This window comes from Python bivittatus, unplaced genomic scaffold, assembly GCF_059951505.1.
Source record: "Python bivittatus isolate LINGU-HERP-01145 unplaced genomic scaffold, Pbiv_v1 ctg000700_np1212, whole genome shotgun sequence".
Taxonomy (NCBI): domain Eukaryota; kingdom Metazoa; phylum Chordata; class Lepidosauria; order Squamata; family Pythonidae; genus Python; species Python bivittatus.
In genome coordinates this window covers 48410385-48661006 of record NW_028277098.1, presented here as the reverse complement: position 1 = coordinate 48661006, position 250622 = coordinate 48410385, and the positions used below count along the sequence as shown (strand labels likewise).

General features: G+C 38.8%; 8 protein-coding genes across 16 annotated transcripts; 7 read left to right on the top strand and 1 right to left on the bottom strand.

The window, feature by feature from the left end:
• Positions 1-17266: 17266 nt before the first annotated feature.
• On the top strand, positions 17267-81484 carry RAD54L (RAD54 like). Of its 3 annotated transcripts, none has more exons than XM_088154423.1 (21): positions 17267-17373; positions 20309-20467; positions 55843-55937; positions 57675-57791; positions 59711-59797; positions 60306-60425; positions 60837-60897; positions 63396-63531; positions 64095-64164; positions 65226-65514; positions 66239-66363; positions 68779-68929; positions 69835-69961; positions 71006-71080; positions 73504-73634; positions 75443-75553; positions 75653-75776; positions 75939-76017; positions 78140-78319; positions 79249-79412; positions 80156-81484. In XM_088154423.1, exons 4-21 carry the CDS (start codon positions 57783-57785, stop codon positions 80355-80357), a joined length of 2241 nt encoding a protein of 746 aa, XP_088010549.1. In that variant the 5' UTR covers positions 17267-17373; positions 20309-20467; positions 55843-55937; positions 57675-57782; the 3' UTR covers positions 80358-81484. The 3 variants fall into 3 exon arrangements, with proteins under 3 accessions (XP_088010549.1, XP_088010548.1, XP_015743898.1); XM_088154422.1 differs by having other exon boundaries at positions 17269-17373; positions 20296-20467; XM_015888412.3 differs by lacking the exons at positions 17267-17373; positions 20309-20467; positions 55843-55937; positions 57675-57791 and adding an exon at positions 58340-58785.
• Positions 81405-97572, bottom strand: LRRC41 (leucine rich repeat containing 41). Of its 3 annotated transcripts, XM_025167890.2 has the most exons (11): positions 97315-97366; positions 96283-96369; positions 94971-95012; positions 94764-94834; positions 89795-91001; positions 88113-88364; positions 87140-87304; positions 86807-86905; positions 86144-86266; positions 84219-84294; positions 81405-82113 (listed from the first exon to the last, which is right to left on the bottom strand). In XM_025167890.2, the coding sequence occupies exons 4-11, from the start codon at positions 94788-94790 to the stop codon at positions 81879-81881; spliced, it is 2184 nt and encodes a 727-aa protein (XP_025023658.1). In that variant the 5' UTR covers positions 94791-94834; positions 94971-95012; positions 96283-96369; positions 97315-97366; the 3' UTR covers positions 81405-81878. The 3 variants fall into 3 exon arrangements, with proteins under 3 accessions (XP_025023658.1, XP_007430212.1, XP_007430213.1); XM_007430150.4 differs by lacking the exon at positions 94971-95012 and having other exon boundaries at positions 97315-97572; XM_007430151.4 differs by lacking the exons at positions 88113-88364; positions 94971-95012 and having other exon boundaries at positions 97315-97572.
• Positions 97573-97689: 117 nt separating this feature from the next.
• Positions 97690-103189, top strand: UQCRH (ubiquinol-cytochrome c reductase hinge protein). Of its 2 annotated transcripts, none has more exons than XM_007430154.4 (4): positions 97690-97820; positions 100280-100306; positions 102172-102333; positions 102971-103189. In XM_007430154.4, exons 1-4 carry the CDS (start codon positions 97770-97772, stop codon positions 103001-103003), a joined length of 273 nt encoding a protein of 90 aa, XP_007430216.1. In that variant the 5' UTR covers positions 97690-97769; the 3' UTR covers positions 103004-103189. The 2 variants fall into 2 exon arrangements, with proteins under 2 accessions (XP_007430216.1, XP_088010550.1); XM_088154424.1 differs by having other exon boundaries at positions 97697-97820; positions 100283-100306.
• A 1124-nt stretch (positions 103190-104313) lies between these two features.
• NSUN4 (NOP2/Sun RNA methyltransferase 4) lies at positions 104314-114651 on the top strand. Its single transcript, XM_007430155.4, has 6 exons — positions 104314-104476; positions 107292-107683; positions 108574-108728; positions 110444-110598; positions 112048-112172; positions 113789-114651. The coding sequence occupies exons 1-6, from the start codon at positions 104360-104362 to the stop codon at positions 114063-114065; spliced, it is 1221 nt and encodes a 406-aa protein (XP_007430217.1). The 5' UTR covers positions 104314-104359; the 3' UTR covers positions 114066-114651.
• A 2934-nt stretch (positions 114652-117585) lies between these two features.
• LOC103049160 (fatty-acid amide hydrolase 1) lies at positions 117586-149981 on the top strand. Its single transcript, XM_007430157.3, has 15 exons — positions 117586-117892; positions 122860-122973; positions 125447-125590; positions 126788-126921; positions 128174-128380; positions 128900-128940; positions 131386-131510; positions 138619-138744; positions 139588-139685; positions 143421-143520; positions 145213-145253; positions 146487-146526; positions 148227-148335; positions 149289-149434; positions 149522-149981. Exons 1-15 carry the CDS (start codon positions 117725-117727, stop codon positions 149648-149650), a joined length of 1722 nt encoding a protein of 573 aa, XP_007430219.1. The 5' UTR covers positions 117586-117724; the 3' UTR covers positions 149651-149981.
• Positions 149982-159300: 9319 nt separating this feature from the next.
• On the top strand, positions 159301-179835 carry LOC103050466 (vitamin D3 hydroxylase-associated protein-like). The gene is made up of 15 exons (XM_007430163.3): positions 159301-159606; positions 161494-161607; positions 165699-165842; positions 166889-167022; positions 167991-168197; positions 168582-168622; positions 171197-171321; positions 173324-173449; positions 174600-174697; positions 175838-175937; positions 176168-176211; positions 178000-178039; positions 178690-178798; positions 179440-179585; positions 179692-179835. Exons 1-15 carry the CDS (start codon positions 159397-159399, stop codon positions 179818-179820), a joined length of 1767 nt encoding a protein of 588 aa, XP_007430225.1. The 5' UTR covers positions 159301-159396; the 3' UTR covers positions 179821-179835.
• A 6135-nt stretch (positions 179836-185970) lies between these two features.
• LOC103049408 (vitamin D3 hydroxylase-associated protein-like) lies at positions 185971-214985 on the top strand. Of its 2 annotated transcripts, XM_025167892.2 has the most exons (16): positions 185971-186189; positions 186540-186626; positions 189897-190010; positions 193599-193739; positions 195074-195207; positions 196186-196392; positions 198596-198636; positions 199341-199465; positions 200882-201007; positions 201591-201688; positions 202098-202197; positions 204604-204647; positions 206726-206765; positions 209663-209771; positions 212420-212565; positions 214495-214984. In XM_025167892.2, the coding sequence occupies exons 2-16, from the start codon at positions 186594-186596 to the stop codon at positions 214627-214629; spliced, it is 1593 nt and encodes a 530-aa protein (XP_025023660.1). In that variant the 5' UTR covers positions 185971-186189; positions 186540-186593; the 3' UTR covers positions 214630-214984. The 2 variants fall into 2 exon arrangements, with proteins under 2 accessions (XP_025023660.1, XP_007430220.1); XM_007430158.3 differs by lacking the exon at positions 185971-186189 and having other exon boundaries at positions 186247-186626; positions 214495-214985.
• Positions 214986-218866: 3881 nt separating this feature from the next.
• On the top strand, positions 218867-250335 carry LOC103049652 (vitamin D3 hydroxylase-associated protein-like). 3 transcript variants are annotated; one of them, XM_007430160.4, is made up of 17 exons: positions 218867-219091; positions 228306-228383; positions 229813-230078; positions 230957-231070; positions 232149-232292; positions 233422-233552; positions 234746-234952; positions 235733-235770; positions 236103-236227; positions 237594-237719; positions 239951-240048; positions 240896-240995; positions 242773-242816; positions 243664-243703; positions 243900-244008; positions 244490-244632; positions 245917-250335. In XM_007430160.4, exons 3-17 carry the CDS (start codon positions 229848-229850, stop codon positions 246049-246051), a joined length of 1785 nt encoding a protein of 594 aa, XP_007430222.1. In that variant the 5' UTR covers positions 218867-219091; positions 228306-228383; positions 229813-229847; the 3' UTR covers positions 246052-250335. The 3 variants fall into 3 exon arrangements, with proteins under 3 accessions (XP_007430222.1, XP_007430221.1, XP_025023657.1); XM_007430159.4 differs by lacking the exon at positions 218867-219091 and adding an exon at positions 219581-219682; XM_025167889.2 differs by lacking the exon at positions 218867-219091 and adding an exon at positions 219716-219817.
• Positions 250336-250622: the final 287 nt, after the last annotated feature.

Sequence of the window (250622 nt, the reverse complement as noted above, 5' to 3'; positions counted from 1 at the left end):
ACAGGGTTGGGCCATCCGGAACTCCAAGGGAATGCTGTTCCACAGGACAAGGGCAACAGCAGAGACAATATCTAGGGGTTCCATTTGAAATGCAGATCCTATGTCTGTCTGTCTGTCTGTCTGTCTGTCTCCCCCACTCCACCTCTTCCAATTTTTACTTATTAGTCTGATTTGAGATGTTCTGAATATTTTTTGTTGTCTTGTTTCTTAGATACGTCATGATAAATATAGATATAACATCAAGGCCTGTCAGTGCCATTTAATGTACTTGAGCAGAGGATAGCCATAAACGTGTATTAAATATCAAAATCAGTATTATATACCCATATTTTATTTGTTAGGTATCTATAACTCACTTAGCATGTCATGGATAGACTTGCTGTACATTGCTTAAGTAGCATCCAACTAGGCAAAAAAGGAAATTTTCTTTCCTTCTATCTTTCTACCAAAACATATTTCCCATTCTCTTATTCCCTGATATCCCCTTACGCAAATACTCCTTTATACATCCTGTCTCAGATTGTTTGGTCTTTTTTCAGAGATTGCAGCAAAGGAATGGGATAGGAAATCTTTCTTTAAGTTAAATTACATTTGGATTCAAACCATAGCACTTGGTTCTAGAACAGTAAACATAACTAGCATTCTATGTCATGTATATTTCCTATACTTGAAATCTGTTACTATGGTATTGCAGCTCATTCTGTGTCCTGATGCAGCTGTTAAAATTACAAATATCTGCAACTAGATGGCTTTCTATTCAGTTCAGTCTACAGTCTATTATAGTTGTCACTAAAACTCCTGTACATTTCCTCTCCAATTATAAACCTTCTCTAACTTCTCGGGGGATAAATTGGATCAGCTGTAGTTCCTATTTTTTAAGCTTTACCTTATTATTTGAACCTTCCGTTCCTGAGACTTGTTAATGCTTATCTCCCATCCTTTTCAATCCTACCTCCTCCACTTGTTCAGTTCCTTCTCCTTCTAATGTGATTGCTGATTTATTTGGTTAACTTCCACTTCCTCATTGTCTTGTCCAGGATAATAAAGTAAGGGTTGATTGCCAGAAAACCTTTACATTTCTGCCACTGGAAAATACCCACAGAGGGATTAACATCCAGTCGCAGCTTGTATGAAGATATATGAACAGAAATTCAATTACTTAACAAAATCCCAGAAATCCTTAAATTGGGAATGGACAGAGGAGCAGTTATATAACTTGATTCTGAATGTAATGGTCTTATGTGATCTTATCTTATATACCACCTATAGGTATATGAGTGCTTTTCAATGACCACGTGTGCTATTTCACATCTTTCAAATTATGCTAAACTCTGCTGAATTTAGGGAACCTTCTGTTCATTCTGCTGACTGGGCTGCCTTGCTCTACAACTTTGTTTTGGCAACATGGGTTGCAAGGTGAACCACTGGTGTAGCAGAAATTAAAGTTCTTTTCTGCAAACCTAAGTAAGTTACTCCAAGATCAGACTAGAAGAAATGAACTGTCCTCTGCCATGACCTCAGTATTATCTACATTTCTATGTCCTTGAAGTTGCAAAGAAGAGAGAGACTTGCCAATAAAAGTAAGTTCTACATGAATGATCTTTTAATTAAAGAGTCCCCAAAAAGCCAAAACAGTTCATCTGCGCACTAATTCAATACAGAAATGAAAGATATCAATAAAAGTTGCTTATAATAGAGAGAATATATAAATGAAAAAGGACATTCTCTAGAACAAAGCTATTTTTTAGCTTTGTGTGACAGACTATGAACAAAATAATAGTTTGAACTTAATTCTGAAAATGAATTACTGGGCTAATGATGTTCTGAAAAGTACTTTTTAATTCTAGGTAGTCCTTTCACCAACCCTACAGGGCTCCAACTGGTGGTTTTGGGAGAAAAGCAAGCAAGCCAGCTTGCTGTCTGCTTGTGAGCTGGAGAATGATGATTACATGTTATAGATAAAATACATTTTGCAGTAGCTTTAAAACAGGTGAACTGTGCCCTAACACTGCTGTCCTTTAAGATGGCCTTGAAGACCTGGCTGTTCCCACAGGCATTGGGCCATAATATTGTGTGAATACACCATTTGAATCGATATTGTTTAACTGTTATAGTTTTTTGTTTCTCTTGGCATGGCTATTTTTCACTACACTTACAACTGATTGTCACTATTTCTTTTAACCTTCTGTAAATCACCTGGGATACTGGTGAGTGGGCAGCCTTAGAACTTGAAATAGCAAACAAACAATGTTATTTTTTTTTTGCATTAATAATTTCCTAAAAGTCTCATGTATAACTGAAAAATATTTCTGCATTGAGAGGGGCCACTGAGTCCTTACTAAGTAGTCTGAGTTCTCTCAAGGGAAGGATGATGTGAAAATTACAGATCTGCTCAGCTCCCAATACAAGAGTACTTCAGTATTTCTTATTTATTCTTAGTTAGACAATAAACTAAATTGGTGGCTTCACCAGACAGTTAATATTGTGCTACTGTTATAATAACAGTTTTCTAAATCCCATCTTCACCAGTGGGACCCTAATAGGTAGTTTGTGAGAATGAAGTCTCATTCAGAAAAAGATTGGCTTTTCTTGCTTACACATCTTTTAATTCATCAATACCTATTTGCCCTTTTCTTTTAAATATTATATTTGAAGATTTTTAACAAAATTGCATATACCAAAAAGGATAGGTGGGGGCAGGAAGAGAATCAGGTGGCTATCCAAAGAGTAAGTATATGGTTGAAAGAGACTCTCCAGCAAGAAATATTCCATGTCATAGAATCAATAGTCGGTATCTGGAATCTTAATTAGTTCTTGTTCCTTACCAGAGAGGTGAGTGAGTTGAGTGACTTATTTTATCTCATTGTGTATTTTATTTATTCTCACAATTTTAGCCTGTAGCTTTTGTTGAATCAGCACCTGTGTTAATGATATTGCTGCCATGTTGCAGTCTAGCATATCCGCAAGATTGTAGCACTGTTTTCTTTTCCCCCTATGAAATATTCCTAGAGTGTACTTGAGAGAATAATGAACTCTATGATGTTGTTGTTGTTGTTTAGTCGTTAAGTCGTGTCCGACTCTTCGTGACCCCATGAACCATATTGCGCCAGGCCTTCCTGTCCTTCACTGCCTCCCTGAGTTTGCTCAGTTTCATGCTCATTGCTTCAGTGATGCTATCTAACCATCTCATCCTCTGCCACCCTCTTCTCCTTTTGCCTTCAATCTTTCCCAGCATCAGGGCCTTTTCCAAAGAGTCCTTTCTTTGCATTAGGTGACCAAAGTATCTGAGCTTGAGCTTCATTATCAATCCTTCCAATGAGCAGTCAGGGTTGATTTCCATTAAGATTGACTGGTTTGACCTCCTAGCAGTCCAGGGGACTCTTAAGAGTCTTCTCCAGCACCACAGTTCAAAGGCATCAATTCTTCGGCTCTCAGCCTTCTTTATGGTCCAGCTCTCACAGCCATACATTACTACTGGAAAAACCATAGCTTTGACTATGCGGATCTTTGTCGGCAAGGTGACGTCTCTGCTTTTTAATATGCTATCTAGGCTTGCCATAGCTTTCCTCCCAAGGAGCAAGCGTCTTTTAATTTCATGGCTGCAGTCTCCGTCTGCGGTGATCTTGGAGCCCAAATAAATGAAGTCTGTTACTGCTTCCATTTCTACCCCTTCTATTTGCCAGGAATTGATGGGTCCAGATGCCATGATCTTAGTTTTTTTAATGTTGAGTTTCAAGCCAGCTTTCGCACTCTCCTCTTTCACCCTCATCAAGAGGCTCTTTAGTTCTTCTTCACTTTCTGCCATTAGGGTGGTATCGTCTGCATATCTGAGGTTGTTGATGATTCTCCCTGCAATCTTAATTCCGGCTTGTGATTCTTCCAGCCTGGCATTTCTCATGATGTACTCTGCATATAGGTTAAATAAGCAGGGTGACAGTATACAGCCTTGTCGTACACCTTTCCCTATTTTGAACCAATTGGTTGTTCCGTGACCGGTTCTAACTGTTGCTTCTTGTCCCGCATACAGATTTCTCAGGAGACAGGTAAGATGGTCTGGTACTCCCATCTCTTTAAGAATTTGCCACAGTTTGTTGTGATCGACACAATCAAAGGCTTTTGCATAGTCAATGAAGCAGAAGTAGATATTTTTCTGGAACTCTTGTGCTTTCTCCATGATCCAGTGAATGTTGGCGATTTGATCTCTAGTTCCTCTGCCTCTTCAAAACCCAGCTTGTACATCCGGTAGTTCTCGGTTCATGTATTGCTGAAGCCTAGCTTGTAGGATTTTGAGCATAACCTTGCTAGCATGTGAAATGAGTGCAATTGTGCGATAGTTTGAGCATTCTTTGGCATTGCCCTTCTTTGGAATTGGAACATAAACTGACCTTTTCCAATCCTGTCGCCACTGTTGCGTTTTCCAAACTTGGTGGCATATTGAGTGCAGCACTTTAACACCATCATCTTTTAGTATTTTAAATAACTCAGCTGGAATACTGTCATCTCCACTAGCTTTGTTGTTAGCAATGCTTCCTAAGGCCCACTTGACTTCACTCTCTAGGATGTCTGGCTCAAGGTCAGTGACCACACCAGTATGGACATCGGGGACATTAAGATCTTTCTTGTATAGTTCTTCTGTGTATTCTTGCCACCTCTCCTTAATCTCTTCTGCTTCTGTTAGGTCCCTGCCTTTTTTGTCCTTTATCATGCCCATCTTTGCACTAAATGTTCCTTTCATATCTCCAATTTTCTTGTAGAGATCTCTAGTCTTCCCCATTCTATTGTTTTCCTCGATTTCTTTGCATTGTTCATTTAAGAAGGCCTTCTTATCTCTCCTTGCTATTCTCTGGAAATCTGCATTCAGTTGCTTATATCTTTCCCTTTCACCCTTGCTTTTCACATTCCTTCTTTCCACAGCTATTTGTAAAGCCTCATCAGACAGCCATTTTGCTTTCTTGCATTTCTTTTTCTTTGGGATGGTTTTAGTTGCTGCCTCCTGTACAATGTTACGGACCTCCGTCCATAGTTCTTCAGGCACTCTGTCTACCAAATCTAATCCTCTAAATCTATTCATCACCTTCACTGTGTACTCACAAGGAATATGATCTAAGTCATACCTAAGTGGTCTAGTGGTTTTCCCTACATTCTTCAATTTAAGCCTAAATTTTGCAGTAAGAAGCTTATGATCTGAGCCACAGTCAGCTCCTGGTCTTGTTTTTGCTGTCTGTATAGAGCTTCTCCATCTTTGGCTGCAAAGTACATAATCAATCTGGTTTCGGTATTGACCATCTGGTGATGTCCATGTGTAGAGTCGTCTCTTGTGTTGTTGGAAAAGAGTGTTTGCTATGACTAGCTTGTTCTCTTGACAGAACTCTATTAGCCTTTGCCCTGCTTCATTTTGTACTCCAAGGCCAAACTTGCCTGTTATTCCGATTACTCCTTGACTTCCTACTTTAGCATTCCAATCCCCTATGATGAAAAGGACATCTTTTTGGTGCTAGTTCTAGAAGATGTTGTAGGTCTTCATAGAAGCGGTCAACCTCAGCTTCTTCAGCATCAGTGGTTGGGGCATAGACTTGGATGACTGTGATATTGAATGGTTTGCCTTGGATACGTACTGAGATCATTCTGTCGTTTTTGAGGTTGTACCCCATTACTGCCTTTCCGACTCTCTTATTGACTATGAGTGCAACTCCATTTCTTCTAAGGGTTTCTTGCCCACAGTAGTAGATATAATGGTCACCCGAATTAAATTCACCCATTCCCATCCATTTCAGTTCGCTGATTCCCAAGATGTCGATGTTCAGTCTTGTCATCTCATGTTTGACCACATCCAGCTTGCCTTGGTTCATAGATCTTACATTCCAGGTACCTATACAATATTGTTCTTTACAGCATCGGACCTTCTTTTCGCTTCCAGATACATCCACAGCTGAACGTCCTTTCGGCTTTGGCCCAGCCGCTTCACTCTTTCTGGAGCTACTTGGAATTGCCCTCAGCTCTTCCCCAGTAGCATATTGGACACCTTCCGATCTGAGGGGCTCATCTCCTGGCCTTTTATCTTTCAGCCTTTTAACATTGTCCATGGGGTTTTCTTGGCAAGGATACTGGAGTGGGTTGCCATTTCCTTCTCCAGTGGACCACATTTTGTCAGAACTCTCTGTCATGACCTGTCCGTCTTGGGTGGCCCTGCACGTATAGCTCATGGCTTCACTGAGTTACGCAAGCCCCTTCGCCACGACAAGGCAGTGATCCATGAAGGGGAACTCTATGATGAATGCAGCATAAATATATAAGCAGTCAAATGAATGGCCTGAGAACAAAAAAGATGTCTTTCAACAAATCCAATTAAATAATGTCCTAGCGATCTACCATGCATACATTCCTACCAGAAAGGTGTGTCTACAAGGAATATATTGGAAATCTCTTGCATTTTGTATCTTACCTTTTTTTGGAATGGAAAGATGTCAATAATCCACCTCCTTTTCTGGACTACTTTTGCAGTGTTAGATGTGCTGGATGTATCAAAACCCTGTTCCTGACATTGTGCCATACCCATATAACCATAGTGATCTTCTCATGAACTCCATTCTCCCATTCCTTATCATTCCCTTTAAAAAAAATCATCATGTACTGAACAACTTGGATGAGCCTTGCTCATTAGACTGGAGGTTCATCTTTTCTTTTTATGCTATCTGCTTTTCCTCTAGTTTCTTATATCTCCATCTCTAATCCCAATAATTTCCCTTAATTTGACATCTGTTTGAGTGTATACTTTTACCAGCCCAGGAATCATTCCCCTGCATACATTTTCATGCTCATGTGTGGTCAGAGGGAAGCTAGATGTTAAACTGGTACCATTACCTAATAGTGATTAAAGAGCCAGCTAGTAGGTATTCCTCTAATTCCAGTGCTAATGAGAAACTGAGACATGATAGCAAGTAACACGTTATGGAGTTCCACACATTCATATTCATGAAAAGTTGTTTTCTTCTTGGGTTTCTTTGCTGCAAGAGAAATTGTAGTTATTTTAATATTTCTGGGTATTGTCAGAAGTAACTGATGAAAGCCATTTTCATTATCATTGATGGCTTTCTAAGTTCTTATGAGCTTCACATTCCCAATTTTGTTATTTTCTGATAGGCTTCCATGATTTTAACATATTTCTTGTTTTCTTTATAGCTACCATTCATTCCTCCTGGGAAATTAATGGACAGAAAGCATCCCAGAGTTTATGTTGCTATGTCCTCTGGGAAAAGAAGAAAAATTGACACCCAGTGCTTTTAAAGCTGGCATAAAGCATAACACAATTAAATACTGTATGATTATCCCTGTCTTCCAAACAGAAATTTCTTAATCCTAAACTAGAGACTAATTAGCAGGAAATATTAGGAAGTATTCATGATTAAAGGCTGTCTTTTGGGAACTGGATATAGGATGACTACAAATCATATTGTTAGAACCAGTTCCTGAACCTCTGACAGTTGAAATCTTACAAGAATTTACTAGGATGCTAACTCTGTTGATGTCAGTGGTATTCTCTTACAGTAAACACATTTAGGATCACTTACAGATAGTTGTATAGAAAAGAAAAATTACATCTATCTGGTGATCTTTTCCTATCAAGGTATAGCAGTAAAAGAAGAACATGATTACTTTCTTACAGTTCGGTTCACACCATAATTTGCAATTCTGCTCTAGCTTATTGATTGATTTAATTGAAGATGGCTCTTTCTGATGGAGAGTGTCCTAAAGCAGAACTGTCTGCCCCCAACAGATCTGAAGCAGAGCAGAATGAAGATATAAGAACCTCAAGACCAAAGAAATTTGATGGTGGCCTATCCTCGTGTTTAAATCTGCACCTGACACAATGATGTAAAAGAGCAATAAGCATGCACAGCCTTTTAGTACTGGCAGATGGATTTGTTCCTGAAGATGCGGATGCTCACTCATCTATGGACATCTATTCCTCCTGCCTTGATGATCTCCCTCTATCAGCAATCATCCTCAAGCTGTTTTATCTTCAGAGATCATAGGGGATGGGGGCAGGGGGAATAGGGGACACAAAGCTAAAGCTCCCCCCCCCCAACAATCTTTTGCTAGCAAATCATGGCATTCCCATTGCAATTAGCTATTTCTATGAAAAAAACATTTTAATTTACTTTCCTGCTCCCATGACTCTGATCAAGACTGCTGCAGTGAGGAGAGAATGATATCAGAAGAGGGAGAGAGCTTTTTCTAACAAAACTGAGGAAAAGAGAGGAACACAATTCAGGATGGGTAAAGGTCTAGTAAGAGGATAGTTTGCTATGTTAACCAATATCTTTGGGGCCAAATGAATTATATATTAGTATATTGAAGGGGCTAGAAGAATTTATCTCAAAGCCACTGACTGTAATTTTTGAAAACTTCTGAAGAACTGGTGAGATGTCAGAAGACTGGAGAAAAGAAAAGATAGACCAAATACTCAAAAATGGGAAGAGGAAGGACCTCAGAAACTATAGACCAGTTAGATTAACATTTGCATGGGCAATATGTTGTTGTTGTTCAGTCGTTAAGTCGTGTCCGACTCTTAGTGACCCCATGAACCATATTGCGCCAGGCCTTCCTGTCCTTCACTGCCTCCCTGAGTTTGCTCAGTTTCATGCTCATTGCTTCAGTGATGCTATCTAACCATCTCATCCTCTGCCGTCCTCTTCTCCTTTTGCCTTCAATCTTTCCCAGCATCAGGGCCTTTTCCAAAGACTCCTCTCTTCGTATTAGGTGACCGAAGTATCTGAGCTTGAGCTTCATTATCAGTCCTTCCAATAAACAATCAGGGTTGATTTCCTTTAAGATTGACTGGTTTGACCTCCTAGCAGTCCAGGGGACTCATAAGAGTCTTCTCCAGCACCACAGTTCAAAGGCATCAATTCTTCGGCGCTCAGCCTTCTTTATGGTCCAGCTCTCACAGCCATACATTACTACTGGAAAAACCATAGCTTTGACTATCCGGATCTTTGTTGGCAAGGTGACGTCTCTGCTTTTTAATATGCTATCTAGGTTTGCCATAGCTTTCCTCCCAAGGAGCAAGCGTCTTTTAATTTCATGGCTGCAATCTCCGTCTGCGGTGATCTTGGAGCCCAAATAAATGAAGTCTGTTACTGCTTCCATTTCTAATCCTTCTATTTCCCAGGAATTGATGGGTCCAGATGCCATGATCTTAGTTTTTTTAATGTTGAGTTTCAAGCCAGCTTTCGCACTCTCCTCTTTCACCCTCATCAAGAGGCTCTTTAGTTCTTCTTCACTTTCTGCCACTAGGGTGGTATCGTCTGCATATCTGAGGTTATTGATGATTCTCCCTGCAATCTTAATTCCGGCTTGTGATTCTTCCAGCCTGGCATTTCTCATGATGTACTCTGCATATAGGTTAAATAAGCAGGGTGACAGTATACAGCCTTGTCGTACTCCTTTCCCTATTTTGAACCAATCGGTTGTTCCGTGACTGGTTCTTACTGTTGCTTCTTGGCCCGCATACAGATTTCTCAGGAGACAGGTAAGATGGTCTGGTACCCCCATCTCTTTAAGAATTTGCCACAGTTTGTTGTGATCCACACAATCAAAGGCTTTTGCATAGTCAATGAAGCAGAAGTAGATGTTTTTCTGGAACTCTCGTGCTTTCTCCATGATCTAGCGAATGTTGGCAATTTGATCTCTAGTTCCTCTGCCTCTTCGAAACCCAGCTTGTACATCTGGTAGTTCTCAGTTCATGTACTGCTGAAGCCTAGCTTGTAGGATTTTGAGCATAACCTTGCTAGCATGTGAAATGAGTGCAATTGTGCGATAGTTTGGGCATTCTTTGGCATTGCCCTTCTTTGGAAATGGGCAATATACTAGAACAGATTTTTGAGTAGCATATCTCTAAACACCTAAACACCTAAACACCTAAACACCAATCCACTCCCCCCGCCACCAATTCTTTTTGCTAAGCTACTTGTCTGAACAAGCATATGGCCAGACATTGGCAGATCAAAATCTACACCCCAGGGTGATTTCCCCTAAGACTCAGCAATCCGCTGAAACCCATTCATCTTCCAGCATTCAGTGAAAATAAAGGGAACCCTACCATCAATATCCTTAAACATTATGGTCCCTGATAAGTTTAAGTAGGTAAAGTTTTAGGTAGCATTCTTTTATTTTTACAAAGCAAGTGACCATTGCTGACTTCTCATTCTGGTGGAATGTTACCATTAGCAGTAGGCATAATCAGTTTATCAAAGACAAGAATCTTATCTCTTTTTATGAAAGAGTGACTTGTTTTGCAGACCAAGGTATTACTATGGATGTAGTCTAGTTTGATGTCAATGTTTTAACAAAGCTACCCATGATACCTGTTATAAATCCAGCCTAGACAATATTGTGATCCAATGGATGTTCAACTGGTTAAATAGTGTTCATAAATAGTTCTGCATCATCCTGGGGGGAAGAATCAAAAAGAGACCTTTAAAATCTTCACAATAAGAATGTACTTTTTTTACAGTTCTATATCAGATAATCCCCATTAATATTAAATTATATTAATATTTTAAGTTGACTAACTGCCAAACAAGTTTTTAAACCATTTCAGTCATTGTAAGACAATTTGGATTGTCTAAATTGCAAAGTGGCAGTATATTGAATTAAAACAGCTCTTGATTTTGTAGTTTGGTACAAATGCATTAACAGTGTGTAAAATTCTTACTATTAAAACTCTCATTGTGTTTATCTGTTTGTCTGTTTGTATCCTCAAGTTAGCCCAAACAGTGCATTATACTGCAAAAATTTTTTAATCAAGGAATTAAAGAATGAGTACAAAATCCAGGACCAATTACTCCTGTGGAATTGAAATTTCCACGATGTTCAGATCAGTTTTATTTGCAAAGTTGTGGCTGTTGCAGTGTCCCCACGGTCATGTGATCATGATTTCCAATGCTTCCTGCCAGCTTCCCACAAGCAAAGTCAACAGGGAAGCTGGCAGGAGGTCAGAAGTCACTCCCGCTTCCACTGCTTTTTTGCCTGCCCGTGATCATTCTGTTTATCTGTTTAGGTAAGTAAATATTGTCTTATTATTGAAGTTTGCTTGTCACTACAATTATTTTTCTATTTATGATATATATTCTTCTTAGATGATCAGGGGACTGTCCAGCACTGAGGTAAAAAAAATATGGTCAGCCTAAAATTTAATGTTCATTCTGGTCACATCACACTGCACTACCTTTCTCTCAAAGGATGACCCAATGGGTCACAGGGTTGTCTAGTTACTACTAATATTGGAATGTATTTTGGATTCTTCTGTCTACAGGAGATACACGCACCCACACACACACACACATCACAAGTATTGCTAAGGTGGCTATTAGTTATTTCCAAAAACTCTAGAATAAAGAGTTGAAATATCCCATATTCATAAATCGTTGATTGTCATAAAGAACACTAGTTATATTTCTTATTGTCATGATACACATAAAAAACAGGCAAAGCTTTGATTGCATCATCATGAGCTCTGTCTTGATTTCTTTGAACACACCATGTGGACACTTCTGAACAGATCTCTGTCCCCAGCAGCAACTTAAACAAGATCACGATCTTACGATGAGACTAATTCAAGAAAATATTTTTCCATGTTTGCTGGATACCAGAGAGGATGTTTAAAATGGGTTAGCTAATAACCTCATTGCATTCGAAGTATAAAATGGGTGAGATTACACTTACTCATAGAATCACAGAATCATAGATTTGGAAGGGACATTGGAGTCTTTCTAGTCCAACTCCCTGGGAGGGCAGGAATTCTTATACCATCCCAGATGAATGGTACCCCCCCCTTCCCTCCCTTTTTCTGGAAAGCTTCCATTCAAAAAACCCCACCACTCCTTGGAAGTTAAGCCTGATGAAAATCTGAAGACTTTGGGGACATCAGAATTACATTTGTAATTCTTCTTCTCCCCTCTGACCCATCCTTAGAAAGGTTTTGTGCAATGGTGCTCCTATGGCACACTGTGGCCACCTGAATATGGCTATCCCATGGGTAAGAGGGATGACATGTTTTCCCAACATGGAAAGTTTGGTGTTTTTTTTTTTTTTGGTGAAGCTACACCCTTCCTCAGTGGCACTGTGGAATGAAATAACTCTAGAGAATGTTACAGCCATTTCACTTTTGTAACAAAAACCTTTCAAGAAGACTAAGAAACTTCTGTGGTTTGTTTTTATACACCCATTTCCACTCCAAACACTGAAGAATTTGGATAAATCACCTTCAAAAGCATTGAAGAGCCTCTCCACCTTTAATGTTGGAGAATAGCTGCATGTTTTAGAGGGGACCTTCTACACTGCCCTCATTGTTAATCAGCTTGGGCATCCCTAAATGGAAGACATGGAATAAATTAATTTATATAAATATTTATTGGACTGATGTGGCTGAACATTCACTTTTCCAGATCCATGCCCAAGAAACAAGATGACAGTATATTAGATTGGGTGCTAAATTGATCCTCATCTTGCTCTTCAGCAAATACATATCTGCTAAGAAGTGAGTCCTACTGTTTTTAATGAAACTTAATCCCAAGAAGATTTGCACAAGATCATAGCTAAGTACATGAGCAGACAACTTATCTTTGCAACTTTTTTTTTTTTTTAATTTGGGCAGCCAACCATACTTCGCATGGATGTTGAATAAATGCCTGTTAGCTCTGTTTCTAATTGGTTTTCTAACTGCACAGTAAGGTGATGCTTGAGGAATATGATTGTAATTGACCTTTGGAAATACTAGAGCATACTTATTAAATGCCATACAGTAGGAATACACAGGAGACAATTTTCCTGGCTTCTTTCTATCACAATGGCATTCAGACTAGTAACCATATCAGAGAAAAATTGATAACACAAGGGCAGAGTAAACAGAAATGCTACCCTTGAAGTGCACTCCAGAAATATTACTAAACAAGGAAAGGGAACAAGTGACCTTACTAGTGTCTCATATAGTTAATGCAAATGGCAAAGAGAACAACTGATAGTTCATTTCACATATCTTATACCAGAGTAGGCACTACTCCTTTTTGATAATGTGCATGTTAGTTATTCTTTTCCTACGCCAGCTCTGAAAATGCCTGAGTAATCTGAGTGATTTTGATTGGAAGATGCTTTACTCATATTCCATTCCAATTTTTGCTATCTATGGAAAATTAGCAAATTGGCCAATTAGCCAATTGGCCAATGTAAAGGAACTGAAAGTGATTTTGTCAAACTCCTGAATTCAATCAAATCTTCCCTGTGAGACGAACTAGGGATCCAGTGTAAAATTGAACTGGGACCCTCAATAGACTTTATAAGTGATTGGATGCAGAAAGACAGGCCATGGATGGGTTCATATCGTAACTTGGTTACTAATTTAATCCATTTTGTGGATTTGCATAGTACATCAAATCACAAAATAACATGTTGGTTTGTGCAACATGTCAATCCACAAGCAGAAAAACCAAAATGAACCAAGCTCAGCATGTTTTGCAAATGCTACTGTTAGGATTTTAACTGGACTAGTTAACCACACTGTATGAACCTAGCCAAGATATCTGCCAAAACAAGCTCCTTTGAGCTTTCATTTTTCCAGGAGAGGGAGAAGATGAGCGGGTGATTTCACAGATCAAACTTTTACTTACAGGGAACGTTTCTTACAGGGAGCAATTCATAATATTGTGGGAAAGTCAAAATGGCAGTCAGAGTTATGCTATGTGTACAGTTTTACATGTGTTTCACATATTTCATGGATGTAAAAAAGGGGCAGGGCTTTTATCATGTAGTAGCATCTGCCATCTTGATTTTTTAACACCCCCCCCCCGACCCCTTATGGACCCTTAATATGTTCCTAGGGATTTAGAACCCACCTAATCAAATAATTTATAAAATCCTGCCCAGTCCCTCAAGGTAAGCTTTCCTAACCAGGAATTCTTCTATATGATCTTTGTATTCAGAAATAAGACTGAAACCTGCAGGTCAAATGAAGATAGGAAAATATTATTAACACAAAAGCAATAGCTTCAAATTTTACCAGTTGTCCAGTTCAATTATTCAGTGGCAAGGGCATACCTTTATTTCAAAATCCACTTGCTTTTGCCTGCTGCTAAATCAGAAATTCATAGAATCAAAGAGTTGGAACAAATTTTAAAGGTCCTCTAGTCCAACCCTCTGCTCAGTGCAGAAACACTACAGCATCTCTGTTGCAGTGGCTGACAGCTCAAACCGGCAGTAAGTTGCTTCTGACATCTAGTGATTCCTTAAAGTCTCAGCAATTGAATATTAAAGACTTTTGTATGCCAACATCAGCTACCCTCTACTGAGAAATTTTACAATCAAATATAACTGAATAACAAAAATGAATATTTATTCAGTAAATAGATTGTGACTGTTAAGATATTCAGGATGCAATGGGACAGTATATTCAATATTGAAACTAATCAAAAACAGTTTTGGGGAACACATTTATTCACTTGCCAATATAGTGAGCACCCATACAGAGGTGACATCTGGCTTACTTTTATTTGCCTTCCTCCCCAATTAATTTACTTTTCCTATGGATCCTGACACACTCTTGTTACAATGATTGTGCACAAGGGAAAAGGGAGGTAGATACTTGATGTCATTTGGCCTACGAGCCCAAAACACACTTATATGCATGTTGTTGTTCTTTTTTAAGCAATAAATTCAAAGCAGGGGCTGAGTACCCTTGGCACCACATTAGGTGCCGAGTCTGTATGTGAAATGGTGACATTGCTTTTCCACCTACGCAGTATGAATGGGTACTGGTGGAAAGAGTGTTTTATTCCATGAACTCTGGCAGTTATCATATAATCTGTGTATCTGTCCTTGTTCCTACCATCCAGCTGTTAGATGGATACAGATTGGCCACAGAACAGTACAGTATGTCACTGATTTAGTTACAATCTTTCTTACAAGTCAGATAGAGGTAGTGACCTTTTGTCTCAGCTCACTGATTTGGCAGAGAAGGGACTGGATGCTTTGTGTCCTCTATGTTTCTACCTTCTGTCTTAGATCACAGGGCTGATCTACAGCTATACTGACTGGAGCATATCAGCAGCAACACAAAATTCAGATGTTCATTATTCATAGAGTGAATTGTTTTCTACAAATTCTGGATATAGTTTTATGCCACCCCTTTCCCTCTTATTCCTAGTCCTCCTTAAAAAGAAATCATTTTAAAGTTGCCAAATTTGAATTGTTCTCGGTTGACTGCCATCTCAACCAAACCATTTCTATATCAACATATATGTGATAATTACTTCAAACATGCAAATTAAACATATACATTATTCTCACGACTTGCCTTTACTGTCTGCACTGATATAGCAGGAGACACAGATAGATAGATAGATAGATAGATAGATAGATAGATAGATAGATAGATAGATAGATGATATATAGATATATAGATATCACGCTCAAGTCCTGCTAGGCTGCCTCATTGGGGGAGGGGTTGCTCCTGGAAGAGATGAGCAAAGAATGCTGAGAGTGGGAGATCCTTCCTGTGAGTCCAACATTTCAAATGGAAAGTGGTTGAGGATAACCAAAATGTTGCTTCAGTTGATAATCAAGTGGTTGATTTAGTGTGTTATAAATGTGATAAATAAATAATGAATAAAGACACAGACACTTCACCAGGTTGTGTTTTAATCAGAGGAACCCATAAGTGCTTCTTTTTTAAAATCTCTCTCTCTCTCTCTCTTATCTGTCTATCTATTTATCATCCATCCATCCATCCATCCATCCTATCATCTAATGCAAAAGAGAGGCAAGATACAAGCTAGGTGACTTTTATATATATTAAGTTACAAGACCCAGAATTCCCATCAGCACAGTCAATCACCCCATGGGCTGAGAATTCTGAGAGTTCAATCCATACATTGGAAGAGACTCAATAATGGAAGGATAAAGCTATTAACAGGCTGCTATCAATCTCAGTTTTCCTTATTCAACCTTAAATGGAGGCACGAGCACATATGGGAATGAATGAATACACTACATGCAAATTAATAATTGCAAACCTTTCTCTCTTCTGGAAAAGTGTAGTGCCAACACTTGAGAGCTTGCTGCTTCCACGTATATTGAAACATTGGGAGTGTATGAAAATTGACAGCTAATACTTACGTGTGGGAATTGGGAACCAGAGTTTTGAACAGAAGAGAGCAGTTGATTTGCCAAAATTGCTCTGAAGTTATGGTGTGTCTGCAACCGCATTGTATTTACAGTGCAAAATTGTGATGATTTGTTTGGTACTTCAACAGGAGAAATTTTTGCTGCCGGGTTGACTCCTTGTCCCGATGGTCTGTGTTATCATCTCTCTTCTGCAGCTGAGCTAATTTACTTCCAGTTCAGCTGCAGGACACAAGGAACCACTCTGAATCTGCTTTTCATCTGTAAACAATGAGCTGAGTTTGGGAGGAAGGTCATTTCCCCAACTTTCCTCACCCCTGAGCTTCAGTGCTCTTACCAGATCCTGTAAGGCAAGGTTTCTCAATCTCAGCCATTTTAACATGTGTGGACTTCAACTCCCAGAATTCCCCAGCCAGCATGCTGGCTGGGGAGTTCTGGGAGTTGAAGTCCACACGTTACACTGGTTGAGATTGAGAAATATTGCTGTAAAAGTATGCTGGCTTGACAGCTCATCTCCTCTCAGCCCAGGTGAAGAGAATGAGATTGAACGATGCAGCTGCATGTAAAGCCTCAAGCTGATACCTTCTTTTTTAAAACATCTTTTCTTTCTTTCCATTTTGCACGGAGGGGATTTTTGTTGTTGCAGGAACTGTGGCAGCTCAGAGCAGGGCAGTGATTTTCACTCTTTGTTCTCGGCCCTGTGAAGTTAACAGGTTTGAAGATAATTATGGATCATTGGCAACATACTTTCATAGGATTGGGGAGTGGAAGTGAACACGGACAGATGTTGCCATGATTATGTATAATCTTTCATTTGGCCTGTTCTGATTATAATGGCCATTTATCGGCTGAAACCTATGTATTAGAGCTGTGTAGGAATGTATCTGTATGGTATTTAAGGAGCCTGGTATGTTCCCGACTTAGTAATGTTTGTTGATCTGTGCTGCATAATTGCACCTTGCCTGCAATTTTGGATAGCTTTTTAAAGGGTCTGTTTATGCCTCTGCTTGGCATTTGTTGTCATGGGGAATTTTTTTTTTTTAAACTGTGAATCATAATGACTGATTAAGCACTTCATAAGTCATGGAGAGAGAAATGGAGGATTAAGAGCAAAAGAGCAGCCACTGCAGTGCTTCCCCATAAAACAATTAAGATGCTGATGGTTCTTATTTGGATAAACAAACCAGTCTGGAAAAGGTCAGTGATGACAACTAAGGGAAATGTTGCATGTGTGCATCTGTTTTATAGGAGAAGTCCGGAAGCCTTTCACATCTGCAGTCCAAAACAGCCCTGCCATATTTAACTGGCCCTATCACAGTCAGACAGAATTGGTTTTCCTTTCCAGCACTGTTTGTGTCTATCGCTACTGTCCATATTTTTCTTCAACTTGCTGGTCTGCCTTGTTGAATCTAAGCCACAAAAGCTTTTGCTGGGAAAATCAATTGTTTTCGGGAGCGTAGAGACGGCTCCAGTGGGGGTCAAATTATAAGATAAATGTACTGGAGTGGTAAAACCAGTTTTTACCAGATATGGTGGCAGTATATAGGTCTAAGGGCAGAACTATTAATTACCTAGTAAGTACCTGTTCACACATATTCATGCTAGTCTCCCATAGTTAATGCAGAATAGGGGCCATGCAATAGAGAGGATAAGTGGGCAAGAAGCAGAAGCATCCCCAAGTGGTCAAAAAAGTCAAGGTAGAGGCTGAAACCATGTAATCAAAACTGCCATTGTGACCTTTTTGATATCCTTCCCTCCTTTCCCAAGGCACCACTGGCAGGACACAATGTATAACCTTTCTCTGGCCCCGCTACTTTCTTTGCATGTAACTTCTTCCAGGTCATTTTGCACCTGATTCATCCCCCTGGATGTAAACTGAGCATCAGGAAAAACAGATAAGGGGAGGAAGCGGAGAAGAAGAATTGCTAAATAAGAGAAAGATGTGCACCAGTTCTCTGCTGCCAATATCTGCCCACACCATAAAATAATTGCATAATACACAGAGTTGTAGAAGAAGGAACCTGAAATGTCATTTACTCCTGCTGGCAACTGATGTTTGCTGGAGTAACATGTTTGCCCTTAGGTAATTCTTACTGAGATCCATAGGTTGATAACTTATATTAGTAAACAGTACAACAAGCTGACATAATGTGAATTCTATAGCAGTTCATCATTGTACTTTCCATAAGAGAATTGTCTTCAGCACTTTCTTCATTGCATAAATATTCTCACACCCCCCCACACCTATACTAATTTCCACATATTAATTTTGTGCATGCTTTAATCTCTTAGCCACACAAGTCTTTAGATAATTAAGAGCAAAACCATATTTTTGTCTCATTAAGGGAAGAGGAAAGCAGACTGCTGGGTTTTACTCGTGGATTGACTGATGGGCAGGCCAAATTTATTTTCTTGTAGATCAGCGGGTACTTTTTCAGGATGATACTGATGTGATAAGGCTGGGGAAATGACAGCAGTACAGAACAGAAGCTGGTGAAATGTTGGTGATGCAACAAGGCTTGAAAGCACTGATATGAAATCCTGTCCATCACCAGGTAGAACATTGAAGATACCCTCAAAATTAGAGAAACAAGAAAGGCACCATTGACTGCAGGCCACTTTGATCATTCAGAACACCTAGGGTTGGTCAGTCACCACCTTGAAACAAGATATAACAAAATCTACCCACGGAGGTATAACATCCTTAAGTAAAATAATGCAGCATTGCACTCTATTAACATTAAGCCTAAAAACTAAAATTTAAAATTACCTAGGGGGAAAAAAACCCACAAAATTAATAAGTGAAGTCTAAAACTAGACCGAGCCTGTAGTGCAATAAATTAACAATTCAGAAATAAATTATACTGTAAAATTGAATAATCTAAACTATTAATAAGTAACCGTTAATTGTTCATACATACATGACCAAGGATTGATGGAGCAAATCATATTATTTTATTATTATTCATGTAGACCATTCATGCACACTGATTGTTCATGTAGACCAGAATTCAGTTGTTTGCACACATTCATAGCTGCTGTGCAAAACTTTGCTACATTATGTATAATAGGAGGAAATTAGCATAAGATTTCTCTGTTTGGCCTGGAACATGTAACAACAAAGGAAAAACTAGTCTTCTTCAGGTATCATTATAGAAAGAGGAGTGTAACCGCATGCAGAGTATGGAATCAACTGAATCATCACAAGGGCAGCTTCAACTAGCTGTGAGAACTTTAATAAATCTCCCACATAAAAGTGCTAAAGGCAAGCTCTTGTATCTGGCTCTGAAGAAAAACTTTGTTGAAATGGGGTGATCAGTGAATTGATATAATTCATTGGCTCCCACCTAGGGTAGTTAAACTGTTCTTGAATAGATTTTGGAATGAGGCTTCTCTCATTCTGGTATTCAATATCTAAGAGCTTTTCTTTATAAATCTCTCAGCCTGAGTGAATTCAAGGAGATGTGAGAAATAAAGGGAGAGGCTGCATGTTTAAAATTGCTTGGGTCCAAGAGAACTGGAATTTATCAGATAAAAGAAATGAGAAATAATGGCAGACAAGATATGAATTTTTGACAGTCCAAACATAGCCATTAGCAACAATTATTTTATCCCAGTATTGTCACATCTGTGTAAATTGGGGACACATGACACACATTCCAAACCATCCTCTTGACACTGTTTTCCTTCCCTCCCCATTTTTTGATGGATTTTCTGGCATGATGTCTGGGCTTCAATGCACTGCAGAGTCAAATACATTTCAGACTTTTTGTGCTGTGTTTTTACTAGTAAGACTGGCTTTGAAATATGCTCTGAGGATAAGCAACAGCATGAATATTACAGGCCTGCCTGCCAGTGGGGATGGGAATATGTGCCATGAGAAACAAGTATTTTGCTGTGGGAAGGAAAGGAATTAAAAGTCACGAAGAGAGCCACTGTAAGTTAATTTGGGAAACAGCTGATTGGAAGCCAAATTCTCTGCTAACTGCTATCCGGCGGGGAGAAAGAGACTTTGTGGACAAGCCATGAATAATCTTCTTTAATCTTCTTTTCTATGTTCCCATGCATATGAATGATGGTCCAAAGATATGCATGACTAAAGAACTAATTATCTCACAGCATTCCTTTGCAGAAATGGAGGTTGTGATAGAACAGAGAAGGTAAACAGTGTCCGCCATCCAGTCATGTGATCTCCCAGACATATGAATGATACTTGTGGTGATAACTGCGGTTGGCAAAGAACTGGAGAAAAAACAAGGCATTTCATACACTCCATCTCTCAAAAGAGAGGGTGAGTAGAAACGAACTAAGGAAATGGCAAGTAGTTAGTGCTATTGGAATTGAACTCAGTGTGTGTAGGGGTATGTGGGACTGACCTTGAGAGACAGGGGGAAAAGCCACTTTAAAATACATAGGACATGCTGGCATGCACCTCCACTCCACGTATTGCCTCATTGTTTCATATCCTGAATGTCTGTAGTTGTGCTCATGCCATGGAGGGAGGGGTCAGGGTCCCCTCCCTCATCTTTTTAGTGCAATTGCAAGGCGTGTGCATGACATACATTTCCAGTCCCAGTGGAGTGTTATGATCAAAAGTCTATGCACTCTCCTATTTCATATAGTTAATTGTGGTACAAATTCACATGTTTTATGCAGGCAATTCTGCACAATCTTAGGCTTTAGCACTCATATACCTAACTTTCCCAACCTTGTGCTCTCCAGATGTTTTGTACTACAGCTCTCATCACCCTAGCTAAGGGGGCCATACTGTCTGGAAATGTTGGGGTAGCTTATCATATACATTAAATATATGATTTAATTACAAATTTAATAGTAATTTGTTCATGAGCTATCCACTGTATAAAATGCATATATTACCATTTCTCTATTTGAAGTCTTTGGAGCATTTTTTAAAGAAAATCCCATAATAATCATACACTGAAACAGACTAGAACCTAGCTATGAGACTTACCATTTTGATGCCACTGTTCAACTTCAGCGAGATGGAAAATAAAATAAATCCTGCAGTTTCAGTGGCCTAAAATAAATTGGATTTCTTACTTGCAGTGATCCAAGGGATTGTACATAGCCTTGCTGAAGAATTTGTTTTAAAGAATAATTTTATATTACCAATATCTTGTAAGTTCTTTTGTTCTTCATGTTTATTTGCATGTTTATTCTTAAACACTGCTTTCAACGCTACATACCACAAGATGCTCGCAAGAGTCTGATATTGATAGAATATATGTTGGATAACACAAACTTTATTTTACCAGGGTAAATATATAACAGGTGGAAGAAATACAATTTAAGATGGAGCAATAAATAGAACTCTAATTTTGTTCAACATCAGAATATTTCTTGGCTCCTCTGTTTGGAATAGTCCTATTCTGTAAAATGCAGAGATTTCTACTGCTATTTGTATATATCCAAAATCATAGTTCCAATTCTATTTATTCATAACTGAAGTTAAGCCCTACTGAATACTGTAGACTAGGATTTGGTTACTAAAAATTGAATGTTCACCAAAATGGGCCTCTTGCAGTCCTTATTTCTTCAGCAAGATTCTCCTATGGTTGGTATGGTGCCATCCATGAAAATTGCAACCAGAGCAACATGAATCTGGGCAGGAAGACTGTGACATTCCATTGTAACAAGAGCTTTTAGAAAGCAGTGTGCAAATCAGTGAATCCCTAGCTTCTCTTCTCTCTAGAACTATCCTTGTGTCACATTGCCTGAACAGGTGCTAGAATTCTACCGGGCCCAATGAATTCATTATAGTGTCATCACTTTGATTTCTATTTTGTACTTCTGGAAAGGATTCTCCCTTTCTGGTTGAGGAAAAAATTGTCAAAATGCCCTCACCAAGCAGGGATGTGCCAAGAAGTTTGAGTAATGTATTATAAACGAACTGTAATGGAACTGGAAGGTTGGGTTACTGATTGTGAGAGGCTGAAATCGCCGCTATGTGAATCAGTGGCTCATATTCTTTTAAGTTTTCCCTTTTATGAACATGCTAGACACTGAAATTTAGCTGTGCTGATTAAAGGGTTTAAAGGGCTATCCTCTGAATTTTACCTTCACTTATTGCTGAATGATACAGCACCTACTACTTTGGCACAAATTGCAAGGTTTTGCTCTGAAACCATAGAAAAGCATAAGTGTTTTACGGATTAAAAAAAAAAACTAGCAGGCTTAACAAGGCTAAATTCTACATTCCATTCCATTCCAATATTCCATGCCATAAAGTGATTTACTTTCTCCACTCCATTTTTCTTATTTTTATGTGGATCTAATTAAGGACTGTAAAGCAGTAAATAATGTAGAGATGTTTTATAGATAATACATTTTATAGGTTTGGTTATCTAGATCAGCTCAACAGGTTTTATAGGTTTTGAGTCTATTGTTTATACTATTTTAAATTTACCTAGTTATTCACTTATCTATATGGATATTTTTCTGTCTTTTCTTTTCTTTTTTCTTTTCTTTCACTAGTCACTGATCATAATACAGTTCTGGTCTATTCTGTGGTGGCTATGTAAGCATGAATTATGTCATTCTCAGTTTCACCCCTATATTTTGAATCCTAAGACTATAGCAAACCCATTGAAATATTTTGTTGCAAATCCAGATTGTTTTCCATAAATGGTGCTGTCATTTCCTGTTTTGTCTTAGTTCCATCCCCCTCCCCATTAATGCCAATTATGGGTTATGGCTGCATCCCCAAAAACCTAGCAGGGTTATCTAATAATGTGTGGAGACAGAAAACTAAGAGAACATTTTATAAACAGTCAAGTAATTCCAGAAGGTATTTGAAAACAGAAATTGGCATGTATGTACCTTCATTGGCTAGTAATTAATGAAATGAGTCTTTTTGTAAAAAATATAATATGTAAGAAGATAGCTTTACAATCATTAACAGCCTTTGAAAATTTTATGTTAGAGCCTTCAGAGTTCTCTAAAGATCCAATATCCAGAATATATTAAATGTGATCTATAAATAAATATAAATAAATAAATATATTATAGCCCTTTAGAAGTTGTTGGGGTGAGATCAACATCTCTCAAAGAATCATGGGAATCAGATTTGAGAATCCATATCTCAGGCGCACAATGGGCTACACTTCAGAAGAACTGCACCTTATGATTTTATGAGCAAAGATCAGAAAAAAAACACTTAAAAGTGATTAATAATATTATATCCCCATACAAATTGCTAAAATTACTGGGAGAGTCCCATGAAAATGTTGGAAGTGTGGTGAAGCAAAAGGCACTTATATGCAAGTATGGTGGTCCTGCGAGGTTGTACAAAGATTCTGGTGAGAAGTGATTAGAACAGTGTTGTCCAAACTTGGCCACTTTAAGATGAGTGGACTTCAACTCCCAGAATTCCCCAGCCAGCCATGCTCTGGGAGTTGAAGTCCACTCATCTTAAAGTGGCCAAGTTTGGACAACACTGGATTAGAAAGATTAACAGCATGGATACTGGAAAATGTAGTTATGATCCCAATATATGCTTACTATCATTATTTAGTGAGACAACTCAAAGAACTGAAAACATAACTGTTCAATTCATGATGGTTGTGGTAAGGTTGGCTATAGCACAATATTGGCAAAATTCAGAGCCTCCATCATTAGATCTCTGGTATGAAAAATTCTGGAAAATTGTTGTTATAGAAAAATTGATGTATAAAAGATGGGAAGTACTGGGATATACCAGAAAAGTTACTTTTGATTCCATTTGAGAAAGAGTTAATCTTTTTGCAAAACATAACAAGCTAAATTCTTCTTTCTGTTTACTCCAATAAATACAAAAGTTGTTGTTAGAATCTTGATTTCTTAGATCTTTTTAAAATGTTTGTGTTTAAATGACTAAAGATATATATATATATATTTAAATAGTATACCCTTGCTGTTGGTAAACAAAGTTCTTGAAAGCAGAGTTTCATCTACATGGAGTATGTCTGAATAAAACGACTGCTTGTAGTACAGATTTAGATTAATCCCAGGAGTAAGCCTTTTCAGTAGTAGTCCCCTGACTTAGGAACACCTTTCCAACTGACATACACCTGGTGCTATCTTTATTGTCTTTTCTGTGCCAGATAAAGGCACTTTATTTTCCCCGGACCTTTTAATGATCTGTTAATTTTTAAAATTTTACTACTGTTTTTATTCCCTGTTATTGTTTTTACTGTATATTTTATTGTTTATTGTTACATATTTTTATAAATTATTACATATTTTATACAATATAGTAATGTATCCTTTTATTAATGCCTTTAACCTTCCATTTGAATTGTATGAATTAAAAAAAATAGTGCTGTCATTTTCTATTTTGGCCTACTAACAATGATCTCTATAGTAACACTATTAAGTATTAAACTTTTTGAAAGTAAGGTCCCGTGTTTGAATATAGAGGCTTTTTATTTTACAAAAAGTCAGTAGTACTCTTTATCCAGTTAGAAGAATTATGGCTAGAGCAACACATTTGAGTCAATAGACAGAAAAGTTCTGGTGGATTGAGAGTGTACATTATCCTTGTCAACTTAAAGTTCCTAAAAAAAAAAAAAAATCAGCAGACCTCAGATGTGCTGAAGCAGAGTAATATCAGTAATTTCACCTCATTTTAAGAATATAAGAATAATCTGGATCAAACTGTTGGTCCATCTAGTCTGTTTCCAAAGTAGCAACTCATGATGCCTATGCACAGAAGGAAAAAAAAAAGAAAACCACCAGAAGTTTACCTAATCTCCTTTGCATCTGATCACCCAGATGCGCATGAAAGCAATGACCTTTTTTCCCCCACTGGAGCTACTTATTTGTACTGAAAGAACAAGAGCCCGACCAGAAAGCACTGCCAGCCTTTTCTGTATGCAGTTGCCTATGCAAACATCAATCTCATTCTTGGAGGATCACTGGGGGAATGTGAAGTCCATCTGAGGTCATTGTATTGTTTCAGTGAGATCTTTATTGCTGGCTAATTTCACAGCTATCTTATCACCTGGTGCTTTGGAATGCTGATATCTCAGTTGTTGGCAAGCTAGCATACACTGTTTGCTTATAAGGACAAATCAGCTTTACCTTATCAACATTTCTGAAACAACTAATAGGTTTTAGAAGAGTCTATCTTATTCCTTCAGTACTTTTAATTAAATAATCTACAAACGGTATCATCATAATCCATACAGGGATTGAAGCTAAATCTTCTCCATGCTCAGTGTAGATAAATTAAACAACACCAGGTATGTGATGCCAATTTGATAAAGGAACAGCCAATGATCGTGTCATTCAAATAATTAGGACTTAAACAATTTTACTGTTACAAGAACTGCTCTGCTTGTATATATTTTGAGATCTCAAAATGGCAGGCCACCAAAAGCAAGATTGTTTAGTTATATTTATTTATTTATATTTCAAATTTGTCACTGCCGATCTCACTGTAGAGCGACTGTAATAGGTTTATTATTATTTAGGCAGATTATGAGGTAGAATCCTAGGATGAATTTGTCATCTTCTGGATTCATTGACCATAATGGAGATTTTGCACTGTGTGACCAAATGCAAGCAAGTGCAACATTTATGTTCTACTGATTTTAAAGTGATATTTCCTCCAGCTGCTAGATAGTGTTTACTGAGTCTCTTGCTTTGTACACACCTTAAATTAATCTGTAGCTCTGTTAGTGTAAAGACTGCCATGTCCCACTTTATATCTGAAATTACTGTGATTGTGTAATCAGAATTTGTTATATAAAACTTTCAAACTATGTCAAAACTCACTTTTTTTATTACATGTCAAGAGTCTTTATCAGCATACCAGTAATAGATCCCAACTGGTTCATGGTGTGAACTAGAGCTTGCCACCCCATGAGTTACTGTTTCGGATCACCCTGAAATAAATTGTGTAGGAAAATGCATACTATAGTGTTTGAAATGTAGAAAGTTTATCTAGAAGGTGAAGATTGGGTGGGAGTGCGTGGAATTGCATTTTAGTATAGAGAAGCAAGGAGCCAGCTCTTGTTGCAACTGCCTCTAAAGTTTTAACATACCCCCTTCCTTGAATTAAAAGGACTAAAAACATTGGTGCCCCTTGAGAAAGCCTTAAAAATGCACTTCTGTGAGCAGGCATTTCATGGATGTCTCAGTTGTTTCAACTGATTTTAAATGTTTGAGTTTGCAAACCAGATGACTGATAGAACAGAAATGTGATGAATCAACCTCAGCATTGCTAGTTCTTTCTATTTATTTATTTGGAAGCCCGAGGGCATTTTAAAATATTGCCTCGCTCTCCTGGTGTAGGTTTTCTGGACAGTAAAAGCTAGAATGTGCTAGTGCTATTGTGTACTTGGACTGGGCAGAGGTTAGACCCCTCCCTGATCTCCCACCACAATATCCTTGCCTTCAGCCTTTTGCCAGATAGTTGCCTATTGACTAGAATTTGGAATGCACTTAACTTGGCAAAAGCTGGTTCTGTGAACAGCTTCTCTGACATTAATGTGGAAGGCTCTATAAATAGTCCTAGAGATGTGATGTGAAATGGCAGTATGCCAGAGGAAATACCCAAGGTATGTTACCCCCTGCTGCTCTGTCTGCTGGAGTTCTTCAGCTGGAAAGAACATCTCCAGTCTCATATAATGTATTAAAGTAGAAAATCAAATCTGAAGCAGGCAGCCCCCAAGTCTCAAAAGTCTCTGTTTTAATAACCTTCATGCTTTTATTCTCTGCTACAGGGACAACTGAGCTTAGAATTTTTTTTTTTTTACTAACTTTCTGGTTTGTAGGCAGGTATGCAGGAGTATCTGAAGGGGGAGAGTCAAATGGTCGCTGTGACTGCATGATCAAAGCCCGAACTCTTTTTTACATCTGTTGTGTCACATGCAAAAAAGGCTTGGGCCTTTGATCATGTGTTTACGACTACCATATTAACTATTTTAACCCCTCCCCCCATGCCCTTGAAAGTGTGGGACATGCCAAGTCACTGATCATTTAGGCATCACTCTTCAGCATTTGGCTTGTCTGTGTGTGTATGTGATGATATGTGGGAAAGTCCTTGGGAGACACTGCCAAGGGAATCGTCAGATAAGAGACAGCAGAGACAGCTATCTACAACTAGATAGTGGGTGGGGCAAGAGGCTCAAAAGGGACCCTCCCTAGTTTCTCAGGCAGTAAAAGGGATGGAGGGAGAACTGTACTTTCAGACTTGCAAGATTGCTGTCAGCCTCGTGGGGTAAACCAGTTAGGAATCACAACCAGATGAGCTAATTCTACTTTGTTGTAAAGCTACATTGACAGAATCTGGCAAGTCTGAAAGCACAATCCTCCCCCTCATCTCCTTTACAAACCAAGAAATTAGGGAGGGTCTCTTCTGAGCCTCTTGTGGGCTATGCTGTTTCTTATCTGACTGTTCCCTTGGGAGCGTCTCTTGGCCCAGTCTCCCAAGGTCTTTCCCACATACCATTACATTGTATGAGAGACACATCCATGATGCAACCATAAAAAAAACAAGCCTTTCATAAATCAAAGTGCCTCTCTGCCACTCCTTAAAGCAGTCTGACTTTTTGCAGGCTTCTGCACAAGCCTGGAGGAAAACTGTTGCTGCCATAAGTGCTAAATTAACTTTAAGGACTGGATTCCTTAAAGTAGGACCTTCCTCCTCCTCCTCCTCCTTCCTTGCATCAAATAGCTCATCCTGGGCAGGGGTACTTTTTCTGTATCATTTTCAAAGCATGCACAGCCTTAAAGATGACCAAGGGTGGAGAGCAGAATGCAAAACAGGTGGAGGACTGGGAGAAGGTAAATAAAAGCCTTAACTTGCCCTTCAAGGGAAGGAGATGATTATTTGAGAGAGAGTAGGAAACTCTGTGGTGATAAAGCCTTCAGTGAAAATTGAAACAGGGAATGTAGACAACCTCTCCTATGAGTTGCATGTTAAATGACAGGAATGTACTACACAGTGGTTGCATGACATACTATATATGCTATTATGCTGCACACAGAGTGCTTGGACTTGTCAGTTAACAATGAAGCAAGGCTATGAAATTTTATGGAATAATCTAATATCATGCTTACATATACATGGATATACAGTACTTCTTAATTTTCATGATGCAGGCAATGAAAACTTGATCTGCTTGGAAATTATTTCCCTTAAAGCTGTATGTTGGAATAAAATATTTCAATATAGGTTTCCTTTGGTAGTTAATTGTCAGGCCTAGCCCAAGGAACTCCAACAGACCATGTAAATTCAGTCCAGCTATGTTTATTAGCTACAACCTCTAGCAAGAATCTTCCCAGACTGAAACCCCAGCACCCAAGTAATGCCAGCCACAACATTGTGAATTCCTCAGGGAGGTGCCAGTCTCATCCTCTTGTATTTCCCATGCTCCTCAGGAGATGAAAGAAAATGTTTTTCTCCCTGAGCCTGGCCTTCATAATTCCATTCCATTACATTAATGCCTATTTTGCAGAGAGATTTCATTTGGGGAAATAATGTGGAGCAAAGGATTCAACCGTCTCTGCTCCATGTTATAGGGTCCCAACTGCCCACCTTCTGACCTTGCTTTTATGTTGTAAGTCAGGGTTCCTCAACCTTGGCAACTTTAAGATGGGTGGACTTCAACTCCCAGAATTCCCCAGCCAGCCCCTTGAAGTCCACCTGTCTTAAAGTTGCCAAGATTGAGGAACCCTGTTGTAAGTTATTACAATGAAACTTTAATGGAAATAAACTCTTATAGTACACAATCTAAACAAATCTGAAGCATAAAACTTCTAATTAATATATATGAAATAATCTACTGGAAAATAGATGCCCATTAGGGTGGTGAAAATGGAATAAATTGGTATAGTGATAGTGTCAAACACCATTAGAAATCCATTTCTGCTTTTGGGACTAAAAGCCTTAATTTTCTACATACAGTTGACATATTTTTTTATTTGTACCTAAGTTCAGCTTCACATCAGGGGAAGTAGGTGAGCACTTCATACCAATTTTTCACCAATAAGGCAAACAAGGTACAAGGAATTACATTCCATAGTCTTTCTGCTTGTTGACAATTGCAAATGTCCATGAAAAGCAGAGGAATTTCTTAAGTCTGGATTTAAGCATTATCTGTTTGAGGCTGAAGAGCGGTAGTGATGGAAAAGCTGTTAATCACGGCAAGGATCTCAAGCTTTCAATGATTTTAGAATCTTTTTGAGTGCACATAATTAGGCCATAGCTATAACATGATGAAAAGACAATGAATAGCTCCAGAAAGTGCAGGAACAATAGATGTTGGCTGCATTTTCCACAGCTACCACAGAATCTCAGGAAATATGGATCAGGTATGAAAAAAATGTCATAATCCATTATTTTTGAAGTCCTACAGTCACAAATACATGAATATATAGATCTTGGGTTCTAATCACTTCAGAAACACAGCTTTTTCTGAAATAATAATAATAAAAAAATTAACTGTGGCCTTTCAGTGCCCAAGCCACCTTTACCTTTATATTCCTGTCAGATTTTGTTACATTTATTCTTCAGTATAAAAAAGGGAGGACAGCTGTTTCTCTGAAACTCCCTAATCTCAGGCTGAATGCATTTTCATTGAACATAACTGGGGGAAATGGAAAGTGCATGGCCAAAGGCTGATAAGAAATCTGTCAATCTCCTGAGTGAAACATTTATCTTCTGGATTTAGGCCCCATCAAGGAAAGCACGGAAAGCCTCCTTCAAAGCCTTGCTGCTAGACATCTTTCAGCTTCCAACAAGGAACAGTCTTGAAGTTGAAAGAAGCTTCTATCAGGATTTAAATACTGTGTCATACTTTTTCAGGGCATAGGAAACAGCTGACCAGCAAGTATGTAGGAGTAGGGCTTCTTTTTAAACAAACAACAAAATGAAGGCCACTGTGCTCAATTTTGTATGAACTCTGTGCTTTTTAGGTGCACAGAAGACAGGCTACAGGGGAAGAGGTCTTGGGTCATCAAAAACCCTGTACACCCTGTGCAGGTAAAATAATTGTTTGAATCAGTTTTGCTTGTGCTTGCAGGAAGTTGGCAAAGGTGATTCCAATTCTCAGTCACTTAGCCAGTTGCTGAAAGTTGCTAGCTTTGTCTCCCTGCAGGGTACAAACAGCTCTTTTTTTTCCTGTGAAATAGCTAAGAGTTTGTGCAGAACATTCATTGTCATCATCATCACATTTCTATCCCACCTTTTCTACAAAGAGCTCAAGGTAGAGTATATGATATTTGACTTTCCCTCTTTTTATCCTCATTACAATCCTGTGAAGTAGATTAGACTGAGACTGTCAATTTCATATCAGAGTAGCGATTTGCAAGTGGGTTTCTCAAGTCACAACAACACACTGACCAGGAGAGATGACAACTTTTTGTTAGCAAGTTATGCTATGTCTTGGGGTTCTGCCAACTTGCTAGCAAAAGAGTGAAACAATCAAGGCAAGAGTTTGCAGTTACCTGCTCTGAGAGAAGGCATGGTTATGATAGTAATGCAGACAATTATAGGTCAGACAATATTACATGATCACTTGACCGCTGTATATGATACAGTAAGAGTGGGGGAAGGAGGAGGAGGAGGAAGAAGAGGAAGAGGAAGAAGAGATTTCTAAATGGAATTCTGATCCCCTCTACTTAATGTTTAGTGACTTTGACTTTGTCCTGTTAGTGAAGGGAAAGGGGCAATGTGAAATATTTCGCCTGGCATTATTTGAACAGAAATTATGTTAGAAGCTGGGAACATCTCTCTTTCTTTCTTTTATTAAATTACATTACTCTAGAAAGAAAAATAAAGATAGATGGAGCAGGAAGCTAGGCGGTACAAGGAATGATCTGGGGCAAAACTCTTGGCTTCCTCTGGTATGGACTTAGAGAGATTTGACTTGAATTAAAGATGGCTTTCTCTATATCCCTTTATTCCACTCTGAATATGATGCAAAGATATATCTCTCTATCACAGTATTTGATTAATACCTATTCTTCATGACCTGTGGCTAGAACAATAAAATTCATTAACTGATTGCATTGCTAATGGATGGCACTTCAAGCCAAAGGTACCATTAGCTCTCTTCTAGCTTCTGTGCCCTATTAATGATAAAGGTACAGAGAAGGAGACATATAAGTGCAGTCAGCATTAAAAGCCACTTAACAAGGGAATTATCACTGCAGTATCAATAATAGTTTTAAAGACATATTAGATACTTCCTAAACAGTATGCGGGTTAATTGTCTGTAACCATAGACTACTACTGTCACTACTAACAATAATATAAGGCTGAAAAGGATAACAGATGACTTTCCCTTTTGCAGTACAGATCATTGCTTTCCTCTTAAACCATTTGATAACTTAGGTTTAAAATGAATGTGTACAATCAGGAAACTGGACTTAACTGCTTGTTGCGCTGCCTAATCTTGAAATCTATGTCTCCCTGGGTTGCCAATAAACAATATGATTCCCCTTCCTTTTTTTACTGACATTTGTGTCTAGAACTGGGGGGATTTTGAGGCTGATGGAATTCTTCTAAGTAATTTCTTTAATCCTGCTTGTGTTATGCTGGGATTAGAAGCATCTCTCTCCAATTAGGTAGTACAGGTAGTTAGGGGTGGGAGACTGCAGTTGAGAGGAGATACAAGGGTCCTGCTGTAGTAGAGGCTTCAGTCAGAGGTATAGCTGACTCCCAGTTTGAAAGGATCACTTCCTTATCTTGAAACCCCCCACACATATGCACATAAACCTTTCTTCCCATTTCACCACCTTCTTTCCTTTGCAATACAATGTGTTTTTCTTCTACCACTGGTCAGGGGAAAACCTCATTAAGCATGAGAGACATACGCACCAAAACACTGACCACTTCAAATTATAAAGCTTTTATTAAACTTTAGTTCAACAGTCAATAATCAAAACATAGCATACTTACTTATAATCCCATTGCAATGAGGACCAACACAGGCAAGCGGTCAAATAGACAGCTTGAGGCCGTGTGGCCCCAACCCCTTGTCAGCAATCCCTTTTTATTCCTTAAAACCATAAACCACAATCTTGACTCCCAGGATGTGCTACCATCCTTGGTGCTAATTTTACACCACTTCCCTGTTCCTTTCTCCTGCCACACTCCTTCCATCAGCACTTTACTTTGTCCATCTATTTTCCGGCTTCCTGTCCATGACTGAAAACTTTAGTCCATATAGCAATTTTATTTATTGCTCTGTAAGCTTGTTTTATTTGGTATTAGCATTTATTGCTTTATAGCTAGTTCTGTTAGTATGTTTCAATTAACAAGGCCTTAAGTATTAATAAATCATTTTTTCTCCTCACACCCCCCCCCCAAACCTTCTAGGTTTTCGTCTCTCCTGAAACAGCAAGATAATTGCCCTTGCTTCTGTTAAAGTATTCTTTAAAAATGAGATTAAAAACATAAAACAGCTACCTGTTCTCCAAAGGTGAATTCTCTTGGACTTCCAACATGTGTCTTTCCACTTCTTGTTGAAAGTAGTGGCTAAATGCAAAGTATGGGATTATATACAATGGCCCTTCACAAGCAGGAAAGATGACTTTGTGGAAGAAAATCAGAATTGTGGTAAATCTTTGTGAATATTTATTGATTCAGTTGTACACAAACAGAATCAATCAAGAAAAAAGTAGAAGCGGCAGGCTTAATTCCTTTCCACTCCATATCGTCTTCCATATTCTGCAATGGAATTCCAAATGCAGGCCAACAAGTAGAAAAATATAACTGTGATATTACAATATTCCATGGTACATTATTGCTCCTCTTTTCCACAGATAGAGACAGGCCTGAGAAAGAGACATTTAATAACAGAAATAAATCTGTATCTAGCTAAGCTGCTTTAATCCTGGGTTCAGCTGGTTTAATAAAACCTTTTACTCATGAATTTAGTCCCTTCATTTCTCTTCAAATTGTGATTCAGTCTGGATCTTGATGGGGAGGGTCATATGTCAGAACTGGAAAATTTTGATGACAGTATTGGAACAAACTCCAATATTAAGCTGGCTTCCAAACATGGTTTCATATTCACATTTGTTTCAAGCTGATAACCATAATTTTCTGATTCAGATAAAATGGAGAATTTAAAGCTTTTTAGATTGAGGATAGAGAGGAGTGAAGGTGCTGCATGTGTGAACACAAGGTTTGCTTGCTTACTGCAATGAGCTATGATTATCTTAACGTGGCCTGGTTAGCTGTGTTCCAAAGGATCACTCAGTCACCTCTGAAATAGGTCTCCAACATTCTTCTGCAAAAACCTGATTGTTTTTGTTTTAAGAAGTAGGTCAGGCATAAAGTTGTTCAATCAGGAAAACAAGGCAATACTAAAACATTCTACAGATATATAGAAGCACTGCACATAGCAATGGAAATCTGTGATTCATAGCTTTTATCTATGGGCACTTTCATCTGTCATAACAAGTGCATGCCTGATTTATATCAGATGATCTAAAGGCACCATCTATGGCTTAAATACATGAATCTAGGTATGGCAGACCATTCATATGAACCTGTCTGGCATAGTTCTTAGGTCTTACTGATATTGAGGTCCTGTTCAAATTAAGGTAATTACAGGATAAAAGGCAATAATATGGATCATTACATGATGAAAGACTATAATAAAGAAACTGGAAAAAGCTCATAATTGCATAGGGAAGCATCGCAATCCTGGATAACTCATCAGATGAATAGCTTTTTCAGTGGCTTCTAGAGATGACAGGAACCTAAATTCCTTGCAAGGCTCTTTATACCAGCATTTCTCAACCTTGGCAACTTTAAGATGTGTGGACTTCAATTCCCAGAATTCCCCAGCCAGCATAGCTGGGGACAGAAGTACTTTGAAATATAGCTGCCATCCATCCTAATAGTCCATCAATGGTTAGGATGGCTATAGCAGAGGCAAGAATTTCAAAAATCCAAGAGAGATGCAATGTTAAAGAACACAGTTCCTTTTAAAACTTCTGAAAGTAATCTCTTTTTTTGTGTTTGAACGTAATGATGAGCAATTTATTTTGCTCACAGTTTGCTCATGCAGAAAAACAAGGTTTTGCTGCTAATACTTCAATTTTGAATTTATATTATTCTGTTTTCATAGAATAAAATCATAGCTATAATGCATACTTTACATTGTTGAGGGTGTTGAAAATGGCAGCTAGTAAAGTTAGATGGTAGGATTGTTTTGTGGTAACACTTATTAGGAAAGTCAAGTGGCTGGTCTAAGATTTTATAATTGTGTATTATTTTTTTTTAACTCTATATTAGGGTGTATATTGATTATTTTTGCTTTCATGGGATTTTAACTCTGGTTAATCTTTATTTGTTAATTTTAATTGTGGTTGTGCTGTGCCCTAGTAGAGACATGGTATAAATAAAATGTTTGTTTTATTTAAATGTTGTGTTCTTGCACTTCCTCTCTCACACACATACTATACTTGGTGATTATCTCAACAGCCAACAGTCACCTAGCACCAATGCCTGAGAAATGTAAGGCAATGTATTGATTAAGCCATATGAAAGACGGGGAAAAAGAGGTGCATGGTGGATTTAAACCGTAGCCAGTCTAAGAAGGGACTATGTTCTCATGTTGACAGAAGACAATCAATTGCTTTAAGCAGTTTCATTCTAGAATGCAATTCAGATGCTCATCTGGCTGTGCTGTGTCAAATGTCAGGTACCTTCTGCCAAGTTCAAGCCAGAGACCCAGACAGCCTCTGAGAAGCTTGCATTGTCACAAATCCCAGTCAAAACAATAGCATTTATAAGCTGCATATCACATGGATCACAGTGACAGAAAGCATAAAGGAGATGTCAGTCAGAAAGCTAGGCAATTTTATTTCCTCCAAAATGTAGAACAATAACAGGAAACTTAAGACTCAGTGAGATATGACTACCCTGTGCCACCCAGTGACTAAACTGTACAATGAAATTATCCAGACAATTTGCCTGAAGATGTGGAAAGCCTCCATTGTATATCCCTCAGAGTTACTGGCATAAAGATTCCCCATGAAGTCAGGCCAATCCACTTGAGGAAGGAACTGTAATGTGGAAAAAAACACAACAGAATACCAGTGAGAAGTACTAATAGAACCTTCTTCTTAACATGCTAGCTTAGACAGAGAAGTATTGACTATTGGGGTGGGGGGGTAGGAGAGAGAAGCATTTAATTGTGCATCTTCCCCCCAAGTTTACATATTTGAATCAGTCTTACTTTCTCTGCACTGAGAAGGAATGATACATCCCTGCCAAGATTGTTAGCATTTTATGAAGAAATCTACCAGTCATCTCTTTTGCTATACTGTAATGATAGGAATGGTAGGAGCTCTCAGTTCAGCTTGCAGTGACAGCACAGGAGAGGATTCACAACTAGGTCCAAGAGCCAGATGTTAAATATATGTGAGAAAACATTGCATTTTAAAGGCATGTAGTGAGATTATGACTATTCCGTAACGAACAGAGTAATGTTATAAATATAGGTATAGGTGTCACATTTGAAATCTAAAATAAATCCACTATGGCTGATGATGAAAGCAGCTCTTTTCATTTGAGCTCAAATCATTCACACATTTATTTGGAAACTGAAGACTGAGTTGCAAGGTTAAAAATCAGCATTGATCTCAGAATAGAGGGTAGGATCCTGGGCAAAAGACCCATTCATAGGTCATGTTAACTACCAGGAAGACAAAATATACAAACTGGGGTATGTTTAAGAGTCTTCTGTTGAAATATTTGGACCAAGCAAATTAAGCCACATGTCATTTTTTTTTTAACATCAGCTTCCATATATTAGTGGTTTAAGTAAAGCATTGGCATTTTCCATGTAGTACTAATTGGGACTGAGGAAAAAAGAAGAGTAATGGGATACCAGTTTCTGAAAGTTTTGCCCAATTTCTTTAATAATCTTAATGCACCTCTTGCCACCCTCAGTGTTTACTCTATGTTCTATCTTCTGGGGCTAGTTATATTGAAAAATCTATTGTCCATCTCTTCTGATTGCCTGTGAAGCATCCTTAAGAATTAGGCTGAATTCTCGCTATTGGGGGAATGTTGTTTGTAGGTGTATTTCCTGAGAATCTTTTTTCAAAGTTTGAAGAATAACAATCAGGCTTCCAGGAGGGAGCTCTGATTAATCACAAGAACTGTGAAGAAGCAAATTATCAGGACTCTCAAACGCAGTGCAATGCAGTGCAACCCCCCCCCCCCACTTCTTGTATTACCATTAGGGAAGATTAATTTCAAGTTCCAGGGTGGAAATAATGGAGAGGAAGTGGCCTCAATGTTACTGCATGGTGCAAGCTGCTGTAGTTCTATATGGTTATGTCAACATAATGGCCTATTTATTTATTAGATTTTGAGGCTACCTGACTCCAAAAAGACTCTGGTTGGTTTACAAATTTAAAATACACTACATAATACAAAAACATGAATGCCCAGACAAAGCCACACTAATAACAATAAAAAAGTTGCTGGTTGGGAGGTCTCCACAAACATCTTAACCCCAGATCTGGGAGCAGAACCAGATCTTCCAAGAGTTATGAAACATTTGAAGGCTGGGAATTGTATGAATCTCCAAGGAGATGCTGTTCCAGGGGGCAGGTGCTGCAACAGAGAAGGTGCACTTCCTTTATCTCACGAGTTGATAATATTTAATTGAAGGGACCCAGAACACACCCACTTTGCCTGATTGCACTGGAATGGCAGAAATAATTAGAGACAGGCGCTCTGTCAAATAACCAGGCCCTACATCATGCAGAGCTTTATAGGTGACAACCAGCACCTTAAATTGCAGCTGGAAGCTGATTTGTAATCAATGCCACTCGCAAAGCTGTGATGACACATAAGTGTAACATAAAATGCCCATTAGCACCCATGCCACTGCATTTTGAACCAGGTGTAGCTTCTGGACAGTCTTCAAAGGCAGCTCTATGCAGAGTGTGTTGCGACCGTCCAGTTATAAAGTGTCTAGGGTGTGAATGACCATCTGAAAGCCTTCCAAGTTGAGGAAGGGGCACAAGTACAGGAAGACCCCCAAACTGCACACTAGTTTCAAATGGAGTCTCAAGCTTGAATCAGAGGAGTATTTACTATGTAGAGCACCAGCCAGTATGGTATAGTGGTTAAGGTATTGGACTAGGAATGAGGTCCATCCTCAGCCATGGAAGCTTACCAGGTGACTTTGGATCAATCACTCTCTCTCTACTCAGAGAGTAGAATTTATCTCAAAGGGATGTTATGGAGAAAAATAGGAGAAGAAAGCACGATGCACATTGCTTTGAGCTCCTGAAGAAAATATAACTCTAATAAATATACTGTATAGTGTCAGTAGACCTAGCTCTTGCTCTGGAGGTCCACACCAACCACTGTCCTGCCACAGGAAAAAAGCAGCTGCATGTGGTTCTCTGGAACTCACCTTAGCATTTGTGCTATGCTTAAAATGATGTACTGGAACAGAATGCTAACCTCTCCAGGACTTAATTCTCCAAAATGACTCATTGTATCTAAGCTTTGCTCTGAAGACTTCACAGACAGAGACTCCACAGAGAGATGAGAGAAGATAGCGGCTCAGGGGTATTGTATATTTATCCTAAAGGCATGCACTGAGTCTATAGGAGCAGGCTACCAATTCCTGGGTGCTATTTGTGGAGCAGTGATAAAGGTCTGACCCTGATCCTCAGTTATTCTCAGTCTGCTGGCTAAAGTGACCATTTCATCCTGAGACTGGTCACTCAGTTTTATATTCAATTCACATTTCTTCTGTAACCATTCATTTTCACCCTGTCTTTTCTTGCTTTACAACACACACTGCATTTCACTTTTGTTTTTCCTGACAAACCCAATTCTCACTTCCATATAATAAAGGTGATACCTTCTTATCATAGCCCTTTTCACTTGTTTCAGCAAACATTTGTTTCTTACCACAGACTACATGCTACCTACTAACTTTTTACCAGTATTTGCAAATCTTAAACGTTCCTCCAGCCAGTTTCCCATCTTTGGTAAACATTCTACCAAGGTACACAAATTAAACTACTTGCTGTCATTATTACGTTCACTCTAGCTTTCCCTTAGAATAGGGAAAGGATAACAGTTTTTTTCCCAATCAACAGGCACAGATGCAGTCTGCACACACATATTAAAGAAGTCATACAGCTACTCTATAAGCAAACTACATCCACATTTTAACATTTTTTCCAGTTATACCATCTACATCAGGAGTATTACCAATCTTCAAAATTCTGACAGCATTTCTGATTTCCTTTCCCTCATTTTTTTTTCCTTGGATACTAACATGTATAGTCTGTTTCAATTCCACTTTTTGACATATCACTATTATTTCCACAAAAATCTCTAAAATACTCTTTCCAGCATTCCCACATTCCAGTTACACCCCAAAACATTTTATCACTTTTAATTCCATTCACTCTATTTTAGGCTTTTTGTTTAGCCCTTTTCACAAATATCTCTGTTTAGAGTTCAAACATTCCTTTTCTCTTTCAACCACCCTGTTGAGGCATATGTGCAGATCACACCCCTTACAATCTATCTAACCCACTTAGGTAAGAGTGGCTGAGGCTTGACTGTGTGGGGGTGGGGTGGGGTGGGGAGGAATTTATTAGTGGATACACTTGCACTTTCAACAGAGATACAGGAGTTCAGGACCTGGTACAGTAATTAAATGCTCAAAGAAACACAGAGAATCTCTGTTAACCTACAAAAGCTTTATTAATTACAACTGATTAAGCATTACATGCACACTCACTCAGTTGCTCTGCTACACCCTGGCCAATGATGCATAGGGATTGGGGAACAGGAGCATTCCACAAATGATAGCTACATGCCCAGATTGGGGGCCTTCAGACAGAGATTGGTGCAGTTCATCCTTTTATCTTTTGCCATCAGCATCCCGTCACACACTTCTGTATCACTCTGTAATATACATACATACATATATACATACATTTACTATTTCAAGCAGTTTACATGTCTTCGTTTACTTTCTGTTCATGCTGTTGGGAGTAGCCCATCCTCTAATACTTTTCATATTTAACTCATAGTTTCTCTTGCTACATTTTTTTCTGCTTTCATTCCTTTTACTTTTCTCCCATCTCCTTCATCCCCCCTTTTTCCCCAAGGCCCACTCTTGATACTACCAAAAAATGGTTTGTCCCACATTGAGAACCTCTCTCTACTTCTTGTCTGTTTTATCTCAATTATCTCAACCTTTCATCAAAAAATAATCAACTCAATCATGCTTTTAGATTTACATCCATTCCTTGGATTCGCATGCAAGAATGAATAGATCAGTGTTTCTCAACCTTGGCAACTTTAAGATGTGTGGACTTCAACTCCCACAATTCCCCAGCCAGTATGTCTGGCTGGAAAACTGTGGGAGTTGAAGTCCACACATCTTAAAGTTGCCAAGGTTGAGAAACACTGGAATAGATTTATAAACATATTTGAACAGACCCTTTTCTAAACAGATACAGTACTCACCAAACAGTCACCATTCTCATTCATTCTTGGGTCTCTGAATTGCCAAATCACTTTTTCTGTACTCTCTTAGCTCCTTCCAGCCAGCCATTCATACCATCTAGCAAAATTATTTTCTGCTGCGTCATATTGCTTCAGGATATTGCTCAATTTTCCCCAGAACTGATCTCTGGTTCCTCCATTATCACAAGCAGTTAGCATACACAGTATATTGACGCACTCAAAATGCATTCCTATATTCAAAGCCACTTCAAATACTCTCACATTGCCATATCCTTTCATCAAGTGTCCTGGGTTTAAAATCTAAGTGGAATGCCTATTAGATGCAGTCGATTGCCCTTCCTATACAGTAAAAGTATGCCACTTGCTTTTAGTTGTGAACTGAACTTGGTCTTAAATGGTATACTGGGGTTGGGGAGGAAGTCCCATCTCAAAAATATTCATGGAAAGAAATGGGTGAGGGAAGGACAAAATCAAAATTGATTTAAATAAGCTTTAATTACATATTGATTAAATATAGTCAATACATCCTCTCATCTCCTATGTGTTTAATAATTTCTCCCTTCTACCACATTAAAAATGACAATTTGGCAGTACTTTTTGGAGGAATGCTGGGGCTTGTACCCAGCAGGACCACATTAAGACCCTTGTAGGTTCTTGGCACATTTATTTTTGTAGACCCACATTGCAGTAATAATCTGGATGCTTAGGGTTATAAAGCTATTCCCTGAACCTGCATTCTTCAATAAGTAACAAGGAATAGGTTGCCCTAAGGAAGTGTGTGTGTGTGTGTGTGTGTGTGTGTGTGTGTATATATATATATATATATATATATATATAAAAAAATTCCCCTCTCACCCCTATGGGTGCTACGTGTTTTCCTCAATCTTGGGTCAAGAGTGGAATCACCATCAGCCACCTTCTCTACATGGATGACATCAAGCTGTATGCTAAGAGTGAACGAGACATCAACTCACTGATCCACCCAACACAGATCTACAGCGAGGATATTGGGATGTCATTTGGACTGGAGAAGTGTGGCAGGATGATAGTAAAGAGAGGGAAGGTAGTTAAGACCGATGGAGTGGAACTACCAGTGGGCCACATAGCAGACATAGAGACCAGCTATAAATACCTTGGTGTCCCACAGTCACATGGGAACCATGATGAGGAAACAAGGAAGACAGCAACATCCAAGTATCCCCAAAGGATAAGACAGGTCCTGAAGAGCCAGCTCAATGGGAAGAACAAGATCCATGCCATCAACATGTACGCCCTGCCAGTCATCAGATACCTTGCCGGTATAGTGAGATGGCCAAAGGAGGACATGGAGGCTGCCGATGTGAAGACCTGGAAGCTCCTCACAATGTATGGTTTCCACCCCAAGTCCAACATGCAGAGACTGTACACCAGCTGCAAAGAGGGCAGGCGGGGTCTGATGAGTGTCAAAGCCACTGTCCTGGACGAAACCCAGAGTATCCAGGAGTACATCAGTAAGATGGCACCCAAAGATGAGCTGCTGAGAGAATGCCTCAGGCAGCAGCAGACATGGGAGGAAGTTCAAGTGGAGGAAGTACCATGGCAAGACAAGCCCCTGCATGGGATGCACCATTGACAGATAGCTGAGGTGGCTGACATTGGGAAATCCTATCAGTGGCTGGAAAGGGCTGGACTAAAAGACAGCACTGAGGCACTGATCATAGCAGCACAAGAACAGGCACTAAGCACCAGATCCATAAAAGCAAGGGTCTACCGCACTAGACAGGACCCAAAGTGCAGCTTGTGCAAAGAGGCCACAGAGACAGTCCAATACATAGTGGCAGGGTGTAAGATGCAGGCAGGAACAGCATATACTGAACGGCACAACCAAGTAGCTGGCATTGTGTACAGGAACATCTGCACAGTGTATGGGCTAGACCCCCCCAAGTCCAGATGGGAGATTCCACCGAAGGTCGTGGAGAATAACAGGGCTAAAATCCTGGGGGACTTCCAGATCCAGACAGACAGGCAGGTACTGGCCAATCAACCAGACATTGTGGTAGTAGACAAAGACCAGAAGACAGCGGTAGTGATAGATGTAGCAGTGCCAAGTGACAGCAACATCAGGAAGAAGGAACATGAGAAGCTGGAGAAATACCAGGGCCTGAAGGAGGAAATAGAGAGGATGTGGAAAGTAAAGGCCAAAGTGGTCCCAGTGGAGGTAGGAGCACTTGGGGCCGTGGCTCCTAAGCTGGGAGAGTGGCTCCAACAGATCCCAGGAAGAACATCAGAGCTTTCTGTGCAGAAGAGTGCAGTGCTAGGAACAGCTAAGATACTGCGCAGAACCCTCAAACTCCCAGGCCTCAGGTAGAGGACCCGAGATTGAGGAAGACACGTACCACCCATAGGGGTGAGGGGGGGATTTAAATTCAGGTGGATCAGTGAGTTGATGTCTTGTTCACTCTTAGCATACAGCTTAATGTCATCCATGTAGAGGAGGTGGCTGATGGTGATTCCACTCTTGAACTTGTACCCATATCCAGTCCTTGTGATTATCTGGCTGAGGGGGTTTAAGCCTATGCAGAACAGCAGTGGGGACAGTGCAGCACCTTGGTATATGCCACACTTGATGGCCACTTGTGCAAGCTGTCTTGAGTTGTCTATATATATATATGTAGTAAATATGATAGATTTAATTTTAGGGTATATGAATTTTGATTTTACTATTACTTTTCATATTTTCTTTTTTAGCTTAAAACATCATCAGCCCCCACAGTTTCATAGGCACTAGGTACAGTGTCTAATGTGCTTAATGGATAATATAGGCATGACACCCAAGGTTTTAAGGCATTGCCTACAGCTCTAGGGTTTCTAGTTGTGCTCTCCAGGTGAATGGTGGATTGTGGCTGCAACAACCACAATGACTGGATGAATGTTCAACATTTCCCAGTATCCATTTTTCCATTATATAAAAGACACGTAACTTTAATTACATTCTAAACTTCCAAATATGGGCTTTTGTTGTGCTGGAACTTGTGCCATGCCAGAATCCTGCAGACTGACAAGCCTAGCAATGGCTCTTACTTCTGAATCCATGTGCTGGAGATCAACCTGCATAGCACTTACGGGGCAGTTTTTAACAGCTACTGACTGAATGTTCGGATCTTCATTGTGCCGTAGTACTTTCTGTCTTTGTCACTGAAAGTTCAGAGGGGAAAATATGAGCAAGAAAGTGAATTGTCTGACACTGAATAGCAATTGTAGTCAAATGAATGGTTGAAAGAGGAAAATGATATTGTTTCCCTCCGCTGAATCATTTTCAACCCTGGTCACAAAGGAAATAGTATGGTACATCAGCCAGATGAAATCATGGCCTTCTGTTCCTTGTCATGCTGGATGAATGACTTACAGATTATCCTAGGAAGCAGCAATTTCATCCACAGATCAAACCATTAAACACAAGTTATTTGTCTAGTCATGAAGAATGCTAATAATAATGGTGGACTGCAGAGCATATCAGGAGATTAAAAAAAAAAAAATCCTGAATCAAGCTGCCTCCTACTCTGACATCTTCCCAACAGGTTGGAAATAACAGTTTAGGATATGAAAGATGCTCTGACCTATAGTAAAACTTGGAGGATAAATGAAAAGAATGGCTCCCTTCCGAGTGCTTCTTAATGCTTACTTTCTCTTCCTCCCTCCCTCCCTCTTTAATTTAAATTGTTTTGCATGAAAAAGGGATTACTACAGTTTACTCCTCTTGGTTGTGAGGAAGAAACATGACATATTTTGCTCTGATCTGTTGTGAGGGCTCTGTTCTATTTTATTTGCTGCTTGTTACCTATAGATGTGGACAAATGCTATTCTGCAACTTTGGCTGTAAACTAGTTGTATTTCTTTCTGGAGAAGGCAGATCTGGCCATTATTACACCTGCTGTGATCATTCCCAAATTATATTTCTGTTACATGCTGTATATTAGACTGCCCAATATCCAAACACGGAAGCTGTTGCAAAACGAAAATGCCAAAAATGTCCTATTACCCCAATCCTGTTCAGCTTTATTGGTTTTCTCCAGCTTCAATTTGAGATCCTCATTTATTGTCAATAAAGTTACCTTTTTTTGTGTGGAGGGGGGTGTCCCAATGGAATTTAACCAAGCTCCATTATTGATTTTTTGGGGGTCAAGATATTTCTATTCTGACAAACTTGCTTTGATGTTTATGCAGTTAAGACTTCTCTTTCTTTTTGTTGCCTTCACTGCCTATTATATTAAATATATTAAAAGGAATGTTTATGATTGTATAAAACCTTGAGAGTCCTTTTGTAAGCTGAATACATAGCATAGTAATACTTAGCACTTTTGCATTGTCTGTCACCACCCAGTTTAGTAACGTTTTGTGGAAGTGGGTGGAGGAAGCACTTACACAAACCACCTTTATTAATTTCTCATGCAATCATTTCTATACAAGATTAGTAGTAAAGTATTCATAAACCTGAGATATCTGCACAGCACAGAAAACTTTAACTTGTGCTAATTGTCCTCAGGACCATAGTCTGTAGTTTGGTTCATACTTAATCAAACTATCAGTCATTGGTAAAGAACTACCTCTGGAGAATAATTTATATCTATAGGGACTGGAATGCTATGAGGAACCAGAAGCAAAATAGAATCCACAGTGTTTCTTTTTAGAGAGTACATCCATAGATAAACTGAGTATATAATCTAATTACGACTTTCCTGAGGGTCTGGAAATGCTTTCCCTTAGCAATTGTGCTTTATTGGGGCATACTGAGCTCAGATCACAGACACATGTAAGTGACTCACAAATTGATGTCAGAAAATTATCCATTAATATCCTTGACTAAGTCAGTCTTTAGTAGGTTAACCTTTCAATATTAGTGGATATTCACTGATCTGTCAGAGTCAGTTTTCTGTGCTTTTCCTCTGGACTAAAAAGAAGGATCAAAAGAGGACATTCAGCTGCCCACTCCTTTTTTAGTGGCTGTAAAAACCCTGATATTCATCTTTGCTTCAAAACACGAGGAAGATCAAAAGCTCTTTTTTCTTCCCTTTCAGGTGCTGCCCTAAGAAAAGCTTCATAACCCCTCTTCAGTACAAGTGAGAGCATTCTAGGTTTCATGTCCATTGTATGTAGGGCAGGGATAGCCCTCATATGCCTCATATAGATTAATTTACTTTTAACTGATAACATACCAGTTTGAGCACTGATCTATAGGCACAGCTAGATGGCTGGGTTAAAGTGATTTCTACCAGTTCTTGAAATGACAGAAAGGTATGCCAGCATAACATTTGCTGCCCTGGTGGCCAACCCTTATTCTGCCCCAGAAATAAGACCAGTGACCAGGTACTGTCCTTAGTGTTTCAAAGCAGAACAAGTGAAGGAAAGCAAATAATGGATTCCCCCAGCTTGATTTCCAGTCTCACCAAATGTCACTGCTGGTAGAAACCAGTCACTCACTCTAATGTGGGGTGGAGGTGATCCAGTGTAGGAAATGCTTGGATGATATATTTAGCCACCTGGTTATGGATTCAGAGGAAGAACATGGGGTGAAAGTGGGAGGGAGAAACTGATAACAAACCAGCTTTATTCTTGACTAATGCTGCATGGGAATGGCAGTGCTGGCAGCAAGTCTAGTTCTGTCCTCATAGGTAGCAGTACCTGGAAGGAAGCTGTGGATGACAAGAAGATGGAATGTAGTACACAGAATAGCATTTGTTTCTTCAGGCAATAAAATATAAGAAGTACAACCACATGGAACTCTTCGTTGGTAGAGACAACAGCAGAGAATATGTAGTGCACCCAATGATGATGATACCATCAACTCTCTTTCCTGCTTTAAATTAATCTTCCGCACAGCACAGGACAAACATTTTCTCAAGAAGCCAGATGCCCAATCTCTCCTGCTATTCAAGTCAACATGACCATTAAAAGGGCAATGCCCAGCAAGTGGAAGGGAGGGAAGATGCCCTTGGCAGCCTAATGTTCCCAATAGCAGCTGGGCAGATTCCACTCCTGCCCATGTCAGCAACCACGTTGGCATGCTAGACCATATCCATGGCAAAAGCTGTGCCATAAGAAGGGGGAGGATTCTATTTTTAATACTCAATCATTAAAAGGTGGTTTTAAGCTGCCTTATCAGTGGGCTGACAGAGAGAGAAAAGAAGTGTCATGAGTGCACAGCATAAAAAAGGTTAGTGGGGCATGTTCATGCGATGGTTAGGGGAAATGTGAGCTCTGTGGCTTGACAATCTTTTGTGACTGGTTTCCCCAATATTTGTCTAACATATTTCTTCCTTTCCCTCTTCCTGCTGCCCTGAAAATCAGTACACTGGATCTACAAAGGAACCTGCAGTTCTGCAGTACCATGGTTCTGCCAAGTTTACTGAATGCTTTTGTTTGTTAAATCCACAAATTCTGTTTATTACCATAATTTCTGTCTATCACAGAGAGAAGTGTGAAACTTTTCAAATACTTACATAAATTTTCAGCACCTGGAGAGAAAAAAGACAACAATCTCTTTTGTACGTACATACGTGTGCGCTTCATTTCTTTATATTTCAGAAATTACTCTGAGAAAAATTAGAAAGGCAGCTAAGTAGCTCCTGTGGAGAAGCAGGTGCCCGGCTTTCTTTTATTAAAGAGCTAATCTGGAGATCATGATGCAGGCTTGCAGGAAGACAGAATTAAACAGTGCTCTAACTTCTTGCATTATGGGCTCCTGCTGTGAAAAGAGAAGACATGAGTGCCAACAGACTTTAGCAGCACTGAAGGAAAATAGAATGTGTCGTCTTTCTAGGAAGAAAATTTTCTTCCAATCACTAGTCAGGAAAATTATAAAGGCAAAACTAAGAATTAGATTCAGATGAAATCAGTAGTAGCACAATTCACATGTTCATTGATTTCCTTAGGGCCCAAGTGTAACCGTAGAGGGAATAGGGAATGGCTGTGAAGGACAGGAGGAAGTGTTGCTACCAAAGTGATGGTCAGATAAGAGGGGCTTGAGCCCAGGCCAAGAAAATAACTTGAGAAAACACCTTAGACAAGCCCCTCCCTAGTTCACATGAAGCTAAAGTGAGGGAGGGGGAAGCACATTCAGACTTGCAAGATTCTGTTACTATAGCTGTTACAATGCAATTAGTCCTGACGTATATGGCATTGGTTTCTTAGTCTGGTCTACCTTGTTAGTCTGACAGTAATATATGAAGAGGCAATCCTTTGGTCCCTGAGGAAATGCCTTCAGAGGGGACAAGTGTTTGTTTGTTTCCTCCAAGGTCAGAGACAGAATTCCAGCCTAGGAGAATGGAATTTGGCACTGGATCCCTCTTCCATCTCTCTGTTATGTGCTGTGAATCAGGAGAAAGGCATTGTTGCCAAGGATATTGAGTCTGGATTCAGATCAAGGAATTTACTCTTCCTCAAGCAGTCTCCCAGCTTGGTCAGAAAGCTTTTATTCCAGCCTTATTACAAGAAGAAGATGAGATAATGGACTTATTTGAAATAATATACTGAGTTAATGGGATTTTGTTACATGAGAGCAAAAGATATGAAATGGCAAAATCCTGTTGTTCAGCAGTGAGCTGAGATCCATTTAGTTGACAGAGAATATCTTAGTTTCTGCTCGGAGACATAAGAAATTAAAGGAACAGGCAGGCAGGCATCTTGTAATTGTGATTCCTGGTGTTTCTTTTGACATCAGCAGTGGGTGACAGTAGCCTCCAGCTGGAAAAACCTCTGCTCATCTAAATGCATTTTTACAACATATACAGTTTTTATTGATCCAGTTTGATTTTCATAAAGAAAGAAGGGCCAGAAATGTTAAGAAATATTTTACAGTTTATTGGATTTTAATATCTCAGTCTAGCTTCAAAATATTTTCCCTACAAAAAGAGAATATCTAAAAACTACAATACAGTAGATTATCGTCTATATTTATTTAAGTATTTAGATGAGAGAGTTGTTGTTGTTGTTGTTATTATTATTATCCCTCATTCTTATTCTGTGGCAAGATAAACATATTGTACTTCATAAGTGACAGTGTAATTCCAACCCCTCCATCCCCCAATCCATAAATTTTCAGCAAGAACAGAGTAGATGGAATTGAAGATGTCAGTGATGGAAGTAATAAAATGGTAACAGAATTGGAATAAGTCTAGAAAGAAACTGGTTGAAACCCTCACTTGGCTATCAAGTCCATTAGTAATCTTGTACCTTTCACCATTTCTCAGAATAATCTCAAAAGCTGTGATAGAGATGAAATTAGGCCAAAAACCATGTATTTCATCCCTTCAGTTTCTCTGAAGAAATATAAGAGGGAAATAAGACAGCCAGTTGGGTGTAGTGGTTAAGGCATCAGGCTAGAAACTGGGACACTGTGAGTTCTAGTTCTGCCTTGGGCACAAAACCAGCTGGGTGACCTTGGGCCAGTCACTCGCTTTCAGCCCTAGGAAGCAGAAAGAAGCAAACCGCTTCTGAAATCTTGCCAAGAAAATGCAGGGACTTATTCAGACAGTTGCCAGGAGTCAACACTGACTTGAAGACACACACACACAAATTCTGCAATTCAGGCAGTATTTCATTACAGCAGCTAAACAAGCTAGGTTCTTTTCCCCCATTCTCCATTTCCCTATAATCCTTCTGAGAAGCAATGGTATTACAAAGACTTGATTTATGTGTGTCTAGCCATGCATTTTACAGTTAGTTTACTGGATATACACTACATGTATCTATAATTTCCCTTTCTGCCTATAGGTAAGTAAGGAAGATAATTATGCTGTCTTGCAGGCATTCTCTCTTGGGATAGCAGGATGTGGTCTTTCACTCTCTTCAGCTTTCCACAGAAATGTCCCTCAGCACCTCCTTATGATTTCTGGGCCACTCTCAAATCTGCGGCCCTTCAGTGATCTCTAGAATGTGCCCTGGAACTAACTTGTCTTCAGCAGTCCCAGCCATCCCAGGCCATTTCAGGATTACCAGCCACTCTTTTCTCTCCTTCCCAAAAGTCTCTCTTTTAAGTCTCCATATTCCACCCCCCTCCCCACAACTTCCTATGAAAAGTTCTTGTGTCTGTGAGAAACTGTGCTCTCTTCTACACCCATCTTCTACTATCATCTAAAAATAACAGTGTGTATGTTTGCAAGCTCACATGACAGGATGGCAGACAGCCCTAAGCTGTGACCTGCTGTCACAGAGGAATAAGACAAAACCAGATGATTGGTGCATTGTAAACTGAACCAGGATTGGCTTAGCTCCTCAGCTTTCTCCAGAATATCTATTAATTATGATGAAGTTTGAATGGCAACTGACATTGCGAGAAATAAAGAAACCCCTTTAATATCCAGCTATATTTTTCCTCAGTCTAATAATTATCAATTTCCAGGTAATTCAGTGCCAGAGAGGATTTATTTGGGGAAAAGCATTCTGAATAGGCTGTCCTCAGGAGTGTGGTAGAGTACATTAGGGATTTTGGAAAAATGGCTTAGGGCAGACCTGCACAACTTGGCAGTAGGTAAGGGCCGAAATTAAATAGGCTAAATTTCTTTGGGCCGCAGATAGGTTTTTAGTGCCCCACTTTCCAAGTAAAGTTATAATAATGGGATAATAATGTTTTTTATTTGCAAAATAGTTTAATCATTAATTGTACTATATGTATAATTAATGATTAAACTACTTTGCAAATAAAATAAACCATATTATAAAAAAGGGAAATTTCAATTATTACACTTATTACTTAAGAAAAAAAATATTACTTTGGTAAGTTTGAATATAAAAGGGACGCGGTGGCGCAGGGGCTTAATGACGCTGAAAGTTGCCGGCCAGAAATGGTCGACACTTCAGCAGTTCTAACCCAGCTCCACGCAGCAGAGCGAGCTCCTGCTTCCTCCCCAGCTCCTGCCAACCCAGCAGCTCGAAAACTTACGTGAGTAGATAAACGGGTACTCTCACCCCGGTGGGAGGAAAAATGCTGGCGGCGCTTGCATGGGAGACAGGACCAAGTTGCCGGTAACGCAGAAGCCACGCACGCCCGAAAAAGGTGCGAAGCAACGGAAACCCCGCCTCCTGCGCCTGCCAGCTGGGCTCCGCTCTAGGAAGGAGGCAATGGCAAACCACTTCCGAAACACCTTGCCTTGAAAACTACAGGGACTCATCCAGGCAGTCACCACAGAATCGGTAACGATTGAGTGCGGATAAAAAAAAAAAGTTTGAATATATTTTTAAGGTTTTCTTACCATTTAAATTTCGTTAATGGGATGTATTATACTTCTTGTCAGCAATCAGTTTATCGTACTCCGGAATCATGTTTGAAATCAATGTTTTCAAAATATCTTCCAAATGTTCATCGGTTAGAGTTGATCGTTGTTTGTTTTTATTCAAGTTCATAATGGAGAAGGTTTGTTCACATATGTAGGTACTCCTGAATATGCTGAAAACCTGTAAGGCACCATCTTAGCAGATTTTTAAACTTTCCCCTGTCAAAACTCTTGTAGAAGTCTTGAAGGCTGGTTTCTCTGTGTTTATTTCAATAAACTGTTGAGCACTGAAGTTCAATAACCTCAAGTTGTAAATGCACAGGGAGTTCCTGTAGATCCACAAAGAAAGGATCTTCAATTAACTTAAATTTAATGTCATCTTCTTTGGACAGTGTCAGTCTTCTGTCAAACTCCTGGATCAAAAGTTCAATGTCGTTTGAATATTTTTCTCCTAAGTTGGCATGCTTACACAATGGAATATGTTTCATACACGTAATAAAGTGGCACATTTCTCAGTTTTGTCAATTGGCTTTTGAATAACCTCAGTTTCGTTTTGAAAGCCTTTACTGTTGCAAAAATGTGAAAAATATGTTGACTTTTCCCTTGAAGCTGTAAATTTAGTTCATTTAGATGACCTGTAATGTCACATAAAAAATACAAGTCATTATTCCAAACTTCATTGTGCAGCTCTGGGAACTTTTTCGAGTCATTCTCTAAGAATTGAACGATTTCTTCCTTGAGAGCAACAGAACGTTGCAATACTCTTTCACGGCTCAACCAATGAACTTCTGTATGATAGAGTACATCGTTGCAGGTGGTACCAACCTCTTCAAGAAATGCTTGAAATGACTGAAGCATAGGTCAAATGCTTGAACGAATATAGTTTACAATCGAAACTACCACTGACATTACATGGTTGAAATTTAAAACTTTGCTGCATAACACTTGCCAATGTACAATGCAATGATACTTAGTTATTTTTTTGCCAGCAAACTCTTCGACAAGAGTTATTGCACCAAGGTTTTTCCCGCACATAGATGGAGTACCATCAGTGCAAATGGCCACTATATTTCCAAATGTTATGCCTAATTTTTCAGTTACACACTTGTTCACTTGATTTGCAATTCCATTTCCGGTAGTTTGACCTTGCATGGAGTACAAACCAGCCAGTTCCTCAGTTACTTCAAAGTTGTCATCAACACCTCGAACGAAAATTAGAAGTTGAGCAGTGTCCTTCAAATCAGTGCTCTCGTCCATTACTAAAGAATAATAGCTGAATTTGTTTGCCTTCTGTTTTAACTGATCGTTAAGGTTATTGGCCATATCAGCTACTCTTCGCTGCACGGTCATACGGGACAAGCTTATAGTCTCAAAAACATTTTTTTTATCGGGACATAATCCAGAAACTGCAATTAACAAACACTTCCTTATGAAGTCACCTTCAGTAAAAAACTTCCCAGCAGCAGCAATTTCTTTAGAAATCTGAAAACTAACCTTAGTAGCCGCCTCATTTTCTGAGTGTACTTTCTTGAAAAACTGTTGTTTCCCACTGAGAATTTTCAGCAATTTGGGCTCTTTAATTTGTTTTTCATTGGTGTCCAATTTGGCTAAGTCAGGATGTTTTGATTTGAAATGGCAACACAGATTGTATTCCTTAGGAATGGCCATTACGTCTCAGCAAACAAGGCACAATATTTGGTCTGTCCAGCACATGAGCAGTGTCTGGTGGTGAATAAATGGTTTAGTGTGAACTGAAATTTTGTAGAGGACAGAGGGAATGGCCTTGAAGGACAGAGGAAGAGCTGTTACATAGGCAATGGTCAGATAAAAGGGGCCTGAGCCTGGGGCCAAGAAAGTAACATGAGTAAATGTCTCAGACAATCCCATGCCTAGTTCACATGAAGATAAAGGCAGGGAGTGGGGAAGTGCATTCAGACTTGCAAGCTTACAATAAAAGTAGTACTGACCTGCATGACATTGGTTTCCTAATCTGGCCTACCTTGAAGAGCTGACATGTTTACAGCTGAACCTAGGTGTGAAACATGACATTAACTATCATTCCAATTTTTTTTTCAAGTACAATTATCTTTGCATGTGATTTTTGTTTGCTAAGTGAGTAATTGTCTCTGTTAAATTTCAATGTTACTTTCAGCCTATTTCTTCAACTTCTTAAAATAATTTGGAATATTCTTTCTGACTTCTAGGGTATTAGCTATCCTACCCAATTTTGCATAATCTGCAGATTTGATAAACAATTCCTTCATCTCTTTACTGAAATCAGTACTAAAAATATTGAAGAATAGGTGACCCAGGACTGTTCCTTGTGGCATCTTACTTGACACATCTCTTCAATTTGATGAGAAGCCATTGATGGACACTCTTTGAGTATAATTTGTAAGCCAGCTATGTATCCACGTGCTTGTTATACAATCCAGCCCATACTTAACTACCTTGCTAATCAGCATATCATAGGTTGTCAAATGTTTTGCTGATACAGCATTCCCACAATCTGTAATAATTGAAAGTTAAGGTAAACCTAGTCTGACAAGCCTCATTCTTGAGGAATATATGCTAATTACTGCTACAGTTTCATTTTCAGAGAGTTTACCCAACTATTTATAAATTGTTCTAGAATCTTCCCAGGTACTGATGTCAGAATGATTAGTCTATAGGTTTTGGTCTTTTTAAAGATAGGAACAATATTTGCTCTTCTCCAGTCATCTAGCACTTCATGAGTTTTTCAGAAATCTTCAGAGATAATATATTAGGGTTTGGCCATTCAGCTATTCCTTCAGTACCTTAGGATACAATTCATCTGGTCCTAGAAATTTAAATTCAAGTAAAGAGGGATTCACTTACCAAATTTCTATCAAGCTCAAGCTTCAATCCTGCCCCTTTATTCTATCCTTTACAATTAATTGAAGGGGCATACTGTTGTTGCTGTTTTTAAAAAGACTGAACGAAAATAAGATTTGTGCAACTCTGCATCTTCTCTGTTACCTGCTAACATTTTGCCTTTTTGTTGAGTGGTTGGTATATTGATTCCCCCCCCCCCCATTTTCTATCTACTCCATCCCTCCCACCTTTTTTTTTTTTATTCTTGGCATATTTTGCTAACTTCAGTTCATTCTGAGCTTTAGCTATCTTGACACCAGCTCTACAGTTCCAGGGTACCTGCCCATATTTTTCCACTGTGATCTGGCCATCTTTCCATTTCTTGTCTTAAAGTCTTAAGTCTTTAAGATTTTTCAGTTCTTCACTAAGCTTCTTTGTGAAGCTACTTTGGTTTCTTTTGATTTCTTCCATTTTTTCTCTCACTGGAATTGTTTACAATTACATTTTTAATATTGTCTTCTCTAGAAACTCCCACCAATTTCCAACTTGTTCAAATTAGTTTTTCCTGCCATGGTGTCCTACTTACTGTTCTGAGATTATTAAAATGTGCCATTTTGAAGTCCAGTGTACATGTTTGACTACACTCAGTTTTAGTTTCCCTTAAAATCAAGAATTCTAGCATTCCATTATTTTCCTCCAATTATGTTACTACTTGCACATCTTAAACTAAGCCTTTCCTATTGATTAGTATCAAGGATAGCTGAATTCCCTTATGTCTTCTACCACTCTCTAAAACAAAGTTTTCAGCAAGACAAATCAGGAATTTCCTGGAAGTAATATGATTGGCAGGGTTTCTCTCCCAGTAAATATTGGAGTAATTAAAGTCTCCCATCACTTCAGCTTTGCCCCTCTTTGAAAGTTCTGCAGTTTGCTTTTGGAGAATATCAGTGATATTTTCTCCTTCTTTGGGAAGACAGTGGTAGAATCAATAGCAGTATTGCTTTTATTTATTCCTCCATTTATTTTACCTTAGATGCTGTCTGCACCAATGCCAAGTTCATTCATTTGTTTTTCTAAGCAAGAATGAGCATTTTTCACATAACAATGCAACTTTTCCCGTATTAAGTTACTCTTCCTTTTGAACAAATGGCATCCTTCAATTCTATATTCCAGTCATGGGAGTAACCTACAGGTCACATGTATACCTTTTAAATAATGTTTGCCCTTCAGTGCTAAGAGATCAAGCTCTTGTTTTTCCCCTCATACTTTGAATATTAGCATACATAATGAGGGCAATGAATCTTATGAGTCAGTGTTTTATTTGATTTTTCTTTGAGTGGTTTAAGTAGCTCCATTTCATCAATACTTCTACTTACTACAGTGCACAAGTCTTTATCTGAAGTCCTTACTTCAGAATTTTTGTTTTTACCTTCCACAGAATTTTAAAACCCTCCTTATCAATCTTGCCATGCTCTGACCAAACACATTTTACCAGTCCTTGTGAAATGCAACCCATCTTGTGCCAGCAATTCATCATCTAGATACATCAGATCATGATCCCAGAAACCAAACCTCTTCTATCAACATTATGCATGTGGTGAGCCACTGGCTTGCAGTATTGTTCTTTCTCTTTTCAGTTGCCTTCCAGGGATGGGAGGGAGGGATGAAAATAGCATCCAAGTCCCAAGGTCTTGAAATTCTTTCTGAGATTTTCAAAATCTCTGGTGAGACTGTTGTAGCTATTCCTTACAGGGTTGCTGGTCTCCACATGCCTCAGAGGGAATGGATAATGCTCATGGACTTGATAACTCTTGGAAGTTATTCTGTCACGTCCTTGAGCTCTGCTTCTTGCAGAATGCACACTTCAGAAGCAGTTGAGTCCAGTCAATATATGTTTTTTTTAAGTCCTCATACTAGTGAGTGAGTCATCAACTACTATGATTTTTCTTTTTGACTTCTTATAGAGTACAGATGGATTTTCTCTGCCCTTTAGGGAGCCACTATTCTGTCTCCCATTCTACAATATCTCTTTACCTGAACACTCAGAGCACGTTTCATCTTAAAGGGCTTGAAAACTGTTTCTGAGTTCCACTGGTGCAGAATAACTTCTTGGGGGGGGGGGTTGCTTCTGGTTATTTTACTCATCCGCTGGATTGGCTTCTCTATCTGTCTGTCTGCCTTATAAAAAGTTGCCGTACAGCCTCCTTTCTTTGAAGTAATAAATCCTCATCCTTCCTCATGAACGGAAGTGTGACTTTTTCCTTCTTAGCTGTTTTGAACCTTGGGAACATATCTTGATATTTATAAAGCAAATTTCAATAGTTAGATCAAGTTGAATCCAGGATTAATATCAGCAAGTATAGAGAAAGGTGATTTTTGGTTTATTCTTGTAGCCTCCAAAAATCTGCTCTAGAATGCTTAGGAATTCCCCATGTTACAGAGGCAGTGTAGGGGACTGCAGGGGGAAATCAGTGAAAAATATTTCCCTTCCAGAATAGCCTATTCTGGAGTGTTGTCTGTTCCTGTAAATGCAATTACTTCTTCCACTGATGAAGGAGTCAGTCTGGATCCAAATCAGTTGATAAATAGCTTGCTTTATTACTTGCAGATGTGTGCATTATTTGCCTGCCTGGGGAGTATAAAGAGTTGCCAGTTAGGCACAAAAGACCACCAGCCTAACATTAAATAAAATTTAAAAAAATATCATTCCTCTTCAAAAATGGCAGCTGTGAGTTTTCAACTGTGTAAACACAGGCTCCAGTGGACATTGTCAGATATAATTACACAGAATTAATGAAGCATTACTAAGTGGCTGTCAATATTAGGATTCAGGTGTGTGCCAAATCCAATGCTCAGTCACATCTTAAGTCTGGATTCAGAATACTTTAATTAAATAGATTTTGCATACATGCTGGAAGGAGAACAAAATATGCTTTTGACTTTGAAGGAGTCATTGATCAATTTTGTGAGCAATGGTTCTCAGAAATCAGTACTAAAATAAAACCTGCAACCAGGAATCTAAAATTCCATAATGAACTCGCAAAATAAATATAGCTGTGCATCTATTTATATTTTTTTATTACTTTATCATTTTAGGGATAGGAGCTGCAAAAACAAATTCTGGAACAATGTCAAGGAATGAGGATTGAAAACCATTTGGATTACAGTCTGAGAGTAATAATGAGAAAAAGGTAAGATGTCTTGACTGACAAATGAAATATTTTCCAGAATGAGCATCAGTGATTTATTAAGAATTCTAATACTTTATGAGATACAGTTAAGTTTGAAATGTAAAAGAAAGTCAGAAAGAAAAAGAAAAGAGAGAACAAACAAATAGTTGTTTTCTGAAGAGGCTGATCTCAGTCAGCTGCTCCCTCCACTTGGGATCTCACACAAACACATACCAGAAGAAATTCACATAGCTCTGATTTCCGTCCATAAAATAAAACAGAACCTGTAGTGCAATTAGCTTTACTGATCTTAATTTGTTGTTCCAATTTATTAGATTCCAGGTCAGTTGCTGTTAGCATTGCCCTTACCCGGTTTTCAGCCAGCTTCTGAGGAGAAAAACACACCCCAAAAGAGAAAGACAAGATGGAGCCCCCTCCTCTTATAAAAGGAAACCTGAGAAAGGAAACCCACCCCTCTGATTAGCTCTTCTGTGTCTTTTTTTCCTTGCTTCCTCCACCTATTACCTGCATAGAGAGATCAGTTGATTTTCCTTTAACTCTTGCAGTGTCTCAACCTCTTAAAATGGATTTTCCCACATTCATTACAAGGGATGAGTATCTAAATGAAAAAGAGGATATTAATCCTTTTCAGTGTTTGGCATATTAATGTCTGGTGGGCAACCAGTCTTCTCAAGCTGTAGGGAGATTATAACCAATGCTTAGCTGAATATTGTTGAAATGCTGATTTACACTCCTGTTATTCTCCATGCACTTTGTGTTCAATACATAAAACAGGCTTTGGTCAGAAGCTTTTTAGCTCTTTGTAGGGCCTAAGGAGAGAGCCAGTTTGGTGTAGTGGTTAAGGCTCCAGACTAGAAACCAGGAGACCGTGAGTTCTAGTCCCACCTTAGGCACAAAGCCACCTGGGTGACCTTGGGCCAGTCACTCTCTCTCAGTCCTAGGAAGGAGGCAGTGCAAAACACTTCTGAAATCTTGCTGAGAAAACTGCAGGGACTTGTCCAGGCAGTCACCAGGAGTCAAAAACTGACTCAAAGGCACACACATACACTATGTGCTAGATGTCTTTGAGACTCAGAGTACACAAGTGGGAGACTCAAATGCCAAATGTGTTACAAGTATCAAAAAACTAATAGAAAAAAGAGTGGTGGCAATTTGCACTGTCTGTGTTCCTTTTAGTAGTGAGATGACAGGACCCAAAGGAAGGAGACCCCCAAGCTCAGTATTGCAGTACATTGGAAATGCTTCACAAGTGAAATCCATGTCATAGGGTGGCTTCTCCCACATGTGCAATATCAGTGATCTCCCAAAAGGAACAATTGTACTTAAAAAATGACCAAAGACTATAAGATATCAAAAAGCATAAAGCAGTACGGTAATGAAAGGATTAGTGGGGAATCAAGGTTCTGGTTATAAGCATGTTGTAGCAGTTTTATTACTAGCTTCTTGATACTGTTATAATTCTGTATAACCAAATGTTAGCCATTTGGTGTTTGAAGGGGAAAATGAGGTACAATAACCAGTAACAAATGTAAATACAAATACGTTAGGGAACAACTTTCACCAAATAATAAACTTCTGACTTAGCTGGGGAGAAATCAGTACGGCTTCTACAAAAGAAAGCATTTACAGTAATTGGCTTCCTTTTAGAAAACTCTGAATGTGTCCATAAGTGTAAAGTTAGCTCCAGCCTGTATGTGGCCTAGTCTCTACATGGTCCCCCCCCTTTTTTTTTTTTAGTGCCTTCAAGCCAGTTTTGATGCCTGACAACTGCTTGCAGTTTTCTTGCCAAGATTTCAGGAGTTGTTTGCCATTCCCTCCTTGGCCCAAGGTCAACCAGCTAACTTCATGCCTAAGGTGGGACTAAAATTCACTTCCAGGATCACTAGCCTATGAATTCCTAACTGAGGCTGCTCTCGAGCTTTTCAATCCTGCAGAATCTAAACCAGTGTTTTTCAAACTTGGCAACTTTAAGATGTGTGGACTCAACTCCCAGAATTCCCCAGCTGGGGAATACAGCCAGTACCGGAGGCTAGAGACAGTTTGGTGCAGTGACTAAGGCACGGGACTAGAAACTGGGAAATCGTGAATTTTAGTCCCACCTTAGGCATGAAGTCAGCTGGGGAATTCTGGGAGTTGAAGTCCACACATCTTAAAGTTGCCAAGTTTGAAAAACACTGATCTAAACTGTAATACAGAAGCCACGTCCTTCACACTGGCTCTGTTGTTGCTGGTAAGCTCGCTCACTCGGTTGCTTCCTTCCTTCCCATTCCACGCTCGGGACCAGTTTATAAGAGCTGATCCTCTCCGCCTGGAAGGAGCCTAGAGCTGATCGATGCCAGCTGTCTGATCGGCGTGCGATCGGTCGTGCCTCGGTTCAGCCGAGGGGTGGGGCAAAGGCCCGGGCACCTTTGCGCGGCAAATCCGACCGTGAAGAAGGAGCCGGCGCGTTCGGGCAGGAGGGTCGCTCCTCGAGCTTGGTTGCCGGGAGACTTTACCTGCTCTTCCCCGTCCGCCGCCTCTTTTCCTCTACGCCGGACAGTTGTCGCCAGCTTCCCGGAAGATAGGGCGCTCCGCTTTTAGCCGCCGCGGTCGGACCCCCCTTTCCTGCATTGTAGCTTAAGGAGCTGTTGCCAGCCATTTCTGCTCCTTCCGGAGCTGTTTCGAAGAGCTTCGTGATTTCTCTTGAGCGTTTCTCTCGGCCCCGGGGCTACAGTGGGTGGTTTCCCTTCTCACCTTCCCCGCACGAAGTAGCGTTCCTACCAGTCTAAACGCCGGCAGCGCTGCGCGTCTTCTTTCCTTGCCCCTAAACCTGTGCACAGATGGGACATAGCTCTCCAGGGAGAACATGGTAAGCGGGTTCACAGGGAAAGGAGCTCCCGTGATCATTTTATTTATTTATTTATCTGGGCAGTGCGCAAAAGAGAAAAATAAATAATAATAATGCAAAATCCACTCCCCCAATCAAAAACATAATGAGCAGGTAATTGAGGCTGGAGATGGAAACATGTACGTCCATCACAGAACAGGCTCATCTACCATCCCCACCCAGCACATTGGGAGAAGAGCCAGGTCTTTAGGGCTGTGTGGAAGGCTAAGAGGGTTGTGGCCATCTGAACCTGGAGGGGGAAGCTTGTTCCAAAGGGCAGATGCAACAACAGAGAAGGTGTGCCTCCTAGGTCCCATTAGGTGGCATTGTTTCAAAGAGGGAAAGCTGGAGCATGCCCATCCTGTGCCACCTCCTGGGTGGCAAAGATGACTGGGGAGAGGCAATCCTACAGGTAACTTGTTCCTCTGCCATGTAGGGCTTTAGAGATGATAACCAGCACCTTGAATTGAACCTGGAAACCTACTGGGAGCCAGTGCAGCTTATAAAGAAGTAATGATACATGGGCATAGCGAGGTGTACCCATTACTATCCATGCCGCTGCGTTTTGGACAGCTGCAGCTTCTGGATGGTGTCAGGGGCAACCCCATGTAAAGCGCATTGCAGAAATCCAACCAGCGGGGTCTAAGGTGTGAGTGACTGTGAGCTAGGCTTCCCAATTCAGAAACAGACGCAATTGATGTACAATACAAAGTTGTGCAAAGGCCCTTTGGACCGTGGCTGCCACCTGCTGCCTATTGTTCAGACTGGTATTGTTGGATGATGATGATAAATGTGTTCTAAGGTTGGGTTAAAGCCCAAGTACTTCATAAATGTATTGCCTTCATATATTTCTGAAATGGTTAATGTATTATACAGAATAAACAGATTTAATTGTTTCTGTTTGTAGAGGAGAAGTTTAGCTCCCAGCCAGCTGGCCAAGAGAAAAACTGGAGGTGATGGCTCTGGAGAAGATGAGGACTGGTATCCTGAAGCAGTAAGTATCCTTTATTTATTAATTCATTTAAATGCTGCTTGTTTTCTGTCAGGGAGTTCAAGGAGGCCTATGTGAAGTTTCCAGGGAGGCCCTGACTAGATTCAACTCTTCAGTGAATTGTCTTAAGGCAGTATCCTTTCCTTTTATTGAACTCCCTTAATGTTAATAGTCCTCCCTGTGAAATAGGTCTCCTCCATGGGTGAGTGATGCATCAGGTCTACTCATGTCTGACTATGGAGCTATCAGATATAAATTCTGATATGGGCTGATCTGTGAACAAAGAAGTTTCACAACTAGATCTTTATGGTTTTCTTTACAGTTCTTGATGAAGTTCCGTATAAGAAGCCCTTGTAGTAATAATAATCATTTGATATTGTAGTTGTTTGTTGGTATGCTGTACATATTACTAAAAAACAACAGTCGTGGGTAGATCCCCAAGCTTTATGTTCCATTACAGCCAGCCAGGCTGTTCTCCAAAACCTTGTGCAATTTGTCTGATCTATCCTAGACTCCAAAGAGGCAGAAGCATAACAGTAAGACTGATGTCCAGGAGTGTTATCTATCTCCCTTCCGAAAACCTTTGGCTCAGCTAACCAATCGAGCTCACTGCCTTGATGGCAGCAAACATGTAAGTGGCTTATTTATACTTTGTAAGATTTGGCATAATCCTCTTACTCTTATTAGATCATATCTCTTTTATTAATGGCTCTGGCAGGATAGAGGCTGCATCATAGGTGAGTTCACTTTATCTCTCCTGTATGATAGGAAGTGTAAGCTGTTCTTTAAGCTTCGTACCTTGGAATATTCTATATGTTATGAAAAAAGATTTGGGCTTGGTGGGTTTTTAAATCTTGGAACAAGGCATAAACACATATAGCATGATCTGTTCAAACTTCACACTATAATTTATAGCATATACTCTTTAATCTTAAATGTATTTACTTATACATAAATCTAGTGACATCAGTGCAATGTTCTCTAAAGGTTACTTATTGACTAGCCTAAATTATATTTTAATGAATATCTCTTTAAATCCTAGGAAGCCTTTATCCGCAGCATTTTATCAAAACCTTTCAAGGTTCCTATTCCAAATTATACAGGTAATATTTTACTTTTTCAAGCATCAAATCTTACTATTTTTATTTATTGTAAAGATGATTTTAAAAAAAGTTTACAAAAATCACTGATGAAGAACAGTTGCTGTTTCACTGCCTTCTGAACAATATTACCTGGAGTAGGTTTCTGTTAATCCAGCGAGGTTTATTTTCAAGTATACACATATAGTATACTTTAATTGTTCTGCAACTTACATGTTCTTACTGAATACCAAATTAATAATACATTTATTAGATTTTTTTAATGAACTGCACCAACTTGAATAATGTAGATATTTAAAGGAAGGAGACATAGACAAAATGCTTGAATATTCATAGACTGAAGTAATGTGCTCTTTAAAACTTTTCTTAATGTAACTTTGTGTTAACTAAATCAAGGTAGCAGTTACTGGATATGTTTAGGTCTTTGAACTAGGTTGTCATAGTCCCCTGGGATGTTAAATACATAGTAATTTATTTATAAATCTTGCTTTGAGCCAAAAAGTATATTTTGGTGTGTTTATAACACAAACTCAAAAACTGAAAGCTATTGTCATCATAAAGCATTAGTGTTACTGGTATATTACTAATACACCTCAATATAGGAATAAATCAAGGCATTTTTGATAAGATAGTTGTTTACCAAATTTTCTGAGAGTTTATCATACAGATAAGTGGCTCTTTAGACGGGGTACTTATATTCCAATCTAACTATTTACTTAGTTGGATGTCATTGGTAAATAAAACATGACCTAGTTTAACTTCAAACATAGCCAAATTATAAATTATCAATTTTCATGCCCCTATTTGTTTTCTGAGACAGATTATGTAAGGAAAGTCCTACTTAGATTTTTCCCAGGTACATCCTGATACTCTGTATTTTGTTATGCTTTCATATTAAATTCTTTTTATAACCCTCTCCTTTTAAAAACAGAATCCAAGAATTTCATTGGTGTTTAATCTCTGGGTTTTGAATTGGTGTATTGCCAACTGTCAAGGCAGTGATCAGGTACCCAGACAATTGGTTCTTTTAGATCCAGATACAATAAACACACCAGTGAGTAAGGAGATTTCAAGCTTTATTGTTAACTCTAGCCAACAAATTTAAATAGGAATATAAAAATATAAGATACAAAATTAGCATATAGAATTAAACAGAAATACAAAAGCATAGTATAAAAGCATAACATACTGAGCAAGTTGATAACAACTTTTCCCCTACTGTTGGGAGCCACAATAAAGCGACAGTGGAGAGACCCCAAGATGGCTTAAATGACACAGCTCCTGGTACCAAAGTCTGTGTTCATGCTTCAGGACTCAAGGGGTAACTTAAGGTTTTTATCAAAGTCTGGCACTGAAACCTCATGATTCTGTTTCCATGGCACTGAGGCTGTAGGATCTGACCTTGACCAGATAGATCCCAGGGTCTGAGAATTATAACAATCCTGAGTGTTTTCTCTTCTCCCCCCTCCCCCCCACTTCTAAGTAAAAGTGAAAAACAAGCCAGCTAAACCTTATTATGACTCAGAGTGAACTTTCTTAACAAGTGCAGGAGAAATCAAAATATGTCACCTAAACTCAAAATAACAGTGGTCTTCCTCATTGCCACTACAGTTGGTTCCCAAGTTTCTTTGCAAAGCTGTTCATTTGTCTTAGGACTTTTCTGGTTCATTACAATTTTTTTGGTGTGTTTTGAATCATTAATTCACATAATAGTTCATAACAAAACATTAGCAAAACAATTGGAATTCCTAGCATTATCAGTCACCTATTATTTCATTGATATAAACAAAACTATCTGAGATATTAACCTAAAATTCACACATAATTCAAGCATTGGCCTTGTAACTAAGGACACTTTTTCCCCCTTGGATCTTCAGCAGTGATAATACATTTGTTCAGGCTAGTCAGGGACTTTGGTAGGTTAAAGAAAATGGGTAATTAATGCTAGTCACCTCGTTCAGATGAAGCGGCTATAGGTGGGACATCTGTGAGAGGAGGAATGAGGCTTTGAGTTTTTCAGGACTGCTGCTCTCTGCTTGCCTGGCCACATGAAAATGTTAATAGCCTAATAGAAAAGACGCAGCATCCTGTTCTTCCTAAAGTGTAGTTTGTTTGTTTATTCATTCAATTTTGGTGTCATCTGACTCCACATTGACTGTATAAAAAGAACAAGATAAAATACAATGGACCCTAATAACTAGATGGAAAATCTGGCCCCACAGTACCAAAATATATGTAAAACGCATGCCAAACACATCCAGTAAGGGGCTCCAATCACTATTGCCCAAGGCCTGGGAGAACAATCGGGTATTTTAGGCCTTCTAGAATGCCATCAGGTTGGGAGCCACCCAGATCTCAGGACCTTGTTCCAGAAAGCAGGCATGATGACATATTTCTCCTTGAAGATCAAGTTAACATATTGTTGCGGAAATTTCATTTTTGATTCTGTATATTGAAAATAAAATGGTTAGATTAACTGCTTTCTTTGAATGATCTTTCAGGCTCCCTGGGATTGAGAGCATTGGGCATCAAACGTGCAGGAGTTAGGCATGCTCTCCATGACCCTTTTGAAGAAGGGGCTCTGGTACTATATGAACCACCACCTTTGAGTGCTCATGATCAATTGAAAGTGGACAAGTAAGTTTTCACCATTCAAACAACCTCTTCCACAGATAGTTCTTTTCAGTCACTTTAAGTTGGTTTTCATTCAGGATTTGATTTTAGATTTAAACCCTGAACTGATGTGTAAGCTTAGTGTAAATAGTAATTTATAATGTAAGTGCTAGACTTATTCATCTCTTGTAAGACAAATTCAGGATTAGATGATTGATTCAGAGAAGCACGGATATATGCTGTAAACAGGCAGATGAAATTGTTCTTTGATCAAATACTTTGTTAGTGATCATTATTTACCAATTGTGATGCACAGTATGTTCAGTCTTTGTTTAATTTCTGGATTCTGTGTATTCTGATAATGAAATAGTTTAAGACAGCTGCTGGATATAACCAAAGTTTCTTTAAGTTTTGTATTAGCTTTGAACTGCATTGCTTCCAGTGAATTCTGGATGTCAGAATAAAACTGTGTTATACAAGTCTAGTACATTGGCCGCAGTCATCCCCACATCCCCGAGGATATTTCCCAGAAATATGCCTTTAAGTTTTATGTTTCCTTAGATCTGTACTCTGTTTGCTTCTTGAAGGGATAAAATGCCTGTTCATGTTGTGGTAGATCCTTGTCTTAGCCGTATTTTACGACCTCATCAGAGAGAGGTGAGTACAGTGGGAGCCAAGTATAGCAGTAAGTGGTATAGTTTGGTATCAAAGACACTGTAATCTCTGTAAAACCACGAATCTGAGGAACACGTGGCCTCATGTTACATAAGTAGGTTCCAGCAGCTCTGCTTGTCCTGCAAAAGCTCTTATTCGAAGAAGCATGATGATATCTATCAAAAAAAATTTCAAATATTTTCGTTTATTTTATTTTTTTAAACTTTATTTAACTGTGATACAGTGTATGCTGATATATAAATATAGAGATACTTATTTCCCTCTTTTAAAAAGTATATAAACAATACTCTGTTTATATTATTTTTATGTTTTGTTATCCTTTTATTTAAAACAAAGGTATATTTTCAAAAAAGATTATCTGTGAATAAACAGGTAATTATTGAGGTTATGCAATGATTGATATCGATTTAATATCTATCAAACTTGAAACTGCTGAGGTGGGTAGGGATTGTACCATACTTGCCTATGCCATACAAGCCTTTGGAGGGAAGTCAACATTCTGCATGACTGAAACATCATGTCAACCAGAATCAAACCTGGAGATTTCCCACACCTTTTCTGCACTAAAGCAGTAAATGAAATTAGATCTATAAGTGGTGACAGCTACAGGGCTAAATCTAGTGTATACTAGACTTTCCTGCAGAAAATAATGGCACGGCAGCTCCTCTGCAAACCATTGCCAGATAAAGTGTCGATAGCAATTTCACTATGATTTTTTCTTTCTTTAGTTTGTCATCTTGATTTATCTCTGCTCGGTATAAAGCAAAATAATTCACTGATGTTGTGGTTCACACATAATAGGCATAATTATCCACTGTTTACACAGGTGCTTCTTCTTGAAAGTTTGAGATCTTTTGAATACTGTAGTTTTGAATTCCACTAATGATATTCTGCTGGCTAAGTATGTGATTTCCACTGTGTGCAGTTGTTCACTGCTCCTGTAAATGGTTAGATATTTGGTTCTACAATTCAGTTAGATAGCTCAATATAATTTTTAATATTCTGCATATCTGTTTTAATTGAACTCAAGTGCTTTTGTACAGGGAGTGAAGTTCCTGTGGGAATGTGTTACAAGCCGTCGGATCCCCGGAAGTCATGGCTGCATCATGGCAGATGAGATGGGTCTAGGAAAGACCTTGCAGTGTATCTCTTTGATTTGGACACTTTTGCGCCAAAGTCCAGACTGTAAACCTGAAATTGACAAGGCAATTGTGGTTGCGCCTTCAAGTCTGGTGAAAAACTGGTACAATGAAGTGATTAAATGGCTTGGAGGAAGAATCCAGCCGCTGGCTATTGATGGAGGCTCTAAAGAGGACATAGATAATAAGCTAGGTATAAATGCTACAGAATATGCGGCTTTTCAAAATTATGCTGTTGGAAAGCAAGAAGAGTGCTTTAGCTGAACTGCTGAATAGTTTTAGACTAAACCAGACAGTGATAATTTTTTTTAACACTGTGCTGAGGATGATTGCTGGGGTTAAGTTAAATGGTTTGATTAGCAGCTTTTGCAGTTGTGAATTAAGGAAGCAATATAAAAGTATATTAGTTGGACGCACTCTTCAAATTGCTTAGAGAAGACCCATTGAAATAAATGAGAATTAAGTCTATTGATTTTCATGGGTTTATTCTAAGAAAGGCAAAATCTGATTCTAACTCAAAGTATGAAGAGGCAGAGATGCAGTAATAAGTGAAGTTTGGCTAGGTTGTTGGGTCAGGGCTCTGTCCTGACTTAGCAATGGACATGTTAAGTTACTTTGAATAATTGAGATGGCGTGATTGATTGAGATGCTACACAGTGCTTTTCAGGTATAAAGCAGTACAAGAGAGGGGGAATACCAAAGAGTAGATTTAAAGAAGAGCAGGGATGGGGAGTATGAAAACCTGTTATCTTTAGGGGATAAATTACTCATCTGAAGTTATTTTTAATGCCTGGATGCAAATCTGAAAATCTTAAAATGCTTTCAGTTACCTCCCTTTGTCTTTATTAAATTATCTCTGTGTCTCTAAATACACTATTTATCTTTATTCCTTTGCCATTTTTATTTTTTCTTGATAGTTGGATTCATGAACCAGCGAGGCCTTAGAATCCCATCCCCCATCCTGATAATTTCCTATGAAACATTCCGTCTCCATGCAGAAGCTCTCAAGAAAGGAAGTGTTGGGTTGGTCATATGTGATGAGGTAATTGGCTCTTTGGAATATCCATGTTTTAAAAATCTAAATATCAACGGTGAGGGAATGGGTTTTGCTGTTGCAAGTTATTATCAATGCTTTTTCTCCAGCATCACAATTCAAAGGAAGAATCCAACTTTCATAGCTGTGTGTTACAACTGGTAAAATCATGGCTGTTTTGCCTAGATCTGTCATAGTCTTCTCCCAAGTAGCAGATGTTCCTTTATTTCTTGGCTGCAATCACCATCCCTGGGAATTTTTGAGCCTAGGAAGGTAACATTTGTTACTACTTCTTCTCAACCTGTTTGCATTGGGTTCACGCTGCCTGTTGACGTAAGCTTAGAATGTGGTGTTGTGTTTTTTTAATATTGAAGTTTTTTTACTCTCTTCTTCCATCTTTAACATGCGATTCCTTGAGTCTTCCTCACTTCCAGGTGTCAAAGTGGTATCACCAGCATATCTGAGATTGTTAGTGTTTCTTCCAGCAGTTTTATTTTCAATTTCTGTTTCTTCTAGTCAACTATTTCTTATGATACATTCTGCATTTAATTTAAATAACTAAGGTGACAGGTAGAATTGGGAAGCTGTGTCAGATAACTCCCCAAGTTGATGTGCATGCAGTAAACAATATAAAACACAATGGCAGAAAAAGCTGTCACTCCAAAAATAATTTAATGATCAACTGTAGCCCCTCATATGAAGGAATTACACAAAGGGATAGACACAATTTTGCATTCATAGGGACTTGGATTTCTAAGCAAAATCCAAACTGATTATCAAATCTTCAAATCAAAGCTTTACAGAATAGTTACACCAATGGAAGACTGATCTAATCATCTAAGCCTCCTTCAGTATTTTCTCCCACTATATTTATTAGAGGAATAATGAAACTGGGCCCATTGGCAACCTTCATATATTGGTACAGGGTACGAATACAATCTTCCATAGTCCTTCTGTATCTTTTGCTGGCTTTGTCCCAGAACATGCCCTTGTTCAATGCAGCTTCATTTGTGCTTCTGTCCCTTTTTTCGTTAGCAGGAGGATGGCAGAAAGACAAAACAGTAGGCTCTGCCTAACCAGGTGAATACAATAGGCTTGGCTGGAACCTTTTTACTGAAGGAACAGAAAGAAAAGACAAGTCCAGGCAGGTGGCCCATTGTGTTGAGAATTAAATCCTGTTTGAAGAAAAGATCAATGCTGTTGACAATACTACTATATGGGGTTATTTCTTTTCTTCCTTCTAATGTAGACTTCAGAACATAATTACAGTTCTCTGCTGTAAACCGCCCAGAGTCATTTCAATGAGATGGGCAGTGACAAATGTTTCTTTCATTCATTCATTCATTCATTCATTCATTCATTCATTCATTCATTCATTCATTCATATATATATAATTCTCCGTTCTAGGCAAGGTAAATTTAACTATATTTGTGTTGGGTATCAAAAATGAAAGCTGAAATGAAGTAATTGTCATGCTGCTTACTCTCTTTCTTGCTTAAATATGGAATGAATCCAATCCTGTAATTTTGAAAGAAACGATATATGGCTACTAAATATATTCAGGACTAATGGACTCATTTAAACTAATAGTATCTGATCTAAACTGACCATTCTGTTTGCTGAGATGGATAGGTTCAGTGAAAATTATTATTCCATGGATTTGAATCTGGGATCATCTTCATAGGAGATGAGAAGACTATAAGTGTATATATTTTCTCATATATATGAGCTGAGCACTGGTGGCATCAAGTGGATTTAACTTATTTTAATATTGGTGATAGAGGGGTACATATCTGGACATTGAACTAGAAGCCTGTTGTAGTATCTTTTAAATCAGAACCACAATAGATTTGGTTAATTAACTCTAGCAGCAGTGTAATCAATAAATGAAGGTATATTTAATCACATAGATTACGAATCATACAGAAGTTATATAGCTTTAGAAATAAACGAATCTGCTATAATTAGGTTATATTAAATACATATCACCATACATTCTTGTATTTTTTATATGTCTCAGTATTTTAGAAAAGAATATTGGTGTTCTAAAGCAGTGTTTTTCAACCTCATCAACTTTAAGATGTGTGAACTTCAACTCCCAGAATTCCCCAGCTAGTTGCTGAGGTTGAGAAACACTGTTCTAGAGGTCTGTAGTGATTTAATTCCATCCCCTAATATCATACGATAAGTATTTTAACATCAACATTTTTTTGCTATACATTTTCTCCATTCCTTCAGAATCAACATTGGTTGTCTTGAACTATGACCACTTGTGCACCTAATATATTTCCTAACTTTTTGCATCATTAAGCTGGAATAATTTCCTTGCATAAACTGCCCTTTTAAAAAATAAACACTTATAAGATTATATTTTTCTGTCCATGCATGATTATCTTTTTCTCTTCAATATATTTTTTTTCCAGGGGCACCGGCTGAAGAACTCAGATAACCAAACGTACCAGGCTCTCAACAGTTTGAACACGCCACGTCGGGTGCTCATCTCTGGCACTCCCATTCAAAACGATCTCCTTGAATATTTCAGTCTAGTACATTTTGTCAACTCAGGCATTCTGGGTAGGGACTTCTTAACAGTGTAATCATCTAAAGCAAGGACCCTAACATGGCAATCCCAGTCTAAATTTCCTACAGTTATAGAGAAAAAAATGACAGATGGCAAGCTCATATATATATAATTTAGAGATACATACGTATGTACATTGGAGGTGAGGATTTACTTGTATGAATGGCAGATAGCCATGACCTATCTTGGTTGAATGGCAGATGGCTATGAGCTTAGGAAAGCTTCATTTGCTGGGTAGAAATCTCCATTGCATCACATGTTTTCTCTGCGCAAGAAGGGGGAGCAATTCCTCCCAGCCTTCTCCCCGGCAGAGAAAGTCATTCACTGCAGGATGAGGCAGGGAGACATCACTCCCTGCGTAGTCCTGCATGGGGCATTTTCTTTGTGTAGAAGGATGCAGTGTGTAATCTTACCTTTCCAGATCCTGCATAAAGATGGCTGATTCTCCTTTCCTTATCATAGTCCTTTTTCAATTACAAAAACACAGAGAGGTCAAAGCAAAGCTCTACCTGCACTACCTACACCGGGCTCTATCTAAGCTGATAATGGAGGGTGGGTGGAGGAGAGGAGCTTATCTGAGGGCTTGTGGGTTAATTAGCTGGCCTAGGTTGAGATTGCTTGTTGGTTCCCTGTCCCTGCATAACATACTCAGGTATATTATACTTTGAAATGTACTCTGTAAGGCACATTAGAGCTCAGTAATTATGACAATGGTGTCAACAGTGGCTTTGATGTCAAGTGTTAGGTGCTGAAGGTTCTGTTAGTTCTTCTTTTCAACTGAAGAATCACTAGTTCCAAAAAAGTTTTCCACATAATAAGAAGGGAACTGGTGGGAATAAGGTTGTTTCCAGGGCAGTGGAGGCTTAATTCCAAAATGGCACTTTCTGTTTTTGTACAGGGACAGCCCAGGAGTTTAAAAAGCACTTTGAAGTTCCCATTTTGAAAGGCAGGGATGCAGATGCAAGTGAAGCTGGAAGGCAGAAAGGAGAGGAGAGACTGAAAGAGCTGATCAGTATTGTCAACAGGTGAAGTTGAGCATCTTTTTGTGTCTGTAAGAATACTTTCTTTTTTCCTTCTTACAGTTCTTCCCTTCATTCTGTAGGTAGATGAGATGATTGTTGCCCAAGATTGTCTTCTGCTTGTTTAACTATTCCTTTTTAAACCACCATTATATAATTTCTGTATATATTTCATCTCAAAACTACAGGTACCAGTTCTAGGTTGCAGAAATACAGGCAACCACTAGATGACAGCACAGAATTAGAGCTTTCTATATCTCTCTTCTACCACCTAGTGGTCCTATTTTTGCAAGCCAGAACTGATAGTCCTACTGTTTTTTCTGTACAGGTAGTCCTTGACTTATGACCATTCATTTAGCAACCATTCGAAGTTATGACAGTGCTGAAAACAGTGTCTTGTGACCCGTCTTTGCACTTATGACCATTGCAGCATCCCCACAGTTACGTGATCCAATTTTGGGTGCTCAACGACCGGCATGTATTTACGACAGTTGCAGTGTCCTGGGGTCACATGATCGCCATCTGCAACCTTCCCAGCTGGCTTCTGACAAGCAAAGTCAATTGGGAACTGTGTGATTCACTTAACGACTGCATGTTTCACTTACCAACCATAGCAAAAAGGTCATAAAATCAGGTGTGGACACGTGATGCCTTGCTTAATGACTGCACTGCTTAACGATGAATTTTCCAGTCCCTATTGTGGTCATAGGTCGAGGACTACTTGTAATCATATCACGGCACTGGTTCTTTTGTTGTGTGGCTTTCTTTACTCTCTCTTCTGAATATTTGCTCAGTTCAGCAAGAGAGTTGATTTGTGCGAATTTAATGGTGGCCAATTAGCAGGATTCAGCCTAGAAAAGCTTTTATTCTCCTTTGGAAGTTCCATGTATCTACCCAGAAAAAGAACCCTGAAAGTATTGTTAAGTATTCTGGATTTGTAATATGAAAAGTCTTCCTATTAGCATTAGGAAGGAATATTGGTGAAATCTAGCCAGGAGGTTAGGCCATAATGTTAACAATATTAAGTTTATCTTTGTTTTTCCTTTCTAGATGTCTAATAAGGCGAACCTCAGATATTCTCTCCAAATACTTGCCAGTGAAAATTGAGCAGGTGGTGTGCTGCAGGTATAAAATTAAAGGGCAAGATATATAATAAGGAACAAGCTTCTTGCTTAATGGAAAAAGGAAATTGATTCATCATTGCACTGAGGCTTTTGAATTTAAGCTGAATTTGAAGCCCAACCATAGTACAATAATTAGAAACTTTATGATTGGTGTTATATGCTACATGTAATGCTATCTTGGCAAAAAGGTCACTTGTGCTGTTGATAAGGTCTGGTTAATCTTTCGATAATTTCTACAGAATTACCATAATGGAAGCTACTGTAATTATTGTATTTAGAATGTGTCAGTATTGAAATCTTATGGACATTTTGTTCCATATGAAGTAAACTGAGCTAGTGGGAAAAAGTCTGCAAGAGGGTGATGTAAGCAGTATGTCTTTCCCGGGGATTAAGCAGATTGACCATGAATCAGTTAAAGAACTATATGGTACTACTTCAGACATGAAACATTCATCCCACTTCCGTTCTGCCTGCTTAGAGAACAATATTTAACATTCCTGCGGTTTTCAAAGTGCAATGGCACTCTTTACAAAATGATCAGCATTAACAAATTAAAAACAACAACAAATGTTGCCTTTAATCCCCATATGCATAGTCTGTCTGCTTTATGAAGTCAGTGAATTGCATAGCTTTTAATCAGGTATCTAACTCTCTTCCTCAGCAGCAGCAGCAGCAGCAGCAGCAGCAGCCCCAGCTGGTTGTTGTTGTTGTTGCTGTTGTTCCCTGCCAATGGTATCTCAATCCTGCTGGCCATTGCCATGTGTGTATATATTTACAATAACACAGACATGCCTATGCACACATTATCATAAAGGAATCTGGCTTAAGGAATTAGCAGGGACACACGTGGATGAAACAGCAAGTTCAGCAAGTAAGCTTTCCACAATTTAAGCAGATGAATATGTTATTTATTCACCTATCAAATGTCTAGGCCACCCAACCCCAAAATGACTCTGGCAGGCTTCATAAGATTAAACGGCAATACATTATACATAAAACAATACATGATGTTATAAAAAACACAAATGGTGTATGAGAGAAACCACAAAACATATCATATCCCAACATCACCTCCAACAAAAAGAAGACCTGTCCAAGCATTCTAATCAGAGACCTGGAGAGAGAACCAGGTTTTTGGAAACTGCTTGAGGTGAGCAAGATGGAGGCCGTATGGATCTTTGGGAAGATGCTATTACAAAGGGCAGGTGACAGAGAAGGCCTGCTTTCTGGGTCCCACTAGATGGCATTGTTTAACTGATGGGACTCAAAGCAAGCCAACTGGTTGGAGCAAACAGGATGGGCTGACACTGCAGAAATAGCCATCCTTCCAGGTAGCTAGGCTGTATGTCATATAGGGCTTTATAGGTAATAACCAGCATCTTGAATTGCATCCAAAAGCCAACTAGCAACCAGTGTAGCTCCTGTTGCATTTCTTGAGTTCTGAAATACAAATATTGTTGAAGTAAGGCTCAAAAAATAACTTAGTATATAAAAATGTGATGTGGGAGGGAGGTCTCTCTCTCGGTTTAGAGACTGAAAATTCTCTACATTTACTCAGAGATGGTCATGAATGATGGGATGGGAATACGGTAACTTTATGAACAGTGAGACAAATGAGTTATACAGGGTTTGGTCTGGACTTGTTCATGCTTAACGTGATTCTGTTGAAACCAATGAGAGCCATTTCATTTGACTAACTGGTATCACTGACTTCAGTGTGTTTTCTCAAAGTCTTAATCCAACTTCCCTTAGGGTCCCCAGTGGCGTGCTTGCATAAGCACCCTTGATATCCACAGGCCTTTCTGCTTCACGTGATTTTTTAATAAGATTAATTCAGGAAGCCAGTTAAGCAGGAAACTGATATGCTGCAAAGTATCACCTACCACCACCGCTGGTTTGAAAGTGTTGCTCTGAGCTCCATAGGTGCCCCATAGAAAATAAAAATGGTGGGGGGTCGCAACCTAATTTTTTCTTTAGAGCTGTACCATGTGCCCAGAAAAAAAAGCCATTGTATGAGAATGCTCACGAGATATTCAAAATGAGTGCAATTTTGAGAATATTTGTGTTAAAAATAGAATTCATTTCACTTCATTAATTTCATTTAGACTCTAGAACTGCGCAGATACGTTTCTTGAAGGCTTATGAAATTATCTGATATCCTATCAAAGTCAATTAAGAGCTAAGCTCCTCTTTGTCCCCTACTGACTTTTTAGTATTTGGGTAGCAAATACTTTTAGTATTTAGATTTGGGTAGCAAAAAAAAGCTGATAGGCTCAGAAGAGCTGAATTAATCATGCATCATATTTCCCTTGAGTCTAAATTGTTTTATCATAGATATGACATTATATGATACGAATGGCTTCTAGAATGGTCTAGTGTTCAGTGGTCATAACATCAGTAGTTTTCTTTTGTTCTCCACTTCAGGTTGACGCCCCTTCAAGCAGAGCTATACAAATACTTTCTGATGCAAGCAAAGCCTGCAGAAGATCTGAAAGAGGGGAAGATGAGTGTTTCTTCTCTCTCTTCAATCACATCTCTGAAGAAGCTCTGTAATCGTGAGTAATCCTGACAATTAAGTGTATATTTATTCATACCATGTCCCCTTCCCATCTCATGTCCCATATTCCTGGAATATGTAGGACATTAGTAACAAGAAAAATATTTATCCTTGAAGGCTTTAGAATATGAAACTGAATAGTTTGTGCTTGCATAATGAGCAAGAATGTGTGTATTAATACAGTATCTTTAGTGCTAAGACACATTCTTCAGAGCAATGGCTATGCACAACAATTGTGCCAAACTATATTTCTTGTCTCTAAAATGTTCAAGTATCATAATTCTAGGTCTCTGATTTTCTTCTTATGTATGTGACTTTGGGTACTTAAATTTCCACTTAAATTATATTCTTGAAACCATTTTATTGGGTTCTTGGTATTTTCTGAGGTGGTTTTCCTGCAGACCAACAAAATCCCTTCAGAACATCTTAAGAAAACCTAAAGACCCAGTAACCAAAGAAGAAAAAACAGGAGTCATCTACAACATACAATACAATAGTCACTATGTAAGACAGACAGGCAGAATGCATCCGTGAACATCATCTGGCTGTCAGAAGACATAATGAAAATTCTTTAATCTTTCAACAGATAGACAAATTCAACCCCAATTTCAACTGGGAAACTCTTAACATTTTAGAGTAAATCAAATCCAAAAATGTTAGGGAATTTCTGGAAGTTTGGCATTCAGACAAATCAGCAGACACATAGATATAAACCTCATCTACATGCCCCTTAAAAGATACAACCAAAAATCAAGGAAGGAAACAAACAGCCCAGGGCATATTTATTTTATATTTATGTATTTATTTATATTTCAAATTTAGGTACCGCCCATCTCACAAAAAGTGACTCTTCCCTAGTACCCACAGAAGCAGGAAACAGCACCAGATAAACAGTCAGGGAAGAAGCAATATCCTAATCAGATAACCATCAAGGAAGAAGCCAGACTCCCATCAAGTTTGGTAGGGCAAGTTACTATATATAAACAGCCAGCATATCCCACTCTCTCTTACACTGATGATGATACCAAGTCTGGTAATGAAACATCTGCAAGAAAAGAACTATGCTCAGCGAACACCAAGAACTCAACACTTCAACTCTGAGCTGTATATATTCTCTACTACTGAAACCTGTTTAACCTTGATATAATTATTTTGGGTCTAAAATTAAATATATAGAGTATAAAACAATAAAAATGCAATTAATGAATTTAAAATATTAGCGATAGTAAGAAACGTGCTGTTCTGCAGCTCTAGTAACCTATAACATTCTAGCTGCCATTTTATGAAGCCTAACTTTCTATTTGGAAATTAATCTGCATTATGGGTAATTTTGTGTCTGATGTCATCATTACTTCACCAGCCTTCATATGTTGCATAATCTGCTTGTGCATTAAAATCTGAGTCAAATATGCTTCTTATTTTGTAATGAGGTCTGGATAGTTTGGAGTTATAGCAGAAATCAAAGAACTAGAGGTCAGGAAGGCTATCATGGATATATAACTGGTCATCCCTGTACTGTTGGGCAGTGTGGAACTGGTCACAGCACTGAATCTAGATAAATAAAAAATTACTGGTTCAACCTCAGTACCTCAAAGAGAGGTAAACCACTTTTGTATGGTTTTTGTTTAGTAGTGTATGTTAACCTACCCATTGTTAGTTGTAGCACTGACTATGTCTGTTGAGAGAAGGCATAGAATTGCATGGGGGTTTTCCATTGTTCTAAGGCTAATTGCAGTATTCTGCCTCATTAAATGGGGTGCTTGGCAGCTACCAGTTCTATGCAGTGACTCTTGAATTCTTCTGCAGACCCTGCCTTGATTTACGAAAAGTGTGTAGAAGAGGAAGAAGGGTTTGTGGGGGCCCTACAGTTGTTTCCATCTGGCTACAGTATTAAGTCTTTAGAACCTCAGCTCTCAGGTAAATATCACTGTAAGATCAATCTGTACTGGTTTGCACAGGGAAATGATTTCTCAGCCCTATGGAAAATATATATATACTCATTTTGTTTCCTTCCAGGAAAGATGCTGGTTTTGGACTACATTCTGGCAGTTACTAGGAGCACCAGTAATGATAAAGTAGTCCTGGTATCCAATTACACACAGACACTTGACCTTTTTGAGAAACTCTGCAGAAGTAGGAGGTATAATGACTGAGGCTTATTTATATATGGGCGAATGAAATGAAGGGGAGTTCTGCAAAATTATCCTGCATAGATAGACAATCTTTTTCCTTATACAGGGGATAAAGTCATTATTACTTAAAAGATATTTGTATTAAGCTTCATGTTCTGTTTTTGTATCAGGTATTTGTATGTCCGTCTGGATGGTACCATGTCCATTAAAAAGAGAGCAAAGATAGTGGAGCGTTTCAACAATCTTTCTGTAAGTGAAGTTTCTAATCTCAGGTTCTATCCTGGAGATTTTCAGTTAATGACAGTTTTAGCTGAAAGTGCTGTTCTTCAGTTTGGCACAGGAATGTGGGTACAAAACAGTATTATGTTAAGAGGAGGTTTATTTCAATGTGCTTTGTAAAAATCATTCATAAACCTTGCATGAAACGGTTTGCTTTAGTTATTACAGTCAAAACTGTAATAACAGAGATCCTGTTGATAAAGTTGGACTTTAGGAATTAGATGGGATTGTTGCTATTGTACTGGCCTCCCTGCAGTGTAGTGACTTTACTAAACAACCTGCTTGATGCTATGGCTGGATTGTCAGGCTTGTTCCCCAGACAAATATTTCTAAGAGACTTTAATCTGCCTTCCTTGGATGTGGGGTCAGAGATGGCTCAGGACTTCATGGCAGCCATAGACCTGATGCAGATCATTGAGGGCCTGACTCATAGTGGTAGTCACACAATAGACCTCCTTTTTATCTTGGGGCCATATGATCTGAAGTTGGGGGATGTTATCAGTTCCTTGTTGTAGTTGGCCTTGGAGTTCTCTGCAGCCACTCCCCACCACAGGGAGGAAGGACCTATTTGATCAGTCTACCCAGGTGCTTGTTGGGTTTCAGAGGGAACCTGGGGTTCCTGAGGCTCTGATGCATGGTTTGGCTGAGGCCTTAATTGCTACTTGGAATGAGGTGATGGCAATGGCCTTGGATCAGATTAAGATTGTGTGGACTTTCTCTGCTTGTGGATCCTGGAGAGTCCCCTGATTTTCAGAGGAATCGTGGAGGTGAAGCAGAAGAGATGCCTAGAGCACTGCTGGCAGAAAACAAAGAGTGAATCTGATTGAGCATGGGTAAGAGCCTTTCTTAAGGATTACCTCATGGTGATAAGAGAGGCAAAACATAATTGTTTTCCAGTTTTATCATATCCATGCATAGCTGGCTAACAGCCCTGTTCATGGTGACTCAGTCCCTTCTGGATAGGGAGGGGCTGGAAGAACATCTGCAGGGCCACAATGAATACTGTTCAAGAAACCTATTGGATGAAATCACTTGGATCTGGTTTGAGCTGGACTCTGGCTATGAAGGTCTTTTAGAAGTGACTGAGTCATAATCTAGCATGTTTATCATTACACCACATTACACTACATTACACCCATGTAACAACACTATTTTGTGAGCTGCATTGGCTCCCAGTAGGCTCCCAGGTGCAATTCAAGGTTCTCGTTACTACCTATAAAGCCTTTTGTGGCTGGATTACTTGTGGGACTGTCCATCTCCAATTGTTTCTGTCCATCTCACAAGATCCAACAGAGTGGGCATGTTTCAGATCCCTTCTGTGAAACAATGCCCAGGAGGCATGCTTTCTTTGTCATGGTACTTGCCTTTTGGAACAGCATAACCATTGAAATGTGGGTGGTGCGGACCTTTTGGCTTTCCATAAGGCTCTAAATACCTGTTGAGTGTTGGGCTAGGACATTGCATTAGCCATCTTGTAATACTTTGGGGAATGTGGACATAATTGTGGTTTGGCTTTGGTAGTATTATATTGTGCTTTTGTGGCATTTATTTACTTATTTACTAGATTTATATTCCACCTTTATTTTGGACCATTGTTTATTGTATTTTGTGTTTTTAATTCTGTATTAGCTGCCCAGAGTCACAGTTCACGAGTCAAGTGGTCATATACATTGCATGAATGAATGAATGAATGAATGAATCAATGAATGAATCAATGAATCAATGAATCAATGAATCAATCTGCAAGGTCTGAAGCATTCATTTTGTCCCTTAATGCCCTCAAACTCACAAAGACACAAAACAGCCCTAAATGTTGAAGGTTGCTTATTTGGGGATGAGCTATGAGGACCAGAAAATGGATGCAGGGTGGGGGCATATATGGCTCCTGGGCCTCCATGTTTGCATCCCTGTTTTAGATTGAGAAGAAGTGGCATTTCATCCAGCCTATTGCTTTAACTGTGGAACTTCTGTATTACTTACCTTGCTCCAAGATCAAAATAGGGCAATTAACTTTGAAGTTTGCTTTTGTAGAAATAATGTATTTAATTATCACCTATGCTTAATACTTAATTTGTTTTTTCTTGTTTCATAGAGTCCTGAATTCATTTTCATGCTGAGTAGCAAAGCTGGGGGCTGTGGCTTAAATCTGATTGGAGCAAACAGACTTGTGATGTTTGATCCTGACTGGAATCCAGCCAATGATGAACAAGCTATGGCCCGAGTGTGGAGAGATGGCCAAAAGAAAACCTGCTATATCTATCGATTACTTTCAGTAAGATTGACCTATATAATTCACTGTTGACATTCATATCTTAGAATATACAAAATGAAGCCTTGAATCTTTTGCAGGGAAGAAACAACTTTGTAGCAGGTGTCCTATTATTGTGTTAGAGTGCTTAGGTCATGACATGGTCATGTCCAAAAGAAGATATCATAGGTGAACTATATAAGTGTTCTTGAATCCCTGACAAATAGAACACTTTACTTATACAGAAGGAAATTGTTAGTGCTTCAGACTAGTAGCTTGAGAAAGGAAAGTGACAGCTTATCCTTCAGTTTACTAGAAACATGACCTCATCTCTGCTTTTCATCTAGGAGTCTGATTTTTTTTAGAAATGTGTTTATAATAATAATAATAATAATAATAATAATAATAATATCCATCCATCCATCCATCCATCCATCCATCCATCCATCCATCCATCCATCCATCCTTATGCCAAGACCTTATTTAGATACAGTTGCATCAGCCTTCCCCAAATTGGGGTTGGGATTGCAACTTTCAGAATTCTTTGCATGCGTAGTCCAAACTTGTAGGTTACCATATTGAATTATGCATCTAACAGAATAACTCATCTTGGCCTGAAATTATTTTAGCAGCCTACCTCTGGTTAACAAGCAGGACTGTACTTAGAAGCTATTTTTCTTCAAGTGCTAAAGATTTGATCTCTAGGCAGACAAAGACAAGATTTAAATACAGTAATTGTAGAACTTCCTGTCCCTTATGAGTTGACCAAGGCTTTGTTGCATTAGTACTTGGAAAGACAAAAGATGAGAATTGCTAATGACAACTTTGACTGACAGCTTCTGCTGAAGCTAACTAGATTGTTAAAATCAGTTCTGACTAAAGAACATGTAGTGATTTTAAGAGTTAAACAGGTCTCGCAAAAACTTATCACCAGACCTATTTTTATTTTGTAGACAGGGACAATTGAAGAAAAGATCTTCCAGCGGCAGACGCACAAGAAGGCGCTTAGTAGCTGTGTAGTAGATGAAGAACAGGATGTGGAAAGACATTTCTCTCTGGGGGAGCTGAAAGAACTATTCACACTCAATGAGACCACCACAAGTGATACCCATGACAAGTAGGTCTCAGAAGGGTTTAGACAGCTTAATTGTCTAGGCAGAGATTTGGGGACATAGATGGAAGTGTTGGTACTGTTCTTGAAAAAAAACCAAAAACAAAAAGCAGAATAAGGTAAGCTGTATGCAGATGTTGAATCTGAACATTAGTGATAGAGCAGGTTTTTGACAGCCTGGAAATCAGTGTTGCAATTAGCATTTATATAGAGGCCCACATTTGTAGAACCCAATATTTGAAATTTGTTATCTTGAGTTTTGTAATGTACATCTCAGATGGACTAGGCCTGGGAAATATTAAGTCCACATGAATGTCAAGAGGAAATGGGTTGGGACAATACTGGTGTATCAATCAGCTGTACCAATTGAAAGAATAGATAATTTTAGTATACTCTGAACTATCTTAAAACAGTGTTTTATAAGTCTACTAGTTTACGTAATTGATTATAATTATAAATTAGTTAATTTGATTCACTAATTAAATTTCACTAATTGTGATTTTTTTTTGTTGGTGTCATAGATGCATTTCTTTCCAATGTTGGCTTCTAAAATAGAGGATTATTCTATATTCAGATCACCTAGAGTCATTGCTATGAGATGGGCAGCCATATAAATCAAATAAATTATCCTAGTTTATATTATTCCTAGCATGGGAAATCTGCCAAACACCAAGCCCTGTAGCTCAGACACCATAGCATGAAGTCCAGGCTTCTAACTCTTGTGACTACAAATGCACTTTTTATTACAGGATCAAATGTCGTCGCTGTGTGAATGGCCATCAAGTCAGGCCTCCTCCAGAGGGATCTGACTGCACTTCTGATTTATCTCAGTGGCATCACTGTGCTGAAAAACGTGGCCTCAAGGACACTGTCCTCAAGACTGCCTGGGATGGTGCAGTCACTTTCACCTTCTATCATCAATCTCATGAGGAGCAACGAGGGATACCATAACCATTGGATCAAATTTCTGGAATTTAAGTCATTCTTAAAAAAAAGCAAGTATTTGATACGTCTACATCAGCAACATTAGGATTAGATGTTTTCTTCATCTCATCTGTATTTATAGGCTATCTTTACAAATACTTTGCTGAAATATTTGGTTACAAGCAACCAAATACTGGTTTTATAAACTTTTTCTGAAAATGTATGTTTGGGCTTTTACTGTCAATCTGCTAAATGTGTATAGAATATTCTGGTAGCACCTATACTAAAGTTGGAAGTAATCTTTCAGCTCTAGAATGCCACATAGTCTACATAGGTATCATGAAGTCAGATGGCTGAATTATTATATTTAACCACAAACCATTCTTGTTAATAAATGTCACTTTCAGATAATAAGTTGAAAGATGAATCACTATCACATAGAATTCTGACAGTCTTTTTAAAATGTATTTGTTGGAGTGGATTAATATTGCATCATCTGGTTTTAAATCTGTTACAGGAGAAATTTTTAGATCAGAATCATCTTCAATTATAAAATTAAAAATTGTGATGTGTTTTTACAACAAATTAATAAGTAAAATAAAGAGAAAGATGGAGTACTGTCCCAGCTGGGTATATACCACAAGGAGCAATAACTGTATTTCATATGTCAGTATTTATGTGAGATGAAAGCAACAAAAGGTGTATGTGTGTGTATAAAATGGTTTTTGCTCTAACATAATAGTAGCTTATGCTAGACTAAGAAGGTCTTCATTTTACAAAGGCAGGAAAACATTGGCTTTATTTAACTATTTTCATACATTGATGAAGAATGATAAATGTTTGTGAAACCTTGTTTGTATAGGAAGACTAATGGCCAAGAAAAGAATCCCAAAGGATTGGGTTTATTTCTGATGTTAGAATGGGCCCTCTGAATTACTTATGTTGAAAAATTAAAAATCTTTATGAGGAGATGCATGAAATGCTATTTTCTAGGATACTGATTAAAAAAGGATATTCAGGTTTCTCAACCCAAATTGTTTTTACAATAATATGCAGTTAATTCAAATCATAAGATTATGATTATAATACTTTTTATTTCAACGAGGCCTGCATAAGTAGAAAACATACTTCAGAAAGCAGTATTATAATGTAGACTCTTGTTAAAATACAGAAGGCATTTAAATTCAATAAACTGTGTGTGCTACATTTGTGAGAATAGTTTAAGCTGATCTAGTTATTTTCATCTTTAGAGCACAAGGGAGGTTTCAGTTTTAAGTGAATACATTTTCCACTGTTGAGTTGTTAAATCTTGATTCCACATAATAGCTAACATCATATTTTACTGACTGTATAACAGTTATTTTGGAAATGGGACACTTCTGCTAACATTTACTGTACCCTTCATGCTAAACACAGAGATCAGAGAAATCTGGATACAAATACAACAATACTGGGAGTACTGTTTAGAAGTGGTGCTTAAATAGTGCCCAAATTGCAGTAAATGTGGTAAGCAGGTTTATTAGAAGATACTCGTCCATAAAGTGCTTGTTACATCACACTGATGTAGTCAGCAAAGGCCTGTGATGAGTCCCATGCATCACTAACTACACTGCACATAGCTTTTAGTCTTGAAAGGGCTTCTTGAGCAGTTACAGCATCTTGGTCCAGCCAATTCTGATAGAGGCACAGTTTGGTAGACTTGAAACGTTCTCTGCATTCAGCTGTGTAACTTTCTAGCTTTTTGGCAAATTCCAGAAGCCCATCAGGCTTAATACAGTTGGAGCTAGAATTGAAATAAATAATATTACATAATTGCAGTTTATGACAGTACATGAGGTATTTCATCATAGTAGTTATATAGTGTTAGTGTCTAACAATATACGTTTTTTTTTCTGAATAAAAAATATTACCTTCTATATGTTGGTTACGTTCTATAGTTATACAACAAAACAGGATTTGAATTTGCTGACATCAGCACAACATGTTCATGACTTTTTGTTCACTGTCTAAGGCTTGATGTCAAAACCTATATTCCCTGTAAGGTGCGTGTGTGTGCATACCCACACTGTTCATGAAACCCGTGCACATGGTAAAAAACTGCATGCATACAAAATTAAGTTTAAATCATAAATTTAGTCAACATAAAACTCTAGGCTTGCAACTCAAGAGAACTCCTGCACAAGCTCACTGCCTTGGCTTAGCTGCAGCAGCAAGAGTTGCTTGGCGCTGCTGCGGCATGGACTGAGCAGAACTGACAGGAGCTCCCGCTCAGTCTGTACTGTGGTGATGCTAAGCAACCCTTGCTGCTGCGGCCGAGGCAGCAAGATTGTGCCTTTTGCTTGGAGCAACAGGAAGACAGTCCTTTCCCAGCCTTGCAGTTCTAGTCGATCTGCTCCTGAACCTCCTCCACATGGAGGAGCACCTCCCTCCAAAAAAGATTCAATTCATTTCCTTCCTTCCTCCAAGAAAGGTTTAATTAATATCTATTGAGTTTTGGGCCACACAAGATTCATGATCACTATTAACTTTATAAGAAATTCAATTTTTAAATTAATATTAAAGTTTAAGTTCAGAATAGATAATTTGATAATTTCTAAAAGAAATGAAAAAAATGCTTCCAAAATGTTGATTGCAATTATCAGAAGTGACTAGTGAGTTTACATTATAATCTGTAAGCATGTATGCGTAGAGCCAGTTTGGTGGTGCGATTAAAGCACTAGGCTAGAAACCAGGAGACTATGAATTCTAGTCTCGCCTTAAGCACAAAGGCAACTGGGTGATCTTGGGGCAGTCACTTCTCTCAACCCTAGGAAGAAAGAACTGGCAAGGCACTTCTGAGAAATGCTGCCAAGAAATGGCAGCAGGGGACAGTTGCTAGGAGTCAAAAATGACTTGAAGTCACAATTTTTAAGCATGTATGTGATGTATTATATACTTTCTGGATTCTATACTTTAACTGTGAAATACATAAACATTTTAACGTTTTTACATGCATTTGCAATTGACTGGTATACTCATATTGTGGAGCACAAAACATTTTTTTCCACATGACATGTCAGAAATTAGAACTGTTAACTTGTCCTTACAGGTTTGTTTGTATAGATTGTTGGAAAGAACAACAGGATAAAAATACATTATTTGGATGGCAAATAACTCCAGAGGATCCTTCAGGTCCTGATGTAGAGACTTAAATTATCAGAATTCCTCAGTCAGCATAGCCACTGCTGGGAATTGGGAGTCCACATATCTGGAGGACATCCAGGTTAAAGAGTGCTGTTTTAGTTACAAGCCACTTGATATGGCTGATAGCCTAAGGAAGAAAACTGGCAGGAAAAAACAGTGTTTTTTTTTTTAAACTATTAAAGTAAAATTGGATGAGATGTATATACCAACAAATCATTCCTTTGTGGGGAAGGGTGGCTCAGATGATCTTACATTTTGCTCAACTGTTCTCCATATAAGTAGAGCATTAACTATAACCATCCTATTAAAGGATTCTTTATCAGATTTATATATTGCCAATTACCATCTCTTCTGACAAAGATGGGTCAGTTCTGTAGTAAACCTCAACAATACTTAAGGTAGCTTTCACTGATCTGTCTTCTAGATTAATTAGACTTAATTCTGAACTTTCTGGAAGTGGTAGACCAACACACTGGGAGGGAAACAAATCAGGGAATATTTATCTTCACAGATTCAAATGACTGTATGATTTCTTTTTCTTGCAAACTGACACTAGCCTTGGAATGCAAAAAGGTACTGAAAAGTACTAACTGTTGAATGAAAAAAGGTATTAAATGAAAAAAGCATTGTTTCTCAGACTGATTTCATTGTTATCTTTTTTTGAAATAGGACTCCATGAGGATACTTTTCTGTTTACATACATACCTTACATCCAGATGATTGATAGAAGAGGATGAATCTTCAGCAAAAATGTCAGCCAGTGCAATCAATCTGTTATTCCCTAATAATAGGGGGAAATGCAATTTAAAAACAAAGCATGAGGGGGATATGACAGAACAAAGTCAAAATAATAGGAATGTGCCAAGTATCTTTTCATGGAAAAAGTTAACCTTGAAACAAGTGTCTTCTGGGATGTTTCTAGGTTAGAATGTTCTGTGATGAAATGTTTTGTTCGTTCCATACTATATAAGCACAGATCCAGCAATGAAAATTTAGTAAACATTCCCCAATGGAGAAGAAAATGAAAAATGGTAGAAACTGACCGCCTGAAAAGAATTCTCTTTGGCATCTACTTTCCATTTATAAGTTTTTCTTTTTCCCCCAAAGGTACAGAGTAAATTAACATAAATTTCCAAGAACAAATCTCACTAAGAAGTCATTAAAAAAAAAAACTTAAGTAATTGGCTGAATTTCTAGAAAACAGTTGTTCCTACACTGTGCTATAGGAATTAAATAGCTTCAACAATTGTACTAAAAAAGAAAATAAGCAGGTCCAGTTTTATTTTCTACTGTAACATTAATCATGGGGCCATTCATTTAGCATCAACCAGGAAGATTATTTATAAATTGCACTTTGCAACCGAACTTTTCCTCTAAGACAAAAAGGAAATACATCAACTTTATTTCAGTTTAGGCATATGTTGAAAACATTTATTTTTACCTTAGCATTTGATATTTCATGATGGAACTGCTCTAGTACTTTTCACTGGTATATATAGTTTTTCATATATCAATTGTATTGATTTATTATTGCATTTTAAATTGTACATAATTTTAATGCAATGCATTTCCTAAAGATCCATGGCATGATAGGTGGTTTAGCAATATTTTAAATTAATAAACTGTGCCATAGAATTCCTTTTAAATTTCTATCAGCCAGGAGGTTTAAAAATGGGCCTGATTCATCACAGCGCCTGGGCTCCAGAAGCAATACATTCCCGAATGAGATACATTTTAAAAAAATAATACTACAGGGAGATTCCTCCCAGTGAGAATGAAGTACACTTTTTCTGAATCATGCTCCAGAATTGAGGAATCAGAACAGTTCAACTTCACAATAATTATGGGTGGGCTAGGCTATTTCTGAAGCGTTAAAATGGATTAGGTGGTCTTTATACAATCCTCATTGATATCTAACAGTCCTTATTTACTTCTTCCCCATTCCATTTTCTCCTTTTTTGTGTATCACACCTTTTAGGCTGCAAAACCATCATGAAGAGCTGCTTATTCTATCTTTTGAATAGTACTTAGTTGTATTTCACAATTCAGCATTTAATATCCAGCCAGAAGCCCTCTGAAATGCTTTCCCCATATTTAAAACAAAACTAAAACAAGAATCCCAAACCTCCAGCAAGCAGACACCCACCATATCAAAGATAAAACTACTACCCTAGATAGCTATTTGCTTATTGCTTTTATATGATTACCTGAGAATTTTGTTTCCTTTTTAAGGCAGATAATAATTGACAGTCCTTACTTCATTTTGCTACAAGCACAAAAGTTGTAATTCCAGACATGAGCATCCCTTTCTAAATTTAATCGTTCTAATTTTGTTATGGGCCATTCTGAAATTGGCAATAAATTTGACAAAGGTAGAATCTATGAACACTGAAAAATTTAGCCAGTAGTAGGAAATACAGAATAGGCTGGATTCTTGAAAAGGCAAGCAAGAAGGAGACTGACAGATACATACAATCTTCACTAGGTTCTCACCTGCATGACCACAGGCAGGAATTTATTTTGTCAACAGTCAAAACTAAATCTGAGCCAAGGGTGCCAATAGCCTGGGCTCACTCCCCACAAAGGGAAGAAAGCACTCCAAGAGAATTGCTACATTTCCCACTACATACCCAGCCTATTTCCAGGGAGTTTGAGAGTTGTTAGCGATGAGTTCTTCTTCATGGTAGTAATCATTTCAGTCAAAAGCTCAGTTGTACAGTTTTCAAACAGCCGACAAAATGAAAAATTGATCTCTGTGGGAAAACCAAAACCTAAAATTAATGTAGGTGTTTCTTCATTCTTTGGTTCAGTAAGTGAAGTCAGTTTAATTGAATGTAAAATGGGCAAAAGTTGGAAAGGGCAATAATAGATAATGGCTGTCCAACAAAAATAACCCTTAGACCATTGACTCAACTTTATAGGCCAGTAGCACATGACACAGGACAGCTGGATTTATGATGAGGCACAAATGAAGCTGGGAGGCTGCTGTTTGCCACACATCCCTTTTTTTCTGTGAGGGAGTCAGCTATAGTGCAGGAGGGGTTGACACTCCTGCAGACAGAGTTGGGGAAGGGGCATTAGGCCCTCATCAATTCCTGCTCATTTTTCATTCCTCCAATATTGTTGGGGGATCTTCTCTAAGATGAGCAAATTCAGCCCCTTAGCCAAATTTATTACTTAGGGTGCACCAGTAATCTAAACCAGGAGATCTAAAGCTAATAGATCTCCACACGTATTTTTGATTACATGCAACAGTGGCTACTTATAAAATTAGAATAGAAAAAATAATATACCTTGAAGAATTGGGTTTTGTAGAAGAAAGAGGACTTCTTTTGAATGGCCAGAAAGGTTGACATCATGAAAATTTAGTTTCTTCAGGTTTGGGTTATGTTCTACCAAGATAAACAAGAATCTATGACATGTCTTGAAACTTTCCACTGATTAAAACTTTCCTGTTTGGTAATGTGTAACAAGCAGATTTCAAAATCTTTATCAAGTATCTTTTACAGCTTAATTCTGCCCATGGTTCACACTGCTGACAAAGTGCTTAAGATGTTAATATCCCTAGTGAAATTACTACAGTAGTTATTTTTTAGTTTACTGCAAGCAAATAACTTCCACCATACCTTTGAGGGCTTGCAGGAGAAGCCAAACCTCTTGAGGACAAGGAATTGCAACACTGTCTAGAGAAAGACTCTGGAGAGACCCTGAAGCTTTCAGTACAGGTACCAGAAGGCTTGTTTGAAGAGGTTCCCTGGGAAATCTGATCTCGAGATGCTCCAGATAAGTTTCTGGGTGAGAAAGGTGAATATAGTAGAAGAAAACTATTCACTGGCTAAAGCTGGCAAATATGGTTTGAACAAAAATGGCAAACCAAGACCAACTTAGTTTGTGATACTGGTCTGGAAGAATTCCTCAGTCAATAATTTGCCAGTTCATAGCAAATTATAGCATAATTGATCAGGAAGAATTGAGTTAAGGCATTTGCGTCAGAGAAGGAAGCACTCATAATAGCCCACTTCCAATCTTACAGATTAGTATGAAATACTGTATGGCCTGAACAGTGTCGGGGGCAAAGGGAGCTCGCTCCAACTTTCCACATATGTATACCAAATTCAAATATTTTTCCTGAAATATAGCCATTATCTATAACAAGAAACTTCAGAGCATTTCCATTTTTCTCCACAGAATAAAAATATTCTTGTTACATAATAATCTTACATGCCAAAATGAATTAGGTAGTTGCTGATTTGTGATCAAATCACTTTAATCTCTGCTTCATTCTGTGACCATTTCTGAAATGGGAGTGACCTTGGTGAGTGTGGCATGTGTGTATGTGTGTATACACATATACGCCTACACACACAGATATATAACTATTGAATATGAGACTGAATTTGAAATCTTTTGCACACAAGCCTGTGCTCTGCTGGTGAGCTTTGGCCCCACCCATTTTCTCAAGAAAAGGCTTTTAGTAGGATAGCAAACCAGAATCAAAGAACTCTTTGAAATATAGCAACCAATAAATATAACTTAATTATTCTCACATGCAAAAAGAACTATTGTAGATTAGGTAGGAGCTGAAGATCTGTGCTGTACCTGGAATTTTTTCTACTAAGGATGATGAGCCCATGTCTTCTTCCAGCCTATTCCACTCTGCTGCAGTTTTGAGATCAAAGCTGACCAAGAGCACCCGAAGCAATGGTACAGCACTCAAAAAAGAATGGACAAGATTCATGCATGGAACGTGAGCAAACATATCACTGATGCGTACCACACGGAGGCAGTAATCACTGCGTTGAGAAAGAATTCGGAGCCCAGAGAGGATGCTGAAGATACCAGGGCCTAGGCCTGAAGCACAATTTTAAAAGGCAAAAAGAGACATTGAAAATATGCGTGCACAACAAAATTATTATTTGGTTTCAAATAAATGTATGATATTATTTAGATATTTCCAGAATAGGCTTTGATATTCAAAATGTCAAACCTGCTCTAGTCTTCCAGACTGCACTATATGTTAAGAGCTCAGAATTAGAATTAGAGGTTTTCCAGTAATCAAATACTAGTTGCAAGTTAATAATTGTATATATAAGGTTGCAATTTTTGTCAACCGGTACAACACTACATACCCTTAAAACTTTGTCAAATTTGCTTGAATTTCTCCAAGCCATCATCTTTTTTTTTTTTTTTTTGGTGCCTTTGAGTCAGTGTTGACTCCTGGTGTCTGCACAAGTCCCTGCAGTTTTCTTGCCAAGGTTTTTTGAGTGTGGTTTGCCATTGCCTCCTTCCTAGGGCTAAGAGAGAGTGACTGGCCCAAGGTCATGCAGCTGGCTTTGAGCCTAAGGCAGGGCTAGAACTCACAGCCTCCTGGTTTCTAGCCTGGTGCCTTAACCATTACACCAAACTGGCTCTCCTGAGCCATAATACGTGTGGCTTTTATGGGATTTCTACAATTCAAAATGAATACACCTGGTATTTAGATCTGGATTAACAAAGGAGGCTTGGATAAACATATTCTAAAATGGTAAGGATACATGAGATTGCAGCTGAAAAACTTGTTTTTTAAATCTACATTAAGATTTTTTTGTTTATGCACAACAGGTATTTTAGGTCTGCCTTCAGCACAGAAGGCTACCTCTGAATCTGAGAGAGTATTTGAAGACTGAATTTGGGCTTTATTTTTTAAAATTAAAAAATGCTTTTACTGCATATAGTCAGACCAAAAGTTGAATAGTCTGTCCGTTATATAACTGCTGCTTGTTTTACCAGTTCAAATCTCAAGTGCAAATTAGCAAAGTCTGAAATTGGTAACTTGATAGAGGCCTATCGGAACTTTCTGTGCTAACAGAATTATTATTTCTCGGTTGGTGGCAGCGTGATTCCAAACAACAGTTGCAGGAGAACAATGGCAGGACAGGGTATATGTCCACCAACCTGCCTGCAACTACCTCAGAGGCATCTAGTTTGCCACTATGAAAAACAAAATGCTGGACTAAAAGTCCTCGGCCTGTTCAATAGGACTAGTCCTACATTCTAATGAAATGCTTCCTTTTCTAAAAGCAAACGTTTTTCATAATATATTTGAATATTGCAAAGCACAGGTAAGGAAGTTGTGGCCATCCAGATGTCAAAAATTAAAAATTAAATCATTCTGGCTGAACAGGATGGATAGCAATTGACCTCCAATGACTTCCAGGGGCTGCAGTTCATTCACTTCTTCCTGTGAAGATTCTAACAAAGGGCTAAAATTTTTGCAGGCAAACATTTAGTTTATCACTTACCATTCAAAGTAAGAATAAGCTTTTCTAAAGATACCCAAGAGCTCAGCAGGTTACCAAGCATCTGGCACGTATTCCTGGTCAGTGGGATAGAGAACACTTCCAGTGTGGATACACTTCGGAAATGGCTAATTGTTTTCAGAGAAGTGATCCCAATAGGTCGGGTTCCTTCAGAGCAAACCATACCAGTCACACTGGAAGCCTCTGCTGGGAGAGAGGATTCATTAGCAAAATGTTCTCCCTTGTCAACATTCCTTATTTTGTGATAGAATGCCATCTCCTCCTCTTCCTTTGCAATTGTGAAGACAAAGTCATAAAGGTCTTCCATCTCAGTGGTGACTTTGCTAGTTTTCTGATCGATGCTGTGCTTCTTTGTTACTACAGCTTTGCGCCTCTTCGGAGATTTTCCTAAAGCAAGGCTGCCTTGAGATGGTTTTCCTGGGGAAAAGCTAACAGATGCTACTTCAGCAGTGAAACTTTTTGAGCTACCATTGTGTGGCATCCGACTTTGGTAGGAACTGTTACCCAACTGGCAGTCCAGTGGCTCACTAAAGCTCTTACTGCTGGTTCTGGATAGCTCTACAGCATTTTCAATGCCTGGAAAAAATTCTTGAGGCACACTGGGCAAGATTTTCACATTCCTCAGCTCATTATCACTAAATTGGCCAGTTGCTGCTTTAGGAAACAGTTGGTCTGAACACAAAGGAGGCCTACATTCTTTATCCAGCTTTTGGCTCTGGACAGTCAATTTCTCTCTACACAGATGGCAAAGTTCTTCTACATTCGTCAATGTCTTACCAGGATTCCAAATCCCAGCACTCATTTTCAGAATGACAGCTAGAAGTGCTGGGTCAGGATCAGGCCATGAGTTCATAGATAGGTAGCTCACTGCTCCATGATGAATTAGGCGATGAAGAAATAAACTCAATTGACGTCTAGTGGACAGACTGGAGGAAAGGAGGTGACGGAATGTCAGAGTTCTAAGTGAGACAGCCAAGTTTTCAAGGACACACTGATTGTGTTCGGCCATCAGTTCTGAGACACCCTCAAGCACGTTATAAATAGTAAGCTCAGTTATATGCCGTGAAGTATATAGCAGGGGCAAAAAATAAGGATCGCTCAAGCGCTGGTGTGAAGACACATCCAAGATCCCACGCAGCACATTTGAGAAGAAAGTTTCAAGGAACTTCTTCCTCCAACACTTGATATTCTGTAATCGTACGGAAATAAATGCAAGCTGATGTTATCTAGGTATACTCTAGAAAAAATACTTCATATTTGTATCGGTGTATTTCTGGGTTTAGACCTGAACAATTGATTACTTTTTCAAATTAAAATTTAAAGGTTCTCTTAGGATTACATAAATCGACGGAATCAGCAGTAGAAGCTATGCTAAGAGTCCACTACTACATTCTGACAGTTTGGCTAGCTAGGTTGGTTACCCCATCCTTTTAAAATGCCCTTTCAGGAGAGGTGTGCCTAGTTTCTTTTCTTAGGTAGTTTTTAAACTGCTATGAAGAACACAGAATTCCATGCTGATTTTAAATGAATATTGTTCTGCTCATCTTTATTTTTTAAAATCGATTTTAACTGCTGCAGATTATTTTATGTTCTCAAGGGACAGCTGGCTGTAGATAATCTTGTAGATGTTGATAAAACCTTATTTGGGAAAAAAAATGAGTGATGCCTATTCAGAAATTACACTTTTTATGTAAATTGTTTAAGGCTGTTTTGCCTAGCAGTCTGTTATAACTTCAGAGAGTGCACAAGAAGATTAAGATGGCCTCGACCTGTTAGCTTTTCATAAGCCATTTGGAGTGGGGAGCAACCCGCCCTTTAAAGAACAAGCCAGCCTTATGTGCCCAAAGGAGTCACCTGACCCGTCACAGCCAATAGAGGAAAAGAAGGGAGTTCTGTCAGGTTTGAGGTGGGAAGAATTTGGTGGCTTTTGTGAGGGTGCTGGCTGGAGTCTTGGATGAGGCGGTGACCTCAGGGAAGGTTGAAATTTATTATTATTAGATTTTTATTGTGTGTGTGTATATATATGAATAAAATTAGATTTTTATCCCACCTTTTTTATATATAACTCAAGGCAGTGAACATACCTAATAGTGCCACCTAATTTTCCCCACAACAACAACCTTGTGAGGTGGGTTGAGCTGAGAGAGTGACTGGCCCAAAATCTCCCAGTTGGCTTTCATGCCTGAAGCAGGCCTAGAACTTACAGTTTCCTGGTTTCTAGGCCAGCACCTGAACCACTACACCAAACTAGCTCTGTTTAGCTATAGTTAGAATTGTGTTGGTTTTTTTTTTTTTTTAAACTGTGTCTTGGGTATGTGGAACTTTATTTTCATTTGATAGCTTTAATAAAGTTGATTTTTGCTTAAATCCTGGAATTGACCAGTTGCCTTCTATCACTTGCCTCAGCTTGGCTGAGCTACAGACTCCCAAAGTTTTTGTTGGTTTTCCCTTCAGCATTTAGCCAGATCCAGGGTGGGGCAAGGATTTCCCTTTTAATCCTCTCCTGGTTCCCCAGAGGGCTGGTGTGGAAGGGAGAAAAAGGTTTATAGAGAAGGTGTGGTGGCAGCAAGGAGACCTAATTTTCACCCATAGGCATGGGATACCTCAGAACTGAAGGACCTCAGAGAAGGGGCTGGTTTGATCCCGAGGGTGCCTTTTTCCCTTATTACAACGTTAAAGATCTGACTTTAATGTTTGAGTCACATGGCTAGGCAGGCTCTGCTGAGTTGGGTTGTGATTGTGGTCTTGGACGTTTTGGTTGTTGTTAAATGGTGGTGGTTGTTTTTAATCTTTGTATGCCATCCAGAGTCACTTTTAGGAGATGGGTGGCCTTATAGATTGACAGACAGACAGACAGACAGACAGACAGACAGACAGACAGACAGACAGACAGATGTAGATATGATGTCATTGCCCTTGGAGAACAGTAGGAGATAGCGGCCTTATAGATTGACAGACAGACAGACAGATAGATGATAGTTAGATGGATGTAGATATGATATCATTGCCCTTGGAGAACAATAGGAGCTGGGTGGCCTTATAGATTGTTTGTATGTATGTATAATAAAGTAGATATGATGTCATTTGGGTGGCAGTATAGTATAGTATAGTATAGTATAGTATAGTATAGTATAGTATGTATAAATAAATCAAGTAGGTATGATGTCATTGCCCCTGAAGAATATCCAGCTGAAGAAAACCCTGTGGAATGTTAGGGCCAGAGCAGTTAGTTAGGAAAACAGACACTGTATGAAAGACTTGGTGGAAGAAGTTTCAAAGTCAGTGTCAGACGGATGCAGAGTTCTGAGAAGGTATCTGTCAAATTTGGGGCTGTGGTTCAGAGTATCTGATAGAGGGAGAGTCTACCAGGGTGTGTAAGGAAAAGAAGTTGTTAAATACAAATGTGAATAGAACTGGAAAAGTTCACTAGTACGATGGAGGAAAAACTAAAAAAAGATAGTGACCTCTTTTAGTTTAGAATTTCGTTCAGACGTACTGACTTGGCTCTTGTTCCTTTTTTGCTCGCTACTAGTGTTAAAATCTCATGTCCAAAAAGGTTTTGCCTACCATAGACATAATCAATTGATGCAATATTCTTGTTGCAGTTATGGCGTGGGTACCTAAATTTGCGGAGGTAACTGTCAACCATTGATTGATGACCTTAACCCTAGCCCTCACCCATTTAGTGGGGGAAAAGGGTGAGACAGCTGAAACAAGCAGAGGTAATTGATTGGTGTGCAAAACTCACTAGCAGGCAAAATCTTTTTGACAGGCAAAAAAGGAACAAGAGCCACTGACTTCAAAATTAGTGTCTAAAATATAAGTTTCTAGTAAACTTTCTAGAAAATTTCAACAGCCCATGAGAATATGACTGTGACTTTACCATGAAATAATAATAATAATAATAATAATAATAATAATAATAATATTTATTAAATTTATATGCCATTGATATATATGGAACTCACAATTAGAAGCTATTAAACAACTTTGAAATTCCAAGCAAATCTTGTCATCAAATCTTGTTTTCTTACTATTTCTTTCTTAGCCCCTGTCTTTCAAAGGTCAGCTGTATTCCACTGCAGAATTTGTGTCTTTGAGGAAGAAAATTGGTTAATTTATATGCTGCTATGTGGGATCTCAGGAGTGAATCTAAAGCTCTAGGTGATAACAGTATATATTGTTAGAGAATTTAAAAATGGCGTCAGGCTCTCTCTCTCTCTCTCTCTCTCTCTCTCTATATATATATACAGTGAGTTCATGACAGTTAGGGGAGCCTTGAAACCTAAAGGTCAATAGTAAAAATGTTACTTCTGGAGATAGCCTGATTTCACCATAGAAACCATGATGCAGTTATATTTGCATATTCTTTAACAAAAGAGTTTAGGTTACTTTGTGTTAGGGGTCCTTCACTCAGCCTGTTTGCTGGTGAGGCACCTCATTTGATTGAATGCTTATTTATTTATATTTCAAATTTGTCACCGCACATCTCACTGCGGAGTGATTCTGGGTGGTTTATTGTTTTGCGATTTCAAAATAAAATACTGGTTGTTTTCCTACTGTTGTCTGGTTAATTGGGACAGCTGTTGGTCAACAAATGTTTGGAAATTATTCTTTCTGTGGCAATATACAGAAAAGGAAGTTAAGCGTAGCACTATTCGAAAAACACTGAAGGACTGAGGTGCAAAATTTAATAAAAATGGCTATAGAAAGTAACTGAACAAGAGATTCTTAGGGAACAAAAGGGAATAGACATTGATTAGAATTGGAAACAAATATAGCAGTAAAAATAACCATCCAATGCTGTTTTTCTTATAAATAGAATAAAAGCAACCAATGAAACTGATCTAAAATATCACAACAAACAACAGAAGAATATAAAGTTAACTATGAAGGTAAGAGCATAACCCCATTTGCTATGTCAGTTTTGCACTTTATATCTTTAACCCACCTCTAATCTAGAAGGTCTTGTTTTCATTATGTCAAACCACAGCCTGCACCATATTGGTTCAGTTGAGAGTCCTGCAGAAATATATAGTGTGTTTAAAGTAAACTGTCATTAGTTTTAAAAAACAGCTGTACAACTATTGATATATGTGTTTTGAAAGATACGAAGACTGCACCTATATGTACTTATCTGAGAGTAAATCCCACTGACCTCAAAAGGCTTTACTTCTCAATAGACCAGACATGCCTAAAACTGTAATGGAAAAATATTATATATATACATACACATACAGATATATATATTTTTAAAAAACACCTATAGATGTTCAAAGCATCTATCTTAAAGTAGGAAGTCATATAGTCTGTCAAAATATTGCTTCAAAATTTAAGCTCTAAATTTTCACATTTTGATCTTATTTTACTGTATCTTTCGATATTTAATATTGCAGTATCACATGTTAGGCCAAACTTCTCTAACTGGATGCCATTCAGATGTGTTGAACTCCTATTTTTATCATTCCACAGAAAACACAAGAGAAGGATAGGCAAACTGATGCCTTTCAGATGTTTTGGCTTAATATCTCCCTTAAGGCACTAGCCTAGAAATCAGGAGACCGTGAATTCTAGTCCTGCCTTAGGCACAAAGCTGGCTGGATGACTTTGGGCCAGTCACTTTCCCTCAGCCCTAGGAAGAAGGCAGTGGCAAACCACTTCTGATAATCTTGCCATGAAAACTGCATGGGCTTGTCTAGGCAATTGCCAGGAGTCAGTAATGACTTGAAGGCACAGGCACAGTTCCCAGCCAGAGGCTACTCAGAGCTGAATCCTGAAATATCTAGAGGTCACCAGATTCCCATCCCCATAGATTAACCTATTATCCCTTGCAATGATTGGCGAAAGCAAGCTAGAACAATCATATATTTGTAATGTATCTTCCACGAAATGAGCTCAGAGTAAATGTTTTAGGCTGATTTAAATGTAAGACTTAAGTGACCAGCCCATGGAGTTCCTGCAGCCAAATATTTGAATATGGTTTTGATTATAGGAAAGCAATTACTCATTATACCATACCGATTCTTAAAGTATTGCTTGTGCTCAAAGGTTCTAATTAAATGATTTTGCATTTATTGTAACTTTTACAAAAAGTGAGCATGCACCCCTGATCTAGTTGGCATTTGGCTGATGCAAACCTGAATTCAGTAACATAGTGAATCAAGCTACAGTCCTATACACACCTCCTTGGGAATAGCCCTTACTGAAATCTATTACAGATTTCTAAGTAGAAGTGCAAAAGATCTTAAGATAATAAACTTCCATCTTATCAAGAACAAGAAACATATTTACCCAACTTTGGATATGTTAGGGAAATGGAGAAATATAATATGTATGAATGTTTGCAAATCAATAAAATAATTCTGCCATGCATGAAAGGGGAAACTATATTTCTCAGGATAGAACACCTATTATTTACCATTTGGCCTTCCTCCTCACCCTTCTCCCTGTATGAAATAACTGTAACTGACCTTTTTTCACAGCAGTCTCTTCAATTCTTTCCAGATAGTAAATGTTCAGCAGAGGCAAGATACCCTGGAGTATTGGACCTGGAAGTGCTTTGGTGGGAAGAAACCAATATAAAATGTATTTTAGTGACAAAGAAAGAAATGGTTTAAGTGAATTGGTACAAGCATATTTAGATAATGCTTATACTCCAGGACTGAAACTCCAGAGAGAAGGTATTCTATTCCTATTCCAGAGAGAGAGTTATACATACACATATATTGCAGGCAACCACCAAACCACATTTAGTTTAAAAACTGTTTCAGGACCTCCTCCTCTACCATGTGAACTGAAGTCTTACAGTCTGTTAGAATGCATATTAGTAAATTATAATTTCACCTTTATTTCCGGGTGACACTTTCATTACACTATTACTGCGTATCATTTACAGAAATGTATATTTCTCTTATATAAGCCACTCATTCTTTCCAATGCTTCTTATGTTGTTTTTAATCAGGAAAAGGCCTTAAGGGAAAGATTTATCCAATGCATTTTGTCTCTTGGTGCTAGGTCTGCACCTGGAAGTACCTCACTATACTATAATCACATTTCTAAACATGACTTTAGATTTCCAGTCTAAATTCTACCTAATTCAGTAAATTCTATCTAATTTCCATCCCATGGGACAGTGTAGGAGTAGTGACAACTGACATACTGTCAGTGCATGCCTCCTAATTTACTCAGGAATCCTTCCCCATTGTATCCAGCAGGATTTACTCCCTTGTAAGTACTTGAAGGATTGCACCCTAATAAAAGTGATCCGTAAAGCACTAATTTCCACAGGATTTTCCTGCCCGGCTGTGGTTGGAGCATCTCTATGTATTGCCTATTACTCTGCATACTAACGAAACTCTTTAAAAAACCATTAAAAGAGGCACCTCAACACCCTTAATGATCCCTTCAACTGGGCAAGAGATTCTCCATTTCATAGCACAGATCTCTTTGGCTGTGGGTCATAACGTGGAGAGAAAGACGCCTGAGCCCCTCCTCCATCTTACCCCAAACTTCTTTTTCAACATGTCCCATGACGGAGCTGACTACCGCCCCACTTAGCTCAAACAGGCTAAGGGGATTCCGATTGCCGACATCTTCCCCAGATTCGATTTCCATATTGTTCAGGCGACAGGTCTGTTGTGTTTTAAAAAAAACACACAAAACCCACACAGTCTGAATTACGCCATCTTGGGAGGTCACTCATTGTTATGCGGACGTATGATGCTGCCATGCTGAGTAGGTCCAGCGCCCTCCAGCGCCGGCTTGGACCCATAGCATGGCTTACACGCTGCCGCGGGAGACTACGGTAGCGGAATAGGAGCCATCTCAAGAAGGTCGGCTGGAACGAAATCTCCCATTGGAAGGCTGATGTGAATAGGCGGGATTTCCGTTGACATGCGGATGACCCTCGCGTGTCCTTCTGTGGTAGCTAAATCGGGGTTGAGGAAGGCTTGCTGAAATGGGTAGGGAGGACGAAAAGGTAATTGAAGGCCGCAGCGACGACCCTGAGGTGAGCCCCACTATAGCGAGAGAAGGGAAAGTGGATTATTCTGAAAACTGCATGTTCTTCGCTCCCCCCCCGCGTTTTCATTTTTGGGCCTGCTGGTTTTCTCTCTTAATCTGCGCTTTTAATTTTATCGAAAAGCCATTCAGTAGCTAATGCTAGAGCCGTGTGCCTACTTACCACACAAATCACACTTTGGCAAATCACACTTGAACTTTAGTTTAGATACGTATGAATGCAGTCGTATGACCCATAGCCGGAGTCCCGGACCCGCGGAGAAATAATAATCACCAACGAGTTTATATTCTCTATAGTATCCTGTTTGTGAATTTCGAAAAACTGACCGTGGTTAACGACAATCGTTTATTGCAATCTTCACCATTTGGTTGCCTTGCAGATCTGGAAGATTACAGTTCTCATCACAATATTTTGCTTGTGTTGGTTGAAAAATAATGCGAGTTATAGTGCCATGTAGTTACATTTAGTGGGCTGTAGACTAGAGAAAACTGCTTTTCCGTATTCTTTTAAGCTGTAAAATATTGTCCATTGTAAAAATAACTGTAAATAATACATCTGTCCATATTGTATGAATGTCTCTGGGGCTTCTGTTTTGCTTCTATCATCACCCTTCTGTTCTTTATTCTCATGAATTAAGCTTTTATCAGTTTCATAGGTTTAATGTCTGTTTTTCTATTCTCATCTTACTTACCACGTAAACACTCACTACATATGACGCTGGTATACTTACCTTTTATTATTATACCTATTTCTGCAAAGAATTCTAATTTTATTAAAATGTATTTATGATGGGCTGAAATGCAGTAATTTTTCATGGCTGAAAGTGCTCTAGTATTCTTACTATTCCAGTCTATCTCCTTAACCATCACAATGTCTGGGTTTCTGTTGTATCTCCAAATGAGTTTGACTACAACACAATTATCCCCTTGTGGTAACCATGGAGTAGGCATTTATGAGAATTATAGTTTAATATATCTGGAATGTTGTGATTTTGTTACAGCAGTGTCTGTATTCTTGACAGGCCTAACATTGTTAGTGCTGAAAAATAATGTTATATACAAATTACATCATTATATATATATAGGAATTAATTGCTTCACTGTGCTTTCCATATGATTCTGCCATATTTAATTTAGCATAATTATTGTTATAATTTTTCATTCAGCCTTGCTGCATAGGTGTAACCATTGAGTTGTTGCTTCCCTTCTTTTATTATTCCCTTCTTTTATTATTCCATGAGAGCACAGCCAATGATCAAGAGAAAAATCTGTTGTTTCTACAAGTTTGTCATTCTTGGTTCATTTATTCCTTTGTTCCTTTACACAGTATTCAAGAGTCCTCATAAGATAAGACTCTTTCTGATTTGGGCTTATTTTGAACTTTTCTCCTTGATGTTTATTTCCATGATTTGCTATTTTGAGTGCTTAATAAGATAATCTGTCCACTTAAGGGATAAGTGGTGCATGAACCCTGAAAGAAAGTTAATATATATTCAGATGTACTTTCAAGAACTTGCTTTTGTGGTGGTGGTGGGGGAGTCCTGGAGCCCCCTCTGCCTGTAATTGGGAGTTTGCTTTTCTGGCACTGCATAAAAACTAGTGTGGACTCTATATGAAACATTAAGAAGCAAAGAACACCACCACAAAATCCAGGAAAACATCCTGTTTAAATTATTATTTCATCTCCTGTGACCATTGTCTTTTGTCTTAAATGTTAAGCATGCTCCTCAGCATAAAAGGGCCATGTATGCATAAATAAATTAGCAACATTCCTCCAGAACTAAAGACTTCATTGTCCAGTAATTCTGTTGCCAAATATATTTTTGCAGCAAAATACTTAAGTGATAGAAAGAAACAATGGGTTTTCTTACTCAACACCAATGTGAAAGCTTTTTGCTCACAATCAGGACTGCTAGGTACATTTTATACCAATCAGCTTAAATATTTTTGAAAAAAAGAATAAAATGTTTTTACATTAAATATTAATAATGGCATGTGGATTTTTCAGTTATGGGGACTGGTAAAAGAATTATTATAAAACATTGGAAGGATTATTCCAGAACTATTTTTTTAGCAGTGAATTGTTGATATTTGTTCTTTGTCATATTTTTGACAAAAGGACAAAGACGACTTTTGAGCAATACAGTGAAAGTTTTTGGAGTTCTGTTTATAACATAGTTTCCAGGTCTTCCCTCCCCATTTTCTTTTTTCTTGGATTTTTTATTTTTGTGTTTGTCTTGATTCCTTATGCTGTGTGCATTTCTATTTTTTATTAGTCTACAAAATAAAATAATAAACATTGAAAGGGTGCCATATGAAAGAGGTTATACTACATAACAAAAATCCAAGTAATTGAAATTGCTCTTGGATTTTTTATAATTTAATATACTTCACATAATGTAGATATGAGAACATTAATGAATCTATTATGATTTTTTCCCTATCCAGGAGGAGGAGGAGGAGGAGGAACTTGTGGTATGTAACTTTATGGATAATTGGACAAGAGAAATAATTCATAACATTTCAATCAACAATTTTTACAAAGAATACTATTACATAAAATATCCTGTCTGGATTATGAAAATTAAATGGTAGAAAAGTGGGAATGATTACTAATGGACTCACAACTAGATTGGCTTCAACAAATTATTTTTGTTGAAAAAAAATTTTTTTTCACTCACGAAAAAGTCACTTTTTTGTGAGATAGGCAGTATCTAAATTTGAAATATAAGTATATAAATTTTTCTTGCGATCACAAGTACTTTTGTGGTACTTATTACTGTAGTGATTTATCTAATTTTGAATATTAGCAGAATCCTGTGGCAGTCTTTGTATGTTGCTTTAATGAAACAATAATATAAGCTGTTTCTGCCTGACATACTCCACTTGTTTGCTCAACAGCACATGTTCTTTTTTACTGGAACCAATATTTCAGGAACAAAGTGATAATTTGATAGAAATTGGATAGATCAGTTCTGCTAAATGACATGTCTATTTAGTGTTCGTGTAATGAATGTCTTAGTACTTCATCTTTGTACCTGATTTTTGTTTAATAAAATACTCTGAACTATTGTATTTAGAACATCCCAACCTTGTTTTAACGTGTGATTACTTTTGAATGTTAGGATTCCTTTAGCAACAGCAAAGGTGGACAAACTAAATATGGTTTTGCTTCCAAGGCTTAAAACTCTTTCTCCTGGCTCAGTTAAAGTGTTCTCCTTCTGTTTGTGAGCCAGCAGAACACCAAACTAATATAGATTTTGCTGTTCCCTATTACCAATGTCAGTTGCCTTTGCTCTGGTTTGTAGTTGGAGAATAGTCTCCTCATTTCCTGTGCAACCATCTCAACAATGCCAGTCAGCAGGAAGTCATCTATTAGTCACAACATAGCTGTAATTGGCAGTGGTTTTAATAGATGGCTAGACTTGTGGGTTTAGCCATTTGTCAGAATTTGTGTTCCTTTTCACCTATCATTTCTTTTAGCCTGAGATACATGTCAGGGCTAGGAGAGGTGGCTATGATAGCATAGCTGACAGTCCATAGAAAAGAAGTGCACTAAACCTGTATTCAAAACCAGCCCGAACACAGCTGACAGGTGCAGTAGGGAGACTGTGTCATGAAGCTGGCTTAGTATGTTCTGCTTTACCATGCAGCCCACCCCCCAGCTGCTGATCTGGTGCTCTAAACCAGGGAACAGCTCAGACTCTCAGTAGATATATGGGGAGAGCATGTTTCAAAAGAACCATACTCTCCTGTTGCATCAGAGCAGAATGGCCCTCAAGGACAGTGCCCAGGGACCAGAGGGGATGGGGTGGTCCAGCACCAGCTAAAGTGCCCAATAAATTTTAATCTGATTCCACTCTCTAGGACTCATCTCACAATACCAGTGACAAAATGATCAGTGACAATAAAATTGGCTTATTGACTGCTTAGGGAAGAAAGCACCACTTTAACACTGGAACTACTAAGGTTGACTTTAAACTGTTTTAAGTATGGGTTGGAGCAAGATACAGGCAATATCTTGGGTACTGGGCAGAAAAGAAGTTGCCAGACATGGCTAGCTGCTGGTGGGGAAAGGACCAAAATTCTACCTTAAAATAAACCAAACAAACTTCAAAATATCCTTGATGTTACAGTCTGTTAACAATATGGGGATAGAGTGATATTCCCCCAAATGGCTACTATTTATAACTCAGGGTTTTGAAGTTTCTTATGATTATTAACTGTCTGGATAATTATAGACTTTTGTATTCCAGTTTTAAGGGTAAGATTGACTGTCTGTCTTGGTAATGTCCTTGGTAAAGTATTAACTATTTATTTATGTGATGCTTTTTTTCCAGGATCCTTTAACAATTGTCAGGGAAGAGTGTGCAAAGATAGAAGAATGTGCAAAAGCTCTGGAGCGTTTAGAGCAATGTAATACTCGAGTATCCTCCAGAACTCAAACACTGGAAGAGTGTACAGAGGAGCTCTTTGAATTCCTGGAAGCTAGAGACCATTGTGTAAGTTGTTTTGAGCATGACTTTTAAGTAAGGATGTGGTAAAAAGTTTTCAAGTTTGAAGCAGTTGTTTCACCCTTATGAGAAATGTTCTGATGCTGTTTCAACTACTGTGGAATGTTTGGAGCTTGAAAAAGTCCCCATTTTGAGCTTGGAACACTTGTTTCACATTCAAAACAGAACTCAGAACAGCCAGAATAGTTGGAATACTTCACATAAGGTTGGGACAATCCATTTTGAGGTTGAAATGTTTTACACACCTCTATTTCTAAATGTGAATCTTGGCTTGTGGCTATGAAAATTAATCTTATTTCTCCAGTGCTGAGAAACAAGCACTTTATTCAGCCCATATTCCCCTCAGATATGGAACCACTGTTGAATCCAGATATGAAGTAAATTACAAATATTTGAAATGCTCTTTTGATTTGTATTCTATAAGTTTGAAATAATTATTTACATCAAATCAAGTTATATAATTCTCAAATTTTGTTGCCCCTAACTGTTTAGAAAAGTTATGGATCAGCATTTTGTTAGTAAAGTAAGCCTCTATAAGTAAACTATAAGAATATATGCAAGAAGTAGATTAATGTATTTTTGCTTAAATTCTTGTTTTCATTTGTTAACTTTTATTGGTTTACAGGTAGCTCGGAAACTCTTCTCCAAGCTGAAATAAATGTTTATTCAACCATGTCTACTCCTTCATATATGATGAAAACTTCATAGACCTGCTTCTGTGAAAGACTGACCCTGTGTTTTTGTTTGGTTACCGCATCACAGTACTTCTGTATTCTGTGGAAGATTTGCAATGTTAACAGTATCTGTACATTTCCACATTAAACATTTACCATAAAATATAAAACATTTGTTGTGATAACTACATATCCTAGCTTAAAACAGTGTTCAGAAAAATTATGGCATATTCAAATTTTAAGTCATTGAAAATTTAACTCTGTATATATTTTAATTTCCTGAGTTTTTTAGATTTTAAAAATCCAGAAAATGTAAACAAAATAAAAGCAAGTAATATGCATAACTGAGGACAAAAAGCCTTAGAAGTTTACATTAAAAGAGGGGGGAAAGTTTCTACAATCATTATCATTTTGGTCTTTGAAATATGTCCCAAAGAATAAAGGGTGTCCCTTGCCAAACTTGGGCAGGGAAATATTTGCTAAGTAGAGCATCCTTCTACTATCTGTGATTGTACTCCTCTGCTTCTGATGCTCAGAAGTGGGGGAAAGCATATTGTCAAATAGGGCAACACACAACCTTCACAGCTGGGCCCAAATGGAGGGAAATCCTAACGAGAAAAAAAAGTCCATTTACCCACCTGCATATAGACATCTCCTGTTTTTATTTGATTGGTCTCTGCTATATAGCACTCTTGTCAACGTGCAGAAATTGCAACAGTTTGCAAAAGCTGTGGTCAAAAATCGAGATGGTTGGATGAAAGGGGCAGAGAAATCAGAACATGTTAAATTTGATCTACTGAAGTTTAAATTGTTTAATTTATTAAATTTAAAGTAAATTAAAATTAGTAAAATTGAAATTATGCTTTGTAATTTCCAGTTAAATATAGATCCTATCACCAATTTTCCATTTCTGTGTTGAAGCTAATTTGTCAACTGAATAATTTTTAATACACAATTGCTAATAGCCTGACATTTGGGAGAGGGCTGTGGAAAAGCGCGTTCTTGGCTTTTACCTAGCCCGAGGTGCAGTAGTTGAAAGCAGCCATTCACTGACCAGAGTAAAATGTAGTCGTTTGCCCCAACAAAGCTACATGGAAGGCGGACGTGTAATTTTCTGGGCTTCCCCACTGTTGCAATACTGCCAATAACATACTCGACACTTGAAATTTCCCAATGAAGCTGCTCAGTTTGCGGTTACTGTATGTAGCTATTCCTACATGAGACGGAACGATTTTGTCCGTCGACTTCAGCCAGGGGAGCTTTAAACGGTGTTGCTCTTCGAAGAGGAGGAGTTAGTGGGCTGGCCACCGTACGCGGGGCCCTTGATACCGCAGTCAAGTATGGCGGCTGCGCACCAGGGCAACGGGAAGCGGTTATTCCTACAGTATCTGCGGAAAGCCTCGCCTTCATTTTTCGCCTCGGCGCCTTGTCGGCATCGTCATTACAAGAAGAAATGGGTGGGTGAGAAGGAGGGAAGCGGGGCGCGACCCATGCACTTGTGTGCGCTGTCTTCTCGTCTCATGAACGTGCCAGCCCGCTAGCTAGAGCGCAGCCCTTTGTGGACCCACGGATCCATCTCGACCTGATTTTGGTTCCTGCCCGGTCTTCCCTGACGCGCTTCCCATCCTTTCTTTACTTTCTTCATTAGCTTCCCCACTCGTACTGGACCAGTGTTTCTCAACCTTGGCCACTTTAAGATGTGTGGACTTCAACTCCCAGAATTCCCCAGCCAGCATTCTGGGAGTTGAAGTCCAGACATCTTAAAGTGGCCAAGGTTGAGAAACACTATACTAGACTGAAGGCTAGTCTCAATCTTTCCCCCCCTTAAGGTCATGCTCTCCTGGCGATTTTAAGGAAAAGTCCTGCCTTTCCAAATGAAGGGGATGGTCTTAAATAAATTAAAATTACAGTAAGCTGATTGAGTAGCTTTGCATTGAATTATGCTGGTTATTCTGCTCTGTTTGTGTCTAAGCAAATGTACATACTGAAGCCCAGTCTTGTGCTTGATTATTTGGAAGTACAGGTGAAACTCGAAAAATTAGAATATCGTGCAAATGTTCATTTATGTCAGGAAGGCAACTCAAAAGGTGAAACCAATATATGAGATAGACGCATTACATGCAAAGCGAGATATGTCAAGCCTTACTTTGGTATAATTGTGATGATTATGGCGTACAGCTTATGAAAACCCCAAATTCACAGTCTCAGAAAATTAGAATAGTGTGAAAAGGTTCAGTATTCTAGGCTCAAAGTGTCCCGCTCTAATCAGCTAATGAATCCATAACACCTGCAAAGGGTTCCTGAGCCTTTAAATGGTCTCTCAGGCTGGTTCAGTAGGAATCACAAGCATGGGAAAGACTGCTGACCTGACAGTTGTGCAGAAAACCATCATTGACACCCTCCATAAGGAGGGAAAGCCCCAAAAGGTAATTGCAAAAGAAGTTGGATGTTCCCAAAGTGCTGTATCAAAGCACATCAATAGAAAGTTATGTGGAAGGGAAAAGTGTGGAAGAAAAAGGTGCACAAGCAGCAGGGATGACCGCAGCCTGGAGAGGATTGTCAGGAAAAGGCCATTCAAAACTGTTGGGGACTTTCACAAGGAGTGGACTGAGGCTGGAGTCAGTGCATCAAGAGCCACCACACACAGACGGATCCTGGACATGGGCTTCAAATGTCGTATTCCTCTTGTCAAGCCGCTCCTGAACAACAAACAACGTCAGAAGTGTCTTACCTGGGCTACAGAAAAAAAGAACTGGTCTGTTGCCCAGTGGTCCAAAGTCCTCTTTTCTGATGAGAGCAACTTTTGCATCTCATTTGGGAACCAAGGACCCAGAGTCTGGAGGAAGAATGGAGAGGCACACAATGCAGGATGCTTGAAGTCCAGTGTGAAGTTTCCACAGTCTGTGTTGATTTGGGGAGCCATGTCATCTGCTGGTGTTGGTCCACTGTGCTTCATTAAGTCCAGGGTCAACGCAGCTGTCTACCAGGAGATTTTGATGCACTTCATGCTTCCTTCCGCAGACGAGCTTTATGGGGATGCTGACTTCATTTTCCAGCAGGACTTGGCACCTGCCCACACTGCCAAAAGTACCAAAACCTGGTTCAATAACCATGGGATTACTGCGCTTGGTTGGCCAGCAAACTCGCCTGACCTGAACCCCATAGAGAATCTATGGGGCATTGCCAAGAGAAAGATGAGGGACATGAGACCGAACAATGCAGCAGAGCTGAAGGCCACTATTGAAGCATCCTGGTCTTCCATAACACCTCAGCAGTGCCACAGGCTGATAGCATCCATGCCATGCCGCACTGCAGCAATCATTGCTGCAAAAGGGGCCCAAACCAAGTACTGAGTACATATGCATGCTTATACTTTGCAGAGGTCCGATATTGTTCTATTTCCAATCCTTGTGTTATTGATGTCATGTAATATTCTAATTTTCTGAGATTGTGAATTTGGAGTTTTCATACGCTGTACGCCATAATCATCACAATTATACCAAAGTAAGGCTTGACATATCTCGGTTTGCATGTAATGCGTCTATCTCATATATTAGTTTCACCTTTTGAGTTGCCTTACTGAAATAAATGAACATTTGCACGATATTCTAATTTTTCGAGTTTCACCTGTAAGTCCCAAGGAAATGTATTACTGAGTTATCAAGTGTTACAGCACTAGCCTATACCATTTTATTTAGATAGAGTGAGGTCTGTGGGATTTAATTCCAGATTATAGCCCTTTATCAGCAATCTAAATTTGGCTTCTTTGATTGGTGCTCTTTGTTAAAGGAGGTGAGTATCTTGGGGTGGGGAGAGGATTTCACCCTGCTTTGATTTAGATATGTGGAATATAATGTAATAAATAATTTCAACAATTATTAGAAATAAAGCATATTCAGTTAGCACATAGTTTAATTCAGGTGACTGAGCTTGACTCTTGAATACAGGCTTTCTTGTTGAAGAAGACAACTTTTCCTAGGGTATCTTCTTGTGCAGAAAGAGGGAATGCATGGAGAGTTGATAATTTGGGTTTTTCTTGGTCCAAACTGAGTAGAAAATAGCGATGTGGGCCTAGCTTCATGATTCCAGTATTCATTCACATTTTTCAACCATGTGGGACATTGCCATCCTGAAGTATGTTTACTGTATGTGTGTGAGAGAGAACTCACTCAGTAGGCAAGCAGTAGGCAAGCAGTATTAAAATATTGCTTCTTCATTATCAGTGACAACTTTAAAATGCTTTTGTTGGATGATCTTTTTACCCTTTTATAGGCAGCCACTGCTCCTCGGGCAACTAATACCAGAGTGGCTCTCCAGATCTTCGACATGAACTATGGAGACCAGTATGGCGCCCTCTGGCCCTCAATCCGCATCAGTCTCTTGTCAGTGCAAAAATACGGGGCCCTAGTCAACAATTTCTCTGATGTACAGCAGGTCATTCAAGGTCTAGAAGACCTGAATGCGGTAGATTTCATCCAAGAATCTCAAAAAGTAATTGAGGAACTAGATTCCACCACTGAAGAAGATGTCAGTGTGCCAACTTCATCCCCCCAAATTCAGACAGAACTTTCAAAGACTCAAGCACACCATTTTCCTTCTGTCAGTCCTAACATAAAATGTTACACATTCCCCAAAGGAGACATCAGTCGTTTTCATCAAGCCAGGTATGAAGTCGATTTGGATTTTTAGAATGCTTATAAACTTTTCCTGAAATATCCATTTGCTGTTCCTTTTAAGCTTGCTTTTTTGCTTCAGAAAGTTTTTTAATTTAGTAAAATAAATAGAACTTTCATGTCAGAAGACAAAAGTACAAAAACATATTGTGCTTTTTAAATGTATTTGCTCTTGGCTGTGCCATCAAAAATACACAATCCTCAATTTATACATCATATATTTATTTTAGCATGCATGTGCCATTTTTCAAAGCCTGACCAAGACAGTTGACAACATATTCAAAATACAACATTCTTTATAGTATAAATGCAGTCTGTAAAATCAAAACTTCTGATACACTAAATCTTCTCAATTATATTAGCAGTAGCTGAGATACATACAGTCACTAAAACCAAGGCAAGATACTGTGGCTTTCTGGGTAAAAACAATTCTACTCTGCCCCAACTAGTATAGACAGTAATCAGATATGATGGAAGTTGATTTATTAATATTTGGAGGGCCTTGCATTGTTATGCTTGTTCTGTATAAAAACAAGATATGAAGCACAGAAAGGCAATTGAAAATCATTTCTCAAGATATGATTGCATAGAGGCTGCATATACCTTAAATTCTTTAAATATTGGGTTACTGCTAAAAAGGCAAAGTACATTGGAAGCTGTCTGATATTCTCGTCCATCTATCTCAGCGACATCAGCTCTCCAACATTTACTTGGGACTTCTGTAAATAAAGCGTAGCACATGCATTACAAACCTTCAGAAGTAGTAATGTGTATAAGCAGAAATCACTGTAGAGCAAGGATATTCAACTATTTAGGGCTGGTAAGTATGCATCTGCAGTGCTTGTTGTGTATTTCACCTAATGTATTTCCTTGACTTGTAGACCAGACATCATAGGAATTCTTGGTTACTATCTTCTGGATGCTGCCTCAGTTTTACCTGTTTTGGCTCTCGATATACAGCCTGGAAGCATAGTCCTTGACCTTTGTGCAGCGCCAGGTGGGAAGATGCTGGCACTTTTACAGACCGGGTGTTGTCGTAAGTAACATGTTTTACCAGTGTTGCTTTTCCAAGTTTAGATACTTCATTTGTAATATAGACAGATGAGTTGGTGAAACTGTTCTTCTGGAGTTTTAGGTGGAATAAATCAGTGTTTTTCAAACTTGGCAACTTTTAGATGCGTGCGGACTTCAACTTCCAGAATTCCCCAGCCCGCATGGCTGGCTAGGGAATTCTGGGAGTTGAAGTCCACACATCTTAAAGTTGCTAAGTTTGAAAAATGCTGGAATAAATGGATAAAGTATCTGCTAATTGATATGAGGACAATTATTTTTAAATTTACTATATTCTTGTGAAAAGATGCTTCTCATTCAGTATATAGAGCTGGGAATATCCCAACACTTTCTGAGCATATTCATTGAAAAGTAATAGCCTCCCCCACAACACACACGCAAAGAAAGTTGACTTTCACTGTTATAAATGGAGTGCTACAGCCTTATATATACTTTTTTGCCATTTGTAGGCTGTCATTCCAGTGAAAGATGCTGGAGGAGAAGATACTCATAATGCCTTCTCTTTAGAGAAGAGCCACATAGCTCAGGGGTAGAAAATATGCTTGGCATTGGGAAAAGTCCCAGGTTTCATTCCTACCGCTTTCAGGTAGAGCTGGCAAAGATACCTGCCTGCAAACACTGCTATCAGGCAGTGCAGGCAACACTGTAATAGGTAAGTTATATTGTCTCAATCTTCCTCTATTTCTGTACACGTAAAACCTTTTCCTTTTCATTTTGGCAATTTTCCAAGAGGAAGCACACCATTCATTAATTGTTGGAAAGCATATCAAGCATCACTCTGTAAGTTTCTTATAGTTCCAGAGTTGAGAAAGCTGGTGCACAACTGCTCCTTGTTCCCGTCCTTCTCCTTTTGTCTCTCATATCAAAATTGTAATAAAGGGTACTGTCGTGTAACACATTGTGTCACTTGGGTTTCTACACATTTATTGAAAAGTTAAGTTGTGCCATTCAGGGAAGCTTCTTTATGGTAGGGGTGTAGGCAATCTAAGGCTCCAAGGCCACATGAAGTCCCTTTTTCTCCTACCCAAATCTTGTTTTTTTGCAACTCTAGAGCCAATTCTGGCATAGCTGCTGAAAAATGGTGAAATTTTGAAATTGGACCACTAAAAAACATTTGAATAATAAAAATAAGCCCTTTAAATAATAAAAATAAGGCTTAAAAGACTGACATCCATCACCACCACCAGTACCCCTGCCTACTATGGCTCTTGGCCTTGCAAAAAGGCTTTTATTTGGGGTGTACTTATTGATTTGTTTATTGAATTTATGTAGCAAGCCATTTCATATATGTGATTCTTGTCTGATAGATTCATACACTGTATCATGGCTGCAGTCACATATCATGCAAAGCTAAATCATAAACTGGTATAGCCTGATGTGGGCATAATATTCAAATAGATTCTTTTTTATGAGGGTATATCCGGTGACAAGTCAAAAGACTTTCACTTTCCTTCTCCATTACTTCCTCTGAATATTGACATTGACTTGATAGACAAGATAGCTACATGTACATGTGGGTAAGTGGAGAAAGGGTGAAAGAGAACGATCTATAGGTACTTGAGAGAGATTGCATGTATCACATAGCAAGATAGCCATAATTTCTATGTAGATTTATATCTGTGATTGGAAGAGTCTGAGATATGCTGCCCTTGGTTTAAGCTTCTGTTCTTCTTGAAACAGGTGAGCTGGCAGCCAATGATCTTTCTGTTTCTCGCACTGGCCGGCTACGTAATGTCCTCCGCAGCTATCTTCCCAAAGAGATCCATAATATAGTGCGGGTAACCTCTTGGGATGGAAGAAACTGGTGTGATACAGAAACAGATACTTATGATAAGGTAAGTATCATTCTAACTCTTGCTGTTGGGAATTGAGACACCCAGGATCTGGGATCCCATTTGCCAAATAGAGTCTTTTAGATATTTTTTCATTTCTTGTACAGAATAGTCCTTGCTCCTTTACTAGTACCCATTTGCACCTCTAGAATTCTCCCTGTAGTGGCAGTAAGTTTCTAGCCAAGACCTGGTCAGCATGTTTTTGGAGTCTTTATTCTGGAAATTAATAGTTAATATCCATTTAGTAATGTTGTAACAAAATCCTTGATCATCTGTCCTTGATTATCTGTGCCCTGCAATCAGTGACTTGTGTCTTGGTCACTACTCTGTTGAACTTTTGTAACACACTCAAAAGCTGTAGTTGGTACAAAATGCAGCAGCAGAGGCCAATCCCATCAGCCCAAAGTAATGCCTATTTTAAATTGACTGCTTTGGTCACTGGTTGGCTTCTGGGCTGAATTCAAGTGCTGGCCATTATCTTTAAATGCATGGCACAACAGTGGGTTAGCTCAAGCAGTGCTTTGCCAGAATAGAACCTGCTTGCTTGGTCTGGTCTTCTAGAGAATGTCTGCTTAGAGTCCCTTCTCCTTGTGAGGTAACGGGATGTGGACAAGACAGTAGACCTTCTCAGCAGAAGCTCACACTTTATGAAACACTCTCCCCCTGGGATACGGGCAGTCCCTACCCTGCTTGAATCAACAGTATCCTTTCCCAGTGAACCTTTGACCTCGGCTGCTTGGGAATGTCAGTATAGTTTTTTTATGATTGTTGTAGTTTTCACGATTATGTTTTTTAATGATCTATTGTCTTATTGTATTGATTTAATTATACTGTTGTTTAAATTTGGGTTTTGCCGTTCACTACCCAGAAACAGGATTGAGGCAGGTTAGAAATGCTGTCAAATAAATAAGTAATGCTTCTAAGTATTGGTTGTCATCCATTTCATTTATTTACTAGTTAATTTGTTTCCTGCTTATTTTGTAAGCAGCTCATGCATAATTTCTTTTGTCATTTTATCCCCTTAGGTCAAGTAGGTTACACTGAGAAAAAATTATTGTCCAAAGTTATCCAGAAAGCTTCATGACAGATTAGAGATTTGAACCAGGGTTTTCCAGTCCTAGTCCAGCACAGTAGCCACTTCACTATAATGACTTTTGAGCATTTGCTTACATGCACTGCATCTAAGAATAGTTGTTGCTGTAACTAGAACTCCAAGAAATGGTCACTATTCCTGTCATATCTCCTTCAAAACACCCTGACAATCTGGCTTTTCAGTTTTTAAAACAGAAAAAAAACTTTAGCAAATTTCTAGTTTCTACAATGGTGGAAAAGCAACTTTAAAACTTTGCTTGGCTTTCCACTGTACATGGAAATAGAATTAAGACTCTAACCCAAATGTTTCCTTAATATAGGAATTTTACCAAAGGGAATGTTTGTGTTCTGTTCCATTAGGTACTTGTTGATGTGCCATGCACAAATGATCGACAGTCAGTCTTGGAAGAAGATAACAATATCTTCACATATGCGAGAAAAGGAGAACGTCAGATGTTGCCAATGCTCCAGCTGCAATTGCTTATGTGAGTGATCTTGACCTTCTGTGTTGTCTATCAATGATTCAGGAAAAAAAATGTTCCAGATAGCTCCAAAATGTTCTGTCTCTCTCCTGCCCTGGACCGTGCCATTCCAAAGACGGTTCTGCAGTTTCCAGAAGTAAATCATACCAACTGGAAGCAATTTGTGGTGTTCCTGTTCCAAGACATCTCAAGCAGTTTAAGTTCAGAGGATACTTCCAGAAACCAATGAATTGCCCCCAGAGTTGCATGGAAGAAACAGAAGTCAGAATTAAAATTATTGGCATAAATATAAGTGACCCCAGGTATGCTGATGATACTACATTGGTGGCTGGAAGTACGGAAGACATAAGAAATGTGTTGTTAAAGGTGAAAGATGGGAGTAGAAAAGCCAGTCTGATGCTCAGTGTTTAAAAAACCCAACAACCTGAACTTACGTCAACTGCTAGTATCAACCCACTGCCAGTAGGCAGAGAAGTAGTAATGTACAATTATCTTCCTTGGGTCAAAAATCCACAGAGATGGTCTCTGTAACCATGAGGAAAAAAAGACATTTGCTACTTGGAGAAATACTATGGCAAATCTATATACATATTAAATACAGAGACACCATACTGCCAACCATGGTTTATGTTGTCAAGACTATGGTCTTCCCAATTGTAACATGGCTGTGAAAGCTGGACTATTAGAAATGCAGAACAAAGAAAAATCAATGCTTTTGAATTGTGGCGCTGGAGAAGATTGTTGGGAATACCTTATACTGGCAAGAAATGAATGAATGAATGAATGAATGAATGAATGAATGAATGAATGAATGAATGAATGACCAGTACTAGATAAAATAAAACCAGACTGCTGATCAAAAGAACTAATAATGAAGCTACAACTTAAATATTTTAGACATGTAATGTAAAGGCAAGGTCATTGGAGAAGACCTCATGCTTCAAAAAATCAAAGGCAGTAGACAATCCTGGTGAATTGTCTGTTGGATGACAAAGAACTTGAAGTGATGGAATAACCAAACAGTTAAAATAAACTTTTACCTATTAAGAATCTGCACTTTCAACTATGTTAATATTCTTATATTAATATTGTTACCCAGGAATCTTCCACTCCTGAACTAGATTCTTGTAAAATTACATCACACTCAAATTATGCTATTTCATTATGTGATTGGAGGAGCTGCGGGAAAACAATACTGTTGGCAAGAATCCTCACTCTCTTTGGCTGATGGCCACATTTTGAGTTTTGAGAAAATGAGGTTGGACTGGCACAAGTGTGCAGGGGCTTCCCATTCACAAAATTGCTGAATGCTGGTGTGCCTAGTAACAAAACAAAAAAGACAAGTGTGGCAGATAGGATTCCATGGGAGGTGTCTGGGTCTATTGGTGCCCATAAGCATTTATTTTTGGGAACTCAGTATTTCAGTGAATGGCATATTAACAAGGCAGAGGAAGGAGAATTGATTTTGTGTATATTTGGGCCCCAGAATATAGTCTGGGGTAAGGATTCCATGTGCACTCTTGCACTGGCATATGATATGGGCATCAGTCTGTTGAATAAGTGGCTCAATGTAGTTTGGAGTCATCCCCCCAAATAATTTCTTTCCCATTCTTTTCCAGAGCTGGAGTCCTTGCTGCTAAGCCAGGAGGAGAGGTGGTGTATTCAACATGTTCTTTGTCTGAGCTCCAAAATGAATATGTGGTTGAGAGAGCTGTGGAGTTACTGAACATCCAGTACAGCATCAATGTGAGAGTAGAGGACTTGAGCCATTTTCGGAGGCTGTTCCAGAACACGTTTTCCTTCTATCCAAATTGTAGACTTGGGGAACTTGTCCTGCCCCACCTCACAGCTAACTTTGGACCCATGTATTTTTGCAAGTTGCACAGAATGAATTAGAATGGTGAAAGAATGGTATAAAAGAAAGAAAGGATTTTCCACATGTTATTAAACATCTTTTTAAAAGGTGTAATGGAATTTACAAAAAGCCATCAACACTTTGTTTTATAGGTTCCATTCCTGGGCTCTTTACATGTCATTCAGTACCTGATCTTTGCAGGGAAATACTTCTCTGCATAGGCAGTCCAACAAGATAGGAATTCCATTGATGTGCTTCCAATAAGTTGCATTTACATACATCTAAATGTATAAATATTTGTGTGCTTGCATCATAGTTTTGGGTTATACATACGTATACATTAAAGAATATCCAGCTGGGCTATATCCAGATATGCGAGGGCTTCAACTTTCAGAAATCTTCATACCGTGCTATCCTGTCTGGAAATTTTGGGAGTTGTGACCCCCAGTGCCTCTGGAGGTTTCCAGGCTGGGAACGGTTGCATTAGAGACATTTTTGCCATGTGTATCATCTGTCTGGGAAATAGGTTTTCATTAACAATAGTATGATATGTCTAACATTTAAAATGATCCTCATAAATGTCAAATTTGATATGAAAAGCATTAAATATTGGGAAGGTGACTGATGGATTGATTGGTTCTGTGCCATACTCTGTTTCCAGAGCCTTCCCAACAAATGTCTAGTTCATTGATGTGGTGCGATTGTGTGGTTGCCATTACTGTATATGTCTCTTCCATGAAGCAGATATGATGTTTCATATCTGAGAACGTAGGACAAATAATATGCATCTATGCTGGCATGGTTATGGTTAATCAGGATGTCTTGGCTTCTGGTATAGTGAGTCTAGTATCTTGTGGAAGGTTTGCTGAAAAATCCTAGTATGATATGGAAGCTATTCCCTTAAGATTTGCTTGGGGTATGGAGGTTTTAGATTAGCTTCTGAATAGGAATATCTAGCAACACATTTGTATATTCCAAGGGAATATAAAAAGCTGCTTTCTTTTGCTCTGGTTTATGCATCATAAAGAGTGATTTAAGTGATTATGCATCATAAAGAGTGATTAAATCATGGCTTAGCAAAATGTATAAATCAGGTCACAGTTGGCTATCTATGGTCAGCACTGAGAAGCAGCACTCTTCAAGGTTTCAGATAATTTTTCTAGCTGTACCTGGATATATTGAGGACTGAACATGAAACTTCTCTGTCACTGAGATACAGTCTTTTTAAAACCATTTTGGTAAAATTTTGGCATCTGTTAAGGCACTTTATTGTACTATTTTATGTGTATTGATTCAAAGGTAGGACCCATTGGCCTCAGGAAGATTAACTGGTAAGTGAGTATAGTCTAATGCCAGTTTAACTTACAGGGACTGGTCGTGGTTTATTGAGGAGTTTTGCTTCTTAGTGAATAAACCTCATGAAGCTCCTTGAAGGTGCCCTGCTGAATTGCTAATTATTAGGGCTGTGCAGGGCTTCAGATTCAAAAGTAGAAACATGCTACTGAGCACGTGGGGGTCAAATATAGCACTTGTCTGCCACTTCCTAAACATGTTTTTTTTTTTTTACTGGGATTGCATGATAGCTATGGAAGTCAGCCACGTGTGCCTGGGAAAAGATCTGTTTGGCTTAAGGCGCTGAAGACTGATGCTACATTCACATCCCCCAATGCTCCCAAAAATACCTTTATGGCTTTGAATCTGAAGACCTGCACAGCCCTATTGTTTATACATTATATGTACTCTTTTCCAACTCCTTTCTTGCCTGTATAAATGTTTGTTGAAACAGAGTCTCCACGTGGTGCCTTGAGAGTCCTATTTACATGTTGTGAAGAGTCAATCCTTTTCTAAGGGCTTACTGAACTTTTCTGAAAGCCTGTTTGCTGTATGTAGTGCAGCTTTATTTCTGTGGTCAAATACAAATGTCATGCGTTCTCCCTTTCTTGCTCTATACCCATATTTGTCAACTTAAGAAACTGCTAAGATTAGGTTAAAGCAAGAAAGAAGATTTCTTCATAATTGAACTGAAAGAGCTTTAGAAATGGCTGCTTCATCCACCATCTGATGTTAAGTGCAATGTACTCTAGAGCTATTTGACTATAAAATTGCTGCCAAATTTCTTACAAGTATCAGATAACCCATAATAATGTTGTTAAGATGCCACCAGACTGATAATTCCATATTAGGTGGCAATATCTTGACAAGCTTTGCTGATCTTGAAAAGCGAATTAGTGTAACCTGGAGGGGGGACCAGTAGGAAAGTCCAAAGCTTTAGGCTCAATGCTGGGAAGTTAAAAAAAAAATCCTGGAAAAAGGCAGTGGTAGAACAATTTGTTTCATTGCAAAAACAAAACAGAATCCTACATACATGTATCTGAAGTCACCAGAGTCAAGCTTATCTGAAATAATACTCTTGTATCTGTACTGAGCAAGGGGTTAAGACCATGGCCTAAATGATCCTTTTCAGATCTATAATTGTACATGGAATTCTAAAAAGGTAAAATTAAGAGGGCAAGATAAGTTGCTTTTGCTTTTTTTATGTGGTTAATATATTCACTAATTTATTATGCCAAATGCTTCAACAAGGAAAAGTACTGATACATACAGGAGTATTAAAAGTAGGTACTGGGCTGCACATTCCAGATTGATTGATTATGTGCTGTCAAGTCATTTTCTACTAGTGACCACGTAGATTTTCTCTATGACAGTGTTGTCCAAACTTGGCCACTTTAAGATGAGTGGACTTCAACTCCCAGAATTCCCCAGCCAGCATGAAGTCCACTCATCTTAAAGTGGCCAAGTTTGGACAACAGTGCTCTATGATGATCTGTCCCTAACATGTCCTTTCAAATCTCCCACTGGTGCACTCATTGCCACTGTAACTGAGTCCGTCCACCTTGCTGCTGGTCATCCCCTTCTTCTCTTTCCTTCCACCTTTCTCAGCATTAGAGCCTTTTCCAGAGAGCTGGGTCTTTGCATAATGTGTCGGAAGTAGGCAAATTCCAGAGGACCATTAAAAGGCAGCAAACGGATACAGAAACCGCTATGCTGCCATCTGGTGATTGTCTCTATTTTTGCAGCCCAGATTTCAGACCTGATAAACTGATCACACTTCAACGTTAATAAGCATAGCATTAAAAAAAAAAAAAAAAACTGGAAATGGTTATAAATGGAAACACTTGGAACATTTATCTTTCTGATCAGAGTGTTGTGGGAGTGTTGGGAGTCAGGATAAATATGTTAGGAAAGACGTGAGCACATCAGCATCCTTATCAGAAATCTTCCCCGTCCACCTCCCGTTGAATTAACCCTCGCGGAGCCTCCTGTTGTCGGAGCTGGAGTTGGTAATTATAATTCAGCTGCATTAGGAGGAGGCTGAAGGTTCCCGCCTGAATTTTTTGGATGTTCCAAAAAGCGTGTCCTTTGTAAACTAGGGATCGGATCGTCAGGGTCTTAGCGGAACTGTCTGAAACAGCTGCAGAACCATCTTTCAATGAAAAGAGCAGCCGTGGCTAATATGCTAATTTCCGAGGGAAAGGGGTCGGGACTAAGTGAGTTTCCGGTGCGCGCCACTTCGGATGGAAGGCCGGGTCGCCTTTTTACTGGGCAAAGCCTATGGTTTGCACCTTTGCACGGGGCGGAGTGGGCGGAGTCCGGGTACAAAAGCGACCGAAGCGCCGGGGACGGCCGCTCGGCGCTGAGGATGAGTGTTGCTCTGGTTACTGCTTTTCTGGGTTGTTCGCTGGCGACCGTCCTCCTGCTGAAATGGCGGAGGAGGCGGCAGGCCCAGGACAAGATAGAAAAAGCGAGGAGCCGGCGGGAGCGCGCGTTGGAGCAAATGGGAAGAGCGGCTCAGCGCTTCAAGGAGCAGGTCAGGCGAAGCCGGCAGCTTTTTCCCAGCTCTGCCTGTCTGAGAAGGTCTGCGCAAGAAGCAGGCGGTCTCGTATTCTCAGACATGGGGAGAGGCAAGGGCGCCAGCTTCGAATGGGAAAGGACTTGCTCTGAGTGATCTGCTTTCTTCTGAGGCTTGCAGGAAAGGAACGAAGCTCCTAGTTTCGCTCTTCATTCCACATTAAGGGAAAAGGCTCTGTCTGGAGATAGACCTTTACCCTGGTTGGTGCAACAGATGGAGACGTGAATAGGTCCATGAGATTCTAATAGGATTCGACCAAATCCAGACTTTTGTTTGTACAAGAAGGTTCGCTGTGGCAAACAGGTTTAGCCCCCAGACTGCTTGTGTCAGCAGGTATGTGTGTCACTCATACACATGCTTCGCATAGCACTTTATAGCAGTGTTTCTCAGCATTCTGAGGGTTGAAGTCCACCTATCTTAAAGTTGCCAAGGTTGAGAAACACTGCTATATAGATCGCTTTAGCAAGACTGCTGGAGGGCAGAGGGAATAGCTGAAAGACAAGTCACGTTTCAGGGTTCTAGAGGTTTAAACTCTGCTTTCTGTGATCTCAGTTGGACCATTCTGGGCTGGTAGAGATCACTATGTTAAAGGGAGGTGAGGTGCTGAAGGTGGAAGATTTTGGTTTGCGCATGTTTGACAGGTGTTTACATTTTTATTTATTCATTCAATTTATATGGGCACCCATCTCAAATTCATGACTCTGGGTGGCTAACAATAATTAAAATGAGATTAAAATAATATACCAAAATTCATAAGTAACATATATATGCCTCAATAACATAGATCTGTTTTGCATTTTATCTGCTTAGAGTACTAGGCACAGTATGCAGAACTGGGAGCTTGCTGCCCATGCTTATTGTATATTTCATCATAGAGTTGAGGATCTGTCTTGAGTAAAACACTTGTTTCATAATCTTTATATGTTAGGCAGAAACCAAAGACCAGCCTTTCTGAATTGACTTGTGTTAACATGTTCAACAGTGTAAGCTTGCATATGTCTACCCAGAAGTAAATCCCATTGAATTAATGGCTGGCTGGGGAATTCTGGGAGTTGAAGTCCACACATCTTAAAGTTGTTGAGGTTGAGAAACACTGCGCTAAACTTATTTCAGCATCCACATGCATGCCATGCTAATGATCTGGGACAGCCTTTCTTAACCTTTTGACCCTGGAGGACCCCCTGAAATATTTTTTCAGGTCTTGGGGAACCCCTGCACATTCAGGCTCAAATGTAGGCCAGAAGTTACAAATTTATTATATTCTTTTCATTTGTAGGCCTGTATATGTGCATTAACAGTGTTCTTAAACTAAAAATAAAAATGAAATTTACTTTTTAATGTGAAACCTGTGCTTGTTTTTTGCTGCACAAATACTCAATTCAGAGACAGACTTGAGATAAGCGCACATGGATTTCATGTTCAACTGAAATAAGACAATTTCTGTCTTTGCTTTTGATGCTTGCTCACATATGTAGGAAGTTGAAAACTGCAGCAAAATGTTCAATGCCTTCCTATGAATGGCAGGATACTCTTCTTTCACAGAAATCCAGAACTTGTCCAAGGGCAGATTAGTGATTCTCAACTTGTGATGGAATGGAATTATGAAGGCCGGGCTCAGGGAGAAAAACATTTTCTTTCATCTCCTGAGGATCGTGGGAGATACAAGAGGATGAGACTGGCACCTCCCTGAGGAATTCACAATGTTGTGGCTGGCATTATTTGGGAGCTGGGGTTTCAGTCTGGGAAGATTCTTGCTAGAGGTTGTAGCTAATAAACATAGCTGGACTGAATTTACATGGTCTCTTGGAGTTCCTTGGGCTAGGCCTGACATCAATCTTCCCAGACTCAAACCCCAGCTCCCAAGTAATGCCAGCCACAACATTGTGAATTCCTCAGGGAGGTGCCAGTCTCATCCTCTTGTATCTCCCACACTCCTCAGGAGATGAAAGAAAATGTTTTTCTCCCTGAGCCTGGCCTTCATAATTCCATTCCATCACACATCTTGAGTGTACAATCAGACTGCAGCTCACAAAGTTCTTCCTCTTCCTTCAGTGAAGTTCTCAAGCTGAGCAGAAGATGCAGAGAAAGGATCCCTCACCCAGTCATACGTTTGTGTTGAAAGTACTCATCAGTTTTGTTCTGCAGTACTTCCAGGTGGTTTTCAATTAGATTTGACACTTTTTGGTATCCTTCTTCATTCTCAAGCCCAAGCAGCACTGGAAACATTTCAGTATTTCCTTTTGCAACATGATTTTTCCCAAACATTCAGTTTTCTTTTAAATCCAAGAATCTTGTCACTTGAAGTCAAAACATTTTCTCCAGTGCTTTGCAGAGACTTGTTCAGCTGGTTCATGTGATGAAAGATGTCTGCTAAGTATGCTAGCTTCTGCAATCATTCTCCATTTTCAAAGCACTCATTAAAATGTAGAGTACTATTTTCTTGATAATATATTGCAGTTCTGCCTTCAGCTCAAACAACCTGTTGAGAGCTCTTCCTCTGCTGAGCCACCATATTTCTGTGTGTAACAGGAGACTTATGTGCTCTTTGTCCAGGTTTTCACACAGTTCTTAAACATTCTTGAGTGACCTGGTCTTTGTTTAAGAAAGTTAACCATTTTTGTAGCATCATCCAGAACTTTTTTCATTTCATTTCGAAGAGTTTTTGCCACCAACATCTCTCTGTGAAAAAAGCAGCATGTTGTGACAACATCAGGATTTTCTTTTCTTACAAGAGGAATGAAACCTTTCATGGAGTCAACCATTGATGTAGCACCATTAGTACAGATGCCAACACAGTTCCTCCAAGACAGACTTTTTGTTTCCAGATATAAACATTAAATACATCTTGGCCTTTGTATGTTTCATGCAATTCTTTGTAGCAGAAAAAGTTTTCTTGAATTTCACTGTTATTTACAAATCTTACAAATACTGTAACATGACATTTATTGGTGAAATCTGTTGACTCATCAACTTGGATAGAAAAGCTGCTGTTCTTCAGTTTATCACACAAAACCTCTTTGTGACATGTTATCAATACAGTGACCTATTGTTCTGTTTGACAGTGGAACCTTTTCAATTTCTTGTACTGCATCTGGTCCTAGCATTTTTCCCACTATTATTTTACATGCTGGCATGATTACTTTCTCACCCAAAGCGTTACTTTTCCTTTGCTGTGTAATAAGCTCTGTTTCTAAATAACTTGCTTCTTGGGCTTTTTTACTGACTGTCATTTTATTAACAAAAGCTTTACTGTTTGTTCTGTGATTCCAATAGCCATTTAAAATAATCAGAACTTGCCATATGGCTGTGATTTGTAGTTAAGGGTCTTTTTAATTTTGCTGGAGCCATTGCTGCATTTGTAAGTTGTTTGCCACAGATGAGACACAACAGAATAGGACAACTTGGACCACCAGTCCATGTAAAACCCATTGATAAATAGCTTTCATTGTAAAGAGGGACTTTTTTTTTTTTGAGTCCATGGGTGTACCAGTGCAAGGAAATGCTTGAGAAGATTTAAATCCTTCAGTATCATTATCATCATTAAACTTATCGGTATTGTCCGCTCTAGAATTCTCTTCTTCTCTCTCACACCTCCTCTTCAGGAATTGCCACATTGGACCCTCAGACATGACTGAATAAGCATGTATAAAATGTATTTAAAATAACAGGATAAAATAACTACAGGAAAACTGCAGGGGAAAGATGCAGGAGGGAGAGATTGATGTCATAGACTAAGTTGGACAAGTCCATTAATTCCTTGAAAAATGCACTTCTCCCTCCCCTTTCAATAGATTCCTCCCTTCCTGCAGTATAGCGTTCACCTGTTATCAGTGGTCTCCCCCATCTTGCATCAAAAATGGATTCAAATAAACACAGTCCTACAGCGCACTACCAGAGAGCTCAAAAAGAATTGTAACTAGATTTTTGTTCAGTCTCTGCTCATCACTGTGAGAGTGCATTGCCTGAATTTGAAATATTTTTTTAAATAAATCATGATCTCCCAGGGAACTCCTAGTGACCTCTCAGAACCCTAGAGTTCCATGGAACTCCAGTTGAGAAACCCTGATCTGGGATATTGGGCAGAGGCTTCCCTAAGTCTTTGTTTGCAATTTTAAAACTTCCATACAATTCAGAGTTACTGGGATTCTTGATAATATGGAGGTTTTTACTCCAATCAGAGTTGGCAAGAACAGAGGGATGTATGAATCACCCAGCTCCTGGGTTGCAAAACAAGAATTTTACTTTAGGCAGACTCTGCAGAGAGTTAATATTCAGTGTCTACTCATCTCCAAAAGTAAACTATCTTTTTGTTTCCATTTTGTTATGAAAGAGTTGTCTGAGGATTACTAAAGGCTACCTAGTGAGTCTGTAATCAAGCTGGGAGCCATGTCTTAGGCTTCATCCCTTGGGCAGCATCAATAATCAGTTTACTACAGTCAAAAGACTTACAGTCACAGTGAGCATCAATAATCAGTTTATTACAGTCAAAAGACTCACAGTCACTGTTTATTACAGTCAAAAGACTCACAAGCAAAAGATGACTATTGCAGGCTTAATTACATTAAAAGGTATATCCATAAAATATTCAAAAATAATAAACTGATGGTAGCATATTCTTACTTTCCTAATTAAATCACAACCTGTATTTAATAAGCACTGCCAAAAATGTGGCTGTATCAAGAGTCACTTCAACATTTCTGACAACATATTTTACATATTTAAGGTTGAATCTGCTTAGCATTGCTTTTAATGTGGGTCAGAGCATCAGTTATATGACTGAGTAGTTTACGCAGGATTCTTCTTCAGCTGTATTGGAAGAATCCTAAATATTTGTTTCCTCTGCAGATGGGTTATATATGTATCTAAAAGAAGCAGCAGCGTTTTATTATGATTGAAATTACACATGGGGATTTTTTTCTCTTCAGAATCCAGATCACCAATCAGCACCTATTTTATCACTGACTTTGCCTGAACTCTGTCAGAAACTTGAGGATGGTTCACTCACACCTGAGAGTGTTTACTATACCTATGTGGACAAGGTGAGGCATCATTTCCTAAACTAACAAAAATGAGGAGAAATATGTTTAGGGTAGCAGTAATATGATTCAAGCCGAACCTTTCCTGAGAATCTATCAACATTAAAAAAAAAAACACACAAAGCAAAGTAGATTTGAAAATTGTTTGAGGAATATGCATCATTCCTGTTGTTCATATATTTCTATAGCACCTTCTTTGTCCTTGTTATTTATACCATAAGGGGCTCAGTAGTAGAAGCAAATTTATCTCTCTTACTTAGAAAACATTTTGTCAGATGTAGCAGTAAATTTCATAAACAGTTTCTCTGGCTGATTATTCAGAAGTAACTCCCATTGAGTCCAGTGGTTATTACTCCAAGGTAGGTGTATATAGTTTGACTTCTGCTCTGTTTCCCAAAAAGCCAACATCAGATAATCTTGCATTCAGATCTTAAAACTATTAATCAGATAATGTGCACTGATAATAAATACTTAGGAGTGAAGCCTCTAGTAAGGAAGAACAAGTTGGCCTTCAGCTAGATACTAGAAATAGATCTAAAGTAGTAGCATCTACCTGACCTTGGAAAGTTCAGCAGAGTGAAACCTGGTTAGTATTTGGATGGGAGACCAACAAGTAAACTTAGGGCTATAGGCTAGCTTGGCAAATTGAAAAAATATCCTGGAAAAAGATAGCAGCAAAGCATTCCATATTATTGCCAAAACAGCTATACAATGTGTCCATGAAGACACCAAGAGCTGATCCTGATTCAGAGACTCATGCAAGCTATTTTTCTCAGCCTCTTATCCATAAGAACAGGGAATGTGTTAAGCATGAAAAAAGAATAATGTTGGCTGGTGTGGGTCTTCCGGGCTGTGTGGCCGTGTTCTGGAAGTTTTGTTTCCTAACATTTCGCCAGCACCTGTGACCGGCATCTTCAGAGTGCAGGAGCACAGACAGGGGCACAGAGAGAACTGCTCCTGTCTGTGCTCCTGCACTCTGAAGATGCTGGTCACAGGTGCTGGCGAAACATTAGGGTTAGGGTGTGGGTCTTCCGGGCTGTGTGGCCGTGTTCTGGAAGTTTTGTTTCCTAATGTTTCGCCAGCACCTGTGACCAGCATCTTCAGAGTGCAGGAGCACAGACAGGAGCAGTTCTCTCTGTGCCCCTGTCTGTGCTCCTGTCTGTGCTCCTGCACTCTGAAGATGCCGGTCACAGGTGCTGGCGAAATGTTAGGAAACAAAACTTCCAGAACACGGCCACACAGCCCGGAAGACCCACACCAGCCATCGTATGCAGGCCGTGAAAGCCTTCGACAATACAAAGAATAATGTTCTTTATTTTTTACACTCTGAGGGCGGTATACCTGCTGGGTGAAATTTTTTACCCAGGAATATTCAGAATCCAGTTAGCTTCTATGTTGGTGAGCTCCAGTCTATAGGTATGAGAATCATTGCCATTCAACAATAAAGCCTGTGTAGAAGAGAATTAATTACCTCTTTGAGAGAAAGAAAAGGGTGGCTTCTGGTATGAGTCATGGCTGACTGAAGACATCTCCGCAAATGAGTGGAGATGACAACCACTGTGAAGAATGAACGACTGGCAAGTAGACCAGTTCTTCGAATCTCTCTAGAGAAGGAGAGATCAGGAGATTGCCCACGAGTGCTCTGAATGGCAGCTCCTCACAAGGAGACCATAAAACAGCAGTCTCCTGTGGGTTTGAGCACCAGGAACTGAGGGAGATGACATCTTTGCTCTCAGAAGTGGCAGAGCCTTTCATAAGGACACTAAGCGAGCTGAACTGACTTTCTACAGGTAATCCTTGACTTACAACTATTTGTTCAGTGACTGTTCAAAGTTATGACGTCACTGAACAAAGGAGCTTACAACTGGCATCCAAAGTTACAGCCACTGCAGTGCCCCCACAGTTACATGATCAAAATTCAAGTGCTTGGCAGCTTGCCTGCACTTACAACCGCAAGGGCACTTCAACTCCCCCCACCCACCTATTTTCCCCCCCATCTCTGCCCTTTTGGGTGCCCTGCACAGTGGCATTCTTTGGTGGTGGTGGCAGAATTAGAGGGGCCTTCAGCAGTCTCAGCTGGCCACCCCCCCCAGCCTCTACTTCAGTCCCAGCACAGCTGGCACCGCCTCAAGCCCTGCGTCATGGCCAGCTGCCACAGCGCAAAGCCCCAGCCGCCCTGCACTCCGCAGGCCCTGCCGCACCAGCTGACCTTCACCTTTTTCCTCCTGCTGCTGACAAGGCCTGCCTGGCCTGCCTTATGCAAGGCAGCTGCTGGCCATGTCAGCTCTTCTTCCCAAGGCCATTCATACTGTTCTCCAAATTGTGTGTCCCATCCCCACCCTGCTTTGGAAATTCTTTGGAAAGATTCTGAGATCTTTCTTGAACTTCTGGTTTTTTTCTGTTGTAAAGGTAGGTTCCAAGTGCAGTTTCGTTTCACAGGGGAAATAAAGAGACTGTTTTTCCCTGCTTTTCGTAGGCCTTGAAAGTGACCGCAGATGTCAACTGCATAACCAATTACATAGCAGAGAACGAATCCCAGCTTCTGCACGGGAACAGTGGAGAGAGGAAGGGCTTGCTGTACGGAATTCCTGTCAGCATAAAGGATTCCATTAACTGCAAGGTACGGCTGGTGTTGGCCTTGGGTGGGTACGCAGCGCTCTCATGTGGCTAAAGAGCAGGTGGAAGTGCAACTGGTATGACTCTTTGCTGTTATGTAATAAGAACCATCTTGGGTCTCAGTTAGCTTCTGGCAGATGCCAACATACGTTAGTTAAATATGGGATCATCTTTTCATCTGCCAGTATTTAATAGCTCGAGTCACTTAATGTGGAACCTGCTGTTTTTTACAACAGCTTTAAAACCCTTGCCTCCCAGCAGGGCCTGGGCAGGGTGATTTGTGAACCTGCATCGGAGACATGATATTTTAATTCTTTTTGAATTTCCATACTGTGATGTACTGCTTGTTTTTTTTAATTCTTATTATTGGTTTCTTGTATGGATTTATGATGTGTTTTTAAATTTATGTGTGTTGCCTTGAATGGTTTTGCAATTAGACAGCTTATAAATAAAATAAATAAGCAAAAATCCACACTGCATTAAGGATGTTTCGTGGACATCAGCCACATTCATGTCTTAAAAACATGCTAGAAAATGTGCTTAGATCTGGGTAACCAAAATAAATATTGTCTTATGCTAAGGCATGTTTCACATCAGTCTTAAAACTAATTGCTATCTTCTAAAACATATGGAGCTGTCTGATTCTAACTGGATTTCCACACTGCATTCCATCATGGTTTACTTAATTGTGATTTGTTGAAATGGGTGGACTCATATAACTTAAGTCAGAAGCCATGGTTTAAAAGCCACAGTGGCTGGAGTCATGCAACCTACTAAGTCAAAACAAACTATGGCTTAGTGTGATGTGTAAATTGAATTATACCATTGATTAATCTAGTTTACTCTGGGCAGCTGCTGTTCAGAATTTCAGGCAGGAATCTTCCACTCTACCAAGGATTGGTCCTTGCACCTTCTGCATACAAAGCATTGTGTTCTGAACAGGGATATATGAAATCCTGTTTTATCATGGAACAGGAGTACTTATTGGCACAGGGCTGCAACTTAGCTATGTCAGATGAACTGAATTCACTTTTAGGAAGGCTAGTATGATTCCTAATGTTCAAGAGCACAACTAGTCCATCCATTACCAATTTATTGATGTTTTTGAACATCCTAAGCCCAGTCTCACTGAATGATATCTGATGTTTCTATGGGGAACCTGAATTTCCTGATCATCTTTATATCTGTTTCCACATCACAGGGCTGTGACTCCACTTTGGGCTTGACAAAGCGTCTCTTCCAGCCAGCAGCAGAAGATGCTGTTATAGTCCAGGTGTTGAAACATCAAGGAGCAATTCCATTTGTAAAAACAAATGTTCCCCAATCTCTGTTGAGGTAAATCGTGTATTTTTTCTGCCATAGTTGATGTTTTGATTTTTTATATAGAACCTAGTTGTTTTCAGACATCACAAGCTTGAGTAAATTCTGCTCTTCTTTTGATAATTGAAGATCTTTTATATGGGATAAATGAGCATTGTGTGAAAACATCTGTTTGAAGATAAATAGATGATCCAACAGATATTGTCAAAAAGAATAATGCAGTTGTCCTTGGAGAGGGAAAACAAGAGGGGTAAATCAAATATGCCAAACTATTCTGGGTTGGCCAGTCAGATTTCTAGAATAAGTTCTTGGAGTGGGGAAAAACACTGAAATGGAGGCTATTATAGTGATAACAAAGGAGCAAAGCAAATAGCGTTACACAAATCTGTTGTTTGTCATCGGCTGACTAGACTGTATGACACGAGTGGGTGATTCAAACTGGCCAAAGGACCAGTATTTTCACCTGGATAACAATACCCCTTCTCATTCTTTCCACCACTACTCCCCTGGGCAGCACTGTGTAAGTGATAATTGTTAAAGCTTAAGGAAGTATAATTTTTCAAGAAGAAGAGTTGAGCTCAACTTGACCAAGTCTTTACCAAGTGGACAGTGCTCAAAGATAAAATATTTAATTTTTTGGTTCTTGGGCAACTATAATTTTGGAAATTTGAGGTTTAATAATTGATTATGATAATCATTTCCGCTTCACAATTTAAGAAATGTGAAGACTGGTTATTTTGTTTATGCTTGAGAGAGGTATGCACTTAACACTGCTCATTGTTCATACCTGAAAACTTGTGAGATTTGGAATAAGACTGCCAGAATTCTGTGAAATTTGAAAGTGAAACTATTGAAATCTTGTAATTTGTCAGTCTTACAAAATGTTGACCATCTTTGAGATATTACATAGGTATACATATATATTTGGCCCAGTGATGGTATCAGAAAAGGTTGCTTCCTCCCCTCCCCTCCCCTCCCCTCCCCTCCCCTCTCCTTTCCTTTCCTTTCTTTCTGTTTGAAAGATTTTCTTAGGCCTTTATTTATTACGGTAGCTGCTTGAAAAGGAAAAAAAAATCCATATTAAGAGACAAAGTGTAAATAATAGCATTATTTCAGATCGCAGGACAAGACTAAGCAAGGACTATAGTATAATTTTGTCAAAAGGCTAATTGGATCGTACTGTTAGATCCCTAGCTGGAAGGACTATTAGGAAAGGATTTGGAATTATTCCAAGACCAGTTGCTGACAGTATTCTTTCTCTTTTCAGCTATGACTGCAGTAACCCAATCTTTGGAGAAACATTGCATCCTTTGGATCACACTAAAACCTGTGGTGGTTCGTCAGGAGGGGAAGGAGCTCTTATTAAAAGCGGAGGATCCATTCTGGGCATTGGCACAGATATAGGAGGCAGCATTCGTATCCCAAGTGGCTTTTGCGGAATTTGTGGTTTGAAAACCACTGGCAACAGAATTAGGTTGTATACAATGCTTGTCCCTTAAAATATGTGGATTATTCTTCTCAGGTTCCTGATCTATTGTAACTGTAGGTAGGAGTTGCCAAGAATGGGGGAACTAATAATTAACCCAAATAGTGAAAATTAACAAGTCAGATCATTGCATAGGCAAAATCTTATATCATTCAGTCTTTATTGAATTGCTTTGGACAGCTACAACTTATTTCAAGTAAGCTCTGTTTAACATCTGAATGGGCTATCCTGTTTTCCCCGACTGTACCCGAATCAAAATGTGAACTTCCAATGTTTATGGATCATATTTGTTTAACTAATCTAATAGGGTTGGCTAGAATCTTGGCTATTTTAGTTAGTGTGAACTGTCCCCTGTTCAACAAAGCAAACTGGAAATGTTCTCAACATGTCATCTGCATTAGGTGCTGAGAATTCGTTCCCCTTTAGAACATAAAGGAAGAGGAGTTGGTATTGAAAATGGGGAGTCTTGATAGCTTTGCTAAAACTACTCTTTTGGTGTTTTCATAGCAAAAAAGGAATTGTTCCAAGTATCCCTGGTCAGAGATCAGGTAAGATACTATCATTGATACTATCAATATAGAATTGTTATTAGCTAATTTTAATGTGGATATTTATATTTTCATTGTTTTTGCTGTTTTGGATTTTGATTGTGAGCATGTAGAATTGCCCTCTGGGGGAGATGGGCGGCATATAAATTTAATAAATAAATAAATAAAGATAAAGATAATTGGATGAGATAAATGGAAAGTCCAACTCAAGTGAATAAATGATACTTTGACATTCTTATTCTGCAAATAACAGTTTCACCCATTTCTACAAAATAAATTTTTAAAATGTTGACAGCCTTTCAAAAAAGCGTGAATTCAGTTCTAATAACTTAACGCTAGTGACAACCATGCTCTGTTACCTGAATATTTTATTGTCACCTTTTCTTTTAAAGGAAAAGGTTTTTTAAATTAGCAATGGATGTGGGGAATTCTAACAAGAACTTGCCAGAAAAAGTTTTGAGCAAATTGCTTGCTGTTTCTTAGAGGCTCTCAATTAATTAATTAATTAATTAATTAATTAATTAATTAATTATCTAATTGTTTAGATGGCTGCCCAACTTGTAAATTGTAACTCTGGGTCGCCAACATATGATTAAAACCAAAAACGTAAATAAAATAAGGAACCGCACAAAAGTAAAGATAGCGCAACCAAGCCAACCTACAGTCATCCAGTATTCCAACTGTTCCAACTGTTAGGGCTCATCCAGCACCCTGTCCCAATGCCTGAGGGAAAAGCCATGTCTTCAAGGCCTTACAGGACATCAGCAGGGCCAGGGCCATCCACATCTTGGGGAGGTGGTTATTCCAAAGGGCAGCAGCCATGACAGAGAAAGCATGCCTCCTGGGTCCTGCCAGATGGCACTGTTTTATAGGGTGGACCTGGAGCATGCCCACTTTGCTGGACCTCATGCAACAGAATCAATTTAACCCATGTACCCTGTGACATGATAACCAGTCCTTTGAATTATACCTTTAAGATTACCAGGAGCTAGTGCAGCCCACCAAGAAATGATACTATATGGGCTTATCATGATGCACCCATAACCACCCATGCTGTTGCATTCTGGACCAGTTGCAGATTCCAGATATACTTCAAGGGCAGCCCCATGTTGAATGTGTTGCAGTAGTCCAACCAGGAGGTGGCCAAGCCATGAGTGCCTATAAGTAGAGTCTCCCAGTCCAGGAACAGCTACAATTGGTATACAAGCTAGATTAATGCAAAGGCCCTCCTAGCCACAGTTGCCATCTATCCTACTAGCAGGTTAGAGTCCAAGAGGGCCCACAAGCTGCATACCAGTTCACTTTGTGGAGTGCTACTCCATCAAGAACTACAGATGAAAAGTCACTAGATCCAAGGGGCCCAAAGACCTTCAGCCATTTGATCTAGCTAGGCTTAAGCTGAAACCTGTTCTTCCCCAGTTTCTCACAGCCTTCAGAAAGGAAAAGGATCTTGGCTATACCATTTGGTCAGCCTGGATGTATAACCGAGTATCAACAGTTCACTGATGATACTTAATCCTCTGCCAGTAGATGACCTCATCCAGAAGCTTCATGAAGTTGGAAACTAGGGCTAGATCTCTCCCATCCTGACAACACCACCTGGAACTGGCTATGGAGGAAGGAGAACCACTGCAACACTGGGTACCCACTTTCAGCCCCCAAAGTTGTTCTAGAAGGATACCATGATCAAAGACCACTAAGAGATCAAGGACAGCCAGAATGCATACACCACTCCTTCCCAATCTGCCCCAGAGATAATCCATAGGTGTGATCAATGGCATCTCAGTATTGTACATAGTATTGTACATTGGTGTAATGGTATGTGGGAATGACCTTGGGAGACAGGAGGAAGACCCACAGCCTAGACGATGGTCTGATGAAATCGGAGTCTGAAGGGGGGGTGGGGGTGGAGAAAGTGTCTTAGAAGGGACCCTCCCTAGTTTTCAGCAGAGTCAAAGTAAGGGAAGGGAGAGGTACTTTCAGACTTGCAAGTTTCTGTTACTGTAACTTTACAATAAAGGTAGTGTTAGTACTCATGGTTGGTGCTTCTTGTCTGAAGTACCTCAAAGAGCTGACAGTTTGAAACTTGACTGAAAAGGGTAAAAATAAGAAATTTCATCCAGGGTCTTCTGGAGCTGCAAACCAACCACCTTGTCAACAACATTACCCCAAAAAGAGAAGGTTGGAAACAGGATGAAAATAAAGAGAAGAGTAAACAAATGACTTTATATTTGCAATTGTATTAAAGACGTACTCTTTTTACATTATTATCAACAGTTCAAATGGGGAAGAGAGTTCGTTCATACTGAAAAGTAGGGAATGAGTTGGCTGTTTAGGAGTTACCACTTTTTGTGAGCTTCAGCAATTGAAACTTTCCTCTCAGAATTTCCCAAGTCTAAAAGGCTACCCTTTAATGCCTTCCATTTGCCTGTTTCTTCCTTCCAGTTTTTGTTGGCTTGGGACCAATGGCACGGGATGTTGACAGCCTTGCCCTTTGCCTAAGAGCTCTCTTGTGCAAGAAAATGTTCCATCTGGATCCCACTGTGCCACCTCTTCCTTTCAATGAGCAGGTAAGGTCAATAATCCTACTAGCAATGTGTAGCTCTTCAAATCAGAAGAAAAATAAGTGCCTTGAAGAAAATATGGGCGTGGGAGTCTTCCTGTGAGTTCCGTGATGAGCTGACGTATTACTGGCTTGCTGGCTAGTAAGATAGCTTTTGCAAGGGAAGTCGCGGCTGGATGCTGGATCTGGGCCGGCGTAATCTCTCTGGAACAAAGGAGAGATCGTTGAGTTCATCCATGTGATTCTGGACAGCCATTACGTGTGAGTAGACTGCAGAAACTCGTTTTATGATTGGCTTATGAGTGGTGAGGCTGGGAGTCGGGATTACATCAAGCTCACACCCACAAGACAGCCTTACGAACATTAAGTTCAACCAAGCCTTATATTTTAATCACCTTTTTGGATTAATTTTTTATTTTTTGTATATTGGAGAGATTAAGACCTTTCAGACTGGCAAGGTTTTACTGTATTCATTGGGTAAGTCTCTGCCTCCTTAAAAGACAATGATGTAAATCTGATCTTAAATGTTTTGAAAATATATGATTTTTTTTTTGGACTATGCAGCAAAAGGGTGCTTAGTATATGGATTCTGGAAAGCTAATAACAGATTAAGGGGCCAGAGGGATATGGAATTATAGTTTTGAATTAATTAGAAGATATCTTCTCATTGGAAAATGGCAATTGCTTTGGTTTCTTTATGATAAGGAGACCTTGAAGGTTGGACATTACAGGGAACCAGAGGACAAAGAAAATGGAGCAGAAATCTTTAGTGCAAACTTTTGAATACCTCTCAGCCAAGTTACTGGATAGAATGGATCAATTGTTCGAGAAACTGCACAGAACATGTTTTAATGAAGTTGTAAAACAAGAACAAGTTGCAGTGGATGTCTATGAAATTAATTTGAAGGAGGACTTAAATGTAATACAAATGGATTTGATGGATGACTTATCCCCTAAACGAGATGAACAGATACTAAACCAGGACATTGATCTGGATAATTTTTTTCTTCTGGATTTTCAAAAGAGCCCTGCTAAGTTTTGGAAAGATTTTTTTAGAAGTGACAAATGCAAGGATAAACTTTATCTAATGGACATGCAAAATAAATCTGTTAAAGTTCTGAGGGATTTTTGCTTGGATACACAGATGACCAGCAAACTATCTCTGGGACTTTTTTTATTAAAGAAAAGAAAAAAAGGAAAAGGAGAAAGAGAAAGAAACAAAAAAAAAGAAAAAGTAACTTCCGCCTTCATCTCAGCAGGTAAAAGCAATTTTAATAGCTTATCACCGTCTCTAAATAGAACATAATCACTCTTCTCTCCATAATCCATCTCTTAGGTAAAACAAAAAACAAAAAGTAGTTAAAGAATAATTTTAAAAATTCAGGTAAGGTTTATAAGATTGGCTTGTTTGATCAGGGCTAAAAGAAGAAAATAGTTATATCTGGTTGCCCTTACTGGACTCTTGCTGACAAAGAATGATTGATAAAGTTTTTGGATTTTGTTTTTGTTTTTTGTTTTACCTAAGAGATGGATTATGGAGAGAAGAGTGATTATGTTCTATTTAGAGACGGTGATAAGCTATTAAAATTGCTTTTACCTGCTGAGATGAAGGCGGAAGTTACTTTTTCTTTTTTTTTGTTTCTTTCTCTTTCTCTTTCTCTTTCTCTTTCTCTTTCTCTTTCTCCTTTTCCTTTTCCTTTTTTTCTTTTCTACACTCCCTCCCCTGCCCTTTTTTTGTATTTTTCTGTTTGCATTGACTTTTGTTCTCTTAATTTATAATTCTTAAGAACATTATTTGAAAAAAAAAGAAAACATGGGTGTGCTTGCTGCAGCCACTACCACTGCCTTAAAGAAGCTGTGCCTTTGCCTGGGCTTGTGTGGTAGTTGCATCACCCCAGGAAAAAAAACACATTTGAGTTATGGAGCTGTCCAGAAAGTTCCCTTGAAAAAAAGGGGATAATCAAATATCTCCACCTTGCCTTTAGGAAGTACTATCAATATGGGCTGTTCTTACATGCAGAAAACGAATAAATACCATTTTACTTCTAAGAGGTAACAGAAATACATAAAAGCTGAGGAGCGCCCTTCTCCTTTGTTGCATTTCACTGAAAGAAGTGATTATTTTAAAGTAAATACGCATTAGTAACACTTGGGAAGAAACCTAGTCATAAGATACTTCAAGTAGCCTTATAGGCTTAGTGTATCTCAAAATACAATCCTGCCGTCCCACCCAAACTTAATTTTTTTATAATAACTTTATTAATTTTTTTAAAAGAGCAATGAAAACTAACCAAAACTAATATTAAGAATACAAAATAAGAAAAAAAAAAGAAAAAATGAAAACAGTAAAAAGCAAAAGTGCAGAAAAGAAAAAAGAAAACAAAAAATTGACTTCTGATCCATCCCAAACAGATATAAGTAACAATATACATCAAACTCTTGCTCTAAATTTACTGCATAACTTCCACTATTTCTATTAGCCCATATTGTTTCTAATCATCAAACCTATACAACATAATTTCATTTTTCTATATCCCACAAAAAGCCCCCCCCCAAAAAAAATTCCAATTAACACTAAAATTATCCAATGTTTTACCTCAAATCAAAACTATCAATTTTGCCATCTCGGCCAACTCCATCAACCTCACAAACCATTGTTTTCCTATAGGTAATATCTTTTCTTTCCACCTCTATGCATTTAAAAACCTTGGTGCTCTTATATCATATATAAAAAATTAAATTATAAATAATGTCATATTCTTCCACCTTTATGCATATAAAAACCTTACTACTATTGTCATATATAAGAACAAAATCCATAGATTTAATAACAAATATATCTTAACCTTAGTGAACTTTATACCAAAATCCTTAAAACATTGTCAGTCAGTCCTGGTCACAAAAACAAATCCCATTAATAACTACTGAGAGCCTCAACGTATACAGTCATATGAAAAAGAAAGTACACCCTCTTTGAGTTCTATGGTTTTACGTATCAGGACATTACAAAAATCATCTGGACTTTAGCAGTTCTCAAAAGTAGGTAAATACAGCCTCAGATGGCACTGATGAAATTCTGATAGTTGTTGAGCACCGGATCGCCTGCCTCTATTAGGAGAGTTGCCCACTTGGCAGCAGCTCCCTTCAATAAACTCAACACAAAGGACACCCTTGTGCGGTCCGTAGGAAACTCCACTGGTCTGCCACCCATGAACAACTTATACTGTGCCAGGAATGTTCACATCTGTTCCGCCACACCTCCATACATTTCAGGCATGCTTCCAGGAGAACGCAACAACACCAGCGGTGGAGGGGGAAGTTGCTGGCCAACCTGTCCAAGCTGCCGTTCTAATTGCCCCATAGCTGCTTGTAGATTATTAATCTGCGCATCGACCTGTTGTTAATGTTGTAATAACGCCACCGCTGCCAAAAGTTGGGGGGTTAAATTGGTTCCCTGTGGATCCGCTGCCATACTTCAAAATTCCTCCCAATGGAGTAGGGAGTCTGGCGAGATTGATGTCAGGTTCAGCCCAAGAAACTCCACGAGATGGTTCTGGAATTGCTCAGTTACTTTATTAGCTTGCACCTGCTAGACAGGATCTCGCCAGACTAACTCTAACTCCCAAAGTCTGCAACTAAACACTACAAATTCCTTAGGGTGGTGTCAGTCTCATCCTCTTTGCTTTCACACACTCAGGCTGTGGGCTGAGGAGATGCTTCTCCCCATGACCTTGAACCTCCTCGTCCAAGTCCATCACAGTCCCTTTTGAATATTGTAACATCAATTGATTCCATTTGTATTCAGTTCTAATATCTTTTTCCATATCATCCTTTGGCCATCTTAAGTCCGTATTTAAATCCACAAACTTTTTTTATTCATATCACCTTCATAGTCCAACAGTTTTTTGAACTCCAATTCCACATTTGGTTCAGTCTCCATCTTTTTTCCAAAGTTAATCGTCTTATCCACTCTTTTCTCTATCTTTTTTTCGAGGGACTTCAATCTAGCTCCTAATTAATCAAACATTAACTGAGTAGATTTAAAGGAGTTATTTTATCTTCTAGCAGCTGCTCCAAGGGACCTCTTTTAGCCATTTCTTCTTTTTCTTTTTTCTTTCTGTTTAGATAAGTAAAATGTATAGCCAGATATAGTTAATTACAAGTCAAGGTAAATTGCAGTTCATACCCTCTAGTGCCTTTCAAGCTGAAATTGCAGGCACATGTGCACTTCAAAGGGATCACACAGGAGTCAAGTTACAGTCTAGTTCTGTTTCTAAAGCCCCACCAGTCAGCAGAGAGAATTGAAAAAACAAGAAACCTTCCCATAGAAAAGACAAACCTCATTGTTGCAGATGGAGTTTCATGAAAAAATAAACTTAACAAATAAATCTTCCTTTTTCACTATAAGTAAATTTTAAGTCTCTTTTAAATTCCACTTCCTCCAGCTTTTTCCAAATTAATCAGCTTAATTTTAAAACTCTATTTCTTCATTTAAAAATATAGTCCCAAAAATAAGGATAAGCCCCAAGAGATTTACTTATCTGTTGTGAAGGAAAGTCTCTCTTAAGACGAAAAATAATTATAAACCAAAGTGTTTAAGAAATGAGAATTGGTTGGCTCTAGTCTCCATTAAAGGCTGCACTGCAGCGGCGAACAGAGATGGTTCCCCTGCCTCCTAGCTGCTCAACTCAAGAGCCATTCACAGAGGCTTCAGTCTCCGCGATTAGCTTTCAAGGAACAGATGTCAGGAGATCAAATGGGTTGATTTCCTCACTTCCTCCTTTATCCAGAGGAAGTTGGGCAACCAGCGCTTGCCGCCAGCCAACAATCCAGCTGCAGCGTCATCTCTCCCTATCACGAAGAAGTGTTTAAGCTGCCACATTCTCACTGGAAATCCCCATCCCACCCAAACTTTAGAAAAGAAAACCTGGAGTTATGGCCCATCAACATGTGCTACATAATCACCCTGCCCACTTTGTCTCTCAGCTTCAGAAAAATAATAGTAAACCAAATCAGCTGTCAGCTATGAAAATGTGTTGCATGTTTGCCCACAGGGAAAAGGATATTTAAAGGACCATCTTGTTTTTTTCCCTTGAACTTGTGTTAGTGTTGTGCTCAGGCACTGAGGCCCTGCTTCGGGACTCACCGTCTTCTGAAGAACGGACTCTTTCTTTTGAGGCATCCCTGTCTTTTAAATTTCCATCTTGAAGTGTTTTCTTCTTCACACTAGGAAAGCATTTCATGATTTGATCCTGTGCTTCAGAACTGTTAGCTAAGGAACATTAATAATTGACCTAAGCACCCTCTGCTGGTGTCTCTGGAGTTAAACTAGTGGGCTGATATTTACACCAGCAGACTTAACCCAGTCTTTTGATAAAGAACTGCTGGAGTGACTGAGAAATGGACGTTTCCATAGCTAATCTAGTTCCGATTTACCCAGCGTGGTGACCTACAGGTGAAACTGGAAAAATTAGAATATTGTGCAAATGTTCATTTATTTCAGTAAGGCAACTCAAAAGGTGAAACTAATATATGAGAGAGACGCATTACATGCAAAGCGAGATATGTCAAGCCTTACTTTGGTATAATTGTGATGATTATGGCATACAGCTTATGAAAACCCCAAATTCACAATCTCAGAAAATTAGAATAGTGTGAAAATTCTAGGCTCAAAGTGTCCCACTCTAATCAGCTAATGAATCCATAACACCTGCAAAGGGTTCCTGAGCCTTTAAATGGTCTCTCAGGCTGGTTCAGTAGGAATCAAAATCATGGGAGACTGCTGACCTGACAGCTGTGCAGAAAACCATCATTGACACCCTCCATAAGGAGGGAAAGCCCCAAAAGGAATTGCAAAAGAAGTTGGATGTTCCCATAGTGCTGTATCAAAGCACATCAATAGAAAGTTATGTGGAAGGGAAAAGTGTGGAAGAAAAAGGTGCACAAGCAGCAGGGATGACCGCAGCCTGGAGAGAATTGTCAGGAAAAGGCCATTCAAAAGTGTTGGGGACTTTCACAAGGAGTGGACTGAGGCTGGAGTTAGTGCATCAAGAGCCACCACACAGAGACGGATCCTGGACATGGGCTTCAAATGTCGTATTCCTCTTGTCAAGCCGCTCCTGAACAACAAACAACGTCAGAAGTGTCTTACCTGGGCTACAGAAAAAAAGAACTGGTCTGTTGCCCAGTGGTCCAAAGTCCTCTTTTCTGATGAGAGCAACTTTTGCATCTCATTTGGGAACCAAGGACCCAGAGTCTGGAGGAAGAATGGAGAGGCACACAATGCAGGATGCTTGAAGTCCAGTGTGAAGTTTCCACAGTCTGTGTTGATTTGGGGAGCCATGTCATCATCTGGTGTTGGTCCACTGTGCTTCATTAAGTCCAGGGTCAACGCAGCCGTCTACCAGGAGATTTTGGAGCACTTCATGCTTCCTTCCGCAGATGAGCTTTATGGGGATGCTGACTTCATTTTCCAGCAGGACTTGGCACCTGCCCACACTGCCAAAAGTACCAAAACCTGGTTCAATGACCGTGGGATTACTGTGCTTGATTGGCCAGCAAACTCGCCTGACCTGAACCCCATAGAGAATCTATGGGGCATTGCCAAGAGAAAGATGAGGGACATGAGACTGAACAATGCAGCGGAGCTGAAGGCCGCTATTGACGCATCCTGGTCTTCCATAACACCTCAGCAGTGCCACAGGCTGATAGCATCCATGCCACGCCGCATTGCGGCAGTCATTGCTGCAAAAGGGGCCCAAACCAAGTACTGAGTACATATGCATGCTTATACTTTGCAGAGGTCCGATATTGTTCTATTTCCAATCCTTGTGTTATTGATGTCATGTAATATTCTAATTTTCTGAGATTGGGAATTTGGGGTTTTCATAAGCTGTACGCCATACTCATCACAATTATACCAAAGTAAGGCTTGACATATCTCACTTTGCATGTAATGCGTCTATCTCATATATTAGTTTCACCTTTTGAGTTGCCTTACTGAAATAAATGAACATTTGCACGATATTCTAATTTTTCGAGTTTCGCCTGTACTTCTAAAGCACCTACCATGATTAATTGTTTTGAAAATTCTTCCTGTTCTTCTGTTGCTCCAGGTTTATACCAGCTCTGCTCCTCTCAGAATAGGATATTATGTCAACAATTCCTATAGCATGTTAAGCCCTTCCATGAGACGAGCTGTGCTGGAAACCAAGGAGCTTCTGGAAATAAATGGCCATGTGGTATGTATACTCATGGGGGGGGCAGTATGTTTCATTCCAAGGAGAGGTATGTTTCTGAGGGGAACACCAGTGGGCATCAGAGAGATTTTTGTTAGGGCTGCAGCAGAAAAGGAGAGGGCAAAACATCAAATAAATGTCATCTGGGTTTTCCCTCCCTATCTACTACCTCCACTGAACTGCCTGTTGTTAATGAAGGTTGAAGTTTTATATGGACTGAAGAGAGACCATCTCTTTTTGCCTTTGAGTATTCACTATTCTGGTTCACTTTGCCTTCATTTCTGTGTAATTTGCTTCTTAATTATTTCTTATGCCATTTTTGGTGTCCCACCATATAGTATTTAAAGAATTTGACTTGATTTGATTAATATAGAAAAATCTTTATATACAAGAAGGCTCTCAGATTGTTTCCAAGTGTTACACAGGACTGCCGTTTATGGAACATCTGTTGACTTTTAGTAGAGTTGTACAAGCCTTTCTAAAGTGAAAAATTGAATCACATGGAACTGAATAGATTTTTATCCTTTTGTTGATTTAGAGAAGTGTTTTTCAAAATTGGCAACTTTAAGATAGGTGGACTTCAACTCCCAGAATTCCTTAGTTAGCATGCTGGGGAATTCCACACATCTTAAAGTTGCCAAGTTTGAAAAACACTGATTTAGAGAAATGGCTTTTTCTGAGTCAATTTCTGCTTATGAATTGACTTTCTGTTGACACAGTAAAAAGTCTGATCACTGTGATTCCTGGTAGTCCATGTTTAAGACATGAATACCTGATTATAGTATTTCCTCCTGCATATAAAGCAATTAAAAAAAACTTTTTAAATGTTCTCTCATTTCTTTTTAGTTGGTCCCCTTTGAGCCATATCACATGAACTATTTTATGAACAACTTCTTTGCTCCAGGCTTTTTTGCTGATGGTGGTGCCACTGTCTTAAAGTCTTTGTAAGTATTTTGTTTTCTATAGTCTGAGGTGTATGTGAGGGAACAAAAGGAGTAGAAGGCTTATTTTGTGGAAATGATTTTCCCCCTTTTCTTATCCTGTGTTTCCAATTATTTTCAGTAGGTGGATACAGGGATTTAAGTTTTCTGATGCTGAAAGCTGCTACGAACAAAACATTTTGGACTTGTGCTGTATGAATCTTTTTTCCTCTTGTTTCAAACTACAACATCCATAACTCTGCTGGAAGCTTTATTTTTATTATGGATCAAAAATACTACCAGTAGTCCTCACTTAGCGACCTCAATTAGAACTGAAAACTCCATTGCTAAGCGCTGTGGTCGCTAAGCAGAAAATCATGTGACTGTGACAGGCTTACAGTGTCACTCCCCATTTGGTTGTTAAACAGATCACCACAGCCATTAAGCAAGATATCATGTGGCCGTGACTTGCATTTTACTTCTGCGTTCTCCATTAACTGTGCTTGTTGGAAGCCAGTTGTGAAGCACGTGAATGGTGACCACGTGATGCTGCCATGGTTGTAAATGTGTGCTGGTTGTGAAATGCCCAAATGGCGATCATGTGACCATAGGCTGCTCTGATAGTTGTAAATGTGAGGATTGGTCACAAAGCTGCTTTTTCTACATTGTTGTAATGTTGAACAGTTGATAAATGAGGCAGTTGATAAATGAGGACTATCTATATGTATGTGGAGGGATGCGATACTATATAAAACAGCCTACTACGGTAATATAGGCAGTATAGTATCCTGCTTAATGTTTAAATGGAGAAAAATCAGCTTCAAGTCTCTGTTTAACCATAAAGCTCACTTTGAATATTTACTGTCTGTCAGCCTAATATTCCAGGATTGTTGTCAAATTAAAATCACAAGCTGGGAACAAGATATACAGATATCATACAAGAAATCAGAATAGTGTATCAGTGCAACAAATCAATATAGTGGAGAGAATTAAATTGTGTAATAAAATCTTAAATAGAATACCATTCACAGTATAGGGGAAAAGTGTACACCAGTTCAAATGGATGCTAGAATGGCTATGGAGAACATCAAGGAAATCATGAGAGAGGAACACTGTTTTTTAGAAAGTGGAAGTCTTGGCAACATTATATTTATTTATTTATTAGTTATGTATACCACCTTTCCTTCAGGTACCTAAAGTGACATACATAGCACTCCTCACTCATTCTGCAGCAGAACAACAATTCTGTGAGGTAAACTGGGCTGGATGAGAGTGACTGGCCCTTATTTGACCCAGTGAGCTTCTGTGGCTCAAAGTGGATTAGAACCTGGGTCTTTCCCCATGCAAGTCTGGCACCATCACATTAACTCTCATTTTAGAAAGGACCTGCTTAGAAAGGACACACACACACACACACACACAGTCACAGTCACATGTTCACCTTTTAAAAAAGTACATTAGATGAACAGATAGAGAGATGGAGATTTCACTATCCAACTAGGTAACATCATCAGTGCTAGTGAGTGTCTATCAAAAAACAACCCACACTAACCAAGTGCTCCATTACCAAAGTAACAACCCAACCTCCCACAAGAAGAACTGTGTAAGAACATTATTCAGATGAGTACAAACAGTACTGCAGCAATTCAGAACACCAGAAAAAGGAAACAGACCACCTATACAACATCTTCCAACAAAATGGATACCCATGCAACTTTATCAAAAAGTGCCTGACCACTCCACCCACTACAACACAACCAACACAAGTTATGAGAAGGATAACACTACCATACATCAAAAACCTCTCAGAAACAACCAACAGACTATTACGAGCACATGGCATCACCATAGCACACAAACCAACTAAATTCCTCCAAAACATCTTAAGTAAACCAAAAGATGCAGTAGCCCAGGGGGAAAAAAACCCAGGAGTCATCTACAACATACAATGTAAGGACTGTAACAGCCACTATGCAGGTCAGACATGCAGACTAGCAGAGCGCATCCATGAACACCAACTAGCAGTCAGAAGACAAACTTAATCTCACAACACATGGACAGACTCAACTATAGTTTTAACTGGGAAACTGAGCATCCTTAGACCAAGCTAAATCCAAAAATGCTAGGGAATTTCTGGAAGCTCGGCATTCAGACAAATCATCCAGCAATAGACAAATAGAGATTAACCACATTTACACACTGTTCAAAAGAGACAATAAAAAAAGCTAAGAAGGACACAGAAAGAACACATCCTGTGTAGCAGCTTACACCCAGATAAGCAGGGATTAACACCAGACAAGCAAGCAGAAAACAATACCCTAATCAAGGAACTACCAAGGAGAAAATCACACCCCTACCAACACTGGCAGGGCAAGCTACAGTATATAAACGGAGTAAACCCCACACTCCCAAGCACTGATGATGTTACCTAGTTGGGTAATGAAACATCTGCAACCAAACAACCAAGCTCAGAGAGCACCAAGGACTCCACAGTTTAACCCTGAGCTCCATATATTCTAAGACCGGGGGGGGGGGGAGAGATTTTTTAAAAAAAGCAAGAAATGACTTTGAGAAGTAAACTGTTAACATGAATTCAAATAAAAAGCTTTCAGTATAGCACAACCAAGAAATATATAGCAATATAGCAGAACCAAAAAATTAAGGAGATACTTAATTTATTTGAATCAGTTCTTACTACAGATGAACTGGACCTGTTTAAAAGCCTGAACCATTTTATGGGAGTTTTTAGAGTGTGCCTTTGAAAAGTGGAATGAAAAGGAACCAGCAAGCAATAAGAGTCCTTAATGGGTTTCAGCGTGTGATAGTTGATTATCCTGCAACTTTAACTTATAATTGAAATTAATCGTAATTGGGTTGGAAAATAATTACAATAACTGTTTGAAAAAAATGGATCCAGGGAGCTGCCAAGAAATTACAGTGAGTTAATCTTAATGTCTTGCATAGATAAATGGAAATATAATTAAAACAATTAAATGTACAGAAGGGAAAGTTGTTGAAGAAGAATTGGATAGGTTTTTCTAAGAGAAGCCCTGCCTTGTTAGCCCTATAAAATGATTTGGAAAGTGCTGCCAAACATTTTACCTGGATATTTAATAGACATTGGCTGGCACATTGTTTTAAACCAGAATATAGTTGGTTTGATATTGGATTAGTGTGATACATGAACTCAGCTGCTGTAGCTTATTATAATAAACTTTGTATTGACAGCATACTAGGACTGATCAGTCATAGTATGATTGAACTTCCCAAACAGCTCTTGATAAAAGTCCTTCATTGGAAACCCTTGAGGAAATTTAGGAGTAATGAGATAAGAGAAGAGGTCCTTCTATAAATCAGTAACAGGTTAAAGAAGGTTAGAATAAAGGATAGAATAAATGGATAGCTTTCACAATGGAGAGAAGTAAGATTCTGCATTAAGCCCACTTTTTTTTTTCTTTTAACAGATGGGATGAACAGAGAAAGAACTGAATTTTCAGTGGAATGCAAGGTTATGGGGTGGGGGGTTAAAAATAAAGAGGGAGTCTGTAGGGCCACTGTTTGACTAGATGGCCTCTATGTCTGATTTAGTAGGATTTTTCTTTTGGTTTACAGATTAATCAGAATTGCTAATTTACATGGCAAACAGATTTCTGGATGCCAATAGTGTTAGCTGATGCCCTGGAATTGGAAGATAACGTCCATTGTGAAAATTATCTTAGCCTTTTATTTATGTATTTGGGTTGTCTTGTTTCCTTTCAGCGAAGGTGAGCCTAAAGATCCGAAACTACAGCCCTTCCTGCTGATGCTAAAATTACCTCACTGGTTACAAAGAGTCCTATCCTGGATCATCAGACCAATAGTAAGCCTGGTCTCTTGCTATCTTCATTTACCTGGAGGCTTTTCATTCTTTCATGAGGACAATCCTGTTAACTTCTGTTAATTCAGTTTGCACAGAGGACATACAGATCATGAAGTCTGGAGTACCTTAAGTGAGAAGAGTTCACATATTACTGCTAGGAATCTTTATTCTTCATTGCCATAATACTATATGTAAAAATATACTGAATAATATTAAGTTGATGTTGCCAAAAACATGTGAAAACCAGTATGGCTGAGTTATGTAATTACATTATCATAATAAATAGGTAGCAGTGGAAATCTGGTTCTTTTAATAGCTATAGAGTATGTCAGTACTTTTAACCTGTTTATATTTGCATTAACATGTATCTTTCAGGGTGTAGCATAAAGCTAGTTTAATCTTCACGTTCTCCTGACATTTGCTTGTTCCTTGAAACTTTCAATGTTCATTCTCTAATCAAAGTTGTTTTTCTAATACTACATACAACTGCATAATTTTGTAGCAGCAACCTCAGGTTTATCCATTCAAAACATGGGAGCAAATATAAATCAAAACCTAGGATGTGAAATCTATTAAGACACACACATTGTCTTTTTCTAGTTGTGTGTGGAGATACAGTCTTGACAGTTTTGGGCCTTTTTTAAAATGGAGGATTTTGAACTTCAGTATTATATTCTTAAAAACATGTAATAGGTATCACAATGTACCCTTTTGGATGTGGACTTGAGATCTATGTCCTCTATCTAAGCAGTCCCACTTTCCCTTAAAGTGCCTTTTCTTCCCAATAAGATTTAGTTAGTTGGCCAATTTATGTAGCCGCCCATCTCATTAAGTGTGATTCTGGGTGTCATACAAACATAATAACAATTAAAAACCATAAAACACTCAAGCATAAATAAAAAGAAAACATAAAAACCCAAGATTGCAGGAGAACAATCACTTGACATCATACAGCCACCTTGCAGGCTCATCATGGGATCCCCAAGGTTCCTATAAAGTTCAGAAGAAATGACACACAGTGAGCAGATTGATACTAAATTGCTTAAAAAAAAAATCATGGCTAAATTGCAGGGCATGCATTTTCCCCAATTCAGAATTGTATATCATTTGGGAATAAAGAATAGCATGATGTGTGGGGCAGAGGAGGGATGCAGTTAGATGGTGATCGTGATGATGATGTTGGAGTTATATGCTGCCTTTCCCCCAAGAGCACAAGGCAGCTTATGTGAGGATCTCCCTTCAGTTTATCCCCCCAACAAAAACTTTGTGAGGTAGGTCGAGCAGAGAGAATGACTAGTTCCAAGTCACCCAGTAAGTTTCCATGGCTGATGGTGGACTGGAACCTGGGTTTCCACAGTTCTAGTCTGTGACTTTAATCACTACCCTACACCAACTGTGAACAATCTAGCTTTGACATGCTCAATATATAATATAATAAATTTGATGTAGGGTATATCAGACTGCATTGAAACAACTGAACTTCCTTACCCTTCAGCCTTCCAAATGGGTTGGGACTACTGTTCCCAGCCGGGAAAGGTTAGAGAAACAGATTAGCTGCTTCTTGGCTACTTGTGTTTCATTCTAAATTGTCAGTGAGTCAGACATCATTCTGAAGTATAATATTTAAGATGCTTTACCATTTATTTTTAAATTCATCCCAAGTGTGGCACTTTTCATTTTTTTTTTCCTTAGCATATTCGTCTGTCAAGAAGTTTGAGGAACCTGCATGAAAGGTAAATATTGTTGGTGGGAGATTAAGGCCTTCATTTTTTAATGTTGCTTCTGTAGTAAGTGGGTGGTTTTTTGCTTCCTGATGTTATGGTTCCTGTTTGGATGGAATTTGTGGTGAATATGCTTTTAACCAAGCAGAAATTATTGCATCTGCAGTAAGGTTTTCCAGCAGTAGTTTAGTATAAAACAAGGACCTGTGTGATGAGTTTTGTATGTGATTCCAAAGAACTACAGCTGTAGAGTAGCAGTATAAGAGGCTATGTATGTGCAGAACTAACTAGAATGAACTTGTTCCCATCTACCCCAAAATTAACACTACATTTTATTTCTTAAATCTTGTAAAAGCTCTGGATTTTCACAGAATAATGTAACATTATTTTGAATCTATCGTTTAGCACCTATAACATGAAAAATCATGCAGTGGTGCCCATTTTGCGAATATTTTCCTAACCCTTGCTTTTTCAGTAGTTTTCTATGTATTTGTTTTAATTGTTCTCTGCTATAGTAAATACTAGATATGTGTTCTTAAAATTATGAAGACTCCATAATATAACTGTTGAAGCCAACAATTCTAGCCAAAACAATGCAGATGTTTTTGGATGTGTGGTTCCGTTGACATTTCCTAAAAGATACCTTGTGCATTCATATATTGTCTGTATATTGTCCTTTTCAAGGTAAAGGCAAATCTAAATAACACGGGAACAAAATATCATTCCTTGTGTTGACTTTATAGGATAAATATGAGGTGGCATTTCCTGGAGGAGAGCACTATGGGTTGGGGAACACTGTTTAATCCTTCCTTGGTATGAATTGTTTTCGGTTGTTCCCCTTCTCTCATCCCAACTTGCAGAGGGAAGTAATTTGGGATAAAAAGAAAATAGGTTGGTATATACAGTATAGGAGGATTTATATATACAGGAAGGGATTTTTAAAAAAACTACATTTTCTTCCCACTGATGCTTCTTACAAATACTTCTTGATCTCCATATTGATGCTTTCAGCAACAGTTGGTTTATTTTGCCAAAGTTAATGTGCTAACTTTACTGCCATTACTGTACAATACTGTTCTCCAGTCTTGTGCCCACTGAATGTATTAGACTCAGTTCCAGTCTGCCCAGAGGAATTAAAACCAGCATAGCTGTCTAGCATCAGCTTGGGGAACGCTATTATAGGTCATGAACATAGACAGCCAATTCCATGTGTCTGTTGTTCACCTCTTTTCTCTGAATTTTTAGGTCTGTAAAAGAGCTTTGGAAATATCACTTGGAAGTTGAGGTAAATTTTCTTTTAGAATCTTTCCAAGCTTCCAAAATCTTGCCTGTGTATTTTCTGAGGCATGTAAAGAAAACAGCATAGTCTTCTTCAACCTCAGACCACAGATTTAAAGCATTCATAAAACTTACAGTGTCTTTACTCTGTACTCTGATGCTCTCCAGTCACATCAGACTTCTGTACCTCCCATGATCTCCAACCATTGGTCATGCTGCATGGGGTGTTGGAAACTAAAATCCAACATGTTCGGAGGATGCAGCTCAGTAAAGATGGGCTTGTTGTGAATGTTGCCTCTGTGGATATTTCCAAGTAAAGACCAGCTCTGTCATCCCTGCATGGGAAGCTGTTCTTTCCTCTAAATGACAGTTTTAAATCTTAAATGAATATCAGATGCTTAATATACAAAAAACTGTGGTATCCACAGAATTTTTTTTGCAGGGGTTAAGCAGAAGCTGAAATGTAGGATGCGATTGTAACTTGTGCACTTCTCATGTCCTGTTATAGTTACACAGACTTGTCTATTTTTCTTGTATTTATGCTCTGTTGCTCAGTGACTTTTTCTGTGACAGGAATACAGATAGTCCTTGCTTAACAACCACATTTGGAACCAGAAACTCCATCGCTAATTGGCACAGTCATTAAGTGAAACATCACGTGACCCCGCCAGATTTACGACATCACTCCCACTGCAGTCGTTAAGGAAATCACTACAGGTTGTTAAATGAGACATCACGTGACAGTGACTTGCAATTTCACTGCTGGCTTCCCCATTGACTCTGCTTGTTGGAAGCTAGCTGTGAAGCGCACAAATGGCAATCCCATGACTATGGTACGGTGCAACTGTCATAAACGCCTCCAGTTGGGAAACGCCTGTATTTTGATCACGTGACCACAGGGACACTGTGATGGCCATAAGTACATGAACCAGTCATAAATTTACTTTTTCAGTGCTGTCGTAACTTTGAACAGTTGCTAAACAGACCAGTTGTTAAGTGAGGACTACCTATACATTCTCAAGAATGTACTGGATAAATATATTATTTGGCCACACCATATGTTTCCTAGTTGAACATTAAATCAGGAAAATATTCTTTGCTCTAGGAAAAGAGCATGAGATACTATTTTATTGCAAGTCAAGCTATTGGTTCATCTGGTAGCACCACCTCACCGGGGTTTCACACTGGGGTCTTTCCCTGCCTTATTAAATCTAGGACTTCTTGTAAGAGAATCCACTGTTGAGTTACAGCCTTTTCCTTCCTATTGGTAATATTGGGGGTACATGGGGGGTGGGGGGGCCTTCTCTACACAGTGGCAGTGCAGTGTGTGGAGAGCGGGGCTGGGGAGAAAAAGGGCAGATTTTGGAGCTCGGGTATTTTTAGAAGGGAATCCTGGGATCAGATGCGATTTTTGCTTCTGAGATCCTCCATTACGAGTTCACATCTAAGGAAGCTATTTTAAGTTTTAAAACAGTGTCTGCTTCAAGGGATGGATGAAGGAAAATGCGCAGACACTTAATCTCCAGGAGAGAGGGTTAATGTTGGTCATCCAAAAAGCACTTGTTCAAGGAACAGCAACTCAAAAGCCCACCTTTGCTGTGCTATCTGTCCTCTTGCCCCTACCAGATGCCACTGTATTTCTGGATGCCAGGTTTATTCATTGAGAAATAAAAGGTAGCCCTGCTGTGTAAATTGATCTCTTATTAGGAATACTGCAGAGAATTCATTGCAGAATGGAAAAGACTGGAACTGGATGTGCTGCTTTGTCCTGCATTGGGTCCTGCTTTTAAGAGTGGGTTTCCAGGAAGAATACCAGGTACTTTTTGGTAACTTGGAAAACCAAGTTTTGGAAGTATGTTGGAAACTTTAGAATCCAGGAGTGTCCTACTCCTATTCAATCAAATGTGACTAAATCCTAGGGCTGTGGTATGCTTTGATGTTGGGGCAAAAAAATCATGGAGTAACGCATGGGGTGCAACTATGATGCTTGTTTGCAACTCTTTGAACCAAACGCATCTAAAAAAAGATGGATCATGTGGCTGTACTGTCCCAAGGGTTGGCTACTTTAAGGAGTTTTCACTTTTGAATCTGAAGCACTACACAACCCTAATAAGTTCCCATTTTGGATCTTGCCACACTGGACAGGAATGGCAAGGGCTAGTATGTGTAACTCCATCCCGGCTTATAAGGGAAAGAGTTCACATAGCATGTCTCGTGTTGATGTTGAACATCTTACCTCAGCTACAGTTTATAAGAGGCAAATTAGCTGCTACTGAAAACGTCTGTCTAGTAAGTATTCTGTACAATGAAGCAAAGACCTTCACATAGGAAATCATTCATCCTTCCAAGAATATGTAACTACAGTTTTTGTGACAGTCCCAACACTATTTCTAAAGTTCCTCTTAAATAGAGAGACTGCAGACTCTGGGAATTTAATTTAACAATACAGTCTCTAAGGCAGTCAGATGATCATCAGCAATCGCACAGCCTGCAAAATAAAACTGTTTTGAGTGCCTTCTTAAAGACCAGAAAATTAGGGACAGCACATAGGGCTGTTAACATGGGACCTTCGGTGTCTGCACTTTTGCATTATTAGTTGCTTGAGATCAATTTCAGTTTTTCCAAATAATTTTCTCATCTGTAGAGTGGAGAGGAGATATGTGTGATTAGAATTATGAAGTACTGTCTTCCCTATGCTGTTAAACATTGCAAGTTGCTCAAGACAGTTGAGTAGTCATTTTATGTGTCTTATGTCTTTTGTCTGTACAGAGATTATTTCTTATACTGTCTTATATAACTTCTTGGACTTCCCTGCCGGTGTGGTACCAGTTACAACAACAACAAAGGAGGATGAGGAGGAGTTAAAGAGTTTCAAAGGGCACTTCAATGATCTTGGAGCCAAACTCCTTGCAGAGGTATTTGGAATTGCCTCATGACAGTGGCCAGCAGCATTTATTTGACACTTGTTGTAAAAAGCTGTTTTCCTTTTTCTTTCCTTGTAGGCAGTGAAAGAGTCTGTGGGACTCCCTGTGGCTGTCCAGTGTGTGGCTTTGCCGTGGCAAGAAGAGCTCTGTCTCCGGTTCATGAAAGAAGTGGAGACCCTAACCAGGGAAAAAACAAGGAAACGTTGAATATGATATCCCAGAAAGCAGAATGAAGTTATAATAACCATGGACTTTGGGGACTGACTTAGATTAAATAACTGAGGATTGTCACTACTGATGAAATTGTTGAGAAAGTATAGGGGAACAATAATTATAGGGGTTGAGCTTCATTCCTGTAAATACTTTCCATTGAAAGATCCAGTGCCATTCCTACACTGTAGATATAACAACATGCCAGGTCTAAAATAATGAAGTTAAAGTTTTTAATGTGCTTCTTGGAATCATGTATCTGTGGATGGAGGATGGAGTGAATAGGAAACATTTGAGGAATTGAATAAAAGTGATTTCTCTAATCTTGCCTGAGCAGAGATCAGAGTATGTTTGTCAGTTACTCAGCAACTTAGAAATATGTTAATTTTCAAGTTGTTGCAAGTGAGTTTAAGTATGAAAATGAATAACTCTTGGCATCAATAAAGACAGGTTAAAGTCCACACATCCTTTTTCCTGGCCCAGTTTTTCAGCTTCCTAATGTTCACTACAATAGATCTAAGCATATTTGCTCTTGATATAAGTTTGTTGCTTTTCTGGAATTACAACATTGTAAAACAGTGGCATGGCTTTTATTGTGATTACAAATATTTGTGATCTATCTCTTTATTTCTGCTTAGCTTTAAGTTTCTAGTTCCTTCATTTATTCCTATACAGAGAAAGGGTATGTCCAGTATTTATACCACAAAGATCCCCTTCATCTATTCTTCAGCCCCTACCTAACCATCTTTCTGCCCAATGTTCAGTTTCTATCCATACAACACACTGCAGGCCTATAAAGGCAAATGACAATGTTAATAAATAATCCCTCTTTATTAATTTTATATCCTTCCTTTCTCTTGAAGCACAAAACAGTATACATAGCACTTCAATTTTTTTCCTGCAACAACTCTTATGAGGCAGGTTGAGTTGAAAGGTAGTGATTGGCTCAAAGTCACCCAGCGAATTTCCAAGCTGCGGACTTCAACCTGGTCCTTGTCTTTGTGATCCACTAGAACACCGAGGCCCTTATTACATGTACCACTGCCAAGCCAGGTCACCCCAATTCAATACCTATTATGCCTTTTTTTTTTTCCAGGACTTTACATTTCCCCATGATGCTAGACATTATCACTGGACAGTGTTACAACGGATGGTGTTCTGCCAAAATTAGATCCCAAAAGGATTTATAGCACTACTGGGGGGGGAGCCACATCTTGTTACTGATCCTTCTCAGTTGATAATGTGCCATTGCATAATACACTAAGAAGTTTTATGTGAATTTCCTACTTCTCAGGAGGGTTAAATATAGTACTGCAGAAACAGTTATAAAAAGTAAACACTATATAATCAGCAATTTAGGACCTTACTAGAAGAACTGGACATGGCATATGCAGATTTGTTATACTACTGTGAGGTAAACTGGTTGAGTTGAAGGCAGAAGCTCCAGAGTTTCTGTTACCTTATTGCTGAAATATAGACTTGCACAGAGAACAAGGGCAAGCTAGTGACCAAGCTAAACAATCCAAAGTGGATCTGCGAACTGGCATTCATGGCTGGCATCAACCCCTGAAATTATTTGAAAGGCCCAAAATAGCTTCTCGGCAACCTGCATTTACTTTTGCCTGCCTCTGAAGGTTAGCAATCTCTGGCAAGGGTAACAGAACTGTATCACCTTGAATCACTGCCCAGTCGATACTGAGGGTGCAGCCAACACAGTCAATATTAAAACATGCTGGAGAGTTTTGTAGAATGCTTTTGATACCTCTGATTCAAGGCTGAATCAGAAATTGTTACTATAAAGTTCAAATACAAACTGAAGAACTGCAAGGTAATGCTGAACTAAAGGGGAAATAAATTCAAGCAAATCTGGTTGACATCTACAAATGGTACATCAGAGAAGATTAATTTCCAATTGCGAGAATGCAAGCTGTAAGAATCCTATCACTTGGCACAGGCTATGGCTGTCAGTAATTTTTTTCAACACGAACAACTGTTAGGAATTCTTATGTAAATTTTTGAGTGATGTCAAAATGGAAAGGCAGCTAAAAGTGGCAACATCTGTGTCCTAAACGTGAAGATCACAAAAGAGAAATGTGCCTAGCCTATATATATATAATTTAAATGTACATACTGCTGCTATATTTTAACTTGCCCATATTTTCTGATATAGACTGTTAAAAGGATTCTTATCTTTTATATAAATATTAAAATTCTATCGTTCTTAGAATGGTGATTTGCCACTTTACATTGTCAAGCAATGGATATTATTGCAATCTTTCTTAAGCGCTGCTATAAACCAAATTTTACTATACCATCTATTCATTGAGATATTATCTAGATATTTCCATTGTCTGCCAATAATTTGGCTGCTAAAAGTAGAAATTTGATGAATTTTTTTACTTCGCAATTTTTTGTTCTGTCCATCAAACATATGTAGTAAACTTAACTTTGAAGAAAACTCAATCTTCTGTTTAGTTATGTATGACATAACTAAAATGTTCTTTCAACAACCTGAAACTTTATCACATTCGCACTAAAGATGAAAGAATGGTCCCTTCAGTTTACAGCCTCATGAACAATTCATTGATATTTACGTACAAGATATATGAGACTTATCAGAGTTTGATGCTAGTGATGTAAGATATACTTCTGTATAGATCCTGCTAAGAATCCTCTGGGCTGCCATAGACACTAGCATTATTATCTAATTGTTTCCCTAAACTTAGATCTCAAGCTTCTTTTGGCTCAGTGGTACATTTGTTAATTCTTACCAATTGGAAAAAAACCAAGTTTCATTATTTTGCTTTACATTGCATACAGCAATAAATAAATAATTTATATTTGCCTCAAAATGAAGGAGGATGGGGCATACCTTGCTTAAGAATATATAATCAAGCAGCTGAGTTGATATTCCTTTCATAATGGAAAATACATCAAAATAGTGGGTTGAGATGTTGGCGTGATGGAATAATTTAATCCTTAAGACTGTGTTTGGAATTCATAAGCAAAAAAAAAATAATACTTTAGACCAGCATATTGCTAATCATTTTTCAAAACATTTTAAGTTTTGCTAAAACATTTTGGACTATCTAAGACTGTTCAGGTGACAATATAATGAATTAAAAATCTCTTAATTGTATAGCTTGGGCCAAATGCATTAGCTGTGTCTGAAGTTCCTAAGCTTTCCATATCAATGCAAAAAGCTTTTGAAGTTCCTAAATCTATACTTAATTTTATTTGGAAGATATGGGTAACTTATAGGTAATTTAGAAAAACGAATTAGGGTTTTAAAGAGGGTTAAATTAATATTTAGGACCTTAAGATCAACTAAATATTCTTTTTGGAGTACATTGGACACTCAAAGGATTTATGGTAAAGATTGGATTTCAAAATATGTATGCTGGAAGTGCAATATGTCAGAAGTGATTCTGTCATATCATTGGGGGACAATATACATTGTCATAATTTTGGTTTAATATTTATAAGGTTGTAAATAGGGTGTTTAGCAAAGAGATAAGGGTGTTAAATGGCATTCCAAAAATCTGGAACCTAATGAAATACAAAGAACTCTGGATTTACTGTGTGTGGATAGCAGATAAAAAGATTGGTTTGCTGTGGTGGAATTACTCTAATGTACCTGACTTAAATTTTTGGATAGAAATTTTACATTCATTGCATATGAACTTATTTTCTACTGACTTTGGGAGAAATCTTTATACACACACACACACATACATACACACATATTTGTAGATTGTTTTGTTAGGGTTGTTTATTGTTTTGTTAGTGTTGTAGATTAAAACAATAAAAATGTTTTTAAAAAGAAACAAGCCACTAACTTTGAGTGCATCTGTGTTGCCGGGTGTGGCATACTTGCTCTTAAAACTTGGCTTCCACAAAAGTAAGTATGTATGTAAATTATTGAATAAGCCTCCAGAGGGACTTCTGGGGTCAGAAATGGCAGACTGAAGATGGCTCCACCCTTAGCAGAGTTTGAGCCTGGAACTGGAGAACTGGAAGACGACAGGAATAGCCATCTTGCTCGCAACCAGAGTCGGCACCTTTTAAAGGACACTCAGTTCCCAAACTTCCTTTTCTAATCACATTCAGAAATTGCTTATTAACTATTTTTAAGCCATTAGAGACCTTTGGATTGACAAGTCTTAAAACACTGGGTGAATTTTCCTTCAATCCTTAATGAAATTAAATTTTAATCATAAGTTTAAGAATTCAAAAAAATTGAAATAAACAGCAAAAAGCTAAATAAGGCTTTGATCCTAGAAAGTTATAAACAGATTAAGGGTCCAGATAAATTTGGAATAAGATTTTAGAATTAATTATAAATAATCCTTCCCATGGGAAATAGATTTGTTTGGACTTTTGCAAGACAAAATGAAGATAAATAATTTTAAAAATTGGACGCTAGAGGGAACTAAAGATTTTAGTTAAAGGAGAAAAATACATGAGCCTGATTAACAGCTAATTAACTGGGATGTATAAAATGACACAAAACATAATGTCACATTGAAAATACTGAAAGACACTTTTGAAAAATGGAATCAGAAGTTAGCATCAATAATATCAATAGCAATGTTTGCTTATGTGGATAGACTGGGTCCAAAAGAAGTTATGGAAGAAATGACAGATAAGAAACAAGTTTTATTTGACAAGACAAAGATGACATCAAAAATGGATCTACAAATGACAGGCTACAAGAATAACATGGAAAAGGATGTCTCACTAAGAAACCAGTTGATGTTTTAAAAATCAAAGGGAAATGCAAATAATAAACCAAGAGATGACCTGGATAATTTTTTTATATGGGATTTACAAAGGAGGCTTGTTAAAGCTTTGAAGAATCTTTTGAGAAGGGACAAAGAAGATTTCTTGAGAAGAAATCAAATTCTGCGACATTATTTGAATGGACTAAAGATTAAGACTGTTAGAAATAAAAGGATGGAATATACATTTGGTTTATTTGATCAAGGTTAAAATAAGATATGCTGTTATTTCTGGTAACCCTTAATGGACTTTCTGCTGATACTAGGACTGAAAATATGATGCTTTATGGATTTGTTTATAAATAAGAGATGGGACATGGGATGAAAAGATAATTGGTTGTAAACTAAAAGGAGGTGAAGAGTTACAAAAATTGTTTATAATTGTTATGATGAAGGTTGGAAGTCACTTCTTTATATATTTCTTTTCTCTCTCTTTACTATATTCTTACTTTTCTTTTTTCTGTTTTTTTCTTCTCCTTTCTGCCTTTCATTCTTTCTATTCTTCTTTCTTTCTTTTAGTTTGTATCTGATTTTACTATTGTAATTAAAATTCTTAATAAAACACACACACACACACATACACACACATATATATATATATACATACATACATACATACATACATACATACATACATACATACAGTGGGGCAAAAAAGTATTTAGTCAGCCACCAATTGTGCAAGTTCTCCCACTTAAAAAGATGAGAGAGGCCTGTAATTTTCATCATAGGTATACCTCAACTATGAGAGACAAAATGAGAAAATAAATCCAGAAAATCACATTGTCTGATTTTTAAAGAATTTATTTGCAAATCATGGTGGAAAATAAGTATCTGGTCACCTACAAACAAGCAAGATGTCTGGCTCTCACAGACCTGTAACTACTTCTTTAAGAGGCTCCTCTGTCCTCCACTTGTTACCTGTAGTAATGGCACCTGTTTGACCTTGTTATCAGTATAAAAGACACCTGTCCACAACCTCAAACAGTCACACTTCAAACTCCACTATGGCCAAGACCAAAGAGCTGTCGAAGGACACCAGAAACAAAATTGTAGACCTGCACCAGGCTGGGAAGACTGAATCTGCAATAGGCAAGCAGCTTGGTGTGAAGAAATCAACTGTGGGAGCAATAATTAGAAAATGGAAGACATACAAGACCACTGATAATCTCCCTTGATCTGGGGCTCCATGCAAGATCTCACCCCGTGGGGTCAAAATGATCACAAGAATGGTGAGCAAAACTGCCAGAACCACATGGGGGAACCTAGTGAATGACCTGCAGAGAGCTGGGACCAAAGTAACAGGCTACCATCAGTAACACACTATGCTGCCAGGGACTCAAATCCTGCAGTGCCAGATGTGTCCCCCTGCTTAAGCCAGTACATGTCTGGGCCTGTCTGAAGTATGCTAGAGAGCATTTGGATGATCCAGAATAGGATTGAGAGAATGTCATATGGTCAGATGAAACCAAAGTAGAACGTTTTGGTCTAAACTCAACTTGTTGTGTTTGGAGGAGAGAGAATGCTGAGTTGCATCCAAAGAACATCATACCTACTGTGAAGCATGGAGGTGGAAACATCATGCTTTGGGGCTGTTTTTCGGCAAAGGGACCAGGACGACTGATCCGTGTAAAGGAAAGAATGAATGGGGCCATGTATCGTGAGATTTTGAGTGAACACCTCCTTCCATCAGCAAGGGCACTGAAGATGAAACATGGCTGGGTCTTTCAGCATGACAATGATCCCAAACACACCACCTGGGCAACGAAGGAGTGGCTTCGTAAGAAGCATTTCAAGGTCCTGGAGTGGCCTAGCCAGTCTCCAGATCTCAACCCCATGGAAAACCTTTGGAGGGAGTTGAAAGTCCATGTTGCCCAGCGACAGCCCCAAAACATCACTGCTCTAGAGGAGATCTGCATGAAGGAATGGGCCAAAATACCAGCAACAGTGTGTGAAAACCTTGTGAAGACTTACAGAAAACGTTTGACCTCTGTCATTGCCAACAAAGGATATATAACAAAGTATTGAGATGAACTTTTGATATTGACCAAATACTTATTTTCCACCATGATTTGCAAATAAATTCTTTAAAAATCAGACAATGTGATTTTCTGGATTTTTTTCCCCATTTTGTCTCTCATAGTTGAGGTATACCTATGATGAAAATTACAGGCCTCTCTCATCTTTTTAAGTGGGAGAACTTGCACAATTGGTGGCTGACTAAATACTTTTTTGCCCCACTGTGTGTGTGTGTGTGTATATATATATATATATGAATAAGTCTCCAGATCATGTGAACTATACTATGGGTAGCGACAATACAGACATATCTTAAAATGAGACATTATTAAAGTTTAAAACTAATAAATTACAGACATTAAAATTTAAATCTAAAATCTAAACAACAATAGTATTAAAATACCTCAACCTTTATAACATAGCAACTCATGTCACAAACTTTGTAGGAGGAAATTCAATTTATTTTCGACATTCTAATTCTTCATGTTATCAAAGAACGGGGATAAATAATAAACCTTATATTTAACATACAACTAGCATTCCAATATATAATGTGGCAGATCCTCTATTTCACTTGCCGCCCCCCCCCCAGTCTACTTTGTACTGGAATATCCAAGAATCTGCCTTGTTACATTATGGTATTCGTTTGCTCAAATCCAGACGGGCAAAGGCTACAAGATAATCTCTTTTCAACGGAAAGAACAGATAGCCATTTTGTTGACTTAGTAACTTAGTAACTGACAGAGCTGCTGTGTCCATCTGTCCTCTAAGATCTAATAATCTTTGAGGACATTTCTTGTATTGGTGCTGCGTACATTTAAAGCCTCCACACATACTGAAGAGCCAGTTTTGAAAAATTGCATAACCAGGATTTGTCAAGGATTTTAACCATCTGCTCATTTAAACAAATCCTAGAGAGCCTACCTTCACACATTTGGGTTAGTTTGGCCCAGTAATTAAACAGCCTAAAATGGATTATGTCTATTACTGCAAACAGTCCAAGTTCAGCTCTGATGGTATGCATCATTTCACCATCAGAAACCCAGTCTGTTTTATTCTCTGGTGGAAGTTCTTATTTATTTGCTGCAGGTTCCTATCTTTATCTAATTTTGTTTTCTTATTTTTCTTAAAAACTTTAAATTTTAACTTTTTCATCTCTACAACTGGTCTTCTATCCAGTAGGTTGAATGGGTACTTTAAAACCCTTTTCTGACAATGCTGGGCTTTTTTTACTCCCCCTTTTTATATTTTTTATATTTTTGCTTTTCTTCTGTCTTTTGCATGTGACTTTTGAATCTGCTTCATTAGCATTTTTTGCCAGGCTTACTGGTGGAATCTGAGTTGTCCCTTTTACACAAGATATATTATCAATTGATCCTTTTCTTCCAGAGCTTCTCTGCTGAGTAATAAAATTCTCTACCAAAGTTGTTAATAGTTCATTACTTTGTAAAAGAAAATTTGTAATGAGAGATTACTCATTACATATCATTATTAGCCACATTTCTAATGGAGAATTTTGGTCTTTGGTATCATATGATTGGGTTTGTGAAGAACTAGATTTGTATTTTAAACAAGAAGTGTTATATGAATTGTTTGATATAACTTCACAAAGCTGGGACTGCACAGAATCTCCCAATAACATGGAGTTATTTATATTATTGATCAACTCTGCCTCATCCCAGTGCTGCTCCTTGTATAATCCCTTTGTAGAGGGCGTGTCTTCAGCCAGGGCTACCTCAGAGGCCAGGTCAATTGTATCTCTTAAAGACCTGGGCTCTTGTAAGGTCCCTTTAAGGTCCATGGACCAATCCAGCATAGACCGTGCAAAAGGTGAATCATCCTGTGCCAACTTGTATGACCCAATTTCACTCTCCTTCTTTTCAGTTGGCCTCAGATACAGAGTAATTTTAATTTGTCTTTTCTGTGTTGTTGAAAAACTGTCCTCTGAATTAGGAATACTCCCAAGATCTTTATAAGTTTGTCTAGTAAACACCCTATTCTCAGCCACCACTTTTCTCCTTCTTCCTCTGTTCTGAGCTGTCTTGCTTGCACTTTTAAAGCACTTTAAGAGAGGATGAACTTACACTTATTGGGTGAGGGTGCTGCTAAAAGAAAGCAGCTAAAACTATAGTCTCAGTAGAGAAGATTCACAAAACAAATGAAATTGGTAAAGTCCATTTGGAGAGAAAAAGGGGTGAAAACGGCCCCAGGGTTCTCTTCTAAGTCTTGTTAACAGTAGTAAACTTTAAACTGCTTATAGTCCCAAACCCATACAATGGGATGAATAAAAAATAGTAAGGAAAGGGCTGAAATGGCTATTATCCCATACAGCTAGTCACACCTCCTTCTCATTAAGACGAGGATGTGAGTATGTAACAACCTCCTTAATTAGTCTTCTCCTTTTTCTCAGTTTGATTATTGAATATCAGGGTTCTGTTCTATATGAACCTTTGAAATGCTGATGTCCTATCAGTCCTCTGGGCCTGCCAGTAAAGGCAGAGCAACATTTTCAGCATTGGTCCTGGCAACCACCAACCCCAGCATAATCCAAGTAACTGATTACCCTAGTCCACAATTCCCACAAAAGAAATCCTAGGGGAGACATAGTGGACACACGCTGCACGCATGCACAAGACATACATACAAATCATAACCACATGAACTACAGCTCCCAAGCTCCCAATTTGCTATTAAAACAAGAAAGAAAGAAAAATTGCTTTGGGAGCTGAATAGGCTGTTCTGAAGTCATCAACTGAAGCCGCTAATTCAGATGATCTACTATGTTAGATAAATCATCCTTTAAATACACCTTGGGTGGAGTCCAAGGTAGAACTGTGAAGGTCTCCAGTAACTTGAGATAGCTTAATAGCTAATGTTTTAACAATACCACCTTCCATCACTATCAAAGAGAGGACACTGCAAAGACAGAGAGAAGGATTCACCATGATCCAGGAGAAGCTACGAGACGTCCTGTTCAAAGATGGAATCAGTCCTCCTGTTGTACTTGCTGTTGCCTGTGGCTCAGTCACAGTGGTTGTGCTATGGAAATGGATAATACGTAGAGAAATTCAGAGAAAAATGGAAGAAGCCCGACGATGGCGAAACCACAGCTTGGAGCAAATGGAAAAAGTTGCTTGGAAGCTTAAACAGAAGGTGGCTTCTTCTTGTGTGTGTGTGTTTGTGTGTTATGGAGGGCTCTTCTGAATGTGAACCTTGCTGTTTTCAATAAGACTTCTACACTGTTCTCAAGTCTGAATGATGAAATTCATGTCAGCTTTGCTAATCTATGGACTTTCTTGTTTTACAATGTGTGGTTCAATATCTGTGATATGTTGCATCTTTTCTTGAATTTTGTCATTTCTGTGCTTTTATGGGAAATGGGTATCAGTGAAACTTTATGTACAGATCGGATGTGGGATCTATTAAAGAAAGACCTATCCATTACTTTCTCCATGGGCAAACCCTAATGTATCCATTGCACACTCCTCTTCAGTTTGCTTTGAAGTAGCAACCTCAAGAACTTAGTATGGAAGCTATTTTTAATTTCACCTGTAATAATTACAAAGTACAGTAATCTTTATCTAAGTATCTGAAACCTATATCTGATTTTTTCTCTCTCCCTCTGTTACTGAGTAGTTACAGCCTTTTTGTATAGGGAGCATATGGGGTAGATAGGCTGTTAGATCATCATGGAAGCATTTCATTCAAAGAGGAACCAGCACCTCAAAAGCAGTCAAGTTAGAGCAGAATTAATGTTGTCACTTTAATCATACACACACATGCATACACACACACACACACACATTGGAGTGGAGCACTGTTTGCCACTTACTATTTTGCTTCAAAGGACACAGCAGTACCCTATATTAGATAGCTTTTTATGCTACCACTTAGACATCACTCACTGGAAACTTCTTGTATCTTTTCTGGAGACTAGCCTAGGATGAGAGCCAGTGTGATATAGTGGGCTAGGACTGGGGAGATCCAGGGCCAAGTCCAGCCTCCGCAATGGAAGAACATTGGGTGACTTTGGGCCAGTCATTTTGTCTCAATGCAGCCTATTTCACAGAATTTTTGTTGTGGGGAAAATTGGAAATGGGAATGCTATATACCTTGAGCTCCTGGAAGAAAGGTTGGGATATAAACCTAAGAAACAAATAAATAATTTAGTTATTTCCAAGAAGCTAATAAATTTGGTCATTGCCCAGAGTCAGTGAGATGGTGTGACCAAATTTGAAACAAACAAACAAACAAACAAACAAACAAACAATATATATATACATACATACATACATACATACATACATACATATATATATATATATATATATATATGTCTTCTAGACTTGATTAATTTTACTCATTGGGGAGCTCAGAATAAATTGACCCTTAACCAAGGTTTCATATTAATAATGATGTTTTTACAAAGCAGTAACAATTCCTATATTGCTCCAGACAAGGACTTCAGATCAGCCAGGCTAAGGAAGCTATTATGTTTCTGATCTCTAGCTAGATTAAACAAATAGGAGCAATTGTGCTTGTAGTCAAAGTATGTGAACACCAGAATCTATAAATGGCTCTCTGTTGAGTCATCATGGCAGCTAAAGCCAATGCTTCAACAGACATGTCCCATGATCAGCAACAACGTGGTGCAAAGCAGAGATTATGTTTCTTTGGTCTTTCAAACCCAAATCCAAAAAGCAGAGTACCTAGAACTAATCAAAATATCTCACATTTTAAACTATTCCTCTTGTTAAAGAGCATGGAGCTTTGCAATGCTATTCAGACCTGGGGAAGGTGGAGTTGAGGCTAAAGAGTGGATTAAGGAAACATGTTTTTAACTGACATGATAAGAATTCTCTTGTGAACTGCATTCAGTCTTATTGTATATAATCTGTGGGTTTTAATTCTCTTCTTTGAGTTTGTGTTCCTGATTTGTCATGAAGAACTACAGCAGTAGATCTTTTTTCCTCGCTTGTGACATAAATTTAGGGTTGCTCCCATGTCTTTCCCTCATGACATGGCTATCTCTACTTGCAGAATCCTGGAGTCCAATCGGAATTTATCCTCTCTCTGACACTAGCAGAACTGGCAGAAAAACTCAGGGAGGAGATACTTTCTCCAGAGGGTGTCCTGTATGCTTATATAAAAAAGGTGAGTGTAACAGGGGCTGTTGGAATATTGTATTATATATATATAAATATTTAAAAGTTTTAAAAAGGAAGATAGAAGCTAATACAAATGAATATAAAGTAAGAAGAAGAAAAGAAAAAGAAAGAAATCAGAAAGAAAGCTAAAAGTTGCAAGAAAAGAAAAAAAGAAAAAGGAAAATAGAAAAGAAAGGAAAGGAAAGGAAAAAATACAAGGAAGTGGCTTTACAGCAGTTATGAGTACAATTATAAATTTACCTCTTACTCCAAGGTCACAACATAACTCTTTTCTTTCTATAATCTATCCTGTCTAATCATCAAAATCATCATCATAAATCATAAGTTCATTTTTTCTGTTTTATGCAAAAAGTCCGCAAGGGGTTTCCAGTCAACAATAAATGTAGATATTGTCTTTTCTCTGATCAAAGAAGTTAATTTGGCCGTCTCAGCAAGTTCCATCATCTTCACCAACATTCCTCCATTGTGGATAATGCCAAATCTTTCCATCTCTGAGCATACAATAATCTCACTGCGGTTCTCATATACAAAAACAAAGTTTCATGACTTTTTTCCAACTGTTTATCCATCAATCCCAAAGGAAAGACCTCTGGTCTCAATTGTATATCGATCTTTAAAATTCTCTGAATCAGTGTATGGATTTGAATCCAAAATTTTCTACCTTTTTACATGTCCACCAAGCATGATAAAATGTCCCTTCGTATTGTTCACATTTCCAACATAAATTTGAAGTGCAAGGCATTCTAGACCATTTATCTAGTGACTTATACCAACAATACATCATTTTATAAAAGTTCTCTTTAAGATTATAACATAATGTAAATTTCAATCCTTTCAACTGCACATCCCTTCACTGTTCCATCTGTATATTATAACCCAAAATTTTAGCCTACTTTATCATACAGTGTTTCACTTGTTCTTCTGTTTCAAATTTCAGTAAAAGTTTATATATTTTAGCAATTATATGTTCATCATTTGTACACAGTTCTATTTCAAACTCAGTCTTAGAATGTTCAAAACCATACATTCTTTTGTCTACTTTAAATCTAATAATTGTAAATAAGAAAACTATTGACAATTATACCCCTCTGCTACCAGTTTATTTTCTCATGGTTCCATCTGTATATTATAACCAATAATGTGAGGACTTATGGCAGACCCGAAGGAGCAGGGATGGCATTGCAGCAGAGACTGGCAGCCAGATGGTGAATTTTGGCCAGTGCAGTCTTTCCAAATAAAGGAGAGATCGTGAGATTGTGATTTTATAGATGAGAAATAATAGGCAAACCTTAAATGGCTAACCTATCATGAGATACTAGAATTTTGTCAAGGGGAATACAAAATACAATCAAGAGAAGAACTGGTGGCAGAAGGATATAACTGCCAATTGTTTTCTTATTTACAGTTATTAGAAAGATTTAAAGTAGACAAAAGAATGTATGGTTTTGAACATTATAAGATTCAGTTGGAAATAGAATTGTGTACAAATGATGAATATGAATTGCTAAAATGTATAAACTTTTACTGAAATTTGAAACTGTAGAAGAACAAGTGAAAGAATGTATGATGAAGTGGGCTAAAAATGTGGTTATAATATACAGGGGTTATTGGAATATTTTCCAGAGAAAATCTCATGCAATTATATTTATTCAAATGCTAGATTATGGCCAGATTTTGGGTGGGGTGAATGTTACATGGGTAGCTATTGTTCATTTTGCCCCCAAAGATCCTTCTATTCATTATATTAAAGGCTGTTCTTTAGAGGCTCAATGCTCTTCCACTTAGCACTGCAAAAACGTATGAACAGCCATTGTCATACTAATTGTTGTCCAATTTGTATAGCAAACCATTTTCAAAGTGTTGTTTGCAGGATGTAGAAAAGTGCTCCCAAAAGAGGTAATATCAAGGCCTTCTTTTGAAAGAGTTAACCTAAATAACTGCTTTTTTACATTGTTATTATTTATGTGTGATTTAATTAACGTGGTCTAGTAACCTGAGTTTCTAATTCCCTGGATGTATGGTTTGAACTTGCTTCAATTCATCAATAAATAATATCTTTACAGAACGTTGCAATTTAAGGACAGAATTCTAGCATAGTTCAACATCACAAGACCCGGCATAAATGAGTTCAGTTTACATAAAAATAACATTGATGCATGTATGTAAATGAACGTATTTTTGAATAGTCACTTGCTGAAATATATAATCAACCAGTTCATATTGCAATCAAACAATGAACTGTATGCCCTCATTAAACAATGAATTGTATATCAAATAATTATTCTGAAGTTTCAAGATACAGTCTTTTTCAAATTCAGATTCAGTATCAGCAAAGAAGTTTTTGTTGTGTGTACACTCTCTCACACACATACATATTGCAAGTAACTTATAGCCTATCCTTTTCTTTTGGCTTAAATAGGATGGTTCAAATTTAATATAGACATTATTTTAGATATTATTTGGTGCCTATTTCCATGGTTCTTGCTCTCAGGCAGTATCTGTATTAACAGGGAAGGATGGAAGTACTAAAAGAAGAGAATAGAGCCTTTTGTACTTACTAAATATACATACAAAAGCTCAGGTACATTAATCCTTCCGTGTGAGATGTGATTCAATAATAAAAGAGCTTCTCCTCTGTTGCTGTCAAGCTTTGAGTGTTTCTTTCAGTTGCAGGCTGTCTTTGACAAAATATGGAGGGGGGTCTTTTTACACAATGTAGGTCAAGTAGTAGAGAAAGTCTTCTCATACTGTTTTCAGATGCAGTGCTTTTCAACTGTGTCTCATTTAAACTGGGCTAAAAGCAGTTACATTTAGTTTGTAGCAGGATAACTAGGTTTGCTGGCCTAGTATGGCAGGCTATGATTGCAATCATTTCCTTCCTTCATAATTCCCTCCCCCCTGTACAGAATAATAGAGGAAACTACATTTTAAATGGGAGTATATGAAGATTAAAAGAAATAGGTAACCTACTTCTAAAATAAACCCAATGTAGTGAACCCAAAAGAGAATAAGTTAATTGACAATGCTGAAAAAAACCTGAACTCCATTTTCCCATTTTTGAACTATTCAGGGCAATTGTTTTCACTAGTCATTACAGAACATTGTTATAGATATGTTATTAGCACAGGGGTGGAAAATCTTCCCAGCATCCTTTTGCAGTCCCCAGGATATCCTGCATTGGGGAATTTGGATATGTTTTTGCAATGTTTGAGGCTTGGAGGGATTTTGAAGGTTGAAATTGGTCCCCTAAGCCAGAAATGTAAGAAACGTGGTTCACTTTTTAAAAGCAACATCTCCCTTCTCAAATTTGGCCAATTTTTCCCATTGGTGGGTTTTAAGGGGGATCAAACCATCCCTGTCGGCCCTTTACTTTTTTCTAAAGCACCAAAATATCATGAAATCATTGGCTATGTTCAGTGGGGTCCCTAGAAAACCAATCCATCAACAATCAATGGTTTCCATTAGCCACAAGAAAATTGTTTGCCTCTGTATTAATTAATTAACAGACTGGAAACAAGAGGTGGACCTAAGCAGATGATAGCTACCTAGCTTACTTTGGCTGATCCAGGAGAGACAATAATCCATTCCAATTTTCATGGATAGTCAGTGTCAGCCGAGCAAGGTAGACCAGACTACTAAACCAATGCCATATAGGTCAGGTCTATTATTATTGAAACATCTAGAGTAACAGAATCTTGCAAGGCTGAATGTGCTTCCTCCTCTTTACTTTATCTTCATGTGAACTAGGGAAGGGCTTGTCTGAGACACTGACCAGGCTCAAGCCTCTCTTATCTGACCATTGCCTTGGTAGAGTCTCTTCCTCCTGGTCTTCAAGGCCATTCTTTATTCTTTCTACAGTCAGTTTTTAACTAAATTGAGAAGGTACATGTAATTCACAGCAGGTATCACTCTTTTTAACTTATGATTCCCCACACCCACCCACACACCCACCCACACACCCATACATCCTCTTTTTGATTGGGTCAACACACAGATCTTCTGAACACAATAACAAATCATGCTTCCCCCTCGCCCCCTCTTTTTTTTCTCCCTAACACCGACTTTTCTATGGGCCAGGCTCTTGAAGTTACCCGGGAGGTGAACTGTGTGACAGATTTTCTTCATGGATGTGAGGAACAGCTCCAGGACTTGAAGAAGCAAAAAGAGAAAGGCTTGCTGTACGGAATTCCTGTCAGCCTTAAGGACCACATTGGATACAAGGTGCACCTTTCTTTATCTTTTGCAATACTTGCTACTGAAAAAGGAGTGTGGGTCAGAAGTATCAAGAAGAGGATGTTACTTAAGCTATTTCAGCATCTTCAGCTAAAATACGGGGCATTTTTAGCTTCAGTCCAGTTTCTGAAGAAGTTAAGAGATGTTGAAGACTGAAATTGAGTTTTTTGTTTCAATTCCTATGCAACTATTCCTAGACAGCAACCATGTTATTCTTTTACAGGAAAAACAACAAAAAGTTTTGTAGTACTTTAAAAGCAAACATATTTATTTGATAAAAGCTTCAATTGATGTTAAACCACTTTATCAGATTAATTTTCATTGCAAATAAGAATGAAGTGTCACACACACAATATTTGATTGTCTATGGCAGTGCAGAGATGTCAGAGACATATATTTTCTAGGATTTGAATTCCACAGTTCTTCCTCCCACCCTTCCCACCTCACCAGCCTGAACCCTTATGTGAAGAGGAGGCATTGTATGTGTGTTGGAACAACAGTTAGCATGCTGTTTGTGCTCTTGTGTATACATGGGAACCTTCTTTAAATATCCACATGCACTATATGCCATTGTATGTATCTGAGTAAGACACAGCAGTTGGCAATGGATCTTAACAGCTGTCTCTGGGATCTGGGCTCTGGTAGACATACATATTCTGAAATAGGCTATTTTTATGAGTAACTTATGACTGGTAACATGTCATTTGTCACTTTATGGAAGCATAACTCTCTTCACAGTGTAACATTCTGTATACAACAGAGATGCCATATAGTATCTGAACCTTGTTATTAGATGAAGACTGACTTCTTAGCAAGGGCCTTTAGAAGAGGCCAATCTTTCCATTTATGGTGCTTTTGTACAGCTCAACTGTCTTTCTCTTCAGCTTAACTGTCTTTTCATTAGGAGGAAATAGGGGGTGGTGGGTTTTTTTAATAAGGTAGTATTTGATCAACAAGACTTGTTTCTGGACAAGTCCCCATAACTTGAGACTCTGTAAAGTTATGTCAAGCAAGTTGTATTTTCTCTCCCAAAGGGACACATCTCTACATGTGGCTTGGTGCAGTATCTTGGCAAAGTAGAGGCTGAAGACAGCGTGATAGTAAAGGTTTTGAAGAAACAGGGAGCGATTCCATTTGTGAAAACTAATATTCCTCAGAGCATGATAAAGTATTTTTTTTCTCTCTCTATTTTAGAAATGGTTATTTCTTGCTTTCTTGACTAATAATAACTTGAGAATCTGGGGTGGTGGGTTAATGGAAGAAAGAAGCGTGAAAGATTGATTGGCAGAAGGTTTAAAACAAGTAAGAAAAATATTTCTGCTTGCATAATTAACATAAGGAAGTTACTGCTGAAAGATGTAATGGCAAATAAGACTTTTCCTAATATTGGGTATTGGTTTTGATGGTGTGGGAAAAAAAAAGGCAGATCAATTTATAGGAGTCTACTCTACATTTGCACCAGAATCAAGGGGGCTGCAAGTCAGCAATGCTGTATTATCTTGCTATTATTATTTTGAGGGAGCATTCAAAATAGCAGCCCCTACTTACAGTCTGAAATTTTACTATCCCAAGATTCTACCACCTAATTTTCAGCATGTAGATCAGGCCTGGATATTGTCTACAATGACTAAAATAAATTTCCATGGTAGAAGTATTAATTTAATTTAAGCATTGGGTGCTGGGAACAAATACAGTATGGTTCTCTTTGTCACACCGTTCTTGAAAAAGTCTCTGGGGCACTTCAATGGCCCTGAAGTTGAACTAAGTTGGTTGTTGAACTATGTTGTTTCACCTCTTTCACCAAGGCAGTTGGGATAGTATGTTGTTCTGTATTAGCCTTCCCTTCCACAACTGGGGCTGTAAATTCCATAATCCCCAATCACTATTCTTCCTGAGAATTCTGGGATTTGCAGTCTCAAAACATTTGAATGGCACCGGTTTCCAATCTTTGCATCATATTCTGGTAGTTTTCCTCACTCACTGGTTTTCCAGTGCTATTTGCAAGTTATTACTTGATTGATTATAGTATATTTTCCCCCTCACCCACCCACCCACCCACCCACCTCTCTCCTTTTGGAGTAAAGCCCAATGCTGATATAAAAGTTTAATTGCCAATCCACTTTCTGTTTTGCTCAGCTACGATTGCAGTAACTTAATCTTTGGTCCAACGGTAAACCCTTTGAACCACAAGAAAAGTCCTGGTGGCTCCTCTGGAGGGGAAGGGGCCCTTATTGCAGGAGGTGGATCCATCTTGGGCTTTGGGACAGATGTTGCTGGAAGCATTCGCCTGCCATCCAGCTTCTGTGGGCTTTGTGGACTCAAACCAACAGGCTCTCGGTTAAGGTAGGTTCTAAATTCTTTTTTGGACTGATAAATATCCAAATTTCTGAATGCTAATGCTGACTGGATTACATGTTTAAAAGCATTGATAGGAAGTGTGTCATTTCAGCAGAAATGAAAATATGCTGTTGCATTCACAAATTGATTTTCTTTTATAAATATTCTGATGTATACTTTCTCTAATAGGGGATGCCTTTATTATAATTCTCATTATGAATACATTTATAATTTTTAGTATTTTAGCTTTTGTTGTTAACTGAAGTTGAACTCTTTTCAAGAGACTTCTTTCTGAATGCATATGTAGGATATACAATTGCATTTGTTGTTTCTTTTAAACCATGTTGATAGCTAACCTTTTATTTGTGGTCTTGTTTATATATTTCCCAGCATTCTGGGTCTTGCTAGTCCAATAACAGGCATGAAGTCAGGTGAGTAATAAGGGTGGATTTTGTTTTGGTGCCTTTGAGTCAGTTTTGACTCCTAGCAATTGCCTAGATAAGTCCCTGCAGTTTTCTTGGCCTTATTTTCAGAATTGGTTTGCCATTGCTTTCTTCCCAGAGACAGTGACTAGCCCAAAGTCACTCAACTGATGTTTGTGCCTAAGGCAGAACTAGAACTTTCCTTGTTTCTAGGCTGATGCCTTTAACCACTACACTATTGCTCTCAGGTAATAAGTAGCCATCCAAAAACTGTATGTATGAATGACCTTTCTAGTTCAAAAAACTACCAAGATGGTATGTGTACAAACATCTACCCAATAATGTGACATTCTTATAAAATGTTATATTACCCTCTGTGTGTGTGTGGGTGTGTGAGAGCATTTATTAATTAAAAGTCATGTAAAAGAGGTGAGTTTTCAAAGGCCTTTTAAATATTGCAGCTGGATGGTTAATTAAATACTAGCTAGGGAGTTAACCCCTTATTGGAGTTAATCTACCAAGTAAGCAAACAATACTGATTATAAATTATTGGACAGGTTTATGGGGAAACAGGTGATCCTACAAATAACCTTTTCTTAAACTTTTAGGACATCAATGGCCAAAATCAGCACTCTGAATTATGTCCAGACAGACACTGATAATCAGGGCAACTGGTACAGAACGGATAGAAACTGTTAGTTTTTTTAGCAACAAACACTCAGTGGCTACAATCTCAGTGGCACCATCAGAAATTTCTGTGCCTTCTTTAAAATAGTGTCATATACAACATATTACTGTACCAGTAGTCCTTGGGTTACAATCATTCATTCAGCAACTGTTCAAAGCTACGATGGTGCTGAATGAGGGAGACTTACGACTGGTCCTTGGAGTTCTGGCTGTTGCAGCGTCCTTGCAGTCATGTGATCATGTGATCATAATCCGAGTGCTCAGTGCCTGGCTTGCGATTGTAATGTTGCAGTGAACTGTGGTCATGTGATCACAATTTCCAACATTCCCTACCAGCTTCCCACAAGCAAAATCAATGGGGAAGCCAGCAGGGAAGGTCACAAGTCATTCCCACAAGTTGCAGGTTGCTCTCACTCCTGCTGCTAGTACATAAACCTTTGAGGCTTAGATAAGATTGTGTTGACATACAGTCTAAATCAGTGTTTGTCAAACTTGGCAACTTTAAGATGTGTGGAGTGGGGAATGCTGGCTGAGAAATTCTGGGAGTCCACACATCTTAAAGTTGCCAAATTTGAAAAACACCATACTTGTATTTTTTTCTGAATCAAGCTTTTTTGTTTTCATCCATTCCAGAACTACCTCCAGAAAGTTGTTCAACAGCTTCCTGGGTTTTACAAAATCCACAATCCAAAACTCAAGATTATTTAGTTAGAACCCTATTATCATACTCCCTAAAGCAATGTCTGACTAATTCAGTTCACAGACATGCTGATGGTTGTGGAAATACTATAATTTAAAAGCATGCACAGCTACAATTTTGACTTGTTGCCACAGTCATGAGCAAGTAAAGAGTGGAAAGGCATGTGTTGTTAGTTACATTCTAGGTAAAAAGCAAAGTAAAGTTGTCATGATCAGGGAAGAAGCACTCCATAAGGGAAGCCTTTGAAGTCAACTTTTCTGGGGTCCCATCAAACCCTGGTAGCATCTCTGGGTGATAAAGTGGATGGAATGGCTGGTTTTCTGCTATGAAAGAGAGTTGCCGTAGCAGCATTGTTTCCAATCAGTTTATGAAGGCCAATAAACTAAGACTAAAATCTGATCTTGTATTTGGGTTGTTCCCAGGTATGATATCTGGGAATTTTGTTCTAAAGAGGACTCTACTTCTTCAGAAAAAACAAGGATAGAGTTTGGAGGCACTTCTAGTGTAATTATCATCACTGGAGGCTCAAGTGACCTCTGCTGCCAGGAGAACTTCTTACTGCCTTTAGTTGGTGTGCCAATTACATCTCTTTCTGGATAGGAACAAATTAGCTATTGTTATTCATGCATTTATTACCTTATGCTTAGATGTCTTTAGTGTGCTTTATGTGAGACTGCCTTGCATTTGGTCTGGAGGCTGAAGCTGGTGCAGAATGCAGTGGGAGGATTATTGATTTTAATTCTGTTGCAGCAACTACACTGGCTGCCAATTAATTATCAAGCCAAGTTCAAAACTTTGTTTATAACATACAAGGCTCCAAACAACTTGGGACCAGGATACTTGACAGATCACCTTCACTATTTCTGATTTGGGTGATCCCTCATATTTTTATGGAATATTATTTTAATGTGTTACTTTTATTATTTATTTTTAATTTTAAAATTGCAAACTGCTTTAAGATAAAATTCTATAGAAAGTATAGAAATATAGTAAATAAATAACCTGAAATCCAAAATATCTATCTATTAGTTGCACTTCTAACTCCATTAAGTTAACCTTGGGAATTATATCTGGGCAAGTTATTTATCCAGCTAGCCTATTATTGATTGCTAACAGCTGTCTAGTCACCAGGAGGAATCTTTTACCTGATTTGCTACTTGAAATCCATTTCACTGGAGATCCTGTTTCCTTTACAGTGACTGCAACAATTGGCCCAATTGCAAGAGATGTAGATAGTCTGGCTCTGTGCATGAAGGCTCTTTTATGCGATGAGTTATTCCGCCTGGATCCTTCAGTACCACCCTTGCCATTCAGAGAGGAGGTAATTGAGTGAGAAGGGCAGCTATACAAATGTGAAGAATAATGAATGAATGAATGAATGAATGAATGAATGAATGAATGAATGAATGATGAATGAGGGCAACCAAGGAGGGAACGTCGGAGAGACTGAGCACCATGGGCAATGCCATTTCAGCCAAAAATAAATGATATTCCCTTCTTGCAAACAGTTTCCCATTAAGAACATGGGAAATCTGTTAGTATCTTGACTGTTTAATTCAACAGTAATGAAATTCACCTCTGTTTTGGTTTACAATACAGCTTTTAACTATTCCACTGAGACAAATTACTTCAGCAACTCACATGACTTAAGTACTTTTGATATCAATCTTTAATTACTTCTTTCAGATATTCCAGAAAGGTCATTTAATGATCACAGATCAATCTATATAAGTTTTAAATTTAAATAATGGTGAACCAGCATTTTTTTTTAAATAAAGCATAAAAACAAACAAAGCAAGCAAAGTAAAAAGAAAAGAAAAGAACCACCCTTTTTTGTTAAAAAAAGTTAAAACAAAATAAAAAATATGATGTAGGAATATGCATAAATTAATTTGTAATCTTATGAAGACATACAACATTCAAAGATCCATATTGATGTTACTGTCCAGAAAGACATTTGTGTAAATGAAGACAATATGTTAGGAACTCTTTTTGAAACAACTTAAAAATGTAACCCAAATGTAGTAGAGGAATTCTTAAATAAAGGTACTTCAAAACACCTTGTGTTAATGTTTCAGCCAAGGCTATATCCCATGCTTATAATACCAAAAGAAAAATGTGTTTTAGTTTTCCAGGTCTTTGCTGTAATATAAAACATAGTATGTTACAGACATCAAGAAAATGTAGTTAGCTTCTTACTTATAAACCCCAGTAATTACTGAAAATAATTGAGTAATTCTTTTCAATTTCATTAAAAATTTTCAACAAAAAAGTAGCCAAATGTACATAGCTCCTAGAGCAGTGTTGTCCAAACTTGGCCACTTTAAGATGAGTGGACTTCAACTCCCAGAATTCCCCAGCCAGCCATGAAGTCCACTCATCTTAAAGTGGCCAAGTTTGGACAACACTGTCCTAGAGACTGTAATATAGTTCAAATTTATTATCATTCTTCCTACATAATCTAGAATGGCTCCATTAATATAATGAAAGAGGTGCAATATCATCTACAGGTTATGTTTCTAATCAATTCCTGATGATTTGCGGACATAGATCTGAAAGGAATGTTGTGCCATGTAACAATACCAAGATGACTTATAAAGTTCAGATCTCAAGCTCTCTTCCCACAGTCTTGTAAGTCATTCAAGAGCCCTTGTTGTCACTGCTACAAAAAGTTCTGTATAACATTGAAGAAAGTCCTTTGATTTTAAAGGATGTGATTATATACTGTCCTTCAAATACTGGTAGCTTTTTTGTTAGGTTCTCATGAATTTAAGAAGAAATAATTGCACTGATGTTAACTGAAACCAACCTGGAATTTGTTTGTTTCTTAAACCTGCATGGCCACCCAAGTCACAATTACTCTGGGTAGCACGCAAACAAAGTAGAAACAATACATATCAAAAAAAAAAAAAGAATTTGGTAACCAGTTTATCAATATACCACCACACTTCCTAGACACAAACCTTTTCTAAGGACTAAGATAAATGAGGTAGGAACCAGTGGTTCCCCAGACTAGGCAGAATCATTATGTATCAGGTGCCTCCCAAGTCCATCAGGAGTCCAGCCAAGTATCCCTTAATTCAGAAAGGCAGAAGGAAAAAGCATAGAGTTTAAACTCTAGAGCAAAGATCTATCAAGTTCTGACTTCTTCGTACTGCAGTGGGTAAATCAACGGTCAAATTTAAGGCTTCATTCTTCTCTGCAGTAAAGCTTCCAATCTAGCTAGACCATATCTGAGAATCTTCAGCCAAGTCAAGCCTAGGGATGGTGAAATTCAATTGATATTTCAAACCCTTTACTCTTTCTCTTTTCCTTCCCTCCAGATTTACACCAGTTCAAATCTCCTCCGGATTGGATACTATGAAGATGATGGATATTTCCAGCCCTCTCCAAGCATGAAGAGGGCTGTTCAGGAAACAAAAAACCTTCTTCAGGCTGCAGGACACACAGTATAAACATTTGTTAATTTCTTCACTCGTGTTCTAGTTTAAAACATTTCTGACATTTGTACCTCATGTATATGTCAGAAAAACATTGTGACTTGCATTACTCACAATCTTCTGTAAAATGGGAAGCCTGAACGCCTGTTCTCCCAATAACATTGCTTTAGACCCAGGTTTATTTGTGCTTGAAGTAGACCACTGAAATAAATCTGACTTAAGTTAATTGTATTTAATTGCCATATTTATATCCATGGATCTATTCAGTCTGGTAATATCTTGGTCTAACCTACTGTTCTTCCACATGATCAGTTTGCTTCCTTCCCTGACTATGCATTCTTGCAAGCCTACTTAAATATATAAACTAGACAATATTTATAAGCTTGTATATGTGTGTATGCATGCATGGTGTATATTGACTTTAGTATTGTACAAAGTTCAGTTATTAGGAAATACCATTAAGTCACCTTTAAGCATGGCATTTTCTACACAGTATCAATTCCTAGCAGGAAAATGCATATATGCTATTGTGTGTGTTAAAGCACAAACCCGAAGTTCTATCACATCATATATATTAGGGTCTTAATGAGTATGCACAGCTTCCCACATAGAAATGTGTTGTGGCCCTAATATAAACCAAATTGGAATTTTGCTTTATTTGGTGAACAACTGTGCACCTCTGTTGCATTGTTCACTTGATAAAAGTACTAATTCCCACCATACCTGGATGATATGTTTTATTAATTTCTGGTGTTCAATTTTTTTCTTCCAAATCTATATTTAAAATCTGGGATATATGCTAAATTAACGTAACATATGAATAGGTCCATAGCCTATTTAGTGAAGCATGACTGAAAAGCCATGCTGGCTAGAAATTCTAGGAACTGTAGTTCACAGCCAGACTGGAAGGCATCACGATGCAAAAGGCTGGTCTACACATTTTGATGCAAACAAGCTTGTAAATAAGGAGAAAACATAGAAATTATCTGCTTCTCTTTGTCAAATCTTCACAAAGAATGACTTATTTTTCCAGAAAGTTTTTGGGTAGTTCTTAAAACTGTTGGAGCATGAAGTTAAATTAGACAATCTGTATATGGAACTCATATCATTCTTTCTGCTGTCAAACCAGAACTATGATACTTTATCTTTTTTTATGCAGCTCATCCCCTTTGTCCCCCCTCGACAGAACTATGTAGTAGATGAGCTTTTCACTAGAGGCCTCTTTTCTGATGGAGCTGCAAATTTACTGGATAAATTGTAAGTAGACCTCTTGGGATATGAACATAGCTTGAGCTCAATAGTTCTGTTCTAGCATAGCATTGCCCAGAATAGCCAATGTGAAATTAAGTGTGCTAAGGAATAATGGATTTTTATGAGAACCCTTAGTGTGAATATGAAAAAAACCTGTGTGAAAAGTAATCATTTAATAAAATATCTTTTTTAAGATCTAAAATTATTTTGAAATGAATGTATTTAACTGAGAATTTATTTATGTATGATATTTTTACCCTGCCACAATCCTGCAACTCTTGGTAGTTACAGTGTTGCAAAAAATAACAACGGAATTACAGTAACTGTGCTTCAAAATTTGCAACATATGAAATTAAAGCTTTTAAGGTCTTACACTTTCCTAACCATAAATTGGATAATCTCACTCAACAGTGACTGACAAAAGCCTTTTAAAGTGTCTGGTAGAGATCTTTCTACGTACTTGCTACTACCTTGGCACTTTTTTCAATGTCGGGTTTTGCACTTTGCAGGCAAAACATGTGCTTTTCCACCAAGCTTATTTTACCTATCTTAACATGCAAATAGGAAATTAGAGCCAAATTGTCTTTACTGTGTTCTGTAGACCATTATTGTAGTCAGAGACCTATCATGTGTGATAAAAAGACATAAAGCAACATAAAAAGCCTTTTTACATAGTTCTAAAATCCTAAATTTAAGATAATCTTTCCCACCATAAACAATGGCAGCTGTAAGAAATTTTATGACACTCCCGGTGATGTTAAGGTTCCAGTGTGGTAATATAAAGCAAATAAAATCATCCTTGGAACAGATGAACTTCTGTCAGTAAGTGGAGTTATGTGGGTAGGGTGCAAATTGATACAGCATCTAAGGAACACATGGGCTACACCTTTACTGTATTTTCATTTGGATGCTTGTACATGAAGTATATAATTCTCAGGAACCTAAATTCATGGACTGAATAGTGCAAAATCAGAGAACGTGCCTGATTTTGTACACTAGTTGTGAGTTACTTGCTCACAATTACTACTACTTTATTTCTATGAATTTAGTCAAAACAGCTCCCATCTGATTAATATTGGTTATTTGAAAGCACTGCATTATCAACTATGAAAAAAGACTTGGTTTCCTTCTCCTTTCGTCTCCCAGCAAAGGGGACATCGTTGACCCAAATTTGAAATCCCAGATTAACTGCTACAGTATTCCCACTGTACTGAAAAGGATTTTGGCATTCGTCTTAAAACCGGTGGTGAGTATTTGGTTTACTTGTTGCACTACAATGACAAAAAGGTAACACTTTTGCCAACAAGTAAATCAGAGGTTTGCTTAGATATGAGAAGTGTATCTGAACGTGTTAATCCAAGGCAGAGGGTCTGTATTGGGGGCAAGTTTGTTGTTGATTTCACTCTTCCCTAAAAAATAAATGACGTGATTACTGTATGTACTATAAAAACCAATAAACTTGTGTTTCTCCCCTAGTACCCTCGGATTTCCAGGGATCTCAGTGCATTATGTGGAACTGGGTAAGGAATGAGTGCTTCAAATGATTTTCAGTGTCAACTGCATATAGTACCATTCCCCACCCTGGAGTCTTCCCGATCTGTTGAACTACAATTGGTAGAATTCTAAATAAGAATAAGAATTGTAGAGAGTAAGAAATATGACTTTGACAGAGATATGCAGACTCCATTGTCAAGTTAAAGCACTTTTTAAGGCCAGAACGTTCAGAAAAAATTTGGAAGCAGCTCAGACAGATATCTCCCTAATTCACTGAACTTTAAGAAGGAGGAGGAGATTCAGCAAAGTCAGATTTGCAAGAATTTGTTATTGTAGCCAATCTCAATAAAAATAGTTGTAGATATCCCATTGACTTGATTTCATGATCTGGTCTACCGAGTAGAGTTGACATCAGTCTTGCAAGTCTGATTTTGCTGTACCTCTTCTTTCTTAAAGTTCAGTGAATTAGGGAGGCATCTTTCTGAGCCGTTTCTGAATGTTATCTGGATGTTCTGGACTTAAAAATGCTTTAGCCCCTATTGCCTTTGTATGCATATCTCCATCAAAGTCATCTTCCTTCCTTTCTACAGAATGCCTCCTTCATTTCTAGCCTGCTGACTGGATTTCTAGACATTGTGGTCCAACACATCTGGAGGCATCAGGTTGAGAAAAACTGATCTGGAATATATATCTTCCTCATCTTGCAGCAGAAATGCAGGAGGTATAATCCCTTGATCCCATGTGCTTCCCCCAGTTGCAGTTTAATGTGTTTAATATGTTTTTTTAAATAAAAAGTATCAATAAACCATGGCTTGATTTTGAGGCAGCAATATCAAGCAACATGAATTAGGCATATTTATGCTTTGAAAATAATTTAGAAGAGGCTTTTCAGAATGCACAGGATCATGAGTGCAGCACTCTTTAAAGCAGTGTTGTCCAAACTTGGCCACTTTAAGATGAGTGGACTTCAACTCCCAGAATTCCCCAGCCAGCCATACTGGCTGGGGAATTCTGGGAGTTGAAGTCCACTCATCTTAAAGTGGCCAAGTTTGGACAACACTGCTTTAAAGCATTCTCTTCTTTTTTCTCAGGCTCACGGGGAAGCCTGAGAAATGATATGACTACTTTAAAAAGATGCAGAACGTATGCTCAGCACCTCTTCTGAATTACTGTGGAAGCACGCATAGCTTTACTTCTGATACTTTCCCTTCTCATAACACTCTCAAACACTGTGAACAGTATAAATCATTTCAAACCAGGTCAAAGTTTAACATGACAAGTTTAACAGTTGAATGCATTTATATTACATGACATTATTATATTTTAAAATAAATATCCTTCCTCTATTACGAGAAAAGAGACTTTTATAAAAATAAAACAAAATATCTCAATAGGGAATGGTACCTTTCATTTCAATAATTCAAACACACTTGGTCAGAGTAGTTAACAGCAGTAAAACCATGCATTAGCATAACCTGAAAGGACAGCAGAAAATCTGGTTAATTGTTAACAATCTGTTAATCTTCAGTGCAAACAGTAAGCCTGGTTATACTGATAGATTTGCAGTGGTGTATAAGCTTTATGCAACTTGGCCAAACATTAAAAGTGATCACTGGGAGCATGGCACCAGTGCTGTCAGTGGTCTGGATGATCCAAGGACTAGCTCAGTTTACCAATATGGTGCTAAATGCATAACTAGGTTACCATTTAACTAGCCCATAAATTTCCTTTCATGAAGACATATTTTAAGCAGCATTTTTAACTAGGACTCTTTTCACAGAAGAGTCATCAATTAATTATTCCAATGTTTGCAGGTCGGCCAAAAACCTTTGGAAGCAACATGCAGCAGTGGCGGTGAGTTTGTCATCTTGGTGTCCTACCCACGAGCCATGACGCTTCACGTAATGACTGATCTGCCATCTCAAGTTCTAGTCAATGATCACTAGAAAAGGTTGATGCTTGAAGTATGTTCTCAGCACCAAAATGGATTTTAACATAGGAACAATATGCTAAGCAGATCTAAATGTATCTCAGTATAGCAGCTTTTGTAAGCAGGAACAGCTGAAATGTGTGCATTTCCCAAGTAGGAAGGGCATTCTGCCAAGTAAGTAACTCTACTATTTATTTATTTATCAATTTTATAACATCGCCCATCTATCCAATAAAACTGGGTGATGAACATATAATATGAAACATTAGCAATAAAACAACAACAAAACCCAGGTTGAGGTCCCCTCATTAAAACTACAAAACATCAATAAGATACATGCACACCAAGACTCCCAAACTAACAGCCTGGCCCCAATGCCTGGGGGAATTAATAGACTTGGGTACAAGCATTGTTATTTCAGAATGAAGATTCTGGCAAGTGGGCTGTGTCTATAGAAAGTTTGCTTCAGAATTGTCCATTGCATGGCAGTGTAATCATTCTAATTAAAGGAAGTTCAGGGGAGATGGAAGAAAATGTTTTTTTCTAATCCACCTTGCCAAAATGTTCTCCACAGGCTTACCGTGAAGAATTCATTGCTGAATGGAGGAGGCTGAAATTGGATGTCATCCTCTGTCCAGCCCTGGGACCAGCTTTTAATGAAGGCTATCCTGGGAAACTGTTTGGTATAATATCCATTTACATATGTTGGCTTTTATTTATGGTTTCAAAAAATAACACTGAAAAGTTTCTCTCTCACACCTTCAAAAACAATTTGCCATGTGCTTGCAAAGGTCTGGAAAAATATTTAGCTACTCTCAGTTGCACAAACTAATTTTTAGAAATATTTCATGTTGCTAATTACTATGTCATTGTTTCTATCACATTTTATACTATATATTATATTTGTGAATTAAGTAAGCAAATGTTTAATCATTGAAATTTAAATCTCAAAGTTTAAAAATTTCTGAAAGAATTACCTGAGAGTTAAAAAATAGATTTAAATTGAACTTTTCCTCTCAGTATTGGGAAACACATAACAAGCCCTGCTTTAATCTTGCCCCAAAGCACAGCTGTCTACAGTATAGTGACTTCACCATAGACTAGTCTAGCTGGAGTGGAAAAAGATCTTTCAAATAGAAAATGCACATCCAGACTAAAGCTTAGCATTACCTCCTCTTCCTATAGTATTCTTGGTTCAGGTTTCAATTAATGGAGAATAGGGATGGTAAAGGGGACCTCACAGGGTCTTATAAATGGCCACAAGAGTCTTTCCTGGATGATCTGGAAAACATTGATTGATTTACTTTACTTCTACTCTTTTTAGCTGCTACTTCGTATACCAATTTATACAATGTCCTGAACTTCCCTGCTGGGATTGTGCCAGTCACCACAGTCACCCAGGTTGATGAAGAAAAGCTGAAAGAGTACCACGGTCATTATGGTGACCCCTGGGATAAACGGCTGAAAGAGGTCTGTATTGTAGCAGAAAGAACCAAGGTGCCTTTCTGAACAGATCCCCTTTACGAGCTCATGATGTAGTTGCCTCTTCCTGTCCTGACTGTCCCTCTATCTGCAGGCTGTCACGGATGCTGTTGGTCTCCCTGTAGCTGTCCAGTGTGTGGCCTTGGCTTGGCAGGAGGAGCTGTGTCTTCGGTTCATGAAGGAAGTGGAGACCCTCACCTGTAAGAAGAGACTGAAAGCATGATCTGTTGCACAGGCTCATGGTTTCTCTTCAGCTTGTATAGCCTCATAACAGAAAAGCATGGAAAACAATAAATAATTCAACATGGCACAATCAGGATTGGAACGTGTTATAACTTCTTCATAAAGTATGGTAAAATGCGACTTATACCTTATTTCAGCACAGGGCAGGACTTGGTGAACCTTATTTAGGCTTAGAAGCTGAGTAGAGCAAGGCCTGGTTAATATTTGGATGATGCTTCTCCAGGAAATACGAGGGCTCTAAATCAGCTCCTTCTTGGAAGAAGGCAATGACAAACCACGTCCGTAATGTTGCCAGGAAAACTACATGCATGCATCCACAAAATCACCAGGAACTGAGTTTGACTTGATCTATTATTTGTTAAATATAATTCATCTGAAGAGTCCAAAAGGAGCATATATCAAAGGAAAACTACTGAGGAGTAAGGCTTGGTTCTCACAAACAGCATGTTAGGTGACAGGCCTGCACCCAAATGATACTATTTTTAATTATTGTTGGGTGCTCATTTGTTTTTTAATGTTCCCCCATTTGCTTGTTTGATTTTTTAAATCCTCACTTGGAAGAAACTAGCATGTCCAAGAGGAGACTGGCCTAGAACCTTTCCATCTACCACCAAGTTTCTATGCTCAGATATGTGTTCTGATTGTGCTATGGAACAGATATGCATTGGTACACATGCATCCTCACCTTTAGTTTGAAATGAAATCAAGCGCACAATTTCTCTATGTTGTACATTGTATGTGAAAACAATGCAAAAGGCAACGTAGAGGCAAAAATGTCACCAATAACATCGGCTGACCTTCAAAAGACAATGGCAAAATAACACAGAGAGACGACTTGTCTGGTTTGCAACCCCGACGTCCTGTGATTGCACAACTGAAGTTCTACAGCAAAGGGACAAATGTCCGTGAGGTGATCTGGGCCTGTTTTCCAGGAGGCTGGGTGGTTCTAAGGGACAAATAGGAACAATTCTCTTGGAGGCCTCGTGCTCTCATCCCTACCTTTAATTCCCCCAAAAAGCAAACCAAAAAACAAAAAAAAGCCATACCTTCTCTGGTGATATAACATTACTATTGCTATGAATAGTTCTCCAGAAGGCTGGCAGGTTGAGGCTGAGTTAAGGATCCCAACCTCTCAAATGTTGCCAGCCCTGATTTTAGGGGTAGAGAGGTTGCTCCCTCAGGGATCTCCTGCAGGAGCAATGGTGGGCACAGACAAAGTCTGGCTAGCTTTACCCTTTTCTCCAATTTTTTTAAAAAATCCAGGTTGGGAGAGAAAGCATTTAAAATTAAATGGAGTGCCTGATGGATACTTTCCAGCTTTGTTTAAAAAGTCCAGTGGGTTCTTTGCAGAAGATTTCTCCACCACTTCTTGGAATATGGATCATCCTCTCCTAGTAATACGTTCACAGGTAGAATTGAACGCATGAGAAGCCATGTGCAACTCTTCCCTTCAAGTCATGCTACTGAGGTCACTGGAGAGGCAATCTTCACAAATAGTGCAAAAGGTCTACAGCAGTGTTTCTCAACCTTGGCAACTTTAAGATATGTGGACTTCAACTCCCAGAATTCCTCAGGAGAATTCTAGGAGTTGAAGTCCACATATCAAAGTTGCTAAGGTTGAGAAACACTGTTCTACAGCATGGAGTTTTTGCATACATGTAAATGTTTTTATGTGAGGTGTCTCACATGATGTGAGGTAGAACTCTCCAGTAACTCGTTTCCAGCTCATGTGGAGAAACGTACTGTATTCAAAGGTTCCCTGCTAAATACAATTATGCCATACCTTATCAGAACTGACTGTTCACTGTAATTACCAGCATTACTGAATGGGGCAGAGGGGAGAGACTGCTCACCACTCCTTTTATGTCAAATTTTACACACTGATATATCAGCTGAATAAGGCTGATACGATCATGTGATGTTTTGTGGTCACATGGTCCTTCCAGGAAGTTCTAAAGAAGGGGAAATGTCTATCTCTGTAGAAAACCCAGTGGTGCTCTAAGTGTGCAAGGCTTTTTGAAGATTAACCAAGGTTGGGAGAGATCCATTAGACACTTTGTACATTTAAAAAAAATAAATGTACTCCTGACCCACCCCCACTTCTAAGGAATGGTTTTAAATTGCTGGACCAGAACATTGTGAAAGCGAATAAAAGAATGAAACCAAACAAAATTGGCATTGGTGATCGGCATGGGTGGCTTCCCGTAACAGGATGTAGAGAAATGAGGCAGAGGTCTACCTTATAGTGTCAGATCTCCTTTGTCTTTTTAGCATTTGGATCCTGGCTTATACCCAGGTCAGTAAATCAGAGGCTAAATTATACCAAACTAGAATGGATAGTGCTTGTAAAATATACAACCTTGCCCAATCTGGCACCCTCCAGGTGTATTGGGACCTGGGAATTCTGGACTGCACTTCTAACATGCTTAGGAGGTGGCAAAATTGGAGAAGGGTACATCTACAGAGGGATTGCATCCACTGCTAATAACAATGATACAATTTAGGATTTTAAAAAACCCTACAGGATGGATGCTGGCAATGTTTGTCAACATTGTTTAATTGACTGAATATGGAATCTCAGGACTTATTCAGGGGAACTGTTAACATACTTTTTGTGAGTTAATGCTTGGGGCAAAATCTGAAGCTTTGTACTTCAGGGCTATGGAAAATATTTGCCATGAGGAAAACTATAGATATTTTAAAAAACGGATTTGCCCCTCTTCCATTTAGTTCATTGGAATTATTTCTGTCAAGTTTAAATAGGCATCTAAAAGAACCCTGCTAGAATCCATGGAACTTGGGCCAGAGGTCAGGAGAAGAACCAAGGGAGACTTTAGAGCTGGTGAGATGGGTTGATTTGCATTTCCTGGAGCTGGTTTGCCCCACTCCGCTTCACTGAGATGCAGAGGTGATGTACGTACTTCTCTTTCTCAGAGGACTTTGCAAGTATATGAAGCACTTCTTCCAGTGGTTCCCTTAGGTGGGAATGAGTTTCTGTACATGCACAGAGCCCACTTCCCCCAGCCAAGTGATGCAATAATGACACCGTTTCGCAGCACTTTGAAGGAACGCTTTGCAAGGAACATGAGGTGAAGCACAAAGTCAAATATGTGTACACTCATCTTTGAATGTCAAGCTTTCTTGCTGCTACAGAAGAGTAGCCTATGATGAAAAATGACCAAAATGAGTAGGTATAATAATAACTCCCTAGGGAGGGAACACTTCCTCCAGTAGTAAGACATATCAACCTCTAAACAGCAATTTCATGCAGAATAAACCAAATGCATCACAGGCATGTAAGAGGCATCTTTAAACCTTCAAAACCATTGGAGGTTTCTGCTTGACATTCTGAAAATGCTGGCTCAAATTCTGCTTTTTCATATTATTTTTACAGGGATTTTCATATTATTTTTTTATTTTTATTTTCTATATGTATGCTCATTTGGTTCAGGGTCACAGGTCACAGTCCTTTCCAAAGTTCTCAAGACATGGCTGATCAAGGAATCTGCTAACATGGGAAAAAGTTTTATCTATGCTGGAACTTCAGGACTGCAGTCTTCACTCAACCATGCAGAGATGGAAGTGAATTAAATTTCACTTGAGACTTGAGAATAGGTGAAATGGGGCATGGAATTTAACTAATGGAGAGAGAAGAATTTAGGAGTGGGAGATTGAAAGCAACAAGGGCAGAAAGGTGGAAAATAGTTTATGAAATGTGACCTCAGTTCCAAGGGTGGGGAAAGGAACGTAGGCAACTGGTGATATTCTTCCTCACTGAGGGAGTAATGGATCCACAACATGATGAAATATGGTTGACAACATGGGTGGCAATTTCAACCTTAACTTATCCATATAAAGCTATTTTGCTAAACAGATCCTTTTGTTTATTCACGGTATCAGAGTTACTGAATGTTCTCTTACCCTCCCTTTTTCTCTTGTGAACTGAAATTGAACTGAAGTTCAACTGAAATTGAAATGTTCGAATCTGAGATTAGAAGAAAAATGCATGAAGGAGGCTTTTGAATACTGACTTGGGAGCAGAAACTGCCAGTGGACAAATTTTATCTTCAGTGTAATTGCTAGCAAACACTATAGTGCAGAACCACTAGGAATAACGGGCCTTATTATAGAGATTTTTTTTTCTGCAAGGAAAATCATCATAAATCCACGAAAAACAGCAAAAATAAGTAAGTAAATAAGAGTCAGTGTCGATTCTTAGCAACCACATACTGTAGATAGATTTTCTCCATAATGATTTGTCCCTAACCTGGTCTTTTAGGTCTTCCAGTGGGGCACCCATTTTCGAAAACCACATGGATAGAAAAGTAAAAATATTGGCAGCTTATCGTCTTTAAATTTGAATGCCACAGAATTAGTATTAAAAATTAGCAAGTGCTTCTTTCATTTACTTTTGGATTCATTGGCCAGAACCCTAAAGGTAAGAATAGTCTTACTCAGAGAAAAAATACTTAAATCTTTTCAAAACATATCATGCCAAAGGCTATTTTGGCCCTTTTTGTTACACTAGCCTTTTTCTCCCACTACAGAAATACTTTTTGAAGTTCATGGTCAATTTTTCGTCCTTAGTGCTCTCACAATTTCTGCTTGTTCCTTCCAGAATTTTTCAAACCTGTTCTGTGACATTTTTTCTATTTGTTCCATTGTATCTTTGTTGGCATTTACAGGATGAACAAATGTAGGAACAGAGTATTTTTTCATTGGTGGGTAAAGCTGTAGCCTGTTAAACTGGTTTGACCAAAGGAGATCTGGTTCTATAGGCAAGAATTTTGTTCTGGTTTTCTTGTAATCAGTCAGGCAAGTCAACTATTTAAGTTTTTTAGAATGCATATATAATTAACCATTCATCTATTTAAAAATAAATAAATAAAAAGCACAGCCTTGCACAGGTTCAGAAGAAAAAAAGCACATCTAGTAAATGGAAATGTTTACAATATTACAGATCTGTGACCAAAAATAAAATAAACTATGGATCTCTTGTAGAAAAAAAAACTATGCATATTCAAGAGGATTTAAGTTTGATGTACTGCTTCTGCCTTTTGATGAGACTGCATGTTTGCTGTAATGTGGGGGGCATGCAGGAGAGGTAAAAAATGTCATATGCCCCTTTAGCGTGTCCTATGCATGACACACATAAAAAAGAAGTGGGACTTTGGTCACATGTGTGTGACTGCCATATTGAGTGGTTTTTTTAACCCTCCCTTGGACATGCTTCTGCTGTAATGGCAATGAAGTAGACTTAATGTAACAAACAGAAAGATAAAGCCATCTTTCTTCATGTCCTGTTATTTCCCCTTGAAAAGAAATAAATTTGGGATCTTTATTCCGGCCTTCCCAGTCACAGCACTTTTCTCCTTTATTTGCCTTTCTTTTAAAAAGAAAAGAAGAAAAAAAGCTAAGCTAGTATGGAACTGACAGTGCAATCCTTCATATGTCTATTCAGAAGTCCCACTGACTTCAGTTGGGATTATTTCTAGCAAGTAGTAATTCTTTTCTTTTTTAAAGAAAGATATTGCAACTGGATATATGGAGGAGGTCTTCAAAGAAATACACCTTTCCTTCTTTCAGTGACAGAACAAGAGGTAGGTAAGATCATCAAGGAAAGCTGGAGACGTGACAATTGGAGTGGGAAAGAGGGTGGCGAAAATGAAACTTAAAATGGACTTGGATGAAGTGGATCAAAATGAAAGGCCACAGATAACTGGCTGTTTCCAAGCTCTTGCAGAGACAAGCAAGATGCCAAGAAAGGCAAACTGAAGAAAGAAAATGAGCATTTGTAACAAAGCAAGAATTACAAAATATTCTAGCTGGCTGATCGTTGTGGCAACTGCATAGGTGTTCACACGGGGGAAAATCTGTGCCCCTCAAACAGACAGTATAATCTTGTTTTTTTAAACATTCGCATCTTGTACATTTCAAATTTGAAATATTGGCATGCCATCCCATAGAAAGTAAGACAGTGCGTGCAGTGCAATAGTCACTGCAGAATGAGCACTGAGAAGCAATTCTGTTAAAGAGCAATAATAGCACAGCTATGTCTTAGAAATAAGAAGGACTCCAAAGTTCATGATAGCTTTTTTATTGTTAGGTCAAAGACTCTGTTGTATAGGTCTACTGTTTGCCATCAGCAATATCTATTCATTGAAAACATGCCTAGACCAGGAGGTCACAAAAGAAAACTGAATTTCATGGCATCTGGGTGGCTTCTCTCTTTTTATTCTCTATGGGTGGATGCATGCAGTAACATTTGGTGGAAGATAGAACAGAACAGGTGGATCATCTTATATTGCTAAAGTGATGTGCTATATAGCACATCGGAATGTCGTAACGAGTAAGTCAACAATTGTCATTTGAAAGATTCTTCTACAGAGATACTTTTCTGAAAGTTCTTAATTCCTGTCTGTAAGTTTCTGTCTGTCAGTTGCTTCGACTTGGCAGCTTCTGGGTGGGATTAAGAATCACCACCCTCTTCCCTTCTCCTCTGTCTTTTCCATTAGCTTCAGGGAGCACAGTCTTAGCAGCGTTTTCTGATTCTGAACTGTGAGAAAATCTCACACTATGGCTTTAGAGAAAGTTAAGGAGCTCTTTCCAGAGGCTGAGGTTGACAGGCGCCTTGTTGCTGGGTTGCTTTGTGGCTCAGCTGCAGCTATTTTGATGTTCAAATGGGTGAACCACATACAGGTCCAAAAGAAACTTGATGAATTCAAGACCAAGCGAGAACATGGGTTTCAGCGAATGGAGAAGGCAGCAAGGCAGTTTAAACAGCAGGTACTTGGCATTTGATTTTTAAAAAATAATCAGATTTCCTTCTTTTTCCTCATTTTAGAAAATAACTGAGATGGACAGATTTCAGAGCTTTAGATGCAAAATACTTTACTGACCCATGTTCTCTGCACTGTGGTTTCTGCATTGCTGAAGAAATTGCTAATACGATGCAATTTATACTGTACAGTGGGATATGGGACCTTGCTTGCCAAGATCTATTTCATATTTTAAGTAATCATTTGATCTTTGAAAGTACTGGTTTGCTGCAAATTTTGTACAGTGCTATAATTCATTTCTTCTCCATTTTGTTTGGCTAAACTTAGTTCTGAAGGTCCCCGTTGCTCTGTGCTTCCTATTTAACTTTACTAACCTCTTAATGTTCGCACATACTTTGTGTCGGGGGGGGGGGGGAGGTATAAGGTTTCTCTTTCCTTCTCTTCTTGCATTTAAACTGGCCCTCTTAATGCAGCTGTCCCTGCCCCACTTTTTAGCTGGATGGTAACAAATCATCCACCACAAAACCAGTGGATATTTGAGCTTAATATTTGCCTGGTGACTGTTGACCCATGGAAGGATTATGTTGTCGTAGTATGCCAGAAGTCAGTATGTCTAGGTACAAAGAGCAAGCCTCTTGCCTCTCTTGTTGCACAAATGTGTGTGTGTGATCAAGTATAACATGCTGAGTTAGAACTTTCAATGCTCTTTGTGCAGCCTTCATTCTGCAATACAATATAGAATTCAAGAAGAACTAACCCTAGTTCAGAAAGAACTCATGTTCCCATCATTATGTTTCAATATAAACAAGAATTCTCTATATCGGGATATTTATCTCATGCAGAGCTATTGCTGGTTGTTGGAGAAAAGGGTCTAATTGGAAGCTTTACTTAGCCTGATAAGATTAAATGCAGTATGGAGGAAAACAGAAAGTGACGGACTAACAATAAGATACAGGACACTTTTTATGTTTCATAAAAGTGGGACTATGGGGGCTGCAACTTAATTGGTTACAGAAAACATAAGGTTTGGTGCAGTGTTGTGCCTAGATCCCAATACCATGCATTGCCAGTGAATCCCAGTTGGCGTAATAGTATGCGAGAATGACCTTGGGAGACAGGAGGAAGAGCCACAGACTAGACAATGGTCAGATAAGAGGCAGCTGAGCCCACAGAAGGAATGGGGGTGTGGCAAACATCTCAAAAGGGACTCTCCTTAGTTTCTTGGACTGTAAGGGAGAGGGGGGAAGAGATGCACTTTCAGACTTGCAAGATTCTGGCAATGTAAACTTACAATGAAGTTAGAGCTAGTACGTTTGGGTGTGCTTCATGTCTGCACTACCTCGCAAAGCTGACAACAATCTTGCAAGTCTGAAAGTACATCTCTCCCCCCTCACCTTTACAGTTCAAGAAACTAGGGAGGATCGCTTCTTCCTCCTGTGTCCCAAGGTCATTCCCACATACCATTACAGCTGGGAAAGTACTGGGTATAACAAGTTGCAAGCACACTTCCAAGTGAACAGATAATTTGCTTACCTGCCATCTTTAGGTGGGAGAATGGTAGCTTTCAACCAAGGCTGGCTTGGGTTGTGAGACCACCTCCTTACCTTGGCTTCTTCCCAGGAACCCTGTTCCAGGCTTCTTGCAGGTCCTTCCCATCTGCCTATACTCACCATGGATTCAGCCCAAAGCCCCAAGTGTCAACACTGATAACAAAACTGGGACAAAAGTACCGTCAATGCTGAATGTATTTTCATAAAACAAGAGGAATGGATGGGTAGGGGAGCCATGCACTGCACAAGAAATGAAAACAAGCAAACTGATTGGGGCTGCCTTTTAAAGAGGCTGGGAACAGGCAATCCCATGAAATATATAAATATCCCCCCCCGCCTATCTTCTCTTGACCTCATTTTTTGGCAGGAGAGAGGTCAACTGCTGGAACCAAAGATCTGATGGAGGCAAAATTAGATCTTTGCCTTGCTAAGTCAAGATGAATCATTAGTTATGAAACAAAGCTGTTTAAAAACTTCTGTTTACTAAAGTGTGTGTAAGTAATCCATTAAATTACTTAACTGAAGGTTTGGGGAAAAGAATTATAAACTGGAATATCATAATGAAGATTTTTATCCTCCCTTGTCATCTTACTCACCACTAAGAGCATGCTATCTTTCAAAAAAAGGTTAAATGCACCATACCAAACAGCTGTTTATTTCTATATAAATGATGTCATTTATATAGAAGTTGAACAATAAGGGGGAAAGAATACAGCTCTAAGGATAGGGATAGGGGTGGTTAAATTACCATTACAACAGCCTCTATCTGCATTGTAGTATTTTGATATAATAGAGTTATCAACCTGAGAAGGTGATGATCAATGGATGTCGTGGCTAATTTCCTCCATAGTGTCTCATGAAAAATTGAATTGAAGGCTGCTCTTAAATCAGTAAAAGCAAAATAAAGTGTTCCTTTGATAGGGCTAGAGTATTTTTCAGCTAAATGGTGCAGATTTGAACATCAATCCATGGTGGAATATCCCAATCTAAAACATGCTTGTTTGAGAGCTAAATTTTTAATTTTAAGCTGCCCACTGTTACTGTGGTTGGCCTCAAAACTGATTGATTGGTTAAATAAATAAATAAATAAATAAATAAATGAATAAATAAATAATTTAGCATAGTGTTTCTTAAACTTTCTGCTACTGAGGACAACAAAATGAATATTTGGGAAATGGGGGGGCCATCCAATTAAGCATTCCCTTCCTACATTTTAATTTTTAAGAGGATGAGAGTTCACATTTTTCAGCAAATGAGGTAATCATTATAGTTGGAATTTTATATGCCTTCCCATTTCCTCCATTTTGAAAGATTTTTGAAATAAATTGTGTATTAAAAAAATATCAAAATTAAGTATTTATTTACAGCTTCAGGTTTTTATGTATTCCATGTCCTAATAACAACTGGTCACTGTTGCACATTTTCTAAACTTTAATATTTACTTTGCTACTTTTATGTTCAACAAACTGGTTTTCAGCCACTGATCCATTTTTGCAAACCGGCTAACTGCCAGTGAACCCAGGAAATTGGATCTGATGCACTGAGCAGCTCTGGCCAGCTGACTGGCAGGGAATGTGGGGATTATGGGTGGGGAACAGGGGTGATGGAGCAGCTGGTGAACCTCCATGGATCACTGATAATCCACAGAAGGTAGTTTGAGAACCACTGGTCTAGCACATGTCCATTTTGCAGTAATATGCCAGCAATATGTTTGTTCCTCACTGCAGAACCCAGGAGTAAAGTCAGCTCCAATCCTATCCCTTTCTCTTGTGGAACTGACTGCAAAGTTAAAAGATGGCTCCTTGTCTCCAGAAAGTGTTCTATACACCTATGTGGAAAAGGTAAGATGGACTTCGAATTTTAAATACTGGTGTGGATATGCATTGTTTGTACAAAACCTGCTCTTTTGTCCTGCAAACATCGAAATGCTTTGGACAATACAAACCACTGACATCTCACCCCATAAATATTGCTACTGATTTAGGCATAAACTAAGAGCTTATAATCCCTTCTAACCCTGTACCTTTCCTTGATTTTGTAGTCTGAGCTGGTAGGCAATAACTGGAAGCAATCAGTCTTAAGACCTGACAAAGAGCAGTTGATTGCCGTAATGATGCTTTAATGGGCCAAGAGGGCATACATGATGAACAGAAGATTACCTATTCTTTTGTCTTACTAGGTGAAAGTGAGGGGGTTAACCAAGCCTATTCTTTTAGTCAGTCTGTGCTGGAACTTAATCTGCAAAGGAAACAGACAACTGGTTTTGCCCTTTGCAGGAAAACATAGGGCACAATCAGTTTCCCAAGAAAACTGTTGGGGAACAGGAAGTGGTCCTTGCTTTTGATTTTTGTAAACCCATGTCTGACCCTCAACCTGTGTATTTCGTAAATTCTTCTGTCACCAAAACAGCATAAATCTCCAGAGATGACTTTCCATGGAAACAGAATCCTCAAAAAGCATTGGGACCCCTGAAACGTCTCACCACTTAGCAGTCAAGAGAGCACGGACATATTGTTGTATTCATCATAGGGACATGATATGGAAGCCAGTCTACTTGATTTATTTAAACTGAGGGGAAGCTGGCAGATACCTTAAGTTAATAGGTTACAATACTAAATCATTCATTTCCCCTGCATATGCACTTGTTTGTCCACACCCACACCCAAACATTATAAGTCAAGCTCGTTCCCAGTCAGCTCCAAACCCCTCCCCAGTTGTGCAACCAGCATCAATTAAGCAAATTGCACTCAGCAGTTAAAGAGTTAAGAGGAACTATCATCCTTTTCCTAGCCCTCTGCATCTAATGCCTTGAGCCTTTGATTTATGTGATCCATGGAGTTATTTTCAGCTGTGATAGATTTATTATGACTCCTAACAGCTAAGTTACAAGGGAATTCCATTTCTGGAACAGTCTGACTTTGAGACTTCTAGGGAGAGGATCAAGGACTGAATGAATGCAATGTCTGCTTGGCAAGTGGAAGGTACAGGTTTATGTGCACCAAAAAGGCACATGGTTGTATTGGATGCTGGGAATTTTTTATTTATTGTACTTAAATTACCTAGTGTATGGAATACTGTGGGCAGTGCATAAGGACATTATAAACATAGGATGTAAAACAACACATCTGTGATAAAAATGGCATATAGCGGAGCCGAGATAAAAACAGAAGCAAGAGATAAAAAAAATTGTGCAGCACCCAAAACTAAATTTTGCAGGAGAGCCAGGTTAGTCTACGGTAGACAAAAATTAGGAGGAGTCTGGTAGCACATTTTCAGACTCACAAATTTTATGAAAGGCATAAGCTTCTGTGAATACATCTCACATCATCCAGTGCACAGAGTGGCTAAATCCTACATCAGTTTAGCAACCATGCATCTGATGATGTGAGCTTTAGTTCATGAAAGCTTATGCCTTTTAATAAATCTATCTGAAAAGGTGCTGCCAGACCCTGGACTAAAGAAAGATCACCAGCAAAATAAATTAGCTGAAAAATGTAAAAGTGCTTGATATTTACAAGCCTGGGAAAATGAAAATGTGCAGCTGGCAAGCTTCTCCAGAGAGAACACTTTAAGATCAGCCACCACTACCCAAAAGTCCCTCTCTTCTCTTTTGCACTTGATTTGGTGGATAACCTGCCTGACTAAAAGGTGTGTTATGCTGATGACATACTGAGACAGTTCAATGGTTTCCATAGCAGTCATGAAGTTGTAAATAACTCTGGATCCCATAGCATCCAGTGGTATGTACATTGGGGTTTCTCAGAACAACTATGTGGGGGGGGGAGTGTTCTTTCAAGGGGTTCAAGAAGAGTTCTGCAGACCCAAGGCAAACCTTTTAGATGGGCTACTCGAAGGTGAGATAACTCAGGCACTGAGCCTCCCCCAGGCTGTGGTAATTGAGGGCAAGTGGGTGGAAGGGAAGAGCAAGATCATATGGCTGCTGCTTCTCTGCCATTATGGCAGCAGGAGATCTGAACCCCATGAGAGGCTCAGGAAGACAGTGGCCAGTAGCACCACCAGGAAAGCTACTTAGGCCATATGATGTGACCCTTCCTCACCCCACTTCCAAGAGATCTGCAGCAGCAGCAGCAGTGGTGGCCCACTTGCAGTAGTCTGTTCCTCTGTGGGTGGTAGGCACATACAATCCACTTTGGGGTGTCAGGAAGAAAAGGTGGCATCAGCAACTTGTAGTGAGCACTGTGGATAATGTTGGGGATACAGGCAGTTTGTGTGGGTCAGTATCGTTTCTGCCCGTGCCTCTGCCCTCAGCCAGCGTGCTGCCCTAACCAAATTACATTTCCCTTGTATGGTAAGAGCTTCTGGCCTACTATTAGTCGGACTGACCCCAGATTCAACAAAGACACAATAAACTCTGGAAATTAGAACTTTTGATTTTTACCTCCCTTCAGAAGCTGGAGGAGTTTGATTGTGCAAAATAATGTTTCACAAAAGGGAATTATGGATATATCAATTTGTTTTATTGGCTAATACTTTGTAATTTGGTTACTATCTCTATCACTGTCTTATTTCCTATAGTTCATCTTGTTTCCAGATTTTCACTAATGCTACTTTTGCATTACCACTGTCGTGTCTGTTTGTCTCATTAACTTAAATCTAGCTAAGTTTAGCTAGTTCCAAGCTAAACTTCTAGCACTCAGTTTACCTTCAATCTCAGTATCTATCTTCTATTTCTATATCTCTATATAATTATATCACTATATTTCTTTATTGCTCTATCTCTAACTCCCTATTGCTCTATCTCTAGCAGCTGAGGAATTCTGGGAGTTGAAGTCCACAGATCTTAACGTTGCCAACGTTGAGAAACACTGTGCTATTGCTATATTCTGGTTGCCATGTCTGTTCTTCTTTCCAACAGAGTTGGGTCTTTCCCTCTGTCTTTTTCTTTTCTATTTTGTTGAAGCCTCTGCTTGCCCTCCAAAAGCCAGTAGGTGGGGGAATTTATCCTTTCCTTGGCCTGCTGAGTTTCTTTACTTTTTCCTTTCAGGAAGAAACATGCCAGCAAAAAGCTGGTTGGGGCAAAATCATAGCACGGGAAGGTCGATAAAGTAAATTGAGCCAGGATTCCTGGGGTGCCTTTTTGGCAGCGGTTGTGACATCAAGCCTAAATTAAAATGTACACAACCATTTTTCATTGTTTTCATGCCACCATTCTCTACAGTTCACAACCCAAATTCAGTAGCTCAATTTTTGGTGTCTGTCAAAGCAAGGGTTATGAAGTTGAGTTACATACTGTACAGCTTGCCAGCTGTGGATTGCCCATTCCTTATTTAATCTGCATGCCTTGAACCAAAGCGCAGCCAGGAAAAAAGGCACCCTTTCCATAGAATTCCTTTTTTGAACAGCTAAAAAGTTACTATCATCATGGCTCTTGGATCACCTCCTTCTGGTTTTCTTCTTTTTGCACAAAGGCTTTAGAAGTAACCCGGGAAATCAACTGTGTGACAGACTTCCTCCCAGAGTGTGAAGAGCAGCTCCGGGAAATTAAAAAGAGAGAGAAAGGTTTACTTTATGGTATCCCTGTCAGCATCAAGGAAAATGTTGCTTGCAAGGTACTTTTTGAAGTTATTCCTCAAAGTTGGGTAGGGGAGGGCAATGCCTTAAGAGGTTATGTTCTATGCCTTCAGATAACTACTGCAAAATTGGGTTGGGGAGAATTGGCAAATGTAAGCCCATCCTGCAACATCTCATCATACCTAGCTACTTTCTCCATCTCGCATTCAGCACAAAGATCGGTAGAAGTTCTTAGGCTAAATGTGTTTGCAGAAGCCCTGTGATCAGGAAGATTGTCTGTTCAGAATTCCTGATCCAGGAGCTTTGCAAAACATATGTTTGGACCACTATGCTTTAAAACTCTACTGCAGATTTTCATGCTGGATATCAGAACATTTAATGGACTGCCAGGTACACAGAGATGTAACAGGGCCAGCTTGATTTAGTTCTACTCATGTCAAGTTAAACACTGGAATAGGGCCCTGGTTGTAATGGCCCTTGGACATGATAGTACCAGAGTGAGCTTGTCAGTTTTGTTTGCAGTCCATCCACCAGGGTCTGGTCTCCGTTCCTCAGATTTCAGATCAGATTCCATCATAACAGCTTCCTTTATTACATTATATAATCCTTATACATAGAGGCCCTCAGCCAGCTCTGGTATTGTCTCTTGATGGGGAGACAATACCATTAAGGGAGCATCTCCTTGGTGGATTCTCCTGGCTCTATTTCCCTTCCCACCAAGTGTCACCTGCTGGCAGAAAAATAACACACAACTGGCAGAACCTGCTACCTTTCCTAGTTTAAATTGATTTTCTGTGTAGCACAGGACTAGCACTCTTTCAAAAGAGCACTAAACCTGTGACTAAAAGGTGGACCTTTTAATGCTTTTTCACAATAGCCCTCATGGGAATTCTATACTCCTGACCAAGTTAGCTTCCCAATGGTCAGCAAAACATGCCAGATAATATCCATAGCAAAAACTGTACTGGGAGAAGGCAGAAAAAAATGGGAAAGCTAAGGATGACTTCAAGCTGCTTTGGAGGTAAATAGAAGGCAGTATCATGAGAATATGGCAGAATTCCCCTGCCTCCCCAGTTATCAGGGTATGTTCATGCTGTGCTTAGGGTCAAGTGAGGAAGAGTCCTAGAGCTACCATGTCTGGGCTCCACAAATCCAGAAGACAGCTAGATCACAGCAACAAGAAATATAAAAGTCTAACTTACTGTTTCCATCTAGAGGTCACACAAATGTTTGCAGTCCAGATATGGTAGACTTTTATCAAACTGAAATTTGATAGCATTTCCTGTTGGTTTGGAATGCCCTATTCTTCACATTTTCTTGCTCAGCTTTTTCATTCTAAACCTCCTCATTTGCTTTATTTCTCTTTTTTAAGGGATATCCCAATACCCTTGGCTTGGTGAAATTTCTGGACTGTCCTGAGCGGGATGACTCTGTAATAGTCAAAGTTCTTAAGAAACAAGGGGCAATTCCGTTTGTAAAGACCAACACATCACAAGCCATATTAAAGTAAGCGTGTGCTTACTTTTTTTTTTTTTTTTGGTGTAGTTCTTAGAAGCAACAACTGAATCTAATCTGTTAAAATAGGCTCACCATTTTGGTGGTTCTTTTATCCCTTTAATAGTATCCTATACTAAAATTCAAAAAGTGGCAATTTTCTGAACTCTTTTTTTTTTTTTTCTTGGCAAAAAGCTAAAGGGCTAGATTTTAGCTGTATTCCATTGGTCATCATTAAAAGAGTTTTGGTCTTCCTCAAGAGGGAGAAAACCATGTTTTAAATCATTTTTCTCCAATCTGTATTAGTAGCAGTTCTCATAATTTCCACCCAATATGAAAGGACCTGAAGTGGAGGCTGCCTTGCATGAGTGATGTGACAGCAAGATCAGCCTCCAAAACCCATTCAGACTAGACTGCTTCTTTAAACTAGCATTTGCAGTGTCTAGCCCAACCTGTATGACTGTTTTCATCTATCCACTATAGCTGCAAAGGTTTTGTTAATCAGTGAAACTGGTCACTTAATCATCAGAAAGCCCAGGGTTTCACTCCAAATATGTATGGCTCAGCTGTTAGAAAAGCCTTCCTCAACTTGATGCTTCAAACTGTTTTGGATGATAAATTCTCACCTAGCATAGGCAGTAGAAATTTGCATTTGAATATTTTATTTATTTTTATACATAGATCTTTTTTAAAAAAGAAAAAGAAGAAGTCTGACTCCCAGCATCTTTATGCTATAAAAGATGCTAGAATAATGGAACAGAAGAACAAAGGGAAAGAAAAATCATGCCAAACAAAACCAAATCTTTTAGCTGTTTAGTACCATCCCACCCTAAGGCTGGCACAATGACTATGCTTTCAGTGCCTTCCAGAATAGTGGGAGCCATAGGGATCTCTTGTCTTAGTCTGCCCCTCCATAAACAAAATCAATTCCTTGCTGCAGGCTTTAGAAACTATAAGATGTGCTCACTGGTCCTTTTCCCTCCTACGCAGTATTGACTGTGGCAATACAGTCTTTGGACAGACCTTGAACCCCTTCAATCACAAGAAAAGTTCTGGAGGCTCCAGTGGAGGAGAAGCAGCTCTTGTTGGAGGGGGAGGGTCCATTCTTGGCATTGGGACAGACGTGGCTGCCAGTATTCGGGTGCCATGTGGCTTTTGTGGGATCTGTGGATTCAAACCAACTGGCTATAGGCTGAGGTAAGTTTCACAAATAGCTGATTGTATATCATGTATTGTCAACCAAGTCAAGGGGAACTGTATGCCAATAATTAGCATGCGTTCAAAATATCATGTTTTCGACCGTGGCTTTCATTTCAGAAACCAATGGAAAACTAGCAATCTGGATTATAAATATAACCCTCACTAGTTAGGAAGGTCAGGCCTTTGTTGGGAATTAAGAGTTACTAAAAGAAAGGTTGGGGTACATTTTTAAGCCAGGGGTCATTTTTCTTTGCGTGAAGTGGTCATGAGTCTAACAATGAGTAGGCTAAAGCAAAAAGAAAATAGGAATAAGGTAGAACACAGCCTTCTGTCTCCTCTCTTTCTCTTTCATTATTCCTTCATTTTCTCTTTTACTCTTTCACTTCCCATCATCTCATCCACACAAGCACACATCCTGCTCATTCGTATTCCAGCCATGACCTCTCTGCCTCACTCAAAGAACAGCATAGAACGAATCTCCAGAAATGTTCTTTTTATGTTCTGAGCAATTGAAAAACTACAGGGGGAAAGTGTTGCATCAATTAGGGTATAGCTGAATATTACAAACTCAAATGTGTATTCCAAACCAGAAAATGTTAGTGATTTGTTTACATGGAGCAATAAGTCACCAGGAGAATTGATTCAACCTCAAGAGATATTCACCACTGCTAGTTGAACAGTCAGGCCAGGAAGTTTATAGAAATCAGTTAGAGTTGAGATTAAGGTGCAGATATTAAACAATACTGCAGTTCTAGACCCTCCCCTTTCCCAAAATAGATATACCAAAGAACCAGATTTATATTTATGTGTGAAAAGCAAAAATAACCATAGAAAACAAGAGTGTACAAGAGTGCATTCTTCACTTGGCATATTTCACCATTCATTCTTGTCAGCTCTTGATATTTAACCCTGTTCTCCCACTCCCAAAATCTGGATCTTGTTTTATTCAAACTGTGGACAGCAGCTTTCAGAATCTTCAGGAATGGTCACATGGGCTGCAAATTCTAAAAGTCCACATATCTGGAGTGGCCCAGATTGGGGATAGCTGAAGTATGGGGCTTCTCCGTTTTAAAAGAAATGCAGTGTAAGATATTTTCTTACCAGGAAGAAAGAGTACATTTCTTTGGCTGCTTTGCATAGTAGGCATTTAATCCACAAGAAAAGAAGAAACTATATCCTATATAATGGTGTCACCACCTCTTTTACTTCTTCACTCTCCATTTCTCAGTGCTTTCGTCAGGGATTATCAAGAGGGCTTTCTTCGACTTCCGTTGGTTTGCCTTTTTTGCCAACTTTTTATTACTTAACATGATGGTAGGGATAGGAGAAACAGACCAGGGTATATCTGCTCTGTTAGGGATACTGATGGCTGCCAGGAACACTCTTTAAGAAAAGGACTCTAATCAATGACCCTAATTTTATCTTGCACAGCATTAATTAACTTAAATGCATCTTTTCCTACAAGAAGGGATTCAAAAACCAGAATTTGGATGTAAACTCTTCTGAGCCCTGACACAAAATAAAGTCCAAATCTTATACCACAAATGGTCCTCATCCTTCCTTTGTCCATAAGCAAAATGCTTGGAAGGTAATTCTGTCCCCTAAATGAGATACTACTTTTATCTAAATACAAATCTTCTGAGTATTTGGAGATATATCAGTCTTCCTGGGAGTTTGGAAAAAGGCTTGGGAGGGGATTGAGGAGAAGACAATTGTATTAATTTCCTAACTTCTGCATAAAAAAAAAAAAAGGACTGTGCCTCTGAAAGTATTAAAAGTAGAGAAGGTTTAGAGCCTATTTTCACTTAAGGCTCAAATCTCTTTCGTTAGTGTTGCTAGTTCTAGTCTAAATTCTAAGTTTTAAATTCTAAGAAGGGAAGTCAAGTTGCTTAAATTCACAGTATATTCAAGCAGCATAGTTAAACAATCCAGATCTGCTTTAGTAAGATACTAAATAATAAGATACTAGATAGGGTACTATGGGACAGCTTTACACAGACAAAGTATAATGTTGTAGGGACAATGAAAGGTGCCCATAATTTGTTTATTGTTTCAGGGAAAAGAATAATCGTGAACCCATTCTCAATGTCTCTCCAATAGCTGCAGATATCATTAGCATCCTTTAACAACATCACCTGCATTTCATGGCTGGATCTCTTTTTCATTTGTTAATTTGCTTTTCTCATTTGCTGTTGTGCAGTGTCAAAGGTGCTACCAGTCCTGTAGCTGGAATGAACTCAGGTGAGCAAGTCTATGGCTGATGAAGTATTTGTTATTCAACTCATGGGGGGAAAAGCCAAAAAGCTCTCTGATGAATTTGGAAGTCCTCTGCTAATCAATCAGCTTTCCAAAATTGCGTTCAGTCTCTCTCTCTCCCTCTCCTCAAAAATCTTGTCCCTTTATGAAGAGCCTAGCTGTCAAAATCTTCTTTGCTGCTTCTAATTTGTTTTATGGTGAGCAGATACATTTTAAAAGCATCTAGCAGAGGAGCGGAGAAGATGTCAGGCGGCATTACCGTAATCTTCAACCAACGGCCTTTGAGATGTTTGAGACTGCAACCCCGTCACTCCTCAGTCGCTCTGGAATTTCTTTTTTTCTTAGTTTCCCTACTGGATTGGGAGTTCGTTGCACAATGAGATCTCAGGTTCATAAATACATTTATGTTTATAAATACATTTCAGAAGGACACAATAATTTACAATTGTAAAGCCTAGTTGGATGGGATGACACCACAAGGAAACTAAAGGAGTAAAAATAAATAGTGTCTTTTCCTTGTCAAAAACTGCCATATGAATCAAGCCACCTAAGTAAACTCTTGCGCAAATTCAAAATCCTCTAATTATTAGAAAGCAAATGTCTCAGGGGAGCTGTTTAGCTTTTATTTATTGCAAAACCATGTTCAGTCTTCCTTTACCAAGGCCAGAGATCTTTCTCTTTTGTTCCAGTCATCTCTGTGACAGGTCCAATGGCAAGAGATGTGGATAGCCTGGTTTTGTGCATGAAAGCCCTACTGTGTGATGAGATGTTTTGTCTGGATCCAGCTGTGCCCCCACTTCCCTTTAATGACAAGGTAATCAAATTGGATTCAGGGATGAATTAGGCTGTGTGTGGGGGACTCAGATTATAGTTCTTCATCGGTTTCAACCAGAATTTTTCAAGGAACTCCTCTCCCGTATGTATCTGCCTAGACACTTCAATCGTTTTTGGAGGTCCTCCTCTAAGTGTTCCTACCAGGAGATAGGCTTTTCAGTTGTGAAGGTCCACTTATAGAATCATGGAGGCATAACAGGTGCTCATACTAACAACTTCTTCTCCTGTTCATTTTTATTTAGCTTTGATATTAAGTACCTGTAGAAGTAGCAGGTGGCAGCATGTGGATGAAGTTCTGTGGGTTTGGAAGCTAAGGATTCACCCTTACATCCCCCTAACCACAGCACAAATATTCCCTGGTAACTGTTATATGAAATGGTCTCATTATGTCTTTGTCTCTCTCCCAGTCCACAGCTAAGACAGATTAGGATTGTCTCTAGTTTTCCAAGTTTGAAATAGTGTTTTCCCTTTTCTCCCCACAACTTTTGCCATGAATGCTATCTAGCATGCTTCATCAATGTTGTGGTCAGGGGATGGGATCTGACTAACCCCTATTGGCCACTTCAGGCTACTGCAGGGAGACCTGTTCCCCTCCCCTCCATGGCTCAGGCTGCAGGAGACACCAGATACCTGGCTTCTATGTAGCCTCTGCCTACATACAGTTAGTCCTCACTTAGTGGCCATTCATTCAGCAACTGTTTGAAGTTATGACTGGTCTTCAAAGTTGTGGATGTCACAGTGTTCCCATAGTCACGTGATCGTGATTCAAGCACTTGGCAACCAGCTTGCAATTACGATGGTTGCAGCGTCCCACAGACACGTGATCGCCGTTTGCAAGCTTCGCTGCTGGCCTCCCACAAGCAAAGTCAGTGGGGAAGCCAGCAGGAGGTTGCAAGTCGCTTCCGCAAGTCACTCCCGCTCCTGCGCTTTTTCTCCCAAGGAGCCCTGGGTTGGCCTGGGGATCTCATACGCCGTAGTGCCCACCCACCCACCTGTAGCTCTCACCCACTGACCTGCTTGCCTGGGATGCAGTTTCATCAGCGTAAGCAAGCGTTTCTGGATTCCCACCTCTTCCCACGTCACAGTCACATGAAGTCCTCGCTTAACAATGGCAACGGGGATTGCCAGGATTGCTGTCACTAAGTTATGCGGTTACATGATGTCATGCTTTATGACCGCATTGCTTATCAATGGAAATTCCAGTCCCAATTGCTATTGTACCCCGAGGACTACCTGTAATGCCTGATTGGCACTTTCCGAATGCTTGTTAGATCTTATGCAAGCTCCTTATATTCCTGGATGTAGCACTTCTGAAACAGTGTTAGACCTTAAAAAACATGCCTAGCCCTCTTCTTGACCTAGCGATTGAACTAAATCAAGATTTGTCTCTTTACAGATTTACTCTAATACTAGCCCGCTTAGGATTGGATTCTATGATGGAGATGGTTATTTCCAGCCATCTCCCAGCATGAAACGAGCTGTGGTGGAAACCAGAAAACTGCTACAGGAGGCAGGGCATACAGTAAGCTTTATGCCAGGGTTAAGGACTTTTTTGGGCGAGGGGCAGTGGCAACAAGGGCCAGCCTTAGCATTTGAATGACATACTGCGAAGGCAAGTACATATTTGATTTTATATCATTTGCACTTAGATTCATTTAGAAGCAAACATGAGTAATATGAATATTCCCCATATATTTAATCATTTTCCTTTTAAGTTATATTAAAAATTACAATTTGATAGCACCTTTTGGAGGCTAACTATATTCGGGCTGCAAGAATCCAAGGGACTATTAAATGCCAGTGAAGAGATACAGAATATTCTAACTTTTTGCTACCACCTACTCATCCAAATTTTTGCAGCCCAGATCTGGGAGTCTTAGGACGTGGCCCTTGGGCTGTGCATCTTTGTGTATTCCTATCTGTAATTAACTTCATTCATTCATTACTTGAACACACGGCTTCTAGCAGATTTGGGGAAAGAAGGAATTGTAGGCCATAAACAGTTTCAGTTTGCTCAACTTTTAAAGGCAAAGTAACTCTTTATATATGTGTATTGTATACCACTAAATATGGATTTTGGTTTTTTTTTTCCCTCTCTCCCTCAGCTGATACCATTCAATCCACCTCGTATTGATTTTTTGGTGGATGAACTCTTTACCAAAGGCCTCTATGCTGATGGAAGTTCCACATTAGTGGAAAAATTGTGAGTAATTCAATACTAACATTTCATAGAAAGAGTCAGACTATTTTTATTATTGTTTTTTTCCCCCTATAAATCAAGTGCCAGCAGCATAGAGTAAATAAAGCTTATGATTTCCAGGGCCATGCATATTTGGTAGCCTGGACACTGGAAAGAAAGTGCCTGAGCTTTTTCTCTCCTTTTCCTATTTACCTTTTCATAGAATTGTGTGACAGGTGGCAGCAAAGGTCACTCCCCACAACTTCTCCTAAACTAGGATCTCATCTATTTGTGAGGGACCCTGAACTCAAGAATAGTTGTTTTCTTCTCAACTTCCCATCTTCCAATTTGTGTTCCTGTACCAGAAGAAGGTTCAGTTACTAGCTTATACTCTGTAGAATGATCTGCTTTCTTTCCCTTTGTACCGTTTCAGTGATGGAGAATTTGTGGATGCCACTTGGACAAACCAGATTCGTTGTTATAGAATGCCAGATCTGCTGAAGAGAATCTTGGCTCTCCTTTTAATGCCTGTGGTGAGTTCTCTCTCTTTCTGTCTGCATAAACACGCAATACTAATTTTCAGTATGAGTCTCATTTATCCAAAAATGGGGGAGGTGGAGTGTATGGTAACCTAGTAAGAGTTTATAGGATTCTTTCTGGTTCTTTCATATGAGTGGCAGGTCAAGTTAGCTTTTCATTGGTTTTTTTCTGTGTCTAAAAACTCCTGGGGGACATTTCAGTTCTTTTTTCATTGCTTTGGGTCATCATCATCCCATCTGGATTAAAGATAAACACTATAGCAATGCCAGCTAGCTTCTACTGAAATAGATCAGTAAAAAGTGGATTCCACCCCTCACCTAAATTTGTAGGCTAGTCCCAGGAAATTCGATTCAGGAGCTCCTGATGCTGCCATTGATAGATCAGCTGCTGTGATTTCTAGCCTGTAAGATCAAGGGAAATGTCAGATGCTATTAGATAGATGAGGACAGGAAATAATAGCCTTTATGAGATGAAACAGCTTTTCCCAAATTGATTGCCTCCAGATCCATTGCACTTCAACTCCCAGAGAATTCTAGCAAGATTGGGGAAAGAAAGTAGCTTCAAAGCCTAGGTTCTCTTAACTAGGCTGAAAGATTATAGCTCATAAAGCAGCCAATGGATCATACATTAGTATCTTCTCTGCTAGAATAAGGTCATTTCTGAACTTAAATCAAAAAGGATGACAAATGCAGAGGGAGTGAGGTATCTGGCAAGCCAAAGGACTAGAGATGGGACCAATATATCAGCCTTCCTCATCTTCCTAATGGTTTGGGAGTAGAAGGTGACTGGGAATTCTGGGAATTAACATTCCAAAACAGCTGGAAGAAGCAACCCTTGGAGAACATTTCTAACTTGAGAATTAGTTTTTTTGAACACCATGGTGCTCATTCATGAGTAAAATAAATAAGTGCAAAAAAAGGCACTGTTTTAATATTCTGGTCAGTGTTTCAAAAATACCTAAGGTTTAGATGTTTTTGGTTGCCAGGAATAATTCTGCAAGGCTGCTCAAGTCCTTGGAAATAGAGCCCTTGATATACAACTGAAAATGTGATTGCTTCCTTTACTTGCAGTGCTTTTACAAGCTTTTTTCTCCTCATTTCCATTGATTGCTATTGTTGTATTTAAATCAGGAAGAGGTGCTGGATCTTTAGAGAAAATCATGTTACTTTTCTTTTTAAAGTCAAAGCTAAATTGTAATATAAACATGTCTATTTGATTGTCTCCTTCATACACCATCTCAAAATGACTTCCATTTTGAGCTTGGTCGCCTCAGTCAATCTTGTTAACAGAAATCAAGTTCTGGCTGTCTTCTTTATAAAGCGGAATAACCAAGGTGGAAAATCATAATCTAAGAATAATGACCCTGATACAGCCACTCTCAGGTTTTCATATGTTGCTTTTTGATGATTCAATTCCCCCCGAAATGATGGGGTTGAAAGCAGAGTGAAGCACAGAGAAAATAGGATGCCTGAAAAGCTTGATCTTGTTCTGCAAAAACTTTTCTGTAGTCCTAACTCTTCCTGAATTCCCCCTCCCCTATCCAATTCCTAAATCATTGAAAGTATTAGTTTTAGCCTGACACTCCCCTATAAGAAAAATCTTCAACAATCAGTGAAAAAGACAGGGACACTCCAGCTATAATTAACACTTTTTAAAGGCCCACTCATTTTGCTGGAAGAATGTACCCTCTTCTTTTTAAAAGCGTATCACTTTGCTGGTTGGGTTAAACCCAGCTGATTTAAGTGACTGCCTAATTTCACAAGATATGAGCAAATCAGATGAAAGGGATGAGTAATTTCTAACAGAATGGTGCACCATTTTACCAACCAATAGCAGCATTTCCTCTGGAGCTAGTGAACAGATGGCCATCCATTGGCAGAAACTTCTGCCTTATTTCACCTTCTTTCTGGGATTTCCCCCTCCTCCTCCTCCAGCCTAAATGATGTGGTGTCTTGCCAGCATCCTTCCAACATCCTTAGCTGCTCCAGAGCTGTCCCTCTTCTTTTTTCTTCACATGAAATACGAACATGGCAGTAACTCTGGGCAGGGGCAGACAATCTGCTTGCCACCATATTTTGTGTCCACCTTTTAGCCAGTTTGAGGGAATGCTAATTAGCTCCATGGGAGACCAGAACACCGTTATGGATAGAAGATCTAAGGCCAGTGACTGTGTGGGTGTGTCGCATCTTTTGGAAAAAGGTGACTGGCTAAGACAGACTGGTATCCTCTCTCCAAGCTAGCAACCAGAGAATAGCTCAGGAAGATACAGAATTAGGAGAAACAGCCAGGGAACTGCTAAGCACTTAGCAAACTTCAAACACCAGTATTTTTGTTTAGTTTAGCTACTCTATGATGTTCTCTTGCTAAACATGGATTTCTAATGCAGTGTTTTATTTTAGTTTCCACGAATCTCCCGACACCTGCGCGCCCTCCTTGGAGTAGGGTAAGAGAATTTTACGGTACTTACCTCCTTAAATGGGTGTTGTTCCCCCTGCGATATCAGCCTTTTGATGAATCGTGTGTCATCAAGTCAGGGTCAACTCCTAGCAGCCAAAATAGGTTTTCTCCAGGATGACACAATACTTTTGGAAAGAGGCACAACATTTATATGTGCGTTTCATACTTTTACTTTGTATATATAAATTTAATTTTGTATAACTATATTTTTACATGTATTCATATGTGTATGTGTGAATATGTATGTCCATTAAGACCTTCCCAGAGAAAGGAAAGTAATACTTTCCTGGAATGGAAAGTTGAGAAGGCAGAGCAGCCGGGGAACCGTCCAGTGGCAGGAAGTGGTAACTTTAGGTCTAGAGTCAATATTTTCCAAACTGCTGCCAAAGCATCTCAGTTCAGTTAAGATTTTCTTAAACCATCTTAGGCTGGGACGTGGATAGGACAGGAATGTGTATAGGATGTGCATAGGGTACAGTGTGGCTTTGCCCTAAGAAACAGTCCATCTTTTGCTTATTATACTGTATAACCATTTAAACTTTGAAAAAGTATCATGCTGTATTTTCTCCAGGAGAGGGCAGCATTACATTAGCCACTGTACTGCATTTTGGATTGGAAGTTGGACGTAGGAAAATATTTTAATTTGAATGATCTGGAGCAAGCGAGATGTTTGGATTTACAGATGGTTTCATTGACATGTTGTGGAAAGAGAGACATTCCAGTGTACCTAGGGAACTGGGTTCAGGTACTTGTATCAGTTGCCTGAAGGAAATTTACATTTCATTTGTACATTTATTGTGGAGAAGCAAAGAAAGATGTGAAATACATTTAAATCCTGACTATAAGAACATTATCATGAATGACTATCTACTATTATTACTGGAAGTTTTCTAACAACTTCCTGCCACTGGATGCCTTTCAGATGGGTTGGGATTGCAACCCTCAGTCAATCGATCTTTTCCCAGTTCTTCCAAATCCAGTTAAAATTGTCCTGAGCTGTCCTGACTTTCTTCAGATTTATTCAGACTTCAAGACACTATTGGAACGGACATATTTACATTCTGCACATCACAGAGAACTGTCAGTCAATTCGTGCTGATTTGTGAGCCAGTAATGCAGCATCACGTCCCATCTTCTCATAGCTACACCTATAAACCCACCTATCTACTCCTTCTGCAATGAAAATGCTGGTTCCCCAGACATCTGTCGTTTTCCCACTGTCTTCAAACTTCTGATGCAGATCTGCATTTTGATTTTTTAATTTAAGGATAGTAGCAGCAAGCTGCTATGGTAGGATCTAGGAGATAGGGCAAGCCATTAAAATCCCTCCCAGGGGGAGTATAGACCACCCCATCAGGCACAAAGCAACAACATGTTGAACAGTTGGTGTGTTGAAAGAGTATTTTCCTGTTCACAGATACAGGGCCATTGGCACAGGAATATTTTGAAATTGCTCTTCATTGCAAGACCCTGGTTCTGACATCAGGGGATCAACGAGGTGCTCATCTTGCATGAGTATCAAGTCTATGGCTTCATCTGGAAGTCCTCCCAGAGTTTATAGGCAGGATCTAGAGAATACCAAGTTGGGGAAGGAATACGCTAATGTAAAAAGTGGGCAGGCTAGGACAGGTTCAGAGGAGGATGACAAAGATGATGCAGGGATTTCAGGACATAACCTACAAGGACAAAGGGGAAACTTTGGAGAAGAGAAGGCTGAGGGAAGACATGATCTCAGTGCTCAGGTGCATAAAAGGGAAAATTAGTCACTGCCAAGGAGACTAGGACCAGAAATGATACGTATAGGTTGCAGCTACCTAGCTTTCATTTAAATATAAGGAAAGGCTTCCTGACCAGGAGAGTTGTAATAATAGCAGTTTGTGTTTTTAAGAATAGGCTGGACAGGATGGTTTAGTTGTTCTTTCTGCATATTGCAGAGGGGTGGGTGAGATTATCTTTATGGTCCCTTCCAACTCCATAATTCTATGATCCTATGGCATAACAATTTTGTTGGTTTTTCTTTGCCAGTATGCTAATGTAGATTTTCATGAATTCTGCAAATCCTAGGTCAGTGAAAAAACTCTGGAAAAACAATGTGGACCGAATGGTGAGTCATTTTGTTTTTGCCAATTGGCCAAAGATTCTAGTTCTTCTCCCAGTTATTTCCCAACTAGAACAAATGTGCTTTTAAAAAAAAATGTTCATACAGTCCTGGGTCTATTTTTGTGCTTTTCAATATTGAACAGAGAGGAGTGAAAAGAATAGTTAGTGAAGCCCCTTACATCTCACAATTTTCCTATGGGGTTATACCTGGTGTGCCAAATTACATTATGGATTAGAGTTGTAGTTGCAGCAACTATGACTTTTCTATGGCACATCAGTATGCAACTGAGGTGATTGTCATCGCCTGTAACATATGCCACCAGAGAGTTTTAAAGTGGCCAGAAATGATGGCCTAATTGGATTGGATGGTGAAATGGAGAAACCGTCTGAAATTTCTCAACTTCTTTTCCAATCACTCATGAGCTTGTTTGCAGAGCAAAGGTTTTTCTCATTCAGGTTCATGGCTAAAGAAAATGGAATTAGTGCATAAATTGATTTTATTCTCAGTAAACAAAAAGAAGATGAAGACACCTAAGTCTCGCATTTCTTCTTATGTACTAGGAATTCCAGGATCCAATTTAATTAGCAGTAGCCCCATGTACCCTGTGGGACATCAATGGTACCACATGATTGCACAACTTTTGTGCCAGCAGCTGAAGTTCAGGACTTAATTAAGCCTCCTACCTTTTTATCAATACAATGTACATCAGGTATCTATAACAGGAAAGTTGCCAAGCTGGGGGAAAAAAAAAACTATCATAAAGAATACCTTAACACTTTATCAGTAAGCTATTTGATATTATTCATCAGATAGTGCAAAGCTTAAATCTGAATACTCAAGGATATCAAGTTACATTCCTGTGGTTGCGGGGAGCCCTCTTTCCCTGACCAGGTTTATCTCAACTCTAAGGACAAGATCCTAGACTTTGTTAAAATAGGTCTAATATTTGCAGGTGGAAAGCAATTTCATAGCCTCTTCATTGAAATTTAGTTGAATATGTTATAATCATATCAATAATCACAAGTCCTAACTCAACCAGTTGACTGATCCTTCTTGTAATACAAGCATCTTCCATGAATAATTCATCCCACACAGTCATAATTGGCTTCCTTGCAGCAGAGTCCCATACTTTCCTTATTCTATTTTTTCCCCTGAGCATATACCAAGTTGCTAATTAAGCAGAAGTAAACACGTCACTTACTATTGCATTGTTGCATCTCAAAATCTGTTTGCCCATTGTTGTTATTTATTAACACATAACCTGACCCTCACCACAGTAATCTATCAGCCCTTGTCTTCCATCTCAAGTTCCTGTTTCTCCAGTGTTGGGGGTTTCATCTCCCTGGCTTCTTGAATCTGGCCCCTTTAGATGGGCTGGGCTACAAGTCCCATAATACCAGCCAACAGATATGCTACACACATCTGGAAGGGGGAGAAGATTGGGGGAGCATTTAGCATGCACATTACTGCAAAATTAATTTGCACAAAGTGCAGGTCTAGCAGAGCTTCTGAGGTTTTCCATTTGTTCTAAGCAGGCTTGGTATGACCTCCAGCTCTTTTAAAAATGCTACTGGCAGTGCCCTCTGAAACTGGGAGTGTCAGATAACAAGCAGTTGGATAAATAATAGAAGTTAAACATTCATGGTACTTGCTAGCAGCTATTATCTCAGATTGGGAAACAGAATATTTATGCCATGAACTTTGTGCCTATTTTGGAATTAGGGCCTTTCCCCCCTTGCTGATTAAACCAGGACCCACATTTGAGATCTTGAACTGACCCTGAAGGCAGCCTTGAGAGACTACATGTTTCTAATTTACTTTTTTGAGAAGTTAGAATGTAAGGCTAAATTTGTTGGGGAAAGCATATACAATTTTATCACAGATTGAGCTGATGAAAGGGATTGGGTAGATAAATCAGAGGTGGGTAAACCCTGGGGAAAAGAAAGAAGAAAAGAAACTGAAGAGATAGAGTGCCAAGGATATTTTAGTTTCTCTGTCCTTGAGTCTCTAGTTGCTGCTTGTGGTATATGCTTAAGCCTAAAGCTTTCTTTAGCACTCATCAAATTTTTATCCTTAGTTTTGAGAACTAGAAACTTCTCCAGATATTTTTTAAATATTCTGTTCTAACTTGGAAGGATGCCAATGTTTTTCTCTCTCTGTGGGCGGGAGCATTGCCTGCAGTCTGGAAGGAGGCTCTGGTTTACTCGCCTCCTTAAGAGATACTCCTTGTATCCAGGCATCCTTAAGAATTATTGTCCTGTCTCCAATCTCCTCCTGAGGGAGGAGGTTGTTGAGAAGGTGGTTGGAAATCCCCCACAGAATGCCCTAGAGGAAATGGATTATCTGGATCCCTTTCTGTTAGGAGTCAGACCTGGACATGGGATTGAAACTGCACTGGTTGTGCTGCTAGATGGCCACTGTAATGGCCGGGGGGAGTGCACTCCTGGGGATATTCAGCCTCTCAACAGACTTCAAGATCATCAACCTTCTAAACTTCCTGTGAAGACCGGGATTAGAAGCATTATCTTACAGTGGTTCTGCTCCTTCCTGAGTGGTTACTTCCAGTCAATTGTAGGAGGGGAGGAGAGGTCGGTCCAGCAGCTACTCATTTGTGCCCTAGTGATTAGTTGCTCCCTCTTCTGTTTATTATCTACATGAAGCTGCTGGGAGAGGTCATCCATCAGGGTGGGATACAGTATCAGCAGTATGCTGATCATTTCCAACAGTACATCCCCACCCTGTGCCTTACTGGCCATGCCATGGAAATCTTGATCCAGTGCCTGAAAGCTGTAGGGGCCTAGATAGGATAAAACAGGCTAAAGTTGAACACATTGATCACTTTGTGCTGCTAATCGTTTTGTGCGATCATAAACCAGCCATTGTACTTTTTTTCTTCCCAGGCTTACTGTGATGAATTCATAGCAGAATGGAGAAAGTTGAAGCTGGATGTTGTGCTTTGCCCTGCTTTGGGCCCAGCCTTTAATCTAGGATATGCTGGCAAGCTATTTGGTATCAAATCATACTCACTTCATAACTTTCTCTCTACCTTTGTTCTTTTACTTGTTCTAAGATGGGTTAGATATGGAGTGCCCCTTCTTTTTGAAGCTCTGCCATCATTCTTTTGATCTCTCCTGAGCTCCTGAGCTGATTGGGAGGATGGCACTGTCAGGGGAGCCCCCAGATGCCAGTGAATGAGTTTTGATCAAATCAAATCAAATCTTTATTATGGTCATAGACCAGCATAAGGAGGGTGGGGTACAGTCAATTAAGAAGCACAGAAGATACATCAGAGTCTAAAAATAAATGAAAAACTAAAAGATATTAAAACAGAAGGTATATATAAAAGGATATAAGAATCTAAAAGAAAGGGTAGCAGCATTAGATGGATGTAGGGGAGCATAAAGTTCAGTATGTGGAAGACTACATCTATCAAATTATAGACCACTCTAATATGGTGAACTAGATGCTTAATAAGTCTAGTTTCAGTCTGTGTCCTCGAATCTCCCTTGCAGGAAGGCATGTAGAATGAATTAAGGAACCTGTCACGGGGAGAATATTAGTTGGGTGATCAAAGGATATAGTCAAAATGTAGCTTCCAGTTATCAGAGTAAAATAGGAGTGAGGAGGCAGAATCGAGCAGGTTACACTAAAAAGGAAATATAGCTGCTTTCTAGATAATAATGGCAATAATGTAATAAAACAATGAATTAATAATAAAGCATAACAATAATAATAACAATACATTAAAAGACAAAGGTATGCAAATTAGGTCTTATCTGTTTTTAAATATTTCAAGGGAATATATCTTACTTGATGAATTCTCCTATGGTTGAATTATTTGAACACTTTGGAGAACTTGCCTGCAAGCAAACATCACAGTTTCATAATAGTGACAGGAAAGAACATGTAGGGTTTTTTTTTTCCTAAGAATGTTCTGACCAAACCAGCTCTCAGGTTGTCAGGCAAACCAGAAAATACATGCATATGTATGTACATACTGCAGATTACCTTCTTAGATATGACCTTGGTTGATAGGGGTGTCTGTTGGTAAGTACCTCAGTTGAGTAAATTCACTTCTGGGGCTGATCCTCATGTCCTGCTTGCCCCTGTGAGCAGATGGCCCATTAGGGTAGGATCCTTGTCCCCAGACAGTTCTGAAGACAATCTCCACCCATCTTTTCTTGCTCTGGATGAGAAGGGCTATTTTTTACCCTCTACCAGGATAAGGGATGTGTGGTCCATCTGCTGTGCTTTGTTACACTTTGGCAAGGGCCTAGCTCCAAATGGCTAGTGTGCACTGTGGTGGGAACATTTTCCACTCTGGCAGTTGCTGCCATCCATAGTGCTTTAGGTCTGGGCTACTGGGTTGCCTACTCCCTTTTCAAAGGACCTTTCCACATAATCCCAAAGTGTGCTTAGTTTGCAAGGCACATCTCAGGCCTTGCCCTGGCTTCCTATATACATAAAAACATCAGTGATCTGGAGAACAGGTTCAGTGTTCCCGCATGTGTGGGGACATGATGTTCCACAATTGAATAACTGCAGCGACATGGGTTGAGTACACCCTTTAGAGTTCTGTTAGGGCTCACTGGTGAACTGCAAGGCCTTTCTTTTTGAAACTGATCCATCAGTGGATTAATGAAATGCTAGATACATGAACAAAGAACATTCAGCAGTCTTGGGGAGGACTTTGGATGAACTGGGACAGAGAAGCTCAAAGGTGTCACATTGAAGATAGAGCCAACAAAAGATCTGTAAATGGAAGGCATATGGCCACAAAGAGCTGCCCATAGAAAGGAAAGCACTTGATTTCCTGGCATAGGGGGGAAGCCCACCAGACAGGAGCTGTGGTAAGTGGGTCTGGACAGATCATTTCATCAGCCCCATTGCCAAAGCAAAAGGACGGACTGTTCTTCAGAGAGGAGGTTAAGTTGGCTTTTTTCCAGCAGATTTTAGCATGGGAGCCAAGCAGCTTATGGTTGCCATGTGGAACAGCCCTAAGTGTCCATCCTGAACAATTTTGCAACTGTTCTGAGAGTCATTTCAGATGATTTATTTAATGATAAAATAATGCAAGACAAGCATCTGGCAGCCCTGACATTTCAGGTTCATTTCCTTATTCCTTTAAAAAAAAAAAAAATCCCTGAAGAGAAGGTGATGCTGTTTCTTCGCAAGCACTAGATCTTTTCCTGCATTTGAAAATTGTTCCAATTTCCTCAGCTATTACCCTGATGCATAGCTCTCTTGCTACTGTATTCATATAGTTATATGGCAGCTGTGCACCTCAGACAAGGTAAAGACCTATTATAATAAGGAAAATGGTTCTGAAAATGTTATGTCTACATCCTCCCTCTCTCAGGGCAAGCTACACATGATGCTGGCAATTCCTGAACACATATTCAACATATTTTATTGGCTGCTTTTCTGGTAAAAGCCACAGCCTCCCGCCCCACCCTTCGGGCAACTGCATCACTGCCAGCAGATTGTGCTGGTGGCATCTGCCCCAAATGCCTCCCTTGCTGGTGGAGGATGGAAATGTGTCGCATCTGTGGGCTGGAGAATGCATTGTACTGTTACGCTATTAATATATGACACTCACAAAACAAGGATCCGATTCTGTTAAGAAACAAATAACCTGTATGTGGTATCTTTTTCAGTGGCTACTACTTATACCCATCTATATAATGTCTTGAATTTTCCTGCTGGAGTTGTACCAGTCACTACAGTTACACAAACAGATGAAGAAGAGCTGAAGCATTACAAAGGGTACTATGGAGACCTCTGGGATAAGAGAATGAAGGAGGTTAGTTCACAGCAAGAAATGCAATTGCTGTGTCAGGTTATTACTGGAGTCTTCCCTTTATTGTACAAAACTGTAGCAGAGTTGATCCTTCCTTGCTGTTCCTCTGAAATCAGTGAAATTTGGTGACTAGACTCCTTGGAGAAATTTGGTGACTAGTCTCTTTTGGAGAAAAATCAGAGTTGCTTCATTCACTGGCTGTGTTGGGGTTGAGCTGGAGCCTTGTTATTACGAAAGAAAATGGTGCTTTAAGAGTAATTTTTCTAGTATGATTGTGAGTCTGTTTACTTGAAATAGGTCCTACTGAGTTAAGTGTGACTTACCTCCTTTAAGAGAACTTAAGCTATAGCTTGGCATGATCCTTTAAGATGTGAATCTGCCAAAGATACAGCTTTGAGTAGAGTTGGGAATTCTGGTGACTTCATTGCTTCTTGGCAATAATATTGCCAGACTGGATTTGCATTTGAGAATTTCTTGCTGTGGGAAATACTCATTGGAGAGGAAGTTATGCCTTTATGGTATACCTCTAGCTCAGGCCTGCACAATTTGTCAAGAGGAAAGAGTCACATTGATAAATTAACAATCATTGCGGGCCACAAAGGAATACCTGGTGTGCAATCAGCTGTTTGGCAGCTAGCGGAGCAGTGAGGCTTGGAAGCACTTGGTAGTACATCTTTCAGTGTGGTGGTGGTGGTGGTGGTGGTGGTGAATTTGCTACTTTTTAAAAAATGCTGGTGGGCTGAACAAGGCTGCTTGGCAGGCTGCATGTCATAGCCTTTCTAAAACAAATGGGATACAAACAGGTTAGGATAGCGCTTAGAGAAAGAACGTATGATATGGACCCGCAAGTAGAAATCATGTGCCCAGTACATATTTTTGGGCACTCAACCTACATGAGGCCACCAAGATATTTAAATAGGAAAACCAGGTCAAAATGCAAACTGTTAAACATAGCCTGATTTGATGCCCTGCACATGGCAATGCTGGAAAATACATAAAAGTTCTGTACATTGAGCATTACTGCTTGGGTAGTGCCAATATTTGGAAACAACATTTCATATAATGGTTATATTGCAAATATTATAGAAATTTTCGTTATCTTTATCTGACCCTTTATAAAAGTCTATCCTGGATTAGCAGGCATGTAAATTACTTATTATCAGATTCAAATGATACAATGATTTAAAAGTTGCTAAACTTTATTTTATAATAAAAGAAAAATTGTTCCTGTATGGGCATTTTTCTTTTTTCTTCCATTTTTCTGGTTGATGATTGCAATAAAGATCCATCCATCCATCCATCCATCCATCCATCCATCCATCCATCCATCCATCCATCCATCCATCCATTCTTGGCAGCAATAAGCAGTTTGCCATTTCCTTCTCCCAGGTTGTTATTGTTGTTGTTGCTGTTGTTGTTTTTACTTTCTAGGATTTTCTGGAGGTATATAAGTACTAACTCTGCTTTGTTTTTTCATGGTCAGCCAAGAGTGACTTAATGTGTGTGGTGTGTATTGCCATGCTCTTTTAAATTCTATTTTTTTTAAAAAATCTACAGTACAACTTGTTTTTAGGTAGAATTTGACTAGTCACTCTTGGCAAAACTAGGGTATATATTCTTGGGGTATATATTCTTGATCTTGCTGCAACATCCAGGATTATTAGAATTCTTTAGCATTGGGATCTATGTTTTATGGGCAACCCTGTGTTATATATCTCAAAATTTCTAATAGTATAGCCCTTGTAAGCATGTATTCACCTGCCAACTGGTTATGGATGGATGATGGATCTGTATCTCCCATTAGACAGAGGAAGGTAGATCTGCTTATTTTCCAGTAAGCCTCAAGTCACATTGAATTCAAGGGTTGACATGCAGTTGAGAAGCCTCCTGAATGCATTGAGTAATGTCTTACTGTTTGTGTTTCTCCTATAGGCTGTGGAAGATGCTGTTGGGCTCCCTGTAGCCGTCCAGTGTGTGGCTTTGCCATGGCAAGAAGAGTTGTGTCTTCGGTTCATGAAAGAAGTGGAGAGAGTTTCCCATGAGAGAAGGGGAAGGAGAAAAATATGAGTCTGTTAGAAAGAAGCCTGCAAGAAACGTTGACCCTTCTAAATAAACTTTATAATTGACTTATGTGGTTTATTGCTGGGTTAGCTCGGTTATATTTTTACCAATGTTCAGTGACACAAGATATGGAGAGAATAGGACAAGATATGGTTTGGAAAGTAGACAACTTTCAGACAGACAACTTTGAACTGATGCTATCAGTTCAAAGATACCATACCGTTATTCTGTTATTCCTTCCTTCATGCATGGAAGAAGTATTGGGAAAATTTAAAAGAACTACAAATGGAAAATGATAATGTCTGGAAATTGTGTACTGTAAAATTCTGTGAATGAGATAAACTGATGGTGCAATAAAATCCTTTTCTGGAAACCTCAGGAGATGAATCTGGGCAAATTTAAAATTTAAAATCAGTCCAGTGATCTGGGAATTCACTGAGGTAAAAGACACCACCCAGTTACTTTGAATGTAAAATAATTTGCAAAACTGAAATGTCATGCCTCACATTAGCTAGCATGAGAAACACATACAGTGCCTAAAAATAGAAGGAAATTTACAGGCTTAACATCCTTTTCTAGAAACATAAGGACTGCCAAAATATAAAAAAATGTATTTCAGGGATTTTATCTGGTGGTGCCAAGAATGGATCTTGGAGGAAAAAAATGGAAACAGAAGAAGTGAAAAAATCATAGTGAAAGGAAAATGATTGCAAGAAAAGAATGTGTTAGTCCTGTATGAAAAAGCATTGGAAGATAGACTAAACTCCCATAAGAATGAATGGAAAGTAGACATAAGGAAAGAAGATGTGGAAGAGCCTGAAATAGTGTAAAAAAAATTATACTACAGAATGTCGCAGAAGGTTGTGGCATTATGCTAAAGGAAGTTTGGAAAGGGGTATTTGGTGTAGTGATGAAGTAAAAGAGGCTGTAGAAAGATGGGGGGAAAAAGAATAGATAGATTACTTTATTGGCCAAGTGAGGAGAAAAGTTTCAGTGTGTATATAGAGAAAAATATAGTTGTAAAGAATATAAGTCAAAGAGAACGAGGAGTGGTTAAAATTAAAAGAGGCAGAGAACATGAACAAAAGACAGAGTTTGAAGCAGTGTATGAATATGGGGAAAGCAAGGATGGTTTGAAAGAATAGAAAGGTATGCAGAGGTATAGTAAATTATGTTAATGTAAACTCTATTTAGCTGTTCCCTTATGTCATACCTTTAATTACTTTTTATTCCTCTTTTCTATGCTCTGCATATTGGGAATAGGGTGATTAATATGTGTGGTGTGTATTGCCATGCTCTTTTAAATTCTATTTTTTTAAAAAAAATCTACAGTACAACTTGTTTTTAGGTAGAATTTGAGTATTTTTGTTGGTTATGAATATAACTCAATAGTCCTTCCCAAAACATAATACATGTAGTACTCACTTAACAACCATTTGCTTAGCAACTGTTCAAAGTTATGATGGTGCTACAAAAGTTACTTTCAACTGGTGCCCGAAGTTACAACCATCACAGCATCCCCATGTTCACATGATTGCAATCTGGGCGCTTGGCAACCAGCTTGCACTTATGACAGTTGCAGTGTCCTGGGGTCACGTGATTGCCATTTGCAACCTTCCCAGCCAGCTTCTGGCAAGCAAAGTCAATGAGGAACCATGTGAATCACTTAACGACCATGTGATTCACTTAATGACCACTGCAAAAAAGATTGTAAAATTGGGTCCAATCACGTTATGATCCACTTAACAACTGCGTCACTTAGCAACCTAAATTCCAGTCCCAATTGTGGTTGTTAAGCAGAGACCCTCTTTAGAATTAGATGGCATGATGTCAGGCCCAGCCCAAGAACAACGATGAAACAGTCCAGTCTAGTACAGTTCCTTTATTTGCTTATACCTTATAGACAGAATCTTGCCAAACTAAATCTATACTACAGCAACTAGTGGAAATACCCTGGGAGATTCTAGGGAGTGGCTATCCTGAATCTCTTTCTCTTCTTACGCTCCCCCTGTGGATTGTGTTGCCTCCTCCCCCCTGCTGGAATGCACCCCCTCCTTCCTGATAGCTTTGATCTCCCACATCACTCTCCTCCTTGTAGATACACTCCATCACACCTGCCTATCAGTTTCTCAGTCTGTCACACTTTCTCTGAAGGGTTCTTCCCTAGTTTGAAAGCAGCTCTGCATGTCTCTGATAGCAATAACATCAACAGTGTTGGAGAGCTGATGTGTGTGTTTGTTCCTTTAGAGGCTGGGATTCTGTAGAACTCCTGCCTCCTCCCAGCTTCTGAGTTTCCATTCTTGTAAAGGGAATGATGGTTTTGTGGTGTGGCAGATCCTCCTCAGTAGTCCACTGACAAGATTCTATCAATTTCCCACTGCTTTTCTGTAAGGAACAAACTGTTTGCAAAGCACATGTTTGTCCTTTTTCTTTTTACTTTTCTTTCCTTCATTTGAATGGAGTGGGAATGAGAATACTCTTGTTGCTGCAGGCTATGTGACCACCAGTCACTTGCCAGTGATTTTTCTCTTTTTCAACAATATACTGCAAATGTGGATCACTGCCAAACTGCTTCTGAAGGTTTTGAGAATGAAAAAGCTAATGGTGTGAAGTGCCCTCCATTTCTTTTTCTTTAATACCCTCCCTGCCACTTGATATACAGGCCAAAGTTAAGTATAGTTGCTTTGAAGAGAGAGAGAGAGAGAATCAGCTTTCCTGCAGTTTGCTGATTCATCTTCATATCAGCATTCTCTCACCAGCACTGGCTTAACTGAGAAAGCCAGTGTCTAGAAATAATATTTTTCTGACACTATGAAGTAATATCACATTTCACAACCAGATAATGGCTGTTAAGGTTCATGTTTCTATTAAACATTTTCTTAATGCACATAAGAGAAGGGCTGGTCTAAGCATGCTAAAAACATCAAAGGGCAAAGGCGCATAAAAGAACCTTGTTGGTTAGACTTTGAAAGTGCAATGAATTTTTGCATTTATCATTTCTTTTCATTCCTGTTGTTAGGAACAGTTTGGCTGCTTTTAGGAAGAGGGATAGCCTGCAAAGAAGGAAATGAAATTGCTTTCTAAAGCCTCAGTTACTGGATTGGCAGAAGCACTGGACCATCAGCAACTCCTTAATTGTAGACTGTTGGTAGTAGGAGGGGAAAAGTTAGGTAGTGTGCTCTGAGCTCCTGCAAACTTGACCACAAAACAAAGCTCTTAGGTTCAGCCCATCTTCCCATAACTAGGTCTGGCAACATCAACTGCTCTCCTGAAATTAAGGTGATGATTCTTGGTGCGTCCCTCTCTGGAATATCCTACCTGGAATATCATTTTTTTCCCTGTTTTGGCCAATATGCTGCTTTGAAAACCTAATTTACTTCCAGAAGCCAGGTGATTTATGGTCTGACACAGTGAGACTGAATGAATTCCTTCACACAAAGGAAGAACTCATGCATTAGACTTACCACTGGCAATAATTCAGGAAAGAAGCCTTAGCAGATGAAAGTAAGTGCATAATTATCCTTCCCCACTTTGTACAATTAAAGTGTTGGGGGGGGGGGAAGCATAGAAAAACAGCCTTTTGATTGTCCTTAACAGATTTTGGTACAAACAAATGGGCTTGGGGCCCTTGCTTGTAATTACTTCCCATGATAAGTGTTTGAACCAACCACATATAAAAGACTTTTCCATGCACAACTAGTCCAACTTTAACCTTGGGGCAGATCCACCCATCCTGCTTGGCCCATTGTCACCATGGGTGACTCACTGTTTCTTGAGAACAGAACAGATGACATCGTCTTACTCCCAGCCCATTGCAAATGCATACCCCATCCCAATTTCCCAACTTTAATTCAAAATTGCTGCTCTCCAACTTGAGCTGACTTTAGAATACTATAGGTGCTCTGCAGTACTTCATTTCATTCTCCTAGAAGCTGGCTGCAAAATTCTGGGAGCTGAAGTCCACACATCTTAAAGTTGCCAAGGGTGAGAAACGCTGGTGTAACCAATCAGAGCTGGAGCTTCTACTAGAGTGAAATTAGGCTGCAGTCTGAAATTTCATTAGATAACAAATGACTTGGGGTTAAACTACTAGAAGAATGGATTGTAGGCCTCCAATGTTTGTATTTCCCAGAATCAGAGATTTCTGGATGTAATTCAGCCTCTGAGTGAACTTCCTGAACCTTTGGTAAATTCATAAACAGATTTGTCATGCCTCTCATAATACACCCAGAGCTCCAGCTAATGATATCCTGGAAGCCCCAAAAATACAGCCAATTCTCTCAAGAAGGATTTACTACCATGTCTTCCCACCAGTCAACAACTACTAGAATCTAGCTTATTTCTAATGTGAGATGCATTGAAATGACAACAGACCAACATTTACAAGCTGACCAAATAAATGCAGCTCCATTTGTTGTGATTGGCTTCCTTTACTTCAATTTCTAATGGGTGAGCAGGCAAGAAACAGGTAAGTTTGTATGGATTTCATTAAATCTAATATATTGCATTAAAAGGGAAAGTGTAGCTTCAATTTTAAAATGTTCATGTGTATGAGCCTATCTTAGCTTAGCATACATTACAGTTCCTTATTCTCTATGAAAGGAACTTGTTCTATAACTAAAAAAAAAAACTTTCCTAAGCGATTACATTTGTTTATACAAATGTTTTTCTGGGGAGAGGAATATCAAATATAGATTGTTAAAATAATTGTGTCTCTCCTGAAGATTTTTCTATATCCTCTCAAATTGTGTGCTTTTTTTTCCTTTTTAATTTCCTCTTTCTTTGTATTGTTCTACATATTCTTTTTTCCCCTTTGATGTTTTGGTGCTGTACTGTGTGGAGAATACACACATACACCCACCCCTGTGTTGGAATATGTAGCAAGACACTGATAGCAGAATATCTGACGGTTAAGACCTTATCTAAGCATAGTTCAGTCTGTTGCTTTTAGAGAACTGGGTGTGGTCAAACTATTAAATTTGCTTGGCTCCAGCCACAGTTTTATTAGCCTGGGATTGTAATACATGCGGTTGTCTTTGCTGGACTCTTCTACTGAAAGGTAACCTTGCAAAGGAGATAAGTATCTGAGAATCTTGCTGGTTTACAGAAGATAGTTGAAATATGTGATTTTTATTTCCCTGTGTTATGTGTAGGGAAGAATGTCCTTTACCACCATTTGAACTTCTACCACAGGGTGAGCTATCTTTTGAAAGTTGGGCCAGTATTTGAGGAGGGCAAGGGTTGAAATAGGTGGGCACTGATGCAGTGTGGGACATGTAACGTGGGTGGCTTTTCCTTGGGTTTAGAAGGGAATTTGGTTCTTTTTCATTCTTTTAAAAATGGGCTTTTATCTATTTTAGGTTGGCCTCAACAGGTGCTAAACCTGGCCAAATTTGTCTGGACTTGATGGCTAAGCAGGGTTGATCCTGGTTAGCATTTGCCTGGGACACCACCAAAGAATACTAAGGCTTTGGGTTAGACTGGGAAGTTTAAAAAAATCCTAGAAAAAAGCAATGGAAAACTAATTATGTACTGGTCCAAAGAACTGCATGGTTGAATCAGTGTAGTCATTAGGTGTTGAGCTTGGCTTGAGAGTGCCTTTATCATATATTAGGTTTACAATTCTGTTTTTGTGTATTTCTCACTTCAGAATGACAGTAAACTATGGCATCAATTTTCAGCAATTGTGTACCATAGGAAAAAGAGTATAGGGGCTGAATGCAGACTAAAGCCTTTTTGACTTTAGTTGGTCTTACATTATAATAACAGTGTTACATTACATTATAATGCAGGGTCTGTAGCAACTGTAATGTATTCTCTGTGCCCTTCTTAGAGAGACTAGTCCTGTGCTTTAGGATGAGCTAACAACTAGACACTAAAGAATTGAAAAGTTGCGCTCACTGGAGAAGAAACCTGAAATGTATGAATAATTATAGTGCAAGAATATATCCAAACCCAATAAAATATTTATTTAAATAATTATTTATTTAAATAAATAAAAATATATTATGGTGCCAGGTTTTTACTATGGGTGGTTTTAATAGATATATGTGTATATTAATTGTACAATGATGCTGTTTTAACTGTTGGTTGGGAGCCGCCTAGAGTTGGGCATAAGATGGGTGACTGTATAAATGTTTTGAATAAATAAATAAAACAAGACATTCCAAGCCAAGATATAAAGGGATAGAGAATTTTGGTCAAGTTATGTTTGTACTCCCTACCATCACTCTACAGTCACAACAAAGAACATCTTAATGACTAACCAGATTACTAGATGAGTAACCACTAAAAATAGGTGAATTATGCTGAAGAGGTAAAAAAAACTGAGATAATCCAGCATTTCTATAAAAGAGAGCTGGAGGGAAGAAAAGTTTGAAGTCCTATCTTCCACTCCACTGAGGTTCATCTCAGAGATTACTCTAATTTCCATGCCCTTTTCTCCCTGGCCATTGTGATAAGTTCCCCCCCCCCCAAATATATGATCTGATTGAGAGAGTAAACATGAGATGCTTATATTGTTAAGATAAATATATTAAAATCTACCAGCAGTCTCCAGATATTGTTAGGTGTTGTTCACTGACTTTGCTCTGGTTTTGCATAAAAAGATTCCTGATCCTACAGTGGAGGAGAGACCTCTGGTGACATAAATGGTGGAGAACATCATGCGTAGCTTAACAGAGCTTGGTGATCACCACTTTGCAAAGGGAGTAAGTGCACCTGAAAGGAAAGGAAGCATTTTTAGAAAAGATACAAACAGTGCTTTAAAGAGCAAACATGCCTTTTCCAGCCTGGAAAGGGTGGTTTCAGCAGCTGATTCTTTAGCAGCCATCTGCTGACTTCCTCAGTCTTGCACACAAAGTGTCTTCTAGTGTAATTCCTGGACTGCATTGGTTTTCCTCGGCTGGATGCCTGCCTGTTTACTGCCTGTAGTGATTTTTATTGCCCCCCTGACTATGACAGAGCAACCAGGGGTGGCTTGGCTGCCCTGCACAACAGGCAACCCAAGGAATCAGTGTTTGGTGGGAAGAGGGAAGACACTTGAGGGATGGCTCAGTCTTCACAGGACTGAATGTTTCTGTGTCTGAACTGAGGGGTTGTTAGAAAGGCTGCTGTTGTCAGAACCCTGTCCTTGACTTGGTTGGGCTGGCATATCGGGTCAACGTTCCTTTATGTGGAATCTCTTTGTGACAAAGATCAGAGATTCTAAAGCAGGGTTCCTCAACCTTGGCGACTTGAAGATGTGTGAACTTCAACTCCCAGAATTCCCATGTTGGCTGGGGAATTCTGGGAGTTGAAGTTCACACATCTTCAAGTCGCCAAGGTTGAGGAACCCTGTTCTAAAGGGTGGAACTGGAAGGATTATGGAACCAAGGATGGCACAGTGACAAAATGCTAGAAGGTGAAATCCTCTTGAAACCTGCTGGAATTCTTCTGAGATCTGCTGGGATCCAGTAGAAAGCTCCCAGTGGTGCTGAGGAACCTGAATGAAGGATGAGTCTTGACGTTGCAAGTTTTGAATACAAGAGATGTGGAAATTCACTGGGATCCAGTAGAAAGCACTGAGTGACTCAGGAACATGAGAAAAGAAGCAGTCTAGATATGTCTTGATAAATAACTTTGCAACTCCAGAGAGGGGAACAGCTGATACATTGAGAACATGGGGCATGGATAGGTGGCCTTTGTTTTTGTGATATGGTCTTCATGATTCATTGTTGAAATGTATGTTAAAATCTAGGGGTATAAGGAACACTCTTATTGTTTGCAGTAGAAAATCTGGCAAAGTTGTTTTTGAAAACTTTAAAAGTGACATATTTTCCTCCACACCCTCCCTCCCCCTCTCTCCGTCCCTAAGAGTTGGAATTGGCAACAAAACTCTATTCTTTGGCCTGCTTCCTAGGATGTAGCTGGCTGCAAGAGTTTTGGGTAACCTCCCCTTTTAAGAACTGCTTGTTGTTATATTACATTACAGATTAGTTTACTACATTTAATACACTAAGCCAGTGTTTCTCAAGCTAGGAGTTGAAGTCCAGACATCTTAAAGTTGCCAAGCTTGAGAAACATTGTACTGAGCTGTTTTCTTTACCCAAACCGCAGTTGTTGCCTTTATGGACACAGGGTTTGCATGCTTCCTTTTCTAATCATTTTTTTAAAATTGCTTGTTAACTGCTTTTCAGCTATTAGGAGCCTTTGGAATGACAAGTTTTAAAGCATTGGGATTTATTTTATTTATTTTCTGCACTTTCTAGTTTTTCTTTTTCTTTTATGTTTCTTTGTATTAGTTTTTATCTTTTTAATTGTAATGTTTAATAAAATTTAGGGACATGGTACAAGCTGCTATAAGCCAGGTATCTGTCCGTCCTTAGGAAGATAAGGGAAGCCCTACTGCAAAATATCTGAGGTCTCAGTGATGGTACTTGGGGAAATTTGAAAAAGACCTCCATCGACAGCAATGTTGTTGTAGCAGGAATCCATAGATGTTCTTACTTGGCTCAGGAGCTGAAACAAACATTTCAAGGCTTCCTATTGCAGAAGGAGTCCAGGGCAAGTCCATACACTTACTGCAGCTGGCTGTGATTCCAGAACTGCAGTTCAGCTGGGTAGCAGAGAACAGGTACCCACTAATAAAGTTGGTTTAGTACATTTTAAAACTATGTTATTAACTGTAAGTATACGGAAGGCAGTATTTTAAGCATCCCTTCTTTTATTGAATCTTGGATATGGTTTAATCCTTTTTCTCTTATGTTTTGGAAGCTTTAAGATGGTACAAGATTTGTAAATGCAGTATGTAAAGAAACAGCCAAAATTGTGGATTATTGGCCAGACTTGGTGCCAGGAGTACACCAGACTCATAAATATGATTATGGAAAATGTGTATCTCTGCAAGTTGAAATTGTTAGGCCATTTGTTCCTCCTCAGAAACAATACCCCTACCCTAAAGAAGCACAAGAGGGTATTGGAGAGACAATAAAAAAACTTGCTAGAAGAAGTTCTAGTACAAACAAACAGTCGCTTTAACAGCCCCTTCTGGCAAGGTTTTCACTATGCTCCACCCATATCCCACCATTATTTGACAGAAAAGTTAGACTCTCCAGACCCAGAAGACAGACAAAAGTTTCTGTTTTATGTGGACAGTACATTAGTATTTGAAAACAAATATTTTATAGGGCTTTGAAGGTACTGATTCTTGTCAAAGACACCACATTTAATGTTAATTTGGTAAAGCACAGTTAGTAAAGCAAAAAAGTTAAAGATTTGGGCTTAACACTATAACCAGGGGAAAGAAAATTGACTTAGATAAAATTGAGGCTTTGTGTGCCAACCCTACTCTTAGGAATGTGAAGCAGTTACAAACACCACCAGGAGCTTTTAATTGTATATGTAATCACATTCCTAACTTTGCTGACGTTACTAGAAAAATGTGGAAACACTTTAAAAAATGCCAAATGGGAATGGACTGATTAGCACCAACAGACTCCTGACACTTTGAAAATGTTAGCTAGCAGGAGTCCAGATTACCTGACCACCCCACCACGATCTTTTACATACAAACTAGATTTGGTCTTGAACCTCCAGGTGCATTTGTATTTCAGAAGAATGATGAGAGAAAGCCTGTAGCTCGTGACTCATGAGAACTTGCTGTCCTGAAAAGAAATATATATACCTTGTGAAAAATCATGTGCTGCTGCTGCAAACTTTTGAGATGTTGGGAGTGCTCCAGTTATTTTGCAGAGCTGGTACTTCTCTCTTACGTAACTTTTATAAGGCAAAAAGGTGCATTGTTGTTTAATAGTCAGGTGGCTCCACAGATGCTTTGTTTAATGTGGAAAAAGGTTACCACAGAGATGGTGCAACAACCAGATTTGTTGTGTAAAAGCATTTTAGAACAGAATAGAGGTCATGATTGTGCTTTGAGAGACTGGAAAAAAGAGATTGCTAGGACATGCTTTCCGTCTGAATCCCTTTCTTCAGAGCACAATATATGGTTTACTGATGGCAGCAGCAGATATGTTAAAGGAAAGAGATTATCCTCACGGGTAGCTATTCATTCTGCTTGCTGTACCCTGGGTGGAGTACTGGGTCCCTCTGAAGTAACTGCATGTCTGAAGGCATTGGAAGATGATGCTGAACGTGAAGAGCCTGAGCTCTCTTTAATTACCAACAATGAATATTGCCAGAAGGGTTTAAAGTTTTACATGCATTACTCGACAGAAGGTTGGTTAAACACTTCCAATACATCTGTAATATATATTACTCTATGGAAGCAATTATATCAATTTACACTAAAGATTCTTGCTTTATGCATATATTGAATTAAGGCCCATTCTAACATTGATATTTGGAGATAGATAAATATCTATCTCAATGAATGAATGAAGCAGAATCTACTGGAACCCAAGTCATTAAAGTGATTGATCTACATTCTTTAGGAGAACAAGAACAGTTGATTTTGGATATTCATAATATGGCCCATGAGGACTCCCTTTATGAAGAGAAGATTCTTCATAAAGTTGAGCAGACTGCTAACTGGCCCAAGAGGAGGAAAATGGTCTAGTGAATAGTACAAAAATATACCTTTTGCCTGCATGTAACGAAATATGACCTTGATAAAACTATGCAAGAATGTTTGTCTAGGCAAAAGGGCTAAAATATTTTTTTAAGTTTGGAGCAACAAGATAACATTCAAAAGTGGCTCTGACGGACAGCTTCCCAGTTCACTGGAGTATAAGGGGAGGAGGCCCAGCACAATCAGACTTGCGAGATTCTGTTACTGTAGCCAATCTCGATAAAAGTAGCTTTAGCCTTCCTGTGAAGTTGATTTCCGGGTCTGATCTATCTAGTGGGGCTGACACGGCAACACAAGAGATAATACCATACTCCCAATATTTCCTTATAAGGACATAGGTTAAAGGGATCATGAAGTGTGGTATATTTGGATTATATTGACAAACTACCCCAAACATCTGAAGGTATCAATCATTTTTAGCTATAGTTAATGAATTTTCTGGTTGGATAGAAGCTTTTCCCACCAAATGATGCATTGCTGCAGAAACTATATCAGGAAATCTTTTGTAGATTTGGGGTATTCCAAGTGTTGTGCCTTTGTTTCAGATGTTCCAGCTCAGCTTTGTGACTTGTTACAAGTTCATAGACAACTACATATTTTATATAACCCACTGAGTGCTGGTCAAATTGACCTCATGAATGCAATCCCGAAGGAAGCTCATAAAAGTTATGCTGTGCTTCTTTATTATGTGGCCACTATACTTACAAACTATTTTGGCTGCTATTCAATTTTCCCCACAGGAGGAATATGGTATAGCCCTTATGAAATATTATTTAGGGATCGAGCAGCTTTAGGATTTACATGGTCACCTATAATTTTACATCTCACTGTTGTTGATCATGTTATGGAAATAGCTGATAGAAAATTACTAAGACTATTGAACAAAAAGCAGAAAGGAGGAGAAGTAAGAGGTTGGCATAGGGGTGAAGATCCTCATATGTTCAATGTAATTAAGCCTACATGTACATGAAATTACTTTTTCCAGCAGCAGAAAGACTGGTTTTCCAATCACAGGAATGTGTTAGAGTGGTTAGGAGGCAAAAGCCTTCAGCATGTAACTGATTAAGGTCTTGTCAATTTCAGGCAGCAGGGAAAGCCCCCAGAGGGAGCTAATGAATTAATCAAGGTCACAGAGCTGAGCTTGTTAACTTGGGGTTAGCACTTACCAGGGAAGTGCTGAGGTATGGAGAAAAGCTACTCAGGAAGAGATGCTCAAAAAGCTGGACAATATTTGATTGTAAGGCTATGCCTGCTGGACAGAGAACATGAGGACAAACAGGAGGGCATGTCTTCCTTCTGCCAGAAGTCTGGTAACCATACCCCTATACCAACAACAAATGCTTTTCTTGCAAGCCCAATAACTCCTCAAATACAATGATCAGATCAGAAATGGTCTTGGACTTTCCATGCTGTGGGATACAGTTAGTGCAATTACTTTTTAACCTGGGGAAACAATTCCAATATTGATGATAACAAGCTTTAATGAAGTATACAGTGCCTTACCTAAAGGAGCAGTAATCAACTACTTTAGTTATATCAGAAGGGCAAATCTTTTATGAACAAGGTTAATGTGAGGACAATAGATGGCTGATATAGGAATAATGGGACCACCAAAGTGGGCAATACAAACCCCCAGAAGCCAGTGTATCATATAAGACATGATACCAATGCAATAGGGTATTTGAGGATGCACCATGCAAGTAAGGATGTATACTTCGCTTGAATGAAGCTCAGGGAGAGAGCATTCCCAAAGGTATGTCTTCAGCAGGCACTGAATTTAGAGCTCAGATATCCAGGTTTGTGCCTTCATGCCCTCAGAAAGCAAATAGCTTAATTTATCCACTATTCTCCAATTACAAGTAGACATTTGAGAAGTCTCCTGAAAATTCATGGCAGAGCATGCTTAAAAAACATAGGAAGCAAATTTGTAAGAAGATTTGTCACTTTTGGAAGTACAAGAAATGGACCAATGGAATGTAGTCCTCTGTCCAGGTCTTGTTCAACATGTCAAGGGGAGAAAATATTATAAATTAGTTATGTCGTTGAGTTGAAGGAAAGGGTAGGGTGGTTGTAAGAAAGAATGTAATTGTTTTCTAATATGTTCTGCCTCTAATAAAAATAGAAATATATTATCATTGTCTGCTTGGAAAAAGATAGTTTGAATTACATTTATCCATGGCAAATCTTAGCTGCATAGGTGTATAAACCAGATCGCTAATTTCATTGTAATGAAATGTTCCAGCAATATTTTTTTACAATGGTGATTTATTCAGAAGGCAAGCAAACCTGTTAAGATGTGTTATGATTTTTCATGTACACGAATCACCTGAAAGGTGAGAAAGAATTGTTCACTTATTTGGATTGTAATCCTTTATGTACTTTCTGGATGTTCAGTCTTACTAAACTCAGAAGGACTTGAATGGGATTGCATGGACAAAAGGTGTACATTCTAACTCCCCCTCCCAAGATAGCTTGAGGAACAACCAAAATGTTACTTAAAACACTCCAAAGCATTGAAAATGTGACTTTTCTTTTCTAAAATAATATTCATCCACACTTTTTTTGGTCAACTGCTAGGAAGATTTTTTTCCCCGTAATATGAAGTTATGAAGACTGAAGGCACAAAAACGAAACAAAAAGAAACATTACAGACATCCGCAAAAAATAGAACCCAAATCAGTAGATATGTAAGAAAACCAAAAAAACATGCTTGTCTATCTGACTGCATGCAGTATTAACCTACTGCTGCAACTAATTCGAATTTTAAAAAGATAAATCCCATGCTAAGTATTATTTAACAAGGAATGGAAGATCTATGGTGTGGCCGCATTTGGAATTTTATATATAATTCCATTCAATGTTGTGAAGGGTAAGTTCTGAAAGTAGAAGCTGAAAGTAGAAGCTCATGGTCACCTTCATAGGTATGTCCTCAGTGTTATGATTTATTCAGAAATTCAAATCCAAAGTGAGATTCTAGAGTACAGGTTTGAGCTGAATTCATAATTCATACAATTTTTATCGAGTACTGTGACAAAACCTGTGAGCCCATTCAAACTCCTGAGCATGCTTATATCTAACTGCTCCCTAACCATACAATCTATTCTGATCTTTCAAGGTGATCAGTTTTGAAAGAAGTTGTGAGCTCACAAACTCAGTGAAACGAAGCCAGGAAGCAGCGACTGATAACACCCAGGTAAAATGAGATAGCAACTTCCTTAGTAAGTCTTCCTTTGGTGACAATTTTATATCCTCTTAAAAGGGATAGCCCAGCATGGTCTGCCCAGGCAATCATGGAAAGTTATCTCAGAAGTCTGAGGATGTCTATAAACATAGTTGTTTACCATGATTGTGCCAGTGACCATCTTTTTATCCTAGGATGCAGGTGAAGATGTCTTTGGGTTCTCTCCTTGATCTCCTCCCTCCCCTCCCCGCCCCCCTGAAGAAGTAGTTGGTTGATATATTTCAGTTTTAGCCTGAATTTCTGGTCATTTCTCTCAGCTATCAATGTTTGCCAGTCTGAATAAAGCTCAACGTTCCTTTGCCTGTGTGATGGGAAAATAATAAAATAAAGCTGGAAACTCTTCCCCCCTTTGCCTCTCCTGCAGCAAACTCTTTACTCTCCCCCTGCCTCTCTTTCTGCCCCCCTCCCCTTTGCCTCTCCTGCAAACTTTCCCCCATTTCCCTCTGCTGTTTCTTGCCTCCCCATTTGCACATGTAAAACAGAATCAGTCCCAAGCTAAGGCATGACCCAAGGATGACCACGTTTCTGCTGCTGAAATAGCCCTCTTAATGCTATCACATTGAAACAATGGGAGGGGCCATCACCTGTCTGCTTAAGGGCTTGCAGAAGGGGCAACCCTGATAAGGAAATCCTTTGTTAACAAGTGAGAAACTGCAGGAATTCCATTCTTATTAAGAATATGTGCCTGCTCTTTGCAACATTCCATTCTCTTTTGTAACAGATTCCTTGACTCATAGGAAAACAACAACAACAACCAATTTTCCCCTGTCAAGCACCTATGCAAAACTTACCCACCAAACAGATCCCAAGGATTTCCTGCCTCTCAACCCCAAAGGGCATAAGAATCTCTGCCTTTCTATTGTTCAGGGTCCCTCTTTCTTGGAAAGCAGGCACTCAATGGTCATTGCAATAAACAAGGTTCTTCTCCTAATCGTTGTGCTCCTGTCTTTGGCAAAAATTCCACAGCATCTACATTTGTCCACATTGATGCCTCTTATCCTGTCGCTATCTGAAGGCTATCAGCTTCTTTTTGGCTACCTTTGAGCATCTCTGCTTTCCTTGCCAAAGTTCACCCATATTCTTGCTATTCTTGTTAGTTATTGTTATTTTGCACAGGTTAGGTTAGCTCCAGGCTAAGTTTAAAATTACACATACACGGTAAAGGCACGCCTCTTAACCAGAGGCATCAATTGTCAGCAAAGTGGGGAGAAGTTCTGCATCCTTCTGAAATACTTTAGCATATTTGCAAGGATGGGAATGCTATAATGGAACATGGACATGATATTTCTTATAATGTGTTAGGATTTGAAGAAGCCAGTGCTGCATATCTTTCTGTAATGAACTCAGTTGGACTTCATGTTAGCTTTCCACTACTTTTCAGAGTCTCCAAAGATTGTCCATAGGTCTGGTTCCAGAATGCTGCAAGGAGCTTCTACCACAATCCAAGAATGGTTGAACCAATCCTGGCCTCAGGATAAAATCCATCTCCATGTGGTTGTGGCCCTGACCTGCGGTTCATTTGCAGCTTATTTGGTACTGAAATGGTTAGGCCAGAAAAAGCTTAAAAAACAAATAGAAGAAACAAGAAGGGAAAGGGATCGTGGCTTGGTACAAATGGAAAAATCAGTGCAGGCATTTAAACGCCAGGTACCTATTTCCTAAATGTTTTTGTTATTGTATAAGTACTTATTACACTTATTTATACTTACTGTATAAATAAATGTAGTAACTCAATGTTTATATAAGTGCATATGTATTTAGATATGATATTTTTCCTGCAGATTTCAGGAGTTTACAGGAGTTGGAATAATAGGGTTATTGATAAGATAGAATTTCAGTAAACAATTTCAGATAAATATCTAATACATCTAAATTTTGATTTTTGGTATTTCCCTGTTGTTTGGCTCTTGTCAATAAGGTTGGGTTTGGTCACTATCCCTCTTTTAAGTAATGCTGAAGGATATTTCATGACTACACATGGAGGAGAAGAACTTCTGAAAGTTTTCATGGGATGAACTTTATTTTTAAATACAACTTTAACCAAAAGGGTTGCTACTGCTTCAAATGTCAGCTTGGCTGCCCACAAGAGCCGGGGACAGAGGTTGAATGGAAAGGAGCTTCACCATAACTTAGTCTGGTTCTTTGGGATGGGAAGATGGATCCATCTCTGGTTTGCTACTGTCACTTCTTCAGTTCATCGTCTTAGTAGGCACAAAATAAACGTTTGGGTCAAGTAGAACAGAAAAGTCTCCCAAATGACTGGCAGCACCTACACGCTATAGCAGAGGTGCAGAACGTGGGGCTCCAAGGGCCTGATGTGACCCGTGAAAACTTTGGGGCAACACCCAGACCCATCCAAAATTATACTCAATGGTAACGTTAATAGGATGGGAGGGGGAAATGGTTAAATGCATGGTTGCTGGCTTGCCACTCAACAACCAAAGTTAGTCCCCCCCCCCCGCAAAAAGTTGTACACCTGCTCTGTCAAATTTGTAGAACTGCTGTACTGTGCCCTTTCCTTACAGAGCTCTAGGGTACCAACTGATGACATCCTTTCTCTGCCTCTGGTAGAACTGGTTAAGAGGCTGAAGGAAGACACTTTGTCTCCAGATATTGTCCTTTACACCTATATGGAAAAGGTGAGCATAGTTGGAAACAGCAAGGTTGGGGCCATATGGACCGTGGGGTGAGGGTGGGAGTGGCAACAGATTCCCTAGTAGCACATCTATTAACAAGAATGCTTTTGGAATTCAGGCAAGCCCCATGGGCATTCTTAGGAAAGAATGGTGCGTGGCTTTGTTTCTAGGTATCCTCCTACCTAAAAAAAAGACAACGGTAACCTGGGTTTGTCAAGTGGGACTAGAAATGCTGTGGACATAAACTACATTCATTTCCCTTACAGAGAATGGGTGCTTTCTGACTTGCCACAGAAGGCCGGCTATGGCTGTCATTTGGCGAAAATGTCCACAATGTGCTTTCCAAATTCCAAACATGCTCGTCAGCCTTGCCAGTCCCTTACTTAACTTATCCCTACCAAAAAATGTGTGTGTGTGTGTGTCGCAGAACACTGTACTATGCAGCTAGAATAACTTAAATTTTGCTCCAGTTCATTTTCTTTTATTTTGTGTACTTGATTTCCAGAACTAGTATTATCTCTCAAGGTATAGCCTCTTGAATTTCTTGATAATCTACTTTCTTAATAAAGCATAGCTTTGCCAGAACATTAATTCCTTCTCTTATCTATATATGTATATGCATGTGTGTATTTTGGGGAATTTCCTTTTTTTAAAATTATTTTTTATTGAAGAACTTTTTACAGAATAAAAACAATACAAATTTAGAAGAAAAAGGAAAGTAAAGTTTTTGGAGGTCAGTGTACACCCTCTAGTGGATCATGGTGCCACGGCATTTTGCATTTTCTCCTTCACTACATTCCCAATGGGGGGGGGGATACTTGCTCCATTTTTTAGAAATGAATGCTGATTGGAAAGTCTGGTTTGTCTTTTACCCCACACAGAAATAAGAATAGTTGGGGGGCAAGATCGATCTTAGCGAAGATCAGAGACATAAGACATTGATGGAAGTGAGGCAGTAGAAATGGGGGAGTTTTTTTCTAGGAATCATGGATAAGGAGTGGGAAGTTATTAACAGAGGCAAGCACACTGTTCCACTTCTAATTAATTCCCCACCTTGTCTCTCTACTTTTTTCCTAAAAAGGCTTTAATGCTCACCAGGGAGGTGAACTGTGTGCGCCATTTTATTCCAGAATGTGAGCTGCATCTTCAGGAACTGAAAAAGCAGGAGGAGAAGGGTGCATTGTATGGGGTACCTGTCAGCATTAAGGACCACATTGGATACAAGGTGATTCCATTTCTGTGATTTGTTGGTTTCCTATCAATGGCGGGGGGTGGGGGGGGGGAGGATCAGCTGCTAAGAGATGACCACTAGAAGCTTTTCTAAGATATACATTTGCCTGTGGTTTAGCCTTTTCATATTATAGCGTGACCTTGAAAAAGGATGGGAAACCATGACCTGTGGAAAAACGCAGCCTGAGAGCCCTATTTTTGCAGCCTCCAGAGCCACTAGAATTGTAATGCCCCATCCAGTGGCTGATTTTTGGTGCTGCAGTTTTTGCTCTTTTTAAACTAGCGGCATTAAATGTTTTATTTTCTGGAAGGGGAACCTCAAACATAGTTTTTTTTTTTAAGCAAAAATAATAATAATAAAAAAAATCCTAGCAGAAACTGATTTAGGTAGCAAATTTTTAGTATACCTAAAAACGTTTTGCAGGTTATCAGCTTCTGTTTCATGTTAGAATTTTGAATGGAACTCCACAAAATCCATTAATCCTTTGGCTTCTGATATAACAGTGATATAGCAATATGAATTGTATTGGTGGTAAATAGTAGTAGTAGTAGTAGTAGTAATAATAATAATAATAATAATAATAATAATAATAATAATAGAAAATCACAAAATATAAGGACATGCAAATAGAACAACTATGGCAAAAGAAAGCAAAGATAGTACTAATAGTAACAGGCGCCTTACATGCAATTTCAAAACAGCTGGAACACCACTTGAAGACCATCGGCATTGACAAAATCACCATCAATCAATTGCAAAAGGCAGCTTTACTTGGAACAGCTTATAGTTATATCCTTTAACACCATCAAACAACATCTGCCTATCTCAGGTCCTTGGGAAGGACTTGATAGGTGGATAAAAATGCCAAATCCAGTCTAAACATCTGGATGACTGTATGACCAACAACAATAATAATAGATGACACTGGGCAACAGTGTTTTCTATGGTGTCAGTTTGTGTTGTAAAAGTATACAGTTTCTCATGTGGTGCAGATCTCTGTCAAGCCTGCTTTGCAGAAAATGGCCTTTTGAGAAAGAGCAAGGGAAAGTAGAGGTTATCATAAGGTGGTGAGATATATCGCTGATCTACACCTGCGTTTCCTTAATATTTCCTTCACTTTTAGGGCCATTTGTCAACATGTGGCTTTTCTTATTTTCTTGATGTGGAAGAAGAGGACAGTGTGTTAGTAAAGGTATTAAAGAAGCAGGGAGCAAATCCATTTGTATTCACCAATGTCCCGCAATCTTTATTCAAGTAAGTTTCCATGCCCCAAATGTCAATTCTTTTCTTTTTTATAGCTACTGATAAGTCCTGTGTATTGATAAACTCTAACTCCTTGTTGTGCAGTTATTAAGAACATATGCCTGTTAGCTATTTGTTCCCAATCTTGTCTTGGCTTGTTTAGCCATGGCTTGTTGTGTTTGAGTACAAATCTGGGTTCATTCTGTGTGTTTGTGCTCTGTGCATTTCTTCTGGGCATTATTAGAAAAATTGGAGAACAACTGGAGAAAAGAAGCCAGAAATTGATAAATAAACCATGAATATTTTGATTACTTGCAAAATTCTGATCTTTTCCTTTTTAAAAAGTAAATCATAATTACAACAAATCCTGGCTTAGCATTATCAGAATGTTTCTCTTCAGTAATAGGTAGATGTACAGGAAGTGTGCATAGGTGCCAAAAAAAAGGAAACAGATTTCAGCAACATTGTATATTATGTCTGAATCCCTCTCTTTAGTATTGCAATCTGGCAGTCTTAAGACATCTCAACACTATATTGCACTAATTTATTATTTACTATTGCTGGAGAATGGGACAATCGCTTTATTCTAATTCTTAATTTTCCTATGTACTTCAGAAGAGTATAAGCTCTGCTAACCCTCAGGATACTTAAATACCTTCGATCTTAAGAGCATTTTGGGAGCTTCTATTAGATTTATTTGTTTGTTTGTTTGTTTGTGAAGTCTCCGTTATATAATTGCTTGCAGTGATCCTAAGAGATGTACCCATCGTTACTATGATTCCACTTAAGTAATAAGCAGCCAGAGCCCAGAAACCATTCTTTTTAGCTGTGTTCATCTGTTCAACATGTTGAAGGAATGTACTGTGTTCTAGGACCTGTCTTTTATGGCAATGTGGGGTTTCAGGTTTCTCTCTCTCGTTAGCTACTCAGATGCCTTCAGGGTTCTTGCTCTCTGCTTCAAATATATTATCTGGTTAATTTGAAAAATCAATTAAATCTTTTGACATATGACCACTTTAGAGTGTTAGGAATGTCAGCGTTAGGGATCTCAGACTCATAATGCAGTAAGAGAAGTCCCATTGAGATTAATAGATTTTAACTTGTATAGGTGGGTTGAAGACTGTATCCTCAGAAGAAACAAGTAGATTATCCTATATTCTAAATATTATGTTCCTACAATCTGCTGTATTTCTATCATCTTTCAGCTATGACTGCAGCAACCCAGTTTTTGGGCAGACTGTGAACCCGTTTGATCATAAGAGAAGCCCTGGGGGCTCATCTGGAGGGGAAGGGGCTCTAATTGCTGGAGGAGGTTCCATCTTGGGATTTGGATCAGATGTGGGTGGAAGTATCCGCCTGCCCTCCAGCTTCTGTGGTAGTTGTGGGCTGAAGCCAACCGTAGGTAGATTGAGGTAAGTACTAAAGTAATCATGGATTGTGCAACTGATTATCACACTTTGATGTAGAATTGTAGAGTTGGAAAGGACCTGCAAAAATCGACTAACATAATGATCTGCTGGCATTGGAATGTTGTGGTTATAAATTCTGTAATAAACTGCCATTTAATCTCTGCTGCAAAAACCTACTGGAGATATTGGTGATCTTGGAGAAATTATGAAACAGCTTGATCAGAGTTCGCAAATTTTAGCAATGATGCCATGTGCACTTTCCATTAGGATGCTAGGCATATCCAATGTAAATCTGAGATAATACTTCTCTAGCAAATGGTTTCGTTCTAAGGAATCAAGCACTAAACTTAGTTGCTGAGAAATAGTGCTTTTGCCCTAGAAGTATATATGTCTATTGTAACATGTAATTTGAATATGTAATGACTTTTTCCTTCTGGTCTCCTTCCATTTGTATTTCTCTAAACCAGTGTTTCTCAAACTTGGCAACCTTAAAATGTGTGGACTTCCACATGCTGGCTGGGGAATTCTGGGAGCTGAAATCCATGCTGGCTGGGGAATTCTGGGAGTTGAAGTCCACACATCTTAAAGTTGCCAAATTGGAGAAACATTGCTCTGAAGAAAGGACATAGACAGATACTGTATAAGCAGATCAAACTCTACAAGAATACATGTTGACATTTGTCCCTGAGTGATGATCTGGTTGGCAGCATCCTCTAAAATGCTATTTGTGAATGTATCTTATACATTTATATTGTCTGCATTTTATATTTCTCTGTTTTACAGCACTTCTGGAGTAAAGGAGCCTTTTCATTTTCTCTCAAGTAAATAATGTCATCTTCTTTTTATGGAAAGTGAAAGGCGTGGGAGATCAGTTCTGAATGAATGTAAAAAGTGCCTGTCTGGGCTGAGGAACAATGGATATTGGGTAGATTGTGACTGAAATATAAATATTAACAAGAAATGTGGGAGCATAACATGATCTTTCAGAAATAATGAATGGAGAGTAATTTAAGCAATCAAAGACATGATTATCAAAGACATGATCCTAATTTGCAACTTATTTTGCTTTTGATCAATAAATCAAAAGCCGGATTAGCTATATACTATTACTTCATACAGATATGCCATATGCATCTTCTCCTTTCGATTAAAGTTACAGGAACAATAGGACCAATGGCAAGGGACGTGGACAGTCTTGCTCTGGCCATGAAGGCTGTCTTGTGTGATTACATGTTCCAGCTGGATCCCAGTGTGCCACCTATGCCGTTCAATGAAGAGGTAAATAAAAAACTGGAGGGTTTGCATAGGACCTCTGCTGAACCCATAGTTGACAATTTTGTCAATTACTGTGAGATTTCTTTCAAAGAGTCGCTTTGTGCAAGGTGGGCGATGATATAAATGTGACGTATGAATAAATAAATGAGTGCCTCAAATAAAAAAAACCCTAACCCTTAAATAAAAAAATATTAGAAGAAACAGGATTATAACCATGTCCACACTAAAAATACAACCGTCCCCAAAACCAAAACAAAAATTAAGAAAAAAACGAATAACAATGGGATTATCTATCTATACACATACATGTGAGCTGAAGGACAAGTATATTTAATTTTTCCTGGAAAAAAACATTAATATTGCTAATAAATAGGCACCAGTTTGAGAAACTCTATCCTCTTTTGTCGGGCTTTTCAAAGCTTTTTTTTTATTGTATCCATTTTTCAACCAAAGCAATTTCTCCCATTAGAAATGCCACTAATTCAGTTAAAGATCTGCTCAATTTTTAAACATCTTTAATGTTTAATTTTAATGTTTAATTTTTAAATATTTCACAGCTAATAAAAGGCATTGCATCAATTTCTTATATTGCATCTACTCATGTACATTAGAAAAAAGTCAGTTCAAAGCAGGATTCATTGTAAAGATCGTGAGGAGATTTTCCAAATTTCTTTAGAAAGATTCAGTCAAAAGTACAGCTAATTGGGCATTGTCATCAAAGATGGTAATATGCGCCAATTTGCTTGTCACCTGCCAACACCTTCCAGAAAAATCACATTATATTAAAATTACATTATATTTAATTGGATTAAAATTACTTGACTTCAGTGAGAACCAGTTTGGTCTAGTGGTTAAAGCACCAGGCTAGAAACCAGGAGACTCTGAGCTCTCACCCTGTCATAGGCATGAAAATTGGCTGGGTGACTTTGGGCCAGTCATTCTGTCTCAGCCCACAACATCAGGCTTGGGCGACAAGCTGGTCAGTAAATTCCTGTTGCAACCAATGGATCAACATTTGGTTGATCTGAAAAGAAAGCGGAGCCTGCACCTGCGGGAAAATGCTAGGGAGAAAAAAAAATACTTCACTTAAATTACCTAATTTAAGAAGAACGTAGTGCTACCTGAGAATTATGGTCATGATCTATTCCTGTTAATTTGCTGAAACATATTTAAAAGTCTTGTCCATTGTTCTGTGTACCCCACCACCCATGTGATGGTGGTATTCTAGCAGCTCTGTGAGCCTCTGCAAGCCAAGTTCCACAATAGTGTGAGAATCACAACATTGTGACTAACAACGATGCCATCATAGATAGGTTCTATAGCTCTTAATCCATGAATGGTAGTAACTCAGAGTTCTTTTTCATTCTAGATATACCGAAGCTCTGCACCTCTACGGATTGGATATTATGACTCAGATGGCTATATCATGCTTCCACCGTGCATGAGAAGGGCTGTGCATAAAACCAGGAAGCTTCTTCAAGAAGCTGGTCATACAGTGTGTACATTTGCTGCTACTGGTGTTTACTGTAGAATTTAGTTGCTTGTAAAATAGTGGGTTATTTTTGGTTCAGAATAGTCAGAGGGCTTCTATGTGGATGGCTTTAGGTACTGCTAAGTGAAAGACATCATGGAGCTCTTCTTTGGTTCCTTAGTGGTGCTTTTTAAATAACGAAAAAAAAAAAAAAAGAAAATACAGGAGGGTGAGAAGTTGGAAGGCAATGTTGATTAGACTTCTCTGGGTGGTTGCACAGTGGAAACCTTTTCTACAACCACATTGTGCAATGCCAGAAGCAGGCTGGTAATGACTGTTGTGCACAGAGGTTAAATCTGGGTTAGTTTTCAGCCCGGAATGATCAAATTTATTATGTGCCTTGAAAATACAGAAAATAACTGGAGGGAAGAACAATTATTGAGATAGTAACACAAGTAGAACAAGTAAAGCTCTCTTTTGTTGGGCTCTGCAACTCTAGCCTGGTCACAAATATACAGTATATAGTATAAGAAAAGTTCATGTTTATTGTGCCTCTCGGTGAGAAAAATGGCTTGGGGCATTAGCTATAGCATGAACATGAACCAGTGGCCACCTTTTTCTGCCATATCCTCATCATTTCATCACCTGAGGCACATTAATGCCATATTTAGCTTACATTGTCCCCTTAAGCAGCCAAGAAACTACACACTTTAGTTGTGCATGCAGAATGATGTGCTTCACTGCCCATTCATTTGGTCAGTTGGGCCATAAGGGGTGGGGTCAGCCTCTCACCAATTATCTCTGAATAGCAGCTGACCAGTGCTGTTGGTAGGTTTTCATGGTGCAGTTGTGCAGGCTGATGTTGATCAGGGATTTACCACTCTTCATAAGAGCACTAAACCTATCTTTTAGGAAAGCTTGATTTTACAGCTGAATGCACATGTCGGGAGGGGGGCAGTTGCAAAGTGATGGGGGAAGGAACTCTCCCACAGGAGCAAGCAAACCCACCACCTGTCAGCTCTTAATGGGCTGCTTTTAAAGATTGGCTCAGTGCTCTTCTGAAGTAGCAGAACAACCATGTTCAAAAGCAGCTAGAACAGTCATAAGCCCATATTTAAAAACAACTGAAACAACAGCTGTGAATGGAGCCATGTGATGAAGATTTCCCCCACTTCATTGTGTAATCTCCCCCCCCCCCCCCCAGCCTGTTAGTTCATTTTCAGGCTTGCTGACAGGTGCTGGTGGTCTCCCCATATTTCCTGTCCTTCCCTTCTAGCCCTGGCAACCTGCAGAATCAGCTATCAGGGATGGGAGATCCACAGGCTGAGAAACCTGGTGGATAATGACCCATCTCTCTTCTCATCCCAGCTGAATGGGGTGGGAAGAGAATGGGGATCTGATCTGCCACCCCTTCCAGTTCTGACTGCCTGGAAATCAGCTCTATGGGACTGTAGATCTAGCAAGAACAGAGTTGTCTTCTATTTCTTGCTATATCTCTAGTCCTGGGAGCTCTTCCCCAGGCTGATAGTGGTGTCAGCTTCCCCTCCTTCTCTTGCCACTTCTCACAGCCTTGCGATCAGTTGCCAAGAGTTTGGGCAAATCCTGGAGCAACTTCTAACAGCTGGCTACATCCTCTGATCTATCTTACAAAATTAATTTGTTTCTCTCAGGTCCAACTTCAATTCCAACTCAGTTAAGAAGAGTGATTGGTGGATGTTTTCCCACCAGCTGTTGCTTTGGTGGAGAGAGGGAAACCACGCCTGGGGAATTCACCAATCCTTTTCCTTAATTTGCTGTTAATTGGACATCACCATGACATCCTTCCAATGATAGGATAGGAGGATAGAGATCAGCAGGTAGTGTAGTGCTAATGTCAAGTCCACAAAGTCCAAACCCCAATTCAGAAGAATTCTTGTGAAACCAGCCCTGGTTCAGATAAATGCTCCTTTGTTGGTTGGTACATGCAGCTTGAAGCAAAGCATTGCTAAAACTAAAGCCTGCATAAAATTCCCTCTACTTTTCCCTCCCCCCCACTTCTATTTTGGCGCCTGATTTTTTTTTCTTGTCAGCTGAAGAACTACTGAATAGCACTAACTGAGCCACAGGAAAGAGCTCTCTCTGTGTGTGTGCTTGTATATAGAAAGCCATATTCATTTACGGAGTGGACAAATAGCATGCAGGAAAATAGTTAATCCAGACTTGCATGTTAGTTGGCATCTTGGGGGGTTAACTGAAAAACCCTTTGTTATTTGCAGCTAGTTCCCTTCAGCCCACCTTCTGTGGATTATGTCATGGATGAACTTTATCTGAAAAGCATTTTTGCTGATGGAGGCTCAGCTCTGACGGCCTTGTTGTAAGTATTTTGTTATGAATGCTAAAGAGCATTTAAGGATCTAATAGTGGATCACTGCTCGATATTATTGTGTTCTCATTCAAAACACATTTTAAAGTAAGCTCATTGTTTTCCAAGAGATGGTGGTATTATTATTATCATTTGCTTTATTATATCAAATGAATTAACAAAAAAGTATGTATATATCAATAGTATTAACATAATATAACCTCAAATTAGCAATCACTATAATAATAAAAAGGAGGGTGGGAAGGGAAGAGAGGCCTTGAAAATTAAGGTATAAATAGAACAGCTCCAAATGTTTAGACTCTTTTCTTTCTTGGAAAAACAGAAACAAAAAAGCCCTAATTCAAATGTTAATAACATATAAAAGTGTTATATGATAACAGCTTCCACAAGCCCCATGCCTGAAAAGTCCACAGTTCTTGATATTGTGATTGATCCCCTATGTTAGGAATATAGCAAAGACATTATCAGTGGTAGCTTTTACCTGAATGAAGAGGTGGTATGAATATTCCCTGCCTCTACCATGTGCCTAAAGTAATCTAGTACTTGAGGCCAGAAGATGTGATCTCCTTTTTCTTACTGAGGGGAAAGTATATTACTACTTGCATGACTTTGTAATCTCCACAGAGTGCCAGATCCATATGTTTTAGGCATGTGGTAGAGAGAAAGGCAAAGATTGCTGCTCCGAATGTCTGCTCTAGAATAGCTCGTGATAGCTTTACTTTCCAAATTCATCTGTAAAAGTGGTCTACACCACTTCTTGCTAGAGTAAATGACTGTGATAAATGCATACAAAGAGAGAGAATATCCAATCTTGCTTTCCTTCTCTATTGCCTGTCAGTGAAAGAGATATAGTGGATCCAGGTTTGAAATTCCAAGTGAAAATCCTTAAAATCCCAACACTGGTGAAGAAAGCTTTGGCCAAGATCATCAAGTTCTGGGTGAGTCTTAGTTCTCTTTAGGTGTTTGTGGTGTCAAATTTGTTCTCTTCCCAAGAGATGCAAAATGATAGAGTTATTGTATTATAATACTTTGAGGTACAAAACTGAAAGAAATGTGTCTTTTAAACACATTGCTTGCATTGCGGGCAGCAGCATCTTAGGAGGGGGCAAGGGATCCGCCTGATGAAAGCAGCACTGAGAAGTTGCGATGCAAGCACACACACACCCTTCTGTGTGCAAAGGGGCAGAGCTTATGAAGCAATGCCATAATACTCCTGCAAATGCCACCGACAATTGGAAGCATACATTTTAAATTGAATGTATTCTGAAGAATAATTTCAGCTGACCATTTTCCTAAGGCATTCATGGTATTTCTTTTGGTAATTAAAATGATTTGAATGATTGCCTATAGATCAATGATAGTTGTGCCATTTTTATCATCCCAAGTCAGGGAAAGGGAAGATAGAGATCTTTGTCAATTTTTTTGTCTGGTTTATCCTCAGTGACCATTGTAGGGTTTTCTACTTTGCTAATATTGTTTCTTTATTATTGTTGTTGTTTGAATATGTTACCTGCCCAGAGTCATATTTGTGAATTGGGCAGTCATTTAAATCAATTTAATTGATAAATAAATAAAAGAGGAAGGAGACAGGTTCTAGGCACAAAGTGCATACCATGAGAATAGACATCTCTCAATCTAGTAGATCTCTGGAAGGGAGATCTTGAGGTTTCCAGAGCAATTAAGATGGAGCAATTGCGTAGCCTAACTGCAATTTTGGAATGGAGTAGAAGTTAGGTACATGCAGTTGAAGGGCTTTGGCATAAGATCTGTATAGTACTTCAGGATATGCAGTGTTTACTCCTTACTTTGGGTACTTCCATACAGACCCATCACAGGATCTTTGAACTATCATTTCCATTCCACCATATCTCAAAAACAATTTGAAGCTGCCTTATGATTGTCTATACTATCTCAATCCTCAACATGATGAAAGCATGCAGAGAACCCATTCACCCGACTAACAGAGTGCAAAGAATAGCAGGCAGGCAGTATCCTGTCCCAGAACAATGAAAATCTCCACTCCATACAAGGAAATGGAAGCATCTTTTTATTGCCCCCTTTACTCAGTTTTTTGTTGATGTTGTGTATGTTTGTCTGGCTTCGTACATGCACATATATCTGAGCAGCGGCTCTGAGGGAGGACTGCTACACTTCCAAGCCACCATTCTTCTGTGTCATTGAAAATAATAGTATGCTGGCATACTAGTAATGGGAGGGGCAGTGTGGACTGGGAGATAAGGATGGTGAATTTGTATGTAGGGAGATACAGCTTGACACCAGAAGCTAAGATGGTAAGTGAGACATGAATTCTCACCAATGGGAAATGGCCCATCCATAAGCCCTGCAAAGCTGCAGTGTTAGAAAAAGAAAAGAGGGGAAAAAATCAAATCATCTCCCCAGAACAGCCAACAGTGAGACTGAACAGGTCCAGAGCTGTTTCTGAATTGTTGCAAAAACCCTATGTGGCCTCTTGTTTGCCCATGTCACTAGCTTGATCTGACAGCCAGCAGGTTTGTCCAGCAGGTTTGTCCTATTCCTCAGGACTTGTACATAATGGTCCCCTAATAAGATCAAACTGAAAATGTGCAGACATAATGTATATCTTCACCAGACCTTATAGATCAAAGATAGTTTTTGAAATTCTAGATTGTTTTTAGACAAAATCCAATAGTACTAATGAATCTGGATTTTCACTCAATACTGTTTTCTTTCAAGCTTCCCCAAGTGGCTGGGCAGCTGAATGCAATGTGTGGAGTGAGGTAAGGGTGGAATTATATTCTTACAAATGTACAGAAATAAGAACTTTAGCTGATGCACTATAAAAAGTTAGTGCTTTTATATTTGGCCCCTTTGATCTCTTACTGAGGCAGATCGTCAGAGTTTGCATTAAAAAAAGCAGTGACACAATGTGCTTTTTGGGCTTAATATGATTAAGTTCATTCCTTATACACTATGCCCAAGTATTAACATTTTTTAAAATCAGATATCTTGTGATGTGGAATTTAACAATGACAAGTTAGCCATTTTATTAAGTAGGACTTTTGATGTTCTACCAACTATGACATAATTTATAAAGTAAATGATTATCTGATTATGTGTCATCAAGTCATTTTCGACTCCTAGTGACCATGTAGATAGATTTTCTCCATGACAATCTGTCCCTAACCTCTTCCAACATTGCACCCATTGCCACTGTAAGTAAGTCCATCTACCTTGCTGCTGGTCATCCTCTTCTTCTCTTTCCTTCCACCTTTCCCAGCATTATAGCCTTTTCCAGAGAGCTAGGTCTTCACATAATGTGTCTGAAGTAGGATAATTTGAGCCTGGTTATTTGTGCCTCAAATGAGAACCCTGGGTTGATTTGTTTGATGATCCGTTGGTTTGGTTTTTTGGCTGTCCACAGTATTCTCAGAAAACTTTTCCAGCACCAGTGTTCAAAAGCATCAATACTCTTCCTATCCTGCTTCTTCAAAGTCCAAAGTGATGATCTATTTGGCCCAAAACTTGTCTGTCTTCAGGCACGCATATGATTATCCTGATTATCCAGCACTATCGTAGTCTCTTATATTTTAACATGTTTGGTTAATTACATTTTCTGTCTTTTAGGAATGTGAAGGAACTATGGGAGAACCATGACAAATTGATGGTAAAAGCATTTGTCTATGAAAATAAAATTTAAAAAATCAAATCTTATTCTGTCCTTGCAGTAAGATAGATCATGTGGATTTTATTGTTCATATCAAGCAACAACCTTTGCTAGCTTTCAACATCTTTCTAGCTACCCAGACTTTATTAGGTCGAGATTTTTCAGGATTTTAACTACTATTGTTCTTTGTGCACAGGTCTATCGTAAAAAGTTTATTGAGCATTGGAGGAAAAACAAGCTTGATGTTGTCCTGTGCCCAGTTCTGGGTCCTGCCTTCATTCTTGGATATCCTTCAAAAATACTTGGTAAGCCTCACTGTGGCAGACTACAGACCTTTTCATCCCATGAAATAAAAATATTATCAAGTTTCAGGAGCACCCATGAAAGAACTAATCTTGCACAAGTAGATGAACTAGGTTTACTTCCAGAGGGGAAATGGTTTTGCCATTCTCTTAGCAGAGTAATAACAATGATCAGAATGATCTAGAAATTTTCACAATTCCTGTATGGGCATATAACTTACATGTAGTTCTCACTGTGAGATTAACATCTGGTTTCAGGCTAACCGTTCTGTCCATAGGATGAGCGCTATAGCTCACCATAGCATCATCGCCCACTGTATTCCTTCAAAACCAAGAAAAAATGAGAGAGTCCAATTTTAGAAAGTTGGTCAACATTACCTTACCATAACTGAATTATGCCAGTAGAGGGGTTTGGGGGTGGGGGACAAGGGGAGAAGTATACAATTCCACCTAACTGCTTATTTTGTGGTGTTCACCTTCCTAGCTGCTATCTCTTATACTATGCTATACAATACCTTGGATTTCCCTGCTGGCGTTGTACCAGTCGCCACAGTTACAGAAGTGGATGAAGAAGAGATGGAGCAATACGGAAAACGGTATAACATCTGGGATCAGATCCTGAAAAAGGTTTGTATGAACTCTGGAGGTACTAGAGCAGAAGTGTTTGTGTATCAATGATGTTTGAAGTTGTGAAGACATTTGATTTCACAATCAAAATTTAACATCAGCTTTTGAAAATTACCTGCTATCATTGGATAAATGAGTAAGGTTAACTAAATTTTCCTAAATTCTAATGAACCCAAAATTGCTAACAATAATGTTTAATTTAAAGACATGAATGACCCAATATCACCCTACTCAGCATTTTCCTATCTTTTTATAAGTAGCCTTCACTAAAATGGATGAGTATGGATGAAGAATGTGCATGATGACATTATGGCATTATAGGATATAATACAACTAAATATTCATGATTGTGGAATTTTTCTTGCACAAGTAGATGAACTAGAGTTGCTTCCAAAGTGGAAATGGTTTTGTCATTCTCTTACTAGAGTTTGGCAAGAGCAATAATTTGGGTGTCATTTGTCAAATATTGCCAGACATTGACTGCTGAATATTGATGCAAAATACTTTAGCATAAAATATTGATCCTGAATAGCAAAATGTCATCAATCTAGATGATATATAAAGAATAAACACCCTGAAAAATTTCAGAGGAAAGTTTTGTAGAGAACTTTTTGGAGCAAATCTATTTTCAGCTGTAGATAGAATATTGTGGATTGAAAATACTTTTCCTGTTTTTAAAAGGGGGAAAATTCAAGCAAGTTGAGAATTTAAAGGGAAGAAATGTTAATTGAAGAGCAGAATCCAGGATTATAACCATTATGTTTTAGGAAACGATATTTTTCTATATTTTCCCCCAAGGCCAGGATTAAATCTACACGAACAATCTTGGCAAAAAGTGATCTAAATCCATTTTTAAATAAAACTGGGGGAGGGACAGGGACACACAAATATTTGGCTAACAGCTTACTTACCCTGGTCATCAACTAGTGATGTGTACTGAAGAGTAGCCTCAATGTCAACTTTCTATGCAGGCACTTATGTCTTTTATTATTTCTCATATTTTATACCTTTGGGATGATTGGCTTCCAAGGCAGCAGTTATATGAAATACCAGAGAAAGAACCCAATCTTCAGTCAGTGTTAACAACTTTGTTAACCGTCTCAGTTAGGAGTCTGAGACGCTAAGGTTGCAGTCCTATGAAAACTTACCTGAGAGCAATTGCCAATGGAAAAGGGAGACTTATTTCAAGGATACCTGCCCAGGACCACGTTGCAGCATTCAAAAAGGCTTGGACCTTGGACCTGAGCTATCTGAATGATTGTGCTCTTTTGCCATCTTTTTCAGGCAGTAAAAGGTGCTGTTGGGCTTCCTGTAGCAGTTCAGTGTGTAGCTTTACCATGGCAGGAGGAATTATGCCTTCGGCTCATGAAAGAAGTAGAGATGCTGTCCAACAAAGAGCAACAGAAGAAAGTAATCTGAACTTGATAAATAAGCCATTTGCAGATCAAGGATGCAACTGGACTTAGAAAAATAAATATCAAGGATATCCTTGAATATCAAGGAATCTCTGCTATATATAACATGACACATGTTTGAACCCAGAATATTCATATTCAAAAGGAAAGGATTGTCTTTTGTCTGAGTTTTCCACTTCTGCAAATCACTATGAAGGGCTGGTCCTGCTTCTTCTGAATTCTTGTATTTTATAAGCCCTATTGAGGCATTTCTCTTTCTACTCATTTACAATTATAGGAGATGGCTGGTGGGAGGTTCACGCTTTCTGTTTTCTGCCATATTCCCATCCTTCATCTCCATTGGACAGAAAATCAGTATTTCATAATGGGGTAAACCTAAATGATCATACAATGTTGAACCACTTAGCAAAGCCCATTATCCGTGAATCAGAATGGGGACTTGTACTTGGTCAGGTGGAAGAGGCATAATATTGGCACATTGATCTAAACTGAAATGGGTGAAAAGCTTTGATAGCAATGCTGACTTGCCTTTTGCCCTTTTTTGAGATTAGTACTGGGTACATGTTCATCTACCATATAGAATTCAGTGAAGGTGATATTTGTTGCTCATATTGATTATGAGTTAATCAATGGGAGTTAAAATCCACCACATTTAGATGGCACCAGATTAGAGAAAACTGTGCTGTATTGTTTGTCATTCTCAAATAATTCCCTTTTGGTGGAAAACAAGGGGCAGTAAGTCAAAAATATACAAGCTCTGGGGTTTGCTGCTGTTTTGCACCAAACTGGTTTGCTATGCTATCCAATGTTTGAAGTTCAGATGATAACAGTTGGATTAGACTTTGGTGCAGCTTTGTATTTAATGTGAATGTAAAAGAATAGGGGAGAATTATTTCATTCCTTTTGCTCCCTTTTTAAGAGGCTAAAAACTCATGTTCTAGTTGTTTTCCACAGCTGAATGCTGATAATTCTATTGGCAATTGTGAGTGATTACTACATTATCTGCACTCAGAAAAAGTTATTGTTTTGAATGCTAAAAGAATTAATGATACATAAAACTATGTTATTATTGGCTGCATTCATCAGCAGAAATGTGTTGCGCAGCATCACTGCACTGTGTTTACCCCAGTCTCTTCCCTCCAAAGAATACAAGAGATGGGTAGAGACAGTTTATTGTAGAAGATTTACATACATGTCATTTACCTTTGGAAAAGCTTATTGGTGCTGAAGCTGATTATCCCACAAGTCCAAGGGAGGCTTGTTCATCCCTTTCCTTAAAACCAAAGGCAAATAGATTGATTGGGGGGGGGGTCTGAGCAAAGTATATTTTTATATACTAATAAAGCACAAAAGGAGAATCTAATTTAAAATGGAAGGCTGACTGAGATGCAAAAATAGTCTTTTTCAAGGGAGATGATGATGATGATGATGATGATGATGATGGACTCCCCACAGTAAAGGTCTGGATGAAGATTGGCTTTCAAATACTTTTCATACATACTCCAGCAATACAAAGTTTCTTGATAGCTTACCCTGTCTATATCTCCTTGGACTTACAGCATGCTGGAATGGCTTATACATTATAGCTGAACACTGCAGATGTTTATTCCGTCACATTTTCCAGAGGGGGTTGGGCAGGCTGATTTCTACTAAGCCACACTGGTACGTGGCATCATTATTAGTGATCTTGGCACCAACACAGAGTTAAGCAGAGACTTCTAGTACAAGAGAATGTACTTGGCACAATGGAATCTTTGATGCAAATAGCATTTTGTCACGCATTTTGACCTTGTTACCCTGTTGGGATCTCTGAGAAGCAGAGGAGCTGACATTTGGCCCAAAGTAAATGTGTTACAAGAGGCCTTAGTTTAAGGCTTCTCCTACCCTATCTTCTGCCTAATCAGAAACACAAATTGTTTTGGAGGCAGAACATTATACAAATAATATAATTTTTAAATGGTTTCTAGATTTGGGAATGGTGCTCTCTGATAGGGAGTATAACCTTTTCATCCTGCCTTTTTGCCCTACTCTACTTTCTGTTTCAAGGAATTAGAGAATATGGCTTACTAATTAATAAAACTGAAGAACTAGGAGATCCCCAAATTTCCCTAAGAGACACACAAAGTTTAACCATTTCTCATGGCCCTCAAGGGGATGAGGACCTGTGGCTCTGCAAGATGTGACTCAACTACATCCCTCAGCACAGGGCATTCTAGGCCAACAGCATTTCCCTTTCCTGTGTTAAATGATTTAAATAACCATAGGTAGTTAATAATTGGGAGGCAAGTCAGTGAACTGTGATCCCTCTTCCTCTCCCTCTCCGCCTTCAAGTCAGCATTGACTCCTGGTGACTGCCGGGACAAATCCCTGCAGTTTTCTTGACAATGTTTTCAGAAGTGGTTCACCATTTCCTCCTCCTCAGGGCTGAGAGAGAGTGACCGGCCCAAGGTTACCCAGCTGGCTTTGCGCCTAAGGCCGAACTAGAACTCACGGTCTCCTGGTTTCTAGCCTGATGCCTTAACCCCTACAACAAATTGGCTCTCTCATTGATTGCTTTCCCCATGTCACACATAACAGACTTTTCATATGTTCCAGTTAGTGTGATGCAATAACAGCATTATCAAATAACTATCAAATGACTACAGGTGGCTTTAAACTGTTCCAAATGTTTAATGAGATATAACCGCCTTTTGCTCCATTTACCACATGCACATACATACATACCATATGTAGGTATAATTTTCACAGAGGATCACACATCTTTTCTATAAAGTAATGTAAAATGATTATAATGCAGAGTAGGAATATACCCAAATTTATTACAGGTTAGAAAATGATTTATATTTACACATGGATTAAAAAGGTGAAGAAAATTCAAGGATTCAGATCCCTTTTTGGTTCTAAAAAACTCTCAGCTCCCTCAGCTTACCAGTGAAGCCAGATCATGCACTACAGCCTGCTGCTGAGTCTTCTCCAGATCTCTCCCATGGCATTATTTGGATACTTTTCCCATTATGCAAATGTCTAAGTGATGCGGGATGAGCCACAGTCCAAAAAATGGATGAGATCAAGACAAAGAAGTTGATAGGGCTGTGATTCCCCCCTCCCCCCAAGCTTAAAATCAAACTAGGTAACAGCTCAAGCTCCTCTGAAGCAAGCTTGATTCCTGGTGATTATATAGAAAAGTCCAAGTGATCATTTAGCAACAATATGGAATTTGTTTGGTATTGTCTTTCAGATTTTTATTTTTTTTGGCTTCTCAGTCTAGCCTATAGGACTTGGATTTTCTGACTTCCCATCTTGATACTATCCATATGCACTTGCAGCTAGGTATGAAGATGCTCAAATGAAAAAAAAAATGGTTTGGGATGTCATGATGCAAGCTCTGTCCTTTTGTACTTGCATTGGGGTCTCATAACTATTAAAGGGGCAGAATTTCATTATGATATAACACATGTTTTATCACCAGCCCCTCACTGCCTGCTCCCATGGAAACATGATACTATCCATTTCTTATCCTGCTTAGCTTTTTCAAGATCAGTGAAGGTCAGCAGCCCACGTACAATCAATATATCTGCATCCCACCTATTTAATCTTTCCCCCTTTCTGACACATTACAAATAATTCAGTGACAACTTGTGAAAGAGCTCTGAGGACAGAACTTGTAGGCTCAAGAAGCAATTTAGGGACAGGAAAAAAAAAAAAATTACCGAGTTCCAGTAAGACTTTTACTGAGGTATTTGTACAACTTCTGTACAAGGTGTTCTGTACTGCAGCAAAGATGATGAATGCATTGCAGGCCATAGGTTATGACTGCCGTGTTTTTGCATGTTTATCCCATTCTCACAGTGGCTACCTCAGTGTTTCTCAGCTTTGGCGAGTTTAAGATGGGTGGACTTCAACTCCCAGAATTCTCCAGCCAGCCCATGCTGGCTGGGGAATTCTGGGAGTTAAAGTCCACACATCTTAAAGTTGCCAAGGCTGAGAAACACTACTCTACAGGCATGCAACGAAAGGTTATACCAGTGAACATCTCGGGGAGGAACAAGACCTGTTCCATTTCCTTCTCATTCATACGCAGAAAGCGCAGCTAGATGGCAGCACCGAGCAGGAGTTGATTGACTGCATTGGAAATCTGATTTCGCAGACCCAGAAAAGAGTTTGGATTTTTTTTTTTAATCACTAGGGGGCAAACTTGAGTTTCTGATAAATGCAAATCATACTGTTAATGTTCTAAATATTGCTGCCAAGCTTTAAATGAACTGTAAATAAAAGAGACTGTCCAAGACTATGGATTTGATTTTTTGGAGGGGAGATAAGTCTTCCTAAATAAGTCTGTTGCATATGGGGAAAAATAGATAGCAATGCAATTACATTATTTTCTTTTATAGACACTGCTTACAGTCTAAATATTCCCTCTTTAAATAAAATAGGAATAGTACGCAAGAGTGATCAGAATTTAGAAAAAAAATCTCATACTTGCTATTACTCAGAGTTGGATGCAAATAAGCCATTTGAAATTCTCCATCAAAGGAGTGGGTGAGTTCCTCTAAGAAAAGAAGAAAATTAACAATT

Coding starts and splice junctions, on each gene's coding strand:
- LRRC41 (XM_007430150.4), bottom strand. CDS start 97,426: ATGGAAATCGAATCTGGGGAAGATGTCGGCAATCGGAATCCCCTTAGC. Junction 88,365..89,794: donor GCTTATTCTTACTTTGAATG/GTAAGTGATAAA, acceptor ATTGTGCTTCAG/GCCTAGGCCCTGGTATCTTC. Junction 87,305..88,112: donor CTTAGTAGAAAAAATTCCAG/GTACAGCACAGA, acceptor TTTCTCACCCAG/AAACTTATCTGGAGCATCTC.
- LOC103050466 (XM_007430163.3), top strand. CDS start 159,397: ATGATCCAGGAGAAGCTACGAGACGTCCTGTTCAAAGATGGAATCAGT. Junction 171,322..173,323: donor CCTTGCCATTCAGAGAGGAG/GTAATTGAGTGA, acceptor CCTTCCCTCCAG/ATTTACACCAGTTCAAATCT. Junction 173,450..174,599: donor TTCAGGCTGCAGGACACACA/GTATAAACATTT, acceptor TTTTTTATGCAG/CTCATCCCCTTTGTCCCCCC.
- RAD54L (XM_088154423.1), top strand. Junction 60,426..60,836: donor GCCTTGATGGCAGCAAACAT/GTAAGTGGCTTA, acceptor TTTAAATCCTAG/GAAGCCTTTATCCGCAGCAT. Junction 71,081..73,503: donor GAGCAGGTGGTGTGCTGCAG/GTATAAAATTAA, acceptor TCTCCACTTCAG/GTTGACGCCCCTTCAAGCAG.
- UQCRH (XM_007430154.4), top strand. CDS start 97,770: ATGGGTAGGGAGGACGAAAAGGTAATTGAAGGCCGCAGCGACGACCCT. Junction 97,821..100,279: donor GCCGCAGCGACGACCCTGAG/GTGAGCCCCACT, acceptor TTCCCTATCCAG/GAGGAGGAGGAGGAGGAGGA. Junction 102,334..102,970: donor TGGAAGCTAGAGACCATTGT/GTAAGTTGTTTT, acceptor ATTGGTTTACAG/GTAGCTCGGAAACTCTTCTC.
- NSUN4 (XM_007430155.4), top strand. CDS start 104,360: ATGGCGGCTGCGCACCAGGGCAACGGGAAGCGGTTATTCCTACAGTAT. Junction 104,477..107,291: donor GTCATTACAAGAAGAAATGG/GTGGGTGAGAAG, acceptor ACCCTTTTATAG/GCAGCCACTGCTCCTCGGGC. Junction 108,729..110,443: donor TTTACAGACCGGGTGTTGTC/GTAAGTAACATG, acceptor TTCTTGAAACAG/GTGAGCTGGCAGCCAATGAT.
- LOC103049652 (XM_007430160.4), top strand. CDS start 229,848: ATGCTGCAAGGAGCTTCTACCACAATCCAAGAATGGTTGAACCAATCC. Junction 235,771..236,102: donor GCCTTTTCATTTTCTCTCAA/GTAAATAATGTC, acceptor TTTCGATTAAAG/TTACAGGAACAATAGGACCA. Junction 237,720..239,950: donor TTCAAGAAGCTGGTCATACA/GTGTGTACATTT, acceptor TGTTATTTGCAG/CTAGTTCCCTTCAGCCCACC.
- LOC103049408 (XM_007430158.3), top strand. CDS start 186,417: ATGGCTTTAGAGAAAGTTAAGGAGCTCTTTCCAGAGGCTGAGGTTGAC. Junction 195,208..196,185: donor ACATCACAAGCCATATTAAA/GTAAGCGTGTGC, acceptor CCTCCTACGCAG/TATTGACTGTGGCAATACAG. Junction 206,766..209,662: donor AAAACAATGTGGACCGAATG/GTGAGTCATTTT, acceptor TTTTCTTCCCAG/GCTTACTGTGATGAATTCAT.
- LOC103049160 (XM_007430157.3), top strand. CDS start 117,725: ATGAGTGTTGCTCTGGTTACTGCTTTTCTGGGTTGTTCGCTGGCGACC. Junction 122,974..125,446: donor ACTATACCTATGTGGACAAG/GTGAGGCATCAT, acceptor TGCTTTTCGTAG/GCCTTGAAAGTGACCGCAGA. Junction 128,941..131,385: donor TATCCCTGGTCAGAGATCAG/GTAAGATACTAT, acceptor TCTTCCTTCCAG/TTTTTGTTGGCTTGGGACCA.